The sequence below is a fragment of the Entelurus aequoreus genome, linkage group LG07 (assembly GCF_033978785.1).
Source record: "Entelurus aequoreus isolate RoL-2023_Sb linkage group LG07, RoL_Eaeq_v1.1, whole genome shotgun sequence".
In the NCBI taxonomy this organism is placed as follows: Eukaryota; Metazoa; Chordata; class Actinopteri; order Syngnathiformes; family Syngnathidae; genus Entelurus; species Entelurus aequoreus.
This window is the reverse complement of record NC_084737.1, coordinates 22,334,709-22,579,955: the sequence shown is the minus strand read 5'-3', so window position 1 is coordinate 22,579,955 and position 245,247 is coordinate 22,334,709. Positions and strand designations below refer to the sequence as shown.

The window sequence follows — 245,247 nt, the reverse complement described above, 5'->3', positions numbered from 1 at the left end:
CGGACTGCATTGTGCCGAGTGTGAAATTTGGTGGAGGAGGAATTATGGTGTGGGGTTGTTTTTCAGGAGTTGGGCTTGGCCCCTTAGTTCCAGTGAAATGAACTTTGAATGCTCCAGGATACCAAAACATTTTGGACAATTCCATGCTCCCAACCTGGTGGGAACAGTTTGGAGCGAGCCCCTTCCTCTTCCAACATGACTGGCCAAATACTTTTGGCAATATGGTGTCCATCCATCCATCCATCCATCTTCTTCCGCTTATCCGAGGTCGGGTCGCGGGGGCAGCAGCCTAAGCAGGGAAGCCCAGACTTTCCTCTCCCCAGCCACTTCGTCCAGCTCCTCCCGGGGGATCCCGAGGCGTTCCCAGGCCAGCCGGGAGACATAGTCTTCCCAACGTGAACTGGGTCTTCCCCGTGGCCTCCTACCGGTTGGACGTGCCCTAAACACCTCCTGAGGGAGGCGTTCGGGTGGCATCCTGACCAGATGCCCGAACCACCTCATCTGGCTCCTCTCGATGTGGAGGAGCAGCGGCTTTACTTTGAGCTCCCCCCGGATGGCAGAGCTTCTCACCCTATCTCTAAGGGAGAGCCCCGCCACCCGGCGGAGGAAACTCATTTCGGCCGCCTGTACCCGTGATCTTGTCCTTTCGGTCAGAACCCAAAGCTCATGACCATAGGTGAGGATGGAAACGTAGATCGACCGGTAAATTGAGAGCTTTGCCTTCCGGCTCAGCTCCTTCTTCACCACAACGGATCGATACAGCGTCCGCATTACTGAAGACGCCGCACCGATCCGCCTGTCGACCTCACGATCCACTCTTCCCCCACTCGTGAACAAGACTCCTAGGTACTTGAACTCCTCCACTTGGGGCAGAGTCTCCTCCCCAACCCGGAGATGGCACTCCACCCTTTTCCGGGCGAGAACCATGGACTCGGACTTGGAGGTGCTGATTTTCATCCCAGTCGCTTCACACTCGGCTGCGAACCGATCCAGCGAGAGCTGAAGATCCTGCCATCAGGACCACATCATCCGCAAAAAGCAGAGACCTAATCCTGCAGCCACCAAACCGGATCCCCTCAACGCCTTGACTGCGCCTAGAAATTCTGTCCATAAAAGTTATGAACAGAATCGGTGACAAAGGGCAGCCTTGGCGGAGTCCAACCCTCACTGGAAACGTGTCCGACTTACTGCCGGCAATGCGGACCAAGCTCTGACACTGATCGTACAGGGAGCGGACCGCCACAATCAGACAGTCCGATACCCCATACTCTCTGAGCACTCCCCACAGGACCTCCCGAGGGACACGGTCGAATGCCTTCTCCAAGTCCACAAAGCACATGCAGACTGGTTGGGCAAACTGCCATGCACCCTCAAGGATCCTGCCGAGAGTATAGAGCTGGTCCACAGTTCCACGACCAGGACGAAAACCACACTGTTCCTCCTGAATCCGAGGTTCGACTATCCAGCGTAGCCTCCTCTCCAGTACACCCGAATAAACCTTACCGGGAAGGCTGAGGAGTGTGATCCCACGATAGTTAGAACACACCCTCCGGTTCCCCTTCTTAAAGAGAGGAACCACCACCCCGGTCTGCCAATCCAGAGGTACCGCCCCCGATGTCCACGCGATGCTGCAGAGTCTTGTCAACCAAGACAGCCCCACAGCATCTAGAGCCTTAAGGAACTCCGGGCGGATCTCATCCACCCCCGGGGCCTTGCCACCGAGGAGCTTTTTAACTACCTCAGGAACCTCAGCCCCACAAATAGGAGAGCCCACCACAGATTCCCCAGGCACTGCTTCCTCATAGGAAGACGTGTTGGTGGGATTGAGGAGGTCTTCGAAGTATTCCCTCTACCGATCCACAACATCCGCAGTCGAGGTCAGCAGAACACCATCCGCACCATACACGGTGTTGACAGTGCACTGCTTCACCCTCCTGAGGCGGCGGATGGTGGTCCAGAATCGCTTCGAAGCCGCCCGGAAGTCGTTTTCCATGGCTTCTCCAAACTCCTCCCATGTCCGAGTTTTTGCCTCCGTGACCGCCGAAGCCGCACACCGCTTGGCCTGTCGGTACCTGTCCGCTGCCTCCGGAGTCCTATGAGCCAAAAAAACCCGATAGGACTCCTTCTTCAGCTTGACGGCATCCCTCACCGCCGGTGTCCACCAACGGGTTCTAGGATTACCGCCACGACAGGCACCAACTACCTTGCGGCCACAGCTCCAATCAGCCGCCTCGACAATAGAGGCGCGGAACATGGTCCACTCGGACTCAATGTCCAGCACCTCCCTCGTGACATGTTCAAAGTTCTTCCGGAGGTGGGAATTGAAACTCTCTCTGACAGGAGACTCTGCCAGACGTTCCCAGCAGACCCTCACAATGCGTTTGGGCCTGCCAGGTCTGTCCGGCATCCTCCCCCACCATCGCAGCCAACTCACCACCAGGTCAGTGGAGGCTGGTGACTTCCAGAATTGAGGAGGCCATTTTTTTCCGCTTGCTCACTTCACTCGCGATGGAATGTTCCCTGTTCTCTTATCTGTCTTTGTGCTGGCCAAAGGCATACTATTTGGAGTGTAAGCTACAGTCAGAAAGTTCTTGCTGATGCAATTCATTGTGCAGAGCTTAGCCTTGTGCCTTCCTGAAGAAATTACATTGCTGTAAGTCTATGAGCCTGCCTGATAATTAAGCTGAGAAATGACATTTGGATGTTATATAAACGCCAAGTGAACATGTGTAAAAGGCAGGAATTTTAATTATGTAGTTAAAAACAATTTTGTTTAGCTTACATTTTTCATTCTTCTACAGCTTCAACATGTAATCACCAATTTAATCAAGTTTAGCATATAAAAAAGATAAGATAACACTTTCTTTATCATATGTAGTTTTATTCAATATATTTAATATAAAATATGTAAAAATATGGTTCCAGTTGGCTTTATCTGCTGAGAAACACAGACAAAATGGAGTGTTATTACTACTGAGAACTAGTGGTGTAACACTGGTAGAGACATCTAATTAGTTCAACTCACATCTGGTTTAGCTGAGGGGCGGCATGCTCTCTCCTGGACTCCACTCCACAGGTTGGTGCTCAAATTGCGCCAGAATCTCGCCGATTTCCGAGGTCGTTTTAAGCAAAAGTATTTGGCTATATGAGCTATAAACTTCACGGATGATAGCCAGGGGTGTTCTCTAAATTTCCTGAAAAGCACAAGTTGATAGGACACTCGTAGCCACTATGGCGAGTGTTTGTTTGACTGAAGTGGCTGGCGAATTCTCAAAATGGCTTCTGTGTTGATTAGGAAAGGAAAGGATTGATTCCAAATGAACCAGTAGCATGTGATTGGACGAACAAAATGTCAATCTTTCAGCCCTGGACACAATGCATGGTGAGGCCAGGCCTCCGTTGCCCACCCATTTTCAGTGATCTGGCCAATCACATATTGGCATGAAAAAGCATGCATTACATTGACTTCTATGAGAAGCTAATTTCCTAGGGGAGGCCTGGCCTCCCTTAATACAAACTGATAGGGAAATCTGGCCTGTTGCTTTACAATTGCAATATTGGGTTTTAGCCATGGGAACATTTAGATTTATGAACAAAACTAAAATAATATGAATATAAAAAATAAAAAATATGTTTTTTGTTAAAATAAATAAATAAAATAAATATATTTATTGTTTTTTTTAAATCTCTCTCTTCTCTCAAATTATTGGGGAGGCCAGGCCTCCTCCACCTCTATGGAGGAGCCTCCACTGCACCAGGTGGTGATCGGTAGAAAGCTCCGCCCCTCTCTTCACCCGAGTGTCCAAAACATGAGGCCGCAAATCTGATGACACAACTACAAAGTCGATCATGGAACTGCGACGTAGGGTGTCCTGGTGCCAAGTGCACATATGGACACCCTTATGTTTGAACATGGTGTTCGTTATGGACAATCTGTGACGAGCACAAAAGTCCAAAAACAAAACACCACTCGGGTTCAGATCCGGGCAGCCATTCTTCCCAATCACGCCTCTCCAGGTTTCACTGTCGTTGCCAACATGAGCGTTGAAGTCACCCAGTAGGACAAGGGAATCACCCGGGGGAGCACTTTCCAGTACTCCCTCGAGCGCATCCAAAAAGGGTGGGTACTCTGAACTGCTGTTTGGTGCGTAAGCACAAACAACAGTCAGGACCCGTCCCCCCACCCGAAGGCGGAGGGAGGCTACCCTCTCGTCCACCGGGTTGAACTCCAACGTGCAGGCTTTGAGCCGGGGGGGAAACAAGAATTGCCACCCCAGCTCGTCGCCTCTCACTGCGTGCAACGCCAGTGTAGAAGAGAGTCCAGCCCCTCTCGAGAGAACTGGTTCCAGAGCCCTTGCTGTGCGTCGAGGTGAGTCCGACTATATCTAGCCGGAACTTCTCTACCTCGCGCACTAGCTCAGACTCCTTCCCCCCCAGCGAGGTGACGTTCCACGTCCCAAGAGCTAGCTTCTGTAGCCGAGGATCGGACCGCCAAGTGCCCTGCCTTCGAGTGCCGCCCAGCTCACAATGCACCCGACCTCTACGGCCCCTCCCATGAGTGGTGAACCCATTGGAGGGGTGACCCACGTTGCCTCTTCGGGCTGTGCCCGGCCGGGCCCCATGGGGACAGGCCCGGCCACCAGGCGCTCGCCATCGTGCCCCAACTCCGGGCTTGGCTCCAGAGGGGGGCCCCGGTGACCCGCGTCCGGGCGAGGGAAATCTGAGTCTTTGTTGTTTCATTCCCATAGAAGTCTTCGAGAAGTCTTCGAGCTGCTCTTTGTCTGATCCCTCACCTAGGACCTGTTTGTCTTGGGAGACCCTACCAGGGGGCATGAAAGCCCCCGGACAACATAGCTCCTAGGATCATCGGGACACGCAAACTCCTCTACCACGGTAAGGTGGCAGCTCAGAGAGGAGGCAAGATGGTGTATTTTATTTATTGTTGAGTTCTGATAGGTTGTATACATTCAGCATTTATGAATTAAGTTTCTGTCAGATTTTTACTCCAATATTTGCTTATTACTCATATCTCCCTGTTTTAACCCTTTTCATTTTAAGATATTCACACTTTTTCATTAAACATTTTTTTCATCTTTAATAAAATACATATATTCTTCTGTTGTTTTCCTTTATCAATGCAAGAGTATTTTCTATCCATTTGATAGCTTGTATTTTACTTCTAACTTTTAACACTTTTTTTCGTCATCCTTTTTATTAAACTAATATTTCTGCTCAAGCCAGTCTTGCCTAAATTACAGTTCGGGGGTCACTTGCGCCCCTTGGTTGATTTTTTTAAAATTTTTTTTACATAGCAGGAATAAAGTCAAATAAATAAAATAAAAACAAAAAGCTGCCAAAATTGAAAATACAGTAAAATGGCACAATGTGAAGAGAACAAGTTGAAATGTTAATACTAATAATAATAACTTGGGCTGCCAACTGCATTAACTCATATGACTATTTACACAAAAATATCAATATAAAATCATGTATGAATGCAGATTATTCACAAAATGTATTTTTTAGCCCGCATGCTCCTTTAAAATAAATACTATAATTATATTAAAATTGTTACCAAGTTTTGACCAAATAAATGACTTACTTTTCAGGCAACAAAATGACATTGTGTTAAAATATTGGGGTCTTTTTTTAGGTTAATTTGAAGTAAGAAATAACACATTTAGCATATCAGTATGATGAATTTAATTATGGAATGGATTAAGCAAGTAAGTCAAACAAAGTACTTGTATGATCCAGTTTAAGAAACTGTTTAAAGTATTACAAAGTACGAAGAAGAAGAATCATGATAAAACATTTTGAATTTATTGAAAATGAGCTTACTCATTAAGTGAATCACGACCTAGTGGTTAGAGTGTCCGCCCTGAGACTGGGAGGTCGTGAGTTCAAACCCCGGCCGAGTCATACCAAAGACTACAAAACATGGGACCCATTACCTCCCTGCTTGGCACTCAGCATCAAGGGTTGGAATTGGGGGTTAAATCGCCAAAAGATTCCCGAGTGCGGCCACCGCTGCTGCTCACTGCTCCCCTCACCTCCCAGAGGGTAACCGAGGGGATGGGTCAAATGCAGAGGACGAATTTTACCACACCTAGTGTGTGTGTGACTATCATTGGTACTTTAACTTGAACTTTACTGTAGTGGATTGTCCGAAGCTTAAGCAGGCAACAAAAGTAGTTTAGTACAACAAATTTATTTACCCATTATCAGAAGTGCAGGTTGAATTAAGTTGGCCGTGCAGACAGACCACATGTTACTCCGGAGCAAACAAGACACACACAAGCCAAAATCACTGTCGAGTTCCGGTCTTCTGCCATTTTTTATATGTCTCTTGTGCGTCACTGTTTTTTATCTAGTGCGTCATGATTGTTTTGTTTTGGTTTTGTCTGTTCCAAAACAACCTTGTATCTCTTAGTCATATTTGGAAATTCTAAACATTCTGTAGACAGGTTGGCATAACTCCATATTCACCTTTGTCCCACAACTGGTCCATTCAATGGCACAAAATAGAAGAGAATTGAAAATGAGCGGACATTCTTAAAAGACAAGAAATATAGGTCAAAAGGTCAGAAATTCTACGACATTACTTTACTTTAGAATTATTTTTTTTTGGAATTGTATTATTTATGGAGTGAATGGTGTACAAATCGAGAACAGGAAGTGAGTAAATGTGTCAGGTATTGCCATGAAATGGAAACGGGTACGAATAAATATGCTCTGGAACTTGTGATGCATCATGTTGTAACTCTGCAGGTTCCAAATAAACTCAAACCATAAACCACAAGTATTCAGTGTGATTAGTCGCAATTTTTTCCAAATTCAAAAGTGCGGTTACTCTGATTTGAGAAAAATAATCATTTGACAGCACTAATAACACAAAGCTTTAGTCTTTAAATATTCATATATTTTTTAAAGCCTTTTTACAAGCAGAAAAATATAATACATATAAGAAAATAAATAATTCTAAAGTATATTAAAATATTGAAATGTATTACACACGCACACACACACACACGCACGCACACACACACACACACACACACACACACACTGACACACACACACACACACACACACACACACACACGTTTATTTTTGTATTTGTTACATTCTTGAGACCTCCAAAAAATGCCTACCTCTTTAGGACCACTCTTTCTAGATATACAAAGATTTATCTTTACAACATTAATAATATATAGATACTATGCAAATATAAAAAAGCCTGTTGTGAAATATGAGTTGGAATTTCACAAGAAAAAGGTCACAATTTTACAATAAAAACTTAGAATTTTGGCAGTATTACAATACAAGTCGTAATTTTACCCAACGCAAGTCAAAATTTGACAAGAAAAACTGAACATTTGTGCAATCTTATGATAAAAGTTGGAATTTTACTCAATAACAGTCGCAATTTTACAAGAAAAGCTTAATTTTTTGGCAATTTTATGAAAAGAGTCGTACAATTTACTCGACAAAAGTAACAATTTTATAAGAAAACTTTATAATTTTGGCAATATCATAATAATAATCGGAATTTTACTTGGCAAAATTATGACAAAAGTCATAATTATTATTTTTTTTTAAATGTCACCGTTTTAAAAGAACAGCAAAAAATTGGCAATATTGTGATAAAAGTCAGAATTTTATATGACAAATGTCACCATTTTGCATTAAAAAGTAATAATTTTACCTCAAAAAGTAATAATTTTACGAGAAAATATTGCAATATTACAGAAACAGAAAGAATATGAGAAATTGTTCCCAATTTTATAGGAAAAAAGTCGACACATTGTGAGAAAAATACTTTTTTTAGTCAATTTATTTTTTTGGAATTGTTTTATTATTTATTTACTTCAAGTTATTACAGTATATTTCTATATACATATTTATTTATTTTTTCTATTAATTTTGACCAAAGGAGGCGCATTTCAATTTCTTACACACTTGTTATTACATATGTTGGCCAGAGGGGGAGCACTTCAAATTTTTACACACACTTGTTATTTCATATGTTGACCAGAGGGGGAGCAATTTTAAAACCGACACACAGTTAGTTTGAAAAATCCCTCCTTTTTGGGACCACCCTCATTTTGATGTATAGATTTCACCACCAGGGGTGCAAATGAGGCATTCTCCATTAGATGCAATGGTTTTCTGTATTGGGACCATGACTTATGTCCTAACTTGTTGTCAAGAAGGGTAGAAATGCAAGAACACGCACACACACGCACACACACGCACGCACACACACACACACACACACACACACACACACACACACACACACACACACACACACACACACACACACACACACACACACACACACACACACACACACACACACACACACACACACACGTTTATCGATGTGCTACTACACAAACCATTAATTTCTCTACTAATTCGTGTCAACCTGGTAAACACATGAATAAATGATTGTTAGTAAAACATGGCAAAGTGGGAGTAAACTGCTTTTTCCAACTCCTTTTCCTCAGCTTTCCATGAAAAGTACAGTATTGGCCTTCACACCATATTATTGTAAATCAAAAGTAATCTATTTATTATTCTTCCATAGCGTTTGTCGTCCGCCTCTAACTCCCAAACCGTTCATCTGATTGATCCAGTTCAAGCGTCAAAATGTTTAGCTCTTTCAACAAACGTTGAAATATTTCCAGTTTTACAGTAAATCATAATGTTCATGTTTTTTTTTGCCCTTTTCTTCTTTCGACTACTCCTCCCACGTTTTTCAAATAATTTCAACCATTCCACCATAAAACATTCGCCTTCATTAAGACAATAAAACTTGGTATTATTTTAACCCAAAATATTTCCAGTTCTTACAGCATTCATGATTTTCCAAAATATTGGACAATACAATTGGTTCACATCCCACCATTCTCACTTAAAGGCCTACTGAAATGAGATTTTCTTATTTAAACGGGGATAGCAGGTCCATTCTATGTGTCATACTTGATCATTTCGCGATATTGCCATATTTTTGCTGAAAGGATTTAGTAGAGAACATCGACGATAAAGTTCGCAACTTTTGGTCGCTGATAAAAAAAAGCCTTGCCTGTACCGGAAGTAGCGTGACGTCACAGGTTGAGGAGCTCCTCACATCTGCACATTGTTTACAATCATGGACGCCAGCAGCGAGAGCGATTCGGACCGAGAAAGCGACAATTACCCCATTAATTTGAGCGAGGATGAAAGATTTGTGGATGAGGAAAGTGAAAGTGAAGGATTAGAGGGCAGTGGAAGCGATTCAGATAGGGAAGATGCTGTGAGAGGCGGGTGGGACCTGATATTCAGCTGGGAATGACTAAAACAGTAAATAAACACAAGACATATATATACTCTATTAGCCACAACACAACCAGGCTTATATTTAATATGCCACAAATGAATCGCGCATAACAAACACCTCCCCCCTCCCGTCCATATAACCCTCCAATACAACTCAAACACCCGCACAACACACTCAATCCCGCAGCCCAAAGTACCGTTCACCTCCGTAAAGTTCATACAGCACATATATTTCCCCAAAGTTACGTACGTGACATGCACATAGCGGCACGCACGGACGGGCAAGCGATCAAATGTTTGGAAGAAAGCTGCGTACTCACGGTAGCGCGTCTGCTACCCAACTCAAAGTCCTCCTGGTTGTGTTGCTGTAGCCAGCCGCTAATACACCGATCCCACCTACAGCTTTCTTCTTTGCTGTCTTCATTGTCCATTAAACAAATTGCAAAAGAGTCACCAACACAGATGTCCAGAATACTGTGAAATTTTGCGATGAAAACAGAGCTGTTTGTATTGGGACACAATGGTGTCCCAATACTTCCGCTCAATCCATGACTTCACGCGCAAACGTCATCATACCGAGTCGTTTTCAGCCGGATATTTCCCGGGAAATTTAAAATTGCACTTTATAAGTTAACTCGGCCGTATTGGCATGTGTTGCAATGTTAAGATTTCATCATTGATATATAAACTATCAGACTGCGTGGTCGGTAGTAGTGGGTTTCAGTAGGCCTTTAACAGTTGACTTTTTTTTCACCCTGACAATGCAAGTAAATGTTCAACACTGTCAGAAAATATATTTGTTGTAGTAAAAAAAACATTGATTTAGTCTGAAATTAGCAAAAAAAAGCACTATTTCTGCAGAAATGCATCTTGGGTAATGAAGTCATTTGACCTATCACATTAAGAGTAAGCGATGGCTGCCATCTGCATTTCACTAAGTAAACCTTTTTGTGGCTCATTTGCATTCTATTGGTGTGAATTTGGTCATGCATTATAGCTTTTACTTCTACTTATTTACACATTTGATGTGAAGTTTCACATTGGAGTCATGTTGTGACAGCAAGAGTCCAGGAGGGACATTGTCATTTCATGTTGACTGTTGGATTCAAGCATTAATTGTTTGCATTTATACCGGGACCTCTATATTCATCCATCCATCCATTTTCTTCCGCTTATCCAAGGTCGGGCCGCGGGGCAGAAGCCCAGACTTCCCTCTCCCCAGCCACTTCGTCCAGCTCCTCCCAGGGGATCCCGAAGCGAGACAACATCTCCCCAGGGAGGCGTCCGGGTGGCCTCCTGACCAGATGCCCGAACCACCTCGTCTGGCTCCTCTCGATGTGAAGGAGCAGTGGTTTAACTTTGAGCTCCTCCTGGATGACAGAGCTTCTCACCCTACCTCTAAGGAAGAGCCCCGCCACCCGACGGAGGGAACTAATTTTGTCCGCTTGGACCCGTGATCTTTTCCTTTTGGTCATAACCCAAATTGCCCTCACATTCAGGCCTTTACGGTGAACAGCACATCCAAGACTTTTACAAAAACAAAAAGGTATGCAAGGATGACTTCAAGTTTGTCAAAGTTAAAACTGATGATGTGTTAAAGAAACTCAGCTCGCTGCAGCCAAACAAAGCCACAGGACATGATACTCTTCCCACCAGATTTCTCAGAGACGCAGCTGTCACGATTGCCCCAATGGTTGCTCATATCACCAACTTGTCTATCAATCAGTGTCATGTCCCACAAGAATTCAAGCTCGCGAGAATATCACCACTGTATAAAAAAGGAAACAAATTAGACCCGGCAACTACCGCCCTGTTTCCATCCTTTGCTCCATCTCAAAGGTTATACAGAGGTTAATATATGAGCAAATAGATAATTATCTATCAAATTGCGAGCTCCTATTCGAATTTCAATCAGGATTCATAAAATCACATTCCACCGATACATGCCTACTGTACCTAACTGACTACATCAGGCGAGAGATAGACATGGGAAAGTACTTTGGAATGGTTATGCTGAACCTCCAAAAGGCATTCGACACAGTTAACCACTCAATACTGTTAAACAAGCTGAGGGCAATCGGTTTTGACAGTGCAGCCACAAACTGGATGAAATCTTACCTTGAGGACAGAGAACAGGTGGTCGAGGTGAACGGATCACTGTCCTCTCCCCTCAAGGTGAGCTGTGGTGTCCCACAGGGGAGCATTCTGGGACCATTGTTATTCTTGATTTACATTATTCACATGAAATCAGCATGTAACAGCAATTTGTTCCTGTTCGCAGACGATTATGCGATCCTGGCCTCGGACAGGCACAAATTGAAGGTTGTAAGTGCACTCAGCACCGAACTAAGTAATCTCTGTCTCTGGCTTTCCGATAACAAACTGTCACTACACCTGGGTAAAACAGAGTCAATCCTATTTGGGTCCAAGCACAACCTAGGTAAATCCCCGGGTTTTACGATTAAAGCAGGTGATACCATAATCACCAGCAAAAACAAGGTAATTTACCTAGGTTGTATATTGCACAACACTCTCTCGGGTGGGCAGGATTTCTGCGTTTATAAACAAGGATACACTAAGTTAAAGGCCTACTGAAACCCACTACTACCGACCACGCAGTCTGATAGTTTATATATCAATGATGAAATCTTAACATTGCCACACATGCCAATATGGCCGGGTTAACTTATAAAGTGCAATTTTAAATTTTCCGCGAAACTTCCGGTTGAAAACTTCTTTGTATGATGACGTTTGCGCGTGACGTCGATAGTTGAAACGGAAGTATTTGGACACATTGTATTCCAATACAATCAGCTCTGTTTTCATCACAAAATTCCACAGTATTCTGGACATCTGTGTTGGTGAATCTTTTGCAATTTGTTTAATGAACAATGGAGACTGCAAAGAAGAAAGCTGTAGGTGGGATCGGTGTATTAGCGGCTGGCTGCAGCAACACAACCAGGAGGACTTTGACTTGGATAGCAGACGCGCTATCCGACGCTAGCCGCCGACCGCATTGATGATCGGGTGAAGTCCTTCGCCGCGCCGTCGATCGCTGGAACGCAGGTGAGCACGGGTGTTGATGAGCAGATGAGGGCTGGCGTAGGTGGAGCGCTAATGTTTTTATCATAGCTCTGACGAGGTCCCGTAGCTAAGTTAGCTTCAATGGCGTCGTTAGCAACAGCATTGCTAGGCTTCGACAGGCGGCACAGCATTAACCGTGTAGTTACAGGTCCAGTGTTTGGTTCTGTGTCTCCTGATAGTAGTATTGTTGATCTTCTGTCAATCCTTCCAGTCAGGGGCTTATTTCTTTTATTTCTATCTGCATTTAAGCACAATGCTATCACGTTAGCTCCGTAGCTAAAGTGCTTCACCGATGTATTGTCGTGGAGATAAAAGTCACTGTGAATGTCCATTTCGCGTTCTCGACTCTCATTTTCAAGAGGATATAGTATCCGAGGTGGTTTAAAATACAAATCCGTGATCCACAATAGAAAAAGGAGAAAGTGTGGAATCCAGTGAGCCCTTGTACCTAAGTTATGGTCAGAGCAAAAAAAGATACGTCCTGCACTGCACTCTAGTCCTTCACTCTCACGTTCCTCATCCACGAATCTTTCATCCTCGCTCAAATTAATGGGGTAATCGTCGCTTTCTCGGTCCGAATCACTCTCGCTGCTGGTGTAAACAATGGGGAAATGTGAGAAGCCCTTCAACCTGCGACGTCACGCTACTTCCGGTACAGGCAAGGCTTTTTTTATCAGCGACCAAAAGTTGCAAACTTTATCGTCAATGTTCTCTACTAAATCCTTTTAGCAAAAATATGGCAATATAGCGAAATGATCAAGTATGACACATAGAATGGATCTGCTATCCCCGTTTAAATTAAAAAAATTAATTTCAGTAGGCCTTTAAGAAACCCTTGCCAGAGCCCTCATACAGTGTCATTTTGACTACGCCTGCACCTCATGGTTCACCCGTATCCCCAAGCCACTAAAACAAAACTGCAAACTTCCCAAAACAAGCTGGTAGCTGGTCGCTATGTAATATATATATATATATATATATATATATATATATATATATATATATATATATATATATATATATATATATATATATATATATATATATATATATATAAAAACATTAATTCATACCCAAAATTAACCAACAAGTTAGGCCTGTCAAAGCAAAGCTTTTGTGGGTGCACAGGGGTCATTTTTAATCAAAGCTGGAAACTGGTCTGGCAGCCTGCCCATTTAGTTGAGTGGCTAAAAAGCTTGACTTTCAAACAGCACACCCAGGTTTGAACCCCATTGATGGAACAAGAAGGGATCAAATTAGTATGTGAACTTTTCTCATGCCAGCTAATTTCGAAGCCAGTTATTTAGTTTACTATTACAACATACATTTATTATTTCTATATTCATACTGGGCAGCACGGTGGAACAGGTGTTAGTGCATGTGCCTCACAATACGAAGGTCCTGAGTAGTCCTGAGTTCAATCCCGAGCTCGGTATCTTTCTGTGTGGAGTTTGCATGTTCTACCCGTGACTGCGTGGGTTCCCTCCGGCCGGCTTCCTCCCACCTCCAAAGACATGCACCTGGGGATAGGTTGATTGGCAACACTAAATTGGCCCTAGTGTGTGAATGTGATTGTGAATGTTGTCTGTCTATCTGTGTTGGCCCTGTGATGAGGTGGCGACTCGTCCAGGGTGTACTCCGCCTTCCGCCCGAATGCAGCTGAGATAGGCTCCAGCGACCCCAAAAGGGACAAGCAGTAGAAAATGGACGAATGGATGGATATTCATTCGTTTCAGTACAGTTTCTGATCTTCAACATTCAACCGTGAACTGAACACCAGGTGAGGCATAGATACTTTTGTAAATTTTTTCTTCTTTTTTTTAACTTAAATTCATATGTGCAGCTCTAATCATTGTTGACTTAGGTTGCACATTAGAGTAACAGGAATAAAGAAGGGAGTTATTTGCTTTCATAAAAACGTTATCATAATGATATTAAGATATGATAAATGGGACCAAAAAGTATTTGATAAAGTTGCTATTAAATACTTTTTGGTCCCATTTGCTTTTAGGGTGAGAAGCTCTGTCATCCGGGAGGAGCTCAAAGTAACGCCGCTGCTCCTCCACATCGAGAGGAGCCAGATGAGGTGATTCGGGCATCTGGTCAGGATGCCACCCGAACGACTCCCTAGGGAGGTGTTTCGGGCTAGTCAGACCGGTAGGAGGCCACGGGGAAGACCCAGGACACGTTGGGAAGACTATGTCTCCCGGCTGGCCTGGGAACGCCTCGGGATCCCCCGGGAGGAGCTGGACGAAATGGCTGGGGAGAGGGAAGTCTGGGCTTCCCTGCTTAGGCTGTTGCCCCCGCGACCCGACCTCGGATAAGCGGAAGAAGATGGATGGATGGAAAATAAATCAAGTATTGTGAGTGCATCTTACCTTTCTGTATTTGTATCTGAAGCAGCAATAGCTATCCTCCATGAAAACATACTTTGTATGATCACATTCATTTTGTCTTAAAGTCCAGTTTAGAGGGGTATTTAATCTTGGATACAGTATATGATCCTCCATATTGGCAGACATGTTCATTTAATTCAATTTCATTCAAAGCAATAAAACAATATTTTTGCATCTGACTAAAAACACCCACAAACGCTGGCTTACTCTAATAAAAATGCCATGTTTGTTATAAATACAGTTTAAAAAAAAAATTCAGTTAGCTGCAGAATTTAGGCATTCACACACAAGTTCTACATGAATTACCATGAATTGATTAACGTGGACCCTTAAACAAGTTGAAAAACGTATTCGGGTGTTACCATTTAGTGGTCAATTGTACGGAATATGTACTGTACTGTGCAATCTACTAATAAAAGTTTATACTAATAAAAGTTTCTACCAATAAAAGTTTCAATTAGAGATGTCCAATAATATCGGCCTGCCGATATTATCGGCCGATAAATGCTTTAAAAAATGTATTATCGGAAATTATCAGTATCGTTTTTTATTTTTTTTATTTTTTTATTTTTTATTAAATCAACATAAAAAACACAAGATACACTTACAATTAGTGCCCCAACCCAAAAAACGTCCCTCCCCCATTTACACTCATTCACACTCATTCACACAAATGGGTTGTTTCTTTCTGTTATTAATATTCTGGGTCCTACATTATATATCAATATACATCAATACAGTCTGCAAGGGATACAGTCCGTAAGCACACATGATTGTGCGTGCTGGTCTTAACTCATTCTCTTTCTATGCCACATCAATGTGGAATGCGCTCCCAACAGGTATAAAAGAAAGGGCATCTCTATCCTCCTTCAAAACTGCAATAAAAGTACACCTCCAGGCAACTTCAACCCTAAACTAACACCCTCCCCGGATTGTTAATAATCAAATGTTTTTTTTTATGCTGTCTGATATCTCTCTCTCTCTATGTCCACTACTTGCTGTACATATCCTACCAAGTCAGACCTACACTGTTTCAATGTCCATTTCTCTGATGATGCAATTGTTGATGCTGATTGTTGATGACAGAAGGGTTGATACCAACCAAACCTAACCTCCCCCTCCATATCCCACACCCCGGATTGTAAATAATGTAAATAATTCAATGTATATAGTCTGATGATTATCTTGTGTGATGACTGTATTATGATGTTAGTATAGTATATATCTGTATCATGAATCAATTTAAGTGGACCCCGACTTAAACAAGTTGAAAACTTATTCGGGTGTTACCATTTAGTGGTCAATTGTACGGAATATGTACATCACTGTGCAATCTACTAATAAAAGTTTCAATCAATCAGTCAATCAATGCTGGTCCACTAATAGTACTAACCTTTAACAGTTAATTTGACTCATTTTCATTAATTACTAGTTTCTATGTAACTGTTTTTATATTGTTTTACTTTCTTTTTTATTCAAGAAAATGTTTTTAATTGATCTATCTTATTTTATTTTAATAATTTTTCTTAAAAAGGACCTTATCTTCACCATACCTGGTTGTCCAAATTAGGCATAATAATGTGTTAATACCACGACTGTATATATCGGTATCGGTTGATATCGGTATCGGTAATTAAGAGTTGGACAATATCGGAATATCGGATATTGGCAAAAAAGCCATTATTGGACATCCCTAAACATCCAATTTACTCGACAAAAGTAACAATTTTATAAGAAAACTTTATAATTTTGGCGATATCATAATAACAATCGGAATTTTACTTGGCAAAATTATGACAAAATGTCACCGTATTACAAGAACAACAAAAAAATTGGCAATATTGTGATAAAAGTCAGAATTTTATATGACAAATGTCACCATTTTGCATTAAAAAGTAATAATTTTACCTCAAAAAGTAATATTTTTACGAGAAAATATTGCAATATTACAGAAACAGAAAGAATATGAGAAATGGTTTCCAATTTTATAAGGAAAAAGTCGACACATTGTGAGAAAAAGACTGTTTTTAGTTCATTTATTTTTTTTGGAATTGTTTTATTTTTTATTTACGGGCTCCAATACTATGGAATGCCCTCCCGGTAAAAGTTAGAGATGCTACCTCAGTAGAAGCATTTAAGTCTCATCTTAAAACTCATTTGTATACTCTAGCCTTTAAATAGACTCCCTTTTTAGACCAGTTGATCTGCCGTTTCTTTTCTTTTCTTTTCTACTCTGCTCCCAACCCGGGGTGGACCGCTAGCCTGTCCATCAGATGGGGACATCTCTACGCTGCTGACCCGTCTCCACTCGGGATGGTTCCTGCTGGCCCCACCATGGACTGGATTTTCACTGATGTGTTGGACTTTCACAATATTATGTCAGACCCACTCGACATCCATTGCTTTCGGTCTCCCCTAAAGGGGTGGGGGGTTACCCACATATGCGGTCCTCTCCAAGGTTTCTCATAGTCATTCACATTGACGTCCCACTGGGGTGAGTTTTCCTTGCCCGTATGTGGGCTCTGTACCGAGGATGTCGTTGTGGCTTGTACAGCCCTTTGAGACACTTGTGATTTGGGGCTATATAAATAAACATTGATTGATTGATTGATTGAAGTTATTACAGTATATTTCTATATACATACTTATTTATTTTTTCTATTAATTTTGACCAAAGGGGGTGCATTTCAATTTCTTACACACACAATTGTTGTAAATTGACTGAAACTTTCAATCAATCAATAAATACAGAAATTGTCTTTTCCAGAGTTGTTTTGAATGTACTTCTGCGCCTGCGCCTCCAGGGGGCGCAACAGTTTCTCGCTGCTCCTCCGGTGCTCGCACACAGCGTTCAGGCGAGGTAAACGCAGTCACGTGACCGGCTGTTGCCGCGGCTGGGTCTCTCCCATTATGGCGGAGCGGCCGGCGGTGCGGACGGACTGTCTTTCCCCCTCCGATGCTTGCTTCGTGTCTTGAGGGAGGGCGCCTTATTTACCCTCTTTTGTAAGCTTTCCCCTCACGTCAGCGCTGCGTCTTCTTCAACACGCCTGCCCGGGTGTGTGTTTTTTTTCTGGCCAAGTCATGGCGGAGCGCGGCGTGGATTTGTCAGCCCTGCCAAAGGAGGTTCGAGACCAATTGGCTGAGTTGGACCTGGAGCTGTCTGAAGGTAAACACCGTGAATGGAGGGGAGGACGGGAATTAGAGGGACAAGCGGTAGAAAACGGATAAATATATATGTGTATTTAATTCAATATGACGCTCATTGTTTCCTGCTGTAGTTGGCCAGTCTGTACAGTTTAGTCAATGGCAGCACGCGGCAGCACCTAGCTTATTGTCAGCTCCAACAGGATGTAGGAGGCAGACAAGCTAGCAGTGCATGACAGACTGCTTTGACACACATCTGCTTCTTTTCTATTCTCACTTTAAACCTTTGTGTCTGAAAACCGGATTCTATGTACTTATGGATCTAGCTGTGTGTGTGTGTGTGTGTGTGTGTGTGTGTGTGTGTGTGTTTGCGTGTGTGTGTGTGTGTTTGCGCGTGTGTGTGTGTGTGTGTGTGTGTGTGTGTGTGACAGCAATGGCCATAGGCAAGGGCCCTCTTGTCAGGGCTTGACTCCCCTGTCATCTTGCTTATGGTGTACTTAAGAACAAGCCGGACTTCTTGTAGGAAGTGATGCGTATTCATACCTGGTTTCAGTTCCCTGTTGTTTTTATCGCACTAAAACTGCACGTCAGACTATGGACTGATGGGGACTTGTGTAGGGCAACCATGGGTTGTGATGTCATGTTTTAAAGCCTAAACCTTTTGCTTCCAAGGACCAAAGTAGTGTTGTCCCGATACACAATATATATCTTGATATTTTGCCTTAGCCTTGAATGAACACTTGATGCATATAATCACAGCAGTATGATGATTCTAAAGCAGCGGTTCTTAACCTGGGTTCGATCGAACCCTAGGGGTTTGGTGAGTCGGGCTCAGGGGTTCGGCGAAGGCCAAGACACACCCGACTCATCGTGTAAATAAAAACTTCTCCATATCGGCATATTACGGATACGGCAATAGCAGAAGTCACACTGATTTGCAGGTGTTGGTTTTGTTGTTTGAACAAGGTGATGTTCATCCACGGTTCATTTTGTGCACCAGTAAAAAAAACATGGTAACACTTTAGTATGGGGAACATATTCACCATTAATTAGTTGCTTATTAACATGCAAATTAGTAACATATTGGCTCTTAACTAGTCATTATTAAGTACTTATTAATGCCTTATTCGGCATTGCCTTATTATAACCCTAACCCTCTAACCCTAACCCTAACCCTAACCAAATAACTCTAAATTAAGTCTTTGTTACTTAGAATATGTTCCTCTAGTGTCCAAAACACTCTATATTAAGTCTTTGTTACTTAGAATATGTTCCCCATACTAAAGTGTTACTAAAAAACGTATAACTTTGTCTTGAATTTGAAAAAAACCCAAAACATTTTATTTTTCACTAAAGAAAGGTTTGGTGAATGCGCATATCAAACTGGTGGGGTTCGGTACCTCCAACAAGGTTAAGAACCACTGTTCTAAAGTAAAGTTAAAGTACCAATGATTGTCTCACACACACACTAGGTGTGGTGAAATTTGTCCTCTGTATTTGACCCATCCCCTTGTTTACCCCCTGGGAGGTGAGGGGAGCAGTGGGCAGCAGCGGTGCCGCGCCCAGGAATCTTTTTTGGTGATTTAACACCCAATTGCAACCCTTGATGCTGAGTGTCAAGCAGGGAGGTAATGGGTCCCATTGTATAGTCTTTGGTATGACTCGGCCGGGGTTTGAACTCACAACCTACCGATCTCAGGGCGGACACTCTAACCAATAGGCCACTGAGTAGGTTAGTGTCTACATTAAAACATTCTTGTTCATACTGCATTAATATATGCTCATTTTAAACTTTCATGCAGAGAGGGAAATCACAACTAAGTCAATTGACCAAAACTGTATTTATTAAACAGTTATTAAGCAGTGGCACAAACATTCATGTCATTTCAAAACAGAAAGTGCAAGATTGTCAGAGACATTTTAAAACAAGCTGTTATGCGCTTTTGTGCATGATGTCACTAAGACTCTCCCTTTCAGGCAAAACTGGACAATCATGCATTACATACTATACATTACCTTTTGCACTATATTAATTTATATTATTATGTGTTGTCAACTTTGTACTTTTTTATATCATTGCCTGAAAAAAAAAAAAAAAAAAAAAATGAAGATGACATAGCAAAACAACACTAAATTAAAGTGCACCTTTTTGTACAGAACACCACTACAATAGTTTAAAACAAATAAAGTGCACTTTTGTGCATGATGTCACACAAGATATTTCAATAACTGTCAAATAAAAATGAGCTGCATAATAGGAAATCAAATAGTGTATGTCCTTCGCTATGTGGTAGGTTCCTGCGGACGTTATCTCCTTCTGTTGTTGACTATTTTTTTCATACGGTGTTGATGTGGAAATGGTTGCCTCGGCATTTTGTTGGTGTGGCACCGAACGGAGATGTTGACATGCAGAGTTTCAAGCACTCTTCATTCTCTAGCAGGTGACTTTTCAAATGATGCTACATATTAGCAATAATGTTACTTTTCTAACAACGCTTTTGCCCACACTTGACAAATTACGGTTGTCTGTTCGACATATTCCGTTTTTTTTTTTAAATGAAAAAAGATGTTGTGATGCCAAAAAATATCGACATAATCATAGTAGTATCGACTAGATACGCTACTGTACTTGGTATCATTACAGTTGATGTTAGGTGTGGATCCACCAATGGCGTTTGTTTACATTTTGACGCCGGTGAGCTGCGGTGTGTAGTGAAACATGTTTATCTATTCCTTGTCCTGCAGGGATGATACTTGTAAGAAACTTACTTTATTTGTCACCATGGAGGCGAGGATTAGAAATAGCTAAAACACTGCAGACTGGGGCTGGACTTTAGCCGCCCTAGCTAGCTAGCCATGTCTTAAAGCACCTCTTCCGGAGGGCGTTTCAGTGTTATAACTTCACCTTTATCGTTAGTTTTTAAGCCAAAATGCATCCGTTCTCCTTTTTCTGTTTACACACATTGTCTGCTTGTAAGTACTCTGTGATTGTGTACTGCCGAACACGCTCCTCTGCTTGTAAACCAGCAATTTCATGACATGAGGACGACGGGGGCGCGGGGAGATGGGGGTGGCGGACCTGTACTTTTCAGAGGCGGTATAGTACCGAATATGATTCATTAGTATCACGGTGCTATACCAATAGCGGTATACCGTACAACCCTAGGCCAAAGTACAAATGTGTCTCAGGGCCACGGGCCAAACACAGCAATTTTAAGTGTAAAACACAAATACCCTAAATGTAAATAAATCAATCAGCCAATCAATTCATTTTTATTTTTTAACATGTTAAAACTTTACAAGTGCACAGTTTTGCTCAGATGATCAAACGTCCAAAAGGAGTAGGAAGAAGCACAGTTTGTCTGGTCTCACCCCTGTGCCATAAGCAGCAATCAAATGTAAATAATAAAGTTATTATGGATAAATAGCAACTAGCCAACCTTGCAGACATGCTATCAATGGTTGTGGGAGTTTGAAAGAGGTCAGTGTGTTTGATTGATTGTTTGAGACTTTTGTTAGTAGGTTGCAGATGTATGTATAGATTGTATTCAGTCACGTGACCTTTGAACAGAAGTAAATGAAGTGGTGGGCCACCAAACCAACATCAGTGTTTCCCACACATTAATTTATTTGTGGCGGCCCGCCACGAAAGAATTACGTCCACCACAAATAAAAAAAATAAACATTTTTATTTTTATTTTTTTTCCCCGTGTCCAGCTTCTCAGGCAAATCATATAGTTGATGTAGATGCCCATATAGGCTGTTCAGATTTACTTTACAAAAGAGAAGTGTAGGATACTTCTCTTGTTGCCTTATTTGTATTTGACCACTACTGTTTTCTGTTTATTTGTTACTGACTGTGGCAGGACACCTCTGCCTCTGTTTCACTTTATGTTGCTGGTAAATAATATGGTTGTAGTAGTAGGCTAAAGTTAAATTATTTAGTATGCACTAATTAAAGGGGCAGAGCTTTAAGAGACATTTTAGCTTTTATATTTTATAAGATATATTTTTTGTAAGAACCACAATTAATAAATATATTTCAGTGAATAACTTATTGTTCAAATCTGTATATAAATATGTACATAAAGTGTTGTAATTATATTGTAAAATGGATGGATGGATGGACGTTTAAAACAAAACTGTTATTATTAATTAGTAAGTATACATTTTTTGAGCCTTTTTAGAGAAAATCATATCATTGTAGTAAATTATGCAAATTACTCGATGATGTATTGGTGACCACGCCCATAGCCACGTCCATAGCCACGCCCATAGCCACGCCCCCACCGCCACAGGTATCTTGGCAGTTTATGGGAAACACTGCAACATGGCTACTGTGAAGCGAAAAGGGTGCAAACTATCTGAGTACGCAAGGGGCCTAGTTCTTACTACTAAAAGCAGATACTAGCAAAAAATCAAACTATGCATTGGAATAGATCCATATACTTTAGGGTTAAAAAAGATTTGTCGAGTGATGTCAAGGTTTATCCGTTGGAGTTCCCAGACATATTGAACTATCCGGTGCTCCAAACAGCATTCTACACGACAAAACAAATGAAAACTTGGAAAAGCATGGAGGTCTACAACTTCTTTGTGTGTGGCTGGGTCTATGACATTGGTATCTAGACTCGGATAAATCATGCTTCGTTTTTGCTCGGGTAAGGTTGCATTTCGAGATTGTAACTTTGCGTCTACAGCCATGTTTGTTGCCTTGTTACAAGTACGCATGTTTTTCCTCGTCTTTATCAAAATATATTTATAGATGTCCACGTTGGGTATGTGCTTAAAGCTTCATTTATGACTGCTGACTATGGTAAAAGCTGAACTCTTTTAGGTTTGGCTTACATTTGCTTTCTTTTATTTAGACTTGTAGAGTTGGTGCTTTAAGAAACACTTGTAGCAAAAATGCGTTTCAAGAACTCTGAAACAAGATCAAATACAAATAATATCAAGATAATACTAAAATGTGAAATACTAAATGTTAAAAGTATATCAAACAAAGTGATCACTGCAAACTTGTGCGTGACACTTTTCTTATCGGTTTTCGTAAAATCTTGACACCTCTGTAAAAAACATTTATCCTTTTCGCTATTTGAACGGTTCCAACAGCCTACAATATGTCAAGCATTGGGTATTTTTCTTTGAGACAGGCAAAATGCCGCTCAAAATGCTTTGACATAAGACGCTCGCTGGCCCACCACATAGTTAATGAGCCGGGCGTGACGTGCGGTGAATACTATCTATTGAATTTGGGAAGCCAAACGAAAAAGGCCGGCAGGCCAAATATGGACCCCGGGCCCAACATTGGGCACCCTTGTTATAAAGTCTTTATGAGTGGGGGGATCTTAGGAACAGAGCAGTGTACACCTTCTATTGCTGCAATGATAGCTTGGATATGCTTGCTGTGCAGATTTATGGCTACAGCGCGGATTAGCCAGGTACCTTTATGTGGAACATACAAACAAGTTGAAAAACGTATTCGGGTGTTACCATTTAGTGGTCAATTGTACGGAATATGTACCGAACTGTGCAATCTACTAATAAAAGTTTCAATCAATCAATCAAACCTTCATGATACAATATGTCACAAATGTTTAAGGATAACGATAATATTTCGATATGGCGATGCTGCGATAAAGGTTAAACAGAAACTAATAAAAAATAAATCTCATAGTTTATTTGGCAGCAAATCTTTACGGGAGTACAAACAGCAATAGTGCAAAAACAATGACACTGTTGTAACTGTAGGCATGTGAAATCTGTGTTTTTAAACATTAATTTTTGCGTCAAAATATCACTTACGCGTTTTTTATAATGAAATATCTAAAAAAATACAAACCACACAATTTGTTGAACTCTCCTCAGCTGCAGGTACTCGCTGTTCCTCTTGCCTAAACGCCGCACTGAGTAACAGGACGGGAGGACGATCAAGAGCACCAAAACAAGCTTGCTAGTTACCTAACCATCTAGCTAGCTTACTTGTTGTTGCCTCCGTTCGCACTCCGAGCCACAATGTTGACAGCTGTCCACTTTGCTGCTAATCATATTTGGATGATTACAATCCAAACACCGTTAGTATTTATCAGTAGCCAGCGAAAAGGTAATTTTTGACAAGACGGATGTAAACAGATGTTTGATTGATTGATTGAGACTTTTATTAGTAGGTTGCACAGTGAAGTACATATTCCGTACAATTGACCACTAAATGGTAACACCTGAATAAGTTTTTCAACTTGTTTAAGTCGGGGTCCACTTAAATTGATTCATGATACAGATATATACTATCATATATACTATCATCATAATACAGTCATCACACAAGATAATCACATTTAATTATTTACATTATTTACAATCAGGGGTGTGGAGGGGGGGGGGGTAGGATATGGACAGCAAGTAGTGGACATAGAGAGAGAGAGAGAGAGAGAGAGAGAGAGAGAGAGAGATCAGAAGGCATAAGAAAAAGTATCTGCATTTGATTGTTTACATTTGATTATTAGCAATCCGGGGAGGGTGTTAGTTTAGGGTTGTAGCTGCCTGGAGGTGAACTTTTATTGCGGTTTTGAAGGAGGATAGAGATGCCCTTTCTTTTATACCTGTTGGGAGCGCATTCCACATTGATGTGGCATAGAAAGAGAATGAGTTAAGACCTTTGTTAGTTCGGAATCTGGGTTTAACGTGGTTAGTGGAGCTCCCCCTGGTGTTGTGGTTATGGTTATGTCCCAACATCAATTTCAATGATAATAATGTTAGTAAATGATCTCCTAAAAAAAATAAAAAATTCTGTGGTACATTATATGGGACTTGTAAGTGTCAAAAAGACAGCCAAAAAAGTTGGCCGATGAGAATAAATCTAAAGGTAAAATATAGTGTAGAAATGCACCCAATTGCAGGAATTTTAATCTTGATTTTCAAAATGTTCTTTCGGGGCTTGCATGGCAGCACTTTGTCGATTTGAAGTTTTACACTTTTTTTTTTCCTCAAAGGGTGCTAACATGCATGTAACTGTAAAAAAAAAAGAAGATTTTAGTTTAGTCTGACGGTAGCACAATTTTAAACTCATTCAGAAAACATGTCATGTCTCTGAAGTAGTTAAAATCTATCAAGTATAAATGTAAATAAAAAGCATTTAAATAGAAAAATTTGAAAAAATATATATTTCTTGACTCATGGCTGCCTGTGCATGTTTGTATCATATTTACATCAGACACTCTTTTCTCCTTTTTATTATTAGTCTTATTTTGAATATTCCGGAGAGCCAGCGTCCTCTACAGTAGACATTTGATTTTGGTCTCTTTATTTTCTCAGAGGTAAAGGAGTGACTTTCTGTGAAAAAGCTAGTCAAAGATCATCTCTCTGACAGCACTGTAGTGTTTTTAAGAATAAGCTGCAAAACACACATTTTTAAACTGAACTCACAGGCCACCAGTTGAATTGGCCAAATGATGAAAAAGAGAGGACCTAAAATAGAACCTTGAGAAATACCAGTAGTATAACTAAAGAAGTTGAAGAAATGACTACTGACTGCATCTAAAGTAAACAAGCTACATCAACACCTTAGTTACATAAATCACATTACGAAAAACAATTGTAACTGCCAAAACGAGGAGGACTTAACGGGGTGTCTTGAGGAACGCCTAAGTTATGTAAATCACAAGTTTGGACCCCAATGTGTTGTTTCCTAGCAAGTTTAAAATGTCAAAGTTACTCTATACAACAGGAGCACTCAGTGGTTTTAGGAATTTGCTGCAAAAATGTTTGTCCCCCAAGCTTTGAACTGAACTCGGCCACTAGAATAGCCCTGCTGGTTTCAAAGCCTAAGTGAATCCACACTTGATTGTACATCTAATTGTTTAACTTCACCGCCCTAGCCGGTCTATGTCCGTGTTTGTTTTCTTCTTCTGTGACTTCAACCTGGCCCAATTTTCAGCTACTTGCACGAGGAGAGATCCTATGATGACATGTAAAGCAGTGATTGACTCATCAAAGAACATTTAAGAAGTTTATAGCAGGAAAGAAATGTGTGGTGAGACAACATTGTTCATGATATCCCACAGTTAAATATCATGATAGTTTACGTCACAATCCCAGTTTAAATTAGGGATGGGTATCCTTTCTAATTTAATGATATGTGTACCACATCTGGACTTTAAAAATGATGCCTGAACTGATACTAATAAAAGAAAAATTTTGTAAAAAAAATAAATAAAATCGCTCTAAAACTTTTTTATTCTTATTGTATTTTGTGACATTCAGGTTGAATAGACGATTAATTATGTACATTAAATGATGCATTCAAAATCAGACATTACTTTTAAGCCGTTACGTGTGCAATATCACCGCCAAGCACTCTGCATTCATTTAGCACTGAAATGAAGCGCCAATAGTTTATTTTTTCAGTCTGAGTACTGCTGCTTAAGTTGGCACCAGTGCCATTATGGAACTGGGTTTTGGTTTTGGCGATTTACACATTTCTCAAAAGGTCTTGAGGTTTATGGGACAAAACGGAAGTCAGTTGGTGAACCCTACAAACATCCACCACATGACAGTGTAATAACATAAAATTACATTTTCCACAGGTCATTCCATTTTGTTCATGAGTGCACGCATTGTAATAAACTATTTTATACATCTGAAGCATAGTACATGTCAACCCCTCCCCCAAGCAGCTGTTAGTGTTGCTCACACATCTCTCTCTCTCTCTCACACACACACACACACACACACACACACACACACACACACACACACACACACACACACACACACACACACACACACACACACACACACACACACACACACACACACACACACACACACACACACACTGCTTCAGGCACCTGAGCCACATTCTTCCAGCTGAGAGTGAGTCAAATTGTTTCAATTTGCTTATTCTAAACAGGAGGTCGCCAGTATTGATCCGCATCATTGCATTGCCTCTTAACACAAATACGCTTTACAGTCATGCCTGTAACAATCAGGCGCTTAAGCGCTGCGTTTCATGTTTTTTTAAGCTATCGTGAGACATTTCCAGTTATTATGCTCAGTCCACTTCTGTTAGTGGGTTGAAATTGTGATGTTTAACCATGGCTATCCATCGTCAGCTCTGTGTGCATTTTATTGCGTGACATCATTACAATGTGACAACGTATAACTGTAAACCCACTAATTAACTCATTAGAGAGTAAACAAAGGACAACAATGGAGGACAATTCTGCTCTTTCTTCTTGGCATACAGCTGGTTATTGCAAGAGGCACATATTCATTGTTTTGTCTTCTTACCTATTCCATTTCTGTTGTTGTCAGGCTTTTTCTAAATGTGGATGAGCGTTTGATATACATGCTAAAGCAACTGCAGTGTAAACCCTGTCTGACCCATGCTTGATGTCATTGAGAGTCAAATAGAACGATCTGTGCCATATAAGCACTTACAGTATGTCTACCCCAAATAATGATATAGTCTTGCCTGTGTTGTAACTTCCCTATGTAGGTATTTGTGTAGTAATTTGTTTGTTTTTGGCATTGTGCAGGTTGTTTTAGGTGTTCAATAAACACTGTCACATATGCAAACAAATGCAATTTGGAATCGGACACTAGGCCTGGGCCGATATTTGATAAGGCAATCAACCGAACGATAAATGAACTTTAAGTCGGTAAGTTTTCCAGCGTTGCTAAATTGCCATGTGTATGCGTTTTTATGGCTTCAGAGCATTCACGCTTTTCATTGGTTTCAGCAGCTGCGCGCGTTTGTGCCATAGCTGAATGGGGGAAAAAAAGGGGGGGAATGCGCTTGTTCTTCATTAAGTGTCTTTGACTCTTTGTGCGGGAGGCGGGGCCGCCGGCCCGCTAGCATCACACAGTGCAACAAATTAGCCCGTGACCAACACATGTAGTAGCGAATATGGACAAAATGATCACAAAACCAAATGCCACTGCACCAGTGTGGGAATACGACAAACTTGCACACCCACTTAAAACACAACCACCCAACAGTCCACACTCACTGGGGCGTTTGGTGTACAAAGTGAGTTCAAACGAAACAACGCAAAATAGTGTGCGCTCACAGAAAGTGTGCTTCAAATCACTACATCATCCAAGGGACGGCGTGGCGAAGTTGGTAGAGTGGCTGTGCCAGCAATCGGAGTGTTGCTGGTTACTGGGGTTCAATTCCCACCTTCTACCTTCCTAGTCAAGTCCGTTGTGTCCTTGGGCAAGACACTTCACCCTTTGCCTCTGATGGCTGCTGGTTAGCGCCTTGCATGGCAGCTCCCGCCATCAGTGTGTGAATGTGTGTGTGAATGGGTAAATGTGGAAATACTGTCAAAGCGCTTTGAGTACCTTGAAGGTAGAAAAGCGCTATACAAGTATAACCCATTTATCATTATTTATTTATAAGACATGCTGCCATTTAATACTGTAAAACTAGCATTTCTAAAAATGCTGCAAACGTTTGACAGACATTTGTCATTTTGTCATGTCATGTTAGTGTTTCCTTGCTCGAAATCTGCCAGATTAAATTATTTTTCCATACGACCTTTTAATCTGTTTATGCTGTAGTGTTTATAAAGGTCCTAACTTTAATGTCAATTAAGTAACTCTACTTCTGCCTACATTTTCAATATTGAAGTGCAACTTTGTCAATAATTAAATTTGCATGCATAATGCTTGCGGTCATGTCCTTCCCGATGCCCCGACCCACCAATTTTGGGACCCCCAAAATATAAAATTTGTCGCCATACCTGATGCGCTTTCAAAATATGGGGACTTTTTGTTGTTGTTGAGAGCCTCAAAAAGACATTGAAACATATAGAAGAAAAAACAGAATTTTAAATAGGGCCCTCGCGGTGCTCTGCATCGCGGGGCTTGCTCCGCTGCTCGGGCCCTAAATATACAAGAAATACAAGTTTATTGCATTTGAAAAGATATACATGCATTATTATTTTGTATTATTATTTGCTGTCAAAAACATGATGGCAGTAATATACCTGTAGTTTATGATTGGCAATAATTTGTAGGTCACTATATTGTTGAGTAAAATGTGTAATCAGCCCAGGCCTATCGGGAACTTCGACCTGCAGTGTAAAACCAATCTCAATGACTCAGGATGCAGGGTTCCTCCAGATTGCCACCAAATCTGTGGTGGTGGGGGCATGATGTCATCATATAGTTTGCCTAATCCGCAATGATGCATATATTTTCTTTAAAAAGGGTATAACAATGTTTTCAGTACATTTAAAAACAAATCTGTGTTATTATGAATTACTATTAACATGTTTTCTAATGGGTTGGAGAGATGGAGAAGTTCGTGACAGGAATGGAAAAAAATAGGGGTTGTCGTCAGCAGAAAGGAAAACAAGAACCAGAATAAAAAGACCTGGAAGTACGAGGAAGCATACATAGTTTTAGATTCACTGTCACTACAGTAGGAAATGAGAAAAGACCAATGTGTGTTTTATGTAATTCTCCTATCCTTTGCAACATCCTTGTGTTTTATGTCATTCTCCTATCCTTTGCAACATCCTTGTGTTTTATGTCATTCTACTATCCTTTGCAACATCCTATCTCTGTGAGATAGGTTTTTCTGCTGTTGCTGTAATAAAAACAAAGTACAGATTTCATCTTAACATTGAGCAAGAGTTAAGAGTACTCATATCAACTTTGAAGCCCAGATTTGAAGGAATGTGCAGTGCAAAAAATGGCTCCCTGCAGCCACTAAATAGGAGCAGAATCATCTACTTTTGTTGTTGTCATTGTTGAAGATTTTTTTTGCATTTGGCAGAGTGACAGAAAAGTGCATTGCAGTTGATTGTGTAATAAAACAGACAAATGCTGTCAAATAAGTTTGAAAGAATTGGTAAAGGCTATATTTGTTTGATTAAAAATGTTCAGACTGAAGTACAGTAGTTAAAAATTTAAAAGGTTAAAGTAGGGCTGGGAAAGTTTTCTGTCTATCTGTGTTGGCCCTGCGATGAGGTGGCGACTTGTCCAGGGTGCACTCCACCTTCCTCCCGAATGCAGCTGGGATAGGCTCCATCCCCCCTGCGACCTCGAGAGGGAGAAGCAGTAGAGAATGGATGGATGGATATATAATAGGACGTTTTATCAAACACATTTTTTATTGATATTGATTGCGTGTTTATCGCAACATATGATGATATCTTTTTATCTGTCCAGCCCTAGTTTAATCATTCAAGGCTTTTCGAATTGTCCATCCCTCCATGTAAAAAGTAAAATTCAAATATGCACTTTTAATCCCTTCTGATTAGGTATAATACAAGCAATATTGATGCTCTTTTTGAAAATAAATATGCTGATAAAACTACAAGTGACCAATGTTTACATTTTAAAAACACTGTTACTTCCTGTTAGATTTATAAAAATGCACAGCCCAGTGAATATTTTGGACCTTTTCTGTGTATAGAAAATCACACAGACTAAGCAGTCATGTTTAATGTTACAAATTGTTACAGGTTGCTGCAGATGGTGTTTCTGCTATTGTATCTATTTTGATAATAAGAGAATTAAATACAAATGTAACCCACACAGAGCATTATACAGATAATTAAATAATCAGTTCAGGGGGGATCTTAGAAAAAATGCTGTCCTCCTTGTGGTTCATGACATAAAATAATTGAGAAGCACTGCTCTAGTGTGTCTTATTACTTTGGATGACAGAGCTGTAAAAGGCACTGCAATAGAGTTAGAGTTTCAATTAGAGGCCAAGTATTTCAGTAGTTAGTTCTCATTGCAGGTTGCCTGGCTAGTCTCTACATGTTGTCATTTGTTATTAAGGTAGACCGTTTTATTGTTTTTGTATTGCACAGTAGCTAATACAGTTAATAATCTTAACATTTGACATTGTAAAAAGTAAAAAAAAAAACTGACCAGTGTCCGAGAATGGATGTTTTTAGACCCAGGATGTTGCATTTGATTCAATTGTCACTAGCAGTATTTTGTTGCTAACATCTTTTTGGCTAAATATAGAATGTTTTCACTTATATAGGTCAATGTGAATGTGAACAAGTGAGGCCCTTTTGCCTGAATGCATGGAGTTTGTCACTAGCTTTATGGGCCGGCTTTCTTAAGTTCATAACGAGACCTCCTCTGAACCAAGTGGAAATGCCTGTTCCTGTGTTGCTTGGATAAGAACACAGCCCTGCCAAATGGCCTCTTAGGAAACAACCCAGTTCTGCGAGCCCCCTGTGACCACTAGGACACAATGAGGACCATTCAGCTGGTTTGAGCCGCCATGGCCAGGAGCTGTGCTGCTATTTAGTCCTTTCAGCTCAATTCAGCCTTTGTGCAACTTGGAATGAGTTGCCTCCATAGGTGGTGAAAGGAGGGGTTGGTGACGGGCCATACTTGAGAAGATGACGTGTTCTGTTGTAGTTCGACTGCAGTGGTACACTCTTCTCACCCTTAGCCAGGGTTAAAAGGTCATGTCTAGTTGCCCTATAATTCCTTGATTCAGACCGTGGAAAGCATAGGAAAACAACACTTTACCCTAACTCATTTTGTGGTCCCTCGAACCAAGTTGTAATGTTGCAATGGCCGTCTTTTCACAGCCGAATTTAGCGTCTAATCTAATTTCGTAATGACCCAGCCTGACAAAACAGTCTAGTACAGGGGTCCCCAAACTACGGCCGGCCCGCCAACGTCCAAAATCAGGCCCGCGGGAAGTCCCAAGTATCAAAAAAAAAAAAAAAAATTTATATATTTTTTTCTGTCTTTTCTTATCCATTTTGTACCGCTTGCTACTCACGGTGTCTCCTAGCCGCTCAGGCAAATCATATTGTCTAAAAATAAATTTTCTCATCGATAACGTGACATCATCGCGCGCGCGGAAAGCGTGCTATATATATCTAATATATACACTACCGTTCAAAAGTTTGGGGTCACCCAAACAATTTTGTGGAATAGCCTTCATTTCTAAGAACAAGAATAGACTGTCGAGTTTCAGATGAAAGTTCTCTTTTTCTGGCCATTTTGAGCGTTTAATTGACCCCACAAATGTGATGCTCCAGAAACTCAATCTGCTCAAAGGAAGGTCAGTTTTGTAGCTTCTGTAACAAGCTAAACTGTTTTCAGATGTGTGAACATGATTGCACAAGGGTTTTCTAATCATCAATTAGCCTTCTGAGCCAATGAGCAAACACATTGTACCATTAGAACACTGGAGTGATAGTTGCTGGAAATGGGCCTCTATACACCTATGTAGATATTGCACCAAAAACCAGACATTTGCAGCTATAATAGTCATTTACCACATTAGCAATGTATAGAGTGTATTTCTTTAAAGTTAAGACTAGTTTAAAGTTATCTTCATTGAAAAGTACAGTGCTTTTCCTTCAAAAATAAGGACATTTCAATGTGACCCCAAACTTTTGAACGGTAGTGTATATATATATATATATATATATATAAAATATATATATATTATATATATATATATATACTGTATATAGCCCGGCCCCCGACCAAATTGTTTTAACCCAATGCGGCCCCCGAGTCAAAAAGTTTGGGGACCCCTGGTCTAGTATGAAATGTTGTGGGCAAATAAAAATGGAAGTATTTATTTCCACCTGGACCACTTGTTAGCCAGATTGTTTTGTTGCGAAGCCACCTTGTGGATTACATCCTTATTTATGACCTTTTTGTGGATTGACTACCATTGGCCTGAGGAGAACTGGGACAAACAGACGATAACTCGAGTTAGATGCGTGGTATCGTGAGTACGCTGTGGCTTCTACAGTAGTTCTAACTATCAATCGTGTGCTCGTTTGTGCATGTCTCGTATATAACTTTGGGAACTTGGGGAAATACTTTCATTGTGTAAATTGTGGGTGGCTAACTGTGTATCAGGTTGTGGCTTGGAGTGTTTTGTGCAGGCGTTGTCATTGTTGGGTTATGTGGACTGGTGGGGGGGGGGGGGGTATTTATTATGCGGGATTAATTTTGTGTTATATTAAAAAATAAGCCTTGTGTCGTGGCTAAAGAATGTACAGTACATCTTCTGTTTATTTATTGGTTAATGTGTTCCGAGTTCACCAGGTGTGAATGAATGATGGGTTCTACATGTAGAGCGACTTTGGCTACTTAGAAAAGCGCTATATAAATCCCAGGTATTATTATTATTATTATTATTATTATTATTAATATCAAGTCTTCCTCGTGACTCCTTAATTAGCGTTGTGGCAGTATGGAAGTATTATTATAGCAAAACTATGTGCAAACGTGTATTTCAATCTGTGCATGTGAAATCCAATTTGACTGCGTGTGTAATAATTTGTGGGTCTGTTTATAAATCCGAGTGTGTTTATTCTAATCCGCGTATGTGTGTTTTAGACCCGCGTACATGTGTTTTAAGTTGTCTATCTCTCCCTAATCAGAAAGAACACTTGATAGGCTGTCTACTTAAATGTGACTTTTGCGACACTTCTGCTGTGTAAAATTTGAGCGAGCGCATCCACATTCGTTAACGTGTAATACAAGGTGTGCGGCACATTCAAAAGTGCATGTGTGTAATACAATCTGCGCCTGCGTATCTGTGATCTGGGAAAAACAGGAACCCTCTTTTGGCTGTCCTTTTTTGCGTGACTTTTGCGACACTTCTGCCATGTACGATTTGAGCGAGCGCATCCAGATTCTCTGATGTAGATGCCCATATAGGCTGTTCAGATTTACTTTACAATAGAGAAGTGTAGGATACTTCTCTTGTTGCCTTATTTGTATTTGACTACTACTGTTTTCTGTTTATTTGTTACTGACTGTGGCAGGACACCTCTGCCTTTGTTTCACTTTATGTTGCTGGTAAATAATATGGTTGTAGTAGTAGGCTAAAGTTAAATTATTTAGTATGCACGAATTAAAGGGGCAGAGCTTTAAGAGACATTTTAGCTTTTATATTTTATAAGATATATTTTTTGTAAGAACCACAATTAATAAATATATTTCAGTGAATAACTTATTGTTCAAATCTGTAAATAAATATGTACATAAAGTGTTGTAGTTATATTGTAAAATGGATGGATGGACGTTTAAAACAAAACCGTTATTATTAATTAGTAAGTATACATTTTTTGAGCCTTTTTAGAGAAAATCATAACATTGTAGTACATTATGCAAATTAATTGATGACGTCACGGTGACCACGCCCATATCCACGCCCATATCCACGCCCCCACCGCCACAGGTATCTTGGCAGTTTATGGGAAACACTGCAGATGATGACACATGATGTTAGTTTATTTGCACAATCAGGTCTTTGTAGTTATATTTAGGCATAGAAACCACAAAAGAACACAACCCAATGCGGTCTCTTGTCCTTTACTTACGTTTAATTCTGCTGTCAAACACTAATATTTACTAATATAGTAAAGATTGAGAATACTCTTAATTGCATCACAGAAAGATTCTCAAACCAAATCAAATATTCAAACAAACATTTGACAAAATGATCACTGCAGACAGAAGCAATGTCCGATTATATTCCACAAGATGACGAAAGTGATATTTTTAGAGCAATTTTTTTCGACGCACTTTAGTTTTTTCCCTGACTTTATTACCTTTTATTAACCACTTCTTTCGGAACTCAATGAAAGCTCTTTCCTATCTGTCTATTTGAAATACTGTAAAGCCCAAGAACAGAACAGCAATACGGTCTTTTCTGTTCAAACTCTATCCTCACTCTCACTTGTTTTAATGCTACACTCAAGCTGCTTGACCATTGTGTGAATTAAGCCACGTAGAAGAAAAATGGATATAACGTCATATGTAACCCAGCTATAGGGAATCGTATTGTAATCCAAGTCTATGAGCATGAACTGATGAAGCCTACTTGGTTGAGAGGCAACACTTATTTTAAGGTGTCTTAATATGAACTGTGATGCATTGTACATCTTTAGATCTCAAATATAGGACAACCCATCTTTTTCATAAAAAATGTTTAGTCAAACCAGGAGGACCATCATTAAAAACTATGGCTTCTACTGTCTTTCCTGTATTTTATAAAACCGACTTGTGTAGTGCTATGTTTTTCATAAATGTATGTTTTTGGTTGTACCAACCGAGAACCAAGAAACCCAAAATGACAGAGGGTTAACAGTAATTTGGATGATTCTCCCAGCTCCGTAAAAAATATGTACACTTGAGTCTCAGTAACATCTCAATTACATTCCACTAAAGAACATTTCAAAAACATTTTGTTCTATATAGCTATATTTAGTTTCTGTTTTTTGTTTATAACGGTTAGAATCCAAAACCCATCAATCTTACTGGCATTTGTTTTTGAGCCAAGGCCTGAGGTGCAAGCAGATGGCTGGATACTTTTGGCAAGTCTGTTATTGTGTGTGTACAGTATGGTCACACATGCAAATGTTTGGAAGTAACATAATGTTGTTGTGGTGAATAGTTAATGATGGCTACACTGCCTTACGGTCCTCCAGACCTACTTTAGACTCAATAATTCACATGCCCTAATTAAATACCAGAGAGTTGGTATACACATGGCTTGTCAATGTGCTCCAGGTCTCTCAGAGAAAAAAATATGTATTCTTCTAATAAGGTGTGATAAATGTACACATTTCTGGAGGGGGAAGCAACAAAAATATGGTCAACAAGACAAAAAAGCCAAACCAGCCATGATAAATACTTGACAATAGACAATACTTGTCTATGATGCCTACAACATAAAGTTGTCTTGCATAATTTTCTTGCAGCAAAGCTCTGCAGTCAATCCACATTTTAAAACATTTGCAATGTGAACCATTTTAAGTAGGGATGCACCGGAATGAAAATTCTTGATCAAAACCGGAAATGAGGAAATCAAGGCTATAAACCAAAATCGGTGGCCATAAATTTGGCGCTTCACTAGTCATAAGATAAGTGTCAAAGTTCCAGCTAACAGTGTGTTAAAGTCCTATTTACAGTCTATTAATGACTTTTGTTGCACCTATGACTCACTGCTCTTAGGTGTGTCTTCTACTCTAGGGAACATCTACGTAGCAAGAGAACCTGTTTTAGGATCCTCTCTAATGAGGCTGTATATCAAGGTGGTAGGTCTGATGCAAGTCATGCCAGGCCATGACTCAACTCCAGGGAACAATGATGAGACCATTTTCATAGTAGGTGACCCTTTCTGCTTTCACAACACCTACCTCGTTATTCACCACTTGACTAGCTCACATTCTCATCTAGGTTGAAGGTTACAGTGAAGCATCCCTCTGACGTTAAAACGCAACCCCCCACTCAGCTCTTTTGTGATTAGGAGACATTTAGTCATCGAGCCAGACAGTGACACATCAGACATTGGCTAATTTCTCTTGTGATTTTATGCTTGAACTCGTGGGTGATTTTGTTTCGTTTGATATGGGAGCCCCGGCACAGTTTATCCAATCTATCATTTGACTATATCAATCATGCGAGTGTGCTAATGCTGAGGAATGCTCTTGTGAATATAAATAGATCTGGCTGGCAAGACAAATTCGCTTTCATGCCAGAGGAGGAGAAAACAAGCAACTCTTTGACACAAAAGCGCCACCATTATTGCGGTGGAAGCCACCCTTTAAACATCCCAAGGAGTCAGTCCTCATAGTGTGTACTTCTTTTCCACAGAGACTAATGTAGCTGGCAATTAGACAGGAGCCAGGGGGAGCCCTTCCACGAACAACAGGCTGTTTGGCTGCTACATGTGGGTCACTGTTATGCCAATGGCTTGTGTGTTAAATACCGCATCCTCATGTAAACTGCCCTCCTCAAGGCAGCAGGCAGCCCGCTAACTGACCTGTTAAGAAAGTGGCAAAAGGTTTGCTAATTGTTAAAGTGTCATTCTTTCAGAAATATCTCTGTCACCACATATTATATTCAGCGCACATTTGCTGAATGTTTGCCATATGATACCATTTAATGACCTTACGGTAGCGGTCTTAAACCACTAAGCAGCGGCCCGGTTTTTATCCATCAGTTGGGCCGAACCGGCCTCAAAAAACATTTAGACGTAGTACTGAAATCAATAGACAGTTTTTTTTAAATGTGTTTATTTATTTTGCAAATGTTGTCCATTTAAAAGAAAGGAAAGGCAATGTGCTAAAAAAAAGCAATTAACCTTGTTTAGGTAGATAAAAAAACAACAGTTAAAATAGCAACAATTAAAACAAACAACAAAACACCAAATCTAACTTCCTCAAAAAGAAAATAAGCATTTTGTGATGATGTTTAAAAAGCTGCACACTGGTATAATATGGCAGTTTTAGGACTCAATGTATAGAATCGTACGATTGATTAATTCTTAACATGTTAGCAATTTAATAGATTGTATGTTTAATCTTATGATACCACCGCATTGATCTGCCAAGGAAACAAATCAAAATTGTCTTGTTAAGATGTAAAAAAAAATAGGACATTACAATTTAAGCTTCTGAATTATTTTAGATGAAACTACAGAGTAACAAGCAGAAAAACAACACATTCAGTAATTATTGTATTTTTAGAGTGCACCGAGAAACTAAGTTTCATAAAATAATTTCTGCATTTCAAGCACAAGGTTTACTCTCCCAAGCTCAGGTACCCTTCTTGGCAAAAGCTGGCCAATCACAGCTCTGTGGTCCGCGTCGTCACTGACGTGACGCTAGAATTTTTGGGAGGTGCACGTCAAGGTCTGTGGGAGGGTACGCATGGGAAAGAGCAAGATAGCGTCGCTTACTCAAGTTACTTGACGCAAGTTGTGAAGGCTGGAAGTGCACTGCTGTTTTTTAGGGTTCTGGATGGCTGCTTTGTTTTTGACATGGAATGATTTGAAGTTGTGTTAAAATAAAAAGTGTGCGTCTCATGTTATGGCTGCCGTCAGTCTGTCAGTGATCTTGCATTGAAAACACGAGCAGATGAGATGTGTTGTGTGTGTGTGTATGGGTTTTCCTGCCTAGCATTAGCTTTATCGTTTGTTTGCAGGCTTAGCCGGTGTTTCAAGTGTTTGTTTTCCACATGGTTTAGTTCAGAGGGGGCATTAAAGCGTTTCGGGGGTGAATGAGTGGTGCCTGATACATACAGTAATTACCCCAGAAAACAATGCCAGCGTTTCAGTCACAATTATGTGAATTTCAACGATATTCCACGTTTAACAGTAGATTCTGTTTTTATTTGCCAGTTCCATGATTTCCTTTGCAATTCTGTTACCTTGACACTCATAGGGCCCTAATATTGACGTATTTACACACCACAGACATGTTCTTTCCACTCCATACATGTCAACATTTGCATTTCAAAATATGGGAAATTTCCCAGAATTAAAAAAAAAAATAAAGGATTGTCATCACAAATCCTTTTTAAATATTAAAAATAAATGAATGAATAATTCATGGACTGGACGGGACTTGAACCCACGTCCCTTGTATAATAAGAGGATGTTGCCAGCTACTAAACTATTCATGCTATTTGTTATAAGGTTTTGTAGTGAGGAACTAGATGTGTAAATGAAGATAAAAACTATTCTGGGCTCCTTCACAGAGCTTATAGTTGAGACATTTTTCCAGCTGGCTCATGTAATTTCTTCCTCAATGTTACAGGAAGGCGTAAGGATTTGTGAGCAGCTGCTCTTCTTTAGGCAAAGATAATAAGTCTCCTTTTTGTCAGGATACTTTCACAATGTTTTGAATGTATTTTCCATTGTCTTCATGTCGATTGATTTCTCTTGCGTTGTTGATTTGATTGAATAACGTAACATGCAACTCACGTTCTCCATTCACAAGCCCAACACAGAGTGTCGTCGAGGCTTGAGTTGAGCGACCTGATTGCTGCAGTAGTGGCAATACTGGAGAGGATATTTTTATTGATAGACCGCAACATCCAGAGAAAAAACTGGACCATGAAGAAGGAAACAAGATTTTACTGGCAAAAATGGGAAGGTTGACAGGTATGCTCCTCTCCACTCTAGGCAAGCACATGCTTCCTGTTTACGCCATCCGGTTTCGGCAGTGTCGTTGTGGTGATAAATGTATTTTGGCAATTTTTGACCCAAAGTTGCATTTTTCGGTTTTTGGCAGAAGATCTTTGGTGGCTGAAATTTCAGTGCGTCACTACTTTGTTGGTATAACACCATTATGTGGTCCATTAGATAATTACTTGTTTAGCAGTATCATAGACAACTCTGTGGGAGTGGTGTCCGGGCAATGGAAGAATCACCCATTTGGTGCAGATCAAATGATATCGATCTGCATCAAATATTTATTTTCATTTTGTTACAGTCTGCTTGACTGGTAGGATGGTGACCCATTAGATCTAAATGTAGCTGTGGTGAAAAAAACTTGCTGGGTGTGGCAACAATCCTTTTTCAATGAACACTTCGGCCAACAACAGGACTGGAGTGAATTGGTATAGCTAGATCTGCCCTAGCGTTTCAGTTAAAGTCTGATAAACATGCTTAATTATTGGGCCTTGGTCTATATTTCTTGTATTTGGTCTCTATTTATAGACAGTTCATGGTATGACCACTGGTTGTAAGTACAAGGAATGTTTCTAAAAGGCCAACCAACAGGAGTTTTTTTCTTCCTCTCAGAATTCTCTCACATTTCAATACCTCTTTTCCTAACACTGGCTTTGTGGAGTTGTGCCAAAGGGTTATCAGAAATTCCGAGTGGGTAAAAGTCCTCAGGAACCCCCCTCAATAAGCTGATGTCTATCTCCCATCTTGGCCTCTCAGAACACATTGTGTAAAATCTTGGCTCCGTGTTGTGGACCCCTTAAATTAAACTACTCCGGAAAAGCGGTCAATCAAACTTCATGACACGCCACATATTGGGCGTGGTCAAGATTTCCAAGCTAGTACAAGTACACCTATTGTACTGCATGAATTAAAACATTATGTCCGCGGTAGAAAATGGATGGATGGAGGGTCTCACTCTTATTTACATGTGTTAATAACTATTACAGTTGGAATGGTTTTGGTAGTCAAAATGTTAAATGAAAAAAAGTAGTCCTTTAGTTCTACACGGCATGGAATGTTTTCTTTTTTTGCTGACACAAATCTCTGGCTGCTGTAACTCAACAAGCCTATTTCTCGTATGCATTCTTCTAAGAATTGCACCTTGCTGACCTTGTCTATACGGAGTCAGAGGCACCATTTTCACAGCATCCTGATGACAGGCCACTTAATGACTATGAGCTGTGAATGGTGGGAGGTCATGTCTAGAGAGGTTACATGGTCAATAGGGTCTTTGCAGTGTCAGCACTCAAACACTCAGGATCTAGTTTTTCATGGCTTAATATGATCTCATAATATAACATTAATGAGGCAGCTGTCAGGTTATATTCTTTCTTAATTGTCTTCATTTAACCTCCTTCAGCATTTAAATTATTTTTAAAGTATGTACTGTAGGCCTTGGCTGATATTCGATAAATCAATTAACTGACGACAAATGAAAATTAAGTCTGTAAGTTTTCCAGCGTTGATAAATCGCCATGTGCATGCTTCAAGAGCATTGACACTTTTTGTGGGTTTCAGCAACTGTGCGCGTTTGTGCCCTAGCGGAATTTAAAAAAGGGGGTGAATTAGGGCTGGGTGATATGGCCTTTTTTTTTTAATCTCGATATTTTTAGGCCATATCGCGATACACAATATATATCTTGATATTTTGCCTTAGCCTTGAATGAACACTTGATCCATATAATCACAGCAGTATGATGATTCTATGTGTCTACATTAAAACATTCTTGTTCATACTGCATTAATATATGCTCATTTTAAACTTTCATGCAGAGAGGGAAATCACAACTAAGTCAATTGACCAACACTGAATTTATTAAACAGTTATTAAGCAGTGGCACAAACATTCATGTCATTTCCTAAACAGAAAGTGCAAAATTGTCAGTCATTTTAAAACAAGCTATTGGTGAACTTTTGTGCATGATGTTTCTAAGATGACAAATCAAAACAACGCTAAATTAAAGTGCACTTTTTGTACAGAACGCCACTACAATAGTTTAAAACAAATAAAGTGCACTTTTATACATGATGTCACACAAGATATTTCAATAAGTTTTAAATAAAAATTAGCTGCTTAATAGGAAATCAAATTGTGTACGTCCTTCGCTATGTGGTAGGTCCCTGCGGACGTTATCTCTTTTGTTGTTGACTATTTTTTTCATACGGTGTTGATCTGGAAATGTTTGCCTCTGCATTTTTTGATGGTGTGGCACCGAACGGAGATGTTGACATGCGGAGTAAGCACTCTACATTCTCAAGCAGGTGACTTTTCAAATGATGCTACATATTAGCAGTAATGTTACTTTTTGTAGCAATGCTTTTTCCCCACACTTGACAAATTACGGTTGTCTGTTCGACATATTCCCACTTGAAGCCAAACCACCGCCAGACGTGTTTTTCTTGGGAATTAATTCTTCCTTCATTTGTTACCAGATTCGCACCTTCTTTCTCTCGTATTACCACTCGCACCACAGCTAACTTTAGCTATGCTGCTACCTCTCTGCTGCACGTGGGCGTATACGTATGTGACGTATGACGTGACAGTATGTAACGTGTGTAAGAAGGTGCGCTCGCTGTCTGTGAGAAAGACAGACAAGACAGAGTGGGAAGAGCCTGCAGTGTAATGTCCGCAGCTCAAAGCAACTGCGTGAGAACGTATACTCGAATATCACGATATAGTCATTTTCTATATCGCACAGAGACAAACCCGCGATATATCGCATATATCGATATATCGTCCAGCCCTAAAGTGAATCCTCTTGTCATCATTAAGTGTCTGTGACTCTTTCTGTGGCGAGGCGGGGTTGCTGGCCCGCTAGCATCACACAGTGCAACTAGTTAGCATGTAGAAGCTAACATGGACAAATGATCACAAAACAATATGCCTCCGCACCAATGTAGGAATATTTCAGTTTAAACTGGAACACGATGAGTGTATCAAAACAGAAGAGCCAGTTTGCCAAATGTGCTCGAACGTAACCATAGATAAACCCAACAAACTTGCACGCCCACTTGAAACACAACGACTGTGACCCGACAGTCCACACTCACTGAGACATTTGGTGAACAAACCAGGTCAGTGTAAAGAAAAAAGTGTGCACTGACAGAAAGTGTTGTTCAAATCACTACATCTCCAAAGACATGCAGCCATTTAATACTGTTGAAAAACTAGCATTTCTATACTACTGCAAACGTTTGAAAGACATTTGTCATGTTGTCATGTCATGTTGGTGTTTCCTTGCTTGGAATCTGCCAGACTTAAGTTTTTGTCATATGACTTGTTAATAGGGTTGTCCCGATACCAATATTTTGGTACCGGTACCAAAATGTATTACGATACTTTTCTAAATAAAGGAGACCAGAAAAAATGGCATTATTGGCTTTATTTTAACAAAAAATCTTATGGTACATTAAACATATGTTTCTTATTGCAATCGAAGAACAATTTTGGCCTTAAATAAAATAGTGAACCTACTAGACAACTTGTCTTTTAGTAGTAAGTAAGCAAACAAAGGCTCCTAATTTGTCTGCTGATGTATGCAGTAACATATTGTCATTTCTCATTCTATTATTTTGTCAAAATTATAAAGGACAAGCTGTAAAAATGTATTATTAATCCATTTGTTCATCTTCTGTTAATATCTGCTTATTTTCCATTTCAACATGTTCTATCTACATTTCTGTTAAAATGTAATAATCACTTATTCTTCTGTTGTTTGGATACATTGTTTACATTAGTTTTGGAGGATACCACAGATTTAGGTATCGATCTGATACCAAGTAGTTACAGGATCATACATTGGTCATATTCAAAGTCCTCATGTGTCCAGGGACATACAGTATTTACTTAATTTATAAACTTAATATGAATATAGATGTAATCATCGTAGTATCGACTAGATACGCTATTGTATTTGATATCCTTACAGTGGATGTGAGGTGTAGATCCACCCATGGCATTTGTTTACATTCAGGCGTGCTAGCTTTTGTTAGCGATGATGCCGGTGATCAGTTGTATCCTCCTAAGGTGTGTAGTGAAGCATGTTTAGCTATTCTGTGTCCTGCAGGGATGATACTTGTAAGAAACTCACTTTTTTAATCGCCATGGAGGCAAGGATTAGTGATTTAGAAGTAGCTAAAACACTGCAGACTGCGAATGGTTGTCTGCTGCTAGCTAGCTAGCCATGTCTTAAAGAACCTCTTCCTGAGGGCGTTACAGTCTTATAACTTCACCTTTATCGTCACTTTTTAGGCCAAAATGCGTCCATTCTCCCTTTCTGTTTACACACCGTGTCTGCTTGTAAGTACTCCGTGATAGTGCGCTGCCGAACACGCCCCTCTGCTTGTAAACCCAGCAATGTCATGACGCGCCGTCATGCCCATTTAAAAATAACAAAAATAAATTGGGAACCGGTTCTTTTCAGAGTATAGTACCGTTTTTGATTCATTAGTACCGCGATACTATACTAGTACTGGTATACCGTACAACCCTACTTGTTAATACATCTGTAGTGTTTATATTGTTACTCTGCACATTTGTTTAAACAGGTCCCAACTCTATTACCAGTAATGCACAACTCTACCTCTGCCTACATGTTCAATAGTTAAGTGCAACTTTGTTTCTCATTTAATTTTTTGTTTTTGCTTGTGTATATTTGAGGGCCCCGCCCCTGACATATTTTATTGATTTTAGTTATGATTTTTATTCAAATGCAACACTTTGCTAACAGACAAATGATATTTATTTGTTATTTCTTTGTTTTATTTAACTTGGAGATTTAAAAGATGACATTCCAATTACAACATTAAAATATACGAGAAATACACTTTTATTGCATTTGTAAGGATATACATACATCATAATTATCTATTATCATTATATCAGTGGTTAATTTGGTCTCAAAAATAATGGCAATAGTATCGTTTATTGGCAATAATTTGTAGGTCAATTTATCATTGAGCAAAACTTGTTATTGGCCCAGGCCTGGTATCATGTCTGTATAGGATGTAACAGTTTATGATCCATGGGTCTCCCAGATTAAACGAAAGAGCAATTGAACGGATCAGACCTAAGTGAAGCTCAGGTTAGTTTGTCTTATGGGTGAGACCTTTGCATCCTTCACTCAGGGCAGCAGTAAAACTTGATAGCCATTAATCACTTTCATCGCTCCATACACTCTGGTTACCAAGCAATGTTGAAACACTGGTCTGTCGTGTGGTTCATTGGGTCAGATGACCCAGTCTGAATGTCACTTTTGCGAATTTCTTTTTTTGAAGAGTTTCTGCTGACTTGAGCACATGCTCCAATATAGTTGTTTTTACAGAGCTTGAACAAGTCATAAAATATAGTTCACCGGTCTATTTAGACCAATTTTTTCACAGCAGTCACTTTGATTTGTCACTAAAGAAAGAGCAAATACTGAATGTGAAATTAACGCCAATAGCTGACTTCTTTAAAAAACTCTGTGTTCACAATAGCAGGATATAAGAAAATAAAGTGTTTAAACAGATTTAAGTCATTATTAATGTTAATAGTCACCCCACAGTTACATGAAGTAATGTTTATATTCACATCTACAGTATAAGCATACAGTGCCACCAGGAATTCATGATGTCGCGATTGCCCCAATCTTAATGAATTATGAAATACCTTGCAATTTTGACCTCCATTTTTTTACACTTTTTGGCCAACCAGCGTTATCTTGGCCATTCAAATTTGTCTTAGAGCACCGCTTAAACACGCACGTCAACTGTATAATCAAAACTTATGTTTTTTTCTTGCGTAGACGAAACAGGAACAGCAACATGTAACAATATGTCATCTCTTAATTGCTCAAACGACACAATTGTCGTCCTTCCACGTAGCTCAGACCTACTTCTTGTTCCTGTCTACAGCACTAACTTCTGGGTAATGTACTATGTAAAAAAAATAATTTTTAGGTTACATATATCTATATATTTATTTAGCATTTATTTATCCAGGATAAGACCCAACAGATGTTTATTTGCAATGATCACCTATCAAAGAGGCACAATTTATATGTTAGAGATGTTGACGTGTGATGATAATCTCTCATCATCTCCCATTTACCAACACAAATTAGTGCTATAGATTGCTCTTAACAGTTCACAAATGCTCTTAAAGGCCTACTGAAACCCACTACTACCGACCACGCAGTCTGATAGTTTATATATCAATGATGAAATCTTAACATTGCAACACATGCCAATACGGCCGGGTTAACTTATAAAGTGCAATTTTAAATTTCCCGCTAAACTTCCAGTTGAAAACGCCTTTGGATGATGACGTATGCGCGTGACGTAGCCAGTGAAACAGGAGTATCGGTAGCCCATTGAAGCCAATACAAAAAGATCTGTTTTCATTTCATAATTCCACAGTATTCTGGACATCTGTGTTGGTGAATCTTTTGCAATTTGTTTAATGAACAATGGAGATTGCAAAGAAGAAAGTTGTAGGTGGGATCGGTGTATTAGCGGCTGGCTGTAGCAACACAACAAGAAGGACTTACTTGGATAGCAGACGCGCCAGCCGATGCTAGCCGCCTTCGCATCTGTGCTGGGGTGAAGTCCTTCGTCGCGCCGTCGATCGCTGGAACGCAGGTGAGCACGGGTGTTGATGAGCAGATGAGGGCTGGCTGGCGTAGGTGGAGCGCTAATGTTTTTATCATAGCTCTGTGAGGTCCGGTTGCTAAGTTGCTAAGTTAGCCTTAGCGTCGTTAGCAACAGCATTGTTAAGCTTTGCCAGGCTGAGAATTATTAACCGTGTAGTTACATCAGGCATGTGATTTTTCCGTCTAAAGTCGGAATTCCGTCTTTTTTAATCTCGGGAAAAAGAAAAAATTATCTCCCGTTTTTCCGTTTTTTTCCCGACCCTAAATCAAGATTCGAGACGTAGTTTATATTACGCCGTAGTTGATTGGTCGATATGTTCCTTGTGACCAATCAGGACATCTGTTATGAATGATGACGTTAATAACGTCATCATTCATAATGGTTATTACCGCCATTTTCCATATGTAAACGATGTCGGTTCTCGAGAGAAAGGACGCTTTACGAGTAAAAGAAATTGATAAACATGTCAAAAATAATTTTCGATGGGACTGGATGGAAAGGGAAATCACTGATACTGTTGGGAAGAAGAAAGTTACGACTTTGTTCGGTGATTTTATTCGGAAAATCGATCGTCCCGGAAAGGTTTTGTGCACGTGGTGCCATGATAATATTGACTATGGATCACGAGGTTTCAAGGCTTTGGAAGTACATGCGAAACGCCAAAAACATATGAAACAACTTGAAGCAAGGAAAACAAACTTTTCACTAGCTGGTACTTTTGGATGTCAACCGAAAGTGACATCGAGAGGAAAGATCCACCCACAACCCACTTCAGTTGCAGACAGGGTTGTTAATAATGAGGTAAGCTAAAAAATATTTGCTTGCGAAATACGCATGTTTGTTTTAAATATTAACCAATTATTGCTTAGCGAAATATAAATGGGTTTTTCTAAAAATAAAAAGCCACGTAAAAATATATTATGAAATTACAGAAATTCAAAGAGTCGCATTATTGATTCGAGTTAACAATTTATTTGAAATAAATTTGCATATAATACTATTTTGTAATATTAAGTTCTTATGTAGTCTCTTGAAACTATTGTCAGTGGTGTAACAATCTTGAAGGTAAATATTTTCACACTTGTTTCATGCAATATGTCAGTGTCCTCACATTATTATTATTTCCTATTTTCAAATATGAGTAAACAATACTAAAACATGTTTAATTATTTTCATAAATGTATATCCTATTTTGGCAAAAAGAATTAAATGTTTACATTACATTACATGAACTGAAATAATGTGGTAATACTGTAAATAAACTGTAGATAATAACACTGATCAATGTGACACCTGTGGATGTGAAATGAATACAAGATGTAAATATTAGTGACTAAATACTGTTGGGACTGAACCATATACAGTGATTCATTAGGATAATTGGGTTATGTATGTTCTATTAATGATGTTTTCATGTCTTTAAACACTAAAATATTTTCTTCAAATTGTGCTGTCTTTGTTAATTTTAGCATGTTAAATTGGTGAAAAACCAGGAGCTTCGTCCCCCAGACCCCCGGAAATGTTTTCTGTCTTTTTCATTGTGGTCAAATCACATGCCTGTTACATGTCCATGGTTTAATAGTATTGTTGATCTTCTGTCTAACCTTCCAGTCAGGGATTTATTTATTTTGTTTCTATCTGCATTTGAGACAGATGCTATCACGTTAGCTCAGTAGCTAAAGAGCTTCGTCGATGTATTGTCGTGGAGATAAAAGTCACTGTGAATGTCCATTTCGCGTTCTCGACTCTCATTTTCAAGAGGATATAGTATCCGAGGTGGTTTAAAATACAAATCCGTGATCCACAATAGAAAAAGGAGAGAGTGTGGAATCCAATGAGCCAGCTTGTACCTAAGTTACGGTCAGAGCGAAAAAGAGCGTAGTCTTGAGTGCGCCTGGAAGAGTGGCAGCACATCACAGTAGCTCCTTTGAATTCCTTTCATTTTACTTTATTTTTGGTATTATTCTTAACTTTTCTTGCCTTTTTTAAATCTCTTACCTTCCATAAACCACTAATTATGGTTCTTGGGCGCTTTTGTGTGTTTTCGTTACTTTTCTTTTTCTTTTCGGGCCGTTTGGTGCTTGGCTTTGATCAGCGGAGCAGCAGACCTTTTGTTTACACCCGCGAGGAGCTGTTTGCGCTCTCCTTACCAGCGCTATGGGGAACGCGGCCGGACCGTCCTGTGGAAGTACGGAAAAAGCGCAGGGGACGCCGTGCCGGCATAAAGATGTAGGAGCGCAGAAGGAAATTTAAGCCTGCCATCCCCTCTGTCCTCATGGAGAACGTGCGGTCTTTGGCGAACAAAATGGACGAATTGTTTGGGCTCGTCCGAACTCAAAAGGAGTACGCCGTGTGCAGCATCATGTGCTTTACGGAGACTTGGCTACACGCGGACTTCCCGGACCACAGCGCGTCTCTACCCGGCTTCACAACCTCACGGGCGGATAGAAGCACACTCCTTAGCGGTAAGAAAAAAGGCGGCGGGATTGCCATCTTGGTGAACGAGAGGTGGTGTAATCCTGCTCATATTACTGTAAAGGAGTGTGTTTGTACGCCGGACATTGAACTTCTGGCTGTTGGAATTCGGCCATATTATTTGCCAAGGGAATTTACTGCTGTAATCTTCATCGGAGTGTATGTTCCTCCTTCTGCTGACGAAACTGCTGCTTGTGACACCATTCACGCCGCTGTTGCTAAGCAACAGACCAAACATCCCGATGCCCTCATTCTCATTTCGGGTGACTTTAATCATGTTTCTCTGGACTCTATTTTACCCACTTTCCATCAATATGTACACTGTGCAACACGGGAAAATAAAACTCTGGACCTACTGTATGCTAATTCAAAAGATGCATACAGCGCCACTGCCCTGCCCCCCTCGGGACGGTCTGATCATAATCTGGTGCTTTTAACACCTCATTACGTTCCTGCTGTGAGGAGGCAGCCCATCTCAACTAAATCAGTGCAAATGAGAAGCATTGAGGCAGGCATAGCCTTACAAGACTGCTTTGAGACTACAGACTGGGAAGTACTCTGTAAGCCTCACGGGACAGATGTCAACAAAATCACAGACTGCATCACTGACTGCAAAAATTTCTGTGAGGACTCCATCATCCCGACAAAAACTGTCCACTGTTACCCAAATAACAAGCCCTGGATCACCAGCCAGCTAAAGGTGCTGCTAAATAAAAAGAAGCAAGCCTTCAGATCCGGTGATCGGGACGAGTTGAAGAGGATTCAGTGGCAGCTCAGAGTTAATCTTCAAGAAGGGAAAGATGCCTATAGAAGGAAGCTTGAAGCTAAACTCCAACAAAACAACACTCGTGAGGTTTGGAAAGGTATGAAGGCCATCACAGGCTTCAACAATAAAGCCAAACTGCTGGATGGGGGTGCAGATAGAGCCAATGAGCTGAATTTGTTTTTCAACAGATTTAGCAACGCACCCCTTACTGGCCCTCCCCCCACTACTCCTGTTCTCACACCTCCACCTCCCCCTCCTTCTATTTTACCTGACACAGCCGTTTTTTTCCCCCCTCTCCCATCCCTCACTTCCACCCCCACTGAGAAAGCCAGCCCGGTGTGTCTGACAACTGGACTTGTAAGACGGCAGCTGGAGAAAGTCAATCCAGCTAAATCAGCAGGCCCTGACCGAGTCAACCCCTGGGTCTTGAAGACTTGCGCTGCTCAGCTAACTGGGATCCTGCACTTCATCTTCAACCTGAGTCTGAAGCTAGAACGGATACCAGTGCCATGGAAAACATCCTGCATAGTGCCGGTGCCCAAGAAGCCCATCCCATCGAGCTCAAATGACTTCAGACCTGTTGCCCTGACGTCCCAGGTCATGAAGGTCCTCGAGAGACTTGTGCTGGATCAGTTGAGGCCACTGGTGGCTCCTTCCCTGGATCCTCTACAGTTTGCATATCAGCCCCATGTAGGAGTGGACGATGCTGTTATCTACCTGCTGCATCATGCTCACTCTCACCTGGATGGTGGGAAGGGCACTGTGAGGATCATGTTTTTTGATTTCTCCAGTGCCTTTAACACCATCCAGCCAATTCTGACGAGTGACAAGTTGCTCAGGATGGGTGTCAGTTCATCCATTGTCGCCTGGATCACTGATTACTTGTCTGACAGGCCCCAGTTTGTGCGACTGGGGAGCTCCGTGTCGGATACTGTGGTCAGTGGTGTAGGTGCTCCACAGGGGACCGTCCTGTCTCCTTTCCTGTTCACCCTGTACACCTCAGACTTCCAGTATAGTTCCAGGTCCTGCCACCTGCAGAAATACTCTGACGACTCTGCTGTGGTCGGGTGTATCGGAGAGGGACGGGAATTGGAGTACAGGACACTGATCACTGACTTTGTGGAGTGGTCTCAGGCGAACCATCTGGTCCTTAATGTGGACAAGACCAAGGAGCTGGTCATCGACTTCAGGAAGAGAGTGACCCCGGTGGAGCCCATCAAGATCCAGGGCCGGGAGGTGGCAGTAGTGGAGCAGTACAAGTACCTGGGAGTCCACTTGAACAGCAGACTGGACTGGAAGGACAACTGCAAAGCTGTTTACAAGAAGGGCATGAGCAGACTCTTTTTTTCTGAGGAAGCTTAGGTCATTCAATGTGTGCAGCAAGCTGTTGGAGATATTTTATCAGTCTGTTGTGGCCACTGCACTGTACTTTGCAGTGGTTTGTTGGGGGAGCAGCACTAGCAAAAGGGACTCAAACCGGATTGATAATCTGATCCGGAAAGCCGGCCAAACTATTGGCACGCAATTGGAGGCGTTTGTGTCAGTGAGGGACAGGAGGTCACTGGACAAACTGCTGGCCATCATGGACAGTCCTGCCCACCCACTCCACCTGACAATTAAGGGACAGCGGAGTTAATACTACAACAGGCTCCTTCAACTTCCTTCCCGCACTGTGCGATTCAAGAACTCCTTCATTCCACACTCCATCCAGCTGTATAATCACTCGCCATACAGCAATAGATGACATCTGCCTATTACCTGACACCTGACATGTTAGCTACTTCTCTTTGTTTATAATGTCTATTTTCTATTTCCTGCTGGACCTACTCTCCATTTTATGCTGCTGCTGTCACATAGACTGTATATACTGTAATATTGTACATGGTCATTGGTTTATATTGTATATATGTTATATACATAATATAATATATCTGTATATAAATTACTCTGTACACATATTATGTATATATTCGTATATATGTTTGATTTTTTTATAGCTATATTAGTCTATTTATACCTGCATTGTCCTTTCCATCATTGTAACTGAGCTACTGTGTTGAACAATTTCCCTTGGGGATCATTAAAGTTTGTCTAAGTCTAAGTCTAAGTCTAAAAGATATGTATTTCACTGCATTCTAGTCCGTCACTCTAACGTGCCTCATCCACGAATCTTTCATCCTCGCTCAAATTAATGGGGTAATCGTCGCTTTCTCGGTCCGAATAGCTCTAGCTGCGTTGAAAACAATAGGAAAATATGAGGAAGTGAACAACTGACAACGTCACGGTACTTCCGGTAGGGGCAAGGCTTTTTTTAATCAGAGACCAAAAGTTGCGAACTTTATCGTCGATTTTCTCTACTAAATCCTTTCAGCAAAAATATGGTAATATCGCGAAATGATCAAGTATGACACACAGAATGGATCTGCTATTCCCGTTTAAATAAAAAAAATTCATTTCAGTAGGCCTTTAACGTGCAAGGATTTCTTGGAACATAAATTAATGTTTAACATAAACACTTTTCAGGCGTAAATCATCCGACGCAAGTGTCTACAACTTGTGGATTTTAGAGCAGACAGTGGACAATAACAAAACTTTTGGTGGTGTTTCTATCTGTAGTTATAATTACTTATGGCTATTATTAGTTACAATTAATTGAAACAGTACAATCATTTGACCATTAGTTCTGAGTATTTGATTTTAATGCCATTAGTGTCTACTTTTAAGTCTGTGTGTGATATAAAACAAGTAAAATATCAATACAGTAATTGTTTCCAGGTTTTGTTGAACTCTTGTGCTTTTTCAGATTAAGGTTATAAGGAGCACTTAAACATTCAACAATTCCGCGAGTATAATGATAACATGATCATTATGGTCACAATAACTGTGCTATGAAATTTTTATATTTTTACATCCCCATTACTTGCAAATGATCATCTTTTATAACAGTAAAGGTTAGCTAGTTTCTATATCGGTCCAGTGGTCGCACCGGTAGTAGAGACTAAACTGCTAATGCTATGTGTGCTAGCAGCAGTAACAAGCTGTGCAGATCCCGCTTGCATTTTTATGCTTTACGTATAATCACTTGGGTGGAATTTCTTCATTTGATTAAGCAAATTTGTTGTTGATTTTCAATTCGAAAATTCCTTAGAAAAAACTCTCCCGCCGGTCTTTCTTTGCCTATGAGCTGCATCCGCTCCGATACATTCTCGGTTTTAGCGTCATGTTCATAGCGAAATACAAGATAATTTCTTGATGCGGCCTGCTTTTAACATCAGCATAGCCATTAAAGATGTAATATTTGTAATCTGTACCAATATTACAGCGGATATAAGGTACAACACAGCTCGGCTGGTAACTTGTAAAGGAGCCGCAGATGCCTCGGGTGACGTCATAGGTCAACCGGAAAAAAAATATACATTTATCGGCATTAAAAGGAAAAAAGCGCCCCCAAGTGTAGGGCACACAGCATATGACCAACAGTCACATTAGACAGAGTGCATGGACACTGGGACTTCACACATAAATTGGAAGATACAAAAAAAACTAATATTTGAGAAATCAGACTAATTTAGTACATAGAAACGTAGTGACTGTTTTAGCGATGCTGACTTCTCAGCTGGCTGATAAGATTTGATGTGTAAAAGTTTCCTCCTCACGGAAAGTTTGGAGAACATTTGTCGCAGATACGCAAGAAGTCTTCCTATGTGACAGTGAAAAAGTCCCTTATGATCGATGCCATGTTTGTTTACAATGAGCTCCGGGGGAGTTTACGCCAGGCTTACAACACAGTACGTAGTGGAAAAAAAGGGGCAATTGAGTTGCTGCCCTTAACCCACCTACAGCACAGTACAGTGAAGGTTTATTTTTTCAATCGGTTATCAGAGCTGTTTTTTGATGTTATCTGATTTATCTGTGTGACGTCATATTTATTGGCCAGATAATTATTGCTATGATATTTATTGTGTAACCCTAGTTAGTGCAAGTATTTATTTTCTTTACAAGGAAGCAAAATTGAGGATTTGATTAGCATTAAAATGGGGGACTTGATTTTGCTCATATATAGGCCTTTTCATTGCATACTTGCCCCCCCCCCTCCAATATCGGGAGGGGGGGGGGCTTGGTCGGGGGTAGGGTGGGGTGTGTGGTTGGGGCGGGGGGCGTGGTTAGGGGCGTGGTTAAGAGGAGAGTATATTTACAGCTAGAATTCACCAACTCAAGTATTTCATATATATATATATATATATATATATATATATATATATATATATATATATATGTATATATATATATATATAAATACTTGACTTTCAGTGAATTCTAGCTATATATATATATATATATATATATATATATATATATATATATATATATATATATATATATATATATATATATATATATATATATATATATATATATATATATATGACGGTCCACAACTGTATGTGGCAAAATGCAGCTCCACACTGCTGTCGCTTCAACATATCACTGGCACCAGGTGGATTATGAATTTCTTTTAGTACAGTGTCCTGCAAAACAGTGCAAATTGTGAGACTGTGAGTCCACTTGGGTCACGGGATTATCAATTGGAAGGCGTCACAGTTCTGAGCACTTCCCGCAGGTAAAGTACATACCACTTCTCGCCAGCAATAGGCGCTGTTGCAACACTTCATTCATAATTTAATCAAGCATAATGAACGTCTGTTTCTACACCGTTACATATATATATATATATATATATATATATATATATATATATATATTTTATTATATAAATAAAAGAAATTCTTGAATTTTAGTGTTCATTTATTTACACATACACACACACACACAACACTCATCTACTCATTGTTGTACTTGAAAGTACAATGCTTTGTTAAGGGTTGAATTGTCCATTCTCTTTCTATTCTCTGTCACTATTTTTCTAACCATGCTGAACACCCTCTCTGATGATGCATTGCTGTGTGGCACGCACAAAAGTGCTTTCATCAAATGCACGAGAGTGTGGAATCTTCCATCTCTCCCTAGCATGGCCCAAAACCGGTCAATCCTTGCTTCCTGGGGAAGATATTCCCTGGCAAGCAATTGGTACTCCAGTACTTGTACCCGGAGGCTGGTCAAGTCCAATCGCAGCTGCGGCAGACTTTTTTTTGGGGGGCGTGGCCTCCAGCTCCGGCTGAATACCGGGAGTTTGTCGGGAGAAAATCTCTGTTGGGAGGTTGTCGGGAGAGGCGCTGAATATCGGGATTCTCCCGCTAAAAACGGGAGGGTTGGCAAGTATGCTTCATTGTGATGATATTTAGATTTTATCAGGGCTTCACAGCCACAGAGTTCAGTTACTGATAGTTATTAATATGTCAGCCATAAATGCAATTTAGCAAAAACAACTGTTGCATGTCTTTGATTGCAAGATATGATCCTTTCCTGCAATGTTTTCTTACGAGATGAAGAGGCTTGCATCTCTTTTGAGTCTTTAGATTGACCTTCTAAAGAAAATGGCCAAAAATGATCCTTGTCATACTACCAAAGAGAAGAAGTTGTCTTCCTAATATCGTGCAACTTAATCACTAAGGAAAACAAAAGGCTAGTCAGGAAGGTATTTCCCCCACCATTTGTTTATTCCAACTCTTTTTGTAATCATCTCTTTTGCATGTGTGATTAAAGGCCTACTGAAACCCACTACTACCGACCACGCAGTCTGATAGTTTATATATCAATGATGAAATCTTGTCATTGCAACACATGCCAATACGGCCGGGTTAACTTATAAAGTGCAATTTTAAATTTCCTGGGGAACTTCCGGTTCAAAACGCCTTTGGAGGATGACGTATGCGCGTGACGACGCGAGGTCCACGGAAGTGTTTGGACTCTATTGGACACAATACACAGAGCTCTGTTTTCTTCGACAAAATTCCACAGTATTCTGGACATCTATATTGGTGAATCTTTTGCAATTTGTTTAATGAACAATGGAGGCTGCAAAGAAGAACGTTGTAGGTGGGATCGTAGTGACGGCGTGGCGAAGTTGGTAGAGTGGCTGTGCCAGCAATCGGAGTGTTGCTGGTTACTGGGGTTCAATTCCCACCTTCTACCTTCCTAGTCACGTCCGTTGTGTCCTTGGGCAAGACACTTCACCCTTTGCCTCTGATGGCTGCTGGTTAGCGCCTTGCATGGCAGCTCCCGCCATCAGTGTGTGAATGTGTGTGTGCATGGGTAAATGTGGAAATACTGTCAAAGCGCTTTGAGTATCTTGAAGGTAGAAAAGCGCTATACAAGTATAACCCATTTATCATTTATTTATCGGTGTATTAGCGGCGGACTACAGCAACACAAACAGGAGGACTTTGTTGGATAGCAGACGCGCTAGCGGCGACCTCACCTTGACTTCCTACGTCTCCGGGCCGCCGACCGCATCGTTGATCGCTGGAACGCAGGTGAGCACGGGTGTTGATGAGCAGAGAAGGGCTGGCTGGCGTAGGTGGAGCGCTAATGTTTTTTATCATAGCTCTGACGAGGTCCCGTTGTTAAGTTAGCGCCGTTAGCAACAGCATTGCTAGGCTTCGACAGGCGTCGAATACACATTAACCGTGTATTTACATGTCCAGTGTTTGGTTCGGTGTCTCCTGATAGTAGTATTGTTGATCTTCTGTCTATCCTTCCAGTCAGGGATTTATTTATTTTGTTTCTATCTGCATTTGAGACAGATGCTATCACGTTAGCTCATGCTAAAGAGCTTCGTCGATGTATTGTCGTGGAGATAAAAGTCACTGTAAATGTCCATTTCGCCTTCTCGACTCTCATTTTCAAGAGGATATAGTATCCGAGGTGGTTTAAAATACAAATCCGTGATCCACAATAGAAAAAGGAGAGAGTGTGGATTCCAATGAGCCAGCTTGTACCTAAGTTACGGTCAGAGCGAAAAAAGATATCTCTTGAACTGCATTCTAGTCCGTCACTCTAACGTTCCTCATCCACAAATCTTTCATCCTCGCTCAAATTAATGGGGTAATCGTCGCTTTCTCGCTCCGAATATCTCTCGCTCCATTGTAAACAACGGGGAATTGTGAGCAGCACTACCGCTTGTGACGTCACGCTACTTCCGGTAGGGGCAAGGTTTTTTTAATCAGCGAGCAAAAGTTGCGAACTTTATCGTCGATTTTCTGTACTAAATCCTTTCAGCAAAAATATGGCAATATCGCGAAATGATCAAGTATGACACATAGAATGGATCTGCTATTCCCGTTTGAATAAAAAAAGTTCATTTCAGTAGGCCTTTAAGTGGAGTGACCGCTAAATGTTGGATTTTTTTGAATCTCTTAAAGAGGAACTTCACTTTTTTGGGAATTTTGGCAATCGCTCATAATCATGATGAAAGACATGACGACGGATGGACTTTTTTAATGCATTCTAAATATTAAATAAACGTAAATAAAAGTTTGCTTACACCGGACCAAATGGGACCTCCACTATTCCGCCCACCAAATCTGATAAATAACCATTCAAAAAGTGCCAACAATACACAATTTACATTTTGTGACTTAAATATTAGCCAAGTATTAGTAATGTTGTTATTATAAGCGATAATGCGGACAAACTATTTACAGCGGCAATGTAATCATTTCCGTTTGTCCCTATGTTTATATCATCGTGTGGTCTGCTGTTTCCTCGCATCCCTGCTACCTGTAAGTTTATTGTGGATCATAAATCATACCTCTCACTTCGAAAGTAGATAGCTGAGAATATAATCCGACAAGTTGGGACACTTTGACCTAGGGCTGGGCGATATATCGAGTATGTAAGATATATCGATATATTTTTAAACAAGATATGAATTAAGAAAATATCGTAATATCGATATAATTTATTTCACGTTAAAATGACCAAACACCGCTTTTTTGTTGTGTTCCTTGTTCTCCCCCACTACTCACTCCCTCTCATGGGCTACTAAACCCCTCCCCTTCCTCCTTCCATTACGTGCTTGCATTAAGGCTGAAACGACGCGTCGACATAGTCGACGTCATCGGTTACGTAAATACGTCGACGCCGTTTTTGTGCGTCGACGCGTCGCATATTTACGTCACACTACCGTCATGGCGGAGCGCAAAGCAGACTGTGCGAGCGAGGGGAAAAACGCACGCCAAAAGTCGTCAAAAGTGTGGGAGTATTTCAATACACAGCCTAATAATGTTGTTGTATGCACACTGTGTCGAGCGGAAATGGCCTATCATAGCAGCACAACGGCTATGAACGAACATTTGAAAAGAAAACCATCAACCATCAACTAGTCAATCGTCCGCGTTAGCATACGTTGTCATCATTACACAAAAACATGAATGTGTCATTTGTATCTGCTAGGGGTGTAACGGTATGTGTTTTGTATTGAACCGTTTCGGTACGGGGCTTTCGGTTCGGTACGGGGTTGTACCGAACGAGTTTCTAAGCTAAAGCTAACTTTAGCTGCTAAAGTCTTAACAAGTTGCTTTGCTCCTCTGCCTCTGTCTCAGCACGCAGCATTGTCCCACCCATACAACCATCTGATTGGTACACACGCAGCATTGTCCCACCCACACAACCATCTGATTGGTACACACGAAGCATTATCAGCCAATCAGCAGTGCGTATTCATAGCGCATATAGTCAGCGCTTCAGCGTCGAGCAGATAGGTGTTTAGCAGGTGAGCATCAGGCAGCGGACTCTCCCCAAATGATAATAAACACCTCCCAGTCAACTACTAGTAACATCACTATGAGCCCGTTGACCTACTAGAAACTTAAACTGCAGCTCAGCTCGCTCGCAGTCCTGGTTTGAGGTGAAGGCTAATTACCTCTCAGTTCCAGCCACATCGACCCCTTCTCAGCGCCTATTTTCAGCTGCTGGGAATATTGTAAACAAGAAAAGAAGCAAAGCAAGTAGACATGCTAACCTTTCTTCATTACAACTGTTAGTCACTCACTGGAATGAGTAGAATTGGTTATTGTGTACTGTGTTGGACTGGATGTTTATTTTGCACATTTTAGAAGCAATACTTAATGTTTACAGTGCTCCAGAATATTTAGATTGGCACTTTTTTGTATTGGATGTTTATCTTTATTTTTGCACATTTTAGCAAATAAGCAATACTTTCACTTTTGTTGAAATGTTTACACTGTTGTTACAGAATATTTCGTTTTGCACTTTTTTGTATTGGATGTTTATCTTTATTTTTGCACATTTTAAAGCAAAATAAGCAATACTTTTACTTTTGAAATGCTTATACTATTGCAGAATATTAAGATTTGCACTGGATGTTTACTTTTATATTTGCACATTAAAAAGCAAATAAGCTACTTTTAATTTTGTTAAATGTTAAAAGTTTTAAATGTTTACATTGTTACAGAATATTTTGTCATGTTGTTGTCAATGTTGACTGAGTGGCCATACTTTTTTTTTTGTAAATAAAAGCCATGCCTTTTGAAAAAACTGGCCTACTTTTATTTTTTCATCTTCATTTTAAATAAAATAAAATAAAAAATAATCGGTAAAAGAAAAATAATCTATAGATGAATCGAAAAAATGTATAGATTAACAGATTAATCGAAAAAAATAATCTATAGATTAATCGATAGAAAAATAATCGTTAGCTGCAGCCTTAGCTTGCATGTATAAGAACATCCCTGATTGGTTGGTTGTTTACTATGATGAGTCACGATTGGTTGAGATTAGGTCAATCAGAGGCAAGATAGGGCGGGTAATCGAACCAGGAAGGGAAATCACAACAGACATCCCAAATAACGACGAGAGAGTCGTGATTACAGTTCACTACACAATATTACCATCGCTGTGGTCTATTCTTTTATGTGTTTGCATTGTGAAATATTTGTTTCTATTTTTGCACGTTACTGTATTTGTTATCAAGATGATTTCCTTTTTTCATAATTTTTTCTTTTGCTTTGTTTGTAACTTGTCCAAAATAAACTACTAGTACTACTAACTTGTACAACATGTAAAATACAGAATATCAGAAACATTTAATCATGTAGAGAAAATATGACCTAACATCTTTGACAATCAAAGCATGATTGTAACAACCAACATTTTGTGTTATTAATGCATGAACCTGCTATATAAACATGGAAGTGTAGATTATTTCCTCTAAATGCAAGTGCTCCTAAAATAGGAATACAAAATAGAAAATCTGGCAAGACACCAAAGCGCTGCAAGTATTTTTTAAATTCTCTTTTAAAAACGTGTTTTTATCCTTTTTGTGTTGAGCTGTTTCAAAAAGCATAATGTTTAAAAAACATATCATTAAAGCAAATTGATTGTCCAGTCATGTTGTTAAAAAATGTAAAAATATTGTCTAGGGCAGTGCGCCCCAACCTTTTTGTAACTGCGGACCGGTCAACGCTTGAAAATTTGTCCCACGGACCGGGGGGGTTATTTAAATTTTTTTTTTTTTTTTTTTTTTGTCATAAAAAAATACAATCATGTGTGCTTACGGACTGTATCCCTGCAGATTGTATTGATCTATATTGATATATAATGTAGGAACCAGAAATATTAATAACAGAAAGAAACAACCCTTTTGTGCGAATGAGTGTGAATGAGTGTAAATTGGGAAGGAAGGTTTTTTGGGTTGGTGCACTAATTGTAAGTGTATCTTGTGTTTTTTATGTTGATTTAATAAAAAAATAAAATAAAAATCATTGTCATAAAAAAATACAATCATGTGGGCTTACAGACTGTATCCCTGCAGAATGTATTTATATATATTGATATATAATGTAGGAACCAGAAATATTAATAACAGAAAGAAACAACCCTTTTGTGCGAATGAGTGTGAATGAGTGTAAATGGGGGAGGGAGGTTTTTTGGGTTGGTGCACTAATTGTAAGTGTATCTTGTGTTTTTTATGTTGATTTAATAAAAAAAAAAAAGGTTTATTTTATTTATTTATTTTTTAATTCTTGTGCGGCCCGGTGGTTGGGGACCACTGGTCTAGGGTACACTTGGTAATGACGAAAAATTATATCTTTCTGCGATATCGTGATTAATTTTGAGTTAACTATGGACAAAATGTGATTAATTGCTATTAAATATTTTAATTGTTTGACAGCCTTAATTATTTTATGATTAAATTATAGTTTTGTAGCAGTTTTTTATTCAGTTTAAGAGCATGATGTAGACAAAAGCTCTAAGTATCTGCATGAATCCAACTATTTTAAAAGTAAATTTTTGCATATTGTTTTAATTATTAAAACAATATGCAATAATTTACTAAATGTGTGGCACCTTGACCTTGATTGACAGTCTAAAAGTAACATGGCTTCCTTCAATCGTTATTTTGCAGTTTTATTCACATGTTTGTATAACATATAAAAATCGCAAATCAAATTGCAATTGCAATTTTGGAGAGAAAAAACGTGATTAGCTTTTTTCTCAAAATCGTGCAGCCCAAATTCAAAGTGCCTATGTAAAGACTTCCTGAAACCTAAAATAATCCCGACAGTAAATGACTATTCCAGTAAATGATTAAGCTCTTAAAGCAAAGACCAATGATCTTTGTTGGGAATGAAAGATGATAGCGTGGAGCACTCAGCGTTTGGACTCCTTCAACTTCACTACAACTGCTCTCTCAGCTGGCCGGCAGATTCTCCAGAGATGGCTTCATCCTCCCTATCTGCCTCAAAAACTCCCACAAGGACTAGGAGGCTCAGAGGAATTGCAGGCCTACTTATGGAGTGGAAAAAAACATTGTTGCTACAGCTCCATGTGCTCCAGATTGAATTAGTATCCGTCTAAGCCAGAAAGAAATACCTTTTGAATGAGAACTCTTTTTACAGATAAGTAACACAGTGAACCTCTACGGTCAAACGCTTTCAGTTCCAAGATGTTGATTGTTGCCAAAATATTTCCATATTGAGCTTCTTGCACCCTCTTTATCAACGAGTAAAGTTGCCGCTTCTATCATTCTCCGTCTGCCTCTTCTCTGTGTTGACTCACTCAGCATGCACCGGCTCTGCTTACCAGCAACGCCACCACGACGTGGACAGCATTTGCATGGAAAGAAAACTACCGGTATTTTTCTAACACAGTACAGTGCATTTTTTAATTCGGTACTTTGTTAGGACCGGAATACTGAACAAGCATAGCCTAATTTATTACAGTTTACTTGGTACTGTACATTTTGTGATTTTTTTTTTACTGTCACTTTGTAGTCGTATTAACCATGTCAGTTTGTCATATATTCATTTGGAAGGCCACTTATAGATTTGGTGGTACCTGTCCACCATAACTCATAAACACAATATAATAGGACTGTGAATGTAGCTTGTCCACCCATTTTGTTTACATTCAAGAGTGTAGACTTGTTAGAGGTTAACATGGCTTACTGTATCCTCGTTTGGCAGGAGTGCCCACACTTTTTCAGCAGGCGAGCTACTTTTCAAATGACCAAGTTGAGGTGAGCTACCTCATCCTCATACACTATATACAGTATATATATATATATATATATATATATATATATATATATATATATATATATATATATATATATATATATATATATATATATATATATATATATATATATATATATATACACACACACACGTGTGTATGTATGTATGTAAGTATGTATATATATATATACACACACACGTATGTATGTATGTATGTATGTATGTATGTATGTATGTATGTATGTATGTATGTATGTATGTATGTATGTATGTATGTATATATATATATATATATATATATATATATATATATACATATATACACATGTATATATGTATATATTTTTTTAATTTATTCATTTATAAAACAGACATTTTTTGTTAACATGTTATAAGTGTTTAATAAAAATACAAGCATGCTTAACATATAGTTTCCTTTCTTTCACAAAGACAAGAATATAAGTTGGTGTATTCCTGTACCTGATTCCGATGACTTGCATTGATTGGAATCAGACAGGATTCACAGTAGTGCTGATAACTTCCACAATTTGGAATTTACATTGTGGAGGAGAAAAAAAAGTCCTCCGTTGTGTCCAATACCACATGAAAGTCGTTGGCTTTTGGTATCTTATTTGTCCAGCTTCCATACTTGTTTGTATACACTTAACAATAAATACATTGAAGGCAAACTCTGTAGCTTGCTAGCTTGTGAGCGCTAGACTTCTGAGACTTTTCTATTGTTAGAGCAGGCAGGATGAAGCAGCACTTTTATTGTGAAGACAGGAACTGTGCGGTCGGTCTTTAGACTTTTGACAGAAGGTACGGCACAAGAGTCTGTTGAAATAAAAAGTTTTTTTCGTGTTCCTGCCGGCTGTTTTTTTCTTCACACTGAGCTGGCAGCAGCCAGCGTCATCTCACAAGATCCTTGTGTGCTCTGAATATCAATCAAGTGACGGAAGTGATGTCATCACTAAGATTGATGATTGCTAATTTTTAGGTAAATTTTTTTTATGCCTGGCAGGTGATCAACTAACGCACCCTCCGCGGTCGACCGGTAGCTCGCGATCGACCTAATTGGCACCCCTGTCCTACGGTGTGTAGTGAAGGATGTTTAGCTATTCCTCATCCTCCAGTGATACTTGTAAGAAACATAGCTTATTTGCCGCCATGGAGGCACTAAGTGCTGACTTAGAAATGGCTTTGCACTGTGGAGGGATGTTAGCTGCTAGCTCGCTAGCGAGGATGCGACATTCCATTGAGGACATGCTCATTTGCTTGTTGCTGCCAAATAATGTCATCAATATGCATTATCATGATATAAAACTAGTATTAAAAGAACTATCGTATGGCAAATTTATATTGTGTATCGTTTATATTGCGCAACTAGGAATGTAAAAATATACTGTATGATGATAAAGCGCGGTAAAATTCTCACAGTTAGTATTACCGTTCCTGTGATTGATAACACTGTGATAAACTCAGACCTGTGACACTGCTCATTTACTGGAGAAAAAGCTAGCGCTAGCTATCTTACATGCTAACAAATTATAGACAACAACGTCTTTCTCTATTCAAAAACGTTGCTCCCATATTTAAACTTGCATAAACACTAGGGCTGTGAATCTTTGGGTGTCCCACGATTCGATTCAAAATCGATTCTTGGGGCCACGATTCGATTCAAAATCGATTTTTTTTTTTCAATTCAACACGATTCTCGATTCAAAAACGATTTTTATTTTTTTTTAATGAAAACAATACTCAACAATACCCTAATAATGCAATACAATTTCAAAACCAAACCCGACCCAGCAACATTCAGAATAGCAATAAACAGAGCAATTGAGAGCAATTGAGGAGACACAAACATGACACGGAACAATCTAAAAGCAGTGAGACGAAAATGAATATTATCAACAACAATATCAATATTAGTAACAATTTCAACATAGCAGTGATTAAAAATCCCTCGATATTATCATTACAAACATTAATAAAAAAATAAAAAGAACAATAGTGTCACAGTGGCTTACACTTGCATCGCATCTCATAAACTAAATGTCTAATGATAATGTCAATGAGGGATTTTTAATCACTGCTATGTTGAAATTGTAACTAATATTGATACTGTTGTTGATAATATTCATTATTGTTTCACTACTTTTGGTTTGTTCTGTGTCGTGTTTGTATCTCCTCTCAATTGCTCTGTTTATTGCAGTTCTGAGTGTTGCTGGGTCGGGTTTGGTTTTGGAATTGAATTGCATTTTAATGGTATTGCTGTGTATTGTTTTGTTGGATTGATTAATTTAAAAATAAATAAATAAATAAATATTTTTTTTTTTAAATAAATAATTTAAAAAAATTAAAAAATAGATTTTTAAAAAATTTGAATCGGCTCTGAATCGCACAACGTGAGAATCGCGATTCGAATTCGAATCGATTTTTTTCCCACACCCCTAATAAACACTTTGTTGTCTGAGCAACTCAGCTATTCAATTGTGAACACTGAACATACAAGTTGTGCTCTCTTATACAGAGAGAAGCAATATGACAACAAGAAGTGAATTTGCATGATGTCACACAAACCGGATGTGACACATCACATTCAATACCGTGACAGTGATGTTAACCGTAATCATTTTGGTGACAATAACTGTGATAACATTTTCATATCGTTACATCCCAACAAGCAACCATATTGTTCATAGAACCCCACAGGAAGTAGAGTAGATGGAAAAAAGAACAACAATCTATTAACTAATTTCACTATATTCAGAGGAAAATAATGAAAGAAATCCGGTCTCGGAATGTGAAAACGGATTATAGATTTTTCTCTTTTCATTGTGAAATAATACACTTTTAAAATCGGCTTTAGGTGACGCAGGTGTAGTTAAAATGATCCACTCATTAATTTGAATTTCCTGCCAAGTGCAGTTTAGTCAGGCTCTCAGCAGCACAGTCTGTCCATTGTTATTTGTATTTTTAAATTTTTTTCATGTTTCTGCTCTTTAGTTTATAATTACATAAATTATTTAGGGTGACATGACTTTCTTTCAGTCCCTGCATGTTTGTGTGTATTTGAAGGGGGATTGCACTTTTTTTTATTTGCCTATTATTCACAAACCCTGTGTTAGACAAGACCACATATGTTTTTCTTTTTATTTATCTATTATAATACATAAAAAACGGCAAGTACGAGGTGGCTAACAGTGAAGCTAATGGGAATACTCTATTACGCCCATAAGCCCTCTAAAACCTCCAAAAACCGCCAACAATACTCCAGATCCTGAATATTATATAAGTATTAGCGATATTGTTATTACAAGCGCTAACGCAGACAAACTATTTTTAGCTGTGATCACAGAAAGCAACTAGCTTAGGCAGCTACAGTATTGACTGAGAGCAGACATTGTAAGTGATGGTTTCATTTTTTTCATAGTTTGTATTTCTTGTTTAGCACTTAGTAATTCAGCTGCATGACGCTTAGTGTTTCACTAAAGCTGGATCTGTTTATCACAGTATTTAAACCTTGTAGCTCATCCTCTGTATATTCAGGTTAAAAAATATGAGTTTTTGGATCATCATTTGTCCTAAAGTAGTCTTTGTTTTTTCAGATGAAGTGTGCCTTGAGTACTAGTATTGTTGTTGAAGGGAAAAGCAAATGTTGTGATGTATCTATGAAATTAATACACAATGCTAAAAATTACCAATCCAATCCAATCCACTTTATTTATATAGCACATTTACACAACAAGAATGTTTCCAAAGTGCTGCACAGCCATGTTAAAAACAATATTAAAAACAATATTAAAAACAATATTATGCTACACCAATAACTGAATAAAAACAAAGAATAAATGAATAGAAAACCAAAACATGTAAATTGTGAATGTGCCTGTTACTACAATACATATACTTGATATGTGTATGTAAGATGTTGATGTAGGTTTTTGGATGTTTTATAGAGTGCTTTATGTGCAGTTCCCCTACAAATGTTACCATATATGGAATTGTCTACACTAAAGATAAACGGTAATAATGATAACCGTGGTAAAACTTCCGACAGTTAATATCATTGTTTTAAATAAAAATGTAATTTTTTTTTAAATATTGAAACATTTTATAACTGCACTTTTATATACTCATGGATTGACTGTCGCCGGCTCACTATCCTAAATGTTAACATGAAAACAAGGTACATTAATGTATTTCCCCATCAAGATATGACCTACCCCAATTTAAAGTTGTATAAACACATTGCTGTCTGAGCAACTAAGATATTCGATTTAAGGCTGCAGCTAACGATTATTTTTCTATCGATTAATCTATAGATTATTTTTTCGATTAATCGGTTAATCTATAGATTATTTTTTTCGATTCATCTATAGATTATTTTTCCTTTTACCGATTATTTTTTATTTTATTTTATTTAAAATGAAGATGAAAAAATAAAAGTAGGCCAGTTTTTTCAAAAGGCATGGCTTTTATTTACAAAAAAAAAAGTATGGCCACTCAGTCAACATTGACAACAACATGACAAAATATTCTGTAACAATGTAAACATTTAAAACTTTTAACATTTAACAAAATTAAAAGTAGCTTATTTGCTTTTTAATGTGCAAATATAAAAGTAAACATCCAGTGCAAATCTTAATATTCTGCAATAGTATAAGCATTTCAAAAGTAAAAGTATTGCTTATTTTGCTTTAAAATGTGCAAAAATAAAGATAAACATCCAATACAAAAAAGTGCAAAACGAAATATTCTGTAACAACAGTGTAAACATTTCAACAAAAGTGAAAGTATTGCTTATTTGCTAAAATGTGCAAAAATAAAGATAAACATCCAATACAAAAAAGTGCCAATCTAAATATTCTGGAGCACTGTAAACATTAAGTATTGCTTTTAAAATGTGCAAAATAAACATCCAGTCCAACACAGTACACAATAACCAATTCTACTCATTCCAGTGAGTGACTAACAGTTGTAATGAAGAAAGGTTAGCATGTCTACTTGCTTTGCTTCTTTTCTTGTTTACAATATTCCCAGCAGCTGAAAATAGGCGCTGAGAAGGGGTCGATGTGGCTGGAACTGAGAGGTAATTAGCCTTCACCTCAAACCAGGACTGCGAGCGAGCTGAGCTGCAGTTTAAGTTTCTAGTAGGTCAACGGGCTCATAGTGATGTTACTAGTAGTTGACTGGGAGGTGTTTATTATCATTTGGGGAGAGTCCGCTGCCTGATGCTCACCTGCTAAACACCTATCTGCTCGACGCTGAAGCGCTGACTACATGCGCTATGAATACGCACTGCTGATTGGCTGATAATGCTTCGTGTGTACCAATCAGATGGTTGTGTGGATGGGACAATGCTGCGTGTGTACCAATCAGATGGTTGTATGGGTGGGACAATGCTGCGTGCTGAGACAGAGGAGCAAAGCAACTTGTTAAGACTTTAGCAGCTAAAGTTAGCTTTAGCTTAGAAACTCGTTCGGTACACCCCCGTACCGAACCGAAAGCCCCGTACCGAAACGGTTCAATACAAAACACATACCGTTACACCCCTAGCAGATACAAATGACACATTCATGTTTTTGTGTAATGATGACAACGTATGCTAACGCGGACAATTGACTAGTTGATGGTTGATGGTTTTCTTTTCAAATGTTCGTTCATAGCCGTTGTGCTGCTATGATAGGCCATTTCCGCTCGACACAGTGTGCATACAACAACATTATTAGGCTGTGTATTGAAATACTCCCACACTTTTGACGACTTTTGGCGTGCGTTTTTCCCCTCGCTCGCACAGTCTGCTTTGCGCTCCGCCATGACGGTAGTGTGACGTAAATATGCGACGCGCCGACGCACAAAAACGGCGTCGACATATTTACGTAACCGATGACGTCGACTATGTCGACGCGTCGTTTCAGCCTTAATTCGATTGTGTATATTGAACCTACAAGCTGTGTTTTCTCAGCGCGAGTGATCGAAGATTACCAGGTGGGGGTGTTTTTGGGGAGGGGAGTTTTTACAGTGTGTTCAACGACCGCTGAACAAAATAGGACGACACAATGCTCTCTCAAAAAAAAAAAAAGATTGTATTTGTTACACACTTTTCATTTAAATACATATTATAGTGCTACAGTACAAACCAATATTTAAATCAATGGAAGTGTTGACATACAAAAAAAATAACATTAAGATTAAAACATTAAGATTAAAACACTATCAGTAAAGCATAAGAAACCCAAAACATGCAAATTAGTTGGTTTTCTAACAGTATGTTTATTTATTTTAGATAATTAAAAACAAATAACTTGGTCAAATATTTCAGTGTGTGTACAAGTAATTATTGAGCACTTTTAGCAATACCACTCTAATAATGATAACGTCATAATTTTGTTCACAATAACATTGTTATGATTATTCATATCATTACATCCCTTATCTATTTACTGTCTTTTACACACACCACGACATTTAAAGGGGAACTGCACTTTTTTAGTTTATTTTGCCTATCGTTCTCAATCATTATGAGAGACAAGAAGACAAACGGTTGTGTTTTTTTTGCTTTCTAACATGTAAAAATAGTCTCGTTCTTGGTGGCTAGCAATGCAGCTAATGGGAGCAATTATTTCTACCTCAAAATCACTTTAAAAATGCATGCAAAAACCGTCAACAGTACTTCATTTACGTTCTGTAACCTGGATATTAACCAAGCTATAGCAACATTGTTATTGTAAGAGCAAACACTGAATAACTCTTTTTCTAGCGTAGTAACACATCGGTGTGCTTCGGTATTAGTCGTAAAAGGAAAGAGATAAACTAGCTTCTATGTCAGCACGAAACGAGTTTGAGTTTGTGATGCACAACACAATTCGTTAAGACACCAATCTGTACTGACTGAAAAATATGAACAATCATATTACAGTATCTGTAATGTGTTAGCGCACATTTCATGTTTTGTTTGTACACAGCTGAGCTAGCCAGACAATGTATGAACTGTAGATGTAATAACATGCATAGTGTACTGCGTGTAACATGATCAATATAAAGTGTAAATTCATCCACCGTATGTTTAGCTTCAAAAAGATAAGGTTGTGAATCCTCATTTGTCCAAAAAATTTGGCCTTTGTTGTTTGTTACTGTCTGCCATGATTAGAAGACACACACACCTTGTTTACGGAAGTAGGACACACGTTGTTGCCAGAAGTCTACGGAAACGGAAATAAATGCGCCAAAGAACTAGTTCCGACAATGATTAAAATGACCAAAATACGGTAAATATTGTACATATTACATATTGTTATGAACGTGTCTGTTACTACATTATATATATATAATTGCAGTGTGTATACAAAACGTTGATGGAGGGTTTTGAGGGCTACAGCGGTGACTCCCATTAGCCCATTAGCCGAATCTTCCAAGCATCTTTTATCATCTTTAAAATAGTAATGAAAAAAAAAGACGTGTGTTCTTGTTTCTCATAATGATTGTGAACGATAGGCAAAATTGCAAAAAAAAGTGCAGTTCACTTCTAAGGAGAGTACCTCTCTCATATTTGTTTGATTATCGGTAGACCTGTAACAGCACACAATTCAGAGATCACACTGCTTAGCTATAGTTTTAGTTCAAGCATTTATCTTTTTAACACATTTACACAGATGCAAAAATGTAATCTGATGGTTTCTATTTAATCTGGGATTATAGATTAGGTTAGTGCCAAAAAGCGTTGGATGAATCCCAAACCATGGCATGGGGTTTTATTTACCAGTCTGTGTAATCAGGGTTGTCATCCCCATTGAGTTGTTGGTATCCGTGCACTGTGACTATAATGTTCTTACTGCAGGAAGGCAATGCTTGTGTGCAAGGACAGAGAGGAACTGATACTGTGAGGCATGAGGACATTGCAGATGATCGTGCCACTTCCTCCTAGAGTTGGACACCACGTCTCTACACTAACTTGATTACATGAAACTACACACACGATAAAATGCCATGAGTGTGGCTCAATGTTGACAAAGAAACAACTCATTGTGTGAACGTTTATGCATGTGTTGCATTGTTGACCTCTAACACGAAAGCCAATGGGTGCTTGGAGGCTAAGCAGTTGATCCCACTGTGTACAGTTCCCATATTTGCTCTCTCATGTACTTTACTGGCTTTAATCTGATAGCTTGTGGTGGTACGTGTCGACTCCAAGGTGATGAATTTCAGGAGTCAGAGTCAAAGAAGACACTCCGCTCAGCTCCCAAAACAAAATAAAAATAAACTAATTTAGGCAGAGAGAATTTCCATAAGAAATGCATTTCGCTCTTGTAGTGTCAATGAAAATGAAAGTAGTAGTAAGCAGTTGTTTTGATTGACATAATAGTATGAAAACCCTCATCTTTTAAACTAACCACCATTACTTACAATGATGTGAAAACATTACGACACCCCGTAGTGTAATGGTGCGAACATCGAAAGTTGGAAGTCGGCGCTGGGACCGATGTCACAGCTGAGTTATGAGCGTTACAGTTGCGAAGTCGGATGTCAAAATTGTCCCATCCACAAAAGCTTTTTCTAGCTTTTGCCTTATAAAATATTTACAGAAAAATATGCACTCCCCCTGCAACCTTCATACACGGTGGATGAGGAGAAAACAGACGCTATTGCTAGCGATTTAGAACATATACTGTAAATCGCATGAAAAATTTTAATTTATACTACAGTAATATTACCATAAATGAACATCCAAAAATACATTGTATATGGCTGATTTAGTGCGACCAAAAAATAGTCAAAAGTGCTATTATTGTTTACACTCAGGTAGAGGTAGGAATAATAATCGATTCTCAGATGCATCACAGTTCGAATGTGGGCGATTCCTGAATCTATGGACAAATGTCCAAACATCGATTATTTGCGTATGTAAATTAAAGCAATAGAAGGTTCTAAAATGCGGCAATAATTCTAATGTTTTCTAAACGATAGTTTGTTTGGTTCTAACTAACCAAAGGATAAATATTAGCTAACATTCTTTTAATGTTATGTGCTAACTGGGTTACTGCGAACACACAAGGAGGAGTAAGAAGTAGAGGACAAGATATGTTAACCTCGGCGCTAAGCTAGCTTGAATCTGAAGTATGAAACGAAAGAATAAAAGCTTGTTACACTCTAAGAGAAGGTTAACTGCATTACAGCAGAAAGTAACCAGCTAAGAAGAGGAAATTAGCAACTAGATTAATAAATCAGAAAAGACAATAATATCCTCACAGTACGACAACACATCTGTCAGCCATGAATGGGGAAGGGTCTGGCTACGGCTTCTAGCAAACAATTTTGACTGATGGGGTTGGACTTTCGGGACAAGAATGGAAAGTGACGTGTGTTGGGGGGGATAAAGGTTGTGAGCTTTTGCGGTAATAGCGAGGCCCGTCGGAGATTGACCTTGTTGTAGTAACGTGCTGCATTTGGTGAGAAAAAGAGACACTCTGGGACTCTGAATCTGAGCCTTCATTCCTTGGAATGTTCTATCACGATGAAGCAGATTGACAACAACACTTCTTTAAAGGCCTACTGAAACCCACTACTACCGACCACGCAGTCTGATAGTTTATATATCAATGATGAAATCTTAAGATTGCAACACATGCCAATACGGCCGGGTTAACTTATAAAGTGCAATTTTAAATATCCCGCTAAACTTCCGGTTGAAAACGTCTATGTATGATGACGTATGCGCGTGACGTCAATCATTGAAGCGGAAGTATAGGTACACCATTGTATCCAATACAAAAAGCTCCGTTTCATCGCAAAATTCCACAGTATTCTGGACGTCTGTGTTGGTGAATCTTTTGCAATTTGTTTAATGAACAATGAAGACTGCAAAGAAGAAAGTTGTAGGTGGGATTGGTGTATTAGCGGCTGGCTACAGTAACACAACCAGGAGGACTTTGACTTGGATAGCAGACGCGCTATCCGACGCTAGCCGCCGACCGCACGGATGATCGGGTGAAGTCCTTCGTCGCGCCGTCGATCGCTGGAACGCAGGTGAGCACGGGTGTTGATGAGCAGATGAGGGCTGGCTGGCGTAGGTGGATAGCTAATGTTTTTAGCATAGCTCTGTGAGGTCCCGTTGCTAAGTTAGCTTCAATGGCGTCATTAGCAACAGCATTGTTAAGCTTCGCCAGGCTGGAAAGCATTAACCGTGTATTTACAGGTCCATGGTTTAATAGTATTGTTGGTTTTCTGTCTATCCTTCCAGTCAGGGGTTTATTTCTTTTGTTTCTATCTGAAGTTAAGCCCGATGCTATCACGTTAGCTCCGTAGCTAAAGTGCTTCGCCGATGTATTGTCGTGGAGATAAAAGTCACTGTGAATGTCCATTTCGCGTTCTCGACTCTCATTTTCAAGAGGATATAGTATCCGAGGTGGTTTAAAATACAAATCCGTGATCCACAATAGAAAAAGAAGAGAGTGCGGAATCCAATGAGCCAGCTTGTACCTAAGTTACGGTCAGAGCGAAAAAAGATTTGTCCTGCACTGCACTCTCCAGTCCTTCACTCTCACGTGCCTCATCCACAAATCTTTCATCCTGGCTCAAATTAATGGGGTAATCGTCGCTTTCTCGGTCCGAATCGCTCTCGCTGCTGGTGTAAACAATGGGGAAATGTGAGGAGCCTTTCAACCTGTGACACCACGCTACTTCCGGTACAGGCAAGGCTTTTTTTTTATCAGCGACCAAAAGTTGCGAACTTTATCGTCGATGTTCTCTACTAAATCCTTTCAGCAAAAATATGGCAATATCGCAAAATGATCAAGTATAACACATAGAATGGATCTGCTATCCCCGTTTAAAAAAAAAAAATCATTTCAGTTGGCCTTTAAGCCGCGAATTTATTGCGACTAAGGCCAAAGTGTCTGAACATACTGTGGTTTTAGAAAGCACAATAATTAAGTTAAGTTAAAAGTTAAAGTTAAATTAAAGTACCAAACACTAGGTGTGGTGAAATTTGTCCTCTGCATTTGACCCATTCCCTTGTTCAAACCCTGGGAAGTGAGGGGAGCAGTGGGCAGCAGCAGTGGCCGCGCCCGGAAATCATTTTTGGTGATTTAACCCCCAATTCCAACCCTTGATGCTGAGTGCCAAGCAGGGAGGTAATTGGGTCCCCTTTTTATAGTCTTTGGTATGACTCGACCGGGGTTTGAACTCACAACCTACCGATCTCAGGGCGGACACTCTAACCCAGGTGTCACCAACGCGGTGCCCGCGGGCACCAGGTCGCCCGTAAGGACCAGATGAGTCGCCCGCGGGCCTGTTATAAAAAAAAAATAAATAAAAAAATTTAAAAAAACTTTTTTTAAATTTATTTATTTATTTTTTTAAATTAAATCTACATAGAAAAAACACAAGATACACTTTCAATCAGTGCATCAACCCAAACAACCTCCCCCATGCACACTCATCCACACCCACTCACACAAAAGGGGTTATTTCTTTCTGCTACCAATATTCTGGTTCCCACAACATAGACAACACATCTGCAAGGGACACAGTCCCTGAAGCACACATGATTGTATAGGCTGCTGGTCCACTAACATTTTCATTAATTACTATTTTTTATGTAATTATTTTTATATTGTTTTACTTTCTTTTTTTTCCAAGAAAATGTTTTTTATTTATTTATCTTATTTTATTTTATTTTTAAAAAAAGGGCCTTATCTTCAACAGACCAGGTTGTCAATGAAATTAGATTTCTTTAAAGGGTTTTTTAAACCAGGCCCAGTCCAGATAATGTCCAAGTCGGACTCAGCAACACACACCTTCATTCATGTACACGGAAACAAATTAGGGAACACAACAGATTGCATATAATTTATAAACAAAATTACATTTTCAAAATAAGCATTTATGTACAGTCCAGATTATGTCCAGGTCACTCGAATTAGGGAACACAACAACAGATATCATATAATCTATAAACATAATTATACTTTCAAAATAAGCCTTTGAGGACTTCTCATCTTTTTTTTAATGTTTTTTGGCATCATTATCGTTTTCAACCATGTAACTTTCTAAAATTAGAAAATACTGAATAAATGTTTTAAAGAAAGTAATACTAAGTGAATATCTGTGGGAGGAGGGGATCTTTGTATAATCACTATTGTTTCATTTCATACAATAATTTGTGTGTTTCAAACAGAAAGTCTGTGCCTGTGTTCAGGGACCCTCTTTGGCAAAAACTGACCAGTCACAGCTCTGTGTTGTGCATCGCCAGCGACGTAAACCTAGGATTTTTGGGAGGTGCACGTAGGCTACACATGGGGAGGGGAAAAGACGACGTTGCCTACGCAAGCTATGCGACGCTAGAGTATACACCAGGCTTAAGGATGGAACCTGCAACCTTTTGGTTGGGAGACAACAACAACATCCATCTAACCCTAACCCAGACCTGGGCATTTATTTTGAATGGCTTCAGAGAGACTAAGTTGTGTGAAAAATAGATTCATCTATAATTTACTGTAACCTTTAAACTTAGTTTGTATACAGTACATGTAGAGCATCATTATAAAATACGTCATCATCACAAAATGCTCTTTTTTGAGGAAGCTACATAGCTTTGGTGTTTGGTGTAGCTCTGCTATTTTTACTGTCCTCTCTTTACATTCAAATTGATACTTTGTCTATATTGGCACTTTGCTTGCCCTTGCTTTAAAATGGACAAAAGTTTAATAGTTATTATTTTAAAACCAATGGCTAAATTTGATCCACTGAATAAGTGCACACGTCATTATCTAATTAGTTATCTAATCATCAAGACAGTCGATGATTAGTCAATTATCAAAATAGTCATTATTGTAGCCCTATTCTCTAGGACCTCTGTTTGAGCTTTGCCGGAATAGCTTCATGATTCACAGTCGAAATATGTCTTCATTCATCTTCTACTACCCTTGATGAAGCCCCCCCCCACGCCCTCCATTTGCCGCCTCAAGAGGTTCTTCTCTGATGGATGTATGCAGCAAAACTCTTAATCATAGTCATGTACCTTAAAGATTTCTGTGTCAAGACTTGTAGTGGTGGCCACCCTGCTGCGGTGCGCACAAGATTCTTCCTGTTGTTTACAGTCCTAATTGTCTTGACGGATTATCAGTACTGACTTCATGAACGTTTTATTAGACATACTTATCTCTAGGGCTGGACTTGAAAAGTTAGATTTTCCATTATCTTCAGTCACAACAGAAGATGTCCAGCTGTTGAGATGCAGCTACCTTTGTATGCTGTCCTATCCCAACTAATTTGAACTAATGTCTTCAGCAATCCTGGTGTTTTTTTATTGAATATGCTCAGATCATCAACAAAAAATCTGTGTCCTGTTCACACTTGAAATGAAAGTGACCACAATATATTGTCAGATGTATTATTTTACCCAAAGTATCTTATTTGTACCACTTTCTGATGTACTTCCTTTTTAGATAGCACCTGAAGTTATATAATGGGTGCCTCAATCAGTCGTTGATTAACAATATTGATCACTTTTAGAAGGACAACTTTTACTTACCTTTATGTGGCTGGAATTGCAGTTTGGTCATGTGTTGGAGTTTACCTTTCTGTGACCCTGAATTATCAGCTGGGAGGGGGGTCATCCCTCTTTCTGACTTATTTCAAGGTCAGAGGTTAATTACAGGAATTGAAAAGAAGACACACAAGGTCACAACTTTTATAGAACTTTAAACTTTAAAAGTCTGCATATGACTTGAGGAAGCTGACCACTTATTTAAACTCCAGGAATTTAGTGTTTAAGGGCGTACTCTCATTGGGCCTGTCGCACCGTGCTGGCCTTGGCCGCGATTCCCATTCGCTCTCCTGGCCTCTGCTGGCTGGCCTGTCCTCACTGCTCGCACTGAGCATTTGTGCTTTAGCCAGTTTGGCTGTGCCATCACTTCTACACTACTGTATTAATTCGATTTCCCTGACTTTCTGAATTTTCTCCAGTTGTTGTGACTTGAGAGGATCCTATGTGGAAGGTGATGGCTGTCATTATTAATTACTTGCAAAAGGAATGAATGCAATACTTAAATTACACATATTTATTACGCACATGAATGTAGTTAGGACTTAGAGTGGGTTTTGGCTCTTGGATTATTTTGACTATGCCTATTCATTTCTAACATGAAACGGGGGGGGGTCAGTTTAACAACTAGCGATAAATGATCACATTACAGTCATTCTATGACTCAGCTGCGTTGCGGGTGTATGCAGTTGTGTAATACCATGCCCTACCTTTTCTAATCGGGAGAGACAAGGGGAGAAGAAGTGTACATAACTTTGGCGCAGATTAGAGCACTCGCACGAGTTAAACGCGCTAATTTGACAGGTAGGTATGAAGTGAGCTCAGCACGATTGGCCTCGTGTAAGTTTACCCGTTGACCAGCTCTATTCCAGTATGGTTTGCAACTTCATCATGTGCAACTCAAGCAACAAAACGCAGTGCAAGACTGATACAGATCTGACAGGGAAGGCCTCAGTCAGCGTTTATCTATCTTCCATTCATTAGCACCCCATAACCTGCACCACCTGTGCACATACACAATTTTACTTACTGCACCTCAACAAAGTCTTTGGCCAGTTGTCTTTCTGTTTAGTTTTGTGTTCTCCAATCAGCACATTCCTCTTTTGCTAAGACACACGCACACACAGGGTGGGGTAACACTCATATCCTGTCCTCTAACCTCAGATTACACACATGCACACAGTCGCTATACTGTTGTGTTCCCCTACAAGCTCCACATTCTTGCACTCCAAACGTCCAGCTTTTCCTCTCTTTTGGAAGCAGCTGTCTCAGTCGCTCTGTGAACTTAAATGATAAAATGATAAATGGGTTATACTTGTATAGCGCTTTTCTACCTTCAAGGTACTCAAAGCGCTTTGACAGTATTTCCACATTTACCCATTCACACACACATTCACACACTGATGGCGGGAGCTGCCATGCAAGGCGCTAACCAGCAGCCATCAGAGGCAAAGGGTGAAGTGTCTTGCCCAAGGACACAACGGACGTGACTAGGAAGGTAGAAGGTGGGAAACTTAGAGCCCTTTTCGTGTGTCTGTACACACTACTGTCCACAGAGTTTGGGCTTTCGTGCCAGTCCCCCTGTTGTTTTGCCCACGTCCATTACAGGCTCTCGTCTGTCCGCTAATGACGGACTAACCCGTATACACTCCCCTCCCTCCCAGCAATACTTGGTCACCATTCACCAGGACTGGGGTTGACAGAACTTTGTCTCTCCTGACAACAATGACGCTCTACTTCACTTCAATCAATTGTCAGATTGCTGTGCTTGCATATGTGTTTTATGTCTGGATGTGCTCCTCTGCATAAACAAGAGTGTGTGGCTTGTGCAAGAGAGGGAGGAACAAAGAGAAATACATATACAATAGTCTTGTGTGCACATTCTCAGACCAGACTGAGCACTGAACACAGCCCGCCCCTCTGAGCTTTTTTAATTATTTTTTTCCCGGCCAAAAACCACACATCAGTGCGTAATGATCATTAGTGTCTTAAAAGGGAACTGCACTATTGGGGGGTAATTTTGCCTATCATTCTCAATCTTAATGTAAAACAGGAACACATATATTTTTCTTTTTTAATGAATTCAAACTAGTAAATAATCGCATTTAAAAGTCCGCTTACAATGGAGCCGATGGGAGTCGCTCTATTCTGCCTATAAAGCGTTTAATAATCATCCAAACACCAGGTTTTCTGAACACACTAAGTATTTATGTAATGTAGTAAAAGGCACATTTATAATAACATGTCATACTTACGTATTTTGATCATTATAAGCATTCGGTGGCATATTCATTAAAAAAAACCCCCAAAAAATCCTCACTACGTTCGCTTTTTCCTTCAACATCACTGATTACTACTCACTGCAGACTTCATGAGAGCCAACAAACATAATCTAACATCACCTACTGTACAATGTCTGCTGTTATTAGAATGCTGACTGTTGACCAACTCGTTAGGTTATGTCTCCATCCTTCCACCATCAAGGTGAGAGGCATTATTTATGTTCTAGAATAAACATTTGCAATATCAGAGGCGTGAGAGCAGCTCTGATCATGGCGCTTTTAAAAATACTATGTCTGCGTTAGTGCATATAATAACAATATCATTAATACTTAATTAACATTTAAGTCACGAAATGTAAATGTATGAGTATTGTTGGCATTTTTTGGATGTTTTTTAGAGGAATTTATGGGCAGAATAAAGGACCTCCTATTGACTCTATTATGAGTGGACTTTTATTTACGTTTAATTAGGAGTTAGAATGCATTAAAAAATACATCTGTCTTGTCTTTCATATTGACTGTGAACGATAGGCAAAAGTCCAAAAAAAGGGCAGTTTAAATGTTTTAAGGTTGCTACTCACACTATCATTAGTCTGTTTTTAACACAGAGATCTCACAATATTGCCACATTAGGGCTGTAACAATAGATCCAGCATGCATCTGTCTTTGCCTTTCACACAGAAAGGTTGATATGTAAAAGAGCAACTGGGCTTTTTTCTATATCAACATGGCATCCCGCAATCATGTGATTTGATGCACGGCGATGTCAGCGTTTGCATCTGATGTGATGCCCAATTGTATGACAGCGACCAGCCGGCCATATCTTTCAACACAACAGAGCGGAAAAAGTGATTGTCAGGTGTTGAAAGTCACACTTCGTTCGTGGTGTGAATGCGCTGATACACAGGCAACATCCCGCCTATGTCACGGCCCAGTTTGAGCCACACATGCCCCCCTTTCTGTCTTTGCTGTTGAACTTTGCACACATCCCTGTTTTTCCTCTCCATTCCATTGTTGTGTCATACACGCACACACACTGCAGGAAATGTTTCTTTCAGTTCATGCAGTGACTCTCACCATGTGTTTGACAACTTCCTCCTCCCCCATAAAACACTATCGCCCATATCTTCTTTCACCTCTTCTTTATCTTAGATTTTTCGCCCTTCCCTCCTTAACCACCGTAGGTCGGACCAGGGTCCCCTTGTTGTCACCAGTCAGTGTGGCTGAGGAGGTGTCAGGGGATTGACGCTAAGCATTCTTCTAACCCGTTGCACTTGACATGGCGTTATCAGTGGAAACTGAGCAAGGGGAATAATAGGCAGAGCAAGGGTGATTGCAGGCAGCAGGGGATTGTTTGTATGTACAAGGGGAGTGTGATATGTATGTAAGGTAATAGGATAGGGGTGTGCCCACCATTGCTGCTCAAGCACGTTCTCCATTCTGGGGTCTGTGTTTGCCTAGTGGACTTCGTCCCCCCCTCTCTGTTGTTGTCTGACAAACTCTGGTTTTGTAGAGACTCACTGGATACATGAGGAAGAGGCGTGCCTGGGTATACAGTTGGGAGTGAAAGGGGGGACTGATAAAAGTTCCATGTGAATTTGTGTTCACATGGCTTCCTCCCTTTATGCTCCGCTCACCATCTTAACTATGCATGATAACTTTTGCTTTGGTCATTGTTCTTATTGTTCTTTGCCAGGCACAGTTATCTGCAAGTTCTGTAATCGTATTTAGGTTTCGTAGGCTAAAGGAGGTTTTGGTGCGCTCATCATGTTTATTCACTGGCGCTAATATAAAGCCAAACAATGGTGTTATCTTCTTTACTAAGAAGTGCATGTTCTGAGCGCTCACCCTCCCTAGCATGTGGTCTTCAGTAGATTTAGTGTAAAGAGGATTATTATTATCATGACTGACTCAACTCCGCTAAATATATTAGCTATAATACTGTGTTCAGGTCAAAGTGGTGTTGTGCTTGTCTTGATGTGTGTATGTGTGTGTGCGCTTTACTTGGCTGATGTTTGTGCTACAATTGTAATAAATGTAACAGTGTGGTGTTGCTGTCTTCTCTCCTAGGTGACATCACACAGAAAGGGTTTGAGAAGAAAAGAGCCAAGCTGCTGGCTTCTTACATCCCCCATTTGCCCAGTAAGAGCAATGTTTGTTTCACTTCTAATCACACCTCACTATTGTTAAGCACTTCTAAATGAGGCTTAAAAGTCATAAGTTATCTTGCAATTTCCAAGTTTAATGTGTTGTCTCGCTCTGTTTTGGAAACCCAAGTACTGTAACATCACTTGCTGAATGTCTTTGTCCAACTTTTTCACTGCCATCTCTGACACTTTGGGACACTCTAGTGGTCACTAGTAAAATTGCACATACAACAACTTTACTATTTTCTGATCTTCTCTCAGTAAAATAACGACACCATCTAAAAAAGATCTGATGTAAAATACCCCAAGAATGACGTTTTTTGTAGACACCAAACACCGCATTCTATGTGTACATTCATCTCTAGCTCTAGTTTTACCTTTTTGGCATCCATAGTTTATATCTCGGTTGTCTTGGAATGCCAGGCTCTCACCAAAAGCAAAACTACCCTAGTTCCATGCTCTCTGTTAACAATTTGAATAGCATTTTCAGAGGGTATGTAGCAGTGCTAAATTTTGAGACTCTCTTGGTGCGTCATGTAATTATTTCTTTGTGCTGTTATAAAATCATTATTTAAAGCTTATGTTTGTTTTTTTGTAACATTTATTTTACTATGTTGATAAGTCAAAACTTTACTTTCCAGATGTGGATGTGACTTTGCCAGATGTGCAGCTTTCCCCGGGCAACAGTGGCGACCCCACTCCAAGTCCCGAGGCCCCGGGACCCTCAACATCTTCAGCCTCCAGACACCACCGTGCACACCGCAGTGGAGGGGCCAGAGATGAGCGCTACAGATCAGGTACATACACTTTTTACATGAATAACCAAACAAACCACAAATAATAAATCATAAGCTTATTAGCTTTTTCTTTCACTCACATGTCTCGTTCTCTATATTTATTTGTGTAGACATTCACACAGAAGCTGTGCAGGCAGCACTGGCCAAACACAAAGAGGAAAAGATGGGACTGCCCATGCCAACCAAGAGACGCTCAGCCTTTGTTCAGTCTCCAAGTGACGCTTGCACACCTCCAGGTAAAAATAATTTCTAAAAGTGTGGAATATCTCTTACTTAAGTCTTCGTTTGACTATTGATCAAGGAGACCCACTTCAAGTTATTTTTTCGTTCTTTCCACCAGACACATCTTCTGCATCAGAGGATGAGGGCTCATTGCGCAGAAAGGCCGCCCTGAGTGCGGCGCTTGCTCAGGGCCTGCAGAGCCCTGATTACTGGATCAATCGTTCCGTCCAAAGTTCCTCCACATCTTCTTCGGCGTCCTCCACCCTCTCCCATGGAGAGCCCAAAAGCCAGCCTCAGCCCCAGCCTGCTGCTTCCTTATTGGCTGACGTACTAGCCCACACCCGCATAGGTACATTTAACAAACAGCACAGATGACCTCATTAATTTAAGTTACAGTCGTCCATCCCCACATTGCGTATCAATTATAGCGGCTTCAACACATTGCAGATTGTTATAAAGTATTTTGTTTATTTTTTTAAGTATATTCTATCATTTTTTTGGTCCGAAATTAAGCACTTCCAAGCATAAAAATCGGTAAATACTAACAGCATCTACAAAACCCAAAACCAGTGAAGTTGGCACGTTGTGTAAATCGTAAATAAAACAGAATACAAAGATTTGCAACTCTTTTTCAACCTAAATTCAATTGAATACACTGCAAAAACAAGATATTTAATGTTCGAACTGGTAAACTTTGTTATTTTTTGCAAATATTAGCTCATTTGGAAAAATTGATGCCTGCATCATGTTTCAAAAAAGCTTTCACAAGTGGCAAAAAAGATGGAAAAAGTTGAGGAATGCTCATCAAGCACTTATTTGGAACAACCCACAGGTGAACAGGCTAATTGGGAACAGGTGGGTGCCATGATTGGGTATAAAAGCAGCTTCCATGAAATGCTCAGTCATTCACAAACAAGGATGGGGCGAGGGTCGCCACTTTGTGAACAAATGCGTGAGCAAATTGTCGAACAGTTTAAGAACAACATTTCTCAACCAGCTATTGCAAGGAATTTAGCGATATCACCATCTACGGTACGTAATATTATCAAAAGGTTCAGATAATCTGGAGAAATCACTGCACGTAAGCACAAGGCGGAAAACCAACATTGAATGCCCATGACCTTTGATCCCTCAGGCCAAACTGAATCAAAAATCAACATTAGTCTGTAAAGGATATCATCACATGGGCTCAGGAGCACTTCAGAAAACCACTGTCAGTAACTACAGTTCGTCACTACATCTGTAAGTGCAAGTTAAAAATCTACTATGCAAAGTGAGAGCCATTTATCAAAAACACCCAGAAACACTGCCGGCTTCGCTGGGCCCGAGCTCATCTAAGATGGACTGATGCAAAGTGGAAAAGTGTTCTGTGGTCTGACAAGTCCACATTTCAAATTGTTTTTGGAAACCGTGGACGTTGTGTCCTCCGGACCAAAGAGGAAAAAAAACATCCGGACTGTTATAGGCGCAAAGTTCAAAAGCCAGCATCTGTGATGGTATGGGGGTGTATTAGTACCCAAGGCATGGGTAACTTACACATCTGTGAAGGCACCATTAATGCTGAAAGGTACATACAGGTTTTGGAGCAACATATGTTGCCATCCAAGCAACGTCTTTTTCATGGACACCCCTGCTTATTTCAGCAAGACAATGCTAAGCCACATTCTGCACGTGTTACAGCAGTGTGGCTTCATAGTAAAAGAGTGCGGGTACTAGACTGGCCTGCCTGTAGTCCAGACCTGTCTCCCATTGAAAATGTGTGGCACATTATGTAGCGTAAAATACGACAACGTAGACCCCGGACTGTTGAATAACTTAAGCTGTACATCAAGCAAGAATGGGAAAGCATTCCACCTGAAAAGCTTAAAAAATTGGTCTCCTCAGTTCCCAAACGTTTACTGAGTGTTGTTAAAAGGAAAGGTGATGTAACAAAGTGGTAAAAATGCCCTGTGCCAACTTTTTTGCAATGTGTTGCTGCCAGTAAATTGTAAGTTAATGATTATTTGCAGAAAAAAAAACGTTTCTCAGTTTGAATATTAAATATCTTGTCTTTGAAGTTTAGTCAATTGATATAAGTTCTGTTTTTATTTACGATTTACACAATGTGCCAATTTTACTGGTTTTGGGTTTTGTATACTACAGTAGTATTGACCACTAGGAAAGACCAAACCAATCAGAGTGCGTTGTTCAGTATTATAGCCACTGATTGGCTCAGCCTGAGGCAGCATTACTATATTGAATTAATACAGCCTAAAGGTTACTAAAGGGTGTTATTTCATGTCGAGAGGACTTTCATATTGTTAGAAAACTTATTTAGAAGACAACATGTTTTATTATGTTCCAGATGTGTTTGATTTACAATTAATGATTCCCACATGGCGGAAATTAATTAATTGCTGTCATGTCTGAAACCAATTAACAGAGATAAACAAAACACGATTGTATGCTTAGTTTATGGTTCAGCTAAAAACATTCTCTCTGTTTATCTCCCATTAGAAAACAGTGTCCCTCCAGATGTCACAGCCTCTACTCCTCAAGACAGAAGTTCGAGGGTGGACCTTCCTCCTGCTGTTAGGGGCATGAGTCGTGGGCAGAGCCGCTGTAGCATACTTGATACTGCTGACGGTATGCACACACACATTCACACACCAGTACATGGTGTTAGGTAGGTGGTTTAAGATCATTGTGTCTGTGTACAGAAAAAAATAATCACCTCTAATTCCAAATATAGAAACACATTAAACTTGATTATTGGTCATTTATTTGTTCTATTCATTGCAGTTGAATTACAAATTTCTCTTCTGCATTCAGTGTCTTTTCAACAATATTGTGGTGATGACACTATTGGTGTGTGTTTTAATCATTCAAGCATCTGTAAACATTACCAACACCCTCATGTTGCTATGATTTGAATGCTGCTAATCACCGATATTTTGTGTTCTTTCTTCTGGGTCCATTAATCCGTTCGTGTCTTGCCTTTCATTTAAAAAAGGAAAGAGAAAAGGTAATTTAAGTCGAAACCTGAGATGGGGAGGGTATGCTGAAGAGGCCTGTGTCGGCTTGCTTTCCAGCCTGTCCGTCTCCGTGTGTGTTTCGTTGACCAAGACTTAGCGACTTAGAGAACCTTCCATGTTCAGCTTGCCTTCAGCTCTTCCAACTTGTGTCTGTCCAAGTAGCAAATTCTCCTTTCAAATCTTTCCTGCTCCAGATTTTGATCTTGAATGTCAGTTTGTTTTCAAGAACCTGTGTAACTTTAGAGATTTGTGTTAGATTTGCATGCATAAAGGTGTTTTGTTTTTGTGACATTAGTAAATGTCCTTGGTATTTGTCCAGGTGTGCCTGTTAACAGCAGAGTGTCCACTAAAATTCAGCAGCTGCTAAACACATTGAAGCGGCCTAAAAGACCACCACTCAGTGAATTCTTCCTTGATGACTCTGAAGAAATAGTAGAAAGTGAGCAAACGTTCATTATGACAGATGACATCTATAACGAGTAATCTTAACCTTGGTTTCCTCCAGTTCCCCAGCCAGACCCCAACACCCCAAAACCCGAGGGGCGTCAAATTATCCCGGTAAAGGGGGAGCCCCTTGGTGTTGTTAGTAACTGGCCGCCTGCCTTGCAAGCAGCCCTGGCCCGCTGGGGTGCCACCCAAGCCAAAAGTCCTGCCCTTACAGCTCTGGATATCACAGGCAAACCCCTCTACACTCTCACATATGGTGAGTAATGATTTACCCTCTCAATCTTTTTTACTACTCCTGTGCAAAAAATAAAACCATTGATTGACATTTTCTTGTTACAGGCAAACTGTGGAGTCGCAGTCTAAAACTGGCCTACACTCTGCTCAATAAACTGGGCACAAAGACAGAACCTGTGCTACAACCTGGAGATCGAGTAAGAGCATGTTAATCATTTAAAAGTGTGAACATTCGATGCACACCATCTCGAAATTAATAATCTCTTGTATCTTAGGTGGCGTTGGTTTACCCTAACAGTGATCCCGGAATGTTCTGGGTAGCGTTCTATGGATGTTTGCTGGCTGAGGTTATCCCAGTGCCTATTGAAGTACCGCTGTCCAAACAGGTAAGGATGTCAATCCCGTTAAGTAAGTTATCTTTGGTGTTTCAGTTAAACATCAATATCGTTTACTAGAAAACCATTAGATCAATGTCTGACTTGTACTTTTAAACACTCGTCCTTCGTTTATCTCTGTTAACTGGTTCCAAACATGACGGCGATAAATTAATTTCCGCAAAGAAGGAATCATTAATTAAATATCAAATATTTTCATATCTAGAGCATAGAAAAAGTGTTTACGGCCTTCTAAATACATTTTCAACCTTATGAGAGCCTTGTAGACATGAAAAAACCCATTTTCGTCACTTTTACACTCATTTAATCCAATACAGTAGGATGAGCCAGGTAGCGGCCAAAATACTAAACAAAGCACTCTGATTGGTTTGGTCTCATCTAGTGGCCAATACAAGTATTTTATTGACATTGGTAGCTCATATTGACATTTTATGCTTGAAAATGCTTAATTTAAATAAAAATAAAAATACTTTAAAAAAATCTGCAAAGTGGTGATGTGGCAATATTTGAAGCGCGATTTGGTGAGGGACGACTGTAATTTTATTTTGAGAAAAGCAGTAATATGTGCTCCCAGTCACCAATAGCTACGACTATGTACAGGGTATATTTTATAGACTTTTTTTGAGCATATGTGATTTGTAATTGAAATCCTCAATTCCAGCATGCCATAACTTTCTTTACCTCTCCCTGAAGGATGCAGGCAGCCAGCAGATCGGCTTCTTATTAGGAAGCTGCGGTGTCAGCCTCGCACTTACCAGTGAGGTCTGTCTTAAAGGTCTGCCCAAGACACCAAATGGAGAGATCATCCAGTTCAAAGGTCAGCCGGCCGCAATACTGTTGGATCAGCAGTGGTCATACATTTCTAAGTGGGCCCATTAGAGTAAATTATAATGTAATGTTTGGGGTCTTTATGTGTGATTGGCTGGTCTGGTTGTCTCTGATTTTGCAAACTGAACTTTATTTTAGTGTGATACAATTTGTTTCCAGATAGAACTTTTTAATTGTGTCAGCTAAAATACTTCGATTGTCATCAGGATGGCCACGAATGAAATGGGTGGTGACAGACACCAAGTACCTGACAAAACCCTCCAAAGACTGGCAGCCTCATATTCCCACCGCCAACACAGACACCGCCTACATTGAGGTACTTTTCCTTCTGAAATGTGTTCTGTCATTTCTTGTTAAATATACTGGTTGATCTCTTCAACCTGTTTCATATCTAAAGATAATTTTTGTGTGTTTCTGTCCATTGAAGTACAAAGCGAGTAAGGAGGGGACAGTGATGGGAGTCGCTGTGTCCAAGATCTCCATGCTGACTCACTGTCAAGCCCTGACTCAGGCCTGTAATTACTGTGAAGGTCAGTGCTTCACATCCTTTTTCATCCTTGTTTATCTCTCTCTGGTCTCCTAATGTTTTCTTGCTTTTCATGCCAGGGGAGACTTTGGTTAACGTGCTGGACTGTAAAAAGGATATGGGCTTGTGGCATGGTGTTTTAACGGTGAGATTAGTGCCACCAACTCTAGAGTTAAAAGACTAGTTAACAGCCAACTGTGTTGTTGACGACATCTATTTGTTCCCCACAGAGTGTCATGAACAGAATCCACACCATCACCGTACCATATGCCGTCATGAAAGCCTGTCCGATATCCTGGGTGCAGAGAGTCCACATTCACAAAGGTTTAAGTTAATCTAAATTGTTTTCAATATTGCTTTTAAAATAATGGATTTAAAATGTGGCATACTCTATCTATTCTGTACTCTTGTCATCATACAGCTCGTGTGGCCTTGGTGAAGTGCCGAGACCTTCACTGGGCAATGATGGCCCACAAAGAGCAGAGAGACACCAACCTGTCCTCCATACGAATGCTTATAGTCGCTGACGGAGCAAACCCATGTGATTCTCTTCCTGTGTTTAAATGGCCTACAATATTATGTGGATACCGTATGTTTATTTGGCTTGTTTTGTGTTGTTCATTGCACTTTCCATCCTTTTGTGTTATTAGGGTCTGTGTCGTCATGTGATGCCTTCCTGAATGTGTTCCAGTCTCATGGTCTAAAGCCTGAGGTAATCTGTCCTTGTGCCACCTCTCCCGAGGCCTTGACGGTGGCCATACGCAGGTACAGTACGTGCAGTTACACCAGGAGACAATTTCAAAGCTTAGTTATTGGTTGTTAATAAAAACATTTCAGCTTCTTCTCATTATGCACTCTGGTCAATTTTTCCCATTTTTACAGTTTTTTTTTTGGTTTAATTTTATTTTTACAATGTGCCCAAATGGCCCCTTTGCCACACTGCTTTTAGAGATCTTGCTCAGGCTCTTTCTCTGACCTACCACAACTTTATTTAGCTTTGTTACCTTCCTGTCACAAGTGAACAATGGTTATTAAAGAGAGAACCGGGGATTTTATTATAGCAGGAACTAACCGATGTGTTATAACAATCAGTTGTGTATAATCTTTTGGGAGTCACGCAACTGTCTGACCGACTGAAGTCGAAACTGAAACTGGCAAAATGTAACAAAATGCGCACCTGGATAGCAGCGAAGCGTGCAAACCTATTCAAGGGCAAAAATGCATGCATGTTGGCTGGTCTGTTGGTCACTTTCTTGAAAGGGAGAGCACTGACGTGATAATGCATTTTCTCCTAATAATTTCATGATCCATCAGTGAAGTCCCAAATATTGACTTGTTGGATTGGTGACCCCTGATTTAGTGTGTCTTAAAAGGGACGTTTTTTTCAGTTGACCACCTCATTTAAATCATGACCACAGTTGCAGGAAGTAGACAAAGGAACAAAGACACATACGTACTTCTGTTTTCACAAACAACTGCCATGATTCAGTGGACTGGTTACAGACCACAGCACAATGTGACCTTTTGGGTGCCTTCCTGTCTGGTACAACGCTAGCTATCTCTTCTTACTTTGCCCCTTTCTGCAGGCCTGGTGCACGGGGAGCTCCTCTGCCAGCCAGGGCCATTCTGTCCATGGGTGGGCTGAGCCATGGCGTGATCAGAGTTAACACAGAGGACAAAAATTCAGCCTTAACTGTTCAAGACGTGGGCCATATCATGCCTGGAGGTTAGCCACAGAAGCTGCTACACATTATATACAGTAACTACTGCCGGCATCATAATACAATATGTCGAAGTGTCTGACCTTGATGTGTTTTTCAGCTCTGATGTGCATCGTGAAACCAGACGGGTCTCCGCAGCTGTGCAAAACTGATGAGATAGGAGAGATTGTGATCAGCTCTCGAGCAGGAGGCACCATGTACTACGGTCTTCCTGGTGTCACCAAAAATACATTTGAGGTCTGTCAAAACCCCCCAACTTAAAATCACTCTAACTTAAAACATTTTTCTCCAACAATTAACAGTAATTATAGATCAGCATCAACTCACTTATTTCAGGGCTTATAAACTTTTAATTGATGGCGGTAAATGCACCTTGACACACGGTTAATTGGGAGACCAGGTCATTACACCTATAGAAATTAAAATGAAAAAGATTTTGGATTTGCCTGTCCTTTGCATCCTTAACTGTTTTCGCTTTCCACAAGTGCGTTTTTTTTTTTAGGTGATCCCTGTCAACCAATCTGGAGCACCATTAGGAGAAGTTCCCTTCAGCCGTACTGGTCTGCTTGGATTTGTCGGACCAGTAAGGCACATTTAGACAGAAATAAACCATGAATATGTTTACATTCAGTAGATAAATCACACGGTGCTGAGACGGGCCTTCTGTGTCTTCCGCAGGGCAGCCTAGTATTTGTTGTGGGGAAGATCGAGGGGTTGCTGATGGTGAGCAGGCGACGCCATAACGCTGACGACCTGGTGGCTACCGCTCTCGCAGTGGAACCTGTCAAAACAGTTTACAGGGGGAGGTGAACAACTGCCTGTTTTATTCACTGCTGTGTGCCTCTGTATTCACTTTAATATTTATTGGTGTATGTTTCGGTCGTGGATATCTGAAATGTCTGTTTTCTTGTTTTTATTTGTTTTTTTGTGGTTTGTCCAGAATCGCCGTGTTCTCAGTTACCGTGTTTTATGACGAGAGGATCATAATTGTAGCAGAGCAGCGTCCTGATGCCAGTGAAGAGGACAGTTTCCAATGGATGAGTCGAGTTCTGCAGGTATGTTTGCTGAAGTTATTACACTATTTTTATGTAAAAGTCTCCCTTTTATCTGGCATGCTTATATGACAAGATGCATATTTTACTCGCAGGCCATCGACAGTATCCACCAGGTAGGCCTGTACTGCCTTGCCCTGGTTCCAGCAAACACACTCCCAAAGACCCCACTTGGAGGCATCCACATCTGCGAAACCAAGCAGAACTTTCTGGAGGGAAACCTGCACCCCTGCAATATTCTCATGTGTCCGCACACCTGTGTTACCAACATGCCCAAACCACGGCAGAAGTTGCCTGGTGAGTTTATTAGCATGAAATGAAACTGGTAAATTTTTCACTGTTTTGTGGTTTGGTCTTTTGATTCAAATTACCATGCATGTGATCTGTTTAGTGGATGTTGGTCCAGCTTCTATGCTGGTGGGCAACCTCGTGGCAGGAAAACGCATCGCCCAGGCCACAGGTAGAGAACTGGGTGTAGTGGAGGACCAGGATCTGATTAGAAAGGTACTGCCGGCCATTATACATTGCGCATCTATCTAAGAGCTATACTAAAATGCTGCTGATATTAAAGCAGCAAGACCTGTCCGGGACCTTATAATGTGTGTCTTACCCTAAAATGTGTATTATTCTGCCTTTTATTCCACTTGGGTTGACATACAGCTCTGTATGTGGCCCACGATAATGGTAAGAGTCTAGTCTGGCCCAGCTTCTGCTTCTGCTGCTTCTTCTGTCAATCAGATTTTCTCAAGGCCCAATGAGCAGTTTGACTCGGAGCCCAGAGATCGCTCCTTGGCCTGGCTCCTTAGCCAGCAGGGGTCCACACTCCACACACATACACAGATAATAGGATGTAAAGTAATAGGCTTAAAATGAACTTACATAGTGTACTTTTTATTGGCTACCTTTTTACAAAGCTAGCTGGCCAGCAGCTCAAGAGCATTGCCATATCATGACATAAAACTAGACACACACACAGATGCACACATGCACACACACCACTTTTTTCATCCACTCCAAGTAAGCTTCTACATATTCACAAAATGCAACGCAACTAAAAGACAACCATAACTATGTAACAATGTTATATAAGATAAAACAACATCTAAGGAGTCGGAAGGACTGTTTTGGTGTGCACCGCTGCTAGCTTTGTCCGCTCCTGTGTGTTTGTGCGCGTGTGTATATAGCATGGCTTTGCCAAGTGGTCCGAGCAGCCATGTCTGCATGACCCACACTTCCCATTTCCTGATAATGTGTCTGACAAGGGGTGGATGGTACCCAGCTTTGGCTTTGCCAAGTGGTCCGAGCAGCCATGTCTGCATGACCCACACTTCCCATTTCCTGATAATGTGTCTGACAAGGGGTGGATGGTACCCAGCTTTCCAATGATTGTTACGAATATTGTCAACACTGGTCGGTGCCTAATCTATTCTTGTTTGGTTTCACTTAGCTTTGTAATGTTCAGTTAGTACCTTTGCGTTAATATATTTTTTGTTCTTGCTTTAGCATTCCTCTAAAGTTACTTTAACCCTCTGGAAGGCCTGTATATGGCTTTTAAGCAGGTGCAGATGGTCCCAGCATGATCTGGCATAACAACCCTCTCTGGACACCGGCACACGCTTGTGTTCATCCCGTGTGTCAGAGCCTAGTCACAACCAACCATTACAGAATATCTGTAGTAAATGTCCTTGTGTCTGTTAAAAAATGACAAAAAATATATTTGTCACCACTGACAGGATTGACAAAATTTAAATTGTATTCCTCTCCTATGTTGTTTCTTTTAAATGGGCTTTCATTCTTTGCAGCACCAGTTCTTATCTGAATCACTGCAGTGGAGAGCCCAGACTGACCCGGACCATGTTCTTTATGTGCTTCTGAATGCAAAGGTAGAGTAAACAAGTATCGGTACACACACATACGCATCCTAGCCATCAGAAAAAGTAGTCACTAGGATAATGGATAGGTCCATTTTGGCAAATGGAAGTTTATTTTGCTTCCTGTTTTTTGCTTCAGGGGGTGGCAGTGTGCACAGCCACCTGTGCTCAGCTACACAAACGAGCAGAGAAAATAACAGCCACCCTCATGGAGCGAGGAGGCCTCAACACAGGAGACAATGTGGTGCTGCTTTATCCCCCAGGTAAACATACATAAACATCCACTAAGCCTTCATCTTCAGTTCTCAGATAGAAATAGAAGAATGTTTTTGTAAGCAAGCCTTCCCTTGTGTCTGCTTCTCCTACAGGGATTGACCTCATCGCTGCCTTCTATGGTTGTCTTTATGCTGGCGTTATACCTGTGACCGTTAGACCCCCCCACCCACAAAACCTGGCTGCCACTCTCCCCACTGTCCGCATGATTATTGACGTGAGTATGCACAAACATACTCCCTGAAAATACAGTGAAAGCTCAAACATGGCCACATTATATTGATGTATTTGGAGAAAAGGTATCCTTCAGTTGGCAATGACAAATGCCATTAACTGTAAGATGTTATGTTAACCCATATGCTCATCTCGGGCCCAAAACGGGCATTACATGTGTTCCTTAGGTCAGTCATTTTCAACCAGTGTGCCGCGGCACACTAGTGTGCTGTGAGAGATCGTCAGGTGTGCCGTGAGAAATTATTTAATATCTCCTAATTAACCATTGTCGGGTGTCCGTGCTATAATAAAGTGCGGCAGATAATGTAATACTCATCTATTTCAGTAGGTGGCAGCAGAGGGCGATAAATACCTGTAAAGACAATCGAGTTAGCACTGCGCATCACGTGACAGTGACAGTTTGGGATCGCAGCAGGAGGAGGCGAGCAAGTGACAGTGATGGAGAAGTTTTTGAGAAGGGAAAATGCAAATGGCGAACAGGGTCCTGGACAAAATTCTGACCCAGATGAAGGCTCTAGTATGAGTGGTCTACAAAATAAAAAAAGACGGTGAGCTCGAGGCAATAAAGTGAAAGCTATCTTTCATTTGGATTGACTTTCACCGGGGATGCGACAGCACCGACTCCGCAGTGCTTGGTGTGTGGTGAGAAGCTATCCAATAGCGCCATGGTGCCAAGCAAGCTTAAACGCCATCTCCAAACGAAACACCCCGATGGACTATTTTGTACGCTTACGTACAAACAATGAGAAACAGGCAACTTTTCTGAGAAAAACCACAAAGGTAAACAAGAGAGCCCTCAAAGCTTGCTACCTTGTTGTTGAACTCGTAGCTAAATCAAAAAAGTCACACACTGTGGCAGAAACATTAATACTGCGAGCTTGTAAAGCCATTGTAATAGTAGTGAGTATAAATACATTTAGAAAACTATATTATTAACTATATGTATTATATACTGTGTTAGAGTGTCATTTTGTGTCATTTTGGTTGGTGGTGTGCCGCAGGATTTTGTAAATGTAAAAAGTGTGCCGCGGCTTAAAAAAGGTTGAAAATCACTGCCTTAGGTGAGATGATCGTTCAGTTTGATGGTTTTGATGGTTTGCGGTCTGAAATTTTGCTAGGGTGTTATTGTTAAAATTGCATTGTGTTTTCAATTTTAAAGTTGTTAAAATAGGATCCAAACATAAAGTATACAAACTCTCTTTCGGGCCCATTCACTCCAATTACAACTGCTGTTGTTTAACAGACTCTTAATTCTTGTATTTTACTCTCTTTGTTTCCATGAAAACCAAATGAATGTCATTCTTGACAATGACAAGAATAAAAAAAACAACAACACAGATCTGAAGTTGTTAAAAGATTCCAAAGGTTGAAAGTAAACAAAAAAGAAATAAGTAATGCTGACTTATGACACTTTTATGAGCGGATCCCTTTTGGATCTTAAGTGTGAGTGTGTATGGTCAATCTTAAGGTTGCCCGAGTGCTAAGAAATATTAATGAGAATATCATTGTTTTTGTTTTGTTTTTTATTGTAACTTTACAGGTGATAGTCAATGATGACCATATTACTTTATGACATCTTTATCTTTTAGAATTCAATTATTTGTGGAATCATGTTGGTTGAGCAGTGTCAATGAATAGACTTCTGGGAATGTTTGCTATTGTGCAGGTGAGCAAAGCAGCCTGCATCCTCACCACCCAGCCTCTCATGAGGATCCTCAGGTCCAGGGAAGCTGCTGCCAGCGTCAACATCAAAACATGGCCCACCATCATTGATACAGGTGCCTATTTAATTTATGCTACCTTCATGGCTCATTGCAATAACTTTATGTACAGTACCCTTATCTGGCCAACAGGTGCTCTCTCTAGCACTAATGGCACATTGCAATTGCTGTAGTTACAACAAACGTATTGTTTAGCTGCAAAGGCTCTATATTGCATTTTGCAAGCTTACAATCAGCAAAGTTACCTTTAAAAATTGATAAATACAGTGTGTTTATTTCCTTTTTGTTCTCCTCACAGATGATCTCCCAAGAAAGCGTCCTCCACAAATCTATAAACCCCCTACAGCTGAGATGTTAGCTTACCTGGACTTCAGTGTGTCTACCACAGGAATGTTAACTGGAGTTAAGGTGGGCAGGGATAAAATATACATTATACACACATTATCCACAGCTATACGTACCATTGCACAATCTAATGAGATCCTGTAATAAAGTTTTTACAAATATAATATTGGGCTGTTTTGATTGACATGGTTATTAATATAACAATATGAAAAGCTCTTGTATTGTTGATCCCAATGATGAGCAGTATTGTAAGAGGTTGTGGTGCATTTCTTTGTCAGATGTCTCACGCTGCAGTTAGCACTCTGTGCCGCTCCATCAAGCTGCAGTGTGAACTCTACTCCTCACGTCAAATAGCCATCTGCCTGGACCCCTACTGTGGCCTCGGCTTTGTCCTGTGGTGCCTCTCCAGGTATCTAAAAATCACATGCTAATTAGAACAAGCTGTGTCATTGTCGCTATATTGAGCGTGTTTGCGCGTCAGTGTTTACTCAGGTCACCAGTCCATCCTCATCCCTCCCTTGGAGCTGGAGAGCTCGCTTCCTCTGTGGCTGAGCACGCTCAGTCAGTACAAGATCAGAGACACCTTCTGCTCATACTCCGTAATGGAGCTTTGTACCAAGGGCCTCGGAACCCAGACGGAGATGCTGAAGGTAACAACAGTGTGCAAACAGTTGAAAAATTTCTGTGTAAATAAGCACTTATTTAGTGTAATTATGTGCTAAAGCTTATTTGCTTTAATTCAACAAATTATATTTACACCCACAATTCTAGTTTTTCTAGCTCCATAGTTAGTTTAGCTTAAAAATGACTAATAGTAATTTTTGAAAAGACTTAAGAATGTGTCTGACAATAGAATTTCACAATAGCGCATGTTTGTGTGTATGTTCATAAAGGCGCGAGGTCTGAATCTGTCTTGCGTGCGGAGCTGCGTAGTGATAGCAGAGGAGCGCCCTCGACTTTCCCTCACACAGTCCTTCTCCAAGCTCTTCAAGGATCTCGGTCTGTCGTCGCGAGCCGTCAGCACCGCCTTTGGCTCCAGGGTTAACCTGGCCATCTGTATGCAGGTTGGCATACTCACCCATGTACTCTTTAATTGCACTTACTATGATGGAGTATTTTGTATCTATTTCTGCTCTAAGTTGTTGACTATCTTCCCACATTAAATGTTTATATCGCTGTCTGTGTCACAGGGCACAGCTGGACCAGACCCCTCCACCGTCTATGTAGACATGAAATCTCTGCGTCATGACAGGTAAAACTGGAGGCTTTTTTGGTAACTTTTTTTTTTAAATTGGCGTAAACAATGTCTATCACCCAGGGTAAGACTCGTGGAGCGGGGAGCTCCACAAAGTCTTCCGCTCATGGAATCGGGCACTGTGAGTATTGATTATTAATAGATTAGTGCAATGTCAATACTGTATGTGCCGTGACGGGACCCAAAAGTTAAACTCTTTATGTCTATTATGTTCTATTTTAAGATCCTACCAGGGGTGAGGGTCATTATCGTCAGCCCAGAGACCAGAGGTCCACTGGGAGACTCTCATCTTGGCGAGGTAAGTCCACGGAGACAATAGGATAGAATTACATCAGCTCTTCTCTTCGCCCCAAAATAATACATATTAGATTTGCTCTGTGACTCTAAACAAAGTTAATGTGTGTGTGCAGATTTGGGTGAACAGTCCTCACAGTGCAAGCGGCTACTATACCATCTACGGGGAGGAAAGCCTGCAGGCAGACCACTTCAACACACGACTCAGCTTTGGGGAGCCTAACACTCTGTGGGCCAGAACAGGCTACCTGGGCTTCATCAAGAGAACTGAGCTACTGGATGCTAGTGGAGGTCAGGTGTAGTTTTTAAATAATAAGACATTGTTTTTCCCCTCATAACTAATAATGGTGTTTTGCTTTTCTGCTCCAGATCGCCATGATGCCTTGTTTGTAGTGGGCTCCCTGGATGAGACATTGGAGCTGAGGGGTTTGCGTTACCACCCTATTGACATGGAGACGTCTGTGTCTCGAGCTCATCGCAGCATCGCAGAGAGGTGAGCTAGCATAGACGCACACTGGGACTTCACTCTACTATCGTATTTAATTGGGCACGTTGCATTGTTCACATGGACGTTAATTTGGGGGTTGGGCGGGGCAGATGGGGACATGTCCACTGCACTTTTTCAAAGAGCAGTTTTTGTCCCTTGTACTTTTTAATGTGCAATAATATTATAACGTTTTTGAATGGAGGCAAGTCAAATGCTTGTGCTAGGCGGAAAACCACTGCTCAGACTGAAGCCTGTCCCATTAGACCGGACAAAAACTCATTGATTGGCTGTCTAGGGCTGCCTTCTTGCCAGCTGCCCAATCAGTGGTCAGATAAGAGTAAGAGCAAGTCGCGATCATTCACAGGAGAGATATATTTATGATGGATATGATTCAAAAATGGTTGCCGTGTTGCTGTTAAACTGATGAGTGAGATCATACACTTTTTCCAAACAAACCTTTTGCAATAGTCTGGGTATAGTTTACAGTACATTATATCGGACCAGGAAGAGAGCAGGTTAAAGGGTCTATCAGGATTTTTTTTAAACTTTACGCACTGCCCCCGCATGTGAGACATAGCTTGTTAAATGTCAGGATAGAAAACTAAAAAACAAACCGCCTAGAACGCTTTGACAACAGACGCTCGCCGGCCCACCACTTCGAGCCTCGCATAGTTAATGACGTGACGTCAAGTACATACAACCTATTGGCCACTAGAGGAGGCCAAACCAATCAGAGTGCGGTGTTCAGTATCGTGGCCACTGATTGGCTCAGCCTCAGGCATCAATACTATATTGGATTGAAAAAGTGATTTAAGGGTGTTTTTCATCTCTAGAGGGCTCTCGTTATGTTGAAAGATGTATTTAGAGAGGCCGTAAACAATGTTTTTTATGTTTTTTATGTTTTAGCTATGAAAATATTTGATTTATAATTAATAATTCCTACTTTGCCAAAATTGCTTTATTGTGGTCATGTCTGGGACCAATTAACAGCGATAAACAAGGGATTACTGTATTTCTCATAAGAATCAATGGAAATGTAATTGATCCGTTTCAGGCTCTTACTTTTAATAAATATGCAGGTAATGTTTTCAGTGACATCTTCTCATTCTTATGTGACATACAAGTGAAACAATAAGTTAACCCTAATTAATATTAAGAAGTAATAACAATAAATCATTCCTTAACTGTTATGTCATATGATGCGGACGCAACCAATGGTATATTGTGTCACAAATGTGCCATGCACAGGCTCTTAGTTAAATTACTAAACGATAAAACTAATATTTTAGAAAATTAATACTTAAAAAAACCTGAAATAAATTACTATAATTTTACATATTATTCAAGACATATTGACTCACAACAAGTAAATTACTATTTTATTTTTCCCCCAAAATACTAGGTTTACAAATTCATGAGATTCATGTTTTAAAATATTTTAGCATTAAAAAATATTATTCCAGCTACAGAGCTTCCACATTTGATTGAATTAACCGCCCCTAAAACAGAAACAATACATTTGGTTATTACCACTGGGTGGTGGTCTAATCATGTTTTAAGCACTGTAGATGTAAAAAAAACAAAAAAACACCACCCCTATTAGTAAAACAATGAAATGTTGTAACTTTATTCTGAGAACAAGTGACAACTCCTGGGAATTCTTCTAAACTCTACTATTGTATTTATTGTGTTGTTGTTCCAAAAAACAAAAAGCCAGAGAGAAAACAAAACACACATGCTGAGTTAATCCTCTGATGCTCGAGGGTGGCTGGCATACTAACTAAAAATATGAGTCAAATTCCAAATAGTACGTCCTCAGAGGAACTTGTAGATGTAGAGGTTCCACTGTATTCAAATTGAACGTACCCTGTGTGCTCCTCAGTGCCGTGTTTACGTGGACCAACCTGCTGGTGGTGGTTGCCGAGCTGGGCGGCTCCGAGCAGGAAGCGCTGGACCTGGTGCCCCTAGTCACCAACGTGGTCCTGGAGGAGCACCACCTAATCGTAGGTGTGGTGGTCATCGTGGACCCGGGAGTGATCCCCATCAACTCCAGAGGGGAGAAGCAGCGGATGCACCTGCGGGACTCCTTCCTGGCAGATCAACTGGACCCCATTTACGTGGCCTACAACATGTGATCTGGCTTCATGCATGTGCACGCAGCTGCGAGCGCACATGAGGGAAAGGAACTTTACAAGTCAGCCACACATTGAAATCGCCAGTCTTGCAATGAATATACAGTAGCAGTACTGTAACAAAGTGTGCTTCCTACTCCTCCCTCATTGCTCATTTTACAAGACATTTTTAATTACAAACATTATTTGCTTTTCATCCATCCAGATTTTTTGTCTCCCCCCCCAAAAAAACCTCTCACTTTTCAGTGACAGGAAGGAACTACAGAGAAGAGCTGGAACTTTCCCCCCTTGCACTTTAAGTCCTCACACCTCTGATATTCCCAGTTACAGCTTGACAGGAGAAACCTCACCGTCAGTATTAATTAAGCGCTGCCAGCAGGGGGCGACGAGACACGTTGCCTTCCTAGCAGAAATGTGCAAAATGGCAGCAGATGTTAAAAGTGTCTGAAAATGCACTTGAATAAGGTTCAGGAGATAAGCAAAAAAAAGGCACAAAATGTGCTTAGTGACTCCTGGAGAGAACTAAAGATAAAAGTTATATCATGCAACACTACCTGCTTTTTTCAAATCCCCTATCAAAGACAAAATAGAATCCAATACGGAATTGAAACTTGAGCTAGTTTGAATGTGTAATCTTTGGTTCAAATAGCACACATTTATTGTTTTTTTTCATGCTCCAAAAAGGCACATTTGTCATATCCTGCAAAGAAAGAGCCCTTAGCATTCAAGAAAAAAAATCTTCATGACAGCTGAACATTGTCTAAGTGATCTGGATGACTCACTGGAAAGTGGGCTTCTTAGTGAAAAAGCAGCCCACCTAGCGCGCTTTAGACCACATAGCACAGTCTTTGTAATTGTAAGCACACTGCTTTTGCTCTCAATCATGCATCGTTGTTACATCTTAGGCACACAGCACATCTCAGAACACAGTTGAATAGCATAGGTCGATTATTAGAAGGCAGGCCTAGGCCTTTTCACAATAAAGCCCCATTGTGACAATATGGACTGTTGAATTTCACAAAGAGATCACAAGTGAGGACAGAACTTCGCCTTATTGAAACCTGTGGAACTGTAATTTAAAGCTCCTCCTCTCATTTAGAAGTTATTCCACCATCTTCTAACCTAACTCAGTCTTTTTTTTTTAAGTTGTATTTTTTTCCCCTCATTCCATCATCACTTATTCCAATGTTTTCTGAATGTCTAACACTGAGAACAACAATCAAAGTGACAGTTACAAGCAAGTCAGAAATGAATATGAAAAAAAAAAAAAAAATCCTACTTTGCAAAAGTTGTATAGGAGACAAATGAGGGTAAGGATGTCAATATGTATTCTGTATTTTAGGTCAAATACTGTTATCACTGGTGTTATTGTGTATACATGAGACTTGACTGATGTTTCATACTTGACAGCATTTTTATTATTTTAGTATGGTTTCATGTTGCAACATTTAGAGGGTTCTGGCAGGAACACCATGCACTTTCCCCAATATCGTTCAGTGCGAGTGTGTGTGTGTGTGTGTGTCTGAGGTGTGTGCGTGTGTTGTGATGAATTGGCTTTTCTTAGTGAAACATTGTTTTTTTTCTAAAGAATATGAAACCATCTTTTTTTTTAAGAAAATGTTTTCTTTATATTCCTTTTTTAACGTCGCCTTCACTGTACTTTAATCCGTTCCATCCAGATATGGAAATTAATATATTTTATAGGGTTTTCATTGCTATTTTCTTGTTTGAAACGCCACAAATCCTGCAAATGAGCTGCTTTACTTGATGGAAAGCAGCTCGGCCACTTGTCACTTTGCATTCAGTGTCACACGCTGACATGTTTGCAGGCAAGTAAAAACAAATCATCGAAGAAGTGAAGCATTTGAGCCACTTTGTGATTCCTCTGTTGCAACTGTCTCACTCTGAGATGTTTTTAATAAACTTTTATAATTTAATGTTGGCCTTTAAGCCTTTTTCAATTGATATTGGTGCTATTCAATTAGGGGAGAAAACATGTCGTCCAATGTCTGGATGCTCATAAGTGGTTCATTGCTCTGTTCCAGAAGGGGTCTTCACCAGTTGTGGCAGTTCTGACAAAAAATATCAGCATGCAATGTAAGTACAAATAATTAAACATTTTCAAGTTGCAGTGAGTGATCCAGATTCCCAAAGTTATTCCAAGCACATATGTTAACGTGTATGCAAGTTTGGATCTTGTTCACACACACACACAAACCCAAGGGCCCACAATATTGTATACCTCAATGACTTGTCTCTTCACTATGCATCACCGAGCTGCAGCAGTTCTGTTCAAATGGTGCGATTTCTCCTAACATGTCTGGACAAACGAAAAAAAAATGCTGTCACACTGTCATTGGATGTGGTTCATGTCAAATAAAATCAGATGCTTTGTCAGAAATTTATGTCATTTTCTATAAACTGAGCTGAACATTTTTAACCACCCTTTTAAATGTGCTGCTGCCTTAAACGACAGTTGCATCTTCCCTCCGCCAGGTGTCAGTCTAACTGAAAGAATTGCCTACGTAATGACGTTATTGAGGCTAATTTCCTCTTTCGTAACTAGTTTAGTAAAATTAGCTAAAATGTTTTTAGTCAGTTTAGGCAAAATACGGCCTATTTTCAACTATGTATTTACTTAATCACATTTTGACATTGCTTTGTCTATTTTCGGTCGACATAGCTTTCCTAAAGCCACCAATACAGTATGTATATGTTAATGTTTGTAACAATACAAATGTCGAATGTGGCTAGCAAGCTAGCTAAAACACAGGAAGACTAGACCTCTTTTGTTTTGTTTTCATTTACATTGTGGAGTTCAGGTTGAACTGCAAACAAATATTTTAATGTGTATATGTTGTTAATATTCCGTGCTTTTTTGGTAATTCTGAAATAATTTGCAAATTATTTGTCAAAATATAGAAAAATAATTTGCTAATTATTTATGTATTTTACTTCCGGTATCATTGTTAGCCCCGCCCTGCAGTACATATAATTAAATTTCATCCTGAGTTGTGTTTATTTTATTTATTTTTTTATAATAAATATTGTATAGTTCATGTCTAATTTCAGCATTTAACTTTTTTACAGTCAGTCAACTGAAATTTTCAAGTTAAAGGTGAGTAAAAAAAACATACCCCAATGACATCCATTCAGTGTTTTAGCTTATGGGCCAGAAGTCACTGTGAGGTGTATAGGTGGAAAATATGAGTACTGTATCCTAATGATAACATGCACTTGTTTACCATATGTGTGCTTGTAGATATGAGTTGGTCAGACTAACACTGACTGTATGCTGACCTGCCAGCGCCTTCTTTTCTCCACTTTTAAATCTGCCTGCTCCAACAACAATCTGAGGCTGGCGCAGGTATGACAATTCCACAAAACTGTATATGCGTTTGTATCTCAGTGGCCTAGTGGTTAGAGTGTCCGCCCTGAGATCGGTAGGTTGGAGTTCAAATCCCAGCCGAGTCATACCAAAGACTATAAAAATGGGACCCATAACCTCCCTGCTTGGCACTCAGCAACAAAGGGTTGGAGTTGGGGGTTAAATCACCAAAATGATTCCCGGGCGAGGCGCCGCTGCTGCCCACTGCTCCCCACTGCTCCCCAAGGGAATGGGACAAATGCAGAGGACAAATTTCACCACATCTAGTATGTGTGTGACAATCATTGGTACTTTAATCTTTAATCTTAATATACACTACCGTTCAAAAGTTTGGGGTCACATTGAAATGTCCTTATTTTTTAAGGAAAAGCACTGTACTTTTCAATGAAGATAACTTTAAACTAGTCTTAACTTTAAAGAAATACACTCTATACATTGCTAATGTGGTAAATGACTATTCTAGCTGCAAATGTCTGTTTTTTTGTGAAATATCTACATAGGTGTATAGAGGCCCATTTCCAGAAACTATCACGCCAGTGTTCTAATGGTACAATGTGTTTGCTCATTGGCTCAGAAGGCTAATTGATGATTAGAAAACCCTTGTGCAATCATGTTCACACATCTGAAAACAGTTTTGCTCGTTACAGAAGCTACAAAACTGGCCTTCCTTTGAGCAGATTGAGTTTCTGGAGCATCACATTTGTGGGGTCAATTAAACGCTCAAAATGACCAGAAAAAGAGAACTTTCATCTGAAACTCGACAGTCTATTCTTGTTCTTAGAAATGAAGGTTATTCCACAAAATTGTTTGGGTGACCCCAAACTTTTGAACGGTAGTGTATGTTAATTCACAATGGTAGTTCTGGGCACTTTTATCTCAGTTGTGACTTTTTATCTCATAATTTTGACTCTTTATCTCATAATTATGGCATTTATCTCACAGTTATGACTTTATCTCACAATTATGAGTTTTTATCTCAAATATTTGGCTTTTGTTCTTATTACTTCTTTTTTTTAAACTAATTTTGAATTTTTATGTCATAATTATGATCTTTTCTCTCAAGTTTCGACTTTCTTATCTCATAATTTCATCTTTTTTTGCTCATAACTATGACTTGCCATGGGGATATTTTTTAAGTGGTGTAAACAGGCTTCCATATAAAAGAGATCTGTTCCACTCCAATTATATTTAACAATGCTGAAGTTGACAATCAAGCTAACAAACTATGCTAGCTGTAAAATTGTCATACTATTCTAAATAAAAAAGCTGGTAGTGTTTGCAAAGATGGAAATGCAGAGAGGACGACTCATGTCATATTTAACATGATTCAATGTTATTGCACCTATGCCGGATTTAGCCAATGATCTACCCATGACCATTTGTGCTGCATTAATGTAAATGTCATAGGAATTTGCTTTGGTTTAGTCTCAGTGGAACACATTTGCATGTGTTTGGTACAACTAAACAGTGTTAGTTGTGAAAGTACATCACTTGTAGAGCTAATGTCCATTTAAAGCCCAGGTTTAGGGTTATAGGCAACACAAATACTCTTTAGTGAATATGTCCAAATTGTGCCCAAAGTTTCAAAATTTAGTGTAAGCACCATTGTTAACTAGCACTGCCTTAATCGTCTTGGATCTATTCTATGTGAGAATAGTACCCTAAACATGCAACCTGTTTTAACACCAATTAGAGCACAATAATTTAATGTTGGGGGGAAAAAATGTGTCACTGATACTGATATACAGTACAAGCTGTTTGCAGACTACTCTAAAGCAGGGATTCTCAACAGGTGGGTTGTGACCCTAGAGACTTGTTTTTTAGTGGGTTGCGAGTCTTTGCTGCGTACGCGAACAAGCCGTGTCCTACAAGACCTGGCCCGTAACAAGTGAAAACTGATTCGCAGTTGCGAGTCCGTAACTTGCAAGCCGTTCTTACTCATGCATCTCGATGAATAAGGATGAGTTATGAATATTGTGTAAAAGTGATTAGAGTTCAGGAATTTCAATTATGGTTATGGATTAAGTTTATTTTGAACATGCATGCAGTTACAACATGTTACTTCATAATTTCCAGTTTCTCCTTTCAACATGTTCGAAAAGGAGTAGGAAGAAGCAGAGCTTATTTAATCCTCTTCCATTTCACACTTTTGTTCATTTCCAGTTCTCAGTTTGTCCACAATTTACTCCATAAATATTATAATTCTAAAATATGACGTATTAATTAATAAATAGTGGAATAAGTTGTATCTAATATATTTAGATGAATGATATTATCAATGAGTTCAGAATGTTTATCATGGTTCTTCTTCTTTGTACAAACCCCGTTTCCAAAAGAGTTGGGAAATTGTGTTAGATGTAAATATAAACGGAATACAATGATTTGCAAATAATTTTCAACCCATATTCAGTTGAATATGCTACAAAAACAACATATTTGATGTTCAAACTGATAAACTTTGTAAGACAGAGGTCCCCAACCTTTTTGACATCACATGGACAAAGCTAAGTTCTGTGGTCAGATGAAACAAAAATTGAGCTCTTTGGCCACAATACCCAGTAATATGTTTGGATGAGAAAAAGTGAGGCCTTTAATCCCAGGAACACCATACCTATCGTCAAGCATGATGGTGGTAATATTATGCTCTGGGCCTGTTTTGCTGCCAATGGAACTGGTGCTTTACAAAGAGTAAATGGGACAATGAAAAAGGAGGATTACCTCCAAATTCTTCAGGACAACCTAAAATCATCAGCCCGGAGGTAGGGTCTTGGGCGCAGTTGGGTGTTCCAACAGGACAATGACCCCAAACACACGTCAAAAGTGGTAAAGGAATGGCTAAATCAGGCTAGAATTAAGGTTTTAGAATGGCCTTCCCAAAGTCCTGACTTAAACGTGTGGACAATGCTGAAGAAACAAGTCCATGTCAGAAAACCAACAAATTTAGCTGAACTGCACCAATTTTGTCAAGAGGAGTGGTCAAAAATTCAAGTAGAAGCTTGCCAGAACCCTAACCCTAACCCAAGGGACATGTAACGAAATATTAACATTGCTGTATGTATACTTTTGACTCAGCAGATTTGGTCACATTTTCAGTAGACTCATAATAAATTCATAAAAGAACCAAACTTCATGAATATTTTTTGTGACCAACAAGATATATATATATATATATATATACATATATATATATATATATTAGGGCTGTGAATCTTTGGGTGTCCCACGATTCGATTCAATATCGATTCTTGGGGTCACGATTAGATTCAAAATTGATTTTTTTTTCAATTCAACACAATTCTCGATTCAAAAACGATTTTTTCCCGATTCAAAAGGATTCTCTATTCATTCAATAGGATTTCAGCAGGATCTACCCCAGTCTGCTGACATGCAAGCAGAGTAGTAGATTTTTGTAAAAAGCTTTTATAATTGTAAAGGACAATGTTTTATCAACTGTTTGCAATAATGTAAATTTGTTTTAACTATTAAATGAACCAAAAATATGACTTATTTTATCTTTGTGAAAATATTGGACACAGTGTGTTGTCAAGCTTATGAGATGCGATGCAAGTGTAAGCCACTGTGACACTATTGTTTTTTTAAAATTATTTTTATAAATGTCTAATAATAATGTCAATGAGGGATTTTTAATCACTGCTATGTTGAAATTGTAGCTAATATTGATACTGTTGTTGATAATATTCATTTTTGTTTCACTACTTTTGGTTTGTTCTGTGTCGTGTTTGTGTCTCCTCTCAATTGCTCTGTTTATTGCAGTTCTGAGTGTTGCTGGGTCGGGTTTGGTTTTGGAATTGGATTGCATTGTTATGGTATTGCTGTGTATTGTTTTGTTGGATTGATTAATTAAAAAAAAAAAAAAACTTTTTAATTTTTTTTTTTAAATAATTACATTTAAAAAAAAAATCGATTTAATGTTTGCTGTTGTTGTTTTTGTCTCTCTGTCTAATCCCCCTCTTGTCCCCACAATTCCCCCCTCTGTCTTCCTTTTTCTCTCTTTCTATCCCCTCCTGCTCCGACCCGGCTGCACCAAATGATAATATAAATACATTTAATAAAGTCAAAATACAAGTAAGGCAACAAGAGAAGTATCCTATACTTCTCTTTTGTAAAGTAAATCTGAACAGCCGATATGGGCATCTACATCTGCTATATGATTTGCCCGAGAAGCTGGGCAGGACATTAAAAAAAAAAAAAAAAAAAATCGATAAAAAAAAAAAAAAAGAGAATCGATTCTGAATCGCACAACGTGAGAATCACGATTCAAATTTGAATCGATTTTTCCCCACAACCCTAATATATATATGTATATATATATATATATATATATATATATATATATATATATATATATATATATATATATATATATATATATATATATATATATATATTCCTCACGCACTAATTGACTAAAAGAGTGCACACTTGCTGCACGCTCGCCCGACACTGCGGCGCAAACGCGATGATGTCACGTTATCGATGGGCAAGTACATTTTTAGACAACATGATTTGCCTGAGCGGCTAGGAGACCCCGGGAGCAACAAGTGGTAGAAAATAAATTATCCATCCATCCATCCATCTTCTTCCGCTTATCCGAGGTCGGGTCGCGGGGGCAGCAGCCTAAGCAGGGAAGCCCAGACTTCCCTCTACCCAGCCACTTCGTCCAGCTCTTCCCGGGGGATCCCGAGGCGTTCCCAGGCCAGCCGGGAGACATAGTCTTCCCAATGTGTCCTGGGTCTTCCCCGTGGCCTCCTACCGGTCGGATGTGCCCTAAACATCTTCCTAGGGAGGCGTTCGGGTGGCATCCTGACCAGATGCCCGAACCACCTCATCTGGCTCCTCTCGATGTGGAGGAGCAGCGGCTTTACTTTGAGCTCCCCCCGAATGGCAGAGCCATCTCTAAGGGGGAGCCCCGCCACCCGGCGTAGGAAACTCATTTCGGCCGCTTGTACCCGGGATCTTGTCCTTTCTGTCATAACCCAAAGCTCATGACCATAGGTGAGGATGGGAACGTAGACCGACCGGTAAATTGAGAGCTTTGCCTTCCGGCTCAGCTCCTTCTTCACCACAACGGATCGATACAGCTTCCGCATTACTGAAGACACCGCACCGATCCGCCTGTCAATCTCACGATCCACTCTTCCCTCACTTGTGAACAAGACTCTTAGGTACTTGAACTCCTCCACTTGGGGCAGGGTCTCCTCCGCAACCCGGAGATGGCACTCCACCCTTTTCCGGGCGAGAACCATGGACTCGGACTTGGAGGTGCTGATTCTCATCCCAGTCGCTTCACACTCGGCTGCGAACCGATCCAGTGAGAGCTGAAGATCCTGGCCAGATGAAGCCATCAGGACCACATCATCTGCAGAAAGCAGAGACCTATCCTGCAGCCACCAAAATAAAGAATAATAGAAAATAGATTAGAAAGGACAAATAAAAAAGAGACTTCCCGCGGGCCGGATTTTGGTCGCTTGGGCCGTAGTTTGGGGACCACTGCCGTAAGATCATTACAAAACATCTGGTCTTACTCTTTTGCATTAGCTTGTAGCTCAAGACCGACATACCTCTGTTTTTCAAGCATGGGAAGGAGGAAAGTAAGTGTGAAAGAAGCGGATAAATTGAAGCTAACTTGTTGAATTAAAAAAAGAAATAATCAAAAATATGACCGAGCCAGTTGCCAACTTCACAAAGCAATTTGAGTGTATCATCGCTAGCCTATGGAAAAGCTGCTGATGGTGTGTTTGACGGGGAAGGAGATACTGTAGAAGTCCACTCTCCGAGGCAAGGTAGCAGTTCACCAGCTGAAGATGTCAATATAGCAGCAAGAAGCTAGTTACCTTTCTGTGTTCACGACGCCGCTATAAATAGTTTGTCTGTGTTAGCGCTTATAATAACAATATCACTAATACTTGGTCAATATTCAAGTCAGTGCTGTACATTATTTTCATTACTTCATACAACTATTGCAGTCGGTCGTAGTACATTCTATTATATTGTTTTTAAACAAGATGTATTATCTAAAAGTTAGTTTTTCCTCAAAAGGCATGTTACATCTTACACTTGTGCTGTTTTTGAGTTGAGTTGAGTTGAGTTTGAGTTTATTTCGAACATGCAAGCATACAACATGATACATCACAATTTCCAGTTTCTCTTTTCAACATGTTCGAAAAGGAGTAGGAAGAAGCAGAGCTTATTTAATCCTACCCCTTTTCTTTTACATAACAGTTGCTAAAACTTTTGTTCACTTCCTGTTCTCAATTTATTCACAATATACTGTACTCCATAAGTAATCACAATAAAAATAAATAAATTAATAATAATTGGTGAAGTAAGTTATATTTCATATGATGAGATAAGTGAGATTATTTTGAGAATGAAAGAATGGACGGATGAATAATTTCAGAATGTTCATCATGGTTCTTCTTTGTACTTTGTAAACACTTTAAGTTTGAAGAGTTTCTTGAAGTGGATCATATTAGTACATTGTTTGATTGCTTTGCTAAATCCACTCCATAATTTAATTCCACATACAGATATACTGAAGGTCTTAAGTGTTGTACGTCCGTACAAATGTTTTAAATTACATTTTTCTCTAAGAATATATTTCTCCTCTTTTTTTGAGAAGAATTGTTGTATATTCTTGGTTAGCAGATTGTAGTTTGCTTGGTGTATAATTTTAGCTGTTTGCAAATTCACTATGTCGTGGAATTTCAGTATTTTTGATTCAATAAATAAAGGGTTTGTATGTTCTCTATATCCAACATTATGTATTATTCTAACTGATCTTTTTTGTAACACCGTTAGTGATGAAGTGTACTTTTGTAATTATTTCCCCATATTTCTACACAGTAACTCAGATATGGTAACACTAGCGAGCAGTAGAGAATATGAAGTGATTTTTGGTCTAGAACATGTTTTGCTTTATTCATTAATGACGTGTTTCTTGCTACTTTATGTTGTATATTTTTTACGTGAGATTTCCAGTTCAATTTATCATCAATCATTATACCCTAGACATTTGGTTTCATTTACTCTTTCAATTTCTATTCCATCTATTTGTATTTGTGTTTGACTTTCTCTTCTACTGTTACCAAATAGCATTATTTTAATTTGACTGAGATTCAACGATAGTCTGTTTTTGTCAAACCATCTTTTTAATTTGTTAATTTCTTCTGTTATTATTTGTATTATCTTCTGTGTGTTCTCTCCTGAACAAAACGCTGTTGTATCATCCGCAAGATGTCTGGGATTGAGAAAGCACCAATATTTATTTTAATGGGAGATTTGAGATACAAGCATTTTGAGTTATAACTAACTATGCTATAAGTTGAGGTACTGCTTTGTGCCTTGAAAAGCTACTGTACTTTAATTTAAAAAAAAAATGGGTGGTAAAGGTGTGTATACTTTGAACACAATACAGGTGAGGCGATGCATTGGTGGCTGCTGTCAGCCACATTCCTGCACTGAACATTTCTCCCTCTCTCCTTTCCCCCACGCAGGACTGTGGTGCGCACTGGCTGCTGGCCACAGGCCTAAATGACCTTTAGGATTTGGAGCAGGAGGCACCGGGCGACACTGCCTCACATTGTGCTGAGAGTCATCAATTATGCAGGGGAGCCGCTAGGCTCTGAGGAGGGCTGCTGGAGGTGGAGGTACTAGTGGTGTGTGTGTGTGTGTGTGTGTGTGTCTGTGTGTGTGTGTGTGTGTGTGTGTGTGTGTGTGTATGTGTGTGAGAGAGAGAGAGAGGGAAGACGGCAGCAACAATATGGCGACAACCGCAGTTTCTCCACGACCATTCCTGCATCTGCAGTCCCGCCAAGGCTTCTCCCCGGGTTCCCTGTAACGTTTCCAAGGTGAGCAGTTTTTTTTGTTTTTTTTTGGTATTCCTTTGGAAGCGCTTATGTAAAGGCGGCAGCTGGTGTTTGTGGACGTGGAGGAGGCTTTTTCCGTACAGTGTGAATGTCGCAGAGATATGCACACCGCCTTGCAATTTATTTTTTATTTTTTTTAAAGATGTCTTTTTTTTGCACGACCGTGTTAGATTGGAATGTTCGGTGACGATGGATAGTTTTGGCCTTTCCTCAACCTTTGGTGCTTTGCAGAATGCATACGTGAGTATATATTGATTCCGTTTTAAACGCACGCAGGCGACCTTTCGTGCGCGTTGTCATACATGTGTTTGTATCATTTTGCACCCAGCTGCTATTTAGCCCACAGGCACCGCGCGTATCGACGCGTTAACAGTCGACGTGGCTCCACGGGTGTGGTGCTCATCCTGCAAGGCAGCGCGCAAAGAGAAGAAGAACCCCCCAAAAAAGCCACAGGCGAGCCTGAAGTAGACATCTCTTGCGTGTAGAAGACGCATCATGTGTGTTGCGAATGAAATGATGTGATGTTGGTGATGCACGGCGAGACAAACACACGACGTTTTTTTCCCTCCCCTCCGCACGGCAACCACCCACTGCAGCAGTCGGTGTTTGCCGCCTAATGTGGTTAAACACGGGGACACTTCTTTTGCGGCACTGCATGCAACCTTCTCCTCCTCCTCCTCATCATCCTCCAGCGAAATGCACACAAACGCCATCCCCGCTCCTCCTCAGCACCATCAACCTGCACCTCAGCCATTATAGGACAATCAGCTTGAATGTGCGTGCAGATTTAAAGTGTAAATCATCAAAAATCATATGACGATTGTTGTGTGTGTGTGTGCATGCATGTTTTGTGTGTGTGTGTGTGTGTGTGTGCATGCATGTGTGTGCATGCATGCATGTTGTGTGTGGTGCTGAAGCAGACAGCGCCAGCATCAGCAGAAGGCTCCGTGGCTCTGAGGTTCGGGGGTCCATTTTAAAACAGACGCGTTGGATCATGGCATGCATGTTTGATTGTCGTCAGATCATTTGTGTGTGTGTGTGTGTGTCATCAGCTTCTCATGGCCAACATGTTCAGATAGAATGTGTTAGGAAAGCGTCAAATGTGCAAGCGCATCCTCCACACTCCTTAAATTTGCAGCCCCCGGGGAAAGGGAAGGGGAAATGGCCTGATTTGTATACACTTAAATATAGGGTAATCTAAAGCAGTGTTTTTTCAACCTTTTTGGAGCCAAGGCGCATTTTTTTCATTGAAAAAATCCGGAAGCACACCACCAGCAGAAATCATTAAAAAATGAAACTCAGCAGACAATAAAAAGTTGTTGTCGCAATTGTTGGATATGAATTTAAACCATAACCAAGCATGCATCACTATAGCTCTTGTCTCAAAGTAGGTCTACTATCACGACCTGTCACATCACGCGGTGACTTATTTTGAGTTTTCTGCTGTTTTCCCGTGTGTAGGGTTTTAGTTCTTGTCTTGCGCTCTTATTTTGGTGGTTTTTCCTGTTGCAGTTTCATGTCTTCCTTTGAGCGCTATTCCCCGCACCTGCTTTGTTTTAGCAATCAAGAATATTTAAATTGTTGCTGTCTTTTTTTGTGTGGACATTGTTGTCATGTCATGTACTCTGCTCCACACGCTGTAAGTTTTTGCTGTCGTCCAGCATTCTGTTTTTGTTTACTTTGTAGCCAGTTCAGTTTTAGTTTCGTTCTGCATAGCCATCCCTAAGTTTTAATGCCTTTCCTTAGGGGCACTCACCTTTTGTTTATTTTTGGTTTAAGCATTAGATACCTTTTTACTTGCACACTGCCTCCTGCTGTCGTTTGCATATTGTGATCATGACAAACCATCGTCGTCTCACACGACGTGTTCCCGACATCTACAAAGGAATTAGCTACTGGCTTTCACCTACTGATATGGTATGGTATAACATGGTTACTCTGCCGAGTTCTAGACAGCACCGACACTCAACAACGGCACATTATTTGCAGATTAAAATTACTGGTTTGCAAAAAATATTTTTAACCCGAATAGGTGAAACGGCATAATCTCCCACGGCACACCAGACTGTATCTTAAGGCACACTAGTGTGCCGCGGCACAGTGGTTGAAAAACACTGATCTAAAGAGGTGATGAGGGTCTCCAGTGAGGCGTGGCTGTGTGTGTGTGGTTTTTGGGCCGCTCTGTCTCTCTCTGCTCTCATGCAGCCACATGAGTTAAGTTGACCCTGAAATGTCCTGCAGCTGGAAGAGTTGCCATGTAACCATCATGTGCTGCCGACTAAAAGCTCCTCCTGAGTCGGGCAGCTGTTAAAGTGCAGCCTTTTTGCAGCTCTAAACAAACACACTCACAAGCCATCCTATAGGGACTACTTTTCATCTTAGACGCCAATAAAAAAAGAACAATTGAATATAATTGCTGCATGTCAAGTTTAATGCATGAGAATAACTATATAATTTGGACCGTGAAGCACTTAATAACATTTATTAGTACTTAGAATGGCGGTAACCACTCCCCCTATAGCGACGTCTTTCAAGAGACAATGTAAACAATTACAGAGATGCACTATTATTATTGTTATTATTGCTGATATATGTAATTAGGTATGAGTGATAAGGTCAATCTCCTGCCCTGTCAGAAACAAGTACATTATTGTTACTCTAAAAATGTACTTCTGCTGTCACCCCCACATAGGATTTTGGCACGGATTCAGCCCTTAAAGGGGACCTATGATGATTTTACATTTAAAACTGTTTATTGTGGTTTAGATCAGTGGTTCTCAAACTTTTTTCACCAAGTAGCACCTCAAAAAACAATTGGCTCTCCAAGTACCATCATATATATGACCAACATTAAAAGGCAGTTGCGTAGTAGGCTTAAGTATTCATTAAGAATGAGGCAGACGTTTAATTTAACAAGTATGTTTAATATTTTGGCCACTAACGTTACACTCAGTTTCAGCAGTAACACTGTTTGAATATAGGAAAATAAAACACTGTACTTAAAGGGGAACTGCACTTTTTATTTTGATTTTGCCTATCGTTCACAATCGTTATAAGAGACATGACGATGGATGTTATTATATATATATATTTTTTGTATTCTGAATATTAAATAAATGTGAAAAGTCAATTCCGCCTACAAAGCCCTTAAAAACATCCAAACACCTCCATTGAAGTTGTATATACATGATGTAAGTATATATGTAATGTAGTAACAGGCACATTTATAATAACATTAATTATTTACATATTTTGCTCATTTTAAGCATACGCAGCGCATTGATTTAAAAAGTGCATCATGTTTGCCATTTTTTTTCTTCATCACTGATTATTTCTCACTGCAGACTTTATGAGAGCCAACAATAATACAACATCACTTACTGTGGAATGTCTGCTGTCACTAGCATGCCGACTGCTGGGATGTTCCATTTAGGTGAAGAATGTCTCATAATCCTCACAAAGGAATGTATACGGGTGTCGTCTTCGCCAGTTTCAGGTCCTAAATGACTGTCAAAGTGTCCCCAAGTAGTTGGAATACCTACTCAGGCTTTGGCTCCGCTGTAAGTGGACTTTTAATCATGTTTATTTAATATTATGAATGCATGAAAAAAACAATATCCACCCGTCATCATGTCTTTCATAATGATTGTGAACGATAGGCAAAATTCCGACAAAGATGCAGTTACCCTTCAAGTAATACATCAAATAAAATTAATTGCACATTGAAGTTAAAGTACTATTAGATTGAGCCCGCGTACCACTAGTGTAGATAATGCCACTGATGTAGATAATATTTGGGATATGATATGGTGTAAATCTTGCATACTCACTCCCATTTATTGCCAGTTTTGTAATCTCGCTGCAAGATGTTCGTTTGTGGCGGCGTTCTCAGATTGCAAATGAAACCACGCCTCACCTTCCCCAAAAGTATCAGAATTTATCTTTTGAAAATGTGCACCGTATAAATATATATCTCCGATCCATTCAGAGTGTATAACAACAGCTTATATCACTGCATGCTGCACGTTGGTGTGATGCACATGCCACCATTAGATGTAAATAATACTTTATCCTACCTTTTTGTGTTTCCTCACAGCCTGAAGCAGAGGGGGAGGAGCTCCTCCCTCTCGCTGAGAGCTTAACTTCATGTCTAAATAGGTGCTTCCACCTCTCTGTGACGTCTCAATGTAGCCAGACAGAAAAACCATTCAAAAAGAGGCATCCAAAAACTACGTGCAAGCTCCCGGCAAAATGCATTGACGCTTTGGCATTGTTTAACACAAATATCCAACATTTATAAATCAAAAAAGTCCAAATTCATCATAGGTCATTTTAAAAAAGTTACACATACCTCTGAATCCAATATTGATTCTGATTTTATTTTACATTTTAGCTTTATAGTCTTTATCCTCTTCTTCCTGAATGTACGATTGTGGCATTCTGATTTGTTAAAACACACGTGTGAATGACATTTGTGGCGCCCCCTATGGCACAAGTGTAAAACTCAAGGCCCAGGGCCAGATCTGGCCCACCACATCATTTTATGTGGCCTGCTGCGACATTTATATGGCCTGCGAAAGGCTGGAAATAAAAAAAGCAATTTCTTGCTTAATGTAGTTGTTCTTTCAAATTTGACATATTGCATATGTTCTACATTTTAGTACTATCTGATCATGCAACAAGATGTTTCTGGCATTTATTTTTGGTTATCAAAAATAAATACTTAAATATCTGCTGGTCACTTTGACTTCGATTTCAGAGCATGTTAACAATCAATCGGTTAGAAAAATATATGATAATCAAAATAGGGTGCCTATGCAAAATTTGTAACAAGGCTATTATAAATTTATGTTCTTATATTCACTGTTACAAGCGGCTCTCTGAGGGCAGCCAAAATTGTGACGTGGCCCTCCAAAAATTGTTTGACACCCCTGCCCTATGGGCTGTAGTTTGGAAGAAATGTCTGCAAACATACAGTAAATTACAGATATACTCAAAAGTTTTATAATTATTAGACACATTGTCAAAGACTATGGCTAATTAGGTGTTAGGTCCTACCTGTGCCCCATGATTTTGATGTTTTACTAAAATTTTACAGAAATGTAAAAAAAAAGGTGAACAACAAAGTTTGATGACTATTTGGATTAACACCCTAAAGTTACAGTGCGGGTTTTTGTAGAGTGCGACAAGTTGCGTGAGAAATTTCAAGTCAATCTGACTTTTGGGGTCAAGCTTGAGGGTTTAATAACAGCGCCACCATGTGGCGTATTTGTGGGAAAAATATTAAGCCCAGGCCACACAGTTGGGTTGCATGTTTTGACACATTTATACTCTTTTGCGTGCAGCAGTTTAGGAGTAAAATAATTCCATAAACAAATGCATACTTTTTGGAATCCTAACTTTCCCACATGACTGTAAATGTTTATTAGCTATAAGTTATCAGTCATGTTGACACCATGAACGTGTTTCTGTTCCGTTCTTGAAGGGACATTACATCAGACCCTTTTGATTGTACAGTATTATTTGCTGTACATCACATGATGCTATCATTTGTTATACTTATTTATTCAAGTAGAACCTGAAGATTAATTATACTCTTAAACCATTTGCAACCTAAATTACCATGTATATTTCACGGGGCGGATATCTCACCGGACGAGCACTGTACACAATCTATATAGGTTCATACACTATCATCATGACTTACAGTATATGTTACCACAAGCATCTGTTATCTACTTTGCGGTTGTATTTCACCGCTGCCATGCATCATGTTGCATATGGAGTGGTCCCCATTGTTCATTTGTTTTCTTAAACGATGTGGTTCAGGGAAACTTATCATTGTCAGATGGGAATTGCATACATACTGTACGTTTGAATTATGGTGTTATGTCTGTAACGCTTGTTTCTCCCCTACTCATGTGTCTTAACCAGCTGCAGTCATAGGCTGACTCTGATTGTGCAGAACTGAAACAAAATGTGTTTACTGCACAAATAAGCAAGAAATGAAAACAAAGCTGACTTTTCCTTTTCTTCTATCTTCTATTGCAGAGCTGCTAGAGTGGATGGTCCAAACCTAAAGACCACATAGTTGCAGGATGAAAACATGGCTGCACCCCTTATCGCACCGCCAGGACCTAATAGCTTCAGGAGGTTTAATGTGGAATCTTTGGCGACCCTCGAGCTGCGCATCAACGAGGAGAAGAACAAGAAGCCACCCAAGCAGGACAGCAGTTACCGTGACGACGATGACGAGAACAAGCCCAAGCCCAACAGCGACCTGGAGGCTGGGAAGAGCCTGCCCTACATCTATGGAGACCCCCCGAAGGGAATGGTGGCGGTACCACTGGATGATCTGGACCCGTACTACCTGAACTCTCAGAAAGTGAGTGCAGTAACACACGCTTGCGTTAGGATGTCGGTTTGAAGCCAGGTTGTTTCTCCATAAAATGTGTCAAGTATAAAATTCGAACTTATGTATGTGACAAATTTAAAGCTGCCAGGGTCACTTACCACACTGAAAACTGCCTGCTTGTATTTGCAAACGACATCTGGCATCTGTCCCACTACTCAAGTAAAGCCTCAAATGATTACAGTCACATTTTATGGTAACATTTCTTCCCTTCACATAAACAACTTGTCTCGAACAAGACCTCCCCTCAAAGAATATATTATATTGAAGCCTCCATTATTTCTTGAAAATAAGTTCAGTCCCTGCTTTTTCTGTTCCGCCCAGGAACCTGGGTCGTCCACATGAGAGACAAGCGTGCTAGCTACTGAGCTAAAAGCCCTGGCTATCAATCCGATAGCCAGCACTGCTCTTGAGGTTGTCAGGGAGTGAGGTTTACCAATGTATACATGGTTCAGCCACATTGGCTGGCCTCCATTACAATGAGAATATTTTGTAGGGTTTTCTGCTCAACACAGACAATGCTAACACTTTCACTGTGAGAAGTCAAAATCTGTTCATCTTGACGTAACTGAAGTTAGCATAGCTGGTTTGAAAAATGTGTTTGGATATTTTTCTCAAGCTGCCGTGTAGAGATAGGGGTAGGGATGGATGCGGAATTCTGTACTTTCATAGATACTGACCTAGGTCCGTCGGCACTTCCGGCTACTGACTCACGTAAAATCAAACGGTGCCATGATTCGATCCCTTTGTCGCACGTCACGTCGGGTGGTAGCTTTGGTTCAAGCACTTGGCCGGAAAACCTCAACCGACGCACGGGGCGGGGGTTGATGTGTGGGGGGACACGGTTGGAGGGGGCAGGGGTGTATAATGTAGCCCGGAAGAGTTAGGGCTGCATGGGATTCTGGGTATTTGTTCTGTTGTGTTTATGTTGTGTTACGGTGCGGATGTTCTCCCGAAATGTGTTTGTCATTCTTGTTTGGTGTGGGTTCACAGTGTGGCGCATATTAGTAAGAGTGTTAAAGGCCTACTGAAATTAAATGTTTTTATTTAAACGGGGATAGCAGATCCATTCTATGTGTCATACTTGATCATTTCGCGATATTGCCATATTTTTGCTGAAAGGATTTAGTAGAGAACAACGACGATAAAGTTAGCAACTTTTGGTCGCTGATAAAAAAAACCTTGCCCCTACCGGAAGTAGCGTGACGTCACAAGCTGGAGGGCTGCTCACATTTCCCTATTGTTTACAATGCAGCGAGAGCAATTCGGACCGAGAAAGCGACGATTACCCCATTAATTTGAGCGAGGATGAAAGATTCGTGGATGAGGAATGTGAGAGTGAAGGACTACAGTGCAGTGCAGGACGTATCTTTTTTCGCTCTGACCGTAACTTAGGTACAAGGGTTCATTGGATTCCACACTTTCTCCTTTTTCTATTGTGGATCACGGATTTGTATTTTAAACCACCTCGGATACTATATCTTCTTGAAAATGAGAGTCGAGAACGCGAAATGGACATTCACAGTGACTTTTATCTCCACGACAATACATCGGCGAAACACTTTAGCTACGGAGCTAACGTTATAGCATCGGGCTCAAATGCAGATATAAACAAAAGAAATAAACCCCTGACTGGAAGGATAGACAGAAAATCAACAATACTATTAAACCCTGGACATGTAAATACACGGTTAATGCTTTCCAGCCTGGCGAAGCTTAACAATGCTGTTGCTAACGACGCCATTGAAGCTAACTTAGCTACGGGACCTCATCAGAGCTATGATAAAAACATTAGCTCTCCACCTACGCCAGCCAGCCCTCATCTGCTCATCAACACCCGTGCTCACCTGCGTTCCAGCGATTGACGGAAGGATGAAGGACTTCACCCGATCATCCGTGCGGTCGGCGGCTAGCGCGTCTGCTATCCAAGTCAAAGTCCTCCTGGTTGTGTTGCTACAGCCAGCCGCTAATACACCGATCCCACCTACAACTTTCTTCTTTGCAGTCTTCATTGTTCATTAAACAAATTGCAAAAGATTCACCAACACAGATGTCCAGAATACTGTGGAATTTTGAGATGAAAACAGAGCTTTTTTGTATTGGATTCAATGGGTCCCAATACTTCCGTTTAACTAGTGACGTCACACGCATACGTCATCATACATAGATGTTTTCAAGCGGAAGTTTAGCGGGAAATTTAAAATTGCACTTTATAAGTTAACCCGGCCGTATTGGCATGTGTTGCAATGTTAAGATTTCATCATTGATGTATAAACTATCAGACTGCGTGGTCGGTAGTAGTGGGTTTCAGTAGGCCTTTAAAGTTGTTTTATACGGCCACCGTCAGTGTAACCTGTATGGCTGTTGAACAAGTAGGCCTTGCTGTCACATACGTGCGCTAGCAGAAGCTGCATACAATATGTGGCTGGGCTGGCACGCTGTTTGTACAGGTTGTAGAGGGCGTTAAATGCTGTGCCATCACGGTACCCCTTTATTATTGTTGTTAGGGTGAAAATCGGAGAATATTTGCCCCGGGAGATTTCCGGGAGAGGCACTGAAATCCGGAAGTCTCCCGGGATAATCGGGAGGGTCGGCAAGTATGCAGCTGACCTGCACCAGAGTGGTCAAAGAGCCGCATGCGGCTCTGGAGCCGCGGGTTGCCGACCCCTGGTCTAGTCTCTGACGTGAATGAGCTAAATAATATTATTTGATATTTTACGGTAATGTGTTAATAATTTCACACACAAGTCGCTCCTGAGTATAAGTCGCACCCCCGGCCAAACTATGAAAAATCTGTGACTTATAGTCCGAAAAATAGGGTAGTTATAATGAATTAAAACAGTACAGTAATTTGACAATGAGTTCTGAGTTTTAAGTCTGTGTCGTATAAAGTAAGACATCAATACAGTGTTTGTTTTATAATTTTTGTTGAAATACTGTGCTTTTTGAGGTTGCGGTTACAAGGAACATTAAAAACATCGATAGCAAGGTAATACAATCACAAATGGATTCATTGTTATTAAAACATAATAATCCTCAAAACATCACATCTTTCACTGCAACTTTCTGGTTGCAAGGATCACAAAAAAAGCCAGCAAAATCCTGCCAGGACTGAAAAGTCCTGTAAACTAGTGAGTAAATATACGCCTTTTCTTTTGTAAAATGACATTACATCGTTACTAATAATTCTGCGTGTATGTGTCTTACATGGGACCTAGCCTACATAGCACGCAGTCTTGAAGAAATGAAGGCTACATGGAGTGCACTACTTGGCTGCAACCAGCAGAAGCACTGTTGACTCAGTCACAACTAGTTTGCAGCGTCAAAAAACAACAACATTATGTCAGCTATGCTAAAGCGAGCCACATCCGAGTATAACGGCTGTGGTAGTACGTGTGTAAACCTCACACCCTGACGGTTTGGGAGTCGCGCTGGGCAACAAGCTGACTGCTTGGACTTTTGGCTTGATGCCTGGCGCTCTCGTCTCTAAATCTGCAGTGAAGGGGGCGGATCCATGCGGGTTACACATGCACAATGGGATTGAAAAAGGAATATTATGGAAAATATTAACATGGCATAGCACCCTGAAGTTGGGTTGCCAACTGCAGTTACACGGTACCAAAAGGGCAGGGCTAGACACACTAAATCCTTTTGATTGGTTGATGGAGTATGGTCACTCATGTGCGATAAGAAAAAAGACAAAACATGTCTTTTCTCAAACAGAGCTTGTTGTCCTCTTGTCTTAAACAGCCAGGAGAACGAACACAAAAAGACGAATGTCCTCCATTGTTGTGCTTTGTTGTTAGTGTTGTGTTCCGTGTGTATTGACATGTTACATAGCGTCATGTTGCTATGATGCCACTCTATTTACGTTGCTGATGCAGCTATCGGTGAAAACAGAAGGTAGATCAGTAGTGCTCGGTGCAAACATATCTTCATCATGATGTCAGGAGGAGTCGTCCATGATGGCTAAAAAAAGAAGAGGAATTGCCTACACGGCTGGGTGAGGCATGGTGCTCTTTGTGATGCTTGTTGTCCAGGTGTGCTGTGTTTACATTCCTTTTAATCTTGCAGCATATCATGATGTTTTTGAGCAGCTATTGAAAGAGTAAAGGCTTCAAGGCAAGGGGGGCAGGGAGTGTTGTTCCACATGACAGATTCAAAGAACAGCAGTAGAGTGAACTAACTGTTCCCTTGTGACGACGCCCGGGTGACCTTGAACGCAACTCCATCATGGCAACCTCTGGCTGCTCTAATGCTAAATTAATGGAATAAAAGCAATGAAAGGCATGGCGACATGGAAGGTGTGAATAGTACTCCCCAGAGCCAGTCATTGTGGAAAACATGAGCTGTTTTTGCTGAGGTGTGCCACTCTGTTCCAGAAGAGTCTTCCAGTGTACACCTTCTTATTATGTGTGCTTCCCCAGAGCATATGATAATGCAAAGTGGCTAAATTATTCTATCAATTATTCTATCATGACAACCATATTTTTAAGGAAGGGAAAAAAGAGCAATTTCCTCTGAATGCTGCTCCACTTTTGCCAGCAGTGTTGCATAACTCCAGGTCAGTGTAATCTTCAAAAATAGCCACACCTGCACACAAAAAAAACCTTTATGTGCTGATTTGTCCTGCATTTAGGAGCAGTGCATACGTCACCATCTCAGTACCTCGTTGTCTTCTACCGTGCACACTGACGGTTATGTAATGCACAACCAGGAGACACCATGGAAATGATAGCTTGCACACATCGTCTTTGTTTCCATTTTTCCTGCCACTATACGGCTGCTTTATTGTCTCAGGGCAAATGTAATCACAAGCTTTTATCAGGTTCACTTCGTAGCACCAAAAAAAGATGGTGGAGGGTGGTGCTGATGCTGCTCTGACGTCAGATCCGGTGATGACCTTGGTGGAAGAACGTATGCCCTGCATGTCTTTGTCACCGTGAGCCCCGTTCTTGACTCGTCCTCCTCGGGGGAGGAGGGGACGCCGATAAAAAATAACTGTTAAAGAAAGCCGTTAGTCTCGGTCATCACAAATCAGCCGGAGCTTCTTTTTTCTTTTTTTTTTTTACAGCTTGTCATCGCTGAGACAGACCACTGGCGGAGTGGCTGAGCGATGACGCAGCAGCCATGAACCTTCCCCGCCCAGCAGCAGGACCGTGGCCCAATGAGTAGAGGCCCAGGTCAATTTGTAGGAGGATTAAATGGTCAACATATGCAACTTTCTGCTGCACTAAAAATAATCAAAGCTGAAGGTCCAAGAATAGTTTTTTTGTTTTAGTTTTTTAAAGTAAAATCAGTCTTTTGCAAAGAATGAATGAGGGCTGCACTAATACAAATACATTTTAATTTTGGCTTTTTATACAATCCAATACAAACATCAGGCTATTGTCTGTAAGCAGGCTTCATTAAATCGCTTGGTTTGATTGAAGAAGAATCAAAGAATCAACCTCTTCTCCTTAATTTGTTTTTGTGAGCATTGTGGACTGAATGTGCCCCTAAATGTAATACCACTTTCCTTCTTGATCAATGCTGCAATCTCCACCAAAGCAGTTTTTGTTCGTATTGCATTGCTTTGACACCAACATGTGACTGAGGATTAAACTTGTAAACACGTCTGAATGCCTGCAAGTCATCTAAATGGAAGGAGATAATGTGCGTCTCATTGGAAGGAACCTACATAAGGGGTGGCATGGTGTAGTGGGTAGAGCGGCCATGCCAGAAACCTGAGGGTTGAAGGTTTGCTACCCACCTCTTCAAAATCGCTGCCGTTGTGTCCTTGGGCAGGACACTTCACCCTTGCCCCCCGTCCCGCTCACACTGGTGAATGAATGATGAATGATGGGCGGTGGTCGGAGGGGCCGTAGGCGCAAACTTGCAGCCACGCTTGCATCAGTCTACCCCAGGGCAGCTGTGGCTACGAAAGTAGCTTACCACCGCCAGGTGTGAATGAATGATGGGTTCTCACTTCTCTGTGAAGCACTTTGAGTGTCTAGAAAAGCGATATATAAATCTAATCCATTATTATTATTAATATAACAGTTTCGTATTATCTGACACTGGTGGCAAACTGTTCTTCTGAAACATACAAATGTCCAAAAACAAGTAATTTTGTGACATACAAGTTGAACACAATAGTAATAGACGTGCTTCAATATTATAAATAAAATGATACATTCACCAGTACAAAATATATATCATAGCAAATTGTCATAATAATCACAGCAAAACAAGTAGAAATACAGAACACTGAGAATATGCAAAATAATTTGCAAGATTTTACAGTACCTAAAGGGCACCTATAATGTTTTTAATCCACACTTAATACACGTATTTGCGGTCTAGAATATATGTGTTAGATATGCTTTGTTGTAAATTTTGCTCCACAGTCATATTTATGACCTACTTTCTGTGTATGTCTGAAAGATGTTTGCTTGTGGAGCTGTTCCCTTCAGATTGCAATTGAAACCCTCCACACGCTGCTCAATCCAAAAGTATCAATATATTTTTTTAAGATGTACAGTGTTTAAATGTATATTTCAACGAGTACATCACCACTATTTTTTTTCTTCAGACACTGGCAAAATTAACTTTCATAAACAATATATAGATTCACCGGTCACAACATTAAGTACGGCAGCCCACGCTCAAGACTGCATTAAAAAAGCTGTGTTTTCCAGCATTTATCATGCTGCATGTCGCACATCAGTGTTATTGTGCGCGTGCCAAGATTAGATTAAAATAATACCCCTGCTCTAGAGTATTTAATAGTAGCCTGCAAAAAGGTATAGTTTTGACATGACGGACTGTAAACAGAGGTCACAACAGCGGAAGTATATTACCTTATCTATAGGATAGAGTTGCCAATTGGAGTTCTATATGCATGTTATAGAATTTTACATTACATTTTCAAGAATAATAATTAATTTATCTACTTATAAAACTAACAATTTTGTGGGACATTACATGGGACATGTAAGTGTGAAAAAGAAAGGAGGTTGGTAGATGAGAATAAATCAAAAGGTAAAATATTTTGGATAAATGCACCCAATTACAGGAAATGCAGTCAATTTTAATTTTGTATTTTTTTTTCAATATTTGCGTCGCAGCACTTCGTGCTGATTGGAAATGTTCTCTCTTTTTTTTTTTTTTCAAATGTCCTCTTTTTTTCTCTGTCTTACCTTTTTTGTTTTTCCTCAAACCAAGCTGATATGTCGCCATTTCCTGTCATGGTCTAGCAGCTACTCCAATTTTGTAGTGGCCTATCTTGACAAAACAGCGCCGTGTAAAATGCTGTGGACAAATAAAAACGGAAGTATTTATTTTAGCGACATCAGAGCAGGCAGGGGGGGATGAGACGACAAGGGATGACACCTGAGCTCGCAGACAGCAGCCATTACAATCTCACAGCCTAAATAAAGCAGAGGGGGAGGAGGCTGGCCGACAGCAGATACAAGAAATACCCAAATTAGTACATCCAGCACATTGTGACGTCACACTGTAGCCACTGTTCAAAAAGACTACAAAATACAGCAGTCAAAGTCTTCCTAAACTGCGTGTATTCACGGCCAAATGCATGAGCTTTATGATTTGACACTTTGGCATTGTTTATCTAAAATTGTAACAACATTCATAAGTCAGAATAGTGAAACATCTTCATAGGTCCCCTTTAACCTCCTCTGCATACTTGCCAACACTCCCGAATTTTCCGGGAGACTCTCGAATTTCAGTGCCTCTCCCGAAAATCTCCCGGGACAACCATTCTCCCGAATTTCTCCCGATTTCCAGCCGGACCTGAGTGAGGACAGCCTGTCGTCACGTCCGCTTTTCGTGCCGGCCCAGTCACGTTATAACATCTACGGCTTTTGGAGCTCAGTGCGCAACTGCACACACAACAAGAAAGAGACTATTATATATGTCTCCGTTATCCATAGGTTTATCTATAATCCATAAAGTAGGCAGGCACGGAGCTATTGCTCAGCGTGTGTTTATTCCAGCTGGCACGTTAATACACTGACACACAACATCCGGATTCCCATCATGCATTGCTTCAAAACTATGGCAAGTAGTAATGTCCAAACAAAGATAGTGACAGTGAATAGAACGAGGATGGACAATTCAACCCTAAACTCACTCCTTTCCTGCAAATAAAATTTCACCTACGCTCCTTCAAAGGCTGTGCTACTGGCTGCAAAGCATTGCACTTTCAAATACAACAATGAGCAGAGAGGAGTGTTATGTGTGTGTATATGTGTAAATAAATGAACACTGAAATTCAAGTATTTCTTTTATATATATATATTTATATATATATATATATATATATATATATATATATATATATATATATATATATATATATATATATATATATATATATATATATATATATATATTTAAGTGTTTATTTTATATATATATATATATTTATATATATATATATATATATATATATATATATATATATATATATATATATATATATATATATATATATATATATATATATATATATATATATATATATATATATATATATATATATATATATATATATATATATATATATATAAAAGAAATACTTGAATTTCAGTGAATTCTAGCTATAAATATACTCCTCCCCCCTTAACCCCGTAAAGTGCAACCAACGTTTCAGGCGTTTCATATCTTGTGTTAGCACAGTTGCTAAGGAATTAGGCTATGAATGCTGCCCCCGCGACCCAACCTCGGATAAGCAGAAGACGATGGATGAATGGGTTGATGGATTGATACTATACAATGAAGTGTTTTAGATGTGAAAAAATAATCGTGATGTATAATGGAAAAAGTTGTCTATTTTATAACTATTTTACTCCTGAAACTTTGCAAACCAGATGTGAACATTTGTCAAAACATGCACACCTACTGGGTTGCCTGTGCTATTAATTACTGACAAATGCATCACAAGCTGGTGCTGTTGTCAAATCCAAAAGTTTAACCCCCAAAGTTGCATCAAGCACCTTATTGGCTCTACACTACACCCCATATAACTTTAGGGTGTTTAGCTGAATCACCGCACAATTTGGTACACACATTTATTGTACTTATTTATTTTTTTGGTCCTGGCCAGCTACTCAGGCAAATCATATTGTTGATGTAGACTTAGACTTAGACTTCCTTTTTATTGTCATTCAAATTTGAACTTTACAGTACAGATAAGAACGAAATTTAATTTCATTAGCTCATGGTAGTGCAGGATAAAAAAGCAATAAGGTGCATATATAAATAAATGAATAGGTTACTGTACAGATACACTATCGTTCAAAAGTTTGGGGTCACCCAAACAATTTTGTGGAATAGCCTTCATTTCTAAGAACAAGAATAGACTGTCGAGTTTCAGATGAAAGTTCTCTTTTTCTGGCCATTTTGAGCGTTTAATTGACCCCACAAATGTGATGCTCCAGAAACTCAATCTGCTCAAAGGAAGGTCAGTTTTGTAGCTTCTGTAACGAGCTAAACTGTTTTCAGATGTGTGAACATGATTGCACAAGGGTTTTCTAATCATCAATTAGCCTTCTGAGCCAATGAGCAAACATATTGTACCATTAGAACACTGGAGTGATAGTTGCTGGAAATGGGCCTCTATACACCTATGTAGATTTTGCACCAAAAACCAGACATTTGCAGCTAGAATAGTCATTTACCACATTAGCAATGTATAGAGTGTATTTCTTTAAAGTTAAAGGCCTACTGAAATGATTTTTTTTATTTAAACGGGAATAGCAGATCCATTCTATGTGTCATACTTGATCATTTCGCGATATTGCCATATTTTTGCTGAAAGGATTTAGTAGAGAAAATCGACGATAAAGTTCGCAACCTTTGCTCGCTGATAAAAAAAAGCCTTGCCTGTACCGGAAGTAGCGTGACGTCACAGGAGCTAGGATTCCTCACAATTCCCCGTTGTTTACAATGGAGCGAGAGAGATTCGGACCGAGAAAGCGATGATTACCCCATTAATTTGAGCGAGGATGAAAGATTCGTAGATGACGAACGTTACAGTGAATGACTTGAGAGGCAGCGATGGACGTATCTTTTTTCGCTCTGACCGTAACTTAGGTACAAGCTGGCTCATTGGATTCCACACTCTCCTTTTTCTATTGTAGATCACAGATTTGTATTTTAAACCACCTCGGGTACTATATCCTCTTGAAAATGAGAGTCGAGAACGCGAAATGGACATTCAGTGCCTTTTATCTCCACGACAATACATCGGCGAAATGCTTTAGCTACGAGCTAACGTGATAGCATCTTGCTTTAACTGCATATAGAAACAAAAGAAATAAACCCCTGACGGGAAGTATAGATAGAAAATCAACAATACTATTAAACCGTGGACATGTAAATACACGGTTAATGCTTTCCAGGCTGGCGAAGGTTAACAATGCTGTGCTAACGACGCCATTGAAGCTAACTTAGCAACCAGACTGCACAGAGCTATGCTAAAAACATTAGCTCTCCACCTACGCCAGCCAGCCCTCATTTGCTCATCAACACCCGTGCTCACCTGCGTTCAAGCGATCGGCAGAAGGACGAAGGACTTCACCCGATGCGTTTGGCGGCCCGGAGACGTAGGAAGTCAAGGTGAAGTCGCCGGCTAGCGCGGCTAGCGCTCCAACAAAGTCCTCCTGGTTGTGTTGCTGTAGTCCGCTGCTAATACACTGATCCCACCTACAACTGTCTTCTTTGCAGCCTTCATTGTTCATTAAAAAAATTGCAAAAGATGTCCAGAATACTGTGGAATTATGAAATGAAAACAGAGCTTTTTGTATAGGATTCTACGGGGTACCATAACTTCCGTTACTCGGACTTCGTCATGCGCATACGTCATCATACCGCGATGTTTCAGCCGGATATTTCCCGGGAATTTTAAAATGTCACTTTATAAGTTAACCCGGCCGTATTGGCATGTGTTGCAATGTTAAGATTTCATCATTGATATATAAACTATCAGACTGCGTGGTCGGTAGTAGTGGCTTTCAGTAGGCCTTTAAGACTAGTTTAAAGTTATCTTCATTGAAAAGTACAGTGCTTTTCCTTCAAAAATAAGGACATTTCAATGTGACCCCAAACTTTTGAACGGTAGTGTAAATATATTGCACTTTTTCACATGCGTCCACGTTTATGGATGTATGTTATATTGTCTTTTTTATTCCAGCGAGTTAATCCATTTTGGGGGGAGTTGAGGGGATTTTTATGATGCGTTCAAGAGTCTTACGGCCTGAGGGAAGAAGCTGTTACAGAACCCGTAGGTTCTGCTACGGAGGCTGCGGACCTCTTTCTAGAGTCCAGCAGTAAAAACAGTCCTTGGTGGGGGTGGGAGGAGTCTTTGCAGATTTTCTGAGCCCTGGTCAGGCAGCGGCTTTTTGCGATCTCCTGGATAGGAGGAAGAGGTGTCCTGATGATCTTTTTCGCCGTCCTCACCACTCTCTGGAGAGACTTCCAGTCTGAGGCATTGCATGCTCCAGTCCAGACAGAGATGCTGTTGGTCAGCAGGCTCTCTATAGTGCCTCTGTAGAATGTGGTGAGAATGGGGGGAGGGAGCTGTGCTCTTTTCATCCACCGCTGTGCCATTGATTTAGAGTGGAGCGTGGCTGGACTGGTGCTTCCTGAAGTCAACGATGATCTCCCTGGTCTTGTCGACATTCAGGACCAGGTTGTTGGTTCTGCACCAGTCAACCAGATGTTTCACCTCTTCCCTGTAGTCCATGTCGTTGTTATCACGGATGAGGCCCACTACTGTCGTGTCGTCCGCATACTTCACAATGTGGTTAGTAGTGGACCTGGCGCAGCAGTCATGGGTCATCAACGTGAACAGCAGCGGACTCAGGACGCAGCCCTGGGGGGAGCCGGTGCTCAGGGAGATGGCACTGGAGGTGTTGTTGCCCACTCTCACAGATTGGGGTCTGTCTGTGAGGAAGTCAAGCAGCCAGTTGCAAAGGGGGGTACTGAATTCAAGGGGGGCCAGTTTGCTCACCAAGTGCTGCGGGATGATGGTGTTGAATGCTGAGCTGAAGTCCAAGAACAACATCCGCACGTGTGTGTCCTTTCCTTCCATATGTTCTAAGCTTAGGTGGAGTGCAGAGGAGATGGCGTCCTCTGAGGAGCGGTTAGGGCGATAAGCAAACTGGTATGGGTCGAATGTGGGGGGAAGTCTGGAGACAATATATTCCTTTACCAGCCTCTCGAAGCACTTCATTATGATGGGGGTGAGTGCAACGGGGCGATAATCATTGAGGAAGGAGATTGTGGGTTTTTTTTGGCACTGGAATGATTGTGGCCGTCTTAAAACATGATGGTACCACAGCCTGGGTCAGCAAGATGTTGAAGATGTCTGTGAGAACGTAGATGCCCATATCGGCTGTACAGATTTACTTTACAAAATATTTGATTGTACTTAAAGGCACATGTCTGTCCAATATGAGTATTGGCTGAAAAAACATGGCCGCCATCAGGCAAAACCTTTTTGCATGGGTGGCATTTAGCAGCTTTCACCATTTGTCTGATAACTATGAACCTTTAGGAATAACTGTATTATGCTAGCATGTATTGCTAAGCATTTTGATCACAACCCATATGATGTGCCTGAAAAGTGACAACTTAAAAAACAATGGGGTTCCCTTCTTTTTTCCCATGACTACATCATCTGGACCACAATTCAGTAGATGGTGATAGCGTGGTAGTAGAGTCCAAATACCACAAGTGCATGTTTGTAAACGTTAAGCTCGGAGGCCACAAGCGGCAATAAAAATAGGATGTGTGCGGGGAAGGCCCATTTAATATTCACCGCGACCCTTCCGATGCAGATGCTGCAGCCATGCTTAATGGCGGGCGCCTTAACTTCGCCTCTTTCAGCTCCTCCACCACCCATCCCCCTTCCCTTCCTCCCTCGCCTCTCCTCTTTTCCCGGACGGCTTGCTTGCTTGCTCGCTGTAGCTGCCTTTGCTGTGCGTCTCCTCAGCCTGCTGCTGCCACAGTTGCCGCCTGTCTGCTTGCTTTGCTAGCTCGCCATCTCGCCGCTGTGTGTCTCCTCTCTCTCTTGCCCAGCGCCCCATTATGAAATTTTCAGTAGCTTTGCAGCAGTTTAGTCATGCGTTAGAGTAGATAAAAAAGACTCCATGCATACATGGCAGTAGCGTGTGAAAGTGTGTTAAACTGCTACGCATGTGTCGTGCATGTGGATGCAACATATGTGTATTTAAATGTCATGCTAATGGCAAGTGGGACATTCCGAACGTGGGGATGATTCCAGTGTTACCACTCAGGAGGCTTGGACCCACAATCCTAACGATGGACAGGATTTTCTAATTGGCCTCTACATTTCACTCAGATTAATGTCAAGAAGGTCATGTGACTGTAGTCAGTCACTTCATTCCTCCTGCATGTTCATGTTCTTGCATATGTACCGGATGCTAGTTATTATGTCTGTGCAATAGTAAACTCCCTTCCCAACGCCTTACGAGCTGTGGTGTGCTGAGACTGTCTTTTTGCTCTTTGGCTACACGGCTCGACTCTCAACCGATGCGTTACATATACATTTTGCTTGCATGAGTCATGTGACTCTTCCACCCTCCCAAAAAGCTGACTCGGGCATTTCCAGCCCTCAGCATGCTCCGTAGGGCTTGATGTAATGAGGGGAGGTCTTGTTAAAGCACACTGGCCCAGATCACTTGTGCAAATGCACATTGTCTCATTAAACTTTCATGCCATTCGCCATGTTTTATTTAAACAATTATGAGGTTATCCACAGTAAAAGGCTTGCAAGCTTCTTTTGGTTTCTTAAAAAACAACAACTCCTCAGCTGAGCATAGATGGCGGACGGCATGAGCGATGGCAGCTAAATGCAGGGTGCCTTTACAAGTGCACACACGCACGCACGCACGCACGCACGCACGCAATCACAAACCGTGCATCCAGGGGACAAAAGGAAACAAAAAAATACTGTGATCAATCAGGACTGCTGAGTTAATGGGACAACATGCTAATAATAGAAACAACCTGGCAGCCTTTTTTCTTACTTCAAATATGTTTTGCTGCATGCAAAATGTCAGAAATCCTGGATGATGTGCACTTGCTAACATGATCTTTTATCTTGGCGTATCTAAGAAGTGTGTCCCAGCGGAATATATTGGATTGATTGTCTTTTGTGTGCAGAACGCAGGTCACTGTTTTATTTAGAGCATGTTCACACAATACTGATGATCGCAGTTTGGGTCTGACAATATACCACGGACAATCTTCTTTTTTTGCCAAATAATTAATTTAACTGAGTAGAGGTCTAATTGTGTCTCTTGTATGAGGAAGTACAGAAACCATCTGGTGGGATAAACTAATCATGCATTTCTAAACACACAGTGCTACCTTGGTTTTCGTTACAAAAAGTTCCGACAATCAAATGTTCTCATGAAATAATGTAACCCCGATGAAAACTCCCTAAAAAATTAACCCTTTTAAATTTTTTTTACTGAGAATGATTATAGTTTAAAAAACAATGTGAAATATAAATATGACTAATGAATGGATAAATCAACAATTCAAACCACTTTTGTCTTCAACAAAGACGTTCGCTGGAGAAGAAGACAAGTTTTTTCTTGAATTCAGTAGTGTTTCTCACTCTTTTTTATACAGTGCTGGCCCTTTTTAGATTTCCTTGGCCCCATGAAGGCTTATCTCGCAGCACAGCATAGAGACTAAGTCACCAACCTGTGGGATTCTTTGTTTGGCCACTCGATTCGATGCAAACAGAGTGCAGTTGTCCCTCGCCACAACACACTTCAAATATTGTCGCTTTACCACATCACAGATTTATTTATTTATTTTTTTTTCTAAGCATATTCCACAATATGCTGTATAAGAAATGGTCCAAAATGTAGCATTTCAAACATAAAATGACTGAAATGACAGTAGTATTGGCCACTAGAGAACATCAAACCAATCAGAGTGCGTTGTTCTGCCCACTGACTGGCTCAACCTCAGGCAGCATTACTATATTAGATTAAAATAGTGTAAAGGTGACTAAAAGGTGTTATTTCATGTCTAGAGGGTTGTCATAATGTTGAAAAACCTATTTAGAGGGTTGTAATCATGTTTTTATACTCTAGCTATGCAAATATTGGATTTATATGTTGATTCCTACTTCACAGAAATTAATTTATTGCGGTAATGTCCGGAATCAATTAAAAGTGATAAACAAGGGACAACTGTATTTTGGTATGTGCAGTGTTTGGCCATACGATAACCGTGGTACTAGTATATGAAAACTGGGGCAAACTTTTGCAGAACAACTGTCATTAAAAAGTGGGGCGTACGAAAGCCGAGGTACCACTGTAATGTAATGATTATCAGATTCTGTTGCATACACTTGCCTTTTGTCTTTAACTAATGCATTCCTTCTTTCTCTCTTTTTCTTCTTGTCTCCACAGACATTTATAGTGCTGAATAGAGGGAAGACAATCTTCCGTTTTAGTGCCACACCTGCCTTGTACTTCATAAGTCCTTTTAATCCAGTTAGGCAAATAGCTATTAAAATTTTGATACATTCATATCCTTTTAAACGCTGCCTTAAAAGCAAAGGCTTAAGGATCGCATGCTCGTGTGTATTATTCATGATATGCTGTCTGTCTACGTGTAGCGCTACGACATTTCATATTTTGAGCATACATGATATTTAAGAATGTAAAAATGATAAGTCATTTTGACATTGGAACTGATGCAAAATTAATACAAGGCTTGAGTAGTAGCTGTCCTCAAGAAACAACACTCAAAGTTTCCCTTTCATAGCAGTAATACTTCTGTACACTGTACAAACCTCTGCTGAATGAACTACGTTATAATGTCAATATCTATCACTTTGTCTAATAATTTGATGAAACCAAACTCTTTGATAATGTATTTAGCATGAGTTTTCATAAACTGTGTTGTTTGTAACCTTTTTCTTCCTTAACTCACTCCTCACTCTTTTCAGCATGATCATTATGTGTACTATTTTGACCAACTGTATATTCATGACCTTTAGTGATCCTCCCGAGTGGTCAAAACAAGTAGAGTAAGTACACGTTTCTATTTTTGCCCTCCTCTCTATCATCATCATCATAATAATAGTTTGCACCCATCTGCAGTTTGTGCCTCTCCTCGTCATACATTTGATTCTAGCACTATAAAATATTTGTATTGTTTTATTAATCCATCTTCAGTATCCTATTTAAACATTTTTAAAGTTATCAGAATTTCGATCCATGGCCTTTGTAATGATGCTGAAATACTGTGTTTTTATTAAATGCTGCGCGTGTGTTGCCATCAGCCGTTTTGGGTCCCTGCACCTTCCTATTGCGTTCATTGAAATATATTTTTAAATTATACTCAACATTTCAGACATACCTTAGAAAAAGATTGCAGTTCAATACAAGTCCATCCATCCATCCATCCATCTTCTTCCGCTTATCCGAGGTCGGGTCGCGGGGGCAGCAGCCTAAGCAGGGAAGCCCAGACTTTCCTCTCCCCAGCCACTTCGTCCAGCTCCTCCCGGGGGATCCCGAGGCATTCCCAGGCCAGCCGGGAGACATAGTCTTCCCAACGTGTCCTGGGTCTTCCCCGTGGCCTCCTACCGGTTGGACGTGCCCTAAACACCTCCCGAGGGAGGCGTTCGGGTGGCATCCTGACCAGATGCCCGAACCACCTCATCTGGCTCCTCTCGATGTGGAGGAGCAGCGGCTTTACTTTGAGCTCCCCCCGGATGGCAGAGCTTCTCACCATATCTCTAAGGGAGAGCCCCGCCACCCAGCGGAGGAAACTCATTTCGGCCGCCTGTACCCGTGATCTTGTCCTTTCGGTCATAACCCAAAGCTCATGACCATAGGTGAGGATGGGAACGTAGATCAACCGGTAAATTGAGAGCTTTGCCTTCCGGCTCAGCTCCTTCTTCACCACAACGGATCGATACAGCATCCGCATTACTGAAGACGCCGCACCGATCCGCCTGTCGACCTCAATACAAGTCACTTTTTGAAATTATTAAAATTGAAATTGCTTTAATGATATACAGAATAATATAATTATTTTTTTTTGCTATTTGCAATCAGGTGGTTTTACTGTCATGTACAATAGTGCGTAGGGATGAGTGATATGGCCTAAAGTATATATTGTGATATATATTGCAGCCTCCTGTGATAATAATATCACAATATATGATTTGGTATATAAATGATAATAGAACTATTTTAAAACGGGTCACAAAGGCTCCTAATTTAGGTGCTGATGTATGCGGTAACATATTCAATCAATCAATCAATCAATGTTTATTTATATAGCCCTAAATCACAAGTGTCTCAAAGAGCTGTACAAGCCACAACGACATCCTCTGTACAGAGCCCACATACGGGCAAGGAAAACTCACCCCAGTGGGACGTCAATGTGAATGACTATGAGAAACCTTGGAGAGGACCGCATATGTGGGTAACCCCCCCCCCCCCCCCCTCTAGGGGAGACCGAAAGCAATGGATGTCGAGTGGGTCTGACATAATATTGTGAAAGTCCAACACATCAGCGAAAGTCCAGTCCATAGTGGGGCCAGCAGGAACCATCCCGAGCGGAGACGGGTCAGCAGCGTAGAGATGTCCCCATCCGATGGACAGGCTAGCGGTCCACCCCGGGTTGGGAGCAGAGTAGAAAAGAAAAGAAAAGAAACGGCAGATCAACTGGTCTAAAAAGGGAGTCTATTTAAAGGCTAGAGTATACAAATGAGTTTTAAGATGAGACTTAAATGCTTCTACTGAGGTAGCATCTCTAACTTTTACCGGGAGGGCATTCCATAGTATTGGAGCCCGAATAGAAAACGCTCTATAGCCCGCAGACTTTTTTTGGGCTCTGGGAATCACTAATAAGCCGGAGTTCTTTGAACGCAGATTTCTTGCCGGGACATATGGTACAATACAATCGGCAAGATAGGCAGGAGCTTGACCGTGTAGTATTTTATACGTAAGTAGTAAAACCTTAAAGTCGCATCTTAGGTGCACAGGAAACCAGTGCAAGTGAGCCAGTATAGGCGTAATATGATCAAACTTTCTTGTTTTTGTCAAAAGTCTAGCAGCCGCATTTTGTACCATCTGTAATCTTTTAATGCTAGACATAGGGAGGCCCGAAAATAAAACGTTACAGTAATCGAGACGAGATGTAACGAACGCATGGATAATGATCTCAGCATCGCTTGTGGACAAAATGGAACGAATTTTAGCGATATTACGGAGATGAAAGAAGGCCGTTTTAGTAACACTCTTAATGTGTGACTCAAACGAGAGAGTTGGGTCGAAGATAATACCCAGATTCTTTACCGAGTCGCCTTGTGTAATTGTTTGGTTGTAAAATGTTAAGGTGGTATTATTAAATAGATGTCGGTGTTGAGCAGGACCGATAATCAGCATTTCCGTTTTCTTAGCGTTGAGTTGCAAAAAGTTAGCGGACATCTATTGTTTAATTTCATTAAGACACGCCTCCAGCTGACTACAATCCGGCGTGTTGGTCAGCTTTAGGGGCATGTAGAGTTGAGTGTCATCAGCATAACAGTGAAAGCTAACACCGTATTTGCGTATGATGTCACCTAGCGGCAGCATGTAAATACTAAAGAGTGCAGGGCCAAGAACCGAACCCTGGGGAACTCCGCACGTTACCTTAACATAGTCCGAGGTCACATTGTTATGGGAGACACACTGCATCCTGTCAGTAAGATAAGAGTTAAACCAAGACAAGGCTAAGTCTGACATCCCAATACGCGTTTTGATACGCTCTAATAAAATATTATGATCAACAGTATCGAAAGCGGCGCTAAGATCAAGAAGCAGCAACATAGATGACGCATCAGAATCCATCGTTAGCAATAGATCATTAGTCATTTTTGCGAGGGCTGTCTCCGTAGAGTGATTTGCCCTGAAACCGGATTGAAAAGGTTCACAGAGATTGTTAGACGCTAAGTGTTCATTTAGCTGCTGTGCGACAATTTTTTCGAGGATTTTCGAGATAAACGGAAGGTGGGACACCGGTCGGTAGTTTACCATGAGGTCAGGATCGAGGTTAGGTCTTTTGAGTAGAGGATGAATAACCGCTTTTTTGAATGCTAAGGGAACAGTGCCAGAGGAAAGTGATACGTTTATAATATTTAACACTGATGGACCTAATATTACAAAAAGCTCCTTGATAAGTTTCCCAGGAATTGGGTCAAGTAAACATGTTGTTTGTTTTGTCCCATTTACACATTTTAACAGTTCCTCCAATGTTATTTCATCAAAGAGAGAGAAACTATTTTGGAGGGCAGTGTCCGTCGTATATACAGTCGTATCTGTGTTAATAGAACCCAGTTGTAGCTGAGATGCATTGTCTTTAATCTCTTTTCTAATGACTTCAATTTTCTTATTAAAGAAATTCATAAAGTCATCTGCTGAGTGGGTGGAGCTACTGGGAGGAGTCCCTTGTTGGGTTAGCAATGCTACTGTACTAAACAAAAATTTAGGATCATTTTTGTTGAGGTGGATGAGATTTGAGTAATATTTAGCTTTAGCTGAGGTAAGCATGCGTTTATAAGTTATTAAACTATCACTCCATGCTTGATGGAAAACCTCAAGTTTAGTCGCACGCCATTTGCGTTCCAGCTTTCTACATGATCATTTCTGGGCTTTAGTTTCTTCTGTAAACCATGGGGTACGCCTTTTAGGGGCCCTTTTTAGCTTTAGCGGTGCTACACTATCAATTATATTATATATATATATATTATATATATATATTATATATATTATATTATATATATTATATATATTATATATATTATATATATTATATTATATTATATATTACATAATTTCTGGTTGTATTATCTTTTTCAAAACTCTTATTAATCTATTAGCTAATTTACTGTTAGTATTTTTGTTACTTTTTATTGTAGCATTGTTCTATCTACACTTCTGTTAAAATTTAATAATCACTTATTTTCCTGTTGTTTGGCTACTTTACATTAGTTTTGGGCAATACTACAAATGTGGGTATCAATCCATACCAAGTATTTACAGGGGCAGTATTGGTCATACCAATGCTGATACTGATACTTCTAACTTTGTCATCAATGTCATTAAATGATCCATTCTTAATCATAATTATAATCGAACAAATATCAATATGTATCAATATCAATTAATAATATTATTAAACTATTTGCTTATTCCCTTTTATTACTTACAAAATGTATAATAAAGTCAATAGTGCAAAATAACTAAACAAAAGCAAAAACTACAATTGGTTTTTGCTTTCCTGGGTTTGTAAACAAGAACTAAAATGACAAAAAAACTATTTTGTGATAGTTATTAACATTGATTAAATCACTGTAGTATCGAGCATAACCTAAAACTATACTCGGTATTGTTACTGTTGATATTTGTATCAATCCGCCCACCTTTGTGTAGGCTCTACAATTCTAGCTTAGTGGTTAGCTAGGCTTTTTTGTATCCTCCTACAGTGTGTAGTGTAGCATGTTTAGCTATTCCTTGTCCTCAAGTCTTCCAGTGATAACTATTTTTTGTAAAAAACTCAGTTTATTTGCCGCCACGGAGGTGAAGATTATTGACTTTCAAAAAGATTCATACTGTGATGGGACATTATTCGCTAGCTCGCTAGCTTCAAACTGCATTATCACGATATCACGGTAGAAGTCAAATCTCTATCATCAGCCAAATTTACATCATTAATATCGTACATCGTCTACATCGCGCAACCCTAATAGTGATCCTACTTACCAAATATGGTTCCTTTCCCTTCAAAGTGAGTGAGGCATAAACTGCAGCTAATTGATCATTTTGAGCACATTTCACACTAGTTATGTTTCTGACTGAATGTTTATCAAGGATTGTGAAGTGATTCAGTCAACAATTTGTGTCTTTCAGATACACATTCACAGGAATTTATACATTTGAATCTCTTGTAAAAATCACGGCACGAGGATTCTGTATAGACCGGTTTACATTCCTCCGAGATCCATGGAACTGGTTGGATTTCATGGTCATCTCCATGGCGTAAGTGTTACTCTCACACCTGCTACTCATACTGTGAAAAAACGAATACTTTGGTCGAATGGGTACTTTCACTGATGCCAATGTTCATCTTTCCTTCTGATAACTCATCTTCTGTTTTCCTCCATTGTTCTGAGAGACCTCTCTTTGGGAATTGAAGGTTTCCATGCGACACACCGTGCCTTCCTTGACCGCATCCACGCCTCATTTTTTTGTCACAACTTTTGTCATCTAAAATCTTCCTGTCTAAAACATTCAGTTTAAGGCCTACACTATGTAGGCTGTCCCAGTGTACACACTATATTGATTGTGTCTTTCTTTAATAAGTGCTTTGAAGGAATGTTACAGTGCCTCCGGAATTCTGCTGGCATTTTTTGGGATGGTTGCGACCTAAAATTACTGATATTGCGGCAGCTTTTTCAGAAAGTTGTGGCAAAAGTTGCGATGTTTTGAGGCTTACTATTTTTAATTAATATTGAATCAACTTGTGATTTTATCATCTTTCTATCAATGTTTTAAGTGTTTTTTTATAACTTTAATCTATAAAAGCACAGGATTTGTAATTGGAAAAAAAATACTGTATTGATGTTTTACTTTTTTTATGCCACACAGACTTAAAAGCAGACACTAGATGGGAGAAAAAGCACATACTCAGAGCTTATTAACAAATTACTGTACAGTTTTAATTCAACATATCTAGTAATGTAATGATTTATTAGATTTATGAAAGAAACGGCACCAAAGTCTTCCTAATTGTCTGCTGTTGTCTCTGTTGTCCACAAGTGGCAGACATTCTCTGTGTATGTTTTACGCTTCAAAAGTCCTTGTCCATCTTAAACATTTATTTAGTTCCAACACACTCACCTCCACACATTAAGAATTGTTGAGAGAAATCTATAGTGCTAATTGTTGTTGGTAAAGGAGAGACGATGAGAGATGATTATCACACGTCAACATCTCTGTCATGTAAATGCTGCCTCTTTGCTAGGTCAGCATTGCGAATAAAAAATATTAATCATATTTCAATATATATGTAAAAATAATAAAATATTATATATTACATTACCCAAAAGGTTTAGCACTGTAGACAGTAACAGAAAGTAGGTCTAGGGTATGCGAGAGAACGACAATTGAACAATCTGAGCAACAAAGAGTTGATATATTGTTCTGCTTCGTCTACACAAGAAAACAAACTTAGGTTTTGGTTAGACAGTTGACGTGAGCGTTTGAGTGCTGCTCAGAGACAAATTTGATTGGCGAGAATGACTCAGATTGGCCAAAATACGTGAAAAAGTTGTGGTCAGACAAAGTTGCGAGGCCGCGCATAATTTGCGGGCATTCATTGATTTTGCGTGAATTGATGCGATTGCGACATCGCAAATTACAAATACATCCAAATGGAAGGATAGTATTATGAACACAACGTACCATCATTGAAAACATAGACAAAGTATTCACATCCATAAATGTTTTATTACACTTACAGTACTTGGGGCGGTATAGCTCTGTTGGTAGAGCGGCCGTACCAGCAACTTGAGGGTTGCAGGTTCGATCCCCGCTTCCGCCATCCTAGTCAATTCCGTTGTGTCCTTGGGCAAGACACTTTACCCACCTGCTCCCAGCGCCACCCACACTGGTTTAAATGTAACTTAGATATTGGGTTTCACAATGTAAAGCGCTTTGAGTCACTTGAGAAAAAGCGCTATATAAATGTAATTCACTTCACTTCACTTCACTTGCGTAAGCGCTGCTTTTATATTTGTCATACATGATATAGGGCCATTGCTAGTGACTGTAAATTACATTTGTGGGTTGTTGTCAAAATGCTATACAAGCGGCATGCTAGCATACACGTAATACATATACCATCAAAGTTTTATCATCATTAAAATTTTTTATCAAAGATTCATGGGCAATTACAAAAAGACGTTACTTACATTTTACAGACATGTGCTTGTTCGTCTCCTGAAGGCGTGTACCAAAGTATCACCATGGTTCAGCTAAACATTAAAAAGTTGTATTGGCATGCGGCATAATCTAAAAATAAAATGAAACAAGAATTAAAAAATACAGCAAACTTGTGGGAAAACAGCGCAACAATGCAGAAAATAACGAGAAAGAGTTTAAATGTAGTAAATAATATAGTTTGAGCCAGATCTGTTAAAAGTTTGCTTGTAAAACTGATCCACTAAACTTGCGCACAGAGGATTGGGTCTATAAAATAAGCAAAACAGCGAGCGGAATCCATGTAGGCCTTAATGCATATACAGAATGTATGCAGATTATCAGAACGACAGACGACCGAGAGAGTGTGCATGGCAACATGCAATGTTTGCAGAGTCAGACATAAAAATAGTAAACATGTACCGTCTATCCAGCAATTCCATTTTTGAGCTGCTGAATGACTTAAACACAGATTTTAAATCAAATTTCAATCATCTAGCTAATGTGGCTACTAGCAGGTAGCAAGGCCAGGCATCCAGTTTAGCTGAGCTACAAAATGATGTGTTAGTTTTAACGGATAGATACATTCTTAGGGCAAATCAAAACAGACATTGATTGCTAGATAAATACAAAAAATATATACCGATGATTTAAATTGGAAAAATAACTAGTTGCCATATATTTGTGTATGTACATTTTGTGGGACATCCTGTATGTACAAGACCAAGATGCCATGACATGTCTTGTGTCCTCCTGCAGCCCCTCTAGTAATGTGTGAACTGCTGTCCATCGTCACATGTGCACATCAATAACAAGCTGTTGTAACTGTGGTTTGATCCTGCAGGTATATAACAGAGTTTGTAAACCTAGGCAATGTCTCAGCTCTGCGCACCTTCAGGGTGTTGAGGGCATTGAAAACTATTTCTGTAATCCCAGGTAAGACAGGATTGGGCGTGGGGCTGACAGGGGCTGGGTCGGTGTTAGGTGTGTGTGTCTTTCTTTCCTTTTTTTTACCTTCCACCCTTCTCCTCCTCCGTGGACAGGCTCTGTGAGTGGCGTCGTTTTTCCTCCTGGTTCGGTGGTGTTGTGCTCTTGCCGTGTGTGGTTTTTGTCATCGTGTTTGTTCTGTGTGTGATCCTTCCCCTATTTCAGATATGTAACAGAGTTTGTGGACCTGGGCAATGTATCTGCGCTGAGAACGTTCAGAGTTCTCCGAGCATTGAAAACTATCTCTGTGATTCCAGGTGAGACTCTGTTTAAACACTAAGGCTGATCCTCTCACCCTTTCTTTTCTACTCACTATTCTTATGATTACGATTATGATTTAAGCAGCAACAAAATAATTGGAGATAGACATTTTTTTGGTTCTTTTTCTCCTCCGAAATTATCAAAAATGGTACCAATACATTTTTGATAGGCTTTGCAGTCTCCTCTAGGGCCCTCCAATGTGTCTGCACTCTTTTCCTGCCCCAGTAGCGCTCTCATTATGAGGCTGGTTTCCAAGGCAGCTGCGGCTCTCTTCTAAAATAGCTTCTTTCACTGGCTTTTCCCAATAAGCAGATGCCCTTTTCTTCAGTGAAGAAAATTGTCGATGGAGCATGCTCATCTTTTGACTGATACATAATAGTAGCGCAAAATTGTAGTCTTTCTCATCAATTAACGTGCGAGTGGAACAAAAGGCTTAGTCATTTTGTTGCACAAAGGAAAAAGTGAACTCCTGATATATATATATAAATATATATATATGAACTCACCAATATCCTAATGTATGAAGACTGCCAAGCCTAGATTGCCAACATATCTCTAATGCTGCATGATGCTTTTCAGTCACTTGCTTTTACAATAACAACCTATCGAGAGCTTGGCTTACAAATGGCATTGGAAATTTGTTTTGCCCTCCTTTTGGTTTTGGTTTTACTTTGATTATTGATTTTGTTCCTCCTCTTTACAACCTGTAGAGAGAGAAAAAAAAGAATGCTGTGCTCAATTGTAGACGTGCTGGATGCAGATGGGATGGGTGAATGATTTATTGACCTCTCTGGGTGACACTTACCTTAAATACTTATTCACAAGAAAATGTACTTGTTTGCAAACCAGTAGCAAGATCAATGATATCACTTTTCTAACAATATAGTTCAGGTTTCAATTACGTTCTTGGCAGGTCTTTTACAGATGTATTAATCCAATGAGGGTTATTAAGGATAAGTAAGTGAATCAGTACATTTAAGCCTGGCTTATGTTTCTGCGTAGTCACTACACCGTCCCGTCTTCATCCTTTTATAGCTCCTCTTCTGACGGATTTCTAGGGGCAGTGTTTTCCAGAGAGTCAACTCAGTGAACAACCGTGACACTAATTAACCATTTTGCTTGTTAGCTTCCTTTGTCGTGACCATACAATGGCAATTAAAGAGAGGTGGGGCCTGTTATTGGAGAATGAATTAATTGATGGCACTTTTATTGCAAATATTGAGCAGAAATTGGAGGAGAAGGTGTTGGCTCTATGCGCTCAAAACAAGTTGCTTACACACAGGAAATAATGTAGAAAATGGAACCAATCACAGCCTTTTTGAGCCACACAATATATTGTGAATATAAGGTGTGGGAGTTTAAAGGGGAACTGCCCTTTTTTTAAATTGTATTCTTTAATTTTTTATTTTTTTCAAAGGCAATCATGCAGCTGAGATAGGCTCCAGCACCCCACGTGACCCCGAAAGGGACAAGCGGTAGAAAATGGATGGATGGGCATTTGCAATCCTTATAAGTAATAAGAACACATGTGTATTTTGTTTTTTTTTGCATTCTAATTTGTAATGTTTGGCTCGTTATAGGTCGCTGGCAATGGTGTTAATGGAAGTAATACAAAACCCTAAATGCATCCAAAAACAGCCAACAATACGCCATTTACATCTCGTGACCTGAATATTAACAAAGTATTAGCAATATTGTTATTATAAGCGTTTCAGACACACTATTTTTAGCCACACGGTGATCACAGAAAGCTAACTAGCTTAAGCAGCTTGATATACTGAGCTTCTACTCATGTTAGCATATTAGTTGGTGAAAGTAATTTATGGTTTATAAATCATGACTCTCACTTGGATAGAAAAAGGTTGTGGACATAAACCGAGAAGTTGGTCATCAGTAACATTCCATTTATACCCAGAGATGGCAAGAAAAACTCTGCACCGGCTTTTTTTTCTCACTCTTTGCAAGGATTATGATTAATTATAAATATAAACAGAAATATATGAATATCCTCTCAGTCTGCATGCTAGCAAAAGCAGATATTGTACAATAAGTGATTATTTTATTATGTTTGTTATCTCTCATAAGGTCCATCATGATTATTAATAGTTGTTGAAGAAATACCAAACGTGATGAAATTAATGTGCCGCCGTATGCTTAAAATGAGCAAAATACATAAATAGTACATGTTACTATGAATGTGCCTTTTACTATACATTACATATATACTTACAGCAGGTATATAAAACCTTGATGTTTGGATGTTTTTTAGAACGCTTTTTAGAAGGAAGAGAGCGACTCTCATACTTTCCAGCCATCCATCCATTTTTTTACCGTTTGTTCCTCTCGGGGTCTTGGGTGGTGCTGTAGCCTATCTCAGCTGCACACGACACCCTAAGTCGTCATGTATGTTTATTTAGGTGTTAGAATGCATAACAAAAAGAAAAACATAAGCATGCTTATTTCATAAGGATTGTGAATGATAGGCAAAATTCCCCCCAAAAAGTGCAGTTTCCTTTTAAAAGCCTAGATCATGCTCCTGCATTAAGATACGAGCATGTACTACGCCGGCTCGTTCCTCCCCTCCAAAAATGCATAGCTTTATGTGCACTTCCGAAAAAATGCAACCTTGCTGTGGTTGGTCGACTTTTAAGACATTATTTCCTGTATGTGTGTGACTCATTCAGAGGGCTTTCTCCCCCGATTTCAGATCAACAATTGTAATGAAAGTGACAGTTGTAGAATAGATTAGATAGAATAGCATATAATGCTTTATTGTCATCATTGGCGTTGTTAGGCCTATTTTAGGGGGGCTCAAGCCTCCCTAAAATGTTCTGAAGCCCCCCTAAATAATTTGGTGCTAAAAAAAAAAAAAAAATCTTTTTTTTTTTTTTTAGCAAAAAAAATCTTTTTTTTTTTTTTTTTTTTTTTTTTACAAATACATGCCGACATATTCATTATAAAGTGGCCCGAATATGAGTTTGAATAAATAATCATATAACCTGTCATTATTCACTCAGTTTCCCCTCACTTCATAGCGTAAGGTAGAGAGCCCCTTTAGTGCGTCGGTATCCAATCCATTCCACTTGTTCATATAGAAAATGCCCACATCACTCAAAATCCAGTCCGCATTTTCTCTGCGACCTTGCTTGCGGTCCTTGGACTTGTTCATATAGAAAATGCCCACATCACTCAAAATCCAGTTCGCATTTTCTCTGCGACCTTGCTTGCGGTCCTGCAGGTGTACGAAGCACATTAGCACACAGCACTGCAGAACAAGAACCTTGTGTCTGCAATTGTAAATAATTTAGTTTTTAAGTTTTGTGTTTCTTGTAGAATCTATATAAAGTAATATACATTAGCCTATTGTTAAAATAATGGAAAAAACCTCATTAAATATATTTGTTTTATTGTATTGTTACATTAATAGCTGTTGTATTATTATAGGATGCTTGTCAAACATTTCATAGGATTTTCAGAGGGTGGAAAAACCAAGACATTTAATATAAAATGTAAAATGAATAAATACATAAAAAGAAAAAGGAAAAAAATGGTTAAAAGCCATCGTCCCGGGGAGCATTTAATTTCGTCCCGTGCATTTTTTTTACCGTCCCCGGGACGACGGGACTACATTGCTCCCAAACCATGGAAGTTACATTTTATTGTTTGCATTATTTGTTTCAGCATCGCACTTTGAAGATGGTCCCTCAGCTCTTTGACAGCTTTGGCTCTTTTTCAGATCAGCAGACGGACTCTAAGTCTTTCTTATTTACAGTATATATAAAAGTTTCTCATTTCTATTCAGACTTCCATATATATTTAATTTCCTTAACGGCTTGCCATAATATATATATATACCGTAATTTCCGGACTATAAGCCGCTACTTTTTCCCCTCGTTCTGGTCCCTGCGGCTTATACAAGGGTGCGGCTTATTTACGGCCTGTTCTTCTCCGACACCGACGAAGAGGATTTCAGTGGTTTTAGTACGCAGGAGGAAGACGATGACACAATGATTAAAGACTGACTTTTCATATACCGGTAGGCTGGTTATTTTGATAACGTACAGGCGAGCACTTTGTATTACTTTGCACCGTTGTATTATTTGTACTCTGCACGAATGCTGTTCGCCATGTCAAAGATGTGAAAGTTTGATTGAATAATTGAAAGATTTATTGTTAATAAATGGTATGCTTTGCGTTCCCAAACAGTCATCTCTGTCCCGAAAATCCCCACCGTGGTAGAAGGAACCCCTATATACTACAGTAATTACACATCAAAACCCTGCGGCTTATAGTCGGGTGCGGCTTATATATGGAGCAATCTGTATTTTCCCCTAAATTTAGCTGGTGCGGCTTATAGTCAGGTGCGGCTTATAGTCCGGAAATTACGGTAAATATATTATATACAAGCCAAATTGTCCCGATCCAGATATTAATTTAATTCAAGTAATTAAGTAATATTTCCAGGGCTTGAATTTACAACCATTTTAGTCACATATGTGCCCAAAATGTAATCTGTGCAACTTCAAAATATTTGGAAACAAACAATTATTGTATTGTGAGCTAAAGTGGTGGCATTAGCCTCTATGTTGTGAATGAATAACATAGAGGCTAATGCCATGACTTTCATTTTGTTTCAGCGTATCTTGAAGGATCATGCAAGTAATTGTTTCTTGTTGATGCTGTAAACAAAATGTTGCTGTGCAAACCCATGTTTGTTGTTGTACTGAACACAGATTGAAAATAAACCCACTGAAATAATAATAATAACAATTATTAATTTCTAAGTCTTTGTTAGCCGTTTGTGAAGTTTTGTGCTCGTGCGCTACGTTCGCTCGCATCCTGTGCATCTTCTGGGGGCTAAGCCCCCTCTGTCCTTAAAAGCTAGTGACGCCGCTGATTGTCATCAAACATGAGAGCATGATGGAATTACAGTAAAATAAAAAACTTGTTAAAAATAATAAATAAGTACCAGCACAAACAGCAGTGCAACAGTGAAAAAGTGTGTAAGCTATTGGGGCAGATTTCATATCTTAAAGGCCTACTGAAATGAATTTTTTTTATTTAAACGAGGATAGCAGATCTATTCTTTGTGTCATACTTGATCATTTCGCGATATTGCCATATTTTAGCTGAAAGGATTTAGTAGAGAACAACGACGATAAAGATCGCAACTTTTGGTATCTGACAAAAAAAAGCCTTGCCCCTACCGGAAGTAGCGTGACGTAGTCAGTTGATCATTTCTGCAAAGTTCCCTATTGTTTACAGTGATGGCGGCCAGAAGTGAGAGCGATTCGGACCGAGAAAGCGACGATTTCCCCATTAATTTGAGCGAGGATGAAAGATTTGTGGATGAGGAAAGTGCAAGTGAAGGACTAGTGGGGAGTGGAAGCGATTCAGATAGGGAAGATGCTGTGAGAGGCGGGTGGGACCTAATATTCAGCTGGGAATGACTACAACAGTAAATAAACACAAGACATATATATACTCTATTAGCCACAACACAACCAGCCCAAAGGACCGTTCACCTAACCCAAGGTTCATAAAGCTTATATATTTACCCAAAGTTACGTACATGACACGCACGTACGGGCAAGCGATCAAATGTTTGGAAGCGCGCGGGTGGGACCTGATATTCAGCTGGGAATGACTACAACAGTAAATAAACACAAGACATATATATACTCTATTAGCCACAACACAACCAGGCTGATATTTAATATGCCACAAATTAATCCCGCATAAAAACACCTAGGTGTTTGTTATGCTAGCTCCTAGCTCCCGTCCATATAACCCACCAATACAATTCAAACACCTGCACAACACGCACAATCACTCAGCCCAAAGGACCGTTCACCTAACCCAAGGTTCATAAAGCTTATATATTTACCCAAAGTTACGTACGTGACACGCACGTACGGGCAAGCGATCAAATGTTTGGAAGCGCAGCTGCATACTCACGGTACCGCGTCTGCGTCTGTGTATCCAAATCAAAGTAATCCTGGTAAGAGTCTGTGTTGTCCCAGTTCTCTACAGGCGTCTGTGTATCAAAGTCAAAGTCCTCCTGGTAAGAGTCTCTGTTGTCCGAGTTCTTCGATCTTGACTGCATCTTTCGGTAATGTAAACAATGAAACACCGGCTGTGTTGTGTTGCTGACTTCCCTCGCAAAATACTCCGCTTCGCACCGACAACTTTCTTCTTTGCTTGCTCAGCTTCTTTCTCCATAATACAATGAACAAATTGCAACAGATTCACCAACACAGATGTCCAGAATACTGTGGAATATTGAGATGAAAACAGAGCTATTTTGTATTGGCTTCAATGGGGGATCCATACCTCTGTTTCACTGGCTACGTCACGCGCATACGTCATCATCCAAAGGAGTTTTCAACCGGAAGTTTCGCGGGAAATTTAAAATTGCACTTTATAAGTTAACCCGGCCGTATTGGCATGTGTTGCAATGTTAAGATTTCATCATTGATATATAAACTATCAGACTGCGTGGTCGGTAGTAGTGGGTTTCAGTAGGCCTTTAATGGCCCACGGGTAAAAACTGTTTTTAAACTCTGTTTGTCCTGCTCTCGTGTGACCAAAATCTCTTCCCTGATGGACAAGTATCAATTTAGTTGCAGCTTCAATAGACGCTTCCGACTTAGCCCACACCCCCTTGGTTACTGTTATGTCCCTCGCGCTTTTGTCAAAGATGGCGGAAGATCAGCAATCACTTGCTTGAATTTCAGACAACATTTGCATATCTTTCCTTCCCAGTGCTGAAAATCTGTTGCAGCAATTAAGGGGTCATATTATGATTTTTTTCTACATTTAAAAAACAATTCCTTGTGGTTTACATACCATGTAATGGTGGTTATTTGGTCAAAATGTTGCATAGATGTTGCGTCTTGTCCCTGTCATCATGTTGTAGTTTTTAACACTTCCTTATGAAGTCTACTAACAGATATAAGTTAAAAGTTGGCTACTCTGTATTAGAAATGGCAACAGCGTACATATGCATGTACGAGCCAGTCTGCCCCACAAGAGGATACAGAAAAAGAAGAATTTTATTCACTACAGCGCAAAGCCCTGCGGGTAAATTTGTACCATACATGGAGATATCCGCTGACATCACCAATGGGAAAAACGTCACCATTGGGGCAAATTTCAAATGGTTCGTTTAGAGGAAGTATGAAGGGAAGCAAAATTGTTTTATAAATATCTCTGCCATGCCTTCATGGTTTGAGTTCTTATGCAGATCCCAAATACACAAAAACAGGTACCAATAGGTAAGAAGAGTTGGTTTTGCATAATAGGTCCCCTTTAAGAGGTGGCTAAACTACTTTACCCAAGACTAAATTTTTGAAATACGTGTTTTGGAAGGCGGAAATTGCGATGTAAGTAGTGACGCAAAGTTCTGGTGGTCATTGCAGAAAATGACCATTGTTAACATGGGACGAGGGATGCTGATAAGCTAAATAGTCAATGAGAGTTGTGGTTGTTGACTGAATTGACTCTGGCAACACTGCGCATAGCGCTTCGGCAGAGAATTGCACGTCACACGCTCGACAAAGAGCTATGCAAGGTTTAAGATGGCGTCTGACCAGACGGCACAATGACTGCGTAGAAGCTTAACATAGGCTAACAACCTAGTCTAAACCAAAATCACTTTCCTCATTCTTTGGCCACCTTCCACATTTGTGTGTTGAGCAAACTGTCTAATACATAGAAGTTTACGCCTTCTTTCCCACAATGTGCTGTCCCGTATAGGGCTCGAAAGGGCATGTGATTTCACAATGCTTTGTGGGGCCGCGGTCACCATTTCTCCTGGCTAAAGTTTTTGTTTACATGGCTGTACTGTATCTGGGGTACAGTGAGAGAGGGAGCAACAAACTGGAGGAAAATGAATCGTACAAAAAAAATAAAAATACTGTACTGAAACAAACTGGATCCTATTACAAAGGCTCGCTACCTTGAGAAAAAAGTACAATTGTTGTTATTGATCCATATGATCACGTCCTCAGTTCACTTATTTTACGGCTATCATACATACGGCAGTTACGTTCATTCACTGTTACCATGGTTGTATTCTTTATAATAATCTTTATTTAAATGACAATGAATTGTACAACATCACATATAAAACAAATAATACTGTATATATTAAGAATACAGCCTTTCTAAATGGTCTTCTCCAAAAACAATATTCATTTATTTTTGTGCTTAGCCATGACTAAAAGTAAATGATCTTTTTTGCAAGATAGTGTATGTTGTTTGTAGCCTGCAGTTAGCTTGGCTAACGCAAACTACTAAATTCTACGTGTGAATCCAAACTTATCAGTTTGAAAATGTTATGAACACACCAACATGTGCCGGGTAATGACGTTAAAGGGGAACTGCACTTTTTGGGGAATTTTGCCTATCATTCACAATCCTTATGGAAGACAAAAACACAGATTTTTAAATGTTTTAAATGCATTTTAACTAGTAAACAAATGTGTGCAATAGTCCACTTACAATGGAGCTTATGAAAGTCGCTTTATTCTGCCTATAAGCACTTAAAAAACATCCAAACATTTCCATCAACGTTTTATATACATGCTGTAAGTATATATGTAATGTAGCAACAGGCACATTCATAATAACATGTAATATTCACATTAATGTGCAACCATATGCACATCGCAATGTTCACTTTTTTCTTTAACTTCAACTCTGACTACTAATCTTGCAGCCATTGTGAGAGCCAAATACATAATAAAACAGCACTGACTGTATAATGTCTGCTCTCACTGGGATTCTGACTAATAGGATGTTGATATATTCCTGTTTAGATGAAGAATGACTCATAGTACTCGCAAAGAAAAGAGGGTGGGTGCAAACCAGCGTCTTTCGTGTGTCTTTCTTGCCATCTCCGGGTCTAAATTGGCTGTCAAAGTTTTCCAACTCCTCAGTTTTTGTCCACATCATTTTCTATCAAGATGAGAGACATGATTTATAATCTATAATTAACTTTTACGAGCTCTGAGGCAAGAAAGGAGCTCACCAGCTGATGATGACAATACAGCAGCAAAAGGAAGTTGCCTCCCTCTGATCAATGCGCTGCTAAATTTAGGTCATTTAACGTTACCGCTTGTAATAACAATATGACTAATACTTGGTTATTATTCAGAACACAAAATGTAAATGGAGTATTGTTGGCGCTTTTTGGATGGTTATTTATTGGTGATGTCTCCCATTTGTTCCATTGTAAGCAGACTTTTATTAACGTTTATTTACGAGTTAGAATGCATAAAAAACATGTGTTCTTGTCTCTTATTTTGAATTATATGCACAATTCCCCAAAAAAGTGCAATTCCCCTTTAAAAGTGATGTTTGGTCATCTCTTTCTTAGCTCACTAGTCCGAGTTCTTTGTTTCCACGGTGGACATGCAAAAAATCTCAATAGATCATTTTTTATCCTAAATCAATTGTGACAGTTAATGATGCAGCATATTTGCCCCAAGTTTTGAACTTGTTAAAGAAAAGGACAAAACCTTAGGATAGAGTCATGCATTTAGCTATGTAAATAATCTATTCAGATACCCATAAAACCCACAATGTATTGCGTTTATTAAGTCACCCTTTGAAGCCCCATAGAGCCGGAGTGTAAGCGCAACCACAAGGTGGTGGATGTATTTTAGGCAGCCACAAAATGCTGAAAAACTTCCAAAACATCGTAATTGAGTTATTCGTAACAATGAAATGAAAGGAAGTATTTGATGTAATTAGGTGCTCCTCACAGGATGAGATGAACAGTGTGGATAACCGGTGAAGCTAACTGTACATGTAGAGGCAGATTTGATTAAGGGGGGTCATCTTGGTTCCATATTTGAGTTCATGGTGGGCCCATGTGAATGCTGCCAGAGGATGTGAAGGTAATGTGACTTTGTTTGGTTCAAGTGTGGATGAGACAAACTGCAGGTTGGTGATATGGGGAGTCGGTGCATACAGTACGTAATGACACCTTACACGAGGTAGTTCAAGAAAGTGACCGCACATGGCACTGGCATTGAATTGCTCCTGTTCAGCCTTGGAGTTTAAATGACCTGCATGTTGGTTTCTAGACACCCCCCAGCCCTACCCCTCCCTGCCTGTGCCTCCTTCTCATGGCCCCGTGTTGTGCTGCTGTGCTCTTTCTCTTTCTTATGGCTTCCCTCTCACTTTTCTGTAGCCTTCCCCCTCTATTTCGCATAGTCCATCATTGACAATGAAAAGAAAAAACTCAGTTTTTTGAGATTTTGAAAAGAATGGGAAGGCTCCTAAATATGTTTTGTTTGTTTTGTTTTTTAAGTTGTATGTTACCAATCATTATTGCTCCAAATTATTTGATAATTGATGACAATTGCTTATAAGAACATTATTAACTGGGATGTTACCCTCCAAAGGAAGGCTGTAAATTTCACGTATGAAGCATCACAGTATGTTTTTAGTAATACAATCGTCACTCGTTTATCGCTGGTAATTGGTTCCTTACAGGAATGCGATAAATGAATTTCCGCTAAGTATGAATCATTAATTATAAATCAAATATTTTCATAGCTATAGCATAAATAACCTGTTTGCGACCTGTTAAATATGTTTTTCAACTCCATGAGAATTATCTAGACATATAATGACACCTTTTAGTCACCTTTACATGATTTTAATATATATTTACAGTATATATATATATATATATATATATATATATATATATATATATATATATATATATATATATATATATACGGTACAGTACAGTACAGTACAGTACAGACCAAAAGTTTGGAGACACCTTCTCATTCAATGGGGTTTCTTTATTTTCATGACTATTTACATTGTAGATTGTCACTGAAAGCATCACAACTATGAATGAACACATGTGGAGTTATATACTTAACAAAAAAAGGTGAAATAACTGAAAACATGTTTTATATTCTAGTTTCTTCAAAATAGCCACCCTTTGCTCTGATTACTGTTTTGCACACTCTTGGCATTCTCTCGATGAGCTTCAAGAGGTAGTCACCTGAAATGGTTTTCACTTCACAAGTGTCATAGTTTTGATGGCTTCAGTTACAATCTACAATGTAAATAGTCATGAAAATAAAGAAAACACATTGAAATGAGAAGGTGTGTCCAAACTTTTGACCTGTACTGTGTATATATGTATATATATATATATATATATATATATATATACACTACCGTTCAAAAGTTTGGAGTCACCCAAACAATTTTGTGGAATAGCCTTCATTTCTAAGAACAAGAATAGACTGTTGAGTTTCAGATGAAAGTTCTCTTTTTCTGGCCATTTTGAGCATTTAATTGACCCCACAAATGTGATGCTCCAGAAACTCAATCTGCTCAAAGGAAGGTCAGTTTTGTAGCTTCTGTAACGAGCTAAACTGTTTTCAGATGTGTGAACATGATTGCACAAGGGTTTTCTAATCATCAATTAGCCTTCTGAGCCAATGAGCAAACACATTGTACCATTAAAACACTGGAGTGATAGTTGCTGGAAATGGGCCTCTATACACCTATGTAGATATTGCACCAAAAACCAGACATTTGCAGCTAGAATAGTCATTTACCACATTAGCAATGTACAGAGTTCAATGTGACCCCAAACTTTTGAACGGTAGTGTGTGTATGTATATATATATATATATATATATATATATATATATATATATATATATATATATATATATATATATATATATATATATATATATATATATATATTTATTTATATATATATATATATTTATTTATATATATATATATATATATATATATATATATATATATATATATATATATATATATATATATTTATTTATATATATATATATATATATATATATATATATATATATATATATATATATATATATATATATATATATATATATATATATATATATATATATGAAAAAAAATGGTTTTATACAAATGTGTATATATATATATATATATATATATATATATATATATATAGTATTACTACCAGGCTGAGCCAATCAGTGGCCATGGTAGTGAACAGCACGCTCTGGTTTGTTTGATCCCCTCTAGTAGCCAATACTACTATTGTTTTGATAGTTTTAGTTTATTTAGCCAAATTTATGTTTAAAACTGCTTAATCTAGGACCAAAATATGTAGAGTATGCTTTAAAAAAAATAAAAAAATATTTTTAAAAAAGCGTGATGTAGTGAGGGACGACTGTAATATTTTCTGTCATGACTACATACTCAGAGTATATATACTGTAAATACGAATGTTTTTTACACATAGATATAATGTGTCCACACATACCGGTAGCTGCTTTCATACAAAACTGTGTGTTACAATAATAACAAGTTAATATTGAGAAGATGGTTCATACCTGATGCATGGTCCGCTTGCATCATCTCGTTGTTCTTTGTGTCCGTGGCTCCCCTTCAGGCCTGAAGACCATCGTGGGCGCCCTCATCCAGTCTGTCAAGAAGCTTTCGGACGTTATGATCCTGACCGTCTTCTGCCTGAGCGTCTTTGCACTCATCGGCCTGCAACTCTTCATGGGAAACCTGCGCCAAAAGTGTGTCTTTTGGCCCATCAACAACACCGAGAGCTACCTGTCCAATGGCAGCAGGGGCTTTGACTGGGACGAGTACATCACCAACAATAGTGAGTGGAGGCCAGGCTTTGCTGGCGGTGAGCTGGTGTGGCGAGCTCCGAGAATGAGTCATCCAATATGACGGAACAAGAAAAAAATATTTCATTTTGGCAGCGAGGAGACAAAAAGAATTGATGCTGAATTGAAAATACATACGCAGGCTGACGGCAGAAAGTGGCCAGACTGAACTGATGGATATTATGCAGCATAAACAAGTCTTGATGCAGTAGAATGTGCCTGTAATGACTCATTACGCTTTTTTTGTATCCCCTTTTAGCAAATTTCTACTTCCTGCCTGGCCAGTTAGATGCTCTTCTCTGTGGGAACAGCTCAGACTCTGGGTGAGTGTCTTTTTGCCCCTCCTAATTCTGCCAATACCTGACCTTGTTCCTCCGTGTGACTGCAATGAGATGAAATGGCAGGTAAATAGTGCCTCATTCCGTGCCTCTCCCCTCAGCCGCTGCCCGGAGGGCTACACGTGCATGAAAGCTGGGAGGAATCCAAACTACGGCTATACCAGCTTTGATAGCTTCGGCTGGGCCTTCCTGGCTCTCTTCCGACTCATGACACAAGACTTCTGGGAAAACCTCTACATGCTGGTAAAGCTGATATGTTCACCCGCTTTCAAATATGCTACAGCAGCCCACATATTAAAACATTGATTGTCATGAGCCTAAGGACAGTAGAACCTTGATTCAAGAACTTAATTGCTTCTTGAACAAGGCTCCTAAATGGAAAAGTTTGCTTATTGAAGCAAATTTCTCTATAACAAACAATTTAAACATGAATAAAGGGTTGCAGCCTCGACAAAAGTCCATATTTTAGTAAACGTTTGTATACTTTGAACACAATAAAAAGCGCTATACAGTACTGTATATCCAACAAACATTGCAAGGGGGTGATGGATAAACTTTATTTGAATACAAAAAGCCAAAACAACAATTGTCCTCCTAAGCAGCTGCCCTGCCGACACACACACACACTCACACACACACACACACACACACACACACACACACACACACACACACACACACACACACACACACACACACACACACACACACACACACACACACACACACACACACACACACACCCTGTCACTAGCCTGTGGTGCACCCACAGTTTGATACCACAAAACTCCTTGAATTTAACAGCCAAGAATAAAAAAAATAAATCAATGTTACCTTAAACTTCTAGCAAAACAGAAGCAAAACAGTGTCGACAATGCTGTGGATGCTTCCTTAATGTTGCAAATTACACATTGCTTGTCCATTGCTTTTTTTGGACTCATATTGAGCTAGCAAATCTATAAAATGCTGTTAAAAACACCTAAAAAGGACACAAAGTAGCACTTAGCATAGTAGCTAACGACAGCAGTGCTCTACAAACTGAATGAGCACTGGAAATCGAAGAGCCCGCCCACAATGGATGTGCTGCCAGGCCAGTCCTGGTGTCATGGGCAGGCCGAGCCCACGCACAGAGTCAGCTGTGGACAATATTTAATCAAAACAAAGGCACGTTGACTAAGACGATAACACAATTAACTGACAAGTATAAAAAAGAGCCGAAAAGGTTGATTTGTACTCTTATGATGCTCTTAGCAGCAGTCATCAATCATGACATCACAACTGTAAGTCAAATATATTATTCCGGCTGTGCGAGTGCGCATCGATCGCTAAACCTTCACTGCTGGGACTTTGTCTGTCAAGAACTGATTACTACATGTAAGATCTGACGAACACTTATATTTGTGGTTCTTGTAACAATATGTGTTTGAAATTATTTAAGCATTTATCGTGTCCGAAAAATAAAAGAATTGGCCATTTTTATGGTCACAACGTACTGCAAAGAACTGTTGTTGATCCAATGTTGTTGTGCTAAGACCTTTTTCTTGTTTATAAGTTACATATGTAATATATCTATGTGCGTGTCTGTTGTAATTTCCCTTCCTGGTTTGATGACCCGCCCTATCTTGCTCCTGATTGGCCTGTCTGTAATATTTTGCCCTAATCTTTACCAATCGTGACTCATCATAGTAAACCGACCAATCATCATGGATTTTCTCACAAGTACACCAACCAATAATCATGGATTTTTTCCGTATTTTTTGTCCATTTCCTCTGAGTTTGCAAAGTCCATTTCTCTCTTTTTTTTCTCTTTCTTTCTCCCTCTCTCTTCTTTTGTCCATCCATCCATACATTTCCTACCGCTTGTCCCTTATGGGGTCACGGGTGGTGCTGGAGCCTATCTCAGCGGCACACGGGCGGAAGGTGGGGTACACCCTGGACAAGTCGCCAGCTCATCACAGGGCCAACACAGATAGACAGACAACATTCACACTCACATTCACACACTAGGGCCAATTTAGTGTTGCCAATCAACCTATTCTCTTCTTTTGTAGCTTGTACAAAAGAAGCCGCTCCAGGGGTCTAAAAATAGCTAAGCTACGGAAATCGTTACATGTTTAAAAAGTAGCCAAGCTACTGTGAAATGTATTTAAGCTATGTAGCTCCGCTACTTGTAGCGGGCTACTGCCCAACACTGCCCGCGAGCAAGGACTCTACATTGCATTGAGGATGCATTCGTTCGCGTATTGCTGGCAAATTTGCGGGACACAGCTAGAATGCGTCATCAAAATGCATTATCATTATACAACAATAGTATCAAAAGCTTTATCGTCGGCCAAATTTATATCGTATATAGTCTATTTGACGCAACTCTGCCTAACCATTGCAAACATCCCTTTTAATAGGCAAATACATTATAGCATTCCCCATTATCTAGATATGCAGTAAGTTAATGTAAAGTTATAAAAAATGCAACAATGTTTGTAAGTTAGAAAAATGGTGGATTAGTTTGCTCGCCTATAGCCAGGTCGCTGACATCCAGTCTGTCCAACTGTGTGTCTGCACAATAGCTCTCTGAAATGGTGGAGATGCCTCCACATGCAAGTGGAAAGAAGGAATTATAAAATATTAAGTATGCAGGATTGGCCAATGAGGGAGATGAGACATGACGGGAGTATCCCGTAGCCGACTTTCTATTTTTGCTGCTGACTTTGCTGACATTCAGCTCCATACTGCAGCCCTTTTGTCAATATTTTGTACTGTGTCTTTAAAATAATATTTATAAGCGACGATGTCGTTTCTTAGACGTTTATCACCCACGCTGGTTCATGCCGCATCTTCAGTGTGGGCACATGTTTTAAAACGCACTGATTGATAGATGCTGTGTTTTCTTGTATACATCACCCCAGTGCTCCCATCAACTGCATACATTATTGATTAGTGAGGGAATTATCCTTTGTGTAACCCACAACGTACTGTCTTTTTTTTTTTTTTTTACAAATTGTTTTATAAAATGAGTGAATGCAAAAACATACTATAGGTTCATGCAGGTATTAGGAATACAGTAAAACAGAGCTCTCTAAGTCTATTCATCCATTTTTAAATACAAAAAGAACCTCTTTTCCCCATTACCAGCTCATCTTTTCATTTGTGATGAGCAAATTTGAGGAAATTAATGATATATTAGGTTCTAACCGAGCAGTCTCCCTTTCTACCCATTCATTCTTCCCTCACCTTGCCTCCAAACAGACCCTGAGGGCGGCAGGGAAGACCTACATGATCTTCTTTGTCTTGGTGATCTTTGTGGGCTCCTTTTACTTGGTGAATCTGATCCTGGCTGTGGTAGCCATGGCCTATGAAGAGCAGAACCAAGCCACCATGGAGGAGGCCTTGCAGAAGGAGGAGGAATTCAAGGCCATGCTGGAGCAGCTCAAGAGACAACAGGAAGACGCTCAAGTCAGTTTTCTGCAGGAGAAAAGTATTGCCAGGGTTGCTAACAGTCCCTAAAAAATGTAATCATCCTGTATTTGGAAACAAAAGTATACAGCCTGTATTGAGCTTAGAAGGGTCGTACTTTGTCCCATATTGCAATGGGAATAAAAAATATAAGCGGGATAAACAAAGGTCCGCGAAGGAGGACTATTTTGCTTTGATGTTAGCATTGCGTGTCTGTGTCGTCATTCCACATCGCTCAAGCCAAAACTGTGTTACTGATGTCGAAGATGAAGTGCATCAAAAAAGTTAATCTCCACTTTGGCTGGACTGAGAGCTAATTGTTTATGGTAGTCGTGTTAGCCTGAAGTGCTATGCCAACTCTGATGCTACGTTCCACAGTTGTCGTTTGACACCGCTCACGCCAAAATTTCAGCAATGTGATGTGTTATTGATGAGGCAGAAGTTGAAGATGAAGACTATTAAAAAGTTGTTCTGTCAAAAGTTGGTCAACTTGAGATTATCGCGGTAAAGATAGGGCCAAGATTAGCCACCATTTTTTTGTTTAGTAGGGTTCATCCTTAACCCAGAAAAGGAAGTCCAGTTTGTTGAATATTTATTGATAGCCACAACATAATACTAATAGAAAATAAGATAAATACTGCACTATCATATATCCATCCATCCATCCATCATCTTCTTCCTCTTATCTGAAGTCAGGACGCGGGGGCAGCAACCTAAGTAGAGAAGCCAAGGCTTCCCTCTCTCCAGCTATTTTGTCCAGCTTTTCCCTGGTGATCCGGAGGTGTTCCCAGGTCTGCTGGGAGAAATAGCCTCTCCAACGTGTCCTGGGTCTTCCCCATGGCCTCCTACCGATTGGACGTGCCCTAAACACCTCCAGAGTCAGGTGTCCAGAGGGGCATTCTTACCAGATGCCTGAACCACCTCATCTGGCTCTTCTCGGTGTGGAGGCGCAGCGGCTTTATTATGAGCTCCTCCTGAATGACAGAGCTTCTCACCCTATCTCTAAGGGAGAGACTCACCACCCGACGGAGGAAACTCATTTTGAACCCGTGATCTTGTCCTTTTTGTCATTACCCAAAGCTCATGACCAAAGATGAGGATGGGAACGTAGATCGACTGGTAAATTGAGAGCTTTGCCTTCCGGCTCAGCTCCTTTTTCGCCATGCAGGGTCCGCATCAGCTCATTATTGTCTTTAATGTTTTTAGAGTTAATCTCTCCAGCTGTTGTTGACTGGGAAGAAGTTTGTTTCGTCTTCGCTTCACTAAAGAGACACAATCTAAGCACGTTTAGTAGATCAGCTTTGTGTGTGCTATGAAGTTTGCATGGTTTTTAATACATACAGACCTTTAGTAGATCAGGCCCATAGTGTGTCCAGATTTATGATCGTAATACTATCACATATCTGTCAACATTCCCATGCGGATATTGTCAAGCTGGACACTGAATGTTTAATGTTTTATGTTAAGGAGGAACGATTTATATTTCAGAAGATATTTTATTCTATTCATGTTATTTTGTTTAAAAAAAAAAAAAAAAAAATGTTTTAACAATTTGTTTTCCATGTATTTGTATTATTCCAAAACATGCATTTAATCAGATTCAGGTTTGAGTCACAATGTATAATAATAGTTTTACACCGATAAAAAAGCAACTAAACTATCAAAATCAAGTCATCTAGCAATGCCAAAAAGGTAACCCTTATTTTTCAGGGAGTTAGCAACTTTACTTAGCACATTATTATTTCATTAAGTCCAATTAGAGTTAGTTCTTTGAATTTCTGAACAGAAAAATATTCTCAAGTAAAAAATAACTTTATTAAAATAATAACCATACGTTTTTAGTTTTCAACTTAAATGTTTTTGTAGATTTCCTTTTTACATTTTTTTGTATCCAAAAAGATGTAAACATTTTGGATGCCCCTGTGTTAATTAAGCCATTGTTGATGTTTACTGTTAGACTGCTGCCATGGCAACCTCGGCGGGAACAGTCTCAGAGGATGTGGTAGAGGACGAAGGAGGTGGGCGCCTCTCGTGCAGCTCCTCGGAGATGTCCAAGCTCAGCTCTAAGAGTGCCAAAGAGCGGCGCAACCGCAAGAAGAAATGGCGCCAGAAGGAGCAAGAAAAGGAGAAAGGTGACAGTGAGAAGTTTGTCAAGTCAGAGTCGGACGACGGCAGCAAGAGGAGTCGTTTCCGTTTTCCTGATAACCGTCTGGGACGAAAGTCTTCCATTATGAACCAGGTAAAAAAAAACTCTTTCTATAACCTCTTCTACACTGCTTGGTTTTTTCCTGTGTCCGGTTTGAGGAAAGTTTTCCACCTTTGAATAGTATCAAAGCTGTAACAAAGGTACAGTAGTTTATACGTCACTCCAGAGGCATGTGGGACAAATATATATACCGTAGGTCAATAACTGCTGGATCTGTGAATTAGAGGCTTAAGTAGAATTTTGTTTTTATTTTATTTAGAGCATCAGCTCAGATTTGAGAGCCTGTTGCAATGAACTAGCCACTAGTCTAGCCACAGTGCGAAGCCGCTTCCAAGATACTAATCCTCACCACCAGGACCAGAGGAAAATATACACACTCACCGGGTAGGATGACACAAGAAGCTAACCGCTAAAGTGTCAATGTAAAGTAGAGGTGATCGATCCAGATGTCGTTACTATCGATACCTAGTGTAGTATCACTTTCTTTTTCTTCTACTTATTATTACAAAATAATTTTTTTGCCCGTTTTTTGATTGTTTTTGCTACGTAGGGATTAAGTCTCTGGATGCAGGAGGGCTTTGAGGGCAAAACCCAAATGATTTAAATTAAAGCTAGAATGAGTTTTTGTCTTGGGTTTCATTGTGCACTAGGCATTTAATTTTGTTTATGTAGCATTCAGTATCATCGGATTTACGACAATACTAGCAAATTCTAAATTTAACAAGATATTTTTTATAAAAATGTGTTGTTGTGTTTACTTTAGTTTCGTACAATAAAAATTTTTCGGTTCTATTATCTGTTGTCCTAGTATCAGATCTAGACTCAAAATCTAACAGCATCTGAGGCCAAAAATGTTGATCTGGACATCCTTAACCTCCTCTTAGAAGTACCAACCACCGGAACTGTGAAAGTTAGTGCAAAGTCAACCGAATCAGAAAAACAAACCATTAAAAACATGTCCTACCACGTAGCTGACCGAGCGAGTCAGCCCGACCGCAGCACCATCAGTTTGTATCACAAGAATCGAGCGAGCTTGTGCAGCATGCAGCCACAAAGGTCCAAAAGACGAAAATGTATCCATGAAAATATGGAGAAGCTGCCGATGCTGTGTTTGATGTGTTTCATTTAATTCTGTCTCTTGACTTTATAAACTGAAGAATAAGCAGGTAAATATTTTAATGTTTAAATACATTTAATAAAACTACGGTAGTTGTTTATAGTAGATGGTATTGCATTATTTTTCAAACCATATTTCTTATCTAAAAGTTAGTTTTTCTTTTTAAAATGCATGTTCCATGTAAAAAGGTGGTGTTTGGGGATGGCCAAGCATGGATTAAATTGTTTTAAGTTCATTTCAATGGGTGGGGCTGATTTCAGATAAAAGTGTTTAGAGTTACGAGCTCAGTCGGGGAACTAATTGTTTTCATAAGTTTTGGTGCGACTGTATTTAAAAAAAATCAAACTTAAGGTGCAAAATAACAAATTTAACTTAATTAAAACATAAATGTGCAATCATTCCTGGCACAATGTCAACTGGGGATCGAACCCAGTATGTCTGTCTTTTGTTAGACCAGCATTAATGTTGCACGCCACAGGAGACAGTGACAATGATCAGGAAATCCTATTCTATCTACCTATCCTATCAGTGACTGAGAAGAAAAGGGCTGAGAATTTGTTTGCGGCAAAAATTTCATATGAAATGCTCTCTTATTCATTAATTGACATTTATGTCATTCATAAATTGACATTTTACATTTGCTTCTTCACGCAAAACCGGCCCCCTCCCAAGGATCTAGGGGCCCTATGCACAGTGCGGGATCTGCGTATAGGGAGTGGTGACCCTGTGTTTACTGCTTTGTATGCCCCAATTTTGCAGGATGATTCTGTCTAATATTATATAATTTCCCAAAGTATTTAAATAATTGAATTAAATAGAAATAATGAAGCACTCTCAGAAGTACGGATAAATGTTATGTTTTGGGGGTTGTAAAATGTTTTTTCTAAAATGTACAGTATGAAAAAACCCCACTGAAACCCCATTAACAATTTAAGTTTTGTCAAAATAGTCTTAAATGTGTTGTTTCGGATAGTAATATTGCATGTGAAGTAGCTCATGATTGCAGATGTTATGGCGACAATAATATAATATAATATAATGAAAATATAACAAGAACATCACCGGCTAGCTCATGTTACCATTAGTGGTTTAAAAGATCATATATAGTTTATAAATGTCTATATTTTTCACAATTTGTAGTCATATTGTTGCTAAAATTATCTATCAAAATCGCTATCACTAGCTAACAACACACAAAGCTTACTCTACGTACTTTACGTCATTACTGTTCGAAACCGTAAAACAATGCTTAAAACATTTGGAAAGTTAGCGCCCTGTAGGCATCTGCGTAAAGGTTGCAAACAGCCCCTTTAATTGATCAGTGGTTCATATTGACAGTGTTGTGACAGTATGTTGTGGCAAACAAAAGAACACATATTGACCACATGTGTTGTAGCACACGTTCAGGCTCTGAGTAATTCACAGTGATTACATGAATGTTTTAGAAGGTGCAATGCTGCAGCTTTGCGAAGGCCTGACATTGGCTCCGCCATCGCTCATGTTGTGTATAGTGTGGGTTTCACCAATCTGCAAAACAAGACATGCAGGCTTTATGTAAAGTGGCTTGTTTGCTTGCAAATCTCTGTTAACTTTACATTCAGCAACGACTCTTGCCAAAACACGTGATTTCAGCTGAGCTGTTGTTTATCTGCTGTGAGGTTTTATTAAAAGCTGGATCGATAGTTGGCAGCAGCACAGATTGTTGTCATCATGACTCATGTTCCTCCCTAATGCTATTTTGGCTGTTCTGTGTGACCCTGGCAAATGTCAGATATCACTGACCCAATTTCCCCCCTCTTGTTTATTAAGTCACGTGATGCTTAAGCAGACCGTGCGTCCTAGGGAGAACTGCATGACGGGTTGCATTTAATTTCAGAATCAGAATCAGAATACCTTTATTGTCATTGTATGGAAACAACAAAATTGGACAGCAATCCAGCTCAGAGCTTTTAAAACAAACCTACATAAAATAGTCTTAAGACAACAACAATAATAAAACAATTTAAAATTTAAAAACATAATAAAATGTAAAAAAACATGTTTCACAGTAGATCTTTATCAGAGGTAAGCAAGTAATAAAGTGGTGAGTGTTCAGGTAAGTGCAGAGTTTAGGGCAATAACAGCTCTAGGATAGAAACAGTTTTTCAGTCTATTTGTCCTTGCTTTGATGGTCTTATAGCGCCTCCCTGAGGGCAAGAGTTCAAGCCAGTGGTGACCTGGGTGGGATGAGTCCTTGGGAATGCTGTTTGCTCTCCTGTTGCAGTGTCTCTTATGCAGGTCCTCTAGTAATGTACGAGGACATGCAGTGATCCTCTGGGCTGCGTTTATGTCCCCCTGTAATCTCTTTCTCTCTGCCACCTTGCAGCTAGAAAACCACACGGAGATGCCGTAGGTCAGTATTGACTAAACGGAGCAGCGATAGAAGGACAGGAGCAGGTTATCAGCCAGATCTATTTTCCTCAGCTTTCTCAGAAAATACAGTCTTTGCTGACCTTTTTTCTGGAGTGCAGTGGTGTTGCTTTTCCAGGTCATGTTGCTTGAGATGTTCACGCCCAGGAACTTGACTCCGAGACCCTTTCCACCTCCTCTCCCAAGATGTAGATGGGCTGGATGGGCTCAGTGATTTTTTTTCCTGAAATCAACAATCCGCTACTTGGTCTGTGTGGGATTGAGAATGAGGTTGTTTTTTGCATAGTGGTCTGGCAGTGCCTTCACCTCTTCTCTATAGGCAGTCCTACACCACAAAGACCCATCCATTCATCCTTTTTGTATATTACTTGACCCAAGGCTATTCAACTGGCGGCCCAGGGGCCAATTCTGGCCGGGGAATGACACCAGTTCAGTTCAAAACTTGGTAGACAAACGTCTCTCCTATAACCACTAGAGTACTCCTGTTGTATAGAGGAACTCGGAGATGACATGACATTTTAACCATGCTAGCAAACATAGAACACTCGAATCAAAACGTTTCATTTACTTAACCAAGGTGTTCCTGAAGGCACCCTTGTAAGTCCTCTCCTCTTCGGGAATTCCACATTTTTCCCATAATGTAATTTATGTATTAAGGTGTTGCTGTAATTTGTTTACTTTAGATCAGGGGTCTCAAACATGCGGCCCGCGGGCCGCACGTTATTGTGCGGCCCCCACCTTAATATGAACTTTTAATGTTAGTGCGGCCCGCAAGTTTTATATGAATGGCGCTTGACAGCGTTGTGTGCGGAGCTGAAGCATTCTTGCCAACCCTCCCGATTTTCACCATCAACAATATTGAGGACAACAATATTAAGGGCACGAGGTTTAGCATCCACTTTTTCTCCATACAAACAATGTGCCTTCACAGTCACATGTTATATGCGGCTTCAACAGACACACGTAAGTGACTGCAATGCATACTTAGTCAACAGTCATACATGTCACACTGAGGGTGGCCGTATAAAAAAAACTTTATCAATGTTACAAATATGCGCCACAATGTGAACCCACACCAAACAAGAATGACAAACACATTTTGGGAGAACATCCTCACCGTAACACAACATAAACACAACAGAACAAATACCCAGAATCCCTTGTAGCCCTAACTCTTCCGGGCTACAAGGAATCTACCAATCATGGTGTGGTATATGGCTCTCGAGGGCAAAACATTGACGTCACTTGCGTGATGCAAGCAGAGAAACGTTTTGCTGCTTTTCCACGAGACCCGCACGCGCTCTCCTCCCTCCCTCGCTCGCTCGCTCTCTCTCGCTCTCTCTCTCTCTCTCTCTCTCTCTCTCTCTCTCTCGCTCTCTGTCACTGTGTGTGTGTCTTTCTCGTTCTCGCCGGTCCGGACGGGGGAGACGAGCGGTGCGGTAGCTTCCGAAGGAGCGAGCGACAATACAAAAGTGTGGTGCACTGGACCGCAGCGCTGATACTCCGACAGAGAGTCGCTGGGCGAATCGGACGTGTAACACGTTAGTCGTGATCGGGCCTAATTGTCCTACCGTGACTGTAAACTCCACAGCGAGCCTAAACGACACACATTGCGGAAATAACATTATTCTCCGTGCATCGGTTAAATAGAAATATATTCTACAACCCCAAACATGTCTTTTTCAAAGCGTGCAGTGAAGAGAAAGGTTAGTGATGAGCAAAGACAATTCCAGGAAAAGTGGGAGATACAATATTTCTTTGTTGAGCACAGGGGCACCCCGACGTGTCTTATTTGCACAGAGAAAGTTGCAGTGCACACAGAAAGTTGCAGTGCACACGAATACAATTTAAAACGTCATTATACATCTAGACATGCTGAGGAGTATGCAAAATACCAGGGAGATGAAAGAGTGAACCAGGTTGCACATTATGTGTATGTGTATACATTGTTGCTGACTGGAGAAATCAAATTATTATTGTTAGAATAGAATAGAAAGTACTTTATTGATCCCTGGGGGAAATTCAGCACCACAGTTCGCTCACAATAGACAAGAATAACAATAAATAATATAATATATATAATATATTATCTATATAATATAATAAATAATATAAATATATACTAAATATACTACATATACTTTACATTTAAGTGCAGTCAAGGAACATATGCATTATACAGTCTGATGGCTGTCGGTATGAAGGACTTCCTGTGTCGTTCCGTGTTGCATTTTGGGAGTCTGAGCCTTCCACTGAACGTGCTCATTCTCCCCGCAAGGTCCGAGTGTAGTGGGTGGGAGGTGTTGTCCATAATGGCTAGGAGTTTTGCTAGACTTCTCCTCTCTTGTTGTTACTTATGACTGATTTATTTACTTAATTCTCATTTTGTTCATTTATATTTTGATTTGATTTTGTGTTGAAAATAAAAATAAAGACATTTAAAAATAATTTTTTTAAGAAATATTTTCTTGCGGCCCAGCCTCACCCAGACTCTGCATCCAGTGGCCCCCAGGCAAATTGAGTTTGAGACCCCTGCTTTAGATGCAGTCAGTAGTCATTTGTTCAACTTCTTTAGTCATACTAGTAGTGTTCCTCAAGGTTTAATTTGAGGTCCTAACTTTTCTATTATTTTGTCTATTCAACTAGTGGCAACGAGTCCGGGCCCGCAGTCCTTAGTTTTCTGGAAATGTGCCCCCCAAAACAATTTATTTGAATATCCCCGGCTTAACCTATTCATGGTCATTGGGGCCTGCGGGAGCACTTCTCAGCCGACATCAAGCAGTGTTTTTTTGTTTTTTTTAAAATAGAATGACATCAGCAGCAGCATGACGCACTGTAACTAGATAATTAATTAATCACCTGCCAAACACACAAACTCACATTCACACAAGACATAGACTTGTATTAACCAAAAATGTATGTTTTTGGACCTTGGGCAGTATCTATGCAATACATATTTCAAGAAGGCACATTCCGGCCTGATCATTGTTGTGCTAACAACTCTGTGTTGGTGTTCATCCTGTTGCTCGAAATGCAAGTGATTGTAATTCAAAAGTTCCCACATTTTCTTTTCACTCATATATCTCCTCTCTGTTCCCTTCTAGTCCCTTCTCAGCATACCCGGCTCGCCCTTCCTGTCACGCCACAACAGCAAGAGCAGCATCTTCAGTTTCAAGGGCCGCGGTAAGGACGTGGGTTCAGAAAATGAGTTTGCCGATGATGAACACAGCACGGTGGAGGAGTGCGAGGAGCGCCGGGGATCCCTGTTCAGCCCATACCGGCGAAGCAGCTACAGCGGCTACCACGGCAAAAGGAACAGCACAGTGGATTGCAACGGCGTGGTGTCCCTCATCGGCCCTGGGCCCGGTGGACGCCTTCTGCCTGAGGTGAAAATAGATAAGGCAGCTACCGACGACAGTGTAAGGAAGGCAATGAGTAGACCTATCTAGGCATGGCCCCTCCGTCCCTCTCGTCCGTTCCTTTCTTTCTGACCTGTCATCTTTGCAAGCCCGTATGTATCTCTTGGCTCAGCGCTCGCCCTGCCCGTCCCCTCCCGACCCCCTACTCCTGCAGTGTATGCTGCCCTCCATAGTAAAGTTAAGGATGGAGACATACTATACATACATCTCCTTGTAAACATACTGAAGGCAGCCCTACATTTCATGGGTTAGTAAAACTAGGTCTATCGCTGACTTTCAGGCACTTTTTTCTTGGACTAATTAATTTATATATGTCAGTGTACTGTGCAAAATACTTTTACAAAGCAAAACAAAGAAAATGCTCATTGCTTCTCAGGTGACATCTCCACAGAAGTGACAAACACTATTAATTTTGAGAAACAGCATACAAAGATGAGTTATCTTGCTCCAGTGTGTCAATGTGTTCCTCCTTTAGGCATTCAGGGCCTCTGCGAGCCTGTGTGGGTAGCTCTACAGTAGGTGGTGGAGGAGACATTTTTAACTGCTTCCCTAATGCATAGACCACATCCCGTAGCAGTTGGAAAGTAACGCACACACATCCTATCTGATGGATATTAATAGGATTTAAGAAAGCAAAGGAGGGCTCCTTGTTTGTCTCAGCCCTTCTCTGTTTTCCAAACTGTCCCTGATGAACGTTAGCAAACTGAATTACTGTAGTAGTGTGATGTTGATGATAGTTAGCATGGTAGATGTAGAGCAAAAAAAGCATGCCTAATACTGTAAGTAGGACAATGGATATGTTGTCTGTAGAATCCTCTCCTTCTCTTTGACTTGGAGCATGCTTAATGCATGACAACTGGACTGACTTGAACGACTCGCCTTCATTTTCTCTCTTTTCAGTTTGTGCAATTGAAATTATAGTATTGTAAACTATAGTAAGTAGAAATTAGTTTGCAAGCAAAAGTGCTTGCAATCCAAATATTATGTTGCAGTGCAATAGTGCCTCTACCATGCCTACAAGGCCCTAAATATATTCTTGTAGACACAGAACACATTTAATCTAATTCGGACACTCTTTTATAAATGGCATAAGTAGTCCAGAACTCAACTGCATGCATTTACAGCATCCAAAACACGTCCTCTAACCAGCTTTGAGAAAAACGAATGACACATGCCCCGATGCCTGCCAACAGTAATCTCAAACTCGACTACTTTTAGCTGCCAATGCTGTTGTGCACTTCCCTCCGCCGACCACCGGTGGCAATGTGGGATGGTGTTCATGTCCTCTCCATGGGTGCTTGATTCTTCCTCTCCTCCTGACAGCCAACTACTGAGGTTGAGGTGAAGAAGAAGCTGTCGGGCTCCCTGATGGTGTCTGTGGACCAGCTCAATACCTCCTTTGGGCGGAAAGAGCGGGCCAACAGTGTCATGAGCGTCATTACCAACACACTAGTGGAGGGTACTGCCACTTTAACCCAGCTTTTTTAACCTGCTTTCTCATTATTCTTTAACTAGGGCTGCTCTCATTGGTTGGTTAGTTTGAGATGAATTTCCTGCTTATCTGCTTTGCATAGCCCAGCAGTATCAGATACATACAAATCGTATATCATTTAAGACCTCTGCATGCAGTTTGCTTCAAGCACACAAGTATGTTTGGTTGTGACCTTTTATCCGCGCTATTTCTTCAGAACTGGAGGAGGCCCAGCGCAAGTGTCCGCCATGCTGGTATAAGTTTTCTAACACATTCCTTATATGGGAATGCTCCCCCACTTGGTTGAAGATCAAGGAGACAATGAACCAGTTCGTCATGGATCCCTTTGTGGACCTGGCCATCACCATCTGTATCGTCCTCAACACGCTCTTCATGGCCATGGAGCATTACCCCATGACCCCTGACTTTGAGCATATGCTGTCTGTGGGCAATTTGGTAAGTGTTACTTCAATGGAAGAAAATACATTCTGTGTTTCTTTATAAGCTCACACGTTTGCTACATTCCCCCCCTGGTTGGGTGCTTGTGTGTTGCCATAGTGGAGCAAGCTTGTCTCGCCGCTGGTTGGCTGACTAGTGGGAGGCCTGTATTAATATTTCATGAAACCTGATCGATGAGCTGCTTCGAGATGTTGCCTGAATTATAGCTCGGCTAAATCAACTTTAACCTTCCCACTGTTAACAATAGTTGAACTCGTGTACTGTGTCCAGAAGAAAACGCAGAAGTATTTTTAAGTACAGTTTGAGCTATATTGCACACAATAGTTTGAGGTATTCACTATGATGATTTTAATCTGCATTTAAAGCACTTTTTTGGGGTCTTGCTGAGTGGTTCTCACAGTTTTTTTGGGGGGGGGGGGGGGGGGGGGGGGTTGGTGGTAGCAGGGGTGTATTTTGTAGCGTCCCAGAAGAGTTAATGCTGCAAAGGGTTCTGGGTATTTGTTCTGTTGTGTTTATGTTGTGTTACGGTGCAGATGTTTTCCCGAAATGTGTTTGTCATTCTTGTTTGGTGTGGATTCACAGTGTGGCGTATATTTCTAACAGTGTTAAAGTTGTTTATACGGCTACCCTCAGTGTGACCTGTATCGCTGTTGATCAAGTATGCGTTGCATTCACGTGTGTGTGCGTACAGAAGGCGCACATATCTTGTGACTGGCCCAGCACGTTGTTAGAATGGATGAAAAGCGGACGTGACGACAGCTCGTAGAGGACGTTAAACGCAGTGCCTTTAAGGCACGCCCCCAAGACTGTGGTCCGGGTGGACTACGAGATATAATGACTGATGAACACCTTCGTTCGATAATGAAGGTTGCCCCAGCTCAAAGCCTGAGCCCTGACATTAATGAACTAGCATCCAAGAAAAGATGCCAGGTATCTGGCTTGGGCACATCAGATTAGATCAGTGTGTTGCAAACTAAGCAGTTTAAAGTCCTGAATGGTTGGTTTATTCATTGTTATTTTATTTTCAAATTTATTAGCCTGTGGAAAAAGTTAATGTTGATATTTACCTCAGAAGGCTGCAAATAGAAAAGAGGCATTCAATTTTTATTTAAATTGTATTTGATATGCCATTGATATTTTTTAATTATTATTATTATTATTTGAAACTCGATTTTGCATGTCACTATAAAGTTATATAAGCCTTGCTTGTTCAATATTCAATGCAAAACTTGTTTGGGTCCCTATTAAAAGGTTAATTTGTTCAACCTTGGCCCGCGGCTTTGTTCAGTTTTAAATTTTAGCTCACTCTGTATTTGAGTTTGACATCCCTGATAGATAGTAACTATTGGATATGCTTTGGTGTAAATTATGCAAACATTTTGCCCCACAGTCCTGTTTGTAACCCATCTGTCTTTAAGATGTTCGTTTGTGGAGGCATTCTCAGATTGCAAATGAAACCACGTCCCATCCTCTCCAAAAGTATCATAATTTATTTTCTGAAAGTGTACACTGTTAAATGTATATCTGGAAAACGAACAACACCCCTATTTTTTTAAACTTCATAAACATTATATAAATTCACCCGGTCACATTAGGTACACTCTCTGATCAATATAGACTACAGAGTACAGAGGTGCATAAAAATTAAGCTTTTACCAGCATTTATGTCACTGCATGCCGACCGGCTGATACCTTTACTTAAAAGGTCCGTATTATGATTTTTAAAACACTTCCTTGTAGTCTACATAACATGTAATAGTGGTGCTTTGGTCAAAATTTTGCATAGATCATGTTTTACAGACCACATTCAAGCCGCTTTCTGACCATCTCTTCAGTATGCAACGTTTTGTGGGTGTTCTTATTTATGTGCCTCCACTTCGAGTGCATCTTCTCCCCGTCAGCCAGTTTTTAGTTTTTAGCGCTTCCATAACGAGGCTACTGACAAAAGTTCAAACTATATGCTACTTTTTATTATAAATGGCCACAGCGGATGATGCATGTGCATGTACTCGCCAGTCTGCCCCACAATAAGAGGATAGAGAAAAAGAAGGAACTTAGTGACTACAACTTTGAACTACAATAGCGGACTCGCACAAAACTCTTCGGTAAACCTCTACCATATGTGGAGATACCTGCTGATGTCACACTTGGTAAAAACGTCACAAATTGGGCAAATTCCAAACAGCTCGTTTAAAAGATGTATGAAGGAAAGAAATATTTGTTTTATAAAAATCTCTGCCATGCCTCTATGGTTTAATTTCAAATTATCGGGATTTATGCAGATCCCAAAAACAAGTACCAATAAGTAAAAAAATAATAGGTCCTAGTATTGTACGGTATACCGGTACTGATAAAGTACCGCGATACTAATTAATTTAAATCAGTACTATACTACCTTTGAAAAGTACCGGTACCGTTCTTCCATCTGAATGCCGCTGTGCGGCGGTGACTACAGAGCCGGGGCGCATAATGTTGAGTGAGTCAAAACGCACACACAAAGTGCATACAAGCAATAACATCGAGGAGAGAAAGAATGGCAAAAAACTGCAAAAGAGGGTGTGTGAAGCACAATATGGAGGTATTTGGGCTTCAAAACTATTGATAAAAGTGACGCATTAAACAGGGATGCACCGCGCTGCAAGTTCTGCTTTAAATCACACCTCGCCAAATGTGGCGATTAGTATTACCACACTTGCTTCAAACATAGGTCAACATTTAAATAATAAGCATTCAGATCTGCACAAGGAGTTATAAAGGAGTTATAATGTAGTTGTTACACCTGTCCGGCTGTTTGGCTCCGGTGCAGACCGTAGTCGAGGAGCACAGGGCAGACTTTCCTTCCAGGGCGGTTGTTTTCATCGGGGGTAACACCCTTCACTTTACCTGGCAATCGGTCTGCTAAGCTCCGCTTTCCAGTCAGAATTCAAGGCCGCTGATTCGTAACAATCTGGTTGCTTTTTTATTAGTTTTGCAGGACACAACCGGACCCGTTCATCCTTCTACTGCGCAATGCACATGCTCCCTCTCTCTCTCTTTACTCGCCCACACACTCACTGACGTCACTCAGCCAACACGTTGCCATTCTCGCAAACACACATACGCTACTCTCATGAGTTAATCAGCTCCTCTGTTGTGCACATGTAGATACATAGAAGCGCACACAGCTGCTTGGCTGGATGCCAAATATTAATTAGCGTGGACATAGAGTTAAAATGCCCAATTAGCATCAACTAATGCAAGTGAAATTACTAAATTTTGCAACAAATTACTACAATTTGTGTTTTATTTATAACACGTGTGTTTTACCTGCCACATGGCTTATCTGTGTACATTTATCCATAGTTTTGTCTTTAGTACTTACTAATAATTTTATTTTTCTTAAAGCACAGACCAGGAGTGGCAACCATAAATCATGAAGCATTTAATACAATGTCAGTAAAGCTGTCTGTTCTATTCTAACCCAATCCTTGATTATGGCAGACTATATGTAATATGGAAAATTGTAAGTTGTGCTTTGAGTGCAACAAGAAAATCCCAATATGTTTAATGAATTTTAACCTTCTAAAATTGTTCTTTGAGTGCAATAGAAAACATATGTTTAATGTATTGTAAGATTTTCTGTTAAAATAAAGCCAATATTGACATTTTTCATAGTTCCCTTTATTTGGAAAAGTATCAAAAAGTATCGATATACATTTTGGTACTGGTACCAAATTATTGGTATCGGGACAACCCTAATAGATCCTCTTTAATGTCCAAAAAAGTACGCTGTAGCCAAATTGCAAAACCCCATGGGTAAAAGCATCCAAAACTGCGTGCAAGCTCACGCCCAAATGCATGGACCTTATGATTTGAGGCCTTGGTATTGTTTAACATGAGTACCTGACATTGTAACCAATGGATACTTGGTCAGGTTGGCTTCCAAGAGTGTCGATAGTATTTGCAGTTTCTTATGGTATAATGTTGAAATGGAAAATTAAGGCAAGTAGAGCCAACCTGATTAGTGGAGTTGAGCCAAGCCAGTATTGACCAGTACAGTTGAAAAGCGGTATTACTGTTAGGTTCCTGACCCCGTGTCTGCATTCTATTCAGATTCGATATTTCATGTTATGTTTTATTGATCCCTGGGGGAAAACTCTAGTTGGCACACGGAGGAGAGATGTCAGAATAAGGGGAATGTGACTTTGGCAGTGTTCCACAGCAAACTGGCATCCCGCCAACAGCCAGGCTTACGTTCCATATTATCATCTTCAGTGGATCTTAAACCCTGCAATCCCCAAGTCAAGTCCTCACTGACTAAGCTATTGCTGCCATATTATGAATGTTTGCCAACCTCAGTAAATGGACTAGCTATCACAAAGAACGGCTCCATCATTCTTTACATCGTTGCACTTCCAGAAAAGAGTAATGTTGAACTAAATGCATTTGTGTGTTTTCGACCTTCTCTCTTGCCAGGTGTTCACTGGGATCTTTGCAGGGGAGATGATGTTTAAACTGGTGGCCATGGATCCTTATTACTACTTTCAAGAAGCCTGGAATTGTTTTGATGGCTTCATTGTGACGCTGAGTTTAGTCGAGCTGGCTCTAGCTGATGTCGAGGGTCTTTCTGTGCTGCGGTCGTTCCGATTGGTAAACACTACAACCCTAACCTTAAAACATCAACAAACAAAAGATGCTGTGTTTTTTTACAAAGACTAATTTCCTTTCCTTCCGCCTTCCTCCAGCTGAGAGTGTTTAAGCTGGCCAAGTCATGGCCGACTCTCAACATGCTGATCAAAATCATTGGTAACTCGGTGGGCGCTTTAGGAAACTTGACTCTAGTGTTGGCCATCATCGTCTTTATCTTTGCCGTGGTGGGCATGCAGCTGTTTGGCAAGAGTTACAAAGACTGCGTGTGCAAGATCGACGCCGACTGTGAGCTGCCACGATGGCACATGAACGACTTTTTCCATTCTTTCCTGATCGTCTTCCGGGTGCTGTGTGGTGAGTGGATTGAGACTATGTGGGACTGCATGGAGGTGGCAGGCCAGGGCATGTGCCTCATCGTGTTCATGATGGTCATGGTCATCGGTAACTTGGTGGTGAGTATCCTCACAAGAGAAATGCTGTCTAATATTGACAGAGCTTAAGTTTTCGTCTTGCTGCAAAGGTGTTGAACCTGTTCCTTGCCTTGCTGCTGAGCTCATTCAGCGCTGACAACTTGGCTGCAACAGACGACGACGGGGAGCTCAACAACCTGCAGATTTCCGTCATACGCATCAAGAAAGGTATTGCGTGGTCAAAAGTCAAAATGCGTCTGGTGATGGCCAGTTTGTTGAGAAAACCGCCAATGGAGGATGAGCAGAAGCCTTTGGACGACATGTACGACAAGAAGCTCAACTGCATTGCCAACCACACTGGGGTCGACATCAACAGAGATCTGGACTATGCAAAGAATGGTAATGGGACCACCAGCGGCATTGGCAGCAGTGTGGGCAAGTACATGATCGACGAGGACCACATGTCGTTCATCCACAACCCGAACCTGACCGTCTGTGTGCCCATTGCTGTTGGGGAGTCTGATTTTGAGAACCTTAATACGGAAGACTTCAGTAGCGAGTCGGAAAACGAAAACAGCAAAGAGGTTAGTGCTTCAGTTGGGAATGGGTTATACATTATTGTCAAGACAACAAATTGACAGATTGTACCCAATTATTTTTTGACACCCTATGTTGGTGTACAATCATGTGGAAAAAAATACATAATTTGTGGTGGTGAGTTTTGCTTTAGAAGACATGCTAGCATACATGTAGTATAGCAATAATAAAAATTATACAAGATGTGTTAGGCTAGGTTTGTGCGATATAGACAATATACGATGGAAATGATATAAATTTGGCCGACGATAAAGCTTTTAATACTGTAGCCATATCATGATAATGCGTGTTAATGACACATTCTAGCTGTGTCATGCAAATAAACCAGGTTTCTTACAAGTAACTTTATCACTGGAGGACAATGAATAGGTAAACATGCCACACTACACACCGTAGGAGGATACAAAAAGCATAGCTAACCGCTACGCTCAAACTCTTGAGTGTAAACAGAGATGGGCGGATCGATACAAATATCAACAGTCACGATACCAAGTATAGTATCAGTAGAGGTAGCAAATAAGTGGCTAGATAATAGCATATTAGTATGAACATAGGTATGGCTAATTTTGCCGCCGTAACTACGTAGTATTGGATGGATACTCAAATTTGTCGTATAGCCCAAACGTAATGTGACATATCCAAACAACAGAAGATTAAATGCTATTAACAGTATGCCTTTTAACAGTAAATGAGCAATTAGATTAATAATAGTTTTCAGAAAGTAATATAACTGGAAACAGTGCAATATGTTACCGCATACGTCATCAGTTAAATTTAGGCGCCTAGCTATGTAACGCATTTTGAAATGGTTTTATTATCATTCATATACCAAATATATGTCATAATAATATATCGTATATCGCAAAAAACTGCATAAATATTGTGATATACGATTTAGGCTGTATCTCCCATCCCTATGTCACTCGTGTATTGCCTAAGTGTTGCAGAGTGAACTAGAAGCTGTGCTGCTCTGGTAGCACCAGACTTTTTTGTATTGGGATTTTTTTCATGAAAGTTAAAATGCGGGGAAAATACAGAAAACTATTAAAACAGATGGGCGCTGGGAAAGAAAGGCAAAATATGTGATATTCTCCAGGAAAACGGGAGTGTTGACATGTTGTGTATTTGTCAGAAAAATAACATCACAGGCAACACAGTTGAGGTGCATGTTTTGCCAAGTGTTCATCCTTGTAGAAGCTTTAGCTTATACAAACAAATACAAACCTCATGGAGTGTCCCATATTTTAACATGTGTACAAAAGGAAGTGTACACACTGCTGTGAATAGATTGGACATAGAATCTTAATTTAAATACAAATACGATAACTCAAGTATTGTCATTTGTAGCCGAGCAGACAATGTGAATGAAATTGATACTTAAAGGCCTACTGAAATGAATTTTTTTTATTTAAACGGGGATAGCAGATCCATTCTATGTGTCATACTTGATCATTTCGCGATATTGCCATATTTTTGCTGAAAGGATTTAGTAGAGAACAACGACGATAAAGTTCGCAACTTTTGGTCGCTGATAAAAAAACGCCTTGCCTATACCGGAAGTAGCGTGACGTCACAGGAGGAAGGGCTGCTCACATTTTCCCATTGTTTACAATGCAGCGAGAGCGATTCGAACCGAGAAAGCGACGATTACCCCATTAATTTGAGCGAGGATGAAAGATTCGTGGATGAGGAAAGTGAGAGTGAAGGATTAGAGTGCAGTGCAGGACATATCTTTTTTTGCTCTGGCCGTAACTTAGGTACAAGGGTTCATTGGATTCCACACTTTCTCCTTTTTCTATTGTGGATCACAGATTTGTATTTTAAACCACCTCGGATACTATATCCTCTTGAAAATGAGAGTCGAGAATGCGAAATGGACATTCACAGTGACTTTTATCTCCACGACAATACATCGGCGAAACACTTTAGCTACGGAGCTAACGTGATAGCATCGGGCTCAAATGCAGATATAAACAAAAGAAATAAACCCCTGACTGGAAGGATAGACAGAAAATCAACAATACTATTAAACCCTGGACCTGTAAATACACGGTTATTAATTTCCAGCCTGGCGAAGCTTAACAATGCTGTTGCTAACGACGCCATTGAAGCTAACTTAGCTACGGGACCTCGTCAGAGCTATGATAAAAACATTAGCTCTCCACCTACGCCAGCCATCCCTCATCTGCTCATCAACACCCGTGCTCACCTGCGTTCCAGCGATCGACGGAGCAACGAAGGACTTCACCCGATCACCGATGTGGTCGGCGGTCCGGAGACAGAGGAAGTCAAGGTGAGGTCGGCGGCTAGCGCGTCTGCTATCCATCTCAAAGTCCTCCTGGTTGTGTTGCTGTAGTCCGCCGCTAATACACCGATCCCACCTACAGCTTTCTTCTTTGCAGTCTTCATTGTTCATTAAACAAATTGCAAAAGATTCACCAACACAGATGTCCAGAATACTGTGGAACTTTTCGATGAAAACAGAGCTGTTTGTATTGGAACACAATAGTGTACCAATACTTTAGTGACGTCACGCACATACTCATCATACCTAGACGTTTTCAGCCGGAAGTTTTGCGGGAAATTTAAAATTGTACTTTATAAGTTAACCCGGCCGTATTGGCATGTGTTGCAATGTTAAGATTTCATCATTGATATATAAACTATCAGACTGCGTGGTCGGTAGTAGTGGGTTTCAGTAGGCCTTTAAAGTTAGTGGTTTTGGTGTTCAATGTTGTTAAGGCTGTTTTCCTCTAAGAGATTATATAATGTTTACATTTTCTAACTGGCCCCTCATTAGGATTTAGGTGTTAAGGAAACATTTCCGTGTTTTCTGTGTATTCACATTAAAATAACATCTGGGTCTTCGCAGCTGGACGACACCAGCTCATCAGAGGGAAGCACGATTGACATCAAGCCAGATGTGGAGGAGGTGGTGGTGGTGGAGCCGGTGGAGGAATACATGGAACCAGAAGCATGCTGGACAGATGGTGAGACCACTGCTCCCATTGCACCCATTACCTCCAGTCCACAGCGCCGAGACTCCCTTGGGCTGAGTGAAAATGATAGGGCAGCTGGGTGAAGGACGGTTTCATTGTAAAGGGTCACTCAAGCATGGCGGCTATTTATCATCTCTGTCTGACTCTCTCGCCACTGATCCCTACCTGCCCTCAAGATATTTCTTCATTACTTCTTGAATACTGTTAGCCCTGAATGGGAGAGGGTTTTTTTCCCCGGTAAACATGTAGTCATATTCTACTTACTTTCACAAATTCCTCAATTTTTAAGGATTTGTGTTTTTTTTGCTAATATAGTCATGGTTCTTGACCTCTCAAGATAGGCTGGTTCAACAGACAGATCATGTTTGAATTGAGGTATGGGATACATCAGGGCTGTCAGACATGACTATGCCTTTCTTTCATTTCATAAGCGTTCAGTTGCCTTCCTTGTGCTTTAATGTAGAGGTTTTATTATGTATTTTACCCATTCCCAGAAGCATCCAGGAGTGGAGCTGTCTAATTATTTTTGACCTATTTATCCATGCCATATTTGAAACTGCATGCTGAGGTATGAGACACCCAATCAAGGAAGAAAAGGGCACAGTCCCGCTAAGACTCATGTAATCTGCGACTTAGTACATAGATGAATCCTGCTTTAATGTGACTCCATGCTTGTCACGTGTCGCTGATTTAAAAAAATAGAATGAAATTCCCATCTCCCCCTGTGTTCATATAGGATGTGTGGCCAAGTACAAGTGCTGTGATGTCGACATTACCATGGGCTGGGGGAAGCCGTGGTGGTTCTTGAGGAAAACTTGCTACCTGATTGTAGAGCATAACTGGTTTGAGACCCTCATCATCTTCATGATCCTCCTAAGCAGTGGAGCTCTGGTGAGTCATGGCGTGTGTACAACAAAGATAAATGTACAACGTGTAGTGGTGGGGCTTCAAAAAGCACTGCTGACTTGGAAGTTGGCAGTTGGCTCCAAATTACATTTTTCAAACAAAAAATATAAGAACACCACTAACGGATTGCATAAGTACTAATAGTCAAGGAGCGGTGGAATTAACTTGTAAAGGTCTGTATTTGTCACAGTTTGAAGAAAAACTTTGGAAAACGTTCTAAACATACCAGAGACTCAAACAACAATTTTCAGTACAGGCTGTCTGTTTTAGGATGGAACGATAGGAAAATGGTCATGATTTTTGTGACTAGATATATCAAGGTATTGTTGAATGTGCTCAAAAATTACTTAAACTGAAGTCTTTTTAACAAGTTTTATTTATTTTTTTTATACATAAATAACTAAATTAATAGACACATTATACTTTTCTTGACTGAAGAAACATTAATTATTGATCTGACTTCTTAAAGGTGAAATGCACTTTTTTTTTTTAAATATTGCCCATCGTTCACATTAAGAGACAAGAAAACAAAAGGTTATTTTTTTTCCGCTTTCTAACATATAAGAACAGGCTTGTTCTTGGTGGCCAGCAATGCAGCTAATGGGAGCAATCAATTCTACCACTAAATCAATTTAAAATGCATTCAAAACCTGTCACCAATACTTCATTTGCGTTCTGTAACCTGCATAATGACCAAGCTGTAGCAACATTTTTTTTGAGGAACTCTTTTTCTAGCGTACTAACACATCAGCGCGCTACGGTTTTAGTCGTACAAGTTAACTACGGAAAGAGATTAGCTAGCTTCTACGTCAGCACGAAACGTGTTTGAGTTTGTAAAGCACAACACAATGTGATAAGATACCAATCCGTACTGACTGAAAAACATGAACAATCATATTACAGTATCTGTAAAGTATTAGCACACATTTTATGTTTTGTTTGTACACAGCGAGCCAGACAGTGTATGCTGTTTGTCATGGTACACGCATTATTTGCTGCATGTATCATGATCAAGATGAAGTGTGACTCACTCGATCGAAAGTTGTCTGTTTAGTCCAGCTGGCCAGGGACGTTTTTTCCAGTTAGTTATGGGTAAGCACTCCATTTATGTCAAAATAGCTTGTCTCCAAATTCTACATTTTGCAGATTCAATTCACTTTCACCTCACTCTCTTGGCTTTTGTCTGCTCCAACGTCTCACACTTCCTTCGTACTGGCTTCTAGAAGCAGTAGTTCATCCTCCATAAATTCAGATTCAAAAAGATAAAGTTGTGAATCCCTTATTTGTCCAAAAATAGTTGTCTTTGTTGTTTGTTACTGAATCTACCATGTTTAGAACACACTCGCGTGTTTGTATCCGGAAGGGGTTGTTGCCAGAAGTCAGACGTACACTGCTATGGAAACGGAAATAAATGTGGCGAATAATTAGTTCCAGCAATGATTAAAATGACCAAAATACGGTAAATTTTGTAAATATTAGGTATTGTTACTGTCTGTTACTGCATTATATATAGACTTGCAGTGTGCATACAAAACGTTGATGGAGGGTTTTGAAGTTGTTTTAGAGGGCTTGACTCCTATTAGCCGCATCTTCCAAGTCTTTTTATCAGCTTTAAAATATATATATTTTTTTAAAAGACACGTTTTCTTGTCTCTCATAATTATTGTGAACCATAGGCAAAATTCCTAAAAAAGTGCAGTTCCCCTTTAAGAGCCATACTGTGCATCCAAAAAGTATTCACAGCGCTTCACCTTTTCCACAGTGTTATATTACAGTCATATTCCAAAATGGAATGAAGTAATTTTTGTTGTCCAAAATTTTACAGACAATACCCCACAATGACAATTTCAAAAGTATTTTTTGCAAATGTATTAAAAATAAAAAAAATCATATGTACATACCATAAGTATTCACAGCCTTTGTTGATGCTTTTTTGGCAGCAATTACAGCCTCAAGCCTTTGTGAATACGATGCCACAAGCTTGGCACACCTATTTTCTGGGAGTTTTCTGCATTCTTCTTTGCTCATTCCTTTGCAGCACCTCTCAAGCTCCATCAGGTTGGATGGGAAGCATTGGTTTTCATCCAGGATGTCTGTACATTGTTGCATTCATCTTAATCTAGTCAGGGAGGTAACCAAGAACCCAATAGTCGCTCTGTCAGAGCTACAGCATTCCTCTGTGAAGGGAAGAGAACCTTCTAGAAGGACAACCATCTCTGCAGCAATCCACCAATCAGGCCTGTATGGTAGAGTGGCCAGACGGAAGCCATTTCTTCGTAAAAAGTTTGCCAAAATGCATCTGAAATACTCTCAGACCATAAGAAACAAAATCTACTGGTCTGATGCAATAAAGATTGACCTCTTTGGTGTAAATGCCAGGCATCATATTTGGAAGAAACGAGGCACACTCATCACCAGGCCAATACCATCCCTACAGTGAAGCATGGTGGTGGCAGCATCATGCTATGGGGATGTTTTTCAGCTACAGGAACTGGAGACTAGTCAAGGTAGAGGGAAAGATGAATACAGCAATGTACAGAGACATCCTGGATGAAAACCAACGTTTCCCATCCAACCTGATGGAGCTTGAAAGGAACTGCATATAGGAATGGGCAAAACTGCCCAAAGATATGTGTGCCATGTTTGTGGCATTGTATTCAAAAAGACTTGAGTCTGTAATTGCTGCCAAAGGCGCATTAACAGTATTGAGTGAAGGCTGTGAATACTTATAGACATCAGCTTTAAATTGTTTTTTATTTTTAATACATTTGTAAAATGTTTTTAAAAACCTTTTCACATTTTCATCACGGGGTTTTATCTGTAGAGTTTTGAGGATAAAAAGGAATTTATTCCATTTTGGAATAAGGCGGTAGCATCACAAAGTGTGGAAAATTGAAGTGCTGTGAATACTTTCCGGATGAACTGTATTCTTATTATTTGAGGTTTTTAAATATCTTTGTCTTCTTCTGTTTTAATTTGTAAATTTTTAGAATGTTTCTTAAAATGAAAGGCAAAACAGGGGATGTTTATGTTAATGTGTTTTGTATTAATGCTAGCATTTAAGTTAGTTAGCGATTAGCACACTAGCTGCTTCTCCAGGAAATTAGCAGTATCACTGTGAGCTTTTCAGAGTGGTAATCAATCATGGTTTTATGACAATTACAATTTTAAATGGCAATACTAACCGACAATTTTATCGCAGTTTATTATTACGACTATAATTGTTACGTCCCTAGCCTGTATACAATGGAGGACAAGAAAACACGTACAAGAGAAAACATCAACCAAAAATGACTAGACAAAGAGAGAAGTAAAACTATAGAAAATATTACAGTTGCTTTTGAACGGTGGAATGATCTTCAAGAACAAAAGGATTTAAAAACGGAAGTTATATTCTTGTTGAAGCGATAAGTATTAGCACTATAGTATTAGCATGAGAGCTGCAGCTACAGCCTCAATGCATATTTTAGGGAAAACAGTTAATATAAACAACAACATTTCTGCTTGTCATAACCTTCATTCTTTTTTTTCCCTAACAAACGCACATCCTCAGCATTGAAATTACACTTTGAACATGTGTGCATTAAAACACTAAACTCTCCATGCCTTAACACAGATCACAACACCAACACCAACATGCAACCACTCTCATGTGCGTTTTATTGCAGTGGCTGTGCGGAAACTATGTCGCTGTATTTAACATTTTGGGCACCACGTGCAGAATGGATTTTGCAAAAGACACCTTTAAGGCTCTTTACTATTTATTTAACTGGGGTCTTTTGTGGCTGAAGGTCAAATGGGATGTGGAGCATGTTCCTCCATCCATCCATTTTATACCGCTTATCCTTAAGCATGTCAAATTCTACTTAAAGAACAGCAAATATTTCTGTATTTGTGAATTACCATTAGTTATTTGATTTATTTTCCCCTGTGAATCACTGCATTCAGTTCATTAGCAAGATTGTAAATTATCAAAGTGTCTTTCTGCGTGTGATGTGTGTGTCCTGTTTCTCCCAAAGGCCTTTGAGGATGTGTACATTGAGCAAAGGAAAACCATTCGGTTCATTTTGGAATATGCAGACCGAGTTTTTACCTACATCTTTATCCTGGAGATGTTGCTGAAATGGGTGGCCTATGGTTTTGTCAAGTACTTCACCAACGCTTGGTGTTGGCTGGACTTCTTCATTGTGGATGTAAGTCCCTTTCTTGTCTGAATTATAGCTTGTAGTTGTCCCTCAAACACACACACTGACCTAATGATGCATATATTAGCATTCTACTGCAATTTATTTAGTATGAACCAAAAAAGCTAGCTATTTTTTAACAATACTAATATATGGTCCAATGTGTTTAGCTTCCTATTCTAATAGTTACACGTAGTGTAAATGAAGTTAGATTTTGACATATTAGTTACTGATTATATTTAAAAAGGCATGTCTATAAGATGTGTCTTTTTACTTCCCAATCCCTGTTATGGTCTGCCCCTCTGAGAGGCTTCAATATGTGCAACAACCCTCTTGTTTGCAATATATCATTGCTCAGTATGTTGGTTGCAAGGTGAAATTAACTCCCTGATGCAACATATTGAAATAAAACTAGAGGAAAATACTCAGTCAGCCAATCAATAACTGAGCTTATTGAATGCAGCCATATTCAAGTCTTGCTCAGAGCGTCGGGATGTTTCAAAGAAGTGTCTTTGTAAAGCTGTCTCTGCTCTTGTCATTTAAAACATCTTGATATGAGCCTTTGTCCCTTCTCTCTGTGAACTTCTCTACTCCCCCTATCTGGTGTCAAGCTTGAAGGACCGGGAAAGAGAATGTTATATTATTGAGCACAAAAACAACATAAACATCATATGATCACTCTGTAATGGTGATCTATAGCAAAACACAATATTTCATATTGATGGTAAAACACAAAATGTTTAAATGCATTAGAATACAAATGTCTCCGACTTCAGTCCTTCTTCTTGAACCAAATACTTCTCCGCAGCCTAAACCTGTGAATGGATCCCCATCAATGGCTAGAAGTTTCTAATTTGATAAGCGTATCTAACACAACACAAACCCTCTGTTGAAAAAGCCATCATAATCATTCCAGAATCTTTACGATATTATTATTATTAACAAACATTCTCAGATCATGCATTCTTTTGTATGTACAAACCTCACACACAAACATTAGAAGAAAGATAGACAAAGTGCACACATTAGTCCTTTCATATATTGATTCTGGTTGTTGCCATTGGAGACTCCCTCCCTGTAGGTGTGCTCCCAAATAGTTTGGGACGGTGCAGCTTTCCAGTCCATCAGCCTAAGAACCAAAAGTAATTAAACTAACCAAGAGCAAGAACCTTGTCCCTCCCTTTCCTCATCCCCTGTCCAATCCTCTGGAAAGTGTAACCTCAGGACTGTGATGATATTGTGCTGAGATGTAATGATGGTGGGTGACAGGCGCCCAACGGTAAGTTTAGTCTTCACTAGCGCTCCCCCTTTTTAAACAGCAAAAAAAAAGTGTGCTTTGTGTTGTGGCTTGACTGTGCCTCTTGCTGTCCCGTGTTGTGGGGTGCAACCTTTGTCATGGACTCGGAAAGGGGGGCGGGGCACCATCATTAAAGCAGCCTATGTTATTGTCTGTGTGAATGTGCTTGACTCTTTTCCGCATTTACCCTTCTTTTATGTTATCCATTTAATTTTTGTATTCTTGAGTTTTATTATTAGAACACGGTTCTGTGATCATTTTAACATCAGGGCGTGAAAGATGCAGATGTCAAAGTTATAAGCGTAAAACCTATCACATGTTGAATATTAAATTGATACTTGATATATCTTTAAAAAAACAAGTTAATGAGGATTGTTGATCAACAATACCGTAATTTCCGGACTATAAGCCGCACCTGACTATAAGCCGCACCAGCTAAATTTAGGGGAAAATACAGATCGCTCCATATATAAGCCGCACCCGACTATAAGCCGCAGGGTTTTGATGTGTAATTACCGTAGTATATAGGGGTTCCTGCTACCACGGAGGGGATTGTCGGGACAGAGATGACTGTTTGGGAACGCAAAGCGTCCCATTTATTAACAATAAATCTTTCAATCATTCAATCCAACTTTCACATCTTTGACATGGCGAACAGCATTCGTGCAGAGTACAAATAATACAACGGTGCAAAGTAATACAAAGTGCTCGCCTGTACGTTATCAAAATAAGCAGCCTACCGTTATATGAAAAGTCAGTCTTTAATCATTGTGTCATCGTCTTCCTCCTGCGTACTAAAACCACCGAAATCCTCTTCGTCGGTGTTGGAGAAGAACAGGCCGTAAATAAGCCGCACCCTTGTATAAGCCGCAGGGACCAGAACGAGGGGAAAAAGTAGCGGCTTATAGTCCGGAAATTACGGTAATTATAAAGTATGTGAGTAAGTGGCTTGCTAGTGTCATACTTCACTCATTCTTTCTTTTTCCCACTCAGATTGTCGTCATTATTTTGTTCTGTTCCCCGTTTGCTTTATTTCTGTTTGCTTTGCGCTGTCGTCATCCTGGGATCACAGCCCCCAGATGTCATTGGCCTTGCCTTGCAGAAGGATGCTGAGGTACTGAGGCCCCGCCCACACAGCTGGCCCAGTGGGGGCCACAGGCTGGCCACCCCAAATGGGTGCGCTCCAAGGGGTCAGGTTGAAGGTGACAATTACCCCCCCAAACACTGTAGAATAAACCAAGGCAAAATCTTTATTTTTCTCTGTTTACCTACCAGAGACACTTCTATAGTTCGCAAATGCATTAATTTATAGTATGGCCTTTTTGTCTATTGCCTAGCAACTGCTGTTTACTCCCCCCCAGCCATTTTTAAAAAACATATTTAATGATTTTCTAATGGCGTCAGTCAAAATGAAGATTTTGCCTGTTACAACCCCCCAATGCGACTTTGGTAAGCTTTGGATGTTGTGTTCTCCTTGCGGTGAGTTTGACCAGTTGGTGTCAGTGGCTGGTTGGAGGTACGCTCACGTGTGTTGACGTTTTCCTCGTCTGACAGAAACTGCTGCTCCCCTCTCACACAGGCATCCGCCCGAACGCTGCACTCAATAGCAATAAAGAGAAATTCATTTCCATATTCCTGATTGATGAGCAGACAAACGCACGACTGGAAGAACTTCCCAGCCACATTTTACCTTCTTAATGGCTGTCAACACACTAGATGTAATTTTGTTAAGTCTTTCCGGCATCACTCACCAAACGGTCCTCAAGTAACATTAGCGCTGCTTATTGACCACTCTCCATCATCCATATCCTCCTTTTGTTAACAATGCAGTGCTGTAAATGTATCGAATTTAGATCTGCTACAAAGCCCTGCAGCTATAGGGGCTCTGTGGTTAGCAAACCATCACTCATGCCACTTTGTCCAATTTTACATTGATTTTACTATGCATGCTCCACATTTTAGCTCTTAATGCATTTGTATTTTGCTCACTACATCCCTTCAGGGGCATTGCACCAAATTCTGTTCCCCCATGCACAAGAATACCAAAGGGTCCTCCATCCCACCCTAAACCCTACTTTCACCACCCCATGACCAGGGGCATCACTAGGTTTGAAGAACAGGGTGTCCCTTAATGCTCGCACACTAAATGAACTACATCAGCGTGATGGAACAGTTTGGATTGGATATTAAGCGCTGACTAAGGGTCTTCAAATGATTTATAAATTATTTTATTGTAAAATCCTTAAAGGTGCCATATGTAATAATTTCATGTCATATCATCGTTTAATGGCCCTGATATGTCAAAAGGCATTAATAAATCATGTTCTTTTCGAATACCTTTATAACTGATAACGGTAGTTCAGCTGGGATAATGCTCATTTCAAAATTAGATTTACAGCCCCGAAAATGTTTTGTTGTTTTCATTTCGATGCCCTGCACTCCACCGTTTGACCAATTAAAAAGTCTGTGAGTGTGTCACATCCAGATTACAAGTTATGCACCGCCATCTTTGTCGAGCTACTGCCTCTGGTAAAGTTACCAAACGTGTCAGACCTTAGTAAATCTAAAAGGCATCGTTACGATTCTCAACTTATTCATGACAAAGCCACCAACAAAACGAGGATTTGTATCGGGGATGCCTTTGAAAAATGGAGACGATTGAAGGCGGAGAAGATTTTTTCATCTGACGCCAAACTTGCTAATTTCCTCCTAAGTCAGGCATTTGCATTTTCTTATTACTTGTAATAAATGGAAATGGACATTTTTTATGTAAACTATATTGTCCAATACAGTCTATGATCTTGTTTAACAAAGCTAGTATGTTTGTGCAACGAATGCTTAGGAGCGAAGCAACATCACACTAGTGTAGCTTAGCATGCTAGCCCGGTCAATGACACATCGACATATAGGCTAACGGGGGAATATATGCCTGTTAGCCTGTATGTCGATGTGTCATCCAACTGACAGGGCAAAATATATTTTCGACAAATAGAACTTATGTGGATATGGGTACTGTCAGTGCCTATTTCATTCTCAATATGCTGATACGCGGAGGAAATGCGTTCCAACATTAGCACGGCTAATTGCGGTTTCTGGTACATATGGGGTGGTATTTGCTTGGCACAATATAATGCATTACATGTAATGATTTTATACTTTTTGTATTGACATGGTAGTAGGTTATATGATTAATGAGTATCGTGGTTTTTGCGTAACGTGGGTTGGTTCATAGAATTGCACTCTGCACTAAAAAATAGTGATGTGCGTACATGGAAGAGAATGCAGTGCGTCAGGTTTGATGCAACATTGAGTTATGATGAACAAAATGTGGTGGTAATTTTACTATTGGCCTTGGCTTGCCATCAAAGTTGGCCTACGGGATATACATTTACATTTATTTCGATGGTGGTCCGTGCAGTCAAACTAGACATTTTAGCAGGGTAATGCCAACAATTTGTCCCGATTCCTGACTAAAATATTGCTGCGTACTTTACAAATACATTTGGCTAATCGACATCAGTAAAATGTGGCATAATTACCATCTTGCAAGAAGCATAAACAAGAGAAACCCACAGCGTAGGACTCGTAGATTGCCATTTGAAGTTCCTTGGAGTAGGATTCGGATTCGGCTGCGTATCTGGCAACCTCAGGGAGAGTGGGCGGGGACTACATAATTTTGACCGTGATTACAATACCATTTCTGGCCACATTTCTACATCTGGCACCTGTAATTAAGTTTTTGGACTTTTTAAAGAGGGGATTAACATATCTAGAAACTATCTAGATAAACTCCCGGAATTAATTTGTTTTTTCTTTAGAGAAAAATGGTTTGTTTGCAAAAAAGTCAACAAATTCAATATTAATTCTATATAAAGTAGCCCATATATATATATATATATATATATATATATATATATATATATATATATATATATATATATATATATATATATATATATACATATATATATATATATATAATTTAGGGGTGTGGGAAAAAATCGATTCGAATTCGAATCGCGATTCTCACGTTGTGCGATTCAGAATCGACTCTCATTTTTTAAAAATCTTTTTTTTTTAATTGATTGATTTTTAATTTTAATTATTTAAAAAATTTTTTTTTAAATTAATCAATCCAATAAAACAATACACAACAATACCATAACAATGCAATCCAATTCCAAAACCGACCCAGCAACACTCAGAACTGCAATAAACAGAGCAATTGAGAGGAGACACAAACACGACCCCAAACAAACCAAAAGTAGTGAAACAAAAATGAACATTATCAACAACAGTATCAATATTAGTTACAATTTCAACATAGCAGTGATTAAAAATCCCTCATTGACATTATCATTAGACATTTATAAAAAAAATAAAAAAAGAACAATAGTGGCTTACACTTGCATCGCATCTCATAAGCTTGACAACACACTGTGTCCAATATTTTCACAAAGATAAAATAAGTCATATTTTTGGTTCATTTAATAGTTAAAACAAATGTACATTATTGCAATCAGTTGACAAAACATTGTCCTTTACAATTATAAAAGCTTTTTTACAAAAATCTACTACTCTGCTTGCATGTCAGCAGACTGGGGTAGATCCTGCTGAAATCCTATGTATTGAATGAATAGAGAATCGTTTTGAATCGGGATAAAATCGTTTTTGAATCGAGAATCGTGTTGAATTGAAAAAAAAAAAAATCGATTTTGAATCGAATCGTGACCCCAAGAATCGATATTGAATCGAATCCTAATATATATATACACAGAATATACAGAGACATATATATATATATATATACAAATGTATATATATATATATATATATATATATATACACATATATATATATATATATATATATATATATATATATATATATATATATATATATATATATATATATATATATATATATATATATATATATATATATATATATATATATATATATATATATATATATATATATATACACATATATATATATCCATCCATCTATCTATCCATTTTCTACTGCTTGTCCCTCTCAGGGTCGCGGTATATATATATATATATATATATATATATATATATATATATATATATATATATATATATATATATATATATATATATATATATATATATATATATATATATATATATATATATACATATATATATATATATATATATATATATATATATATATATATGTATATATATATATATATACATATATATATATATATATATATATATATATATATATATATATATATATATATATATATATATATATATATATATATATATATATATATATATATATATATATATATATATATATATATGTATATATATATATACAGTATGTATATATATATATATATATATATATATATATATATATATATATATATATATATATATATATATATATATATGTATATATATATATATGTATATATATATATATATATATATATATATATATATATATATGTATATATATATATATATATATACATATATATATATATATATATATATATATATATATATATATATATGTATATATATATATATATATATATATATATATATATATATATATATATATATATATATATATATATATATATATGTATATATATATATACAGTATATATATATATATATATATATATATATATATATATATATATATATATATATATATATATATATATATATATATATGTATATATATATATATGTATATATATATATATATATATATATATATATATATATATATATATATATATATATATATATATATATGTATATATATATATATCAATCCATCCATCCATCCATCCATCCATTTTATACCGCTTGTCCCTTTTGGGGTCGCTGGAGCCTATCTCAGCTGCATTCGGGCGGTAGGCGGGGTACACCCTGGACAAGTCGCTACCTCATCGCAGACAACATTCACACTCACATTCACACACTAGGGCCAATTTAGTGTTGCCAATCAACCTATCCCCAGGTGCATGTCTTTGGAGGTGGGAGGAAGCCGGAGTACCCGGAGGGAACCCACGCAGTCACTGGGAGAACATGCAGACTCCACACAGCCCGGGATTGAACTCCGGACTACTCAGGACCTTCGTATTGTGAGGCAGATGCACTAACCCCTCTCCCACCGTGCTGCCCATATATAAATATATATATATATATATATATATATATATATACATACATATATATATATATATATATATATATATATATATATATATATATATATATATATATATATATATATATATATATATATATATATATATATATATATATATATATACAAAATCATTATTCAGTTAAATATGGTTATCAATCTGTCAAGTTTTCCTTTACTTCAGAGTGCAGAGTTTAGCTGATACACATTCAGGAATATTATCAGTGGATAATATAATCATAATATTACTGTAAATCATTATCATTATAATTATATTATCATTGCTGCATCTTCAGGGAGGGAAGTCTCCTCCTGTCTTTAAAACCTAGTGTGCCTTTGTTTCTAACTTTAATCCAGAGTCATTGAATGCACCACCGTTCTGTGCAATGATACATAAAAGTAAAACGTGTACATAAGATTCTTCTAATACTGCCACAAATAGATTTATTATATTTTTAACTTTCTTTTATCACCTCATCCTTGTTCCAAAAAGGTTGCTGCTGCTGTGTGAATACTTAATGGTGATTTTGGATGACGTCATGGCGTCAGTGTTAGTGAAGTGTTCCATGCGAGGTTTGCCGCTATTCAGGTGGACCAAACCATTTAGCATTTTTGATATGGAGTGTGTAGTTAGTCTTCGACATTCTTAAATTGATTCAATAAATCTTATTATTGAACTTTAATATTAACATTTATGATGTCATTTTTTTTATAACTTACATAATTAGATGACGGGAAAAAAAAATTCAAACTTTACAAAAGCCAAGACACTCCCTTATGGACAATTTTAGGGAATCTAAATTGGTTTAACATGCATGTTTTTGGACTGTGGACTAAATAATAGGCTCACACAAAGGAAACATGCAAACTCCACAGTTGTTGTTCCTCATGTGCGGCACTCTGCTCATTACAATTGTACATTTTGTGGGTGATTTTAACTCATCAGAAGTGTTCTTGGTGTTTGCCACTTTACATGAGAGGGGCTGCATCACTTTCTTGCTGTGTGCTATTCATGTTAATTGTGTGTAACTGGACTTGTATTCATTGAGGTTTCTATGTCCCTCCAGTGCTACTATTTATATTAAGGTGTGCTGTAAACATCCACCCGTTTTCTTGATGCTCTTGTTCATGTTCTTGTTATCCCACTGCTATGTTGCAACTGAACTACATGTGATGACAAAGAGATAATATTGACACACTGTACATGTTTACTTGTATTCTTTCTCTTAGGTTCCCTTAGTTTGTCTGTCTTAAATTGTATGGGATTTTATGCCTCAGCCCGAGAGCGACATGGAGAGACAATGTTAGAGGGGCAAGGGTAAGGCTCTCAAGTCTGTTGGGTTTTTATCAGCTCCTGCAGGGTGACCTGTCTTCCTCTTGCCCTACCCTCCCCAACTCTTCCTCCGCTCTCCCAGCCCCCTTCCGCTTGTACCGTTTACTAAATCATGTCACGTACTTCTCTGCCTAATTTGCCCTCGATTTGAGTCTTATGTCTCTATCTCCTCTCTCTTTCTCTCTCTCAACTTCAAGTTTCTTTGCAGGTACACAGGACTTTTCGCTTCTCGGCAACCGCCCCAAATTAACCGACAAACAACCCCTATGGCCTTCTGCTACTAAAAATCCTATCACACATAAAACCTATACTAAACACTGACCTTCTCTCTCAGTGTATATACATGTATAAATGCAATATTATACATGTATATACATGCATAGATTTATGTGTGTATGTCAAGCAACTCTCCTCGCCTATGCCAGGGCCGTCTCTCTTCCGTAGTGAATAATCTCACTTCTAACAATTTGGAACCTCTTTTGCTTCTCTGTTTTTGTGTAGGTGTCTATAGTCAGCCTTGTAGCTAATGCGCTGGGCTACTCCGATCTAGGGCCCATTAAATCACTCAGGACACTAAGGGCCTTGAGACCCCTCAGAGCCTTGTCACGTTTTGAAGGGATGAGGGTAAGATCCAAAGCTAAGCAGCTGATCCTTCCGCATGCCCTTTCAACAGTTTCAAGCATGCTAGAACTGATCTAAAACTATCTAAAAGGCAACAAAAGTACACAAAATATTGGGGGATTTATGCCTAAAACCCACACATGAAAGCAACACCTTTCCAATCCTGACCCATGTCTTGTTAGTTAGCCAACAAGTCATGATGCAGCTGGAGTAACATTAGACAACAAAATGCATTGCAATTGAATGTGTCAAACCATCAAAAAAAAACAACCCCATCAGCGCACTAGTAAAAATGACTTTTTAATAAAGCTGCCTCATCACAGAAAATTACTAAATCCTTTCTTAAGATCTCTTCTTACTTGATTGGCTTAAGGGAACGTGAAAAAAACCTCCATGCCATCTCACAGAGCATTCAAATCAATATTTAACTCCTTATTTGGTCTGATTGTCAACCACTGCTTTCACTAGAGACAACAACCCCTCTTCGTCCTTCCTCCCTCCTTTACACATTTCCCTCGACTCCTACTGTATAACTTCCCCTCATCCACCTTTTAATGCATTGAGAACAACAACCAGCAGGAACCACAAAGCCACAGGACACAAAAGCCTCTTGCCAATCAGTCACACTAAAACAATGCACAAAAGATGGCTGACAGAAGCGTGTTCTCCTCAGAATTTCATAGCACTTCATGTAAAAAAGTAATACACAACAGAAATTTTAAAGTACAACTTTAGAGATGTATAAACCCACAATTCCACTGTACAATAAAGAATCACTGTACAGTATGTAAAAAATCCACAGAAACTAAAAGAACCACTGTACCGAACAGAACCACTGAATAAAACAGAACTACTCTACCTTAAAGAACCACTGTACATAAAAGAACCACTGTACTTAAAAGAACCACTGTACGTAGAATAACCACTGTGCATAACAGAACCACTGAACGTAAAATAACCACTGTATATAACAGAACTACTGTACCTTAAAGAACCACTGTACATAAAAGAACCACTGTACATAGAATAACCATCATACGTAAAAGAACCACTGTACTTAAAAGAACCACTGTACATAGAATAACCACTGTATGTAAAAGAACCATTCTGCATCAGAGAACCCCTCTATGTAAAATAAGCATTGTACATAAAAGAACCACCTACCTAACACAGGGCTTCTCAATTATTTTCTGTTATGCCCACTCAGGAAGGAGAACATTTTTCCAGCTTTTCGAAGTGAGGTTTGAAGCAAGATACGGCATGATACTGGTAAAACATGTTTTGCATTGCGCTATACCCCACGGGGGTTCGCCTCACTATTTGGGAAGCACTGACCTAACAGAACCACTATATGTAAAAGAACCAAAGTACCTAAAAAACACGGTATGTAATAGAACCTCTGTATTTAAAATAACTACTATATATAAAAGAACCACTGTACATAAAAGAACCATTGTACGTAAAATAACCACCGTACCTAAAATAATCACTGTACGTAAAATAATCACTCTACGTAAAAGAATCACTCTACGTAAAAGAATCACCATGCGTAAAAGAATCGTTGTACGTAAGAGAATCACTCTACGTAAAAGAACCAATCTACGTAAAATAATCACCGTACATAAAAGAACCATTGTACGTAAAATAATCTCTGTACATAAAAGAACCACTGTATGTAAAATAACCACTGTACCTAAAATAATCACTCTTCGTACAAGAATCACTCTACGTAAAATAATCACTCTACATAAAAGAATCACCGTACATAAAATAATCACTCTATGTTAAACAATCACCGTACATAAAATAATCACTCTACGTTAAAGAATCACCGTACATAAAAGAACTACTGTATGCAAAAGAAACACTGTACGTAAATTAACTTCTGTATGTAAAAGAATCACTGTACCTAAAATAACTGCTGTTAATAAAATAACTAGTGTGTGAATGTGAGTGTAAATGTTGTCTGTCTATTTGTGTTGGCCCTGCGATGAGGCGGCGACTTGTCCTGGGTGTACCCCGCCTTCCGCCCGTGTGCAGCTGGGATAGGCTCCAGCACCCCCGTGACCCCGAGAGGGACAAGCGGTAGAAAATGGATGGGTGGATGTACGTAAAAGAATCAGTGCATGTAAAATAACCACCGTACATAAAAGAACCACCGTAGGTAAAATAATCTCTGTACTTTAAAAAAAATAACCTTAAAAGAACAGTAGTTATAATACGTTAAAAACAACACTGCAAGTAAAACAACAACTGTACAGTACGTTTAAAAAAAAATCACTGTATGTAAAAATACCACTACCACTGTAATTAAAAGAACGATTGTAAAGTATGGAAAAAAAAAAGCACTGTATGTAAAAATACCACTGTATGTAAAAGAACCAGTGTAATTAAAAGGAGAAACATCAGTCACAACCTGCTCTCACAAGCTATTCTTCTTTGTACAAATACAAATACAGCCAAGCACATGATTAAAATTTGAGCAAGGTTGGTTAAAAAACATGGTCGTCATCAAGTAAAACATTTTTGCACTGCCCATAAATCATTGACTATTTTCCTAACGATTATAAAACATCAAAGGAAACTGCATACGCGTATGCTAGCATGTCTTTCGAATACATAGAGGGCGGCTCTAAATTAGCTATTATATGTACATATTTTGAGAATTAGCAGGTAAATTCTAGTGAGAACACGCTCAACTGGAGCCTATAGACTTGTAACAACACGTCCCACATTTGATTGGTTGTGTGTGTGAGACTATTAGTGGTACAGTCGTTGACAGGTTGGTTGTTATCACCCTCCCCTATCTACTTCTCTATCTTGGTTCTCACTGCTCTTGGACTGGTTGCCTTGTCTACCAGTTTGAGCATCTCTTCACATCAGCCCCCTTTCAGGCGCACATGTGCGGAACCCACCCCACCAGTTCTACACCCTCTTCCTAGTCCTGTACATATCACCCACCCTGCCCTCCACCACCGCTAACTTCACCCGGACCGTCTCGGGTCAGCACACGCTCTCCTGCTTGTCCAGGATCTTTGTGCATCAGGGACTGAGACAGACGAGCACTCTCTCACAGCGTTGTGTTGGCTGTGGGAGTATTTGGTAAACTTCTGCCAGCCTCTCGCACCCATCTGTTTCGTCTATTATCGTCTTTTACGATCTCTCTCAATTCACTTTCGGGATGCGGGCAGAAGTTAAGCAAATATGCTCAGCTGCCATTTCGCACAAAGCATTGCTGCTGTCATGTCATAGCACCATTTAGCGCAGCATACAGCAGGCTTCCTGTTGCCTTCCATTCCTGCAGGAAGTGAACCCGGGAGGCAACAATAGGCCCAGTTTAGTTCTGTGTCTGAATAGGCCAGCAACCATTGTGTTGTTCCTCTTGAAAAAAATGACAAAGCAGCAGTAGAAACTGCATGCTATCATCAAGTCTTATTCATGCTAGATATCCAGTGACTAAAATGTGGTGCCGTTGCATATGAGCAGACATTTAAGGCCCTGGATAGGCTTTGTGGATGTTACCTTAACAATACGTGAGATTTGGTGTATGACATTGAGTGTCTATAAGAGAGGCGAGGATGGCCCAGTAATCCAAAGGGAAATAGAGAAAAATGATCCTGCTGTATCACAATGTTTATGTCCATCTATAAAGTTACCATTTTGTTTGAACTGTAAAAAAACAATGAATAAATGAATGGGGAAGTAGATGAATAGAGAGATGAAAGATATTCTGGAGAGTTAGAATGATGAGACGTTTGAATGTTGCATCTTGAGACTCAGGTTGCGCAGCTTCAACAGAACACATTGCACAGCGTAACGTGCAATGATTATTATGGGCTGCTCTGGCTTCTGTGCTCTCTTTCTCTTGATGCTGCTTTGGAGCCAGAAATCCTTCCCTTTTTGAGCAATGCATCCAACTGGAATAAAAACATGCCCCACCCATCTTTTGTTGATCAGTTTATCATCAGCAGGGCGTGGTAACTCGCCAAACACATAAGCAGTGATTTTGGTATCGCCTCTTCACTCACTATCTCTCTATCCATATGTTTCTCCATTTATTTATTGATTTGAGCGGTTCTTGAGATTGCCCAAAGCCATGTAACACGCATGTTATTTAACTGCCGATGCACATTTTGCCTTTTGGAAAGCCATTTTCCCTCTTGCCCGATGCTTTCCGTGCAGCTACTGCTTTACTTAAACATCGGAAAGCACTTTCTTTGTAGTTTAAAGCCATTTTCTCAGCAAGTGCAATGGGAATTTAGTGTGCATTCCCAACCAATAATCTGTTAGTATGTTTGCTACAAAGGATGCACACTTTAAGTTTGTGTATATTTAAGAGAGGGAATATGGCTCCGCTGAGACATGCATGCTCAGATGTCTGCCTGGGAGCTGCTGGTCGACCTGCCCAATACCACTGGTTGTGAACAGTGCAGCCTGTTAGCTTACTACTGAGATGGGATTGCTTAAAAAAACATTGCTAGCATAGTGGTAACCATTTGTTTTGATGTAATTAACGTAACTAGCCATTAAAAAGATTCATATTGTCGATAATAAGTAAAGTATTAAGAATATTACATTGACTAAGGTGGGGCACTTCATAATGGTATGGCATATCTTAAATGTGGTACAAATATCCATTTTGTGCAAGAGCTCAGCCCAATTATTACAATTGGAATTTAATATAAACAGACAAAATATGTAATTATTATTTTTAATATTTGAAATTGTGTTTGTATGTTAGAATTAGAATTAGAAAGTGTAGAATTAGTTTGAATTATTTCAGGAATAATTAACAATGTTTTTGATATTAGTACATCTATATAAATATATACATGTATACATATAACTAATTAAATGCTAATTCCATAACTTTAATCGTTCAGTTTTCCCCCTGTGTCTGCAAATTAAAAAATATACTATTAAACTGGTAATATATTGTATTTATAATGTTATACGTACACTTTTTTAAAAATACAATGTGGGTCACTATTTATTTGTCAAACTAATCAGATTTAGTTTTACTTCAAATTTGCCTTTAAAACATATATATATATATATGTATATATATATATATATATATATATATATATATATATATATATATATATATATATATATATATATATATATATATATATATATATATATATATATATATATACATATACAATATATATCATATTTGTTAAACATAGACTACGTGTACAAAATGTACATCAGATCATAATATGAAGATGTGTAAAAATATATAAAATGCAGAAAAATAACAAAAAAAAACAGTCATCAACTGTTATATTTGAGTATTGTAATTTTTGACTAGCTGCCTGCGTGAGTATTCTCACCATGTGTCAAGAGGTCTGATACCATTAAACAAACCATACAATTGAATGATAACAAGAACAGTACAGTACTGTGTAGTACATATTGGCAACTCGTCCATCTAATTCCTACATTCACATAAGCTTATTCCAGCTAGGTTCAATAATAATAAAAATCAAGTTAAATCTATGTTTGTTTTAAAATACAGATTGTAAGGCCATAGCATTATGAAGTACTGCAGAAAGCTTGAAATTACATGCGTTTGTTTCCTGGTCCTCACACCGTCCTGTCCTGTCTCCCCTGGTTCTGGTCTAGGTGGTAGTCAACGCCTTGGTGGGTGCCATCCCTTCCATTATGAATGTGTTGCTGGTTTGCCTCATCTTTTGGCTGATTTTCAGTATCATGGGGGTCAACCTGTTTGCGGGCAAGTACTACTTCTGTTTCAACGAGACCTCTGAGGAATACTTTCCTGTCGATGTGGTTAACAACAAGACCCAATGCGAAGCCCTCATTGAGCAAAACTTTACTGAGGTCAGATGGAAGAATGTCAAAATTAACTTTGACAACGTGGGCGCCGGCTACCTGGCCTTGCTGCAAGTGGTGGGTGTCACTCTTACCCAGATTCTTTGTTTCCTCTTTGCTCTGATTTGGTGTCTTTTCTCATTCGCTGCCACACATCATTTGCTTTCATTGTGTCTACTCAGTCCTTATATTTCTTTCCATGCTCTAGCTGTACCGCCGGATATGCATCACTCTTGGTTTGAGTTTGGATATTATTTTGCGTTCCATAGTTTTTTGGGAGTGATTGTGTCTAATGATGTCTGTTTTTCAAAGGCCACATTCAAAGGCTGGATGGACATTATGTATGCCGCTGTGGACTCCAGAGGGGTGCGTTCAGAATAAAACAGTGTTATGTTATTATACAGTATATTATTCACATCATTTATAACACAAGCTCCTTTTCAAGGTGGGAGAACAGCCCAAATATGAAGGCAACATCTACATGTACATCTACTTTGTCGTCTTCATCATATTTGGATCCTTCTTCACCCTCAACCTCTTTATTGGTGTGATCATTGACAACTTCAACCAGCAGAAGAAAAAGATAAGGCTCCTTCAAGTCTAACTTCTTGATTTGAGCGTCGGAATACGATTATAACCAAATGATGATGTCTTCTGCCCTGTACTTTGGAGGTCAGGATATCTTCATGACAGAGGAACAGAAGAAGTACTACAACGCCATGAAAAAACTGGGCTCGAAAAAGCCTCAAAAACCCATCCCTCGACCACAGGTGTGTTTTCTGCTCAACGCTTTGCGAGGGACTTTCAATTACAACAATTGTGGTTTTCTTGCAAAAGATTGGTTATTGAGCAACCAGTGTTGCCAACATTGACCGATTAGTATTTTAATATGACATGCAGTATGTAGCCTGGCAATGGAATACTCTCATATTTTGCCTGTGTAGTATTGTAGTGGTTTTAGTATAGCTTTTAAATGTATGCATTAATTTACTCACATAAATTACAAGTTTTGAGCATGTGTCCTATAAATTGTATATTGTTGCGAATTCTGGGATCAATAAAGTACTTTCTATTCTATTCTATTCTATTCTAAAGTATGTGGGTTTTTTTTTATCTGTGCATTGTAGTCTGTGGTATTGTATGATTTGTAGGCCCCTTTCAACAGGCACTTTATGAATTCTACTTTACAGAATATGCATTTTGTAAATGAATAGTTGAATAGGTGTCCTTTTGAACACCGGGGGTTTGTGAGAGGAGTTGTTTAGATATGTTAGGGCTCACGTGTGATGTGCCTTTTGAATATGTTGCTGTTTTATTGGGGAGACGTGGCTCAGTTGGTAGAGCGGCCGTGCCAGCAACTTGAGGGTTCCAGGTTTGATTCCAGCTTCCGCCATCGTGGTCACTGCCGTTGTGTCCTTGGGCAAGACACTTTACCCACCTGCTCCCAAACTGGTTTAAATGTAGCTTAAATGTAGATAATGGGTTTCACTATGTAAAACATTTTGAGTTCCTAGAAAAACAGCGCTATATAAACATACTTCACTTCACCTTTATTTAGTACTCTTTTGTATACGAGTAAACGTAGTTTTATGAGTCGTCCTTTTTTGTTTTTGTTTTTGTGTTTAGTTTGTTTTCTCCCATGTTGTCACACCGCGGTGAGGGATGTCTTGTCTTGGTTTTTTCTGTCTTGTGATTTGCATGTTTTAGTTTGAAAAGTAACTCTCCTCTCGTTTCAGGTCACTTACCCTTCCTTTTGTGTCATCAGTCTGACGTTATCCCTGTTCCCTGATTGTTTCCACCTGTTCCCTATTAGCCTCATGTGTCTTATAAGCCCACTCCTCCCTTTGTTCTGTGCCAGATTGTCTCGTTTATTCGTGCTCTCTGGCGTCCATGCCCATGCCTTGCCTTGTCTCGTGCTTATGTCCCTTGATCTTGAATCCCTTCGTGGCTTTTTTGAGTTTTCCTTCTTCCTCCTCAGCAGAGTGATTTTTTGTTATTGAGTTTATTCAGCCGAAGTGGTGAGTTATCAGTTATTTTTCATTCTTTCCTCAAATTTTTGAGTGACTATTTTTGTTAAACTTTATTAGATTAGATAGTGTAGAATTTTTCATAGCTGTTGTTTCTTCCTCCTGTTGGAGCGTTTTTTGTTAATACATTTTATAGCATATACGGCGCCAATTATAGTTCGTCTTTGCTTTTGTGTTTTCCTCCGTTCGGAGTGATTTTCGGTTGTTCCTATTTTTTGGAACCTTTTTCGCCGATTAGTTTTTTGGTTAATATAGAATTTGTATTTCTTGACTTTGGAGGTGGAAGGAAGCTGCCAAAATAAAAGCCTGTAAAAGTTCCCTACTCTGCATCTGAGTCATATCCTTTTTACCAAGCCTGACACATGTGTTGTATGTTGTAAGGACAACAGATGGAAATTAGTTGTGTGCACTGTGCACAAACTAAATAAAAAAAATGTAAAAAAGCTAAAACTCCTTTTTGTCACCTCTCTCACTCTCCACACAGAACAAGATCCAAGGCATGGTGTTTGACTTTGTCACGCAGCAGGTTTTTGACATCTCCATTATGATCCTCATTTGCCTTAACATGGTCACCATGATGGTCGAAACGGACGACCAGTCGGACGAAACGGAGAATGTCCTCTACTGGGTCAACTTCATCTTCATCGTGGTCTTCACCACAGAGTTCTTGCTCAAGCTCTTTGCTCTTCGCCACTACTACTTCACCAACGGCTGGAATATCTTTGACGTGGTGGTGGTCATCCTGTCCATTGTTGGTGAGTTGGGGGAAGGGAAATACATTTTATGACATCTTCTCAAGGGGCAACACTAGATAAATTAAATGTGGATATACTTTATAGTACTTTTTAGATTTAGTGTCCACTGATCAAAATAAGCCAACACACAACAGCCAATATTGTCATCTTGGAGTGTGTTCCTGTTGGAAATGTGCCACGTAGCCCAGTTTCTTTAAGGAGGGGGTGATATTCTTCCTCAAAATGATCCATAATGATAAGGTGGTCATAAGGATCCTCAATGATCCATAGCTCCCCCAGTGCTGACAGCACTCATACAGCCACAGACCATGGTGCTACTGTGCAGGACTGTAGGCAAGACACAATTACTGTATCTTGGTACTCACTTGTATTGCCAATTATTTAGACAATAATGACTATGTATTGATTAATTTTAAGTGGATAGTAAATGTAAACTGCTATACATGTACACTGATCAGGTGAGTCAAAGTGAGGGGGGTTAGGAAGGATGTTGAACTGGGGCCCCAAGCACAGGGGGGAGGCCGTCCTGGGCTTCTGTAAGGTTTGAAGAGTTTTTTCTATGTCATTTAAATATGTAAGTTATAAAAAACGATTTCATAAATGTTAAAATAAAACAAATATGGCCGTGAAAGTTCAATGATAAAGTTGCTTGAATCAAATTAAACTAACAACACAACCTATCAAACATGTGAAATGGTTCATTCCACCTGGATAGGCAAACCCAGCGTGAAACACTTCGCTCGACACAGACGTCATAACATCATCAAAGCTCACCTTTAAGCATTCACGCACAGCACCAACATTTTTGGAACAAGGATGAGGCGACAAAAGTAAGGTAAAAATATAACAAATCTATTAGTGGCAGCATAGGAGAGAGTTTCACATTTGCATTTCATTGCCGATAACTGTTGTGCGTTCAAGAACCCTCGATTAAAGTTAGAAACAGAGGTGTCACAAGGCACTAATAATAATATAATCATAATATTAAGGATGTTTTTTTATGATATGTATTTTCCACTGATGATAATACGTTGTGTATCAGATAATCACTACTTTATAATCATATTTAGGTGAATAATGATTTATAATAATTTAAATTCATATTCTGGTCGCTTTATATCTAATTTGTTTGCACCTGTTTTTAAAAACAAAACCAATTTTTTTTTGTCCGGTTTGTTCTAGCCTAGATTTTTTAATCCTTTCTTTTGAAGTCAGAAACCTAATGAAGGTTTTTACATGTCTTTTAAAAAGTTGGTTTCAACCAAATCCATGCAATAATTAGGAGCGTGTGTGTATGGGGCTGTGACGGCCCTTTAGGAGTCTTGTGTATGGGGGCCCAGAATTTGATGCTACTCCCCGGATACTGACTACTCTAAAGAATATCCACATTTCATTTCAATAGTGTTGTCCCTTGAGAACATATGTTGTAATAACAATGCTTGCTAAAGCGTGAAGGTGAACACACTTTTGATTGGTCAAAAAGGGCTGAGCCTGAATAAAACGCACTAGTTGCTGACAGCCAATACTTGTTTCTTATACCCACCCTCACAGGTATGTTCTTGGCCGACCTCATTGAGAAGTACTTTGTATCGCCGACTCTGTTCAGGGTGATCCGGTTGGCTCGTATCGGACGTATCCTGCGTCTCATCAAAGGAGCTAAGGGCATCCGGACTTTACTGTTCGCTCTGATGATGTCACTGCCGGCCTTGTTCAACATCGGCCTCCTGCTCTTCCTGGTCATGTTCATTTTCTCCATCTTCGGCATGTCCAACTTTGGTTATGTGAAACACGGAGCCGGCATTGACGACTTATACAACTTCGAGACTTTCGGCAACAGCATGATCATCCTGTTCATGATCACCACGTCGGCCGGCTGGGACGGCTTGCTCCTGCCCATCCTCAACTACCCGCCGGACTGCAACATCGCCTACGAAAACCCCGGAACGAACGTGAAAGGCAACTGCGGCAACCCTTCGGTGGGAATCTTTTTCTTTGTCATGTACATTATCATTTCATTCCTGATCGTGGTGAACATGTACATCGCCATCATTCTGGAGAACTTCAGCGTGGCCACCGAGGAAAGCGCCGATCCACTTAGCGAGGACGACTTTGAGACATTCTACGAGATCTGGGAGAAATTTGACCCGACCGCCTCCCAGTTCATCACTTTCGCCAAGCTGCCCGACTTTGCCGACGCCCTGGAACACCCGCTTCGTGTGCCCAAACCTAACACAATAGAGCTGATCGCCATGGACATGCCCATGGTGAGCGGCGATCGCATTCACTGCCTGGACATCTTGTTTGCCTTCACGAAGCGTGTGCTGGGCGACAGTGGTGAGTTGGACATGCTGAGGCAGCAGATGGAGGAGCGCTTTGTGGCAGCCAATCCTTCCAAGGTGTCATACGAGCCCATCACCACCACGCTTCGCCGCAAACAGGAGTACGTCTCCGCCAGAATCATTCAGAACGCCTATCGCGCCCACCTCATCAGGCGCGGCATCATCTTCAAGCGCCATATTTTCACAAACAATAAGCTGGAGAACGGCGGGACCAACCAAGAGCAGAAGGAGAGCACTCCGTCCACGGCCTCGCTCCCCTCCTACGACAGCGTGACTAAACCCGACAAGGAGAAGCAGGACGACAACAAGGACGAGTGGGCCAGGAAAGAGAAGGACAAAAACCAAAAAGACGAGTGGGAATCCAAGTGTTAGGGTTCGGCGACTCTTCCTGTTCAATAAAACACAGCGAGATGAGACTCTGGAGCCCAAATGTAGAAACAATTTGCAAGTTACAAAACCCAAGAAAGAAACGTTTACAAACTCGTACTGCTGAGGCGACCTGGTCTCGTATGTCATCAAAGACAGCTGAACCAAACACAATCAGTCTGCTGTATAGGGACCAAGTTGGACAAGCAGTGTGTTGCCAGTCGCACACATTCCTTGTGGGGACCAACTTGCCAAGGCGCACACACACACACAAACACACAACAGCAATCCCTGCCACCGCCGAGCGTGAAGAAGCCTCTTCTGCAAAGCTTCCACGCTGCCGAAGCGGACCGTCCCGCTAGAACGGTCCCATCAGTCTTAAAGGAAGGTTCCAGAACACAGAGTTAATGGAGAGGAAAATAAAACAAGTTTAGGGGGGGGGGGGGGGGTCAAGGAAACACAGTAACGTAGACAAAGATTTGTTTTGTTTTGTTCGTGCTGAGTAGACTTGCATCTTTACATCATTTGAGCAGCAAAAAAACCAGCCCATGTCACAAACCTTTCCATCTCTTTGTTATGCCGACTGAAGACATTTTTGGCGCTCGCACTGGCAGACCGACTCAGTTTTGACTTGGGCTGAAGGACCGAGTCCCAGATAAATACTGTTGTGCTTGTTCAATGCATAGAAATGACTTGCATGAAGGCATGTTTTGATCAGGAATCACGCATGAGTAATCACAGTCCACTTAATCCTCACAACGCCATGAGGGCAATGAGACGTCAAACCATGGTCATTCAAGAATTTTTTTTTTGCTGCTCTGCATGTCAAAGTGGAAGAGATGAGAATATCCTCATGTTGAGGATGCAAGGATTCGGAGGGCAGGTCTTCCTCAATCCAAATCTGGGGCGTAGGCTCATGTCTTTGTTTACTTTCATCTGTCTTACAGTCTTGAGGATATCAGCCCTATAATTGTTGTCGCCGCTTTTGTTTTGGGCTGGCGGAGGTAAAAAAACGTGTTCCATGCAGTAGGTTAGGGATTAATTTATTTTGTACACTTTGACAAGATATGCATCAGAGCTTCCCAGCGAACGAGTGCTTTTTGGGACAGTTTGGAGTCTCTCTGATGTCCCTTGTGATGCAATCATCCTCAAAAAAGGCTTTTTTTAGAGAGAGTGACACGGCGCGTCTGGGGTTAGCGGCCAGTTATCCCGAGGACTCGCCTTGTCGTGCCTATAGCGTCAATGCAGAAGGGGGGAAAGCGCACCAAAGGGCTTGTGGTTTCTAGATCTAAAAAAAAGGGTTTTGTCTGCGGGCGCCGCTCGGTCACAGAATCAACGTCCGACTGCCATGAGAGGAAGGAGGAGACTTTGGGGAAAAGTCAGTGTATCATTGTGCTTTTGTGGGACCCTCTTTTCACACAAGTATATCACACGCTTCCAATTTGTTAGGCCGACACAAACAAGATGAAACATCAGCAGGCCTCACATTGATGCAGCTACGGTGTAAAAAACAACAAAAAAGATGAAGTAATGTGAGGCTTTGTCAATCCAGCTGCCTCCTTTAGGTGTTCCTGCCATTCCTTTTCTACACTTGGAGTCGATGGTCCTATATTTCTAAGCGGATGAGGCGGACGTTTCTCCGGTCATCCCGCCGTCGCACCACTGATGCCATTTGGTGTGTTTAACACTGCCTGGACCCCGACCCCCTTTTTGTGTGTGCCATGAACCCAGGTCTGTTTACAATAAGAGCAGATTTGGCTGCTGCACACGGAAACCAAATACATTCGCCACCAGAACCGTCGCAGGAGCGAGCTGCGTCGTCCGAAACTCAAGTGTGCTCGTTCCGGATGCAAGCCTTCCCGGGGACTCATCCATTCCCGCTGGAAGGAACAACAAAGACAAAAAAACACCGATGTACAGTACAGTACAGTACAATACAGTACAGTGCAGTATAGTGCAGGCTACCATGCAAATGGCACAATGGCTGACAGAGAACGACCTTTTTGAGAGAAACTATAAATAGTGTACCATATGATTTTATTTTACCGGCATGCTTTGTTGTGTTTTTTTGTAAATAAGGACTTTTAAAAATGTTACTACTACTAATCAAAGAAAGAACAAAACAAAAAGAATAACAATAATAGAATGGCTTCCAGCTATGCCCTTTGTCACATTTGTTACCTTTTGGATTTTTTAACACACTTTTCACTTTGTTGACGAATATTGAATGATATATATATGTATATATATATGTATATACATATATGTTTGTATGTATATACATATATAAATATCGATAGATATAGATAGATATGATATAATACAAAAGATCTATACATGTATGTCTATATGTATTTACATAAAACAGAAGAACACTGTCACATTTGATTTATGTGCAACACGTTCAGTGGATGTCTAAAGAGCACCTGTCAATGTTGGTGTGTGTGTGCGCATGTGCGTGTGTGTGTGTGTGTGCGTGTGTGTGTATGGGGTGGGGTATCAGCTTAAATGTGATGTCAATGGAGCTGCTTGCCATGGATTGTAGCCTGATGATGACGACAAGGACAATGTTTCCAGCACGTCTCACCTTCACCGTCAGTTTACAGGACACACACGCACACACACACACACACATGCACATGCACGCATACACACACTGCCCTTCTCTACCAGCTCTTCCTGAAGGACATCAGCTGACTCCCTGCCCTACCACCTTTCCTGCCCACCACCACATCAGTGCCATTACAGCTCACATTACCCCGTCTTCTCATCCTCATCTTTTTCCTTTTTCTTCTTCTTCTTCTTCTAGTGTTCCACTCGATGGCTTGTGCCTTTTTTTCTGCAGATTTGGACACCACAAAAAAACGAAACAAAAAAATGATACTTATGTTTGGGAGTAAGGGTTCAGGGTGAGCACAACGTTAATCAGGGATGCGGAGTCATCAAAAATACTGCCGGAGGATGTTGGCAACACCTCATTTTGTGTCCATATTCAACTGTGTGTAAAGTGAACTGAAAACTCAAAACTGTCCTGTACTACTTCTTTTATAATGCAATGTGTGTGAGTGTGTGCGTGTGTGTGAATGTGTGTCACCCACTTGGCTTGTGAAAAAGCAGCTTGCCTTCTATACTTATTTTTCGGTTCCGATATATTTACGTTATCCATCTGAAATTTATTTTTGTATCAATATTTGACGATAAGACTCGTTCGTTTTTTTTTTTAAAGCATGGTTTAATTTTTTTTTTTTTCGTTGAAAAATTAAAAGTGCTTTTCAAATTGTTATCATTTGACACAGTGATTTGGAAAAAAAAAAAAAAAAGAAAAAGATATACAGTACCATATGCTGGTGTGTTGCACAACCACTTGGACTCCTGGCAAGAATATATGAAAGATTGTCTTAATTTGAGCACGAACCTTTTTATTACCAATAAAGCAGCCTTCCAGTTACCACGGTCTGCTTGTTTCTTATGGATTCTTTAAGGACATCTTGCTGTGGACCATGCAGGGACAGGCAGTAAGCTTCATGGCTGGTGAGGCACTGACTTGTTTCACCCTCAGGCCCTGAGGGTGATATTTTTTTTAATTATTATTAGTTTGACCTTTTAAATGCCTTTAGATCAAATTATGTCACAGTTATCAATCAGTATAAATTTGCATACAATGAAGGATTTTTCTATTTTAAAACCTGTGACATTATCTGATCCTAAAGGGACATAATAAATTCCCATTTATTCTGATATTTTTTTGTTTGGGACTCAAGTTTATTTAAAAAACTGAGCAAAAAAGGGAAACGTTTCAAAAATTCAAGGAGTGTTAGGCTTTCCTTGGCTACGAAGACAATCAAAATCGAGAGTCGTAACTTTAAATCCTTGCGCTCTAATCAATGTATTCAGAAACACTTTGTTGCACTAAATTGATTTGAGTTCCGCTTTTCCTCTCTGTAGAAAGATGGCAGCGAGCCTCTTCCAGCTCATGTTACCCCCCTCCCCGCCCTCCCCCTATCCCCTGCATTTAATCATCCGATTAGCAGGAATAATGATGTCACACTTGTGACAGAAACTGAGAATCACAAAGCCAACTGGGGACTAGAAGAGGTGTGTTCACACTTGTCATGTTTGGTTCGGGTTGAAAGACCTCTGAAGTATTCCATCATATTTTGATGATTTCTTTCTTTAATTCACTGAAAATCATCAGCTTCCTCTTCTCAGCACTGTCAATTTCCATGGTTGGAAAACAAAATGATGTCCATCTTTAGCTGTGAACTAATGCTACACTGCAAATTGTTTGCCACTTGCTAAGATTTAAAATTGTATTTCTAGGAATGTCCATAGTTTTAAAATCTATTTACTTATTTTAGTCATTGACTTTACATCATAATCTTAATGAATAATTGTATTTTGTCTATTATAGATTAAAAGTGAAGGAGTTCAAGTACCTCAGAGTCTTGTTCACGAGTGAGGGAAGAGTGGATCGTGCGGCGTCTTCAGTAATGCGGACGCTGTATCGATCCGTTGTGGTGAAGAAGGAACTGAGCCGGAAGGCAAAGCTCTCAATTTACCAGTCGATCTACGTTCCCATCCTCACCTATGGTCATGAACTTTGGGTTATGACCGAAAGGACAAGATCACGTGTACAAGCGGCCAGAAGGAGTTTCCTCTGCAGGGTGGTGAGGCTCTCCCTTAGAGATAGGGTGAGAAGCTCTGTCATCCTGGAGGAGCTCAAAGTAAAGCCGCTGCTCCTCCACATCGAGAGAAGCCAGATGAGGTGGTTCGGGCATCTGGTCAGGATGCCACCCGAACGTCTCCCTAGGGTCCGATCGGTAGGAGGCTACGGGAAAGACCCACGTTGGGAAGACTATGTCTCCCGGCTGGCCTGGGAACGCCTCGGGATCCCCCGGAAGAAGCTGGATGAAGTGGCTGAGGAGAGGGAAGTCTTGGCTTCTCTACTTAGGCTGCTGCCCCCGCGACCCGACCTCGGATAAGCGGAAGAAAATGGATGGATGGATGGATAGATTAAAAATGGTAAAATTGATAAATAACCATTCAGACTAGATATTTTGGTTTTCCCCAGAGAAAGTCATGTTTGAATATCCTGCAACATCCCGAGGATACGTAATTTAAGAATCGCAAGTTGAATAACGCTTGTTTTCAGAATAAAATACCCATTTCTAAGTCCTGCTATTTTCTAGATATGCAAATCTTAATTTCTCATCAAGTACAACTAACTAGCTGCATCACATGGACAGATAATTTCACTAGTTTTTAATATTTTTTTCCCCCTAAAATCTAGTATTTCTATCTTCTGTTTTGTCAGCTTTTTACAGTACAGCATGTAAGACCAGATGTTTGGGGCGGATCTTACGGGGTTCACTGTGACATTTACTGTACACCAAACAATGTAACTCAAATTTTTGCTTGCAGTTTAAAGCCCAACAATTTGCCAAGAGACAGCTCTTCTCTCAAAACTCTCCTAAATTGAGGTACCACTGTGATCTCATTGAATTAAGTCCCACATCTGCGGTCCCCTCCAAGGTTTCTCATTGTCATCCCACTGGGTTGAGTTTTTTCTTGCCCTGATGTGGGATCTGAGCCGAGGATGTTGTTGTGGCTTGTGCAGCCCTTTGAGACACTTGTGATTTAGGGCTGTATAAATAAACTTTAATTGATTGATTGACACATGTAATATGTGGTGTCCTTATATATATGTTCTTTACTGCATGGATGCAAGGCTCCTTTGAGTTCTCTTTCAAATCTTCCTCAGTGGTCACAAACATTTGACTTGTTGTCACGGCCCGGGCGTACACGTATGCGCTGCGCTGGGCGCACCTCCAGGAGCGCGCCAGGCACGTGCCAGTTTGGCTGCAGCCATCAGCTGCAATTAATCGCCGGCAATCAACACACCTGAAGCTGATAATGAGACCTGCCTTCATAAGCCAGCACAACCTGCTATCCCGCGCCAGAACGTAGTTTCCTGTTCAGTACAGTAAGCCGATACGTCAAGCTCTATGCGCACTCTTTTGCTCTCTGTCTCTTCCCCGTCGTGTTTACTTGTCTCGTGTCCTCCTTGCCGCCTCCCTGCAGCCTGCCTTCGTTCCCACGTCACGAGCTGTGTGTCCCGTCTCCCTTTGGTTCCCTGGCTGCATCTTGGATCTCGACCTCCCGTCTGGACACGGACTTTGACGCCTCACTCCTCCCCTCTACCTCACGTCTTAGACTTAGCCTTAGAAAATCTTTATTGTCCCCGAGGGGCAATTTGGTTTGCAGCAGTAGTCATTAAAAACAAGGTACAAATACATAAAATACATACAACATACAAACCATCATGAAGGCATTGAGCTAAAAACTAAAAAACATTTGTAATACAATAAAAACTAATCATCACACGTCGCTTCCCACTAAAGTGACTGTGCATAGCAGCTAAGCTTCTTTAAAGGCCTACTGAAACCCACTACTACCGACCACGCAGTCTGATAGTTTATATATCAATGATGAAATCTTAACATTATAACACATGCCAATACGGCCGGGTTAACTTATAAAGTGACATTTTAAATTTGCCGCTAAACTTCCGGTTCGAAACGCCTCTGAGGATGACGTATGCGCGTGACGTAGCCCGGGGAACACGGGTATGCCTTCCACATCGAAGCCAATACAAAAAAGCTCTGTTTTCATTTCATAATTCCACAGTATTCTGGACATCTGTGTTCGTGAATCTGTTTCAATCATGTTCATTGCATTATGGAGAAAGAAGCTGAGCAAGCAAAGAAGAAAGTTGTCGGTGCGAAATGGACGTATTTTTCGAACGAAGTCAGCAACAACAGTACACAGCCGGCGCTTCTTTGTTTACATTCCCGAAAGATGCAGTCAAGATGGAAGAACTCGGATAACAGAGACTCTAACCAGGAGGACTTTTGACTTCGATACACAGACGCCTGTAGAGAAGTGGGACAACACAGACTCTTACCAGGATTACTTTGATTTGGATGACAAAGACGCAGACGTGCTACTGTGAGTATGCAGATTTGGCTTCTAAACATTTGATCGCTTGACCGTATGTGCGCAACTTTTTTTTGCGTATGTATGTAACTTTTTAAAAATATATAAGCTTTATGAACCTTGGGTTAGGTGAACGGTCTTTTGGGCTGAGTGATTGTGTGTGTTGATCAGGTGTTTGAATTGTATTGGCGTGTTCTATGGAGCTAGGAGCTAGGAGAGGAGCTAGGAGCTAGCATAACAAACATGTAGGTGTTTTTATGCAGAATTAATTTGTGGCATATTAAATATAAGCCTGGTTGTGTTGTGGCTAATAGAGTATATATATGTCTTGTGTTTATTTACTGTTGTAGTCATTCCCAGCTGAATATCAGGTCACCCCCGGCTCTCACAGCATCTTCCCTATCTGAATAGCTTCAACTCCCCACTAGTCCTTCACTTGCACTTTACTCATCCACAAATCTTTCATCCTCGCTCAAATTAATGGGGAAATTGTCGCTTTCTCGGTCCGAATCTCTCTCACTTCATGCGGCCATCATTGTAAACAATAGGGAACTTTGCGTATATGTTCAACTGACTACGTCACGCTACTTCCGGTAGGGGCAAGCCTTTTTTTTATCAGATACCAAAAGTTGCAATCTTTATCGTCATTGTTCTATACTAAATCCTTTCAGCAAAAATATGGCAATATCGCGAAATGATCAAGTACGACACATAGAATAGATCTGCTATCCCCGTTTAAATAAAAAAAATTCATTTCAGTAGGCCTTTAAGAAGCTCATTTATAAAGTCAACAGCTGAGGGAACAAAGGATCTTGTGTATCTGTTGTTTTTGGCCTTCCTATTACTAGGAGCGTACCTGCATCCTGAGGGCAAGAGTCTAAACTCTGAGAAGAGAGGGTGCTGAGGGTTGACCAGAATGGCCTTTGCCTTCCGGATGACTCTGGCCTGATAGATCTGGTTCAGGGGGTTCAAGGTAGCGTCTATGGTCTTTTGGCACACCTTGATTATACCACCTAGTCTGTTTTTATTGGCCACACTGAGGTTACCAAACCAGGAAGTGAAAGAATAAGTTAAAATAGACTCGATACAAGACGAATAGAACATCCTCATCAGTGTCCTATCAACCTGAAAGCCCCTCAGTTTCCTCAAGAAAAACAGCTTCTGATTGGCCTTCCCGCAAATACCGTCAGTGTTGGTGTCAAAGGTCAGTTTATTGTCTAAAATTGTACCTAGATACTTGTATTCAATGCTCACGGACCTCCGAGTCAGCCCTGCCCCCTTTGGACTTCCGCTTGTCACTCAACACTACGGGTAACACACTACAGTTAATTCCCACACATAGTCGCACACCACACACACAGTGTGGATTCATTACACGTCACATTTCCCTTGTAAATGTTATATACATATATATTAATAAATAGAGTTAAACGACGTCCCTCCTGTCTGTGCCGTCTTCTTCCCCTGCACAACCAGAACACTTGTGAGGATGCAAAGCGGCTCACCAAAAACATCCCGCGGGGACGCAAGCTGAGTGCTATTGTGGTTAACATGCTGGCCAAAAAGGCATCACTTTCTCCCGTGTAACGTCTTCATTGAACTTGTTAAAAGGTCCGTGTGTTAACATGCACAAGATGGCTCCATTATTATTTCTATGCAGTCCATCTGCACTCTTTGTTTGTGTTCCTAAACTAAACACTGTACCCTCCAGTCCTGCTAGTGCATGTAGAACTAGCAACATTCTTCTTGTTAATATTCATTCAGTGAGGTGAGGCGGGGAAGGAAGGACTATGGAAGGAAAGAAGGAAGGAAGGATGAATTATGGCAGGAAGGAAGGAAGGATGGATTATGGAAGAAAGGATGAATTATGGCAGGAAGGAAAGATGGATGGATTATGGAAGGAAGGATGGATGGATTATGGAAGGAAGGATGGATTGATTATGGAAGGACGGAAGGAAGGAAGGATTGCTTATGGAAGGAAGGAAGGAAGAAAGGAAGGAAAGAAAGATGGATTATGGAAGGAAGGAAGGAAGGAAGGAAGGAAGGACGGATGGATTATGAAAGGAAGGAAGGATGGATTAAGGAAGGAAGGATGGATTATGGAAGGAAGGAAGAATTATGGAAGAAAGGAAGGAAGGAAGAAAAGATGGATGGATTAAGGAAAGAAGGATGGATTAAGGAAGGAAGGAAGGATGGATGGATGAATGGATGGATGGAAGGAAGAATTATGGAAGAAAGGAAGGAAGGAAGAAAGGATGGATGGATTAAGGAAGGAAGGATGGATTAAGGAAGGAAGGAAGGAAGGAAGGAAGGAAGGAAGGAAGGAAGGAAGGAAGGAAGGATGGATGAATGAATGAATGAATGAATGAATGGATGGATGGATGGATGGATGGATGGATGGATGGATGGAAGGAAAGAAGGAAGGAAGGAAGGAAGGAAGGATGGATTAAGGATGGATAGATGGATTAAGGAAGGAAGAAAGGAAGGAAGGATTATGGAAGTACAGAAGGAAGGAAGGAAGGAAGGACGGATTGATTGATTATGGAAGGAAGGAAGGAAGGAAAGAAGAAGGAAGGAAGGAAGGAAGGAAGGAAGGAATGATGGATTATGAAGGAAGGAAGGAAGGAAGGATGGATTATGGAAGGAAGAAATGAAGGAAGGAAGGAAAGATGGATTAAGGAAGGATGGATTAAGGAAGGAAGGATTATGAAGGAAGGAAGGAAAGATGGATCGATTATGGAAAGAAGGAAGGAAAGAAGGAAGGATTATGGAAGGACGGAAGGATGGATTACGGAAGGAAGGAAGGAAGGAAGGATGGATTATGGAAGCAAGGAAGGAAGGATGGATTATGGAAGCAAGGAAGGAAGGATGGTTTATGGAAGGAAGGAAGGAAGGAAGGAAGGAAGGAAGGAAGGAAAGAAGGAAGGAAGGAAGGCAGGAAGGAAGGAAGGAAGGAAGGAAGGAAGGATGGATGGACTAAGGAAGGAAGGAAGGATGGTTTATGGAAGGAAGGATGGATTATGGAAGGAAGGAAGGATGGATTATGGAAGGAAGGATGGGTTATGGAAGGAAGCAAGGAAGGAAGGAAGGAAGGAAGGATGGATGGCTTATGGAAGGAAGCAAGGAAGGAAGGAAGGATGGTTTATGGAAGGAAGGATGATTATGGAAGGAAGGAAGGAAGGAAGGAAGGAAGGAAGGAAGAATGGATTATGAAAGGAAGGAAGGAAGGAAGGAAGGAAGGAAGGAAGGAAGAAAGGAAGGAAGGAAGGAAGGAAGGAAGGAAGGAAGGAAGGAAGGAAGGAAGGAAGGAAGGAAGGAAGGAAGGAAGGAAGGAAGGAAGAATGGATTATGAAAGGAAGGAAGGAAGGAAGTAAGGAAAAGGGAGGTGGTGGAGGACTGCAGTGCAGATAAATGAATGCAGCAGTCGAGGCTGAGTCAGCAGCAACACTCCCATTTTGCTTCTGGAGATGACACTCGGATCACATTCTGGAACGTTCCACACAATGATGCTTGGTGGTGAGCAACATCCGAGGCAGCGACGATGGCGGTGACGTCATGCAGCACGTGCGCGGGGGGTGGGTGTGGGGGACGCTGTCCTTGGTGCTGATGCTGCCGACGAGGTGGACGTCTGCCCGGGATGGAGTGTCTGAGCTCCGCGGTGTGAAGCTTCGAGTCCTCCGCGGAGAGAGAGAGAAAAAAAAGGTGCTCGACCTAATTCATGGCGAGCCAACCTTCACCCCACTCCTTGCCCTCCTCCTCCCACGTAGTCATGCATGTTTCCCCCCCTGAGCAGCATGCTGCCACGGAGCATGTGTTTCCTCTGTGGGTGCACATGAATGGAACCTAAATATAACATGTTTATCATCATTGCTCTTATGAGGCTCCTTCTTCCCACGCAAACAACCCCACTAAATGCCTAAAATGATATTATTGCATAAACTTATTGTGCAACAATGTTAAGTGTGTCTACAACTGCACAAGATAACAAAGCAGATGCCTTCACAACGACTGTCTTTTTTATTTTTATTTTTTGCTTGAACGACAGCGCTCTCGTGTGGTCAAACGTGTGCACAACAACAATCGAATGAGAGCCATTGCGTTACGAAAACTAATATTGCTCAGGTGTGAATGGCTTAGAGCAGGTGTGTCAAACTCATTTTAAAATCTAAAATGAGTTTGACAGATGGGGGGCCACATGGAGAAAAATCTACTCCCAAGTGGGCCTGTCTTGTAAAATCACGGCAGGATAACTTAAAAATAAAGACACCTTCAGATTGTTTTCTTTGTTTAAAAATAGAACAAGCACATTCTGAAAATGTAAACATCATGTTTTTTTTACACTTACATGTTGCGGTTAGTAGTATTCTATCTTTATTTGTCGTTATTTATATTTTCTGAATAAATTATGTGATAATGTCCATCAGTCAACTCATTGGTGTTCATTTTCAATCTATCAAGATAAACAAATAATATCAAAATCAAATTACAGGATGTTATTCATGTAGTTTGATAATTTTCCTTGACTGGTGCACTAACGTGTTTTTTTTTTTTTTTTTTTTACAAATGTAGCATAATATACAAAGATACAAATAATTGCTATTGTGACATCTAGTGGACGCATTTAGAAGAGCAGTTCATCTTTCATTCAAAAATGTAGGCTCATTTTTATACTTAGCAAACTCATCCCGCGGGCCAAATCAAACCATACTGGCTTAGAGGTAATAATATTTTTGTGCGTGGAGTTGCGTTTTTAGCAATGCTTAAGGGTGGTAAAGGCCCAATGATAAATTAAATACAAACACAGCCACTTGAAAATATTTTATTTTGATATATTAGCATTGAAAATAACATATAAAATAATTAAAAAACTAAAAAAAAACAAAAGCATGTCATAGCTTTTTACAATGCGTCCAAAAAGTATACGTTAAATAGTTTTTTTGTTTTTTTATTATTATTGCAGCTAAGGTTATTTCATTTACATTAAAAAGAATGAAACAAAAATATTTCATCTATATTTTACAAGATAAAATTTTTAAATAAATGTATCCATCCATCCATCTTCAACCGCTTATCCAGAATCGGGTCGCGGGGACAGCAGCTCCAGCAGAGACCCCCAGACTTCCCTCTCCAGAGCAACATTAGCAACTTCCTCCTGGGGAATCCCGAAGCGTTCCCAGGCCAGAGAGGAGATGTAATCCCCCCATCTGGTCCTTGGCCTGACGCGAGGTCTCCTCCCAGTGGGACGTGCAACGAGGACCTCCCTAGGGAGACGCTCGTGAGGCATCCACACGAGATGCCCGAACCACCTAAGTTGGCTCCTTTCCAGGCAAAGGAGCAGCGGTTCTACTCCAAGTCTCTCTCGGGTGACTGAACTTCTCACCCTATCTCTAAGGGAGATATCTGCCAGTCACCCTTCTGAGGAAACTCATTTCGGACGCTTGTATCCACGATCTTATTCTTTCGGTCATGACCCACACTTCATGACCATAGGTGAGAGTAGGAATGTAGATAGCTCAGTAGACCGAGAGCTTTGCCTTCTGGCTCAGCTCTCGTTTCGTCACAACAGTGCGGCAGAGAGACTGCAATACTGCCCCAGCTGCTCCGATTCTCCGGCTGATTTAAAGTTAAAGTTAAAGTACCAATGATTGTCACACCCACACTAGGTGTGGTGAAATTTGTCCTCCGCATTTGACCCATCCCCTTGATCACCCCCTGGGAGGTGAGGGGAGCAGTGGGCAGCAGCGGTGCCGCGCCCGGGAATCATTTTTGGTGATTTAACCCCCAATTCCAACCCTTGATGCTGAGTGCCAAGCAGGGAGGTAATGGGTCCCATTTTTATAGTCTTTGGTATGACTCGGCCGGGGTTTGAACTCACAACCTACCGATCTCAGGGCGGACACTCTAACCACTCCTTCTCCATCTTTCCCTCACTCGTGAACAAGACCCTGAGATACTTAAACTCCCCCCACCTGGGACAGAGTCTCGTCCTCTACCTGGCCTGTACAAACCATCGGTTCCCTGCTGAGAACCATGGCCTCAGATTTGGAGATGCTGATCCTCATTCCAGCCGCTGAACACTAGGCTGCAAACCGATCCAGTGAGAGCTGAAGGTCACGAACCGACGATGCCATCAGGACCACATCATCTGCAAACAGCAGTGACGCAATCTTTAGCCCCCCGAGACGTATACCCTCTCCGCCATGGTCACGATTCTGCCTAGAAATCCTGTCCATGAATATCACAAACAGGATAGGTGACAGAGCGCAGCCCTGGTGGAGACCAACCCCTACTGGAAATGGATCCAATTTACATCCAAGCACCCGGACACAACTCTCGCTTTGGTTGTACAGAGATTGGATGACCCTCAGCAGGGTTCCCCTCACCCCGTACTCCCTCAGCACCTCCCACAAGATCTCCCGGGGGACGCGGTCATACGCCTTCTCCAAATCCACAAAGCACATGTAGACTGGATAGGCATACTCCCAGGCCTTCTCCAGGATTCCCGCAATAGTAAAGAGCTGGTCAGTTGTTCCACGACCAGGACAGAATCCACATTGCTCTTCTTGAATCTGAGGTTAGACTATCGGCCGGACCCTCCTTTCCAGTACCTTGGCGTAAACTTTCCCAGGGAGGCTGCGTAGTGTGATAACCCTGTAATTAGCACACACCCTCTGGTCCCCCTTTTTGAAAAGGGGAACCACCACCCCAGTCTGCCACTCCCTCTGCACTGTCCCAGACTTCCACGCAATGTTGAAAAGGTGTATCAACCAAGACAGCCCCTTAATACCCAGAGCCTTCAGCATTTCTGGACGGATCTTGTCAACCCCCGGAGCTTTGCCACTGTGGAGTTGTCTAACTACCTCAGTGACTTCACTCCGAGAGATCGACGTCGATCCCCCACATCCTCAGGCTTTGCTCCTGTCAGGGAGGGTGTGTCTGATGTACTTGGGTTCAGGAGTTCCTCAAAGTGCTCTTTCCAACGCCCTACGACTTCCTTACTTGAAGTCAGCAGAGTTCCATCCTTGCTGTACACAGCTTGGATGGTTCCCTGCTTCCCCCGCCTGAGGTGCCGCATGGTCTTCCCGATAGTCCTTCTCCATGGATTCCCCGAACTGCTCCCACACCCTCTGCTTAGCCTCGTCCACAGCCACGGCCGCTGCCCTTCGGGCCCGTCGGTACCTTGCAACTGCCTCCGGAGTCCCCTGGGATAACATACTAGGACTCCTTCTTCAGTCGGACAGCTTCCCTGACCACCACTGTCCACCAGGTTGTTCGAGGGTTACCGCCCCTTGAGTCATCTAAGACCTTCTCGCCACAGCTCGCAGCTGCAGCTTTAGCAATAGAGGCTTTGAACATTGCCCATTCCTGTTCAATGTCCCCAACCTCCACAGGGATGGCAGAGAAGTCCCGCCGGAGGTGGGAGTTGAAGTCCTTCCGGACAAAGGACTCCTTCAAACGTTCCCAGTTCACCTGCACTACACGCGCGGGTTTGCGAGGTCTGTCCGGAGGTTTCCCCCGCCATCTGACCCAACTCACCACCAGATGGTGATCAGTTGACAGTTCAGCCCCTCTCTTCACCCGAGTGTCCAAAACATACGGCCTCAGATCAGCTGATACGATTACAAAATCGATCATTGATCTTTGGCCTGGGGTGCTCTGGTACCAGGTACACCTATGAGCATCCTTATGCTTGAACATGGTGTTTGTTATCGCAAGTCAATGACTAGCACAGAAGTCCAATAACAATCCACCACTCAGGTTCAGATCAGGAAGACCGTTCCTCCCAATTACGCCAGTCCAAGTATCACTGTCATTGCCCACGTGCGCGTTGAAGTCCCCCAGCAAGACTATGGAATCCCCTGCCGGCGCCCCATACAGGACCCCATGCAAGGTATCCAAGAAGGCCGAATACTCTGAACTCTTGTTTGGTGCTTTTGCACAAACAACAGTCAGAGTTTCCCCCCCTCCAACCCTAAGGCGAAGGGAGGCGACCCTCTTGTCCACTGGGGTGAACTCCAACGTACAGGCACTCAGCCGGGGACTCGTGAGTATCCCAACACCTGCCTGTGCCCTCACACCCTGAGCCACTCCAGAAGTGAACAAGGTCCATCCCTTGTCCAGGAGTGTGGTTTCAGAGCCCTTGCTATGCGTATAGGTAAGCCCCACCAGATCCAACCGGTAGCGCTCCACCTCCCGCACAGCTCAGGCTCCTTTCCCACCAGCGTAGAGACGTTCCACATCCCAAAAGTCAGCCTCTGCTGCTCCGAATTGGTTTGTCTGGAGTCTCCACTTTCACTGCCATCCACTTGGCAGCGCACTGGTTCCGACCACGGGTGGTGGGCCCACTTGGCGGAGAGGATGGTGTGTCCGCGTAGCTTCTTCGGGCCATGCCCGGCCGGGCTCCGTGGCTAGCCCGGCCACCAGGCGCTCGCTGACGAGCCCTGCCTCCGGGCCTAGCTCCGGAGGAGGGCCCCGGGCTTCCTCCAGGCCGGGTAACGCATCTTCTCTTCGTTTCTTTCAAAAATAAATGTTTTTTTTTTTTAATAATGCAAAATTTTAAAACAAATCGGATAGCTGACAAACAATCATATTAATACATGTAGTAAATAAAAATTCCAAAATGAAACCATTTCTGGGTGATGCAACGTAACATAAAACAGTAGGAACTGGTCCTAAATTATTATCCGCCTCCATTTGGAGCAGTTTTCTGCAATTTGTGCAATCAAATAACTATTGCAACTCTGATTATTTCATTTGGTACAGAGAGTATGAGAAACAATATTTCAAAACGACTCCATCAAAAAAAACAAAAGTAATGAAAACAAATAACTGTCAAAATATATAAAAAATATAACATTTCAAAACATATGTCATAGCTGCCAAATAAATAAATGAATTATAATAAAATAATCAAGCGTGTGCCTCAATTTGGAGGAGTTTTCCATGACTGCAAAAAAAAAAAAAAAACACAAAAAATTGTATCAGTCAAACAACAAAACTACAGTATCAATATAATGGTTGGATATCTCATATAGAAATACACAACATGGCAAGAAATACTGTATGTCAATAATGAATAAAGCAAAACATGTTTTGGACCCAAAATCACTCCATATTCTCTACTGCTCCACAGAACATTCAAAGCCTTTACTTCTTGAATGAAAAGTATTGCAATTCAATGATTTGGTGCATTTGCAAATACCTAAAATTATGCACAAAGCAAACTATAACCGACTACTTAAAAATTATCCTCAACAAAAGAGGAGAACTATCAACTTAGGGAAACATTTATTTGTATGCACGTACAACACTTAAGACTTTTAGCATATCAGTATGTGGAACTAAATTATGGAATGGATTTAGCAAAGAAAAAACAGTTGAAACTCAAAGTACAAGGAAGAAGAATCCTGCTAAACTTATTGAACTTTATTGATAAATGAGACTATCATTTATCAGATATTTAGCAAATTATGTGGCAATTTATTCAAGTGAGCTTTGGTGATCAATTATTTATTTGTTTGTTTGTGTTACAGATTGAGTACAACAAATATTTTAGAAATTGCGATGAAATGGTAAAGGCGTTAATGTTTTAAATTAGCTTGTTTCTTATACTCCTTTTCGGACATGTTGAACTGAGAAACTGTAAATCTGTGATGTGCCCTGCTGTAACTGTTTGTATGTTCCACATAAACTAATACCAGAACCAGAACCACCAATACATCTTTCTATTCCAAGAGCATCGCACCACACAATACACTGCAAAAAGTCAAATCCAAGCTCCAAAAGACTTATTGTTGTCAAACAAAACATTTTCTCTCACTAAGTTAGACCAATTTTTTTTTACATTATGCGATATATGATATATTCCTTAAAACAAGCAAATAGTTTTTCTTATTTCAAGGCGTTTAATTAAATTCATAATCAAAATATTCAGCTTGATTTAACAGTAAAGGTGATATCTGGTTTCATATGCAAAGTTATTGTAATGAAAACTGACACATTTTTTTTCCTTCACGGGTTACTTTGTATCAAGGAAAAGTAAAAAATAAAACTACATTTTAAATAATGAATGCATTCTTGCTGTTTTTGGTAACTTAATCCACATTAGATTATGGATTATTTAACTGCAATTTAAAACATACATTGTATATAGAGGCTATATATTTTTTTTCTTCTGTTATCCATGTACAGACACATATGCTTTTTATTTTATGTTACTTTTATTTTTATTTATTTATTTAAGTGCAATATTTTGATAACATGGTCACTACTGCCTAGTTTCTCTTGTTATATTCTTATTTTTACTGTTATATTTGTATTCTTATTGTTGCTTTTTATTTTTGTTCTTATTGTTATATTTTCTTTTTTATTTCCATTTATACCTCCATTATTTAGTTTTTACTTTTTAAATTCGATCTCAATTCTGTACACTGCTGCTGGAATTAAAATTTTCCTGAGGGAACTCTCCTGAAGGAATCAATAAAGTACTATCTATCTATCTACCTACCTATCTATTACTAGAAATTCAGGAGTTTTAAGTTGTTCCAATTAGTCTTCTTTGTACCTCTGTCACAAAATGTTCCGTTGTTTCCTGTCAACATTGCATTTTTTTTTCAGTAGACGATGATTATTTTTAATGTCTTCCCCTTGACTTTGTATCAATGTGACCTTTATTGTTCGTTGACACTTTTTGCACTCACTCTTCTCTCCTGGTGCTGCAACCACTCCACAAAATCTTTTGCCTTTATTTTGTCAAGATGGCCGGTCAGGTCACTGGTGAAGGTCCCTTCTGAGTGCCTTTTAAAGTTTTGGATGACATTTTGTCCCTTTTCCATCTGATAGGAATGCCACCTAGGAGGAAAATGTATTCATTTAGAATCCAACCTTATTGAAAATATTCTTCATCTCAGTATGTTAATAATGACTGAATTAATTAATTACATATTACAAACTGTTGTATATACTAATTCATAGATGTTATTTTATTATATAAAAAGGTCAGTAAATGATTTTATATAATTGTAAACGCTTTGAAGTGGGAAAGGGGTAGGATTAAATAAGCTTTGCTTCTTCCTACTCCTTTTCGGGCATGATGTAAATGAAATGATATAAAATTGTGTGATTTATTATGATGTAAATGTGTTCATGTTCGAAATAAACTAAAAGAAAGAAAGAAAAGAAAGAAAGAATAGAATAGAATAGAATAGAAAGTACTTTATTGATCCCTAGGGGAAATTCAGCACCACAGTTCGCTCACAATAGACAATAATAATAATAAATAATATACTATATTATATATATAATATATGAATAATATAAATATATTCTACATATATTCTACATTTATTTGCAGTCAAGAAGAAATATTACCATCACACATTTAAAAAGAAGAATACATACAGTACCTTGTCATGCTGCCAGTTTTATCCACAACCATCTCCTCACTGGTGGAAAAGAAGAAGACCAGCATGCACCACATGAGAAGGATCATCCTCAGGCTAATGACTGTATGGTCAACACAAACACATATTTAGAGCACAAATCATCTTGAAGTGACGATTCTTAAACACACCTTCAGCAAAGTCCACCACTCATATGAAGTGACAGTGAGGATGCAACCTTGAGTGGACATGCTGACGGTGGGAGGCTACCTTATAAAGGCTGCACACACACCATCATCCACACTGGTGACCCATTCCCTCATTAAGGTGTGAATCATTGTGGATCCCGACCGGAATGCAGGTGAGATGTCCCCACAGGTCAGAGGTCACAAGTCAGCCCTGCTTCTTTAAACAGCAGCTGTGAAGAAGACACTGTCATAGATGGAGCATCCTTAACTGGAGCCGGCACTCGTGCCGGGCTTTTATACCCTTTTATGGGTTTTTTGTTCAAGAGCTTTAACAAAATGATGGCGAAATCCAATAATTATATGCATATTTTATGCCATTTATCTATATTTAAAAAATAAATACATCCTGAAATGGGAAAAATTACGTTACGTGTACAGAAGGAGGAGACGGCACAGACAGGAGGGATGTTGTTTAGCACTACATTTATTTATATATATATATATATATATATATATATATATATATATATATATATATATATATATATATATATATTAACATGAAGTGTGTAATTAATCCAACAGTGTGTGGTGTGTGACTATGTGTGGGAATTAACTGCTGAGTGTTACCGTGAGTGTTGAGCGAGAAAGGCGGAAGTCCAATAGGGGCAGAGCAGGCTCATAGATCCGTCAGACAGGCAGGAAGTTGGGGTGATAGAGAGGCGTCGAAGGTCCGTGTCCAAGCGGGAGGTCGAGATCCAAGAGGCAGACAGGGAAGCAAAGGGAACGCGGGAAGGCGAGACACACTGCTCGTGACGTGGGAACGAGGGCAGGCTGCAGGGAGGACGATAAGGAGGACACGAGACAATCAACACGACGGGGGAGAAACACAGAGAGGGAATGCATATAGCTAGACGATCGCTTACTGTACAGGAATAAATGACTATGTTCTGGCGCGGGATAGCAGGTTGTGCAGGCTAATGAAGGCAGGTCCTCTGATCAGCTACAGGTGCGCTGATTGCTGGTGATTGATTGCAGCCGCTTGCTGCCGCCGGACTGACACGCGCCTGGCGCGCTCCTGGAAGTGCTCTCAGCGCAGCGCACACAGGAATGCGCACTGACGTGCACCCGGGCCGTGACAAATTGAGTGCAAAAAATCCAAATGTAAAGAGAAAAAGGTTAAATTAAATGTTATGTACAAATAATTTATATAATAACACAAATGTTTGTAAATAACTAATAATAACACAACGCTTTGTCACGGGGGCCTTGTATTAAATATAAATGATGTGGCCCCCCCTCAAGTATTACAATGACAACAATAATATGTAAAACTTGCATGGATGATGTTGATATACTAAGAATAATAATAATTGGATATCATCACTCTTAACTACTTAACACGGAAGTCAGCAACACGCGGCTCTAGAGCCGCATGCAGCTCTTTAGCACCACCCTAGTGGCTCCCTGGACCTCTTTCAGAGATGTGTGAAAATGGAAAAAGATGAAGAATTGTTTTAATATATTTTCTGTATAAATAATATATTTTCTCTAGGAGGACAAACATGACACAAACGTTCCTAATTGTTAGAAATCCCACTGTTTATATTAAACATGCTTCACTGATGAGAGTATTTGGCAAGCACCGTTTTGTCCTACTCATTTCAGCGATCCTTGAACTCATCATAGTTTGTTTACATGTACAACTTTCTCCGATGCTGCCACAGAAAGACGTGTTTTATGCCCCTCCTTCTTTGTCTCATTTTGTCCACCAAACGTTTTATGCTGTGCGTGAATGCACAAAGGTGAGCTTTGTTGATTTTATTTATTTGCTGGAGTGCTTATCAGGCATATTTGGCCAATCCATGACTGCAAGCTAATCGGTGCTAACATGCATAAATAGGCTAACTGTATGTACATATTGCATCATTATGCCTCGTTTGTAGGTATATTTGAGCTCATTTAATTTCCTTTACTTATGTCCTTTGTGTATTTAATTTATATTCACATGTCTCATGACACATTATCTGTATGTAATATTGGCTGCATTTCTCATAGTTGTTTGTGTGCCATGTTGTTCCAGCCACAGCAAACGTTACGCAGCTTGCAAAGATTGTTAATAAATCCATTACAAGAAGACAACCTGCTGTTTCCTTTAACTTGGACACACACATCTATACAGTTGGCCATTCTTAGCCAGTAATTTCCAGAAGTTATCTCATTCTGTGTGAAGCCTCCTAACTATTTACAATGTTGCAAAAATGTGTGGAATAAAAACTAAATACAACATTTCTGTCAACAAAAGTTTGCTTCAGCCTTTGATAGTAGGCTAATATAGCAAATATAGACACTTACATCATGTGTTGCCTTCATTATAACACTTATATAAAGCTTTTCATTTTTTTGCGGCTCCAGGCAGATTTTTTTTTTTGTATTTTTGGTCCAATATGGCTCTTTCAACATTTTGGGTTGCCGACCCCTGACATAACATTACAAATAGTAACAAATTGTTAGTTTCCTTTAAAAAAAAAAAGTTTTTATTTGTACACTTTTACACACAAAAATCCCAATAAAATGTATTGAATCATTTTAAGTGCAACTGCGGCTCATCAACAGAAGTGTGCACAAATGAATTGACATTCTTGTAGACATCCTGACTATATACGTGCAGAAGCTTCGAACAAGTACTGTAATAAACCAGCTCACGATAAGCACGTGAACGCACCTTTTTCACCACTTATGTAGGAGCTTACCATTTCTTGGACAAGTTTCCCCTCTTCTTGAACTAAAGGAGAAGATAGCAATGGCTGTTGAAGAACCTGCTAGAGAGAATAAGGTGGTCAATTTGAGGTACGTAGGAGTATTATTATGACGTAATGTCAACATATAATGACACAACAGTGCTACATATAGGTAGCTTGAGGACACCTGTTAGCATTAACGTTAACCGAAGGCAGTGTTGCCTAAAGTAGCCCAATTAAACTAATGTTTATACTTTGTGGAACTATATGTTAAAATTAATAGCTCATTTTTGAGAAGTTGACTGACTGAACTCTATCTATCCAGCTATCTATAGTCTGTAATATTTATGGTGAAGGAGCCTATCCCAGCTGATATTACTTGACTATCCTTGCTAGTGAATTAAGACAAATGAACTGTAAGCCACTCTAGGCTATTTTCATTATTTTTAGCCCGTTAAATAAGAACAGGAGCAGCCAAGCATGCACCAAGTTAATTCATTAGAATTATATAACATCCAGGGATGATGAAATTGTTCCATAATTGGTTAAAAATGTTTCCCCCTTCAGATGTGAAGTTAGTGATGTGGACAAGGGATTAAAGATGGATGTGAGGATGACATTCCGTATCAAAGATGGATGTGGAGCTTCCTCAGTGAACCTAAAGAATCATGTAAGTAGTGCTTGATCCTAGAATGAATCCACTGCTCCCCTCCTGTAAAAGGTAAAGTGTGGTTTGAGTGGGTGGGCAGCGGTCGTCTGCTGTGGTCAGTGCTCTGTGCATGGTGGCGGTCAAGAGGGCTGGCGGGCTGTCCACCGGAAAGACCAATTATTTTTAACAATATGTTATTCCGTATGTTGAGGTCTTGACACTGAGACTGAGGTGAACATGGGACAACAAGAAGTGATGTCACCTGATATAACTGGCAACACATAACAAGTAATACATCAATGGCCTGATTTACAAAAGGTTTGCGTGTACTAAAACACATGCAAACTTATTAGCACACTCAAACCTGAGCTACTAAACATGTGCAAAGTGGATTGTGTCTTAAGTGAGTAGAATAAGGCTTGTAATCTATTTTGCAAAGCAAAATATATGCTGATCATAGGCCTGGGCGATAGATCGATTTAATCAATAAAGTAAAGTTTTTTGTTGCAGACGATTTAAAAAAAAAAAAAAAGTTTCTCCCCTTGCTCCGGCGTTCTCTTTGCTTCCATGAACATCCGTAGCCCTCGCCCGCCCCCTTACTTCTTTAGCGGAAATTCAAAACATGGCTAATGCTAACGCTAATGAGAGCGAGATGTTTTTTCCAAAGAAAAAAAAAAGGGTTGTCAGTACTTTAGTTTTGTGGCAACATGCGTGGAACAAATGACCGCACAGAGCAAAATGTATTTTTAAAAAAAACGGCAGCACAGCAAACTTATTCCAGCATCTGAAACTGAGGCCTCCAGTCGAGTGCGGGAAATGCAACTCTACGAGCCAAACAAGACCGCGAAAATAAACAAACTCCGGTTAAAATGCTGCTTTCTATGGTGGAATCATTTACAGGGCTGTAACCAGGATCTGACAAATACAGAGGACAAAAATTGATTGTCCAAGAGAAGCTTTGAAAGGCTGAAATCATTGGTATCCCAGCACCATATAAATAATAAAAGCTTTCATTGAGGTAGAACTATCACGTGTTATATTATCTTTGACAATCAGCATGATTCTGTGACAGTCCACTTTTTTATTAATATGCTGAAGTTTTGCGTAATTAAACATTTTAACATCAGTAAAACATAAGTTTAAAAACCATACTAAAATTTCTACCGCGACCATGATTCGCACCCAAGACCTTCTGCTTTGCAAAGCAAGTACTATTGACATCCGCCGCGTAGCCACGGGAACGTGCAATTGTCCTGACTCCTTTTTGACCCTCGGTCCATTCCGTAGCGTGGGGAAATGTAATGGCGTCAGTTGCTGTTGATCCACAAGCTCGAAAATAGCAAGCAGAAATGCATAAATAAAATGGTACATTATGGAAATCTCATGTCCAAAAACATGGCAAGTGGTTCTCCCGACAAACAGGACTATTTTATCTTTCTGGCTGGCAAAAATATTGTGTAAATAATTTTATAACATGGTGTGGTTGATACTTCTCAGTTACATACTGTTTAATAGGCTTAATAATATTATAATTTATTAATAAATGGAGAAGGTTAGGACATTTTCATGCAGTAATATGAAGACCATTAACATATCAGAAGCATTTATTCAGGTAGAAATATCATCGATTACATTAGAATCAGAATAGTTTTATTGCCATTGTTTGAGAACGATTACCAAACATCTTAGACAATCAAACCATGATTGTAACAATCCACATTTTGTGTTTTTAATGTGTGCAACTGGAAATGTAACCCCTCTCCTCTTAATGCAAGAGCTCCTATAGCAGGAATATAAATTCTAGATTCCTACAAAATACAAAATCAGGCAAGACACCAACGCACTGCAGGTGATTTTTTTTATTGTCATTAAAAGCATGTTTATGTCCTTTTTTTGTATTGAGCTGTTTATAAAAGCATAATGTTTAAAACACATTTCATTAAAGCAACTAATTACCCAGTCGTGGTTATAAATAACTTGAACATTATCTGTGTAGGGTACACTTATTAATTATGAAAAATTACATCTATCTGTGATTAACTGCCATTAATTTTGAGTTAACTATGAATAAAAGGTGATTAACCGCGATTAAATATTTTAATTGTTTGACAGCCCTAGTTTCACTGTATTTGGATGGTCATTAATACATATAGTGTATTTAGTAACATAATTTTATAATTTTGTAGTTGCTATGTGACTTAAGGGGTTGATTAAAATGAATTCAATTGATGCGTATTAGTGTCAATAAATTTTTTTATAATGACGTTTCTTTTTTTGTTTTTTACATAAAATATAAATTACTAAAATATTACTTGTATTCCTTCACGTGACTTCTTTCTGGAAGGGAAAAATTGTGGTGGTCAACCAAGCCAAAATGGCTCTTGTGCAGCAAGCCGCGCGCAAACTCTTGAGAACACAAAGTATGGCGTCACATTAGTACCAAAAATCCAAGCGCGTAAAAACTGTTATCGCGCGCTGATTCTCCACTTCGTGCGCGCGCGCTGTGCCTTTCTGCGCGCGCGCTGTGCCTTTCTGCGCGCGCGCTGTCTCGGTCTGTGCGCTGTCATGTTTCATTTTGGTACTTTGGGGGCGGGCATGCTTAGACCGCCCCTTCTTTCTGATTGGCTTTGAAAAAGAAAAATACAACTTCAAGTAGGTTGTAAAAAAAGGCAGATGAAGTGAAACTATAGCAATGCTTTTCTTTACACTCTCTCATGCACACAGATACTCATGTTATGAGAAGTATATTGTTTCAAAAATATTAACATTAATTGTTGATATTTTAAACATCTTTCAGATTACATTGCTCGAATTCAAAAACCACTTTACTACACAAATATTAGGCCCAATGTGCAGGATTATTCTATTAGTATTAGTTATTTTTATGTTTTATCATATCTTAGCTTATTTTTATGTTTTATCATATCTTAGCCTATTTTTATATGGTCTTATTATATTTATATTTCAGTTTTTATTGTATTTTATTTTATTTTATAGTTTTTCATATTGTAGTTTATTTTTATGTTTGATTATATCTTATCTTATTTCATATTATTTTTGGACTTTTACCTGATGTGTATTTTAATTATTTTTAATCCATTTATTTGATCATCTAGTGCAGGGGTCACCAACCTTTTTGAAACCAAGGGCTACTTCTTGGGTACTGATTAATGCGAAGGGCTACCAGTTAGATACACACTTAAATAAATTGCCAGACGTAGCCAATTTGCTCAATTTACCTTTAACTCTGTTATTATTAATAATTAATGATATTTATCTTTGTGGAAACACTGATCATCTTAATGATTTCTCACAATAAATATATATAGAAACAGATAAATATCAATATGCAACACTTTATTTTTATATTTTCTCTAAGTGCACATTTTTCAAATTGAACATTTTCAAATGATCACTTCTAAGACAGTCTTGTGAAATCACAATATCCCATTTTAACTAGCTAGCCACTAACATTTTTTAACAAATCATGAATTACTTTGCACCATGTTTGTACAAATAACTCATGTAAAATACAAAAGTAAACTCTCAAATTTTTAAATCATGTCACACTTTGAACTGGACACCAAATCTGTTGTCTGTTTCTTTGTCAGTTAGTGGGAAGCCTGGCATTGCATGCTGTTAACTAGTGTGTTGTACTCTGGTGTGTAACTTGACACTGCAACTCTGAGTGAGTCTTGCAGATGTGCATCAGTGAGGCGTGTTCTGTGTTTGTTCATGTCAGAAAAGGCTGATTCACAAAGATAAGATTTTTCCTCATTGTTTGCGGAACCTTCTTAATCTTTTGGACATATTTTCACAGCAATCTGGCCTTAAGCTTAATTATGATAAATGTAAAATGTTAAGGATCGGAAATCTAAAGGGAACGTCCTTTCGAATGGAATGCAAAGTGCCTGTTTTGTGGACAGATGGACCAGTTAACATACTTGGTGTTGTTGTCCCAGAAAATCTGGAAGATCTAGGCTCAGTAAATGATGATAATCGACTAAGAAAGCTGGACAAAATTATGCAATTATGGAAAGGGAAATCCCTAACCTTGTATGGTAAAATGTCTATTGCCAACTCGTTAATTATTCCTCAATTTATTTATTTGTTTTTGTCATTACCAGCTCCATCACAAAACTTTTTTAAGATTTATGAGCGGAGGGTCTTTGATTTTGTCTGGAACGGCAAACCAGAAAAGATTAAAAGAAAGGTTTTGTACAAAGAGTATGAATATGGGGGCCTGAAACTTCTCAACCTTGAAGCTATGTGTCTGTCTTTAAAAGCATCAATTGTTCCAAAGATGTATTTAAACATTGAGTGGTACACAAATGTCCTGTTGGACAAAAAACATGTACTGTATCAAAATAAATTGTATCCTTTTTTACAAGTGATCCCCTCCCAGAGAGTCTGCTGGGAAACATGGCGGGGTTCATAAAGGAAACAATCCACTCATAGTGGTGTTTTCAATTTTATGTGCCAGAAAAAAGAGACGATATTTTGCAGCAGTTAATATGGATGAACTCTAATATTGTAATAGATGGAAAGCCTTTCTTTTGGAAAAATATGTTTGAAAGAGGAATCATTTTTGTCAATGATGTTATCAATGAGCATCGTAAAATTATGAAGTATGATGAATTTAGAGCTATGTATGGTGATGCTTGCTCAAGCTTTTCATTTTATCAACTAACTGGAGTAATTGGGAAAAGATGGAAACAAATAATTAATTATGGAACTACTAAATTATTAGTTTGTAAACCTCTAATAAGAAATTCTAGTTGGCAAAAGGGAACTAAAATAAATAGAAAAATATATAATTTTTATTTAATAAAGAAATCTTTGAAGGCTGCCTCATACAACACAAATGGAAAATGGGAGGATCTTTTTGACTGCCCGTTGCCATGGGATGCCATATTCAAACTAATCTATAAAACCACTATTTATGTGCAAAATCGTTATTTTCAAATTAAAATTATTTATAACTTCTTACCCACAGGGAAAATGTTAAAATTATGGAATATGACAGAGTCAGATGATTGCCGATTTTGTTGTCAGGAGCCTGAATCCACCCTGCATTTGTTTTGGTATTGTCATATTGTGTCTTTGTTTTGGGTGGAAGTTGAAAAAATGTGTTTAAGGATTGGTTTGTTTATGAAGCTTAATGTGGTTTCTGTTATTTTAGGAGAGTTCATTGACAATCATGATTTAGTCAATTTAATTGTAGTACTCGGTAAAATGTTTATTTTTAAGGCCAAAAACAGATATTCACTTAGTATTACTTTCTTTAAAACATTTATTCAGTATTTTCTAACTTTAGAAAGTTACATGGTTGAAAACGATAATGATGCCAAAAAACATTTAAAAAAAGATGAGAAGTCCTCAAAGGCTTATTTTGAAAGTATAATTATGTTTATAGATTATAGGATATCTGTTGTTGTGTTCCCTAATTTGAGTGACCTGGACATAATCTGGACTGTACATAAATGCTTATTTTGAAAATTTAATTTTGTTTATAAATTATATGCAATCTGTTGTGTTCCCTCATTTTTTTCTGTGTACATGAATGAAGGTGTGTGTTGCTGAGTCCGACTTGGACATTATCTGGACTGGGCCTGGTTTAAAAAACCCTTTAAACAAATCTAATTTCATTTACAACCTGGTCTGTTGAAGATAAGGCCCTTTTTTAAAAAATAAAATAAAATAAGGTAAATAAATAAAAAACATTTTCTTGGATAAAAAAGAAAGTAAAACAATATAAAAATAATTACATAAAAAATAGTAATTAATGAAAATGTTAGTGGACCAGCAGCCTATACAATCATGTGTGCTTCAGGAACTGTGTCCCTTGCAGATGTGTTGTCTATGTTGTGGGAACCAGAATATTGGTAGCAGAAAGAAATAACCTCTTTTGTGTGAGTGGGTGTGGATGAGTGTGCATGGTGGAGGTTGTTTGGGTTGATGCACCGATTGAAAGTGTATCTTGTGTTTTTTCTATGTAGATTTAATTTAAAAAAAATAAATTAAAAAAAAAATTTTTTTTTTTTTTTTTTTTTTTTTTTAGAACAGGCCCGCGGGCGACTCATCTGGTCCTTACGGGCGACCTGGCGCCCGCGGGCACCGCGTTGGTGACCCCTGATCTAGTGTTTCCTCAAAGAGCCCTCTGGATCTCCACGTCCAGAGGGTTCCTGTGATTGGCTATTGTCATTGTGTTGTTATTATTATTGTTGTTGTTGTTGTTGTTTGTTTATTTTTATGTACATGTTTGACTGTCTTCATGGGGTGTGGGTGTTATTTCTCATTTTGTTTTTAACTATGTAAAGCACTTTGAGCTGCATTTTAAATGTATGAAAAGTGCTTTATAAATAAAAATGTATTATTATTATTTTTAGTAATAGTACCCTTACAATCACTCCAAACCAGCTCAATAACTTACCTCTTTTTCAGCCAACATTTTTTTATCCACTTCTTCCTCCGTAAATCTTGATACATATTGACGATGACCCGCCCTGCTATACTTCTGATTGCTCAAAGCCAATCAGAAAGAAGGGGCGGTCTAAGCATGCCCGCCCCCAAAGTACCAAAATGAAACATGACAGCGCACAGACCGAGACAGCGCGCGCGCAGAAAGGCACCGCGCGCCCGCACAAAGGCACCACGCGCACGCACAAAGGCACCACACGCGCGCAAAAGGGTGTCGCGCGTGCGCACGAAGTGGAGAATCAGCGCGCGATAACAGTATTTACGCGCTTGGATTTTTGGTACTAATGTGACGCCATAACAAAGGGCCTAGATCTTCCCGCAAAAAGCAAATACAAGCAAGAAAATCAAGCTATGCAATGGAATCTATCCCTATAGTTTATAAAAAAAAGATTTGTCGAGTCTTGAAGAAAAATGGGCTGCATGGTCGAGTCGCCAGAAGAAAGCCATTTCTGCGCAAATGTCACAAAGTATCCCGCTTACATTACGCCAAACAGCAAATAGACAAGCTTCAAAACTTCTGGAACAAAGTAATTTGGAGTGATGAGACCAAAATTTAACTTTTTGGCCACTCGACAAGGCAGCCCGTTTTTCTTCAAGTGCCTCCTTATTGTGCATCTTGAAACAGCCACACCACAATTTTTCAGAGAGTCCTGTATTTCAGCTGAAGTTATTTGTGGATTTTTCTTTGCATCTCAAACAATTTTCCTGGCAGTTGTGGCTGAAATCTTTGCTGGTCTACCTGAATCCCTCATTTTCCACTTCTTAATCAGCATTTGAACACAGCTGATTGGCATTCTCAATTCCTTGGAAAACTTTTTATACCCCTTCCTGTTTTATGCAGTTCAATTACCTTTTCTCCCAGATCCTTTGACAATTATTTTGCCTTCCCCATGACTCAGAATTCAGAAACATATGTGCAGCACTGGATGAAAGATGCAATGGTCTGTCAGAAGCCCAGAAACTCACTGACCTTTTATACACACACATTAATTACAAACAAACAGGTCACAGGTGAGGATTAGAACCTTGATTAGCCATTCAAACCTGTTTGTGTCAACTGTTGTGCATGTTATCAGATCAAAGTCACTGGGGTATGTAAACTTTTGATCAGGGTCATTTGGGTACTTTCTTTTGTCATTTTGATTTAAATAGTGTAAACACAGTTGTTTGCCAATAAATAGCTTCACACAACCATTAAGCATGAGTGGAAGAAAAGTTTTTGTGTTATCATTCATATTCTCTGAAGAATGGCCAAGAAATCATAAATTCTCCCAGGGTATGTAGACTTATGAGCACAACTGTAAATATAAGTCCCCTTAGGCAGCAAATACTTCTTTCAAAACAAACACAATATTTATGTTACGGTTTCCTCCTTTAATAACTTTGGTCACCAACACCATGACATGACTGAAATTCATACTGTTTGAGTGCCTCCTGTCAGAAACAAAACAAATCCTCACATATAAATTATATTTGTAAAGAGCACAACACTGTTTCCCTTTAAGCAGTAGGAGCCCACTCACAGCTAAGGGAAAACTAAAGACAAATTAATGTCTACTCCTATAAATATGGTCCAGAAATTCAATCAGTTCATTTTGGAAGATCGCATCAGCAAGCAACATTTATTTTCCATCTCACCCTTAAGGCGGCATGATCGACCAGCTACCTGGGTCTACCTGGACCATGTGTTGAGTATGGTGCGTGAGAGCAGCTCATCAGTGTAGACAGAAAAGCAACTTTTACCTTCCGTCAAAAGAGACTTTTAAGAAAAATTTTAATAAATCAGCTGGAACTTGGCAAGTCATAGGGGGGCTGCAGAGGTCAGCTGACAGTGTTTGCTTTGCTCTTCAGCATATATCCTCATTGCAAAGGCCACGTACGAACAGATGATTGATTGATTGAGACTTTTATTAGTAGATTGCACAGTGCAGTACATATTCCGTACAATTGACCAGTAAATGGTAACACCCGAATAAGTTTTTCAACTTGTTTAAGTCGGGGTCCACGTTAATCAATTCATGGTCTAAACATGGCAAAGTTCAAGAAAAGAGAAATCTGCCCTAAGTTGTGCCAGTCAAAGGAACAATAAAACTCCACCAAATTATCAGTTCATGACAGGCAGACAAAGTTGTCGTTTGACTGTGGTTGCTTTCAGCTAAAGAAGGTGATCTTGGGAAGCCAAGCCGATATTGTCATGACGGACTCTCACGGACTGAGGTTATCAAGCTGTAAAATATAGGGCAATAGTACATTCATTGTTAACTATGAAGACAAACCTTGGCCATTAATCATATTAGATGTTGAATATGATATTAGAGTGAAATGTATACATAAGAAAAAAAAAAACATTTTACTGGCATAGTCCAAGTACGAGGATGGCCAGCTTGTGTGCCTCATGAGAGCACCACAACCTGCACACAAAATGTCCATCCAGTTAGACAAAAGGGTGTGAAGGTTGAAAGTCCAAAAATCCAACTACAAATTGTCCCTATTTTCAATGTTGGGTGTGCATTATTTATTTTGTAAAATTAGATGATACAATTGTTTCAAGGTGAGGGTGGGATAAAATAAATGAATGGCCTTTTTTTATTTTTTTAGATTAAATGTATGTTACTAACTGTAAAATGTCCACTCTGATGTGTCCACACTGGTAACCTAAGTATTTTTTCTATAATTAGGTAAAACTGACTATTTTGTCAGTATTAACAGTTAATTAGTTGAAAAAGTAGAACTTTTTTTAAATGGAAATCTTAAATTTACATTTTGTCTTAAAAACATGTTTGTTTTTTTCCAGAATAATTGGTATTAAATACTCTTATTGATCAAGAGACATGTTAGGTCTTTAAAAATGTACAAAGCACATTGACTGCTTTCAGAACACTTTTTCCAATAACGTTTAAAATGTCCCGTTACAGGGTGGACATTTACATTATGTTGCATGCCAAGAATTTGGTCAAAATTATTAGAATTTCTTCCTGGGAAAGGCTGATATCATCACAAAACGTAAACACTGAATGACGTAAAACGAGAACCACCTTCATTTCCATTCCTACTTATCTTAGTATAGACACACTGTTAGTTGCCAAACTGCAATATTGTTAATGCCACTTAAGGGCGCTACTTGCCTAATAGTGAAACCCATTATTACCTCCATTACTTCAGGAAATAACGCACACAATTGAACTGTTGAGTCATCAATCAAGATTGTCAAAGTCAATATTCTTAATGGTGAAAAATTAATCGATTCATCAGGCCTTTGATGTGTGGTAATCATATCATATTCAGGATGATACCCATGTCCGTTGGCTGTTGATGGATGGATGGAAGTTTCATTTATCTTGGTGATGCTGATAGATAAGGATCACCCTTAGGTGATGTGGGCGATGGATGTTTGATATGCTGTGATTAAGCCCACGATGGGCAGTATGCTTTCAGCGTCAGATTTAAAGGATTTGATATCAATTTAGACACCAATAGAATGATGATAACGTAATGATTTTCATCATCCATACCAATATATCTTGTGAAGCACATATTCCCACAAGTCTACATGGGGTACTGTACTTCCAAGTGCTGACCCCTAGGTGTCAGTCCTGATCCAAGCATCCCTTTCAGGTGTTTTTGCTCTCATGGTGGACAGCTTCCATTCTCTGCATTGAAATCACCAAGTATTTATTACAGCTTTATTGCTTTTCTTACTTAAAGTCAGAATGTCTGTTAAATTGTTTGTGTAAGAAACCCAACAATGTATTTTTTCAGCTTATATATTTGTAGCTTAGAAGAACAAAATTGACATTTAAACTTGCCTGGAGAAAATAAATGAATATTCATGTAAAGCATGTGAGGGCTGCATACAGAAAATCTGAAGGATGCAAGGGTCTATATATGCTGAGATATATGAACAAACATATCAATTATGTGTCAAAGTTGACAAAGCAAATTGGTTTATTTTCAAATAACTGGATTCATAAGTAAATTAAATGTTTTTGAATTATGCCAAGGGACAATAAAAAAAAGCAAGCTGCAGTCCAAAAATGGCCACTGTGCTGCACTTTGTGCTGCACCCTGCCATAAGGGATATACACATCCTAATAGAAGAGGCCCTATAAATGTTTGAATCTATATTACTACAAAGAGAGAGAAGAAAGCGAGTTACGGTATATAGCTGAGGGTCATGCTTATAGCGGGGCGTAATGTTGTTCTTACTGACTCTTGATTACTTGGTATTGATTGTTACATTAATATAATATTGATCTGCAGTTTCTCTTGCAAACAGAGGCACCACATATTATCAAGGTAAAATAAAATCATTGTTGGCTGTGGTGTTATTTTATGATGGATTATGTATGTATGGTTCTGATGTATTCCAATTCTATATTACAACCAAAGCAGGAGCCTATTGTTTTTTTTTGTTTGTTTACACAAACCATTTAGCATGTCACAATATTAGCTGATCATCAGAACGCCCACAATACCTGGAGGAAAACATTAAAATATAATGATTTATTATTTAACACACGCTGGGTGAATTATCAAGAGTGAATCTGCATCTATCTTTAGGAGAATTGGGAATCTTTGGGCACCTCATGTTTCGATTTGATTCAGAATCGATTCTTAAATAATTCACAATATATTATTTGGTATATAAGTTAAAATTAAACCTTTTCAAAACAGGTTACAGGTTACAAAAGCTCATTTTGGCTGCTGACGTATAGCTTATACGAGCAGTGTTGGCCGAAAAAAAAACTATTTTTGACAATGTGTTTTTTAAATTTTATTTACAAAAATCCTAGAATGGTAATCTATCTAATAAAAGAAAATAGAGCAACCCCAACTCCAACCCAATCCGAGCTGTACAATACCTGTACTTGAGATATAGATTTACAAAGCAATTAGGAAGACTTACAAATACAATAATTATTAAATAAATACAAAAACAATAAAAAAGAAAAAGAAAAGCAAGAGTATCAGTAATCATAATGTGCAGAAAGACTGTAGCTGTGAGAAAGCAGGCGACTGCGCTGCATCTGCCTTAGTAGTCCGTGCCGACACCGTAGTCGATAAGCTTCTTCTTTTTCTCTATCTTCTTTTTATGGGACATTCATCCTCCTCTGTTGCCATTACTAATATAAAGTAGTGTAAAGTTCTTACTTATATCTGTCAGTAAAATCGCCATGAAAGCGCTAAAATATACCAGTGTAGTGAGTTTACATTATTCACCCAAGGAACTTTAGTTATTAGATAGTTCCGGTCGGACGGTTTTCACGGGACACATTTCCGGCGTTGTTATTGCACTACTGAGCCACGGATGAGGAGATGCTGCTCCGTTATTGATTTAAGTAAAGTCTGAATGTCATTAAAACAGTAAGCTACATCTTTTGACACTTCTTCCACTCCTGTCCTTGCACTCTACACCGCTACAACAAAGATGACGGAGAAAAGACGCTGCCGAAGGTGAGCCACGTGAATAAGACCGCCCACAAAACGGCACATCCTGAAGCGACTGTCAGAAAGCGGCTTGAAGATGATCCGTAAAACATAATCTATGCAACATTTTGACCAAAGAACCACCATTACATGTTATGGAGACCACAATGAAGTGTTTTCAATTTAGAAAAAAAATAAATAATATGACCCCTTTAATACACCTTATAATTATATGCGCCTTTTGTATGAAAATAGACGTGAATGGACCCGCTTATCGGCAGTGCGCCTTATAATCCGGTGCGCCCTATGGTCCGGAAAATACGGTACTATTAGTGGGCGTGTTGCGTGCGTTCTACTAAGACCGGTGTGCAATTGAAAAGTGGTGCAGACCACCTAATTTAAATGAGGATTTTTCTCGTACTAATGGGGCTTTTACCACAGAGACACATCATTTACGGCACATACATTTTATCATGCTGCTACCTGTGGTGTTTTTCTATGTTTTCAAACAAGCAGGAGGCATGCACTACTTAAATTGGCATGTTAGAAACAGTTGTGTAGTGCATCCACATAGAAAACCACTTTTTTCTTTTTTTTTTTTCTTTTCTTCTCTTATCGCTGAAAGTGTACGGGAGAGAGGCTGCACTTACTGGGCTCTTGATGCAAAAAATGCATACTTCAGCAAGTGTTTTTTATATAGGAGATATGTTGATAATACATATTCTATGTGGGGAAAACAATGAACGCCGTAAAAAAACACAAAGCACACCAAAATGCATGAATTGAATTTGTTTTAATCAGACTCTAAGTCACCCAGCATGCAGTTATTAAAATATTAAAGGAGGCTCCTACCTGTGTGTGATGTGTTGAATCAGCAGCAATATAATCTAAATCTGTAACACTTTTTTGAATCGCAATCTTGACAACAGAAACATTTTTAAACACACAATTCTGTGCGCAAGGCTGTGGATCCCATCTCTGCAACGTCTGAAATGACTCAAATATAGAACATGCATAATGAAAGACATCTTTTCATATAGGATATATATTATAATAATGTATTTCCTAAATAAAAATTATGTAATTTAAAATATAATGCCTTCAGACACTAAAACACATTAATTAAATGTGTTTGAATCCAGCAGCTATAAATTCTAAAAGGAAATTGCTGAATAGACAAAGTCTAAAAGATGTTTTTCTGAGAGTCCCAATTTGTTGACACACACACACACACACACACACACACACACACACACACACACACACACACACACACACACACACACACACACACACACACACACACACACACACGTATGACGTACGATTTTCTGTCAATCGTCTGTTTTTGCAACACGGCTGTGTGTGTCAGTTAGCCCGTACTTTTCAGACGTGGTAAATAAATTGCTAAATAGTGTTCGCAAAATGGTGAAGAATGTTGATAAACATTGCCCGTGCTGTATAACAAATTTGCATCTTTTCTTTCCAGTATTTCGGGTATTTCGATAGTCAGCATTATTCGGCATATTAATGAAGACAGAGACGCAAAATGGATTGCGATCCTTATTCTGCTCACTTAACAGACCATCTTCTTTGCACACGGTCAAGTTGATACATGTTTTAGCACACGCAAACATTTAGTAAATCAGGCCCAAGTCTTAGTAGATCATGCGCAACACACACTACTAATAGTAGACAGAATTTTATAGTTTTCACAGATGATTTAGTGTCTGGTATTTGGATTTTAGGGGATCTGGCCCAAACAGTACAAATAACATTTTAGATTATGATTCACATCTGTTCGTAATATCATTAGACTTCATATAGCGTCCACTGTAGAGAAAAATAGATTCCTAACAATAATAGTTTCCAGAGCAGTGTATTTATTATATTTCATCAATACAATATAATCTTTAAGTTTTAGTTCGTAATTTGGATTGTCTAATGTCAATGTTTAAATTGTTCCATAAACCATGTTTATTTGTTGTATCTCTTTTTGTGCTTTGTATGCAATTACAAGTTGTATAAATGATGGTTGATTACTCATTGATTGTGTGCAAAATAGTGTATATGGGGTTATATGAAAAATATGATTGATAATGAGCAAATTTCAGTCCTATTAGTTCTTTCTCAAGAACAGACACAAATCACAGTAAAGTCTTCACATGTGAATGCTTTTCACCCAAAACTGCATGTGCAACACAGCAAATGTCTTTTAAAGCATGACAGGGCTTTGAAATGCCATCGGAGACAAACTAATGTTGTCACCGAGCGCTGTCACAAATGAGGGCTTGAGATTTTGCCTTCATTTATTATGGCTGTTAATGATAGGCTATCAGATTCCTATCTCCCTTTCCTGCTCTTTCCCCTCTCCTGCTCTCTGCTGTAGCCTGGAGGACTCTTTGGGGGAGCATCTGGAGACAGGCTTTTGAATAGGCTCCATTATTGCAGGGCCCTGTGCTCCAGCGAGCGCACTTAGGCCATGGCAGCCTGGGCCAGTCTGTAAAAGAGGCTGATAGCGGGGGTGAGGTTTGCGGGAGAAGTAAAAGCGCAGCCTGCAAGAGCACATCAGCCCTTGTTAATTGGACATGATCAGCTTTCAACCACAAACACACATTCCCATTTCTCTGCAGGAGCTTAGCAGTTTCTTTTGCAGTCAGAACAATAATGCTCATCAGCACATGTGTGGATCCTCAGTTTGTGTGAGCACGCTGTGTATTTAGCAGCTGTGGACGCCTCCAGACAAATTATCCAATGATTGGACCCACTCACAGCTTGCATTCGCAAAGCTAGAAACTGCATTCCCAGTGAAATTATCGAAAATACATTAGCTTTTTTTTTTAAATTTGGGATAATGCACTTAACTTAAGGAAAACTTTGAACAAATAAAACAAAAGAAACCCATTTTCAAAGGTTTTCTGCTTTGCTTTTTAGAAAGTTTCACCCTAAAAAAGGCAATGTGTGTGATTCTTGGTATTTGGAATGGAATGGCAACCATTTTGTAATCTTTTTGAATAAATCTTCACCGGAAACATCTTTTTTGACAGTTTGCATGTTTAAGTCTCAAAATAATGCACATTTTTTTCAGTTCAAAACAATTTAGTGTAAACATGCGTTTTGTTTCCATGAAACTTTCAGAACTCAGTGGTTTGCACACTAAAGGTTTGCAAATATTCAAACACGTGCAACCTTGATAGCACACACAAAGCTGATCTACAAAGCTTGTGCACAGAGAGCATTGTGTCTCTTAAATGAGCAAAACAGAGAGTGCAATCCATGTCTGTGTTCATGTGCAGAATATATTCTGATTATTAGAGCGCCCACAATACTTGGAGGAGGAGATGCAACTATAACTATCTGGCACTCTCAATGTGATTTATCAAGACTAAAACTGTACTGCGGTCCTGTTATGCGTCAATAGTTACTATGTATGAAATATGCGTGCAAACTGCCACAGTTACGCACAAATGGCTTACGATCACGCTGCAATGATAGAAGATGGACAGAGAATTCTTTGTCTTATGTGTGTGTCAAAATATTTGAAATGTCATAAATAAAAAACAAACGTCATTTTATAATTGTACAGCTGCTGGGTAAATGGCTGAATAAATGATTCAAATGATTTATATTCGTGTCTGCTGTGTTTTGTTTTTTTTGGGCGTTGGCTGCCATGCATTTTCATGCATTCTTGCATGTATTTCTGGATCATTCCAGACACACCTTCACAACATCGGCGCCTCCCTGAACGCACCTTCAGTGTCTTAAAAATGGCACCAAACAGGGCAAAACATACAAGTGGTATTTTGAAAATCCACTCTTGTCTGAGTGCCGTTCAACGTTTTTTTTGTTTGTAAGCATTACACATAATCTCTACAACTAAGTGAAATTTGACGTTTTTATCCACAGAGGTGTGCTGGTCCAAATTGATAGTTAATTGGTTTTTTAAGACAAGATGTTTTGCTCTGTCTGTATCATCCGTCGATGTGCATCAAGTCACCACTAATAGTCTTTTGACTGCCCAGATAAACTTTGAAGACACTTCTGTATTGATTGCACAGTTGTGAATGTGCGATGTCCTGTGTCTATTCTTGCTGTTTGCTGGTTCAGATGTTGGATCAATGTGTTTGTGTCTGTGCACGTAAACTGTGACTGATTCAGGCAAGGTAATGGGATCTTGAGTGTCTGGCACAGAGGAGGAGTGCTAATGAAATGACATCCACTCAGATCAGTGGGCACACGCCTTATACTCTAGCCCATGTTTTTCAGTTTCTCACGTGTGTGTGTGTTTGTGCTCATGCTTAAACATAGACACACATTGCAAATTTGAAGTGTGGCTGTGGGGATGAAGCAAAAACTCGTACTTGAACATAACTGCAGTGTATGAAGGCATTTCCTATCCCGCTTCTTATCAGACAAGTCACAGTGATGGATCAATGGTGTCTGTGCAGCTGTCAAAAAAGCATTACAGTCCATCTTGTTGTTGATGTGTTTGGGACAGAGTGACCATTTGGGCTTTTAAACTCAACCAAATGAGGATTTCATGTTGTTGTTGTTGTATCACATTCCTCCCAAATCCTTACAAGTGCTTGAGTGGGCTGTCTGTGAACCAGCCTCCTTCTGTCCATGCTTTGAATCATTAGATCGGTGCATAAATCCTATATGTATCTCATTGTGGTTTGATTTGGAGAGTAGAAATGGTAGATTAGTGTTAAATCCTCCCAAGTAGATTATCCACTCATCTCTAAAGCTCATGCATTGAGGGCTCCTCATAATTGACGCTTGCGGTTTAGGAAGCAAGCGTGCCCAGCTTACCCACAGTCAGGAAGGCCACGAGCGATCTGCTTCCACTATACCAATCCATGGTGTCCTTATTTAAAAGTGCGGCTGACCGTGCTTTTCCCCCGTGTGCCTCTTCGCATTGTGTTCTATCTGATTGATGCTGACCGGGGTCACCTAAGCCCATGCGAGGGATCACGGCACAGTGCGCAGGGGGCTAAATGTTTACATGCATTCATTTGATTTTACCCAGGGGTCTGCCGGCTCAATCCAGGGTCATCTCGTGGAACAGCACATATGTCATGATTTTCTCCACCGGCGGCCAGGCCCACAAAGTTCTGGTAGCTACTTAGGAACAATTAATAGTGTTTGTGGGCGGACATGTTTTTTCTTGTTACCATTGAACTCTCAGCTTTGGCGCAACTCTCAACATGAGTAGGTCACAGAACATGTATAACTCTAACTGTTGCCCTGCTGCTGACATTTACCTGACAGACTTGACAGAAAAATTGTTGGGTACATTGTCTTCAGTGTTTAAAGGCGGAGCCGGAGATGAGCGAAATGCAGATAGTGGAGCTGAAAAATTATAATTGGCAAAGCTCCAAGGAATCAAAGGTTTGAAACACTGTGGTGCAACAAGACTGACACAAGCATGTTTTCTATTCTTAAGCCAGTCATATTTAAGGGTACAGTAAATAATTACTATCAACTCTTTACTCTTTGTAGCAACTCTCCTTCATGGTTGCAGTCACAAATTCACTCAGGGCCTGATTTACTAAATGTTTGCATGTAGTAAAACGCATGCAAACTTGACAGCTGATCTACACTGTAGAAAATGACCGTAAAAACTACGGCAAGAAATTGTTAAGTAGCAACACTAAAACACCGTAAAATCAAAAATGGTTTATCGCAGTAGTAAATGCAGTGGATTCCTGCAAACCAAGAAACAGTACATAACTGAAATTACTTTGGTTATAAGATGTCGAAAATGCACGACTCTACTGTGAAAATAAAAAAAAAAATTGTACAATGCATTTGCAAATACTGTAATGTCACAAGCATAAAACTACTCAAAAATGTATTATTTTTCTGTCTAAATTTATGATTTGGCAGACTGTATATTTAAATTTACAGTATGCCCTAATTGTTTTAGGGGTTTGTGTTCAAGCATATGCCTAGTTAACTTTTGGCTGGTTTTCTTGTATTTTTGTGGCAAGTCGTTTCAGACATTGAGGGATTATGTCAATGTGTTTCATTGTAAACTGCATTGAAATGAACCATGCTGTGTGTTTAGGTGTGTTGGAAGTGGTAGATACGGAGCATTTAAGGCTCATTTTTAAATTTTTTTATTTTATTTTATTTTTTTTCCAAGATGGCGGCGCTTCAAGGCAGCGGCTTCTTCCGAGCGCTCCTGGAAGTGTAGACCGATTTGGCAAAAATACCGATTTGGCAAAAATACCCCTCAATTCAGTCAATTTCATGGCTGGCTCACAGCGTGTTCACTCCGTGATCACTTACGACCGACTTACGATTCTGGATGTGGAGAAATCGGGCCATTTTGGGCTGAAAGATGCGTGTACGGTGGACCTACTCGCTAGCTTGGGAATTCTTCGCGAGCTACATCCAGCAGTGGCCTTTGAAGCAGCGGCGTCCACTACCAGCGGAGACCGTCAACGAAAGAGACGTAAGTGATGCACTCGGAAGCAGAAGCGGGGGTGTCGAGTGGGGCTAACAACAAAGCTAAATGCGTTGTTGTTAGCGGGGCTAAATGCTAATCCACAAAGAAGCGCTAATAAGGAGCCTGTTAAACTAGAACTAGCCAGCGCCAGGCTGGATAATCCCTGCACACATAGCAATTCTCTTAGAATAATATACAACTCACATAATGTTTTTTCTGCGTCAGAGGTGGACATGCATTTTACTGAGGTGGCAAACAATCTAAAAATTCCTGTCATATCAATTCCTAGATATGGTCGAAATTATTTAAAGTGCACTACGCATAATAAACGTAACATTATTAATATTGCTACTACGGATACTTTCAACAAAAACTCCTCAAAACAGCCCACTACCTATAATATGGGCTTTTTAAACTTAAGGTCATTGTCTTCCAAAACGTTATTAGTTAATGAAGTCATCAGAGACAACAATCTTGATGTCGTTGGTTTAGCCGAGACCTGGCTCAAACCAGACAAATTTTTTGCGCTGGGTGAGGCGTCTCCTCCTGGCTATACGGGAATGCATATTGCCCGTCCCATTAAAAGGGGTGGGGGTGTTGCACTAATATACAACAAAAACTTCAGCCTTACCTCGGACCTAAATAATAAATATAACTCGTTTGAGGTGCTTACTGTGAGGTTTGTCACACCGCTGCCTCTGCACCTGGCTGTCATCTACCGCCCCCCAGGGCCCTATTCGGACTTTATCAATGAATTTTCAGAGTTCGTTGCTGATCTAGTGACGCACGCCGACAATATAATCATAATGGGAGACTTTAACATCCATATGAATACCCCATCGGACCCTCCATGCGTGGCGCTCCAGACTATAATTGATAGCTGTGGTCTTACACAAATAATAAATGAACCCACGCATCGCAACGGTAATACGATAGATCTAGTGCTTGTCAGGGGTGTCACCACCTCTAAAGTTACGATACTCCCGTACACTAAAGTAAAGTCCGATCATTACCTTATAAAATTCGAAGTTCTGACTCATTGTCAACAAACTAATAATAATAATAATAACTACTATAGCAGCCGCAACATTGATGCTGCCACAACGACGACTCTTACTGACCTACTGCCTTCGGTAATGGCACCATTCCCAAATTATGTGGGCTCTATTGATAACCTCACTAACAACTTTAACGACGCCCTGCACGACACCATTGATAGTGTAGCACCGCTAAAGCTAAAAAGGGCCCCTAAAAGGCGTACCCCATGGTTTACAGAAGAAACTAAAGCCCAGAAATGATCATGTAGAAAGCTGGAATGCAAATGGCGTGCGACTAAACTTGAGGTTTTCCATCAAGCATGGAGTGATAGTTTAATAACTTATAAACGCATGCTTACCTCAGCTAAAGCTAAATATTACTCAAATCTCATCCACCTCAACAAAAATGATCCTAAATTTTTGTTTAGTACAGTAGCATCGCTAACCCAACAAGGGACTCCTCCCAGTAGCTCCACCCACTCAGCAGATGACTTTATGAATTTCTTTAATAAGAAAATTGAAGTCATTAGAAAAGAGATTAAAGACAATGCATCTCAGCTATAACTGGGTTCTATTAACACAGATACGACTGTATATACGACGGACACTGCCCTCCAAAATAGTTTCTCTCTCTTTGATGAAATAACATTGGAGGAATTGTTAAAATGTGTAAATGGGACAAAACAAACAACATGTTTACTTGACCCAATTCCTGGGAAACTTATCAAGGAGCTTTTTGTTTTATTAGGTCCATCAGTGTTAAATATTATAAACGTATCACTTTCCTCTGGTACTGTTCCCCTAGCATTCAAAAAAGCGGTTATTCATCCTCTACTCAAAAGACCTAACCTCGATCCTGACCTCATGGTGAACTACCGGCCGGTGTCCCACCTTCCGTTTATCTCGAAAATTCTCGAAAAAATTGTCGCACAGCAGCTAAATGAACACTTAGCGTCTAACAATCTCTGTGAACCTTTTCAATCCGGTTTCAGGGCAAATCACTCTACGGAGACAGCCCTCGCAAAAATGACTAATGATCTATTGCTAACGATGGATTCTGATGCGTCATCTATGTTGCTGCTTCTTGATCATAGCGCCGCTTTCGTTACTGTTGATCATAATATTTTATTAGAGCGTATCAAAACGCGTATTGGGATGTCAGACTTAGCCTTGTCTTGGTTTAACTCTTATCTTACTGACAGGATGCAGTGTGTCTCCCATAACAATGTGACCTCGGACTATGTTAAGGTAACGTGCGGAGTTCCCCAGGGTTCGGTTCTTGGCCCTGCACTCTTTAGTATTTACATGCTGCCGCTAGGTGACATCATACGCAAATACGGTGTTAGCTTTCACTGTTATGCTGATGACACCCAACTCTACATGCCCCTAAAGCTGACCAACACGCCGGATTGTAGTCAGCTGGAGGCGTGTCTTAATGAAATTAAACAATGGATGTCCGCTAACTTTTTGCAACTCAACGCTAAGAAAACGGAAATGCTGATTATCGGTCCTGCTCAACACCGACATCTATTTAATAATACCACCTTAACATTTGACAACCAAACAATTAAACAAGGCGACTCGGTAAAGAATCTGGGTATTATCTTCGACCCAACTCTCTCGTTTGAGTCGCACATTAAAAGTGTTACTAAAACGGCCTTCTTTCATCTCCGTAATATCGCTAAAATTCGTTCCATTTTGTCCACAAGCGATGCTGAGATCATTATTCATGCGTTCGTTACATCTCGTCTCGATTACTGTAACGTTTTATTTTCGGGCCTCCCTAAGTCTAGCATTAAAAGATTACAGATGGTACAAAATGCGGCTGCTAGACTTTTGACAAAAACAAGGAAGTTTGATCATATTACGCCTATACTGGCTCACCTGCACTGGCTTCCTGTGCACCTAAGATGCGACTTTAAGGTTTTACTACTTACATATAAAATACTACACGGTCAAGCTCCTGCCTATCTTGCCGATTGTATTGTACCATATGTCCCGGCAAGAAATCTGCGTTCAAAGAACTCCGGCTTATTAGTGATTCCCAGAGCCCAAAAAAAGTCTGCGGGCTATAGAGCGTTTTCTATTCGGGCTCCAATATTATGGAATGCCCTCCCGGTAAAAGTTAGAGATGCTACCTCAGTAAAAGCATTTAAGTCTCATCTTAAAACTCATTTGTATACTCTAGCCTTTAAATAGACTCCCTTTTTAGACCAGTTGATCTGCCGTTTCTTTTCTTTTCTTTTCTACTCTGCTCCGGGGTGGACCGCTAGCCTGTTCATCGGATGGGGACATCTCTACGCTGCTGACCCGTCTCCGCTCGGGATGGTTCCTGCTGGCCCCACCATGGACTGGACTTTCGCTGATGTGTTGGACTTTCACAATATTATGTCAGACCCACTCGACATCCATTGCTTTCGGTCTTCCCTCGAGAGGGGGGGAGGGGGGGGGGGTTACCCACATATGCGGTCCTCTCCAAGGTTTCTCATAGTCATTCACATTGACGTCCCACTGGGGTGAGTTTTCCTTGCCCGTATGTGGGCTCTGTACCGAGGATGTCGTTGTGGCTTGTACAGCCCTTTGAGACACTTGTGATTTAGGGCTATATAAATAAACATTGATTGATTGATTGATTGAATTTTGAATAGCTCACTTGAAGGAACGTGTTGCCTACATTGACAGAGAACACTTCGTCCTACGTGTGTATGTCGACACTCAACATATTTGGACTGTTAGAAATAAATAAATATTAGACATATTGTCTATTCAGCAACATCCTTTTAG

General features: G+C 39.8%; 4 protein-coding genes across 5 annotated transcripts in view; 3 read left to right on the top strand and 1 right to left on the bottom strand.

Moving 5' to 3' along the window:
* Window positions 1-17,697: 17,697 nt before the first annotated feature.
* Window positions 17,698-98,684, top strand: dip2ba (disco-interacting protein 2 homolog Ba). The gene is made up of 38 exons (XM_062052880.1): window positions 17,698-17,973; window positions 79,150-79,221; window positions 79,868-80,023; window positions 80,134-80,259; window positions 80,364-80,594; window positions 82,742-82,870; window positions 83,579-83,698; window positions 83,765-83,962; window positions 84,046-84,137; window positions 84,216-84,326; window positions 85,029-85,152; window positions 85,370-85,479; window positions 85,591-85,693; window positions 85,770-85,834; window positions 85,920-86,013; window positions 86,111-86,230; window positions 86,340-86,454; window positions 87,276-87,415; window positions 87,511-87,647; window positions 87,913-87,993; window positions 88,089-88,216; window positions 88,351-88,465; window positions 88,558-88,759; window positions 88,854-88,966; window positions 90,265-90,345; window positions 90,473-90,596; window positions 90,702-90,823; window positions 92,507-92,618; window positions 92,860-92,969; window positions 93,185-93,315; window positions 93,388-93,556; window positions 93,800-93,970; window positions 94,097-94,158; window positions 94,225-94,282; window positions 94,385-94,459; window positions 94,572-94,746; window positions 94,825-94,948; window positions 96,825-98,684. The coding sequence occupies exons 1-38, from the start codon at window positions 17,889-17,891 to the stop codon at window positions 97,075-97,077; spliced, it is 4,734 nt and encodes a 1,577-aa protein (XP_061908864.1). The 5' UTR covers window positions 17,698-17,888; the 3' UTR covers window positions 97,078-98,684.
* Window positions 98,685-99,627: 943 nt separating this feature from the next.
* Window positions 99,628-206,983, top strand: scn8aa (sodium channel, voltage gated, type VIII, alpha subunit a). The gene is made up of 30 exons (XM_062052878.1): window positions 99,628-99,779; window positions 100,165-100,192; window positions 100,337-100,441; window positions 107,980-108,333; window positions 114,403-114,736; window positions 130,225-130,343; window positions 130,758-130,847; window positions 135,721-135,849; window positions 138,943-139,034; window positions 151,493-151,714; window positions 151,981-152,044; window positions 152,161-152,302; window positions 155,306-155,512; window positions 157,470-157,751; window positions 164,349-164,663; window positions 165,987-166,122; window positions 166,352-166,590; window positions 171,049-171,222; window positions 171,318-171,674; window positions 171,743-172,216; window positions 175,102-175,219; window positions 175,965-176,119; window positions 180,154-180,327; window positions 189,663-189,785; window positions 195,417-195,701; window positions 195,936-195,989; window positions 196,069-196,206; window positions 196,289-196,393; window positions 198,135-198,405; window positions 199,957-206,983. Exons 5-30 carry the CDS (start codon window positions 114,458-114,460, stop codon window positions 201,114-201,116), a joined length of 5,904 nt encoding a protein of 1,967 aa, XP_061908862.1. The 5' UTR covers window positions 99,628-99,779; window positions 100,165-100,192; window positions 100,337-100,441; window positions 107,980-108,333; window positions 114,403-114,457; the 3' UTR covers window positions 201,117-206,983.
* A 9,812-nt stretch (window positions 206,984-216,795) lies between these two features.
* Window positions 216,796-219,738, bottom strand: LOC133654350 (exendin-3-like). Its single transcript, XM_062054670.1, has 4 exons — window positions 219,726-219,738; window positions 219,512-219,611; window positions 218,807-218,957; window positions 216,796-217,053 (listed from the first exon to the last, which is right to left on the bottom strand). The coding sequence occupies exons 1-4, from the start codon at window positions 219,736-219,738 to the stop codon at window positions 217,030-217,032; spliced, it is 288 nt and encodes a 95-aa protein (XP_061910654.1). The 3' UTR covers window positions 216,796-217,029.
* A 2,651-nt stretch (window positions 219,739-222,389) lies between these two features.
* fignl2 (fidgetin like 2) overlaps window positions 222,390-245,247 on the top strand; it is a 134,181-nt gene continuing 111,323 nt past the window's right edge. Inside the window, exons 1-2 of one of the 2 annotated variants that reach the window (XM_062052874.1) lie at window positions 222,390-222,525; window positions 222,984-223,086. In XM_062052874.1, the coding sequence (XP_061908858.1) occupies window positions 223,053-223,086 (34 nt within the window). In that variant the 5' untranslated portion in view covers window positions 222,390-222,525; window positions 222,984-223,052. The remainder of the gene's footprint in view (window positions 222,526-222,983; window positions 223,087-245,247) is intronic. The other variant, XM_062052875.1, reaches the window with a different exon arrangement.

Coding starts and splice junctions, on each gene's coding strand:
- dip2ba (XM_062052880.1), top strand. CDS start 17,889: ATGGCGGAGCGCGGCGTGGATTTGTCAGCCCTGCCAAAGGAGGTTCGA. Junction 82,871..83,578: donor CATACTTGATACTGCTGACG/GTATGCACACAC, acceptor GTATTTGTCCAG/GTGTGCCTGTTAACAGCAGA. Junction 86,455..87,275: donor TTGACGGTGGCCATACGCAG/GTACAGTACGTG, acceptor CCCTTTCTGCAG/GCCTGGTGCACGGGGAGCTC.
- scn8aa (XM_062052878.1), top strand. CDS start 114,458: ATGGCTGCACCCCTTATCGCACCGCCAGGACCTAATAGCTTCAGGAGG. Junction 172,217..175,101: donor AAAACGAAAACAGCAAAGAG/GTTAGTGCTTCA, acceptor GGGTCTTCGCAG/CTGGACGACACCAGCTCATC. Junction 195,702..195,935: donor ACCTGGCCTTGCTGCAAGTG/GTGGGTGTCACT, acceptor TGTTTTTCAAAG/GCCACATTCAAAGGCTGGAT.
- LOC133654350 (XM_062054670.1), bottom strand. Junction 218,958..219,511: donor AAAACTGGCAGCATGACAAG/GTACTGTATGTA, acceptor TTTTCCTCCTAG/GTGGCATTCCTATCAGATGG. Junction 217,054..218,806: donor TGCAGCACCAGGAGAGAAGA/GTGAGTGCAAAA, acceptor TTTTTTTTGCAG/TCATGGAAAACTCCTCCAAA.